General features: G+C 53.8%; 4 protein-coding genes, 4 long non-coding RNA genes, 2 other non-coding genes and 1 pseudogene across 13 annotated transcripts; 4 read left to right on the top strand and 7 right to left on the bottom strand.

The window, feature by feature from the left end:
• Positions 1 to 6,091: 6,091 nt before the first annotated feature.
• LOC139828872 (SUN domain-containing protein 3-like) lies at positions 6,092 to 21,727 on the top strand. The gene is made up of 11 exons (XM_071813644.1): positions 6,092 to 6,119; positions 12,808 to 12,926; positions 13,477 to 13,561; positions 13,942 to 14,057; positions 14,229 to 14,396; positions 14,905 to 14,997; positions 15,868 to 16,005; positions 17,701 to 17,845; positions 20,816 to 20,895; positions 21,421 to 21,500; positions 21,592 to 21,727. The coding sequence occupies exons 1-11, from the start codon at positions 6,092 to 6,094 to the stop codon at positions 21,725 to 21,727; spliced, it is 1,188 nt and encodes a 395-aa protein (XP_071669745.1).
• Positions 19,697 to 26,614, bottom strand: LOC139828822 (uncharacterized). The gene is made up of 3 exons (XM_071813355.1): positions 24,868 to 26,614; positions 23,412 to 24,226; positions 19,697 to 22,528 (listed from the first exon to the last, which is right to left on the bottom strand). The coding sequence occupies exons 1-3, from the start codon at positions 25,316 to 25,318 to the stop codon at positions 22,373 to 22,375; spliced, it is 1,422 nt and encodes a 473-aa protein (XP_071669456.1). The 5' UTR covers positions 25,319 to 26,614; the 3' UTR covers positions 19,697 to 22,372.
• An 8,354-nt stretch (positions 26,615 to 34,968) lies between these two features.
• Positions 34,969 to 35,053, bottom strand: LOC136106588 (small nucleolar RNA SNORD45). The gene has a single exon (XR_010652152.1). It is a non-coding gene; the product is annotated as a small nucleolar RNA SNORD45 (small nucleolar RNA).
• A 30,095-nt stretch (positions 35,054 to 65,148) lies between these two features.
• Positions 65,149 to 67,557, bottom strand: LOC139828882 (uncharacterized). The gene is made up of 2 exons (XR_011740942.1): positions 67,252 to 67,557; positions 65,149 to 65,579 (listed from the first exon to the last, which is right to left on the bottom strand). It is a non-coding gene; the product is annotated as an uncharacterized lncRNA (long non-coding RNA).
• A 75,223-nt stretch (positions 67,558 to 142,780) lies between these two features.
• On the top strand, positions 142,781 to 148,743 carry LOC139828821 (uncharacterized). Of its 3 annotated transcripts, XR_011740811.1 has the most exons (3): positions 142,789 to 142,892; positions 147,332 to 147,572; positions 148,314 to 148,743. It is a non-coding gene; the product is annotated as an uncharacterized lncRNA (long non-coding RNA). The 3 variants fall into 3 exon arrangements; XR_011740809.1 differs by having other exon boundaries at positions 142,781 to 142,892; positions 147,332 to 148,743; XR_011740810.1 differs by having other exon boundaries at positions 142,783 to 142,892; positions 147,113 to 148,743.
• A 12,484-nt stretch (positions 148,744 to 161,227) lies between these two features.
• LOC136115912 (procollagen galactosyltransferase 2-like) lies at positions 161,228 to 203,181 on the top strand (annotated as a pseudogene).
• A 5,153-nt stretch (positions 203,182 to 208,334) lies between these two features.
• On the bottom strand, positions 208,335 to 236,726 carry LOC136106166 (ral guanine nucleotide dissociation stimulator-like 1). Its single transcript, XM_071813642.1, has 9 exons — positions 236,714 to 236,726; positions 218,257 to 218,361; positions 217,827 to 217,948; positions 210,701 to 210,916; positions 210,366 to 210,469; positions 210,131 to 210,215; positions 209,663 to 209,749; positions 209,320 to 209,352; positions 208,335 to 208,675 (listed from the first exon to the last, which is right to left on the bottom strand). The coding sequence occupies exons 1-9, from the start codon at positions 236,724 to 236,726 to the stop codon at positions 208,568 to 208,570; spliced, it is 873 nt and encodes a 290-aa protein (XP_071669743.1). The 3' UTR covers positions 208,335 to 208,567.
• Positions 212,220 to 216,165, bottom strand: LOC139828820 (uncharacterized). The gene is made up of 3 exons (XR_011740807.1): positions 214,236 to 216,165; positions 212,817 to 213,529; positions 212,220 to 212,361 (listed from the first exon to the last, which is right to left on the bottom strand). It is a non-coding gene; the product is annotated as an uncharacterized lncRNA (long non-coding RNA).
• Positions 217,271 to 217,355, bottom strand: LOC139828901 (small nucleolar RNA SNORD45). The gene has a single exon (XR_011740964.1). It is a non-coding gene; the product is annotated as a small nucleolar RNA SNORD45 (small nucleolar RNA).
• Positions 236,727 to 237,790: 1,064 nt separating the features above from the next.
• LOC136106169 (coiled-coil domain-containing protein 81-like) lies at positions 237,791 to 241,614 on the top strand. Its single transcript, XM_065846316.2, has 4 exons — positions 237,791 to 237,923; positions 238,595 to 238,656; positions 239,156 to 239,312; positions 241,604 to 241,614. The coding sequence occupies exons 1-4, from the start codon at positions 237,860 to 237,862 to the stop codon at positions 241,612 to 241,614; spliced, it is 294 nt and encodes a 97-aa protein (XP_065702388.2). The 5' UTR covers positions 237,791 to 237,859.
• A 4,361-nt stretch (positions 241,615 to 245,975) lies between these two features.
• LOC136106172 (uncharacterized) lies at positions 245,976 to 251,920 on the bottom strand. 2 transcript variants are annotated; one of them, XR_010652105.2, is made up of 3 exons: positions 251,810 to 251,917; positions 247,130 to 247,370; positions 245,976 to 246,406 (listed from the first exon to the last, which is right to left on the bottom strand). It is a non-coding gene; the product is annotated as an uncharacterized lncRNA (long non-coding RNA). The 2 variants fall into 2 exon arrangements; XR_011740808.1 differs by having other exon boundaries at positions 245,976 to 247,370; positions 251,810 to 251,920.
• Between the last annotated feature and the right edge of the window lie 30,070 nt (positions 251,921 to 281,990).

Raw genomic sequence — 281,990 nt, 5'->3', positions numbered from 1 at the left:
AGGTTTGGTCTGGGAAGGAACAGACAGGTGCTGGTGGAACTGGCTGGTGTGACCGTGAGACCTCTCTCCAACACCTCAGAAAAGTCCTGGCTCTCAGGGAGGTTGCATGGTCCTCTGAGAAAGAAAATACCAAAAATGACTTATCATAGAATCAGAGAATAATTGTGGTTGGAAGGGGCCCTTAAGATCATTAAGTCCAACCATAACCTAAATCTGGCACTAAAACATATCCCTAAGTGCATCATCTATATGTCTTTTAAACATCTTCAGTGATGGTGACTCCACAACCTTGCTGGGCAGTCTGTTCTGTTGCTTCTAAACCCTTTCCCGAAAGAATTTTTTCCTAATATCCAATCTAAATCTCCCCATGTGCAACTTGAGGCCATTTCCTCTTGTCCTATCACTTGCTACTTGGGAGAAGAGACCAACACCCACCATGATCAAACCTCCTTTCAGGCAGTTGTGGACAGCGACAAGGTCTCCCCTCAGCCTCCTTTTGTCAAGGCTGAACAACCCCAGCTCCCTCAACCGCTCCTCATAAGTCTGGTGCTCCAGACCCTTCACCACCCTTGTCGCCCTCCTCTGAACTCTCTCCAGCACCTCAATGTCTTCCTTGCCATGAGGGGCCTAAAACTGACCCCAGGATTGAAGGTGCAGTCTCACCAGTGCCGAGTACAAAGGGATGATCACTCCTCTAGTCCTGCTAAAGCTCTAATTGGATCAAGGCTTGAACATCTTGGTGTGACCCAGTTGGTGACAGGTTGGACTGCAGACTCCTGAGGTCCCTTCAACCTCAGTTCTCCTATGATCCCATGGTGATGTTGGGCTCTGTTTCTAACTGGAGCAGAGCAGATGATGATGGGGCAGGATCCACCTGTGCTGTAGGTGACCATCAAACCAACATCTCAGCCAGTGAACCAGCCAACACCTCAGTGTGACTCGCTCTGGGGAAAGTGTGAGGAGTTCTGGGCAGGGAAGGTTTAGAGGGCATGGGGCGCTATGCAAGACACAAAATGATCTTGGCTTCATGCCTGCAGGCCCATCCGATGTCAGTTAATGTCAATGAAAATTAAAATAAGAAGAACTGAAGACAAAGATCCAAAACAAAGGAAGGTGTCAACACATTTTTCTTTATTTTTCTTTGTGGGGAGGTTCTGTTCTTTGAAAAGGAAAGAGTTTTGCAGAACTGGGCATGGATTTAGGACACAAATGTCTTCAGCTCCAGGGACACAAACACCTGGTGCCAGTGTAGATGCCCTGGGTACCCCTGCCAGGCTCCACCTGCATTGCAAGGTGCTCTGGTCTCCCCAGGCCCTGTGTGCTAGAGGCCAATCCCAGGCCAGCACCTCAGGTACAGTGGGGCCCTAAAATGGCACTGGCTGTTCATGGTGACACAACAGATGACTGATGTCTGCCTGGAAAGGTGCACTTCTTTGTTGTTGTTTTTTGGTTTTGTGGGTTTTTTGTGGGGCTTTGTTTGTTTGTTTTTCTGTGTGTGTTTTTTGTGTTTGCTGTGGTTTTTTGGTTTTTTTGGTGTGTGGTTTTTTGGTGTGATTTCTGGTCTTGTTTTATTTTGTTTGTTTTTGTTTTTTTTTTTACTTCTTAAAACAAACAAAGGAAAAAAGAAAAGCCACAAAAGTGAATTACCGGGAAGTGTACTAAGGATAGGAGAAGATATACTGGTCTTCCCCTGTACTTCTATTACCAGTACTCTATTATTTCATCTCCCTCATCATTCGGGAGTTTCCACCTCTCCTGATTAAATGTCCATGTCAAAGGACAACTTTCCAGCAGACTGTCTGGACATTTCCCTTCCCAGTGCTCTCAAGATTCTCCTCCACTTGCTCTTTGGTCATTCAGTTCCTCTCAACTGTCTGGTTTCTGCTTCGAGCTTCAGGGAGTTACAAACTTGCCCCATTCTTCAGAGCTCTAATTAACATGGCGATCAACACGTTCATTGTGTTTATTTCTATCCTTTCCTATCTCTCTGTCTAAACCAGTTCTTGTGTGGATGTCCCTTGTGGATGGTGGACCTCATCAGATCCAGCTTACACACACAGCTGAGGAAAGTGTTTTACTGTTTATTAAACTGTGCAGTGTTGACACAGCAGAGCAGGTGGAGCTGGTGCACAGGAGCTGCAGCATCTCCTGCAGAGCTCAGTGGAGAAGTCTGATGTGAGGAAAAGTGATGCAGTCTCTGGTGGCCAATGAGGGAACTGGCAGACTGGGGGTGGGGGTGAGGAGCGAGGTTGTCCATACAGTGTCCAGCCTCAAGGCACTGTTCTCCTGCCTGTCCAGATGTCTTCAGGAGACCCTCGGGATCAATGTCCAGTGTAGAATGCTGCTGTCATTTCTTCTATACACTGAAAAATGACAGAAAATACCCTGGAAAGAAAAAACCCTCCTTTATGAAATCTTCTTTGAAATCTTCATCACTAAGTGTCCCATTGAAACCTCTCCAGTTAGTTCTACAAGTCTTGAAGATTTGAATGAAATTACAGAAAGAAACATCACTCCTTAGGGCTTTATGTGTTTTAATGAGCCCCATGGCGTATTTGGTGCTGAGTCCATGAACCTCAGATACCAAGCACAGACTGAAGAATCTGCTCAAGAAGTCCAAGTCAGAAGCAAACTCCAAAGTACCTTGAAGCATTAATGGGCCCCACTGAGGGCTGTTACTGACAAAGCCTCCCCAGGGACTCGTTAGAGCAGATAATTGGAGGCTGTGATTGCATCAGGCAAAGGCAAAGTGCAGCAGCTCTGATGCTGAGAAAACCCTTGGTTTGTTTGATGAAGGACAATGGCCAAGCCTTGAGCCCCTGCCCCTAGGAAGGGAGATCCTGTCCCTCACGTGTGGCTCAGGGCTCTTGGTGGGGATGTGGGGAGTGCGATGCCCAGTGCAGGACAATGGTGTGGCACTCCCTGGGGGTGCAAGGAGGCAATGGGGTGCCATGGCCATGACAACCATGTGTCTCCTCTTAGGCCTCTCTGTCAGGGACATCAGTCACAGCCAAGGGGACAAAGACCTTGGCTCTTTCAGGGACATCCAGCCTTGTCAATGCCCTTGGCCATCTCCACCACAGTCCATCCTACACTGTCCCAGGCCTGTGGCTGTTTCCCCACAGGCTGCAGACACCCCATGTGCTTCCCCACCTTGTTCTCACCCCAGTGTGTCCCCACCTGTGCTGCTGTCTGTCCATCCTCACCAGCTGTTCCTGGAAACACAAAGTCATGGCTGATCCAGAGTTCTTCTGAATGACCACAGCACTGTGCTCAGAATGACATTTCTTTATCCTGAGCTCCACTCTGGACCTCCAGAGCTGCAGTTTCTGATGGTTTTCCTTTCTCATGCTGTTTTCCTCTACCGTCTTGTAAAGAGATTTTCAAGATTCCTGAAGCTACTACTACCCTTTCTTGTCATGGTTTTACCACAACCACCAAGCAAGACCATGAGAGCTGCTCACATCCTGCTCCCAGTCCCCAGGTGGGATAAGGGAGAGAACTGAAAGGGAAGGGAGAAACTTGTGGGTTTAGGAAAAAAAAAAAAAAAAAAAAAGAAAAAAAGAAAGAAAACAGTGAAAATTATACACTACAAATAATAATATACTAAAATATACATAAAGTAAAATATATGATTCTCAGTGCAATCCCCCACGTAACTCCAGTTGTGCTGAACAGACAACCCAAAAGAAGAGAGCACCCTGGTCCTGAACAGCTGATCCCAGCAAGAGAAAGTACAAGTGCAAAAGGCAGAGAGGCCCAAGGGCCAACTGAAAAGCAGAAAAACATCATAAAGCGGAACTAACACTGAACTCCCAATAGAATGGAACTTCCAAACAGAGCCAACCAAAGTAGCCGGCAAACCAAAACTAACTGGCTGGAAAAGGCATCTCCAGCTTTATAGTGAGCATGACACCAATGGTAAAGAATAGCTCGTTATTGACCTGGATGTCAGTCAAGGTGCTGTCCTGTCTGTGCCCCCTCCTGCCAATTTGCACCTGCAGCTGGACTCCAGAGAAGTCCTTGGTTTCACTGACAATAGTCCAGGTAAATTAAATAGAAATAGATAAATTAAATTAAGAAAATATACTCAGTGCTATCCCCCGTGTAACTTCAGTCACACAGAACAGCCAGTCCTGCAGAAGGGAGCGCCTTGGTCCTGAGCAGCCCATCCCAGCAAGAGAGAGCAAAAGGGCAACAGACAGAAAGGCCCAAAGGCCAACTGCAGAATGGTAGAACCGCAAAAGGCCGAACTGACATCGAACTCCTGACAGAATGAAACTTCTGAATGGAACAACCAAACCAGCTGGAAAACCCAGAGTAACGGATGTAACAAGCCCTAAAAGCCGGCTCCAGCTTTAGACTGAGCATGACGCTAATCATAGGTAATATTTAATCGTTAAGCCTGCATGTCAGTCCAGGTGCTGTCCTGTCTGTGTCCCCTCCTGCCAATCTGCATCTGCAGCTGGATGGCCAAAGAAGTCCTTGGTTTCCCTGACAACAGCCAAGATATCAGTGAGTTCTGACATTCCTTTCATAGCAAATGGCAAACACTGTGAAGCTGCTAAAATGAAAAATGAACTCTATCCCAGGGAAGAAACAGCATTATCTCACTATTCTCATAGTAAATCTAAACAAAAGACTGTACTGGATGTGAAGGAAAATGCATTAATAATATTAACTCAGTTTCAGTAAAAACAGCACATTTCCTCAGCCTCCTCTTCACCAGGCTGAAGAAGTTTGGGTCTCTCAACATCTCCACATGTGACCCAGACTTTCTCTGGCCACATGGCAGCTCCTCCCTGTTCCTCCAGAATGGGGAACCTCACACTGGGACACACCACTCCAGATGTGACCACACCAGTGCTGAGTCACGATGGGCAATAACTGCCCTTGTCTGGGTGGCCACGACCCTCCCAGTGCAGCCCAATGTGCTCATGGGCATATTCCTGTTTAGCACCACTGAGAACTGGCTGAACATCCAGGCTCAGAGGGTTGTGAGAAGTAGCACAAAGCGTAGCAGGAGGTACCATGAGGAGCACTAAAGGACACCATATCCCTACCCAACCTCTCCTCCAACAGGTGTCTCTTGGGTCCCTGGAACCACCTCAGTGACAAGGGGGACAGCACTGCCTGTATGGGGTGGAGGAAATGGGGTCTGGAATGAGGGTCCAGGGGCAGTTTCTCATGGTTGTTCACGCAGTGACAAGCTGGTCTGGATATTTAGAGAGAGGAACACTTCCTAGGGGCCTCCAAAAGGCATGGGGATGGTCTGCAGTTTCCTGCATGCTGCCTTTTCTGGTGGAGATCGCAGAGGCTGACAGCCCTTTAGAGGACCCAGGACAGGCCTTGTCCTTCCTCTGGTCACAGCTGGACCCCAGTTCTCCTGCTCAGCCCCAGCTCAGGATCCGTGTCTAGGGGTGACTTTTGGGGTAAGTTGGACGAGAGGGGTGCATAAGTTTGTCTTAAGGACATGTGATGAGCACCAGGACTGAAGTACCAGAGCAAAATGATGTGGCTTCTGGGTGAATACTTTCTTCAGTGCAAGTCCTGACACAGAGTCCCAGACTTGCTTTCCATGCCACCTTTCATGAGGGATGATGCACTAAGAGATGGCAAGTGGGGGACACCAATCCTTCTCCAACTACTTCCCAGGCCTGGTGAAGCACCAGGACAGCAAGGACTTCTGGCCCTGCACCCTGAACTCTGGGTATAATCTTGGGGCAGTTGAACACCAGCATTTTTCTCTCCAAGGCCATTTCCAGCCCAGGTCAGCTCCTGTCTGACCTCCCCCATCCCTCCTCTGATCTGCTCTGGTGCTCCTGGCCCCTTCCCTGTGCTCCCCACAGGGCCTCAAACTGGCAGTGATGCTCTGCAGAACAGGTTGGCTGCAGAACCATGGGGTGACTGCAGACTGGTTGTGCTGCTCAGTGAGGGACACAGATGCAACTGGATGTGCTGCACTGTCACTGAGCTCTTTCCTGGGGGTCTAAAGCTCTAGAATGGGTTCAGAGCATTTCTTGGGACTCATTGGGTTTTCTGCTAATTTCTGTTCAGCCATCCCTTCCTTGCCCTTCAGGTGCCTGGAGACATGGACTATCTCCTTCCCAGGGACGGAGGTAGGCTGACCAGCCCATAACTCTTCAAATTCTCCTTCCGGCCCTTCTTGAAGATGGGTTTGACATCTTCATTTCCAGCAGAACTCAGAACTTCTCTGATTCTGCTGTCACATTTGAGAGCACAATCCAGAATCACAGGTAACCACTTGCAATGAGCCTGTCCCAGCAGCTGAGATGAATCTCACAGGGCCACTGAGCTTTGTTCCTGAAGTCACACACAGAAATGTCATCATTCCATCAAGCATCCATGTCTGAACGGGACTTGTGAACTTCTTCTGCACCTGGGGATGTTAAGAGACAGAATCTTTCCAATTTGCACATAGAGGCCATGGTCTCAGTTTCTCTTTGGCTTCCTATTGCTACTCCAAAGTGAAAGGAGGCACTTCAGCCCTGTGGTGTGTCACCCTGCTCTGCGCTCATCTGAGATGTCCCACGTCATGAGGAATGGACATGGAGACATTGGTTAAAGGAAGCATTTAACAGTGGGCGGTTTCCCATGGGCTGTTACACCCAATGTGAAGTGACCTTGAGACACTGTCTGACCCAAAGGCCTTCATGGAACCCGCAGGAATAGTTGATGTTGTTTGTGCTCACTTGGGTTCATCTCACCTCACATACATGATGTGCGTACTCACATCTCACCTGTACAATGCAAACATGGATTGCTGACCAACTCATTCAGTGTCTCTCCATGGAGGGAAGAACAACCTCTGTGAGCTGGGGTGAGAGGTCAGGGCTGGGAATGGTGGTTGTGAGGGTCTACTCCATGACGATGCCCTTGGACAGTTTTTGAGGGGTGTCCAGTGCGCAGGGGCACAGCCCAGTCCCTGCATTGCTGGTCCTGCAGGTCTCTGGCAGGAGGCCTGGCTGTGAGAGGACACTGCTGTGTGCCAGCCCTGCACACACACACGGTTCAGCTGTACCCTGGGCTTTGCATCTGTGGCCACATTCATGGGCGTATTCTTTAGAGAATCTTTGGAAGAAGACCTAAAGCTTCACACCCTGCCCTGAGAAGATCACCCTTCTATCTGGAAAGGCTGTTTTGGGGCCAGTTCTGTCCCTGCCTGCGCTCACAGCACTGACACACAGCAGGACGGGGACCACGCTGCCAGAGCACTCAGGCCTTGCACCAACACAAGGGATGAGAAGGACAGTGTGGGAGTGGACTGAGAACAGCTCTGGAAGACCAAGCGCTGGTGCTCCCTGGCACGGCTGCCAGGCTGGACTCTTTTCCCCTCCACCCATGCACAGGAACTGTCCCTGCAGCACTAAAAAGGCCTTGCAGGAAGGATAAAGTGAAAAACAAGTCACTACAGGACCATTTATTTTGTTTAGAGACAAGGAGAACACGGCTTCTCACACAGCCAGCGGTTGTAAAACAAAAGCAGACAGTGAATTAAAAAGGGGCTGATGACATTAACGCAATAAAAAAACCAAAAAATAAGAACAGAAAATCCAGCTGACAGGCTGGACTTGTAATTAGCTACATTAAAGCTCCTATGTAGAAGCAAATGGGCAGTTTATTGCTTCAGGAAACTATGAGTTTCCACAGGGCATCCTTGAGCTCCTGGTTCCTCATGCTGTAGATGAGGGGGTTCAGTGCTGGAGGCACCACTGAGTACAGAACAGACACCACCAGGTCCAGGGATGGGGAGGAGATGGAGCGGGGCTTCAGGTAGGCAAACACGCCAGTGCTGACAAACAGGGAGACCACGGCCAGGTGAGGGAGGCAGGTGGAAAAGGCTTTGTGCCGCCCCTGCTCAGAGGGGATCCTCAGCACGGCCCTGAAGATCTGCACATAGGACACCACGATGAACACAAAACACCCAAATGCCAAACAGACACCAACCACAAGAAGCCAAACTTCTCTGAGGTAGGAGTGTGAGCAGGAGAGCTTGAGGATCTGGGGGATTTCACAGAAGAACTGGTCCACAACATTGCCCTTGCAGAGTGGCAGTGAAAATGTATTGGCCGTGTGCAGCAGAGAATAGAGAAACCCAGTGGCCCAGGCAGCTGCTGCCATGTGGACACAAGCTCTGCTGCCCAGGAGGATCCCGTAGTGCAGGGGTTTGCAGATGGCAACGTAGCGGTCGTAGGACATGATGGTGAGGAGAGAATACTCTGCTGAAATGAAAAAGACAAAGCAAAACATTTGGGCAGCACATCCCATATAAGAAATGGCCCTGGTGTCCCAAAGGGAATTGGCCATGGACTTGGGGACAGTGGTGGTGACGCAGTCCAGGTCCAGGAGGGCGAGGCTGAGCAGGAAGAAGTACATGGGGGTGTGGAGGTGCTGGTCCCAGGCTATGGTGGTGATGATGAGGCCGTTGCCCAGGAGGGCAGCCAGGTAGATGCCCAGGAAGAGCCAGAAGTGCAAGAGCTGCAGCTCCCGTGTATCTGTGAACGCCAGGAGGAGGAACTGGGTGATGGAGCTGTCGTTGGTCATTTGCTGCCTGTGGGCATGAGGACCTGTGCAAGGAAGAAAGGACAGTGACAAGTTAGGGGAGACTTCTCTGAAGAAAACAGGTTGTTTCTCATGGAAAACCCCCATCCACAATGGAGGGATGTTTCTGCTCATTCTCTCTTTCTACCAAGTGAGAAAAACTGTTCATTACAGTTTAAAATGCAGCTTGGGCATCTCTTTTCCATGAACACACCTTGGGGGCAAGACCCCTTGAGTTGGTGTCAGAACAAAAACTGACCCACACTCCCACCCCATCTCCAGAGAGCAAGAGCACCAGGGACAGGTGGAGAAACAGGGAAGAACACTGCAGTGCTGCCAGAAAATACAGCAGGGACGGAAAGGCAGACGGGCATGCTGTGGAACCTTCTCCTTACCCAGCTGTGCTGCTCCCACTCACTTAATGACACTGTAGAGCAAGTACTTTTAGCACCTTTTTTGTGTACCACGTTCCAGGAACCCTTCACCTGGAGGTCCAGCTGCTGAGGTGGAGACTCGTGACCTGGACCCCATGGCTTTGGGGCAGAGGCTCTGCTGGGGAGGAGAGGAGACCAGAGGGTTGCACTGGGAAATGTGTCTGCACTCAAGAGGATGTGAGAGAGGTTCCTAAATCCCATCTCCAGCATTTCTGGTAGCAGTTAACTCTTTCTGCCCATGGCTGTGCTGCCTGCAGCTGTGTCTCTGTCCCTGGGTCTGCTCCCTGTCAGTGTCACAGACCCCGTCCCACCCGCTGTGTGCTCAGCTCTGTCCTGCTCACACCTCCTGGCACTGCCCAGGGGCAGCTCTGCGTGTGCAGGGGCTCAGGAGCAGCTCAGACAAATCCTAACGAGAACTGGGGTCTCAGTGTCTTCTCCAAAGCAGAGAAATAAATCCCCATCTCCCACTGCACACCCAAACAACCAAGAGTGGAAAACTGAAAGCACAGACTCCTTCCCTTGCAGCTGTTCCTGTCTTGATGTTGTGGTTCAGAAGGACTCTCTGCCATGTCTGTGGGATGATCTGGAGCTCTGAGCAGCCCTGACCCACACAGCATCCTCTCCAGAGCAGAAGCACCTTTCCTGCCCTTATGGGCGAACGCTCATTTCCCCAGCAGTTTCTGCCATGGGATCTCCCCGGGCAGGCTGAGCGCTGACCCTGGCAGGCGGCAGAGTCCCTGTCCCGGCACAGCCCTGGGGTGCAGGGACCCTGCTCTGCAGGACAGCCCTGGGCACCCCTGGGTGCTCACCCGACTTCACAGCTGTTCAACATTGCCTGACAAGAGCCCCCTCCTTACAGATCCCAGCAGCTGTGCCTGTGCCAGTTTTAGGAGATGCCTCCAGGAGCTACAGCTGCATTGCCCTGCACCCAGACACTTACCATGGCAAGGGCTGCAAAGGTTTCTCCTCCAGTGAGCTCTCAGTCATCCTCCCAGTCCTGACCACCTTTAATCTCTCTCGGCCTTGCTCATCTCCCTGAGATCCGCAGGCAGAGCCCTCAGCCCTGCTGCGCTGTGCAGAGGAGCTGCTCCTGGGCAGAGCTGTCTCTCTGCAGCGCTGCCGCTTGCCAGGAGCTCCCTCTGTCCCAGGAGCCCAGCCCAGCTCAGCAGCACAGGAGCAGCCCAAGGCGCTTTAATGACCCCTCTGGTGGATTTGGTCCTGAGTCCATGGGCCTCAGGCCCTGGAGGAAGCTGATGAAACCTCTGAAGAAGTCAAAGTCAGATTCAAACTCCAAAGTTTCTTGTAATGTTAATGGGTCCCAATGAGTTATATACTGAGAAACCATCCCCAGGGTCAGTTGCAGAAGAAAACTGGAGGCAGTGATGACATGTCAGGAAAAGCAAAGTAAAGGTGGCTCTGATGCTGAGTAAACATGGATGTGTTTCATTAACCAAAGGGCCAAGCCCTGACCCCCAGCCCCTGGGAAGGCAGATCCTGTCCCTCCCACGTTGCCCAGGGCTCTTCCTGGGGCAGTGTGATGTGGGGCTGTGCAAGGCCAAGGGCAGGACTATAGACCCACACCTCCCAGGTTCCTGGCTGGGGACAAGGAGGCCATGGGGCCCCTGTGCTGGAAGGACAAGGTGTCTCCTCACAGGCATCAGAGGTGCAGACAACAGCCATAGCCAAGGGGAGAAGGAGCTCATGTCTGGTGGGGCTTTCAGCCTCTTTACATCCCTTGATCACCTCCACCACAGCCTGTCCTGTGCTGTGGCATCCCCTGCACCTCTTTCCCTGCAGGCTGCAGACATCCCCCCTGCTGCCCCACCTTGCTCTTGTCTGAGCATCTTCCTTCCTTTGCTGAGATCTCTGCATCCTCCCCAGCTGTCCCTTGGAGCACAAAGCCTTGGGCTGATGCAGACTCCCTCTGCTGACCTGCTCCACCACAGCACTGCCCTTCCAGTCACATTCCTTTCTGCTCATGTCCAGCCTGGACCTCCCCAGCTGCACTTTGGGCCATTATTTCTTTCTCGTGCTCTTTCCCACTATGAAGAAAACCCCCACCACCTCTGAAACCACCCTTCAAGCACTCTCAGGCTACTCCTGCACTGCTGCAGCCTCCCCAGTGCTGCTGGGCCAAAGCAGCAGAGTAATGTTACAGCGCTTGGCAGATGGAAAGGTAGGGCTGAAACTGGGCAGCACGAGAGTCAGTAAGCCCTGCTGTCCCCAAGGACAGAGAGAAACAGGCTGGGAATGACAGACCCGTAAGGAAATGTGTGTTTGGTCAGTGGTGTCTCTGCTGCCCCTGAGGTACTTGGGCAGACGTGTCACTGATCTGTGGGAATGACAAAGTGCTGCTGACAGGCCCAGTGGGACAATGGTTTGTCTGCGCCTTGATCGTGTTATCAAGACAGTGAGAACAGGGTTGTGAAAAGAATGAAAGGAAATTTGGAAATGTAGCTATACCCAAGGACAGCCCGGTGTGATGCGCTTCCTATTCATGGGCTGCCCTACATCTACTGGACAGAGAAGGGGCAGATCTTGTGATGCTTCAGAGGTGGGAACGAGTTTCTCGCATAAAGGCACTGAATCTGTCTGCAGTGCTGTCTGTGTGTCTGTCCCACACTCACTGTGAATGGGGATGGCTACCCTGGACAGGACCATCGCTGACCCTGCCTAATGCATGTAGGGGTGTGTGAGAGCCTTGGCAACTCATGTAACACTGCAGGCCTATAACTCACATTAAAGGGAATAACTGTCCTGAATTCCATTTGTCAATAGAATTATAGAATAATTTCAGCTATAAGAGACTTTCAGGATCACGGAGTCCAACAATAACCCAACTCTAGCACTAACCCATGTCCCTAAGAAATCCATCTAAACATCCTTTAAACCCCTCCAGGGATGGTGACTCCACCACTTCCCTGGGCAGCCTGTTCCACTGCTTCACAACCTTTTCCATGAACAAATGTCTCCTAATATCCAATCTGAACCTTCCCTGGCACAACTTGAGGCCCTTTCCTCTTGTCCTATCACTTGCTACTTGGGAGAAGAGACCAACTCCCATCATGCTGCCACCTCCTTTCATGTAGTTGTACAGACCAATATGGTCTCCCCTCAGTCACCTGGGCACACGTTGCCTCATGTTCAGTTGCTGTCAACCAACATCCCCAGATCGCACTCTGCCAGGCAGCTTTCCAGCCACTCTTCTTGAGCCTGTAGCAGTTGTTGTGACGCAAGTGAAGGACCTGGCACTTTTCCTTGTTAAACCTCAGACAACTGGCCTCAGCCCAACAATCCAGCTCATCCGGATCCCTCTGCATGGCCTTCCCCCCCTCCAGTGGATCAACACTCACACCCAACTCGGTGTCATCTGCAAACAGTAAGTGCACTCAATCACCTCATCCAGATCATTGATAAAGAGATTAAACAAAATTGACCCCAATACTGAGCCCTGGGGACACCACTGATGACCGGTCACCAACTGGATTTGGCTCCGTTCACCGCAACTCCTTCGACCCGGCCCTCCAGCCAGTTCTTTATCCATCGCAGATGCAGCATCCAGGCCATGAGTTGCAACTTCTCCAGGAGATGCTGTGGGATATGGTGTCAAAGGTTTTACTGAAGTCTAAGGACACAACATTCTCGTCCTTTCCCTCATCTGCCAGGGGGTCACCTTGTCATAGAAGGAGATCAGGTTGGTCAATCAGGACCTGCCTTTCATAAATCCATGATGACTTGGCCTGATGTCTTGGTTGTCTTGTATGCGCTGCCTGAGAGTTAGAAGTGCTGAGAGAAACCCTGCCCCTGCCAGACCAGCTCCGTAAGCTCCAGGAACAGCTTTATCATCTGCGCTGGAGCACAAAGGATGTGGCTGAGCAGGCTCTGCAGGAAGGCGTGAAGCAGGCAAAGGTCCCAGGCTTTACCGGATGGGTAAGGGCACAAGGCAGAAGGATCTGCTCAAGGGTTTTATCCTCCCTCCGGCACGTATCCTGCTCCATTCCCTGTCACAGCCAGCAGGCTGGTGCTGCTGGAACAAATGCTGTCATGGCCACACTTCCTTTTGGGGAAGAGAGAGCGTGACGGGAATGACAGCTGTCTGAGTCGAACCTTCCTCTGCGCCCAGATCTCAGGTCCTCTTTAAGGGAGGGTTGGAAAGAAGGAATGGTCTCAGAGGTCTAGAGTTAAGCCAGGCCTATCTCATGTCCAGGAGGCTTGTCTGTCCGTGCTGCCTGGCCTGGGGCCTCTCCACAGGAAAAGCCCCTTCCCACAGCTCCAGCACTCAGAGCAGTGGAGTGAGCAGCCCCCCCTTTCTGATCCCATCAATCACAGCAGAGCAAACCTGGGAGGCTTCCAGGCAATGTGGGCGTTCCTTCCATCTGAGCTGGGCCTTGTCCCCTTCACCTTGGCTGGCCTTGCAGGGGAGCTGCTTGCCCCGTTCCTTTCCCTTCTAACAGGTGCTCTCCTTTGTGTTCCTTCCCAGGCTGTTCAGGAGATCATCAATCAAGCCCTGGAGAAGCTGGAGGAAATCCAGGTCCCAATGCCGGATTACGCCCTGAAATCAGCAGGTGCAGTGGCACTGTACAAACAAACCAGTTCCAAAGCGCTTCCTCTCCAGATTGACAAGATGGGCATTGGAATGTGCCCAGGGGTAGGAGAGAAGGGGCGAGAAGTCAAGGGTCACCTCATGCCCTAAAAGTGTCCCCACTGACAGAGCCTGTAACGGGCCAGACCCCATGGGAAGAACAGAAAGGCTGGTTCATAGTCTTGCCTATTTCCACGGCCAGATATGACAGCTTGATGACTCACTACTGTGTGTTCCAGAGGGGTCGTGCAAAGGGGAACCCACTGTAGGACATGGATGACAACTGAGAAACCTTTTCCAAGTCAACAGTGCAATATTCCTCCTGACACTGCCTGGTGATCATGCTCATGTTTGAATTTCCAGGGGCAGCCATCATTCGGTCCAAGACTTCTCCATCCCTCCGGGATGCTAAAGCAAAGGTGTTCTTGTACTCCCTGCCGGTGATGGATTACATGAGGTACCCTGAGCTGATTCTGGAGGTAGGAGCACCAAGAAGCAGTAAAACAAAGGTCAGGAGAATGAACCACACACGCTGCTCAGAGTTGCCTTTCTCCCTGTCTTTGCTCCTGGAAGCTTCTTCTCCTGTCCCCTTCTCACATGGACCTGCTCTCCTGCTGTGTCTCCCTGCTGAGTATTTCTTGTCCTTTCAGGCAGAAAATCATCCTGGCAACTGCTGGCCCTTCCCAGGGAGTCAGGGACACGTGTTCATCAAGCTGTCCGTGCCAGTCGTTCCCAGAGCCATCACCATGGACCATGTCTCAGGGACAGCGTTCCATGGAGAAAGTCTCTCCGGAGCTCCCAAGGACTTCGCTGTCTATGTAAGTGATTTCTCTAGAGTCGGGGGCAGGGGGTTGCACAGCATTTCTAAGCAGAGGATGAAGATGGGTCAAAGATTCTGGTGGCCCGAAGCTTCCTCCTGGCTCTCAGAACAAACAGGCTCCTTGGTGTTGCTTCCTTCCCATTGTATTCCTCTTTTATTCAACGTACCACTCGAAGTTTCTGGGGCAAGATGCTACTCCAGGAGCCACAGGGAAAAGGAGCTGGACAGTGCATGGTCCTAAACCTTCTTGGCTTCCAATCCCAGTGGCATTTGTGATCCTCAGGTCACCTCCCTCTCACTGGGAGCATCTGCTCCTTTTCTGACTGCCAGCTTGGACTCGTCGAGTGGGCAAGTGTGACGTGCTGCCCACCTGCAGCTTCTCATCTTGTCCTTGCCCTCATCATCCTTGGACTACGTAGCTGAAATAACCCTGTACTTCACCGGCTGAAGTTCAGTATTCCATGGTGCACCAGACGCTCTTGTTTTCTCCACCCATCTTTCTGTAGGGCTTCAAGGAAGAACACGAGGAGCAGGGAACGTTCCTGGGACAGTTCACTTTCCTGGCGTCGCTGAATCCCAGTCAGACCTTCCAGCTGAAGGTATGGGGACACAGAGGGAGGGGAACTGTAGGAGAGGAGGAGAAATGCAGCTGGATGGGGAGAGGCTTCCCTGCCAAAGGGGACAGGCAGCCCTGTCCTTGAGCATGTGCCACACTGGCCTTTCTTCTGCTTTAACTTCCTGGTGGCGGATGCCTGCGCTGCCGCTCTTCTCTTTCATTTTGGGTTTAAACTTCAGTACTTAGGAGCATTACAGTTGAAGCTGGAATCAGAAGGCAACAAGACATGTTGGGGCTGCCCATTGGGATAAAAGCAATTTTTGGAGCTCCGCATTGGGATTAAAAGGCATTTTGGGGCTCCCCATTGGGATTAAAGGCAGTTTTAAGGTTCTCCATTGATCCCCATTGAACCCCATTGATTCCAATTGACTCTCATTGACTCCCATTGATTCCCATTGACTCCCATTGTCTCCCATTGACTCCCATTGACTATCACAGAACCCCATTGACCCCCATTGAGAAATTTGTTGGTTTCAAGTCTCCCCAGAGCAAAATTTGTCAAATACGAGGTGAAATTTGTCAGTTTTGAGTCTCCCCAGAGAAAAAAAAAATTGTCAGTTTTGAGGTGAAATTGTACACCAGCACTGGGTCTTCTGACTGTGGAAGCCTGTGCCCCAAAGCAGGCGAGAACTTTCCAGTGTATTTGCTGAGGCATCTGGTCGCTGCTTCTTCCTGTGCTGTTCTCATGGCCCGATGGGGTTGAGCAGGATAAGAATGTCTGCACCAGGACAGGTCAAAAGCCCCCGCGGGGCAGCAGGAAGGAAACTGTTGATGGAGCCCATCGCCGCAGTGCTTCTGTCAGTGCTCACGGGCCAGAGAGGAAAAGGTGACTCATTTCTTCTTGTCATTGCAGAACGAGCTCCCTGGGGTCGTGAATTACATCAGGCTGGAAGTGCTGAGCAACTGGGGCCACCCGGACTACACCTGCCTGTATCGGTTCAGGGTGCACGGTGATCCGCACAAAGATGGGGGAGACAGAGCAGTTTCATCTGTCAATAAATTCCATTAATGTTCACCCAGTCGAGTTCACGTCTGCTTTGCCTGTGATGCTGCCTGGTCCTCCCTGAGCTCACTGGAGCTCCCCATCCTTCTCTAAATCCACCAGTTTATGGGAGACTTCAGGAGTCCACAGCAAGATTGTCCTTGTTAGGGAAAACAGGAAAACTCAGTCACAAATCTGCAGAAAGCCTGACATCCACACACTTGCTGCGACACAGGAACATCAGCAAGGCCCTGCCTGTACACCAAAGATTAAATTAATGGGCAGGTTTCCTGTGCAGGAAGCAACTAAGGATGAGCTGAGTGTCACCATCTTTTGTTACCTGTTTTCACAAGAGGCAGATGCTGCTTCAGCTGCCATCTTCCAGTCTGTTGCCGATAAGAAAATGGAAGTGTGGGTTTTTGTAAGAAGGAATCCTTAATTGGAAAGTCGGTTCATGGACTTATTTGCCTCTCTGGGCACATATCGAGTTAAAAGCCAGGAACTGTTACAGAGTGATTAGCAAAGCAATCCCAGGACACTTAAGAGATCCCATACCCACACCAGTCTGTCTTTCCTTTTCACCCGAGTTCCCCAAGCCCCAAGGCCATAGAGACTCATAGGGACCCATAGAGACCCATGGAGACCATAGAGACCCCTAGAGACCCACAGAGACCATAGATGAATGAGACAGGTAAACTGAGGCAGTCTGTAAACCTTCCAGTATCCAACCACACGATCCAACACGTCCTCACCAACCACCGCTCCCCTTCCCGCCCGTTGATGTCACACACAGACAGTTCCCCTCAGTCCATGCGCAGCCCCTGTGAAACGTCCATGAAATGTCACAACAGCCCGCTGAGCTCCCGGTGTCCGTGGCTTTGGGCTCCGTCTGTTCCGTGGCCGCTCTGGACAGCACAGGTGTCGTTCTGTGGGGTCACAGGCACCAAACCCAGCTCGGGTGGGAGCCAAGAGGGTCCCCTCATGTGCAGGGCCCAAAGCGCCATCTGTAGCATCTGCCCGTCCTTTGAGTGCCCAGAGCCTCCTCCTTGGGGCCAAATCCTCATGTTTAGGGTCCCAACGTGTCTTTCATCACCCACGGCCTCTGTTCAGAGCCCACAGATTCATTTTTAGGTGGAGCTCGTTGCCTGGCAACAACCACCCAGAAGTCTATGGGGAGTCAGTGGACCCAGGACAGCCAATCACATTTGAGGAGGCGGGGCAAGTCAAGTGATTGATATGTAACCAGCCAATCAAGCTTTGAGGTCTGCAGGAAAGGTAGGAAGAGGTGAATGAACTGGGCAGCGTTTAGGGGCGGGTTGTGCTAGCTGCGCCAATCACGCGTGGCGGGAGTGAAGCACACGGATGATTGACAAGTGGCCTGACCAATCACTGGATGGGAGGAGCTGGGGGAAATCCTGGACAGCCAATCAGAGGAAACATCACCTCAGGGCAGCGTGGGCCCCAAACCAGGGCAGAGTGACAGCCCAGGCAGCCAATCCCAGGCAGTATCACCTCAGGGCAGGAGACTGACAGCCCTCCCAACCAATGGTGGTGAGGAGTGATGAGAGCAGAAGGTGGCTCCGCGGGCGCCCAGGCCGAGCTCTGACATGGCGCACGTCAGGCTGCCCCGAGCTCCAGCAGCCCCGGCCCAGCCCCGGGGCCCCTTCCTCTCTGCCACCCTCCCCGTCCCTCCCGTCCCCCCAGCCGCCCCCATGTTCCAGACCCCACGTCTCCGTGGCACCACCCGCTCACACAGTCAGGATCCCGGGCCGTGCCGCTGGAACGCAGCCAGGGGCCATCCGGCTAATCGCCACCGCCGCCAACCGCGTCCAACCATCCTGGCCCTGCTGTACCGTGGGCCACAGCCCCCGCCGTGGGGCAGAGGCCCCGCCAGACCCAGCACCTGCCATCCTGACAGGGCCTGAAGAGGGCCCAGCATCTAAGACGCTCCATCTCTGCTCTCTCACGGATGGTGGGAAATGCCCCGTGGCGCTGGTTCCAGCAGTGGAAGCGGAGCCGCTGGCAGCGCAGAGCCCAACCCATCTGGGCTGCTGAATCATGGAGATATTGCTGCCCGCTGGAGAACCTGCCTGTGAGAGTTTGCCACGGAGAACCCACGTGCCCGAGAGTCCGTCCAGTGAAGAACCCGATCGAACAACCAGCAGGGGGATCGAGCTGCCCAGGTTAAAGTGGCTGAGATAGATTTGCATGGGCAAGATGAAGGTGAATTATTGGTGGCCCATTGGGCCCACGATGCCCCATGTCATCGAGGAAGGGATGCAACATATACATGGGCTCATGGTTGAGGGGTGGACTCGACCACAGATGCTGCTGTTCATGTTATTCACCACTGTGAAACATGCGCTACGATCAAGCAAGACAAGCGGTCAAAGCCTGTGTGGTATGGGGGCGACGACTGGAGTGTCTGTATCACAGCGCCACAAACCTGCCACGGCAAGCGCTCTGTGCTTACAATGGTGGAAGCCACCACTTGATGGTTGGAAACATGCACTGTGCCCCACGGCACCGCCCGCAGCACTGTCCTGGGCCTTGAACAGCAAGTTCTGTGGCGATGCGGTGTCGCTGGGGAGTAATTTAGGGTTCTGCTCAGTGCAGAACAACACTTGGATTTCTTAAAGACAAGTGAAACTTCAAGAATTCAGTGGCAGGTTCACTCTATTATTTACTCCATGGGGGAAATACGCCAAGCCAAATGCTGCTGGCCTTCTCTGCAGGTGCCTGTACCCGGTCACGGAGCAAACTGCCAGGATTCTTGCCTCCCTGAAAACCGTTCGCACTGGGGTCCATGCTTAAAGCTCCAGTGGCAAACTTCTCTGATTCCACGTGGGCTTTGTTGTGTTGAGCTGTAGACATCGTTTATTGTCCATAACCTTGCAGGTGCTGTTTTGCCTGGACGCAAATTCCTTTCTTCTCAGCAAAGTGCAATATAGGCCTTATCTTGAAAGTGTTCAGTGTAGTTTGTAGTTGCTTTTGGTAGATATGAGCAGAAGTTTACAGCTTAAAATTTTAGCAAATCCAGCCTACCAAGTAACATGAAGCAAAGAGTATATTAAAAATCATACAACCTTATGTCCCTAAATAATTGATTATATTTAGTGTGCATCTACTTAAGGTAAATGATTACTATTAAACTTAAATTGGGCTCATCCATTGACCTCTGAGTAGTAAAACCCTTGCCACACAGCTCACTTATTTAGCTGGGAGAGCTCAAAGCGGGCTCCTCCAGGCTGTCGCATTTATGGAGTGAAGTGGTTGATTCGTAGTCAAATTGCACACAGCAGGAAAAGTCTGCATGAGACTCCCTGTGCTCACAAGTTCCTGGCGTTCAGTTGCCGTTCTGCTTCCTTGTGGGTCTCCTGGCAGGAGTTCTTGGCCTGGTTACAGCTCAGGCCCTTCCCTCCTCTGCATTCTGGACCAAACTGCTGCGGGTTTGGCTGGGGGTGATTGGGGGGTCGAGTGCATCTGCCACACATGGCAACCCAGAGAGAACTGAGCCAGCCAACGGGATCCTTTCCGCAACATCCTCATAGACACCTGGAGCAAGGAGCGTGGCATTGAGTGTGTCTGTGACACCCCCATCGTGCACCAGCCGCTGGGAACATGGAGCGGTGCAGCAGACTGTTCAAGACTCTGCTCAGAGTGGGATGGGTGGTGAACTTTTAGAAACTGGGGTGGAAATTTAGCAGCCAGGTGCCCAGGGCTGAGCTGGCCTGTGCCTCCCAAGGGACATCCTGACCCTCCCCACCCAGGCACAGGGTCACAGTGGGGCCCTTTGTGACCTCACTTGGTGACACCCACTGCCCCGCATGTGATCAGTGCAGCTGTGTCCCCAGCCCACACTGTCCGACAGGACGGTGACGGGACAGGGTGCGAGCACGGAGCTGGCGAGAGCCCCGAGCGTAGCCCACGTCTGTCAGAGAATCAGAGAATTTTTTGGGTTGGAAGAGACACTTAAGATCATCGAGTCCAACCACAACCCAGCTCTAGCTGCCCCGGCAGACTCTGCTGCCCCTGGCAGACTCGGAGCAAGGAGCTCCTGAGCTCAGCTCACGTCTTTCCCCAACGAGGAGCACACGAGCGCAGCCCACACCTTTCACCGCTGCCTCTGGCAGAGCTGCAGCACCGAGGAGTTTTGAGGAAGCGTCCGCCTTCCCCATCCTTAGTCCTTCCGTTTGTCTGCAAAATGGCAGAGAGGCCCCCCATCCAACCTAGGCTGGCCTGGCAGGAGGAGGTTGGGGCTCCCCAGGAGGTCAGATCTCCACCAGAGCCCAACCAGGTGGATGTGGTCCAGCCACTGCAGATCGGTGAGTGAGGGGCCCTGATTGTCTGGGCGGGGTGGGGCCCAGCGATCGCTCTCTGCTCCACACCAGGATCACGCTTCCCCTCACGCTGGCAGGGGGTTCCATGGCTGGTGGGCATGATGCTGCCTGAAATCCAGGGCTGCTCCGAGCTGGGAGCCGGCCCCAGCAAAGCTTCTGCGGGCAGAGGGGACCCAGCTCCTGCTGCAGGGCACGGGCAGCGAGAGGCAGCTGGGCGGGCAGGAGGCACCGTGCTGCGGGACGGGGACCTTTCCTGCCCGTCTGAAGCGAGTTCCTCACCCACTGCACTGGGGGCTTTCCCCGTCCTGCCTGGCTCCAGCATCTCAGCCCGTCTGCCGGGCACCCTCCAGCCCCACAAACACGGGGAGACTGTGCCGGGGCAGCGGGCACCGGGATGGACGTGGGGCAGAGCTCCTTCCTCTGCTCTCTCCTGCCTGCAAACCCTCTCTGCAGCCCTCCCTGCTCTCCTCCTTTATTAGATGCTGGCTGGTTACCTGTCTACCAATTCGAAAGGAGACACGTGGACTCCATCGTGTCCTTCGTCAGCAGCCCAGAAAAGGTAACCGTGGCCGTTTGGAGGGCGGCTGAGCCGGTGTCTGCTGACAGGGGCTCTGCTGCGGGGCTGCTGGAGGGAGCTGGCTGGGCAGAGCTGCTGCTCCCAGGTCTCCAGTTGTCACTGGATCCCCATGCTGTGGTGCCACTGGCTCTGTGTCCCCATCTCACACTCCCTGTTTGTCTCTCTGTCCCCTGGCTGCCAGGAGGAGAGTCAGAAGATTCCATTTCTTCAGAACATTCGTGACCTGTGCTACAAAAGCAAGCGCCACGGCCTCCCACAGGGCCTAGATCTCTTCTGCCAGAGATACGAGCTGGCAGAGAATATCAAGGTGAGGGGACACCTGGCGTCTCTGGGGAAGGGGGCGATGCCCCCGGCACCCTGTGAGGACAGCGTTGGGCAGGGCCGGGGGCTGGTGGCACTGGGTGCTGGTGGCGCTGGGTGCTGGTGGCACTGGGTGCTGGTGGCGCTGGGTGCTGGTGGCGCTGGGTGCTGGCAGCTGCCAGGTCCCATCCCAGCTGTGTTCTGCAGGTGCTGCTGGAAGAGGAGCCCAGAAACAAAGTGCGCACGGCGGTGCGGTGGAACGCCATGCTTGCCATTGCCGAATTGAGGTACCTGCCCATCCCTCCCGCGGACCCCTGCACAAGATCTCAAGGCACTGCTCCAAATACCAAAGTGTGACTGGCTCCCCTCTCTCTGCAGCGCGGTGGAGAGGGCGCTGGAGGGCAAGGAGGCAAGCCTCCTCCAAGCCTGCTTCTCTAGTGTCTTCTTGCTTCCTCCAGAAGAGAAAATGCAGGATATGGGCCGTTATCTCTTCTTAAAAGTAAGTGCTTGGTGAACTACGGGAGCCCACAGTCCCTCTGGCTGCTCCCTGTTCACCCCGTGCTGATATATAACCAGAGATACAAGGCAGGGTTGGTCTCAGCTCTGCTTTCACACCCTCGTGCCTTCGTCCGCTGCCAGTTGTCCTGGCCACATCCAGTGCCAATTGCTGCTCTGCCTGTAGCAGATTATTTGCCCCTGAGTCTCTCCCAGGCACAGCAAATCAGCACAGGAATTGCCTCTTGGCACTGGGAGTTCAGATCAGTCCGCCGTGTGTGAAACAGATGGCAGGAAACACGGCCAAAACTCGTTGTCTTCTTGCAGGCCATGGAAGCCATGGACAACATGCTGCAGGCATTGGTGCTCAGCTCTTCAGCCTCCAGAGTCAGCGAGCTGCTCCAGAATATCTTCCAGGTCTGGCGTGTGCAAAGAGTGGGCTTCACAAGGGCTGTTCCTCACTCTGGAGGTGACAGTGCCACCCGTGCCGTGCAGAGAGCGCTGCCGGGAGGGTGCCCACCTCCCCGGGGAGCCAGGGGCTGCCCGCCAGGCTCTTCCGCAGCGCAGTGGCCACAGAGGGTGGCATCTGCCTTCCTGCCTGGCCACGGGGCTGGCCCGGGGCGTTTGTCCCAAGCCTGCGAGGGGTCCGAGGGCAGGAACCCCACTACAGGCTTTGCTCGAGAACAGAGTCCAGCCCAGGAGTTGGGCGGTGCTGCTTCTGCTGGAGTGCTGGCTGCTCCCAGGGCTCACCAGCAGCTTCTCTCTTCCCAGATGCTCTTGACATACACCAGCTCTGAGAGAGAATGTGTGCAGGAGAGGGCTGTGGGGAGGATAGAGAAGATGAGCTCTGCGCTATTCAGACATCCCATGCTGGCGGTAAGGAGCCAGGCACCCTCCAGCCGGGCCGTCTCCCCATCCCTGCACCCCAGAGCGGCCTGCAGCTCTCCCCACGCGGGGCTGCTGCCCAGGCAGCTGCTTTGGGAGCTGTGGCCGGCACGGGCCTGCAGAGCCCTGACGGCCCACAGAGCCAGCCCTGGACACGCGCTTGGGTTCAGGGCTTTGGCACCAGTATCCCAGCAGCAGCCCCAGTCCCGCTGGCCGCCAGCAAGCCCTGGTTCACGGCAGGGCCAGCACCCTGTGCCCATGAGTCCAACCCTCCTCCCTCACCCCGGGCCTCTCTTCTCATCCTCCCCGTGCAGCCACTGCCGCCCCTGCTGCCAGTTTTGCTGCGGGCTCTGCCACCAGCACCGTCGGGCATCTCTGCAGGGCTGCTGGCACTGCCTGGCTAAGCAGCAGCATCAGGGCACTTGGTGTGACTTGGCTTCACTTCCTTCCTTTCTTTCCTTTCTCCCATAGTCCTGCGCGAGACACCTCAGAACTTCTGAGAGGACAGACATCGTCCTTGTGTTCATCGAGGCGATGAGAGATGCCAGCATCTTTGACAAGAAGCGGGCAACAGACTTGCTGGACATGGTCATGGAATTCCCTGACTTCTGGCTGGTGGATGTAAGTGGCCTGTGGCTGGATTGCCCTGCCAGGCTGGATTGCCCTGCCCTTCAGCCCTGTCAGGCCTTGTTCCTTCCTCCATCCCTCCCCCCCAAGCCCTGGTGTCTCAGGAATCTGAAGCCACACGAAGGTGGCAGAGAGGGATGGAAGGGGCAGCTGAGGAAGTGGCTGCACTCCAGTGGCAGTGCCATCCTCACCTGTGTCTCCTCCAGCTGCCAAAGATCATGAGATGCATCCACAAAAACCTGGACAGCATCAACACAGCACCAGCCCGGCAGAGCGTGGCGTCCCTGCTTCTCCTCATGGCTGACAGGAGACCCGGGGAGGTGCTCACAACGCTGCTGAGGATCGCTCCACCAGGAGACAGGTACTGGCCCCAGAAGCCATGAGGGCTTGTTCCCTGTGGGGAGAGGGGCACAGAGCCAAGGAATCCTGCAGGACACCCCCGAGGAGCAGGACCCTCCATCCCACCACGCTTTCCAGCGCTGGGGGTCAGCCAGGCCCGCAGCAGCCACAGCTGAGCGAGCCAGCCCAGAGCCCCCCACGCTCTGCCAGCCCCACAGGAGCACCAGCTCAGCCTCTGCTGCTGCCCAGGGCATCCAACCATCCTGCAGCGCTGAGCCCGGACACGCTGCTGTGGCCCAGGCTGCCCTGCTGACAGCGCTCTCCTGCAGGACTGCCCTGGACATGTGGGACATGATGATCTCCACACCCCAGCCTCTGAAGAAGATCTTAAAGAACTTGCGTGAAAGACTCCTGGCCATAGACTCCACGTTTCCCGGAGGCGACATCAGTGGGTCAGAAAGAGCTGACATGGTGAGCAGGGCAGCATCAAGAGGAGCAATGTTGGCAGCTGGGGCTGGGGCATTGGGGGAGGTGGTGGCTTGGCCTTGGCTGGGGGTCAGGCAGTGGCTGACAGCTCCAAATGCCCTCCCTGCCGTGCTGGGGCCTGATGGCTGCCTGGGGAGCTTTCCAGGCACGGAGTCTCTCCAAGACATCTGCCCACGGGGGCCTGTGGGAAAAGGGGCGGCTGAGCAGGGCACAGGGAGTCACTGCTTTTCTTCCCTCCCTGCCCTGGCCCTGCTCTCCTGTATCTCCGTGGCTGTGCCCATGGCCACCACCTGCCAGGAGGCTGCCACAGAGATTCCTGTGCCACCACTTGCCACGGAGCTGGACAGGAGGCTGGTGCTCAGTGACCGGCTTTTTTTGCCAGGGTGGTCTTTGACCCTTTCACAAAAACGAAACTGTTTTTCATACAGGCAAGAAAAATACAATCCCTCTTGCCACAAGTTGTGGGGTTGCTCGACTACGGCAACACAGAAATGAAAAGGAAAGTCCTGGCGTTCTTCCGCAGCGTGATGGGACATCTGAAGAGGGAAGAGGCCAGACCCGCTGTCGAGCAGCTGGAGGAAAAGCTCCTGCCCCTCTTTGACGATGTAAGGCTGATGACGGAGCCTGAGCCCTGCGGGTGGGCAGCCTGCAGTGCCAGCTGCCCTTCAGCCCAGCCCCGTGGGCAGCACTGGGAGCAGGCTCTGCTCCCCTGGGCTCTCGTGGGATGGCTTCTGGGCTTTGCAGCCCAGCACAGCTCCCTGCTGCACAACCTGACCATGGAGCATCTCCCCTCATGTCAGCCCCGATACTGCCCCTGCTCACCATGGGCAGAGAGCTGCTGGGATTGAAGTCCGCCTTTCTTCCTTCCTCCCAGGAGTCCAGCCAGCTGCGAGAGCTCTCCATCCGCCTCTTCCGAGAGCGGGTGCAGTCCGTGATGGCGCACGACAAGAAGAGGATGAAGAGCTACGTGCACCGTGCGCTGCTCCCCCTCTTCTTTCGTTTGAGCGACCAGAGCAACAACGTGGCCAAGGTACAGATCTGCACGCTGAGCACTGAGGCACAGAAGGGTGTGCTGGCAGCACACGGGTGGCCTGGGCACCAGGGGACAGGGCTGCTGGCAACTGGCAGCTTCCTCCAGCCCATAGGAAGGGTCCCTACAGACCCAGCACGAGTAGCAGTAGAGAAGCTGCCATGGCCATTTCCACCACCTGCCATACCTGGTCCCACAGGGCTCAGCAGCAGCCCGTGGCCACCGAGGCCTAAACAGGCGCATCCCTACGGGCTCCTCAGCTGTCCCTGCAGGTGCTGGGTCTCGAGCTTTGAGCCTCAGTCCCTGTCCCCCAGGGCTGTGCACAAGAGAGCCCCAGATGTTTGGGCCAGGGCAAGTCGCTGGCCCCAAAGGGCAGGTGTTCCAGGAACAAAGCCAAGAATAGGGGGACACCAGGTCTCCTTACGCAGATGGTGGGTGCCATGTCCCATCTTCTGCTGTCCCGCAGGCCGCCAGGGAAGCCCTCCTTGGCGCAGCAGAGCTCCTGGAATGGAAACAGCTCCAACACCTGGTGCGGACTCGGCAGACATGGAGGACTGGAGAGAGCTTGGTGAGAACAGCTAAGGCCCAGGCTGGCTGAGGGCTGCCCCACATGTCTGGGCTGTGTGCTCTGCAGATGTGCGTCGCCCGCCCTGCTGCAGCCCCGAGCTGCACCCTTGTTCCCTGTCCTCAAGAACAGAGCCCCCAAGGGCTCTCCCCTCTGCCCCATGTCCGGCGGGAAGGAGGGCGCTCAGCACCCCTGGGACCACTCTGCCTGTGTCTGTCTCTCAGCCTCAGCCCCACAGGGCTCCTGGCTGGGGGGCAGGAGAGGCCTGCGGGGAAATGGGAACCTGGGTTACTGGGAGGAGGGACTGGTCCAGCCAGCTCGGGGTGGGGTGCAGACGGTGACATGCTCACACCTTTGTGCCCTCTCCAGGTGGAGCAGGACAGGAGCAGGGCTCAAGAATTCTTGAGTCAGAGCCTGCCATACTTGAGGGATGCTCAGGCCAGCTTGCGAGAGGCGGCCGTGAGGTTCATCGGTGAGTCACAGCCCCCGGGTCCCTCTTTCAGCAGCCTGACCCCAGTCCCCGCCACTGCCCAGGCGCAAGGAGCAGCCCTGTGGCTGCCAGAGCCCCGGCCGCCCCGTGCAGGGCCTTGGCCTCCCCTCCCAGCCCTGCCCACGTGGGTGGCCTTGGTGGCCGCCTTGCTCGGTCCCGCTATGTCAGCTCTGGGCTATCCCCTGGGGCCAGCTCTGGTGAGGGGGAGGCAACAGGGGTCTGACGGAACTCTGTGCCCAGGGCTGGCTGCGCGGCCCCTGAGGGACCGAAGGGAGGAGGAGAAGCTGGCTGAGATCTGCAGTGGTGAGTAGGGAGCTTGCTCAGGAGGGGATGCCTGGGGGTCTCTGCAGATGTGGGAGATCATCTGGGCTCTGCTCCTTTCTGTTGCAGCCCTTCAGCCCTTGGAGAAGGACAGTAAACCCTCCACCCGCTCCCTCGCTACTCAGACCATCCTCATCCTGAGCAGCCCAAGGGAGCAGCCACGATCACGATGGTCCCTGCAGGCCCTGTGCTGCTGGCGTCGCTGACCCAGGTGGAGGAGCAGCTCTCCTTGTGGAAAAACGGCTGGATTTTAATAAAGAGCCCTTCTTGAAGCTGGGTTGGATGTCTGCCTATCCCAAGGACCCCAGAACCTCTCTGATTGCTGTGGCACTTTTGAGAGCACAGCCCGGCATCATGGGCAAGGGTGACAGAGCAGACAGGAGCACTTGCAATGAGGGCAGCTGAGACGAATCTCACTGGGCCAGTGGGGTTTGTTCCTGGAGTAACACACAGAAATGTCAGGGTCTGCCAGGCACCCTCATCTGAGCTGGCATCCTGGACTCCTTCTGCACCCAGAGATGAGCAGAGACAGAGTCTGTCCCTTTTACACATGGAGGCACGAGCCGCAGTGTCCGTCTGGCCTCCTGTTGCCACTCCCAAGGGACGGGCGGCACCTCAGCCCTGTGGTGCGTCACCCTGCTCTGCACCCATCTGACATGTCCCACATCATGAGGAGTGGACACGCGGACACTGCTTAAAGGAACCACAACCCAGCGCTGATTTTAGGCAGTTTGCATGGGCTGTTACTCCCAGCGCCAAGCGACAGTCACCTTCCTTGTCTGGCTGGCAATGCTGTGCTGGATGCACCCAGGATACGGGTCCCTCTCTGCTGCCAGGACACACTGTTGGTTCATTGTCAAGGTTTAAGGCAAGGTGACAATAAACCATGGCAGACGCTCCCTGTTATCCCCTCGTTTCCCGCGACCCCTTCCTTTAGATCAGAAAGATGATTGGGAAGAGGAAAGGAAGAGAGACTTAGACTTCAAGTTGGAGAGTTTTAAAGGGTTAATACATACAAAATATACAAACCCAATGTCAAGTGCTGGATGTGGAGCTGGCGTCACTCAGCAGAGCTGGGTGTGCGGGGCTGGCGGCTCCAGCAGCTGCAGGCCAGGCGCCCGGAAGTCATGGGTGGGACTGCACAGTAACCAGAACCTGGGTGCAGGGTGCCTGTAGATCTCAGGCAGACAGACAGGGTCCTCTCCAGATGCCGGCCATGGCCGAAGAGAGCGTGACCCTCGTGATCACCCTCTGATATAGGGGGTATGACGATTACGGGATGGAATACTTCCATTGGTCAGTTCTAGTAAGCTGTTCATCCACCCCTCCTCAAACACGCCCCTCTCACAACAGAACGTGGGAAAACTTATCAGTCTTTTCTAGCTACCACAGTAATAAATCTAAACACGAGCTTCTTCAGCATTCTGTTGCTCTCTTATCAGCACTGAGTGCAGCATCCTAGGAAAAATACGCAGGCTAAAACTCATAAAAGTGCAGCCACCTAGAAGAAGTGAGCTGAAAGAAAAAATCACTGAGAGAGAACCGGTCTGGTTTTTAATGAAACGAGGACACCTCCCTATCTGGTTATAGTCATCAATGTCCCATTGTCATAGCAACCAAAACCCTTAGGACGCCACCAGCCACAAAGCGTGGAGTTTATGTGCATTATACATCTATTTCACAGAATCCCAGAATGTCAGGGGTTGAAGGGACCTGGAAAGCTCATCCAGTGCAATCCCCCCATGGAGCAGGAACACCCAGCTGAGGTTCCACAGGAAGGTGTCCAAGCGGGTTTGAATGGCTGCAGAGAAGGAGACTCCACAACCTCCCTGGGCAGCCTGGGCCAGGCTCTGACACCCTCACCATGAAGAAGTTTCTTCTCAAATTTAAGTGGAACCTCCTGTGTTCCAGTTTGCACCCACTGCCCCTTGTCCTGTCACTGGTTGTCACCCAGAAGAGCCTGGCTCCATCCTCCTGACACTGCCCCTTTCCATATTGATCACCATGAATGAGTCCCCCCTCAGTCTCCTCTTCTCCAGCTCCAGAGCCCCAGCTCCCTCAGCCTTTCCTCACACGGGAGATGCTCCACTCCCTCCAGCATCTTGGTGGCTGCGCTGGACTCTCTCCAGCAGTTCCCTGTCCTTCTGGAACTGAGGGGCCACAACTGCACACAATATTCCAGATGTGGTCTCCCCAGGGCAGAGCAGAGGGGCAGGAGAACCTCTCTAACCTACTGACCACCCCCTTCTAACCCACCCCAGGTACCATTGGCCTTCCTGGCCACAAGGGCCCAGTGCTGGCTCATGGTCACCCTGCTGTCCCCAGGACCCCCAGCTCCCTTTCCCCTACACTGCTCTCTAATAGCTCATTCCCCAACTTACACTGGAACCTGGGGTTGTTCCTACCCAGATTCAAGACTCCACACTTGCCCTTGTTATATTTCAGTAAATATTTCCCGCCCAACTCTCCAGCCTGTCCAGGTCTCTGATGGCAGCACAGCTTCCAGTGTCACCACTGCTCTCAGCTTGGTGTCACCAACAAACTCGCTGACAGTCACTCTGTTCCCTCATCCAAGTCATTGATGAATACATTGAACAATACAGGCCCCAGCACTGACCCCTGGGGCACTGCACTGGATCCAGGTCTCAACTGGACTCTGTCCATTGCCCACGACTCTCTGGCTTCTTCCCTTCAGCCAGTTCCCAGTCCACCTCACTGCCCGCTCATCCAGACCGCACTCCTCAGTTCAGCTGTGAGGATGCTGTGCAGACTGTGTCCAGTGCCTCACTCAAGTCAAGGGAGATCACGTCCACCGCTCTGCCATCATCCATCCACCTCGTTACGTCTTCATAAAAGTCAGTGAGGTTGGTCAAGCACGATTTCCCCTTGGTGAAGCCATGTTGACTGCCCCTAATGACCCTCTTATCCCTTGTATGACTTGAGATGGCACCAAGGAGAAGTTGTTCCATCGTCTTCCCAGGGGTGGAGGTGAGGCTGGCCGGTCTATAGATACCTGGATCCTCCTTCTTGCCCTTTTTGCAGACTGCAGTGACATTTGCTTTCCTCCAGGCCTCAGGCACCTCTCCTGTTTCCCACGACTTAGCAAAGATCATGGACAGTGGCCTAAAGTGACCTCAGCCAGCTCCCTCAGCACCTGCAGGTGGATCCTATCTGGACCCATGGATTTATGGATGTCCAGATTGTTTAACTGGTCCATAACCCAGTCCTCATGAACCAGCCTCCTCCAGCCTCATGGGGGAACACTCCACTTTCCCCTAATCTGCCCGAATCTGGGGGCACATGGCAGGTGGGAAGGAGGTGTCGTTTACAGTGACACCCCAGGTGTCTGGGCTCCCTCAGTCACTCTGCTCATGGCCATGGTGTGGCCAGAGAGGACCCAGGTGTCCGAGTGCTGGCACAGCAGTGGAAGCATGGACACGGACACACACATCCACACGCAGGCGTAGCTTTGCTGAAGGGATTTACTGATTAGGAGAGGGAAATGGCCCAGGGCTCCCAGGGGATCAGATGGGGTCATCCAGGGATGATCATCTCCTCATGCCGCTGGAGGGGGACAGGACACGGCTGTCGCCATCAGTTTCAGTTCTGAAATCAGAGCCCAAAATGAGACCTCCAGTGTCAGCTGGGACATGAGGGGAGGCTTCTCCCCACTGTCTCTCTCTGCAGAGACCCAGGGAAGGAGAGAAGAGTTGGAGCCCTCAATCAGCCCAGGACAAGACTTGGTTCTCCTGAGATCCACGTGGCACCCAGAGCTCCGTGGCCAGTGTGTCATTAGCCCCGGATGCCCCTACATCTCCCAGAACCCTGCCCAGCCCTCAGGGTGATCCTTGGGGTCTGTAAGGCCCCAGAGCCCCAGCCTGGCCTGCACGGTGACCCTCTGGGTCCGTAGAGCCCCGCTGGGTGCAACAAAAGTCATGGGGGCAGCTCTGTCCAGCGTGGCCTGGGACACAGGGCATGGACAGTCTCCTCTGTTTGCTTCTAGATCCACGTTCTGCCCACCCAGGACCCTTTATGGGGCTGGAGATGCCCTGATGCTGCTCACCAGCAATGGAGGAGATGGGTGCACTAGCACTTCAGCATCTGGAAGATCTGGAACCTGGTGTTTCTGCTGCAAAACATCATCCACCCTGAGAGACAGAGGGAGCTGGGGAGAAAGGTTGGGTGAGGGGCACACTTGGGTGCACTGGGAGGCAGGGGAAAGCGATGGGGTCCTTGGGAAGGTGACTCCAGGGAAAATGGGGTGCGTGAGCTTGTGTGGTGGGGCACAGAAAGCAGTGGAGGTCCTGGAGAAGGGGCTGTGTCCTGGGGTATCGTGGGGTGCACTGGGCTGTAGTGGGTTGTGATGGGATGGAAGGGAATGCAATGGGAGCCCTGGGCAATGGGGCATCCCTGGGAAAACACTGGGGAGCAGGGATGTTCTGTGGGGCTGCAGGGGGTGCATGGGAGTGTACTGGGGCACACTGGCATGTTCTGGGGCACACTGGGATGCCCTGGAGCTTCGTGGCCGTGGGAGGGAGGGTGTGGGGCAGCAGAACTTGTGACACCTACCGCAGCCCTCTTCACTCGCCCCAGTTTGAGTCCCCCCTGTAGAGAGACCATGAGACCTCACTGGTCACTGGGATGTCCCAGCCCCAGCAAGGGAGGGGAGGACCAAGGTGCCCTCCAGTTCCCAGACTGGATGTCCTCCAAGTCCGCCCCACTACTCACATGCAGGAGAGACCCTCCACTTGCTTCCAGCAATGTTCCTGGAAATGCCTATGAAAGAAGAGAAAGGGGTTGGAGACAAATGGGGCTGTGGGTGGGGCACAGGTGTCCCCAGCCCCACCCAGGCCCATGGATTCTCCCTCATCTGAGCGTGAAAATCCCTTCTGCTCCCCCCAACCTCATTCCTCCAAGTTTCACCTGGGATACCTGTTCATGGCAGACCAGGGCTTGGGTTGGAGAAAAGGATAACATGGGAATTTGGGGCCTCCAAGGAGGACGGTGGCTGGGGGGGACCCAGAGGCAGGGCACTGTTGTGAACTCGCAGAACCCAAGGGACCGGGCTGGGGGTGCTGGAGGGACAGGACTGCATGGGATGCAAGTGAGGGGTAAAGAATTCAAGGGGAGGGGACACGGGGAATTCAAGTGAGGTTGTTGGTGGGGGCAGGAGGAAGAGGACAGCAGAGGAACAAAACGCGGGGATCGGGAAAGTGTTTGGGAGGGGGTGTTCAAGGAGGGGGATCTGGGGGCACTACCGCAGGGGACAGGGTGAAAGGCAAAGGACGGAGTGGAAAGATGGAAAGAAAGGCATTGGCATCCATCAAAGGGAGGGCATTTGGGGACCCTCTATAGGACACAGAGGAGATCCTGAGGAGGAGATACCTGAGGGGTCTTAAAGGATGGAATGGGGAGGCCCAAAGAAGAGGGGTGTGGGGGCACCAAGACAAGAAACCGGTGGGGGCCCTCACTGGAGCCTCACCTGCGCATCCTCTGGGGTGCACAGCAGGATGGTGAAGAGCAGGGCCACACTGAGCACTGCGACCTTCATCTTCCTCTGCGGTGCAGGGAGTCCTGGGTGATGCCGGAGTAGGTGAGGGCACCTTTATCCCTCCCAGGAGGACTCCCTGCCCCTCCCCACACCTCCAGCCCCCAGGGCAAACCTTGGCAGAGACACCCGCCCTGGCAACCCAGCCTTGGCACAGAGTCACTCCCGCCTTGAGCACTGATCCAGCTGCCTTCCCTGGCATCAGTGCCGCTTCCTGCATGGGGCAGCTGCACGGGGAAGGGCCCAGGCATCCACAGTGGTGAGGGGGGACAGCAGTGTGTCCCTGACAGCCAGACACCCTATGGTGATGACCCACTGCTCCAACTCGAAACCATCCTGCAACAACCCCAAAAGCCTGATCCCCCCACCTGCCAGTGCCCCTCACCTCCCAGCACCACCATCTCCCAGTGCCCCTCAACTCCCAGGCCAGTCTTTCCCTATGGAACCCCCCCTAGAGATGACACCAGCCTCAAATCTGGGGTCTCTAAGCACAATTATCTCTGAGCCCTTTCCAGCCCCTTAAATAAATGAGGGGCTGGGAGTCACTCCTCTTCTTGGGGCACCAGGGACCCCAGGATTAGGGAGCTCTGGGAGGTGGGAGGACAGCTGGGGCAATGTGGACAGCTGGTGACTGGGATCCTCAGTCACTGGTGGCACTGCCAATGGGGAGCACTGGTGAATCCTGGGCTCTGGGAGAGGAGGGCTGGGCTTGGGGGAAGTGCTGGGGTGGTGTCAGTGCCCAGCTCCAGCCCACCCCATTTCCCTTGCACCGCCAGCCCCCAACTGGTCCAGTCTGCAGCCACAGCTGAGAACAGAGCAGAGGGAACATCCCCTGCCCTGGCTCTCACCTGTCCCTGCCTGGGGTCACTGTGCCCTCCCAGACAACCTGGGTCCCGCCCTGTAGAGCTGATCCCACATGGTGGGTCCCAGTGTCCCTGTCCCCAACAAGGCTCTGGCTCCAGCCCTGTCCCTTCCTGGGACTTGGCCACAGCTCACCAAAGGCCCTTGTCCCCACCGAGTGTCCCTTCAATGCCCCCATCCTCGGCCCAGGCCAGCGCTGTCCCTGAGCAGGACGTGGCCATCCAGAGGGACGTGATGAAGCGGGCGCTTGTTCCCAGGCAGCCGCTCGGAGCTCACTGCAGGACGGAGCTCCCCTGGCACGAGGAGGGATGTTTGCTCCCACAGCGGCTCTGATAAGCTCTGTTTGCCCGGGGCCCATGGCACAAGAAGCCCGTTCACCAAGATCGGTGCCTCACAGAGTGACCGATCAGGGGATCCAGGGCAGTTAAAGCAGCCTGGAAGCCTGGGCTCCCCCAGCCCTGGCAGCGGGCAGAGCCCACAGAGAAGGGCAGTGCTGGGGCAGCGGGGAGGAGCAGGTCCTGGGGCACCCGCACGCCTGGGGCTCCCTGGCTGCCCTGGGCACAGGCTGGAGCCCAGAGGCCGGGGGGTCCCAGGGGAGCAGCTGGACAGCCGGGGTGCCGCTCTGCTTCGGGACAGCCTGGGGAGTCCTGCCGGAGTGGGGCTCAGAGCAGCTGGGGGATGGAGCTGTGTCCCCAGGGGCACGGCCTCCCCTGCCCTCTCCCCCGCCCGCCTTGCAGCTCTCCCTGGCTTTTTGCGGGGCGCGGGGTTCCCTTCACTGCACCCCCGGCCCAAACATCCCCATCCTGGGGGCCCTGGTCAGCATCCTCTGGGCACTGTGGGGCAGTGTGACAGTGGGGGAATCAATGGGTTTATAACTCCAGTCTCAGTGGCTGCTGCCCGGGCAACCTGGATGTTGAGCGGCTTCCAGCACCAGTCTGTGCTCACTGACTGGAGCACAAGAGGGATCTCAGATTCCCAAGACCCGATTTCTGTCCCTGCAGAGCTGGCAGCCCTTCAGGGACATACCTGTGTTTGCTTTGATATTCTTCAGTGGCTGACTCTGGGGTGTGTGAGCATCTCCGTGATGTACTTTTACAACCATGTTCTCCGTACAGACAGCAACATCTTGCCACAGTTCAGCAGCCTCTTGGAAAGTAAATGTGGAAAAGCAAGATGTGTGGTTCCAGTCACCTGGATGATAAAGGAAGATCAATACTAACATGACCATCTGGACAGTCAAAGACATAATACTAACATAATAACATAGAAAGGGCCTTGGACAGATTACTTTGAAGTACGTTTCTCATAACTGTAAAAAGTTATAGCCCAGACTCGTGAGAATGGGATCTCGAGCCGGATAACCGCCCCCAAGTGCATGGGATGTGTGAATGTCCTTGGGCCTGGTCTGTGAACGAGTGGGAATGTAACTGAAATAAACATCACATGAGTTTAGTGTGTTTTTAATAACAATTACTGGAAAAACATCTTATGTACCATCTTAGTCCAGGCCCATATCTGTCCCCAAGGAACGTATTTTGGTGTTGGGGCAGGGGAGGAGCACAGACAGGCAGCCCGGACCCCTGGGTCCTCTGCCCTGCTCGGGGAGGGGAGGTCGTTCCCTGTATGATGGGCTCAGCACTCTGGGGCTCATAGGAGATGTCACCACCTCCAGAAGCCGTCTGCTGTTCACAAGGCCACCAGTGCAGCAAGTCAACATTTATTTGATGCAATGGGTCTGTTACAGCCAGTAATCCTGTGTAAAATCGATGCAAAATTACCACTGTGCTTAACTACAATGTGCCATGGAACAACCAGGCACTGACAAATCTCTCTGTTTTCCCTGGGAAATCACATTTGTGGCACTTTCACCCCCAAATCTCAGCAGCAGCGTTTGTTAACACCGGTTAACAGCTTTGGGTACCCAGAGCTGCCTTCAGCTCACGTGAAAACGTCTCCTCACGCCCAGCGTGAGCCCAAGAACGACGCCTCCCCAATGCCCAAACTGAGGAACCTCAAGCAGTGCCCCCTTCTCCAAGGGCTGCGTTACAATCTGTGACAGAAAGGGGCTTCCACAGCCTGGAAAAGCTCCACAAGGAACTGGAGATTCCTGGGTCTCAGAGTAATTCTAGAGCTCAAGTGGTGACAGCCATCAGCTCCAGCTCAGACAATACACGCCAATGCCCATCACTGACCCAGGAAGGCAGCTCTTCCTGTCCTGCCCAACGCCTTCAAATCCAGCACACTTTGTCCCTCCAACAGGAGGCAGCTGATTGATTTCTAACACCACTCTTCTCTGTCTACTTCGAGATGAACCAGACATACGTTATACAAGCAACCAAGTCCCCGCCTGGAAGCAGCGGAGCCTTTTGCCTTCTCCTTCCCACCCCACTTTGCAGGAGAAGGAAAACAAACGGCAGAAGAGACGCTGAGAAATTCAACCACCAAATGGAGAGGGAACCTTTGAGAGCGGGAAAACTTATCCGTACAATGGAGAGAGCTACGCTGAATGAATAACACTGAAAACGAACCCTTCTTGCAGGGTAAAGTGCACAGCAATTCAAGACCTGCTGAACAGACCCCTGCCATTCTCAGCAATAAACAACCCCCAAGGCTCAACAAGCCAGCCAGGGTCACTGCTCTAAATCCAAGCGCAACTGCACCGACCTGAGCCAACACGGACACAGTCACCTCCCTTGGCCCACACGAAGCTGCACAGGCCGCGCGCTGCTCCAACAGGAACGTGCTGGGGACACCCGGGTTTCTCATGGCGGCCTCTGCGCTGTCACCTGCACAAAGCACCAAGAGACCGGCAGCTGTGGGCTCAGTTCCGGGGGTTCCCGGGACCGGGGTCTCCAAGGGCCCGTTCGCACACGGATCTTTGTGCGCGCGCCCCGACCGCGGGCGCCTCTCCCGCCCCCATCCCGACCCGCCGCTCGCTCCCCCGGACCCGCCGCTCGCCCCCCCGGACCCGCCGCTCTCTCCCCCGGACCCGCCGCTCGCCCCCCCGGACCCGCCGCTCGCCCCCCCGGACCCGCCGCTCGCTCTCCCTGACCCGCCGCTCGCTCTCCCTGACCCGCCGCTCGCTCTCCCTGACCCGCCGCTCGCCCCCCCGGACCCGCCGCTCTCTCCCGCGGACCCGCCGCTCTCTCCCCCGGACCCGCCGCTCGCCCCCCCGGACCCGCCGCTCGCCCCCCCGGACCCGCCGCTCGCCCCCCCGGACCCGCCGCTCTCTCCCCCGGACCCGCCGCTCGCCCCCCCGGACCCGCCGCTCGCCCCCCCGGACTTGCTCAGCAGCCTCCGCTCGCCCCAGCCCTGTAGCCGGAAATTGCGTCACCGGGAGGGGCGAGCCGAGCGGCGCTGCCGGCAGGACCCCGCCAGAGCTGGCCGATTATTCGCCTGACCCGCCAAATTTTTATACGAAATGTGAATGAGTTGAGCAGTTATTAAAATAACAAAGTCTCTGGCAGCCGTGCCGTCATGGTGGCTCAGTGCAGTGGAAAACCCCCTGAACTGCAGGTCAGCCTCAGCTCTCAGATGAGCTCCTCCCCGCCCTCCGCACCGCTGACCCCGCAGCACAAAGCGCGACCGGCGCGTCCCGCGGGCGGACTCGGTGTCCGCGCTCGTTCGTCGCCTCCTCGCTGGCTGCAGCGGGACTGAGGGGCTGTGGGTTCCAAACCTGCGGTTTGCTGCCCTTGCACAGAGGAGAAGGCTCGGCTGCTGAGAACAGGTTCCGTGTTAAACTCGGCTGAAGAGAAGTTTCTCCTCCTGGGATCTCAGAACAGCAGCAGCTCCAAGGAACTGACAGAGCATGGGCCGCGGGCATTTCTCAGTGTCTGTGCTGAGAGGTTTGATCTGGGCGTTGTTAATGCCAGAAAGAGGTGGAAAGATAAAGAGATAAAGATGACGGGTCGTGCTGCACAGAGTTACAGCATTTTTGCAAATGAGGAACTGAAATACGTAGCTTACGCTTTTTCTATGGATAAACAACATTTAATCCAATTCCTTAACTGTATTCCTTGAACACGTGTTCGTTAGAGCACAAGCCAAACAGCGCTGGGTGCACGGGCGATTCACTCTTTGTACTGGACATTCACATTAACAGTGCTGATAGTGGTTACATCACCAATCCCGTGTCCATTTCAATTTCAATTCCCCTGGTCCTTGGGTTACTCCCCAGGTTCTTTCTCCCGTCCGTGGTCCTTTAACTCAAGAGCCGTGTGTCCACCCTTTCTCTGCAGTCTGAACGGCTGGTTCTGTAGTTAATAAGGCAAGAAAAGGTCCTTCCCATCGTGGGGTCAGAGTTTCCTCTTTCCAGGTTTTAATTAGTACTTTATCCCCAGGTTGTATTTTATGAATCGGAAACCCTAAAGGCAGAGTCTGATTTAAAATCTCTTTCTCCCTTCATTTAGTTCCTGCGACTATAAACTTTATATGCAATTTCAATTAGCTGAGCAATAGTTACATCCCTCAGCTCCTCCCTTTTGTAATTTCTTACACTAATTTCAGACCCAGATCAGTCTGTGCGCAGAACAACACTGACTGCAACACAGCTAACCCAGAATTTCACATTCACATCACTTCCCCCTCTCATTTACTCTCATGTGTACAGATGCATCTGAACGGGGAGCGCGGTGGCACTTTAATAATGGAACCGGTTCTCATTTTGTAATTATCTCCCCGAACAAAATTCTTTTGGTACCAAATATAAACGTGCGAAGTAAAAGGCTGAGCTCAGACACGCAAACCGCACGCCAAGCTCAAATATACAAACAGATCACAATTACATTCATTTAAGACAATATCTCGATTTTAGCCTTGCGCCTTTGGGCCGCTCGCTGCTCAGCCGGGTGGAGGCACCGCTGGGGCTCCTGACAAACAGGGCAGTGCGGCTGGAGCCCCATCGGCACCCGCCCCGCTGCTCCAGCGAGCTGGGCTGGGCAAGGCTTTGATTGGTGTCCATCTGGGTGGTACAACTGTTATCCCAAAACCAGGGGTCTGTACTCGGTGTGCACACGGAAGAAAAGCCACATTTAGTACACCGAGATGAGACACAGCCTGTCAAAAGCAGCACGAAAAACACACGTTCTCACTGTTTTCCCTACACACTACACTGAATTCTAAACAATGTAGCCTTGTATTAACTTTCCAAACATTAACATAATGTGTTTTCCAGTAAAACATAGGCTGTGTTGTAAATCCAAAGCGAGTAATGCCATGGTTTGCACAGTTCTGATGTGAATATTGGTGTTTGTGCCCAGCAACACATTGTATTTCATTGTGAATGCGCCAGAATATTTCCGGTCTGACTTTGTGTTGTACAGATAATGTCAGATTGGTTTTAGATCGTGTGGGTTCAAGTTTTGCACAGCTGAACGTGCTGCCGTGGTCTGCATCTGTCTGTCCAGAGCCGGTAACGTGTATGTTTGTACAGCTTGTGTGTGATTTCTGTTTCTTGCAATAACAATTGTTTGGAGTGTGGTTTTTGCCATTTTCACATTGTATCACTCAGCTCTTGTTTTTCAATGCTTTTTTTTTTGCCTAATGGTTTTTGGAAAAGTTCTCAAAAACCACTGAGAAACCGTTATTGTTAAACTTGGTGCTGTTTCTTACTTGTGACCTGGGGCTTCAAAGAAATACCCAAACCAATACATTCCATATGTTTGGAAGACAGTTCTGTGCAGCTAAATGATTCCTTTTCTTGTCCTTAAATACTTGGGCATTTGTACTAAAACTGTGTAACAGGAGTGATATTGTTGGGGCACCTCTGAGTATAAGTTTGTCTTGAATAGATTGCCATGAATTCAGACGCTGCTGCTCCACAAAGTGATGTTCTGAAGTTCTGCATTTGATCTTTTCACTTCATCTGATGAAGCAGTGGAGTTTAATCGTTTGTCTGCAAATGAAACTCCCTAAAAGGCAGTGTACGGGGAACCTGCGGCAGGGAGCTCCTGATTCCCACCTGACTCCTCCAAAGGCCTCTCTTAAAAGTGAACAAAAGCCAACAAAAGCTGCGGCCCCTCCCTCCTGGGCCACTGCGGTGGGCGCCTCCCCTGAGACCGCAGGAAGGTCCAGGCTCCTTGTCCTGAGTGGTCAGGGCATCGCTGGCAGGTGGCACCTGCTCGCCTGCTCAGGGCCACTCTTGGGTGCCTTCATGGCCCAAAATCCCTGGGGATGCCACAGGGCCACCCACTTTTTCCTCGCAGAGGGCACCAGTGCCCAGGAGGCCTGGACATAGAGGTGGGCAGGGAAATGGAGATAGGCTGGTGTCGAGGGTTAAGATTGCGGGGTGACAATCAAACCCTGGCAGATGTGTTGTCAACCTCCTCTCCCCCCCACTTCCCCCTTTTGCCCCTCCCTCTCCCCCCTTCCCACTCAGGGCAGGCGATCGGGAGGGGAAGAAGCACAGAGGGGAGAGAGTTGGAAAAGTTAAAGATGTTTTACTGATGCTACTGATAAGAATAGAGAAAATAACACAAATATACAAAACCAATCTTGAAACTCTCAGCAACTGCAGAGCAGGCACCCAAAGTCCTGGATTGGACTCTGCAGCCAACCGGAGCTGGATTCAGTCTGTCACTGGCCTCAGTTCGCAGGGACGACCAGCAAGGTCCTCTCCTAATGTCAGCCATGAGCAGAAGGGAAGGAAAAAGGGAAAAGGGAAGGAAAAGGAACGAGATCCTCGTGATCTCCCGCTTTTATATGAAGTATTCACGTGAATGGAATGTTATTCACCGTTGGTCAGTCTCTCGGTCACCAGTTTCTCGTTGCCCCTCTCGCGAGATGTCCATCCGTGCTTATCAATAAGTTTCCATTACATTGCTGGGTTTGCCAAAACATGTGTTGGGTTCTCCAGGAAAATGCAGCTGATATGAAGCTTGAGCTGACAGGCAAATTCACTACAAGAGAAACTTGTTTTTAACAAAACCAGGACCCCAGGGCCCAAGTGACAAGGTGGGTCCCCACGGTGCCACGATGAGCCCTGGGGACAAGGGGGTACCCCGGATGTCACAATGGGCCATGGGGACTACGGGGGGTACCCAGGATGCCACAATGAGCCCTGGGGACAAAGTGGGGTCCTGGGAAGTCACAATGGGTCCCAGTGACAAAGGGGGTGTCCATGGTGCCACAATGGGCTCTGGGGACAAAGCGGGGTCGCCAGGATGTCACAATGGGCTCTGGGGACAATGAGGGGTCCAGGGACACCACAATGGGCCCTGGGGACAAAGGGGTTCCCCAGGATGTCACAATGGGCCCTGGGGACAGAGGGGTCCCCTGAATGTCACAATGGGCCCTAGGGACAAGGAGGGTCCTGGGATGTCACAATGGGCCCAAGTGACAAAGGGGGGTCCCCAGGATGTCACAATGGGCCCTGGGGACAAGGAGGGTCCTGGGATGTCACAATGGGCTCTTGGGACAAAGGGGGTCTACACCGTGTAACAATGGGCCCTGGGGACAAAGCGGGGTCCCCAGGATGTCATAATGAGCCCTGGGGACAAAGGGGGTTCCCACGGTGTCACAATGGGCCCTGGGCACAAAGGGGGTCCCCAGCATGTCACAGTGGGCCCTGGGGACAACGGGGTGTCCTGGGACGTCACAATGGGCCCTGAGGGCAAAGCGGGTCCCCAGGATGTCACAATGGGCTCTGGGGACAAAGGGGGCTCCCAAGGATGTCACAATGGGCCCTGGGGACAAGGGTTGTCCCACCCTGTCACAATGGGCCCTGGGGACAAAGGGGGTTCCCATGGTGCCACGATGGGCCCTGGGGAAAAGGGGGTCTCCAGGATGTCACAATGGGCCCTGGAGACATAGAGGGGTCCTGGGATGTCACAATAGGCCCTGGGGACAAAGGGGGTCCCCAGCATGTCACAAAGGACCCTGGGGACAACGGGGTGTCCTGAAACGTCAAAATGGACCCTGGGGACAAAGTGGGGTCCTGGGATGTCACAATGGGCCCTGCGGACAAGGGAGGTGCCCAGGGTGTCACAATGGGCCCTGCGGACAAAGTGGAATCCTGGAATGTCACAATGGGCCCTGGGGACAAAGGGGGTCCACATGATGTCACAATGGGCCCTGGGGACAATGGGAGGTGCCTAGGGTGTCACAATGGGCCCTGAGGACAAGGGGGGGGCCCATGGTGTCACAGTCGGTCCCCAGTGACAAGCGAGTTCCCCATGTTGTCCCAACAGGCCCTGGAGACAAAGGCGGGTCCTCTGAATGTCAGAATGGGCCCTGGTGACAAAGGGGGATCCCATCCTGTCACAATGGCCACTGGGGACAATGGGGGGTCCTGGGATGTTACAATGGGTCCTGAGGACAAAGCGGGGTCCCCATGGTGTCACAATGGGCACTGGGGACGAGGGGGTCCCCAGGATGTAACAATGCGCCCTGGGGACAATGGGGGTCCTTGGATGTCACAATGGGCCCTGGGGACAAAGGCTGCTCCTTAGGATGTCACAATGGGCTCTGGGGACAAAGTGGGGTCCTTGGATGTCACAATGGGCCCCAGTGACAAAGGGGGTCCCCATGGTGTCACAATGGCCTCTGGGGACAAAGGGGGTGCCCTGGATGTCACAATGGGCCCTGGGGACAAGAGGGGTCCCGACGGTGTCACAATGGGCCCTGGGGACAAAGGAGGTCACCCAGAATGTCACAATGGGCCCCACTGACAAGGGGGGTCCCCACGGTGTCACAATGGGCCCTGGGGAAACAGGGAGTGCTGGGACGTCACAATGGGTCCTGGGGACAAAGGGGGTCCCCAGGATGTCACAATGGGACCTGGGGACCAGAAGGAATCCCCACGGTGTCACAATGGGCCCTGGGGACAATGGGGGTCCCCACGGTGTCAGAAGGGGCCCTGGGGACAAAGGGGAATCCTGGAATGCCACAATGGGCGCCAGTGACAAAGGCGGTCCCCATGGTGCCACAATGGGCCCTGGGGACAAAGGGGGGAGCCCATGGTGTCATAAGGGGTGCCCAGTGACAAGGGGGGTCCCCATTGTATCATGATGGGCCCTGGGGACAAAGGGTGTCCCCAGGATGTTACAATGGGCCCTCGGGACAAGGGGTGTTCCCAGGATGTCACAATGAGCCCTGGGACAATGGCGGTTCCTAGGATGTCACAATGGGCCCTGGAGACAAAGAGGGGTCCCCAGGATGTCACAATGGGCCCTGGGGACAATGGGGGGTCCTGGGATGTCACGATGGGCCCCAGGGACAAATGGGGTCCCCATGATGTCACAATGGGCCATGGGGACAAAGGGCGTAGCTTGAATGTCACAATGGGCCCTGGGGACAAATGGGGTCCCCATGGTGTCACAATGAGCCCTGGGGACAAAGTGGGGTCCTGGGATGTCACAATGCGCCCTGGGGACAAAGGGGGGCCCATGGTGCCACAATGGGCCCTGGGGACAAATGGGGTCCCCAGGATGTCACAATGAGCCCTGGGAACAAGGGGGGTCCCCACGGTGTCACAATGGGCCCTGGGGACAATGTTGGGTCCCCAGGATGTCACAATGGGGTCTTGGGACAAAGGGGGTCCCCAGGATGCCGCAATGGGCCCTGGGGACAAAGTGGGGTCCTGGGATGTCACAATGGGCCTCAGTGACAAATGGGGTCCCCATGGTGCCACAATGGGCCCTGGGGACAATGGGGGGTCCTGGGATGTCACGATGGGCCCCAGGGACAAATGGGGTCCCCATGGTATCACAATGGGCCATAGAGACAAAGGGGGTCCCTTGAATGTCACAATGGGCCCTGCGGACAAGGGGGGTCCCCACGGTGTCACAATGGGCCCCGGGGACAAGAGGTCCCCTGAATGTCACAATGGGCCCTGTGGACAAAGTGGGGTCCCCAGGATTTCACAATGGGCCCTGGGGACAATTTGGGGTCCTGGGACATCACAATGGGGCCTAGGGACAAAGGGGGTGCCCAGGATGTCACAAAGGGCCCTGAAGACAAGGGAGGGTCCTCATGGTGTTACAATGGGACCTGGGGACAAAGTGGGGTCCTCACAGTGTCACAATGGGCCCTGCAGACAACGGGGGCTCCTGGGACATCACAATGGGCCCTGGGGACAAGGGGGGGTCCCCATGGTGTCACAATAAGCCCTGGGGACAAAGGGGGGTCCCCACGGTGTCACAATGGGCCCTGGGGACAAAGTGGAATCCTGGAATGTCACAATGGGCCCCAGTGACAAATGGGGTCCCCATGGTGCCACAATGGACTCTGGGGACAAAGGGGAGGTCCCCATCGTGTCACAATGGATCCCCAGTGACTTGGGGTGTCCACATGGTGTCACGATGGGCCCTGGGGACAAAGGTGGGTCCCCTGCATGTCACAATGGGACCTAGGGACAAAGTGGTTCCCTAGGATGTTACAATGGGCCCTGGGGACAAAGGGGGGTGCCCTGAATGTCACAATGGGCCCTGGGGACAATGGGAGGTCCTGGGATGTCACAATACGCACTGGGGACAAAGGGGGGGTCCCCATGGTGTCACAATGTTTCCCCAGTGACAAGTGGGGTACCCATGGTGCCACTATGGGCCATAGAGGACAAGGGGGGGTCCCCACGGTGGCACAATGGGCCCCAGTGACAAAGGGGGTTCCCATGGTGTCACAATGAGCCCTGGGGACAAAGGGGGTCCTGGGACAACACAATATGCCCTGGCGATAAGGGGGGGTCCCCAGGATGTCACAGTGGGCTCTGGGGACAAAGGGGTTCCCCACAGTGTCACAATGGGTCCCAGTGACAAAGGGGGGTCCCCTGGATGTCACAATGGGCCCTGGGGACAAAGGGGGTCCCCACGGTGTCACAATAAGCCCTGGGGACAAGGGGGGGTCCCCAGGATGTCACAATGGGCCCTGGGGACAATGGGGGTCTCCATGGTGCCACAATGGGCCCTGGGGACAAAGGGGGTCCCCAGAATGTCACAATGGGGCCTGGGGACAAAGGGGTTTCCCCATGGTGTCAAAATGGGTCCACAGTGACATGGGGGGTCCCCATGGTGTCAGAATGGGCCCTGGGGACAAGAGGGTCCCCAGGATGTCACAATGGGCCTCAGGGACAATGGGGGGTCCCCAGGATGTCACAATGGGCCCTGAGGACAAGGGGGGGTCCCCATGGTGTCACAATGGGTCCCCAGTGACAAGAGGGGTCCCCATGGTGTCACAATGATCCCTGGGGAGAATGGGGGGTCCTGGGATGTCACAATGGGTCCCCAGTGACAAAGGGGGTCCCCACCCTGTCACAATGGGCCCTGGGGACAAATGGGGTCCCCAGGATGTCACAATGGGCTCTGGGGACAATGGGTGGTCCTGGGATGTCACAATGGGCCCTGGGGGCAAAGGGGGTCCCCACAGTGTCACAATGGGCCTTGGGGACAAGGGGGGTCCCCAGCCTGTCACAATGGGCCCTGGGGACAAAGGAGGTCACCCAGGATGTCACAATGGGCCCCAGTGACAAGGGGGGTCCCCACGGTGTCACAATTGCCCTGGGGACAACGGGCAGTCCTGGGATGTCACAATGGGCCCTGGGGACAAAGGGGTTCCTAGAATGTCACAATGGGCCCTGGGGACAAGACGGGGTCTCCACGGTGTCACAATGGGCCCTGGGGACAAAGCGGGGTCTCCAGGATGTCAGAATGAGCCCTGGTGACAAGGGGGGTCCCCACCCTGTCACAATGGGTCCTGAGGAGAAGAAGGGGTCCCCATGGTGTCACAATAGGCCCTGGGGACAAAGATGGGTTCCCTGAATGTCACAATGGACCCTGGGGACAGAGGAGGTCCCCAGGATGTCACAATGGTTCCCCAGTGACAAGGGGGGTCCCCATGGTGCCAGTATGGGCCCTGGGGACAAGGGGGGCTTGGTAGGGCAGGATTTGGGGGTGGAAAGTTTAGGGGGTAGGGCTGGGGGTGCAGGATTTGGGGGTGAAGGGGTTGTGGGGTGCAGGGTTCTGGGGTGCAGGGTTTGGGAGATCGGGACGTGGGGCTGGAGGATTTGGGGGTGCAGGGTTTGGAGCAGCAGGATCTGGGGGTGCAGAGTTGGGGGTAGCAGGGTTTTGGGGAGCAGGGTTTCGGGGTCAGGATTTAGGGGGACAGGGTTTGGGGGGCAGGGCTGGGAGGGATGATTTTGGGGTGCAGGGTTTAGGGCAGCAGGATCTTGGGGTGAAGGGGTTTGGGGTGAAGGGTTGGGTAGGACAGGATTTGGGGTGCAGGATTTTAGGGTGCAACTTGTGGGGAGCAGGATTTGGGGTACAGGGTTTGGGGGTGCAGGGTTTAGTGGTGCAGGGTTTGGGTGCAGGTCTTGGGGAGGCAGAATTGGGGGTGCAGGTTTTTGGAGTTAAGGGATTTGGGGGTGCAGATTTTGGGTGTTCAGGCCCTGGGGGTGCAGGATTTGGGGATGTAGGTTTTGGGGGGCAGGGCTTAGGGTTTCAGTATCTTGGGTTGAAGAGGTTTGGGGTGAAGGGTTGTGTACGGCAGGATTTGGGGGTGCAGGGCTTTGGGCTGCAGGTTTGGGGGTGCAGGGTTCGCATGTTCAGGACCCGGGGGTGCAGGATTTGGGTTTGCAGGTTTGGGGAATTTTGGGGTAAAGGATTTGGGGTGCAGGGTTGGGGGACGCAGGATCTGAGGGTGCAGTGTTTGGGGTGCAGAGTTAGGGGCTGCAGGATCTGGGGTGCAGGGTTTGGGGGGCACTGTTTTGGGGGGAAGGATTTGCGAGATGCAGGGTTTAAGGGTTTAGGATTTGGAGGTGTCGAATTTTGGGGTGCAGGAGGTGTGGGGTTTGGGGTTGCAGGATTTGGGGGAGAATGGTTTGGGGGTGCAAGACTTGAGGGTGCAGGGTTTGGGGGTTTGGGACATGGGGCTGGAGGATTTGGGGGTGCAGGATTTGGGGTGCAGTGTGTGGGGGTGCAAGATCTTGGGGTGTACGAGCTTTGGGTGTGGGATTTGAAAGACAATGATTTGGGGGTGCAGGGATTGGGGGTGTAGGGTTTTGGGGTTGCTGCGTTTGGAGATTCGGGATGTGGAGGTCAAGGATTTAGGGGTACAAGGGCTGGTTGCAGGATGTGGGGTACAGGGTTTGGGTGCAGGATTTGGGGTGCAGGGTTTGAAGTGCAGGGCTAAAGGGGGCAGGATATGGAGGTGCAAGATTTGGTGGTCTGGGGTACTGGGGTGCAGGGTTTTGGGGTGCGGGATTTGGGGGTGCAGGTTCCATGTCTTTAGGAACTGGGGGGGAGGGTTTTTTGGTGCGGACTTTTGAGTGCAAGTTTGAGGGGCCTTGATTTTGGGGTGCATGGTTTGGGGGGCAGGATTCCGGGTGTAAGGTTTTGAGGTGCAGGACTTGGGGGCGCAGGTTTCACACGTTAAGGAACTGGGGCTGCAGAGGTTGGGGGTGCAGCGTTGTGGGCTGCAGGGTTGAAGGGTGCAGGATTTAGGGGTACAGGTTTTGGGGGTGCAGGAGCTGGGGGTGCAGGCTGTAGGGATCAGAATATGGGGGTGCAGGATCTGGGGTGCAGGATCTGGGTGAGCAGGCTGTTGGGGCACAGAACCTTGTAGTTCAGCGTTTAGAGGCAGGATTTGGGGTGCAGGGCTTTGGGGTGAGGGGTCAGGGGTGAGGGGTCAGGTGTTCAGCACCTGGGGGTGCAGGACTTGGGGGTTGGAGGATTTGGGGGTGCAGGGATATGGGGTGCAACCTGTGGGGTGCAGGGTTTTGGGCATAGGGTTTTGGGGTGCAGAGTTTTGGGGGGGAGGATTGGGGGAGCAGGGTTTTGGGGTGCAAGGTTCAGTGGTGCAGGGTTCTGGGGGTGCAGGGTTTAGCGCCAGAATTGGGGGTGCAGGGTTTGGGATTGCAGGGTGTTGGGGGAAGGATCTGGGGGTACAAGATTTGGGGTAGCAGGGTTTTGGGGAGCAGGGTTTCGGGGTCAAGCTTTAGGGGGACAGGGTTTGGGGGGCAGGGCTGGGAGGGATGATTTGGGGGTGCAGGGTTTACGGCAGCAGGATCTTGGGGTGAAGGGGTTTGGGGTGAAGGGTTGGGTAGGACAGGATTTGGGGTGCAGGATTTTAGGGTGCAACTTGTGGGGGCAGGATTTGGGGTACAGGAGGTTGGGGGTGCAGGGTTTGGGGGTGTAGGATTTAGTGGAGCAGGGACTGGGGGTGAAGGTCTTGTGGAGGCAGAATTGGGGGTGCAGATTTTGGGTGTTCAGGACCTGGGGGTGTAGGATTTGGGGATGTAGGTTTTGGGGGGTAGATTTTGGGGTGCTGGGTTCGGGACATGGGTCTGGAGGATTTGGGGGCGCAGGGTTAAGGGGTTTAGGATTTTGGGGTGCACAGTTTAGGGTGCACGTTCTGGGCATGTATGATTTGAGAGTGCAGGGCTTTGGGGTACAGGATTTGGGGTGCAGGGTTTTGGGGTCAGGATCGGGGGGTGCAGGGTGTTGGGGAGAAGGATTTGGGGGTGCAGCATTTTGAAGGGCAGGGTTTGGAGGAGGGAGGGTTTGGGGGTGAAGGATTTGGTGGTTCAGGTTTTGGGGGTGCAGTGTTAAGGGGGTGGAGGATTAGGGGTGCAGGATTTGGGGGTTCAGGATTTGGGGGTGCAGGGTATGGGAGGGAAGGATCTGGGGCTTCAGGATTTGGGGGTGCACCGTTTGGGGGTGCAGGGTTTAGAAGTCAGGTCTCAGAGTGCAGAGTTTGGGGTGCAGGGGCTTGGGGGGAAATTGAACGTTGCAGAGTGTGGGGTGCACAGGACTGGGGCACAGGATTTGGGGGTGCGGGGTTTCAGGATTCAAGATTTGGAGGTGTGGAGTTTTGGGGTGTAGGGGTTGGGAATGCAGGGTGGTGGGGGTGAGAGATTTGGGTGCAGGATTTGGGGGTGCAGAGTCTTGGGAGTCAAGGATCTAGGGCTGCAGGATTTGGGGGTTCAGTGTTTAGGGCAGCACAATCTTGGGGTGCAGGGGTTTGCAGTGAAAGGTTTGGTAGGGCAGGATTTGGGGTGCAGGATTCTGGGGTACTGGGTTTGGGGCACAGGATTTGGTGTTGCAGGGATGGGGTTGAAGGGCTTGGGTTTCCAGGCCTTTGAGGTGCAGGATTTGGAGGTGCAAGGTTTGGGAGGGAATTCTTTGGGGTGCAGGGTTTGGGGTTCCAGGAGGTGGGGGAAGGACCTTGGGGTGTAGGGTTTGGGGGGGCAGGGTTTTGGGGGAAGGATTTGGGGGTGCAGGGTTTTGAAGTGCAGCGTTTCAGGGGGGCATGATTTTGGGGGTGCACATGTGGGGGTCCAGGTTTGGGGGGTGCAGAGTTTGTGAATGGAGGATTTTGGGGTGCTGGGTTTGGGGATGCCTAATTTGGGGGTGCAGTGTTTGGGTGTTCAGGACCTGGGGGTGCTGCGTTTGGGAATGCAGGCTTTGGGGGTGCAGGGCTCAGGATTTGGGAGGGCAGGATTAGGGGGTGTAAGATTTCAGGGTTTAGGGGTGCAAAGTCTGGTAGGGCTGAATTATAGGGGTGCAGGATTTGAGGGGCAGGGTTTGGGGGTGCAGGTTTTGAGGGTGCAAGGTTTGGGTGTTTAAGATTTAGGGGAGCAGGATCTTGGGGTGCAGGGCTTTTGGGTGAGGGATTTAGGGTTCAGGCTTAGGGGTGCAGGGTTTGGGGGTGCAGGGTGTTGGGGAAGGATTTGGGGGTGCAGGGTTTGGAGGTGCAGTGTTTCAGGGATCACGGTTTGGGGGGCAGAATTTGGGGTGCAGGGTTTGGGATGGCAGGATTAGGGGGAGCAAGACTGTGGGGTGCAGGGGTTTGGGGTGAAGGGTTTGGTAGGGCACGATTTGGGGTGCAGGCTTTAGGAAGGAAGGAAGGAAAGAAGGATCTGGAGGTGCAGGATTTGGGGGTGCAGGGTTTAGGGGTGCAGGATTTAAGGGTGCAGGGGTTTGGGTGAAGGGTTTGGTAGGGCAGGAATTTGGGGTGCAGGGTTTGGGGGTGCAGGGTGTTTGGGGAACGATCTGGGGGTACAGGGTTTGGGGGTTAAAGGATTTGTGGGGGCAGGGTTCAGGTGTTCAGGACCTGGGCGTGCAGGGTTTGCGGGTTCAAGGTTCCAGGTGCATTGTTTGGGGGGAGAGGACTTGGGGGTGCAGAGTTTTGGGGTGCAGGGCTTGTGAGAGAGGAATCGGGGGTGCAGGATTTGGGGGTTCAGGGTTTAGGGTAGCAGGATCTTGGGGTGCAGGATATGGGGGTGCAGTGTTTGTGGGTGCAGGGTTCTGGGGGTCAGGATCTGGGGGTGCATGATTTGGGGGCTCAGGGTTTGGGGATGAAGGGTCTTGGGGTGCTGGGCTTTGGGGTGCAGTGTTGGGGTGCAGGGTTTAGGGGGGCAGGTTTTGCGTGTTCAGGAACTGGGGGTGCAGGATTTTGTGTTGAAGGGCTCTGGGGTGCCAGGGTTGGCCTGCAGGGGTTGGGGTGCAGTATTTTGGGGCGCAGGGGTTTGGGGTTCAGGACCTGTGGCTGCAGGGTCTTAGGGAACTGGATTTCAGGGGTGCAGGATTTAAGGGGTGCAGGGGCTTTGGGAGAGGGATTTGGGCTTCAGGGTCTGAGGGGTGCAGGGTTTGGTGGGGAAGGGTTTGGGGGTGCCTGGTTTAGGGTTGCAGGATTTGGGGGTCAAGGGTCTGGAGGTGCCAGGGTTTTGGGGGGCAGGATATAGGGGTGCAGGATTTGAGGGTGCAGGGTTGTGGAGTGCAGAGATTTGCAGGTGCAAGATCTGGGATTGTAGGGTTTTGGGGTGCAGGTTTTGGGGAGGAAGGATTTGGGGTGCAGGGTTTAAAGGTTCACGATCTGGAGGTGCAGCGTTTTGGGGTGCAGGGTTATGGGGCTATGGGTTTTGGGAGGGAAGGATCTGGGGGTGCAGGGTGTAGGGATCACAGTATGGGGGTGCAGGATTCTGGGGTGCAGGATCTGGGGAGCAGGATCTGGGGGAGCAGGGTTTGGGGTGCAGAACCTTGTTGTTCAGGGTTTAGAGGCAGGATTTGGGGGTGCAGGGCTTTGGGGTGAGGAGTTGGGAGTGCAGGGTTCAGGACTTGGGGGCTGGAAGATTTGGGGGTTGGAGGATTTGGGGGTGCAGGGTTGGGTAAGGAAGGATCTGAGGGCACAGGGTTTGAAGTTTCAGGACTTGGGGTGCAGGATTTGGGGGTACAGGATTAATGGGTGCAGGGTGTTTGGGGAAAGGATTTGGGGGTGCAGGGTTTTGAAGTGCAGGGTTTAAAGGGGCAGGATATGGGGTGAACGATTTGGGGGTGCACATTTTTGGGGTGTGTAACATTTGAGAGTGCAGGGATTTGGGGTGAGCGATTTCAGGGTGCCGGGTTTGGGGGGGAAGGATCTGCGGGTGCAGGGTTTGTCAGTGCATTGATTGGGGGTCAGAATTTGAGGGCGCAGGGTTTGTGGGGCAGGATTTTGGGTGCAGGGTTTGGGGAGCAGGATCTGGGGGTGATGGATTTGGGTGACAAGGTTTCACAGGCGGGCTTTGGGGGAGCAGAGTTCAGGGGTGCAAGGTTTTGGGGGACAGGTTTGGACATAAAAGATTCGGGGGCGAATGGTTTGGGGGAACGATTTGGGGGTGCAGGATTTCGGGGTGCAGTATTTGGGGTTGCAGGTTTGGGGGGTGCAAGTTGTGGGGCGGCAGGATATCGGGTATAGGGTTCTGGGCTGCAGAGTTTGGGGGTGCAGGATTTCAACGTGCAGGGTTCTGGGGTGCAGTATCTGGGGGTCCAGGGTTTGGCAGTGCATTGGCTTTGGGGGTTGAAGGATTTGGGGGTGCAGGGTTTGGGGATGCAGGATTTGGGGGTGCAGGATTTGGGGGTGCAGAGTTAGGGGGCAGGATTTTCAGTGCAGGGCTTCAGGGCACAGAACTTGGTGGTGCAGGATCTGGGGGCGCAGGTTTTCGGTGGGGAATTTGGGGGTGCAGGGTGTTGAGGAAGGATCTGGGGGTGCAATATTTGGGCTTTAAGGGTTTAGGGGGGCAGGATCTGGCAGTGCAGAGTTTGGGGACAGGACCTGGGGGTGCAGCGATTGGGGTTACAGGTTTTGGGGGTGCAGGGTGGAGGGAATCGTTTGAGGTGCAGGGTTAGGAGAGTGCAGGATTTCTGGGTGCAGAGTTTGGGGTGCCGGGTATGGGGCAGCAGGATCTGGGGGTGCAGGTTTTGGGGGTTCATTCGTTTGGGGGGAGGATCTGGGGGTGCAGGGTTTAAGGGTTCAGGATTTGGAGGTGTAGGGTTTTGGGGTACAGGGTTCTGGGTTGAGGTTTTGGGGTGAAAGATTTGGGGGTGCAGTGTTAAGGGGTGGAGGCTTAGAGGTGCAAGATTTGGGGGTGCAGGGTGTTCGTGTGTCTGATTTGGGAGTGCAGGGTCTGGGGGTGCAAGATCCTGGAATTCAGGATCTGGGGGTTCAGGATTTGGGGCTGCAGGGTATGGGAGGGAAGGATCTGGGGCTTCAGGATTTGGGGGTGCACTGTTTGGGGTGCAGGGTTTAGAAGTCAGGTCTAAGAGTGCAGAGTTTGGGGTGCAGAGTGTGGGGTGCACAGGACTGGGGCACAGGATTTGGGGGTGCGGGGTTTCAGGGTTCAGGATTTGGAGGTGTGGAGTTTTGGGGTGCAGGGGATAGGGGTGCAGGGTGGTGGGGGTGAGAGATTTGGGTGCAGGATTTGGGTGCAGGATTTGGGGGTGCAGAGTCTTGGGAGGCAAGGACCTGGGGCTGCAGGATTTGGGGGTTCAGTGTATAGAGCAGCACAATCTTGGGGTGCAGGGGTTTGCAGTGAAAGGTTTGGTAGGGCAGGATTTGGGGTGCAGGATTCTGGGGTGCTGGGTTTGGGGTACAGGATTTGGTGTTGCAGGGATGGGGTTGAAGGGCTTGGGTTTCCAGGCCTTTGAGGTGCAGGATTTGGAGGTGCAAGGTTTGGGAGGGAATTCTTTGGGGTGCAGGGTTTGAGGGCAGGGTTTAGGGGTGTAGGGTATAGGACGGAAGGATTTGGGAATGCAGGGTTTGGGGTGCAGGTTTCGGGGTTCAGGAAGGTAGGGAGGGCAGGATTAGGGGGTGCAAGGTTTCAGTTGTAGGGTTTAGGGGTGCAGAGTTTTGTAGGGCCGAATTTGGGGGTGCAGGATTTGGGGTGCAGGGTTTGGGAAGACAGGATCGGGGTGGAGGATTTGGGAGTGCAGGATTGAGGGGCAGGGTTTTGGTGCAGGGCTTGGGGTCAGGATCTGGGGTGCAGGGTTTGGGAAGAGTATTTTGGGGTGCAGGATTTTGGGTGCCGTGTCTGCCGGGCAGGTTTGGGGTGATCACTGCTGATCCGCACACACTCGCTCTCTCTGGTATTCACCTCCACTCCTGCTCCTCCACCTCCCCACTGTTCTCTCCATCTCCTCTCTTCTCGTTCCCACCACACTCTGCACACAGACCCGACCACTGAGAATGTTCCAGAACACGCTGATCCAAACCCCGCTGGGACCTCCGGGCTCCATGGCAATGTGAAAATTGAGTGTGCCACAGAATCCCTTTGGGTGTCAAACACCTTGAAGGTGCTGGAGTCCAAGCACAACCCCCCGGCACTGCCCACGGCCCTCAGGAGCTCCTGTGGAAACCCCTCCAGGGATGGCGGCTCCAGCCCTGCCCTGGGCAGCCCGTTCAGTGCCCGACAGCCCTCGCTGGGAGGAACAGCTCCCAGGCTCCAGCCAGAAGCTCACCCGGTACCGCTGGGGCCGTCTCCTCTCCTCCTGCCGCTCGTTCCCGGGCAGAGTCCCCGAAGCCCGCTCTCCGGGCGCTCTGCGGGCGGCTCCTGGCCCGGCCGCCCCCCGCACTCCCGCTCTGGCTCCGCCCCAAGGCTCAGGCGGGAACGGCCGCTGCGTCCCGCCCGGCCAATCGCAGCTCGCCGCCTCAGCCCCGCGCGCCGCCGGCCGGTGGCCCCGCCCCCTCATCCCCCATCCCCTCAGGACCCGCTGGTGCTGAGCGCGGAGCTGCTGGCGCCACTCGGAGAGGCTCCAGGGGGCACCCCCAAAGGCGATGGAGCCCTGCCCTGTTGGGCAGAGGGGGAGGACCTGAGACAGCCCCTGCCCTGTCGCTGTCGGGCACCACTAGGGGACCGAAAAGATGACGAGGGTTGGAGGCGAGTTCCAGTTCGGCGCCACGGGCATCCTGGGAAAAATAGGCAGGCTGACCCAGAAAGGTACAGCGACCGAGAAGAGCTTAGCTGAGAGAAAATCACTGAAAGAGACCCGGTCTGGTTTGTGACATAACCAGGACACCCCCAAATTGTGTACTTTGCCCAAAAAATGGGCCCCAAAAATGCTTTTTCCCCATAAAAATGGGTTCCCCGCAAAACTGAGTGTTTTCCCCCAAAAATGGACCTCAAGTATTGGAAGTATTGGTTTTTTTCCCAAAACAATGGGTCTTGTTCCCTCCAGAATGGGTACTACCCCACGAAAAATGGGACTGAAAATGGGTGTTTCATTCCAAAAATGTGTCCAAAAAATGGTGTTTGCCCACAAAATGTGGGCCCAAAAGTTGTTTTTCCCCCCCCAAAAAAATGAGTGCACCCAAAACTGTGTGCACCCTCCAAAAATGGGTCCAAAGATGGGTGTTTCTCCCCAAATATGGCCCTAAAATTGGGGTTTTCTCCAAAATATGCACTTGTTTCTAATAAAAAAATGTGTTTCCTCTGAAAAAATGGATCAAAAAATGAGTGTTTCCCCCAAAAAGGTTATAAATTTTTTTGCAAATTTGCCAAGTTTGGGCAAAATTACGGATTTTCTTGTCAAGATTTGTAGATTTTGGCTCAAAATTGCAAGGTTTTGGGGCAAGATTTGCAATTGGGGGGGAAATTAGTATTTTGAGGCAAGATTTGCGCATTTTTTGGTTAAATTACAAATTTATTTGCGAGAGTTTGGAAGATTTGCAATTTCTTTTTGGCAAAACTACTCAGTTTGGGGGCGTTATTGTGCAAGATGATGAGAGAGGTTCTCCTGCCCCCCTGCTCTGCCCTGGGGAGACCACCCCTGGAATGTTGTGTCCAGTTCTCCCTCAGCTCCAGAAGGACAGGGAACTGCTGCAGAGAGCCCAGCGCAGCCACCAAGATGCTGAAGGGAGTGGAGCATCTGCCGTGTGAGGAAAGGCTGAGGGAGCTGGGGCTCTGGAGCTGGAGAAGAGGAGACTGAGGGGGGACTCATTCCTGGGGATCAATATGGAAAGGGGGGTGTCCCGGAGGCACCCCAGGTTCGTTTAAGGGACAACAGGGTCCAAAACAACTTCTGTTAAACCAGTGAGAAACAGGGTTTTAGCATCCAAAAGTGACTCGAATACAGGTTCGGATACCAGTTGAGGAAAATGATGAAGGGGCAGCAACCAATACGACAGGCGGTGCACAGAGTGCATGCACGTGGCTTCACCAAAACAGTGCCGGAGCCGTCCCTGAGTCCGGGAGGAGTCCGCACTTGCCTGAACACGGTGTGGGGTTATTTTGAAGAGATACACGTGCTGTAGTGAGTACGGAAAGTGCACACTCGCGATTCTGCGAGGGTAAATTTACAATACACTCGCAATCCTGCGAGGGTTAATACACGTGCAGATGTGCACGGAAAGTTACACGTGCTTGTGCGGAAGGAGGGGAGGAAAATACACCCGCGATTGTGCGGGGAAATAATTGATACACGTGCTTGTATTAAGCACGGAAAGTACGCGTGCAAACGTGCACGGTGTTACAGACGATCACGATAAACAGCACGCACTCGTCGGAATAAATTGCTTAGAATTTATTGCAGCAAGCGGGCAAAAGAGCGCTGGGCGGCCGGGGAGCCTGCGCTGCACCACGGCGCCTTTCCAGGAGCGGCCAGCTTGGTTACATGTGGCAAAGGATTACGTATTCATGGTTATTCCAGGAACGCCTATACACATTCATAACTTTTCCTCAACAAGGCCGTTCTTATTAAAATGAGTTCCAAGGAATTATATCTATAGTCTTCAGCTCTGGCTCTTTCCTGTTGCGCCTGTGCAGTGTCTGCGGGTGGTCACGGGCGGGGGTCTTTTGGATGAAGGCTGCGGTCCGTTCTTTTGTGCATTTCTTATCTTTGGCCTAGCACGCTGTGTTTGGCCAGGGCTCCAAGGCCTTGAGCTGGTTTTCCTCCCGCTTTGTGCTGAAGACCCCGTTATCCCATTCACACAAGGATGCAACTGGGCCCTTCTCTCTGTCAGTCTCTTCCTGAATGTTCTGCAGGGTACGCTAAATTAGGTTTTTACACGTATCTGTGGAACAAGTTTTTTACAAAGACTACGTACAGGTTGCATTGTTTAATGGCAGCATATACTAATATTATATGCTCAGGTTTCACAGCCACTGATAACATATCCATTTAGACCGGTTTGATTAACAAATATATCGTTAAGTCTATTACAGTCCCTAACCCCAGGAAAAATACACCCACGTGTTTAGAGAGAAATTATCTTACGGATATACGCTTGCCTGAATCTGGCAAGGAATTCTTCAAGAAAATCCACAGGTCCACAAGGCAGAAAGGCCGAGGCACTGCCTGTGCGGCCCCAGGGATGGGTCCCCAGCTTGGTGACCTGCAAACCACGTTTTTGTGCAGACGGGGAGGAATGGGGACTGAATCATTGTTAGGGAGGACGAGACAGGAGGGTGCTGGGACCCGGAGGGTTCTGAGGAAAGGATTGTCAGCGTTGTGCGATGAGGAACGATTCACACAGACGCAGACGGGGCGCACAGGCACAGGGTTCTTGTTGGCAGCAAGAGCAGAGCCGGGCAGAGCTGAGCTCTCTTTTATTAACGGTTCTCCATTTATAGATTTACAGGGATGAGCTTGGGCTAAGAGGTTAGACAAATGACTTTGTTCAATAATTGTTATTCTAAACACACCACACTCCTATTGTGACTGGTTTCAGTCACGTTCCCATGCGTATCTTGTGGGCGGCGTTCCGACCCACTCGTTCACACGCCCAGGCCCAACATTCACACATCGCACACACGGGGGTGGTTTTCTGACCCGAGATATCGTTCTCACCGGTCTGGGCCATCACGTCTTACACCCATAGAAAACACTTCCGTGTAATCTGTCCAAGGCCCTTTAGCTGGAACCGCACACCCTGCCATTCCCGCAAGAGTTATCGACCCGGAGCCCTTCGACGGCCCGTGGGACCAGGCGGGCGGCCTGGAGCCGGGCGACCTGTGGCACGGAGCGTTAATGAGCCCTAGGGCACCGCGAGTGCTGCTGCATGGACCAGGCCTCTCTCCTGGGAACACCAAGGGAGCAGCGGCCATCCATCACCACCCTGTTTGGTTCGGCAGCCTGAACCCCCTCCCCGAGTTTGGCAACGGCACCCCCCTCAGCACCTTCAGCAAATCAGAGCAGTCCTCTCCATGGCACTGGGAACCGTGAGCAGCGGGAGCTGCAGCGGGACCCGTGTGGGAGCAGGTCCGGTGCTGCCGGGGCCGGTGGGAGAGGGGTGCAGCCGGCTCCAAAGCCGGTGTGAGCAGCCATCGCCTGCCCAAGCTGCGCCAGGCAGGGCAGCCGCGCTCCCCGCTGCAGACACGTTGGGTGAGAGGGGCAGGAAGAAGCGGGGAAGGGTGGAAGGAAGCCCATCGGCCCTTGCAGCCCGGTGTCCCCATGTGGGGACATGGCAGGGGTGGCCTGGGGAAACCCCTCCCGCTCAGGAGACAGTGGGGTGGGGGCAGCTCCCGGAAGCCCCTGCCCACTGCAGAGCCCCTGGCAGGGCCTGGGGGGAGGGTGTGTGCAGCCCCTCTGTGACACGGTCCGGGGTCACAGTGGGACAGCCACACGTCACAGTGGTGACAGCCCCCCTGTCCCTGTCGTGACCAGCGTCTGCCCCACTCACCCGGTGAGGCCGAGTGGACTCCAAGTGCTGAGAGCTGCTCTCGCACCGCTCTGCTCTGGAGTAGCTGCTCTGCAGTGAGGAGGAGAAGGCGGAGAGAGGGAGCAGGACAGCACCAAGGAGGTGAAGGGTGGAGAAGGAGAAGGAGGAGGAGGAGAGAGAAAAAGAAGGAGGAGGAGGAGGAGAAGGAGAAGAAGGATCAGGAGAAGAAGGAGGAGGAGAAGGACGAGGACAAGGAGAAGCAGTAAAGCCATTGTCCAGCCACTCTCTGCAGTTGTTGACTTGAAGCAGGAGTGGAACGAAGATGGCAAGACAGCTCTTCTTGCAGCCTCACCTGAGCCCAACTATTGAGAAGCTGGAGCGTTATGGTAAGGCCTTCAGGCCCAATTTCACATGTGTGTCTGGGTCAAGGACATCTCTGAAATCAGGCATGGAAACCCGAGGACTGTGGGGGGTGGTTGCTCAGGAGTGGTGAGTGCAAGGAGGGACCTGCTTGACCATCCCAAAGGGCTGAGGGGCTGATGTGGCAGCCAGGGCTCCTGGTTCCCTCCCTGACGTGGCCCCTGCCTTCCTGGGGCAGCCCAGGCAGAAGCCCCTGACCCCAAGGGGCTGCCCTTGCCTGGCGCTGGGCATTGCCCACGCTGAGCTCACGTCTGAATGGAAGAGCTGAAGGTGCTCGTGGGCCATGTGGGCTCTGTGTGTTCAGAGATGTGACCCGGCAAAACCGGCCCCTGCTGGGGAGACACCAGGGCCTGCCCTGAGCCTCCGAGAGCCGCGTGGAGCGCAGCCCCGTGCCCCCGCGGGCAGGGCAGAGCACTGCCGGCTTCCCGTGGGAGTGGGTCACACCCTGGAGAGCTGCACCCGCAAGGAAAGGAGCCCCTTGGAGGCAGCATGAGGTGTCCCTTGGTTCTTGCCGGGCTGGAGAGAGACCACCTGAAATGCCTGAGTGGAAGATGCATCGCTCCTTGGACAGGAGTGGGCCGAACGGTCTTGAGCTTGCTGCCTCAGAGCATGACGGGTCTTTCCCTTGTTCTTCCAGAGTTCGCTAAGATTTGGGCCAGCACATCGTATCACCTCAGCCTGCAGCTGGCTCTCCACCAGGTGGGCCTCACCTCCTTCTCCCCTCACACCCTGATGAACGCTGATCAAGTCCTGACAGCCCTTTGCCATCGGGTGCAGCTGTTCTTCCCCTGCGTTGAAAGCAGGAGCAACGCCCCAGCACAACACTGCAATGCACACCGTGACATGGACACCTTCTCTGTCCATTCAGATGTACAAGAAGGTCCCCCCGTCAGAGTTGCATGTGAAAACCTGGAAGCCTGGGACACATCTGGATTTATTCCAAGCGTGGGAACCCCCTGCCTTCTATCTGATTGAGCCAGAGGGTGTTTGTCAGCTTTCCCTCACCTATTTGGTTCTTCGTAGCTGAAGGGGGGTGCGAGGGAAAAGCGCAGCCCCTGTTTGTGTTCTCCCAAGGAGCCCATCTTGCTCCTTTGTACCTCAGGCCAGGGCAGGGCACTAAGCACCATCAGCCTCCTCTGACAAGTCACCCGTCTGCCCCTCCAAGGCTTCTTCCCATCCGCCATCTCCTCTGTTCCAGGCTGTCCGCATTCCCGGAATCGGGACTTTTGCGGTTGTCACGAAGCGAGTAGCGCTCAGCGAGCAGGATCTGGTGATCGTGGAGAGACCCGTGTTTCAACCTGAAAAGGCTGTTGCGCAGGACCGTGAGCTCCGCTGTGCTTGCACAGACTTTCCTGGTGAGCAGCGTGAAAGCGGCGCTGGCCTTGAGCAGGGTGGGAGGGGTGCTGTGCTCTCCAGAGGTGACTGAGGGGAGCACCAACCACCCACCGCGGCCCTGCCAAGAGCTCCACTCGACAAAGCCAGCCGGCTGTGGAAGGACCCTGCCCAGCTGTTTGTTTTAAAGAATCACCAGAGGACAATGCAGCTAAGAGCGCACTCTCTTTGTCCTGCTTCAACAACAGGGTCCCTCACAGCTTCCTTGGTGTGGTGTCTTCTGGTTCCATGATGCTTCAACTCTTGCTCCCCCTTTCCGCTGCTCTAGACCTCGTCCAGGCAAATGCCGGGGCTCTTCCAGCTCCCTCAGCCTCCTTGCACGGGGGAAAAGCAGGGGAAACCCAGGGGGGAAAGACGGTTCCTTCCAAAAGCCACTGGCGGGACACCTGCGCCTTCTGGTCACTGCTGCCTTTGGGGCAGCTGTTGTGGGACCCCGGGGAGCACCCAGAGCTTGGGGCTGTGTTTGGGGTGCGTTTCTCTCTAAAGACAAAGACAGCACCGAGTGTGGGCTGGCACCCTCCAGCTGCCCTGGGACCTGGCGCCTATCTCCCCACTTTGTCCCGCAGTCACTCTTCTTCCCACCAAGTGCCTAAGACTCTTTGTTTCCCTTTCTGTATCAGAGAAGCCACCGCTGTCTGCTCCGCACCTCACTGTCCACTTTAAGAGGAAGGGACAAGCCGAGCGTCTCCTCAGAGGCGCTGGCCCAGCCAGACAGCCCAGCACCAAAGTGTTGCCCGAGGGCCTGGAGGCTGCAGACCTTTGATTGTAGCCTGCCCAGCAGGTCTGCAAGCTCATGTGTTCCTCTTCTCTCGTCTTTCAGGCCACCAAGATTTCGAGCAACTGCCGTATGCTCAGATAGCCTCAGAGAACGCTGTCTCTGAGGGCACCGTGCAGCTCTACATGGAAAGGACCACGCACCTTTTCCATGCCTGCGTAGAGAACGGGCAGAACGTTGCCATCATCTGGAGGGACGTGGGCATGCTGATTGTCCAGGGAAAAGACGTGAAAATGAGATTTTACTTAGACTTTCTGGAAAGGCTGAATGGCGCTGGCAAGATGCTGCAAGCTCTTCTCGAGGTAGGATTTTCACTTTCCCAGCGCCACTCCTGCTGCTTCTGAAATGCTTTCTGGGGGCTGCTTTCCCCTGGCCGGCCATGCCTCGTTCAGCCCCTGGGCTCCTGGAGCTCTAGAGCACAGCAGGCTCTCTGCAGAGCACCTCCCTGGCGTGCAATGGCCCGGCTTTGCAAGAGCCGCCCCCAGAGGAGCTGCCCTTTGCGAGAAAAGGCCGGCGTTGATGGCGGGGAGCGCTGCGTGCCCCACTCTGGGGGCCGGGAGCAGAGGCACAGGCAGGGCAAGGCTTGCTGAGCCCAGAGCCCTTGGGCGGCTCTGGCTCTTTGCTGGCGCTGGGCTGAGGCGGAGCGAGCAGCCGGCCCTTCCCAGCGTCCGCTCCTTCCGTCATCCGCCTCTGTCCTCGTTGCAGATGCCGGAGATGAGGGACTCGGTCATCTCACGCCATGACACCGCTGCTTCCCAGACCTCTTCTGGACGTGTTGTCGTCCTGCCATGGTACGTTTGACTTCACTTGGAGGAACGGGGGACAGTGGCACAGCTTCTGCATCTGTCCTGCTGTGGACCTAGAGACGCATTTAGGCAACATTTCCCGCTACGTTTCTCCTGCTCCTTTTCTTTCCTCTCTGGGAGAGACTGCTCTTAGGTCCGGAAACGTTAATCTGCAAGGCTCTACAAGGAACTCGGAGGGCAAGATCAGAATTCAAAGGCGTCTTAGAAAACCAGAGCACTAGATAATACTCTGCTCTCCATGTGCACGATGAGCAGAGTCATTTCCCCAGCAGCAGCAAGGGGGTTTTGTGGGAGGACGGCCATTCTCAGGGAAGGATGGAGAAACGCGGGCACAGGCTGACGGGGCCTCTCCCGGCACTGGAGCTTCTGCTGCGTCCCTCCGGGTTGGGCTGCGGTGGGAAACAACGTGGTGTCCTTTCTTCAGCCTGCTGCCTTCTTCCTCTGCCAGGTACCAACTTGAGACCGTGCCCAAAGTGCCAGCGCTGATAGACCTGAACGGATGTGTGAAGGGAAAAGGTGACGGCCTGTGGTGTGAACCTGCCCCAGCAGCAAATCTGTGTGCGCGGGACCAAGGCAGAAACCCCAGAGCCGGGTTCCCTTGAGATAAATGATTCCCCTCCCCAGAATGACTCCTGGACAGCACCAGTATCTCCCATGGAAGCCCCCGTTTCAGCACACGGATGAGAGAAAGCCATGCAAACAGTCTTCCCCAGGGAATAACGGTGCACTGTGGGCATGGGGCGTTGGATGAAAAACCAGTGTCAGAAAAGGCCTAAGACCTCCCAGGAAACATGGCTTTCCCCCAAAGGGATGAAAAGGACCACCTTCCCCAGTGTTACCACAGCCCCGAGCAGACCCGCACGTCACTCTCCTTGGAACTGGCACACGAGTGGCACCCGGTTCCCAGAACAACACCGAGATGCTGTTCTGAAGAACCGTCTCCTTTCCCGTTTCTAGAGGATGCTGCTGGGAAGCGCCTCCTCCGTCGAGCCAGGCTTCCTCCACATCGGTTACCTGCCCTGACTGTGACGCCGGAGCAGGGTCAGAAAGCCGAGGGGAGTGAGCCTCGCGCCAGGTGAGACACTCGCATAAACGGGTGAGCGTGGCCCCCTGCTCCGGTCTCTGTGGGAGCGAGACGTTCCTCCCGGAAACACCCCACGTGCGCTTTGCCCACGTCCCACTGACTCACGGTTTCTTGCTCATGGCAGTGTCTGCAGCTTCTTGGCAGACTCTGCTGGCACCACCATTTCTTTCTTCCCTTCCGATGTGCAGATCTCTTGAGTAGCCAAGTGCAAAGGCTCGTTCCAGGAGCAGAAGGTCATTTTGGCTTTCCCTTCAGGTTGAAATGAGCCTGGCCTTTCTGTTTGCTGAGAACAGAGTTCTGCAGTTAGTTACTGCAGAGGATTGCCCTGAGCAACCAGGAGCCTCTTCTGCGCTGACGCCTGTCTTACGGAGAGCTCAGTGGCAGGATGGCTTTTCTGTGGGGTCGCGTCCTCCTCCCTTTGACACTGTGTCCCCAGCGCCCAACCTGCCCGTACAGGGCGTAGCGCTATCTCCGGGCACAGGACCCTGTTCCTCTGGGTGCTCCAGCAAGAGAGGGCCGAGACCTGGGCATCCTGGGTTGCAGGGGGGCTGTTGGGCACATCCGAGGCTGACAGCTTGGGGTCTTCTCTGTGCCTGGGGACTTGATCACAAGGATGTGAGCAGAGCCCGTTCTGCTGCAGAAGCAGGTGCGCCACCTGGAAGCACAGGATGCAGAACCAGCTCCTCCTGCGCTCCTGCCAACACGCCCTGTTGTGTCTTTGCAGGCAGCTACCGGTCATCCAGAGGAGCTGCTTGAAGGAAAAGGAGGAGAAAGGAAAGCTACCGCCTCTGGTTGCACCCAGAGAAGTGGACTTCATAGCCAGAGCCATTGAGAGGAGAGAAAAGGTACCCGACACCGGATGCTGCAGGAGCACATCCTACTGGACTGTAGAGCAGCGTTGCTCCACACATGCCGGTGCTCACAAGATTCTTCACTGGGTGTTCACGGGACCACTGACCGGTTGCTTTGGTGTTTGCTTGGAGAGAGGCGGGTCACTGTCAGTTGAGAATATACTTGTCACTTCCAGTAGCCTGGAAACACCCCCAGAGCCCTCACGTGGGGCTGTTTCTGTCGGCCCGGTGGCTGCAGGGCTGGTCTGGGCTCGCCAGCTGCCGGCTGGTTTGTAGCCCGGTGGTGGCTGATCTCCCTGGTCATCCCAGACGGGCTCCTCGGTGGAGCCTGCGGGAACCTCGGAGCAAACCAGCGTGGACAGCGAGGCAGAAGAGAAGGGAGGGAAGGGAGGAAAACAGCTCAGCCGTGGCAGGACAGACTAATGCTGCCTGCTATTGCATTTCATTCGGCCTCCAGAATAAACGGCAGAAGAAGAAAGAGGAGAAGCTTCCACAGTATATCCAGAAATTCCTGGAAGGAGAGGAAAAGGAGAAAAAGGAGGCGGCGGTAGGGGAAAAAAGTAAACGGCCGTCAGCCGGAGCAATGAAAGCAAAGGCCGAGGCAGAAAAGGAGACACCCGGTGTGGAAGGAGAGGCAGAAAACCCAGAGGAGATGCAGAGGAGCCAGGTACTTGGGATTCCTGCAGAAGAAGAGCACTTTCTCCCGCGGGGCGGCTGAGACCGCAAAGCACCTCTGGCACCCAAGCCGTCACAGCAGCGTTGCTGCAGCAGAGCCGGGCGGGTGATGCTGCCCTTCCTGAGCAAGAAGGGGGACACAGAGTTGCAGTGAAACCCTGGTGACACTCAGAGGTCACCCCAGGGCCTGCTGAGCTCCTTCTCCCGGTTCTCCCTGTCCCCTGTGGTCCATTCAGAAGTGTTCTGGGGTCTGCGTGCTGGGAAGCAGCACCCTCCGGGTGCGGGGCTGTTGTGTGAGAGTCTCCTCCTGTGCAGGAATCCAGCTCCCCCGAGTGCTCCTCAGACAGCTCCCCGAGCAGCGTGGAGTCAGACGAGTCCAGCTGTGACCTGCTGGAGATCAGGACCATTATGGAGGACTGGGAAGAGGCCGGAGAAGAGCCCCCCACAGTCCCTGAGGACAACAGCGTCCCCCCGAAGCGGTACGAGTGTGCCCGCTCCAGCCGAGCCCTGGAGCGGTGGGGGGTGAGCCAGAGGTGGTGGGTACAGGGAGCCAACCCCCGAGCCACGGGGCTGCACAGGGCGCCCGGGGATTTCTGCAGCCACGGGAACGGGCTGGGTTAGACCCCACGGCAGGGGCCAGAGCAGGGGCTTGAAACCCCTCCTGCCTCCAGGGGGCTGTGGGGCAGAACGGGGCCGCATAGCTGTGGGGCTGAGTGTGGGAAGAGGCAGGACGGTCCCAGCTGCAGAGTCAGGGAGACTTTGTCCTTGCTGTTGCAGGAGCCTTTCCCCACGGACAGACCGGGCCCTGCGGGAGGTGGTGACCTGCATCCTGGGGCAGGTGGCCCGCAAGAGGAGAGGGGAGAGGGATGAGCAGCTGGATCTGCAGGACAAGCTCCAGTGGTAAATCTCTCCGGACACGGGCAGTGCTTCCTCTCCCGCAGTCCCTTCCTCCTGCTCCCCGCAGCCCCGCGGGAGAGAGCCGCTTCTCCTGGCACCGGCCTCTCGGCAGAGCCGCTCCTGCGGCCGCGGCTGGCGCCCAGCTGGGAGCCCAGCTGGAGCGCGCTCCTGTGCTCACACCACCTCCTCCTGCTGTGTGTCTGCAGCGAGCTGGCCGTGCTGCGCTGGGAACGGTCGGGGAAAGAGGCAGGCAGCAGCCAACACCTGCGGGAAGCTGCACCCCAGGCTGCACCCCCTGCCAAGGCGAGGGAGAGGAGGGCAGGACTGGTACGTCCCCAAGGCTTGATGTGGTGGCGTTTGTAACGGCGACGGCGCAACGGTGCGGCCAGGCTGGTCTGGGATAGCAAGCAGCCGGGTTGCTTTCAGCCCCGCGCTCCCTTGGCTCAGGGGTCGTTGCAGAAAGGCTCTGCAGTCGGGACCGTGAGCAAAGCAGGGCTGATGGAGAGGCTGAAAAGAAGGGGCAGGAGGGAGGGGGGCGCTGAAATCCCCCCAGCCCCTGCCAGGGACACCAACACTGCCTGCTGCTGCATTGCCGTGGTCCTGCAGGCGCAGCCCCGCGCGTGCACGGAGGAGGAAACACGCAAGCTCTGGGAGTCCTTGTGCAGCAAGATAGAGCAGAAGCGCAGCAGTGGCACCGCCAAAGGCCTGGAAAAAAGAGCCAGAGCAATGGGAGGCCCAGGTACCGCAGGCCGTGAAAAACAACTGGGGAAAGAGCATTCCCAGTTGAGTGTTTGCCTTTTGGAGTGCTCGCCTCTGCAAAAGGGGCTGTGGGCCAGCTTCAGGCCAGAGCTGGGCAAAGAGGGTGTTTTCCTGACAGCCCTGGGGGCACGGAGAGCAGCAGGGTGGGACTGCATCCCAGGGACCTGGACCTGCTCTCTCCAGACAGCAGCAGATCCCACCACAGGTGTCCTGACCAGACTTGTTGCTCTGCACCTCTGTGCATACAAGACTGCAGAGCTTTGTACTCAACTCCGCAGCTCTGGAGAGCGGATCTGCTCCACGTCGGCCAGTGCCAGGAGACCGTCTCAGGCGCTGAGGCTCGCGAGAGAGACGTCCAGCAAGAGCCTTCTCTGGCGTGACGAGCGCCAGTGCCGGCCAGGCTGCTGGCACCAGCTCTTGCCCCCATCAGTAAAGCCCCCCCTGCAAACCGCTGGGTCTCACGCTGTGGGTGTTTCCTTGGTGGCTGTGAGGCTGCGCTGGGCAGTGGGTGAGCGCTGGGGGGGCAGGGAAAGGCCTGCAGGGAGAGGGCTGGAGCTCCGGCCCTGCTCCAAGGGCAGCCCTCCCCAAGGCTCTGCTGGACCCGCTCGGCTGCGGCCCCGCTCTTGGTGCCCCTGCACCTTGTGGCCCTGGCACTGAGCCTGCTGCAGCTGCACATCCCGGACAGGAGCGGGAGGAGGAGGAGGAGGAGGAGGAGGAGGAGGAGAAGGATGTGAAAAATGCAGTTGTGATTTGTGCTAATGTCAGCAATCAGGACACAGAACCACGGGCACAGTTCCATGCGGTGCTTTATTCCAGCGCTGGGAAACCAGGGGTTCGCACCCAAAGCTTCCAACAGCTGATTCAGACCATACCTTATTATACAAGTCGGTCACATACATATTCATTACACCCCTGACAACCATTAGAATATTCCACACCTATAATAACACAAACTTCCTATCTAAAAGATGCTACAATTATCAGTTATTTTCTACGGTACCAACTTTAAAAGAATATATCGTAAATCTATGTCCACCTTAAGAATAAGGCTCAGTTACAGTTACCTGCCTTGTAAGAATATACCATAAATCTATGTCAGCTTTAAGAACAGAGTTTGGTTACTGATTACAAGAGTTCTATGGCTACAGGGCTGGTTGCCATCCTAATATTAATCCAACTATAACAGATCCAGCGATATTCAGGGAAGACCCATCCTGTCCTGTTCCATGGAACAAAACCTCTTGTCAGGTTGATTCCTCTCAGCCGCAGGCCCTGCCGGCCGCCCTCACGCATCCCGGGGGCGCCGGGGGCTCCCGCCCCGCGTTGCTCCGCACGCAGCGCTCCCGCAAGGCCCCGCACACCGAGGGAGCGGGGGGAGGAGGCGGCTGCGGGGGGATTCGAACTCGGCACCCGGGGCACAGGGGGGGCGGGGGGGGAGGAGAGGGACGGAGCCCGCTCGGCTCCGGGGAGGCCGCGCGGTGCAGGGGCGGAGGGGGCGTGGCCAAGGAGAGGGGGGCGGGGTGATGGGGAGGGGGCGTGGCCACGCAGCGGGATCGCCCGGACGCCTGGGTCCTCTCTCCCGAACTCCTGGGTCCCTTGGGGCACTCCTGGGTCCCCCCCCAACTACTGGGTCCTTAGGGGTACCACTGGGACCCCTTTCCCGAACTCCTGGGTCCCCTCTCCAGGACTCCTGGGTCCCTTTCCCGAATTCCTGGGTCCCTCCCCAACTACTGGGTCCTTAGGGGTACTCCTGTGTCCCTCCTGAACTAAATCCCCACCGGAACTCCTGGGTCCTCTCTCCCGAACTCCTGGGTCCCTTTCCCGAACTCCTGGGTCCCCTTTCCTGAACGCCTGGGTCCCCTTTCCTGAACGCCTGGGTCCCTCCTGACCTGAATCCCCGCCTGAACTCCCAGGTCCCTTTCCCGGACGCCTGGGTCCTCTCTCCAGGACTCCTGGGTCCCCATTCCTGAAAATCTGGGTCCCTCCTGAACTGAATCCCCGCCCAAACTCCTGGGTCCGCACTCCCGAACTCCTGGGTCCCCTCTCCAGGACTCCTGGTCTCTTGGGGCACTCCTGGGTCCCTCCCCAGCTACTGGGTCCTTAGGGGTACTCCTGGGTCCCTCCCGAACTGAATCCCCACCCGAACGCCTGGGTCCCCTTTCCCAGACGCCTGGGTCCCCTTTCCCAGATGCCTGGGTACCTTGGGGCACTCCTGGGTCCCTCCCCAGCTACTGGGTCCTTAGGGGTACTCCTGGGTCCCTCCTGAACTGAATCCCCACCCGAACGCCTGGGTCCCCTTTCCCAGACGCCTGGGTCCCTTGGGGCACTCCTGGGTCCCCCCCAAACTACTGGGTCCTTAGGGGTACTCCTGGGTCCGTCCTGAACTGAATCCCCATCCGAACTCCTGGGTCCTCTCTCCCGAACTCCTGGGTCCCTTTCCCAAACGCCTGGGTCCCTTTCCCAACTATTGGGTCCTTAGGGGCACTCCTGGGTCCCTTCTGAACTGAATCCCCACCCGAACTCCTGGGTCCACACTCCCGAACTCCTGGGTCCTCTCTCCCGAACTCCTGGGTCCCCCCACAACTCCTGGGTCCTTAGGGGTGCTCCTGGGTCCCTCCTGAACTGAATCCCCGCCCGAACTCCTGGGTCTGATAGAGGGCACGAACATTTTAAGGGTTAACAAAACATAATTGGGTGCCCACTAACGAGCCAACACTTTCAGGCTGAGCCACACGAGTGCTCAGTTCAGAGCTTTAGGTGAACTCATGGTACGGAAACCAGAACCCACCAGTGCCAGGATCAGGAGTTTTACGGCACCAGCTGTGAACTTGAGGGGCCGAGAGAACCGAGATTTACAGCAAAAAGGGGGCGCCAGGCTGGGTTCAACCGACCTGGAGCTTGGGTCCCAGTCCATTCAACACAAGGAGCCAAACGTGAGGAAGCTGAAGGAGCCTTCATCCAAAGAGCCCTCCTCCAGAGCACCAGGTGGCGCCGCGCAGGCGAACGGGGGGGTCCAGGCGGAGACCACGGCAGTGATGAGCGGGAAAGGTTATGGATGTGCGCGGGCGCTCCGGGGTCGTTGGGACACGAGCACCTCGCTGTATTTAAACGCAGCTCCTGCCGCTCGGAGCGGCGCACGAGGGGTGGAACCATCGCTCCCCTTGCGCCCGACGGCGAAACGAACGCAGCTGCTCTGGAGCCCTGCGGGGTGTGAAGGTTCATGGCTCCGGAGGCTGTAAAGTTGTTTCTGCGCCTCCGTTCCCCTCATGCCCCCCCCATTCCCTTCACCCCGACCCCCAATCCACCCCCCACTCCGACCCCCAGCTCCCCCCCCACACCGACCCCCCAATGCCCCCCCCGACCCCCAAATTCCTCCCCACACTCGCCCCCAATGCCCCCTCACACCGACCCCCAAGGCCGCCCCCGCACACCAACCCCCCAATTCCGCCCTCAAACACCGACCCTCAATCCCCCCCCGGGACCCTAATTCCCCCTCGCACCGACCCCCAACGCCCCCCACACCAACCCCTAATGCCCCTCACATTGACCCCCAAATCCTCCCCACACTGACCCCTCAAATCCTCCCCAGACTGACCCCCAACTTCCCCCCCACACCGAGCCCCAATTCCCCCCACACCGAGCCCCAATGCCCCCCCTCACACCGAACCCCAATTCCTCCCCACACTGACCCCCAATGCCCCCTCACTCCGACCCCCAAGGCCCCCCCTGAACTGACCCCCCCACACCGACCCCCCAATTCCCCCCTCAAACACCGATCCCCAATCCCCCCCACTGGACCCTAATTCCCCCTTGCACCGACCCCCAACGCCCCCCACACACCGACCCCCAGTTCCTGCCCCCCACACCAACCCCTAATGCCCCTCACATCGACCCCCAAATCCTCCCCACACTGACCCCTCAAATCCTCCCCAGACCGAGCCCCAACTTCCCCCCCACACCGAGCCCCAATTCCCCCCACACCGACCCCCAATGTCCCCCCCCACGCCAGACCCCAATTCCCCCCCCCACCGACCCCCAACTCCCCCCACACTGATCCCCAATGCTCCCCCACAACACCGACCCCCAATTCCTCCCCAGACTGACCCCCAATGCCCCCTCACACCGACCCCCAAGGCCCCCCCGTACTGACCTCCCCCACACCGACCCCCCAATTCCCCCCTCAAACACCGACCCTCAATCCCCCCCCGGACCCTAATTCCCCCTCGCACCGACCCCCAACGCCCCCCACACACCGACCCCCAGTTCCTGCCCCCCACACCAACCCCTAATGCCCCTCACATCGACCCCCAAGGCCCCCCCTGCACTGATCCCCCCCCACCGACCCCCCAATTCCCCCCTCAATCATCGACCCCCAATCCCCCCCACTGGACCCTAATTCCCCCTCGCACCGACCCCCAACGCCCCCCACACACCGACCCCCAGTTCCTGCCCCCCACACCAACCCCTAATGCCCCTCACATCGACCCCCAAATTCTCCCCACACTGACCCCTCAAATCCTCCCCAGACCGAGCCCCAACTTTTCCCCCACACCGAGCCCCAATTCCCCCCACAATGACCCCCAATGCCCCCCCCACGCCAGACCCCAATTCCCCCCCACACCGACCCCCAATTCCCCCCACACCGACCCCCAATGCCCCCCCTCACACCGACCCTGATTCCTCCCCACACTGACCCCCAATGCCCCCTCACACCGACCCCCAAGGCCCCCCCTGCACTGACCCCTCCCCACCGACCCCCCAATTCCCCCCTCAATCATCGACCCCCAATCCCCCCCACTGGACCCTAATTCCCCCTCGCACCGACCCCCAACGCCCCCCACACACCGACCCCCAGTTCCTGCCCCCCACAACAACCCCTAATGCCCCTCACATCGACCCCCAATGCCCCTCACATCGACCCCCAAATCTTCCCCACACTGACCCCTCAAATCCTCCCCAGACCAACCCCCAACTTCCCCCCCCACCGACCCCCAATTCCCCCTCACACCGAGCCCCCAAGCCCCCCCCACCGACCCCCAATTCCCCCCACACTGACCCCCAATGTCCCGCTCACACCGACCCCCCGTTTCTCCCCCACAACAGACCCCAGTTCCTCCCCCACACCGCCCCCCAATTCCCCCTCACACACCGACCCCAAATCCCCACCCCCACACTGCCCCCCAAATCCCCCCCTCACACCAACACCCAATGCCCCCCCTCACACCGACCCCCAATGTCCCCCCTCGACCCCCCAATGCACCTCACACCGACCCCAATTCCTCGCCCCACACCGACCCCCAATGCCCCTCACGCCGACCCCCAGTTCCCCTCACAACCTCCACCAAAACGGCGGCGCCTCCCTCTCCTCCCTCCCGCCTTTTCCCGCCACACACCCCCGGCACGTGACGCCGGCGAGGGGGCGTGGCGGGCGGGGAGGGGGCGTGGCGGGCGGGGAGGGGGCGTGGCCGCGGCGCCGGCGGGCGGGAAGCGCCGTGGCGGGAAACGCCGGGTGAGGAGATCGCGTCCCCTCGGGTCCCTCGTGTCCCTTCATGTCCCCTCGTGTCCCATCGGGTCCCCTCGGGTCCCCTCATCGTCCCCTCGGGTCCCCTCATCTCCTCAGCACCCCCGCTGGAGCCCCCCCGTCCCTCCCCTCCAGGAGAGACCCCGGGGCTGGGGCGGATCCGCCATCAATCCCCCCACAGACTTTTTCCCTCTTTCCTCCCCCTTTTCCCTCTTTTCCCTCTTTCCCCCTTTATCCCTGTTTCCCCCCTTTTTCCCCCTTTTCCCCCTTTTTCCCTCTTCCCCCTCTTTTCCCCCTTTTTCTCCCTTTTTCCCTCTTTCCCCCCCTTTTCCCTCTTTCCCCCTTTATCCCTCTTTTCCCTCTTTCCGCCCTTTTTCCCTCTTTTCCCCTTTATCCCTTTTTTCCCTCTTTCCGCCCTTTTTGCTCTTTCCCCCTTTATCCCTCTTTTCCCTCTTTCCCCCCCTTTTCCCTCTTTCCCCTTTATCCCTCTTTGCCCCCTTTTTCCCCTTTTTTTCCTCTTTCCCCCTCTTTCCCTCTTTTCCCTCTTCCCCCTTTTTCCCTTTTCCCCCCTTTTTCCCTCTTTTTCCTCTTTCCCCCCTTTTCTCCCCTTTTCTCCCCTTTTCCCTCTTCCCTCTTTTCCCTTCTTTCCCCCCTTTCCCTCTTCCCCCCTTTATCCCTGTTTCTCCCCTTTTTCCCCCTTTTCCCTCTTTCCTCGCTTTTCCCCCTTTTCCCTCTTTCCACCCTTTTCCCCTCTTTCCCCCCTTTTCCCCTCTTTCCCCCGTTTTTCCCTCTTTTCCCTTTCCCCCCTTTTCCCTCTTTCCACCCTTTTCCCCTCTTTCCCCCCTTTTCCCCTCTTTCCCCCGTTTTTCCCTCTTTTCCCTTTCCCCCCTTTTCCCTCTTCCCCGTTTCCCTCTCCCGTTTTCCCGTCCCTCCTCCCATTCCCATGCAGCCCAACCCCTTCCCCCCTTTTCCCCAGAGCAGTTTTTATACAGATCCCCCCTTTCCCCCCAGCCCCGAACCCCCGGGGGTTTCTCAGCATCAGGAGCCACTTCACTCCCCCCCAATTTAACTCTTTGTGTCCCTTTTTCAGGCTCTTTGGGAGCCCGGGTGTCCTGGGGCCACTCTGGTTTTTGCTCCGGGGTGTTTGGAGCCCGGTGACCATGGACCTGTTTCCCTTGGGCGACGAGCTGCGTGGCTTTGCCCAGAGCCCCGGGCTGCTCTGCGGGGAAGCGCTGGACCTGAGCCTGGAGCCCAACCTGAGCCTGGAGCCCAGTCTGAGCCTGGAGCCCGACCTGAGCCTGCAGCCCAACCTGAGCCTGGAGCCCAGTCTGAGCCTGGAGCCCAACCTGAGCCTGGAGCCCAGTCTGAGCCTGGAGCCCAACCTGAGCCTGGAGCCCGACCTGGAGCCCAACCTGAGCCTGGAGCCCGACCTGGAGCCCAACCTGAGCCTGGAGCCCGACCTGGAGCCCAACCTGAGCCTTGAACCTGACCTGGAGCCCAACCTGAGCCTGGAGCCCAACCTGAGCCTGGAGCCCGACCTGAGCCTGGAGCCCGACCTGGAGCCCGACCTGGAGCCCAACGTGAGCCTGGAGCCTGACCTGGAGCCCAGCCTGAGCCTTGAACCTGACCTGGAGCCCAACCTGAGCCTGGAGCCCAACCTGAGCCTGGAGCCCGACCTGGAGCCCAACCTGAGCCTGGAACCTGACCTGGAGCCCAACCTGAGCCTGGAGCCTGACCTGGAGCCCAACCTGAGCCTTGAGCTCAGTATTTACTAATGATGGTCAGTATTTATTAATGATGATCAGTATTTATTAATGGTGATCAGTAATTATTAATAACGGCTAGTATTTATTAATGACGATCAGTATTTATTAATGATGGTCAGTATTTATTAATGATGATCAGTATTTATTAGTGGTGATCAGTAATTATTAATAACGGTCAGTATTTATTAATGACGATCACTATTTACTAATGATGGTCAGTATTTACTAATGATGATCAGTATTTATTAGTGGTGATCAGTAATTATTAATAACGGTCAGTATTTATTAATGACGATCAGTATTTATTAATGATGGTCAGTATTTATTAAGGACGATCAGTATTTATTAATGATGGTCAGTATTTATTAAGGACGATCAGTATTTATTAATTATGGTCAGTATTTATTAAGGACAATCAGCATTTATTAATGATGGTCAGTATTTATTAATGATGATCAGCATTATTAATAAGGATCAATATTTATTAATGGTGATCAGTATTTGTTAATAGCGATCAGTATTTATTAGTGATGGTCAGTATTTATTAATGGTGATCAGGATTTATTAATGATGGTCAGTATTTATTAAGGACGATCAGTATTTATTAATGGTGATCAGTAATTATTAATAACGGTCAGTATTTATTAATGACGATCAGTAGTTATTAATGATGGTCAGTATTTATTAAGGACAATCAGCATTTATTAATGATGGTCAGTATTTATTAATGACAATCAGCATTATTAATAAGGATTGATATTTATTAATGGTGATCAGCATTTATTAATAACGATCAGTATTTATTAGTGATGGTCAGTATTTATTAATGGCGATCAGTATGTATTAATGGTGGTCAGTATTTATTAGTAACGATCGGTATTTATTAATGACAATCAGTATTTATTAATGACGGTCAGTATTTATTAATAACGATTGGTATTTATTAATGATGATCAGTATTTATTAATGATGGCCAGTATTTATTAATGATGATCAGCATTATGAATAAGGATCAATATTTATTAATGGTGATCAGCATTTATTAATAACGATCAGTATTTATTAATGATGGTCAGTATTTATTAATGGCGATCAGTATTTATTAATGATGGCCAGTATTTATTAATGGCTGGAAGGACCATTCAGCCAGCCAGCCACAGTCCAGGAGGTTCCTCCAGTGCATTGATGATAACTTCCTCATGCAGATGGTGGAGGAGCCGACCAGGAGAGGTGCACTGCTGGATCTCATCCTCACTAACAAAGAGGGTCTGGTCGAAGCAGTAAAGGTTGAGGGCTGCCTGGGTTGCAGTGACCACGAGATGGTGGAGTTCAGCATCTCGTGTGGCAGGAACAGAATAGCAAGTAGAATTGCAACCCTGGACTTTGGCAGGGCTAATTTCGGCCTTTTCAAGCAATTGCTGGGGGCAATCCCATGGGCAAGACTGCTTGAAGGAAAAGGGGCCCAAGAGAGCTGGATTGCATTCAGAGATTGCTTCTTCCATGCTCAGGATCAGAGCATCCCCACACGTAGGAAGTCGAGGAAGGGAGCCAGAAGGCCTGCGTGGTTGAATAGGGATCTGTTGGGTATGCTCAAGCAGAAGAGGCGAGTTTACAGGTCATGGAAGCAGGGACTGGCCACTTGGGAGGAATATAAGGCTGCTGTTAGAGGATGCAGGAAGGCAGCTAGGATAGCCAAGGCCTCCTTAGAATTACAGCTGGCGAGAGGGGTCAAGGACAGCAAGAAGAACTTTTTCAAATACATAGCAGATAAAACTAATACCAGAGGCAATGTAGGCCAACTGATGAATGAGGTGGGTGCCCTGGTGGCAGAAGACACAGAGAAGGCAGAATTGCTGAATGCCTTCTTTGTCTCTGTCTACTCCGCTGGAGGCTGTCCTGGGGAACCCTGTACCCCTGAGACCCCGGATGAAGCCAGGTTAATGGAGGAGTTTGCTTTAGTCGATGAGGACTGGGTTAGGGAACAATTAAATAGTCTGGACGTCCATAAATCCATGGGCCCAGATGGGATGCATCCGCGGGTGCTGAGGGAGCTGGCTGAGGTCATTGCTGGACCGCTCTCCATCATTTTTGCCAAGTCTTGGGAAACGGGAGAGGTGCCCGAGGATTGGAGGAAAGCAAATGTCACTGCAGTCTGCAAAAAGGGCAAGAAGGAGGACCCGGGTAATTATAGACCGGTCAGCCTCACCTCTGTCCCTGGGAAAGTAATGGAACAGCTTATCCTTGGTGCCATCTCAAGGCACATCAGGGATAAGAGGGTCATTAGGGGCAGTCAGCATGGCTTTACCAAGGGTAAGTCATGCTTGACCAACCTCATAGCCTTTTATGAGAATGTACCAAGGTGGATGGATGATGGCAGAGTGGTGGATGTGGTCTACCTTGACTTCAGTAAAGCCTTTGACACAGTCTGCACAGCATCCTCACAGCTAAATTGAGGAGGTGTGGTCTGGACAATAGAGTAGTGAGGTGGGTTGCAAACTGGCTTAAGGAGAGAAGCCAGAGAGTGGTGGTCAATGGTGTGGAGTCCAGTTGGAGGCCAGTATCTAGTGGAGTGCCTCAGGGGTCAGTACTGGGGCCAATATTATTCAATATATTCATTAATGATTTAGACGAGGGAATTGAGTGTACCATCAGCAAGTTTGCTGATGACACCAAGCTGGGAGGAGTGGCTGACACGCCAGAAGGCTGTGCTGCCATCCAGCGGGACCTGGACAGGCTGGAGAGTTGGGCGGGGGATAACCTGATGAAATTTAACAAGGGAAAGTGTAGAGTCCTGCATCTGGGCAGGAACAACCCCAGGTTCCAGTATAGGTTGGGGAATGACCTATTAGAGAGCAGTGTAGGGGAAAGGGACCTGGGGGTCCTGGTGGACAACAGGATGACCATGAGCCAGCACTGTGCCCTTGTGGCCAGGAAGGCCAATGGTACCTGGGGTGTATTAGAAGAGGGGTGGTCAGTAGGTCAGAGAGGTCCTCCTTCCCCTCTACTCCACCCTGGTGAGACCACACCTGGAATATTGTGCCCAGTTGTGGTCCCTCAGTTCCAGAAGGACAGGGGACCGCTGGAGAGGGTCCAGCATAGGGCAACAAAGATGCTGAAGGGAGTGGAGCATCTCCCTTATGAAGAAAGGCTGAGAGAACTGGGGCTCTTTAGTCTGGAGAAGAGGAGACTGAGGGGTGACCTTATTAATGTTTATAAATATATAAAGGGTGAGTGCCACGAGGATGGAGCCAGGCTCTTCTCAGTGGCAAACAATGATAGGACAAGGGGCAATGGGATCAAGCTGGAATGCAAGAGGTTCCACTTAAATTTGAGAAAGAACTTCTTCTCAGTGAGGGTGACAGGGCACTGGAACAGGCTGCCCAGGGAGGTTGTGGAGCCTCCTTCCCTGGAGACATTCAAACCCACCTGGACACCTTCCTGTGCGACCTCTCCTAGGCGTTCCTGCTCCAGCAGGGGGATTGGACTGGATGAGCTTTTGAGGTCCCTTCCAATCCCAAACATACTGTGATACTGTGATACTGTGAAAATGAATTCTCATGATTAAACAAGTCACTGAGACTCCTGAACTGCAACTCTGAGTGATCAGTACATCTGCCAGAAGGCTCATAACATCCCTTCACCACCCCTCTGCCTGTGCACAGCACCTGCATCACCTTTGCTGGACCCCTCAGCCTAGTCTGACCTGTCCTGTTTTCCAACCTGCAAACAGGAAGATGCCCCCAGGCAGTGCCCTGTGAACAGGCAGGATCTGTAGGGCCAGGGGGAGGGCACAGAGGATGGGATGGGGTCTGTGAGCACTGACAGGAAAGAGACATGGACAGGGAAACACCTCCCAGGGGGAGAATCTCCAGGCAGCAGGGAAATGATCAGAAATGAGAGGAAACTAAACCCGGAATTGTTATGGGAGGAAGAACAGAGAAAAGTCCCTGTGATCCCCTGCAGTGCAGATCCCTCCTGTGAGCAGCCCCCTGGCCTCCTGTCCCACCCAGCAAAGCCTCTGCCCTCAGGGCCGGGGGCTCCAAGGCATGGAGCAGCTCCTGTGCAGCCAGAGCTCCAGTTCCTCTGCAGAGCACAGGGGCTGAGAGCAGCTGCCTGGCAATGTTGGTGTCTGGGAGGTGGCTGCACAGCTGGGGAAGGGTGACGCTGTCTGAGTGCCCGGCTGCCTCTGCCCTGGCCTCTCTCACACCCACCCTCACCGCATTGTCCTTCTTGCTCCCCTGCTCTGGGTCACTGCTCTTGTGATCTTGTTCTTGCTGTCAGGCCCTCTGGGGATGGCAGTTTCAGCTGCAGAGTCACAGCCTGATCTTGTGGGTCCTTTCCTGCAGGTGTGTCCATGGGAACACGTGTCCCAGCCTTGCTCTGACCTGTGGGGTGTGGGCAATGCAGTCTGTGGTGCTGTGGAATGAGCTGAGTCTCCCTGAATCAAGTGCCATCATTAGGACACTTGGCTATCTCATTGAGGTGTCCTTTGATGCTGAGTGAATCCCTCTAAGATGCAGACATGTTCTATAGCATCTTTGTGTTAGCAGTGGTTTGATATGACCAAACTGATCCCTAGAACTTGTCTCTACCCCCTACTGCCAAGTTGGGGTGACTTATCAAGACTGCATGTGTAGAGGCCCTGCTCTTCATTGTATCATAGAATTATAAAATCATTTCAGTTGTAAGATCATCGAGTCCAGCCATAAGCTTACCGAACACTAGCACTAAACCATGTCCCTAAGAACCTCATCTAAATGCCTTTTAAACCCTTCCAGGGATGGTGAATCCAACACTGCCGTGGGCAGCCTGTCCCAACACCTGACAATCCTCTCCAGGAAGAGTTTTTCCTAATATCCAATCTAAATCTCCTGTGGCACAACGTGAGGCCATTTCCTCTTGTCCTATCACTTGCTACTTGGCAGAAGAGACCAACACCCTCCGTGCTCCAGCCTCCTTTCAGGTAGTTGTAGACAGCAATAAGGTCTCCCCTCAACCTCCTGTTCTCCAGGCTAAACCGTACCGGTTCCCTCAACTGCTCCTCATAGAGAGCTCCAGCCATGGAGCTAAAGGAACGTCTCCTGGAAAATGAAAAGAGTGTATGTAGCTTGTGGAGGGTCTATGAAAAATGGATTTGATTTTGTTCAGAGATATCTCCACTAACTTGTTAGTATTTTTCCCTCCTGTGACAGGTCACATGCCCACAGGTAGCAAATGTCCAACAGCAGCTCCATCACCCAGTTCCTCCTCCTGGCGTTCGCAGACACACGGGAGCTGCAGCTCTTGCACTTCTGGCTCTTCCTGGGCATCTACCTGGCTGCCCTGCTGGGCAACGGCCTCATCATCACCACCATAGCCTGGGACCAGCACCTCCACACCCCCATGTACTTCTTCCTGCTCAACCTTGCCCTCCTCGACCTGAGCTGCATCACCACTACTGTCCCCAAGTCCATGACCAACTCTCTGTGGGATACCAGGGTCATTTCCTATGCAGGATGTTCTGCACAACTCTTCCTTTTTGTCTTTTTAGCTTCAGCAGAGCTTTATCTTCTCACCATCATGTCCTACGACCGCTACGTTGCCATCTGCAAACCCCTGCACTACGGGACCCTCCTGGGCAGCAGAGCTTGTGTCCACATGGCAGCAGCTGCCTGGGCCATTGGGTTTCTCCATGCTCTGTTGCACACGACCAATACATTTTCACTGCCACTGTGCAAGGGCAATGCCCTGGGCCAGTTCTTCTGTGAAATCCCCCAGATCCTCAAGCTCTCCTGCTCACACTCCTATCTCAGGGAACTTGGGCTTATGGTGGTCAGTGTCTGTTCAGCATTTGGGTGTTTTGTGTTCATCATGGTGTCCTATGTGCAGATCTTCAGGGCCGTGCTGAGGATCCCCTCTGAGCAGGGACGGCACAAAGCCTTTTCCACCTGCCTCCCTCACCTGGCTGTGGTCTCTCTGTTTGTCAGCACTGGCATATTTGCCCACCTGAAGACCCCCTCCATCTCCTCCCCATCCCTGGATCTGGTGGTTTCTGTTCTGTACTCGCTGATACCTCCAGCACTGAACCCCCTCATCTACAGCATGAGGAATCAGGAGCTCGAGGATGCCCTGTGGAAACTGATGGCGGGATGCATTTCAAAAATAATAAAGTGTTCAGCATCTTCTCTTTAATGGATAACAGTTTTAATGGAACTTATTAGAGGCCCAGACCTGTGTGTGTGTGTGGTGGTGGTGTTTATTTTTTAATAAATCATGATATTTTAGTCATCTCCTTTCTAACTCACTGTCTGCTTTTCCTTTTAAACCCACTGGCTGTATAAATATGGAGCCATGCTCTCTGTGTATTTAAACAAAATAAAAGGCTCTGCAGTGATGTTTTTCACTGATATTCTTCCTCCAAGGCTTTTCTGGAGGTTCAGGGAGAGTTATTGTGTGTGGGAGAAGGGCGAAAAATGTCCAGCATGGCAGCCCTGCCAGGGAGCACCAGCGCTTGGTCTTCCAGAGCTGTTCTGGTTCCATTCCCACACTCTCCTTCTCATCCCTTGTGTTGGTGCAAGGCCTGAGTGCTCTGGCAGCTTGGTCCCCGTCCTGCTGTGTGTCAGTGCTGTGAGCGCAGGCAGGGACAGGCAATGGGCACTGCTGTGACAGAGCTGGCCTTTGTAAAAGTACTTCTATAAAGAACCGAAAATGCTCTTGCAAGCCAAGGCTCTGTGCATCATTTTCCTAAAGGCTTCAAGTCTGGTGTGGATGATCAGGGAGATTTCAGGAACAGCCAAACAGAGAACATTTCCACAGGAAATAGCGGTAAAGCCCCATTACTTCTATATCCTCCTCTGCTTGCCCTTCCCTCCCTTTCCAGAACAGGTGGTAGCAGCAGCCTCCAGTCCATATTGATGTGTAGCATCTCCTGATAAAGACTGAAAATGTCACAAAAGAAGGTGCCTAAATCACTTTATGAGGGAGGGGATAGGCCAGGACACCTCTGGAGGAATCACACTCCTCTGCACCAACAAGGTGGGTGTTCCTGGGAATCTCAGGTGCCACAGCACAGTGATACTTGTGTTCAGGGAGCTGGTCAAGTGACCCATCTCCTGTTCTGTAATGGTGTCTGAGTTTGCTCAGGTCACCCCTGACTTGAGCCCCATCCACTGCTGGGTGTTCTCCAGAATCCTGCTATCAGGAACAAAGTCCCAGGAGACCTTGGTGGTGAAGATGGAGGCAAAGAAGCCATGAAGAACCTCAGTCCTGTCTGATTCTGCCCCTATAAAGTTCAGCAGCAAGCCCATGTTCTCCCTGTCTATTCCTTTTTTTTTTGTAAGGAAGCTGTATCAGCTCATCTTGCTGCCCTCAGCCTCCCCTTTAGGTACCAAGTCCAGGGCAACTTTGGAATCATCTCTGAATCCGTGCCCAAGGTTTCTAAATTCCTCCTTTGTAGCTTCCCCTGCTTCCACCTCCTGTGTGCTGCCTTTGTGCCCTGGAGCTCCATCAGTTCAGATGAGCAGCCTCATAGGAATAATGCTTCTTTTCATGGGGACTCAGAGAGATCATTCTTGTGCTTGGAGCATGCTGTCCTGTAACGCTGATCAGATTTCCTAGCTCCTTCACACTTCAGACCTACTTCCATGTCACCACCTCTATTGGTCGCTGTCCCCCAGTATGTGAAAGTTTGGAGCCCACCAGCCTGTGCTCTGCTGCTGGCCTTCCTCCCTCCCCTCTGATGCCTGGGACTCCACTGTTTCCTGGTCACAACAGCCAAGGTGGACACTGATGTTCACATCCCGCACCAGCTCTTCCTTGTTTCCCAGTTCCAGATCCAGGTGAAGATCACCCTCGCTGGCCCACAAGGCAGCTCTGTCGATCAGTTGGCCCAAGATCCTTTGGACTGTTGGCACCTGCCACTTTGCCAGGCCAGTGAATGTCAGGGCAATTACAAGAGTTTGACCAATGTCACAGAGAGAGGATTTCAGCTGGCTCCAAGATGGATCCACTCCTTGCCACATCTCAGCCACTCAGTGATGCTGGCAGCACCTCTGGGATATTCTATTTGAGACAGGATAAAAAAAGCTGCACAACAGCAGGTGGGAGAGAGGAGGGAGGAAATGTGAGAGAAAAGCACTGCAGACACCAAGGTCATATCCCATAGGACCCAAGCAGGTCCCTCAGCAGGCCAAAGCTTGCTCTCCTGAAATCCTGCTCTTGGCCTTGTGATCACCTCCCAGGAGCCTCAGGTCCACTTTCCCACCCCTGACTGTTCCATCCTGACCAACTCTTTGTGGTTTGTAAGTGTGAAGTCCCACAGGGCACCTCATCCCACTGACTCCTCAGTCACCCGTGTCAGGAAGATGTTGTCAATGAGCTCCAATCCCTCCTGGATGGCTGGTACCTTGCAGATATTGGGATATCTCAGGTCTGCCACGAGGACACCGCCCTGACAACATGAGGCTTCTTTGATTTGTCTTGAAGGAGGCCCCATATAATTTATCTTCCTCATCAGTGAGTCTGTAGCTGATGTCCAGTCACCACAACACTGCCCATGTTGTTCTGCCTTTTCCTGATGACTCCTCAACCTTCAGCTGACATTTTCTGTCCCCAGGCTGAATTTCATGCATTCCTGCTGTTCTCTCACAAGAGGGGAATCTACCCCTGTGAGTCCAGACCTCTGACATTGTGAGTAACAGACTCCCAAGACCCCACGGTTTCTCCAGGAGATGGTATTTGTAGTGTCCTGTAACCCCTTATCCTGTTATCTTAGGAGAGAAACCCTTATCAGGATAAACCATCTGCATGAAAACATTAACAGCTGAGCAAATGGAGCTTCAGTCCAGGGAGAGTCCAGACCTTGTGAATATCTGGTATTCAACCAGCAGAAAGCTCTGAAGTTGTACAAAGAGACGTGACCAGTGCTGTATCAGGGTGGGACAATAACCCCATCCATCAGGACAGAGCAGGACCTGACACGCTGAGCAGTGACCCTGAGGAGAAGGGCCTGGGCACTCCAAGGTCCCCACACAAGCCCGTGGTGCACGCTCACCATGAACAAGGCAGCTGCACACGGGGCTGCATGAGGAGGAGCGTGGGGACCCAGACACCTGGAGTTCTCATCCCATTCGGTTCAGCGCTGGTGTGACCCCACACACACGGGGGTGTGCCAGTGTGTGGCTTCCCAGTTTGGAGAAGCAGGGAGGAACTGGAGAGTGCAGGGCTCTGCCAGGGCAGGTCAACACCTTGTGCACGTGGTGTGGGATGCTGAGGGACCTGGGCGGCTTTGGCCCAGCAGCGCTGGGGAGGCTGCAGCAGTGCATGAGTAGCCTGAGAGTGCTCGAAGGGTGGTTTCAGAGCTGGTGGAGGTTTTCTAAATAGTGAGAAATGGTATGAGAAAGAAATAATGGCCCAAAGTGCAGCTGGGGAGGTCCAGGCTGGACATGAGCAGGAAGGAATGTGACTGGAAGGGCAGTGCTGTGGTGGAGCAGGTCAGCAGAGGGAGTCTGCATCAGCCCAAGGCTTTGTGCTTCAAGGAACAGCTGGGGAGGATGCAGAGATCTCAGCAAAGGAAGGAAGATGCTCAGACAAGAGCAAGGTGGGGCAGCAGGGGGGATGTCTGCAGCCTGCAGGGAAACAGGTGCAGGGGATGCCACAGCACAGGACAGGCTGTGGTGGAGATGATCAAGGGATGTAAAGAGGCTGAAAGCCCCCAACAGACATGAACTCCTTCTCCCCTTGACTATGGCTGTTGTCTGCACCTCTGATGCCTGTGAGGAGACACCTTGTCCTTCCAGCACAGGGGCCTCATGGCCTCCTTGTCCCCAGCCAGGAACCTGGGAGCTGTGGGACCATAGTCCTGCCCTTGGCCTTGCACAGCCCCACATCACACTGTCCAGGAAGCGTCATGGGCAATGTGGGAGGGACAGGATCTGCCTTCCCAGGGCTGGGGGTCAGGGCTTGGCCCTTTGATTAATGAAACACAACCAGGTTTACTCAGCATCTAAGAGAACTTCCCCTTGCTTTTCCTGACCTGTTGTCACTGCATCCAGTTTTCTTCTCCAATCAGACCCTGGGGTCAGTTCCTCAGTAGTGTCCCTCAGTGGGACTCATTAACATTGCAAGAATCTTTGAAGTTTGCATCTGACTTACTGAGAGGTTTCATAAGCTTCCTCCAGGGCCTGAGGTTCATGGACTCAGCACCAAACCCGCCAGAGGGGTCATTAAAGCACCTTGGGCTGCTCCTGTGCTGCTGGGCTGGGCTGGGCTCCTGGGACAGAGGGAGCTCCTGGCAAGCGGCAGCGCTGCAGAGAGACAGCTCTGCCCAGGAGCAGCTCCTCTGCACAGCGCAGCAGGGCTGAGGGCTCTGCCTGGGGATCTCAGGGAGACGAGCAAGGCAGAGAGAGATTAAAGGTGGTCAGGATTGGGAGGATGACTGAGAGCTCACTGGAGGAGAAACCTTTGCAGCCCTTGCCATGGTAAGTCTCTGGGTGCAGGGCAATGCAGCTGTAGCTCCTGGAGGCATCTCCTAAAACTGGCACAGGCACAGCTGGTGGGATCTGTAAGGAGGGGGCTCTTGTCAGGCAGTGTTGAACAGCTGTGAAGCTGGGTGAGCACCCAGGGGTGCCCAGGGCTGTCCTGCAGAGCAGGGTCCCTGCACCCCAGGGCTGTGCCAGGGCAGGGACTCTGCCGCCTGCCAGGGTCAGCGCTCAGCCTGCCCAGGGAGATCCCATGGCAGCAGCTGTGGGTGAAGGAGCGACCCCCGGCAGGGCAGGCAGGGAGCTTGTGGGGTTGGAGGGTGCTGTGTGGGTCAAGGCTGCTCAGAGCTCCAGATCAACCCCACGGACATGGCAGAGGGTCCTTCTGAACAACGACATCAAGACAGCAACAGCTGCAAGGGAAGAAGTCTGTGCTTTCAGTTTTCCACTCTTGGTTGTCTGGGTGTGCAGTGGGAGATGGGGATATATTTCTCTCTTTGGAGAAGACACTGAGACCCCAGTTCTCGTTAGGACTTGTCTGAGCTTCTCCTGAGCCCCTGCACACACAGAGCTGCCCCTGGGCAGTGCCAGGAGGTGTGAGCAGGACAGCGCTGAGCACACAGCACGTGGGACGGGGTCTGTGACACTGACAGGGAGCAGACCCAGGGACAGAGACACAGCTGCAGGCAGCACAGACACGGGCAGGGAGAGGGAGATGGACCAGAAATGCTGGGGAAGGGATTCAGGACCCTCCGTGCCATCTCATGCAGTGCAAATGATTCCCAGTTCAACCCCCTGGTCTCCTCTCCTCCCCAGCAGACCCTCTGCCCCAAAGCCATGGGGTCCAGGTCACGAGTCTCCACCTCAGCAGCTGGACCTCCAGGTGAAGGGTTCCTGGAACGTGGTACACAAAAAAGGTGCTAAAACTACTTGCTCTACAGTGTCATTAAGTGAGTGGCAGCAGCACAGCCGGGTAAGGAGAAGGTTCCACAGCCTGCTCGTCTGCCTTTCTGTCCTTGCTCTATTTTCTGGTAGCACTGCAGTGTCCTTCCCTGTTTCTCCACGTGTCCCTGGTGCTCTTGCTCTGTGGGGTTGGGGTGGGAGTGTGGGTCAGTTTTTGTTCTGACACCAACTCAGGCGGTTTTGTCCCAGAGCTGTGTTCATGGAAACTGCATGCCCAACTGCATTTTAAACTGTGATGAACTGTTTTTCTCACTTGGTAGAAAGGAATGAGCAGAAACATCCCTGCATTGTGGAGGGGGTTTTCGATGAGAAACAGCCCATTTATTTTCTTCAGAGAAGTCTCCCCTAACTTGTCACAGTCTTTTGCTCCTTGCACAGGTCCTCATGGCCACAGGCAGCAAATGTCCAACAGCAGCTCCATCACCCAGTTCCTCCTCCTGCCGTTCGCAGACACACGGGAGCTGCAGCTCTTGCACTTCTGGCTCTTCCTGGGCATCTACCTGGCTGCCCTCCTGGGCAATGGCCTCATCATCACCACCATAGCCTGGGACCAGCACCTCCACACCCCTATGTACTTCTTCCTGCTCAACCTCGCCTTCCTTGACCGGGGCTGCATCTCCATCACTGTCCCCAAATCCATGAACAACTCTCTGTGGGATACCAAGGTCATTTCCTATGCAGGATGTGCTGCACAGGTCTTCTTTTTTTGTTTCTTATTTGCTGCAGAATATTCTCTTCTCACCATCATGTCCTACGACCGCTACGTTGCCATCTGCAAACCCCTGCACTACGGGACCCTCCTGGGCAGCAGAGCTTGTGTCCACATGGCAGCAGCTGCCTGGGCCACTGGGTTTCTCTATTCTCTGCTGCACACGGCCAATACATTTTCACTGCCACTGTGCAAGGGCAATGCCCTGGACCAGTTCTTCTGTGAAATCCCCCAGATCCTCAAGCTCTCCTGCTCGGGCATCTACCTCAGGGAACTTGGGCTTCTTGTGGTCAGTGCCTGCTTAGTTTTTATGTGTTTTGTGTTCATCGTGTTGTCCTATGTGCAGATCTTCAGGGCCGTGCTGAGGATCCCCTCTGAGCAGGGACGGCACAAAGCCTTTTCCACCTGCCTCCCTCACCTGGCCGTGGTCTCCCTGTTTGGCAGCACTGCCATGTTTACCTACCTGAAGCCCCTGTCGATCTCCTCCCCATCCCTGGATCTGGTGGTGTCTGTTCTGTACTCGGTGGTACCTCCAGCAGTGAACCCCCTCATCTACAGCATGAGGAACCAGGAGCTCAAGGATGCCCTGTGGAAACTGATGACTGGATTTCTTCTGAACCTATAAACTGTCTCTGTGTTCTTCTGCATAAGAAGACATTCTCATTGCAGGTTTATCCTGTGTGCAGTATTTTTTGTCTCTAGTTGTGTTTTATTTTTTTTTTATGATAATATTTTTATTCCATTTATAATTCACTGCCTGCTTTTCTTTTCTCAGTGAGTGGCTGTGTCAATGTGAAATTATGTTCTCTCTGTTTAAGCAAAATAAAGGGTCCTTCACCAATATTTTTACTGACATTCTTTCTCCAAGTCCTCTCTGGAGCTGCAGTGATAGTTCCCATGTGCATGGGTGGAAGGGAAAAGAGTCCAGCATGGCAGCCCTGTCAGGGAGCACCAGAGCTGTTCTGGTTCCAGTCCCACACTCTCCTTCTCATCCCTTGTGTTGGTGCAAGGCCTGAGTGCTCTGGCAGCTTGGTCCCCGTCCTGCTGTGTGTCAGTGCTGTGAGCACAGGCAGGGACAGGCAATGGGCACTGCTGTGACAGAGCTGACCTCTGGAACAGTTCTTCTATAAAGAAAAGTGATCTCCTATGGGTAGGACCTGAGGGTTTAGGTCTTCTTGCAAAGCTTCTCCCAAGAACATGCCCAAGAAAGTGGATCACAGATGAAACACAAGTGTACGGCTGATCAGTGTGTGTGTGCAGGGCTGGCACACAGCAGTGTCCTCTCACAGCCAGGCCTCCTGCCAGAGACCTGCAGGACCAGCAGAGCAGGGGCTGGGCTGTGTCCCTGTGCCCTGGACACCCCATGGAAGGAGCTTCAAGTCAATCATCATGGACTGGCCCCCTTACAACCTCCATTTCCAGCACTGAGGACTCACCCACATAGGCTGTTCTTCCCTCCATGGAGGGACACTGAATGAGTAGGTCAGCAGTCCAAGATTGTATTGTACAGCTGAGATGAGAGCACGCACACCATGTACGTGAGGTGACATGAACCCGAGTGAACACAAACACCATCAACTATTCTTTGGGGTTCCATGAAGGCCTGTGGTTCAGACAAGATCTTGAGGTTACATCATGATCGAAGTAACATCCCATTGTTAACTGCCTGAATGCAGCACTGAGATGTGCTTCCTTCAAATGAAGCCCTTGTGTCCATTCTTCCTGTCAGGGGATATCTCAGATGGGTGCAGAGCAGGGTGACACACCAAAGGGATGAGGTGCTTCCTGTCCTTTGTGAGTGGCAGCAGGAGGCCACAGGGACACTGTGACTCCTGCCTCTGTGTGTGTAAAAGGGACAGACTCTATCTCTGAGCATCCCTGGGTGCAGAAGGGGTCCATGAGGCCAGCTTAGACATGGATGCCTGTCAGACCCTGACATTCGTGTTTGTGACTCCAGGAACAAACCTCACTGCCCCAGTGAGACTGATCTCAGCTGCCTTGGACAGGATCATTGCAAGTGCTCCTGTCTGCTCTGTCACCCTTGCTTGTGATTCCAGATTGTGCTCTCAAAAGTGCCATAGGAACTGGAATGGTTCTGGAGTCCTTAAAAAATGCAGACCTCAAACCCATCTTCAAGAAGAGCAGGAATAGGAACTGGGAGAATATCAGGCTGGCCACATTACCTCCCTCCTTGGGAAGGGGATGGGACACGTCCTCCTGCAGCCATTGCCAGGAATGTGAAGGACAAGGAAGGGATTGCTGAATCCAAATGGACAGAGGAAAGAAAGGCATGTTGTGTTCAGGGTGTTTGCAAGGCTCAGCCATGGTCTCCTTCTGGTCAGAGTGGTGCTGATGGGGCTCAAGAAGTGGATGCTGGGTGGGACGTTGGCTGAACCATCAAGCCCAAATATCATCAGTGGTCCAAAGTCCTCCGTGCAGCCAGTTACTGGTGTCATCTCTCAGTGACCAACACTTGGGCAACACTGTTGAACATCTTTATTCTCCCTTTCTATGATGTAACAGAGTGAACTTTCAGTGCCTTTGAGGATGATGCAAACCTGGGTGGAGGCCTTGAGCAACCTGACGTGGTTCACCTGCCGTGAGCAGGAGAGTGAGACAAGATGAGTGAGACAAGGGCTCTCTGCAAACCTGAGTTATTCTGTGATTTGTCAGAATTTTTGCCTTGGAGAGGTTTCTGGAAAGAGAATAGGTAGAAAATAAAAAATAAAAAAAAATAAAAGGAAGGGCAGAAGAGGAGATACAGAAACACAGGAGTTCCAGTGAGGAGTGCTTCTCTCTCACAGTGTTAGTAGGAAATATATTTGACAAATTTGAACAAGGTGAGGAAGCGAGATGGGTGTCTACAGCCTGTGGGAAAGAGGGGCAGGTGTAGGACTGTGTAGAACACGCTTCAGTCTTGGTCAGGTCCTGGGTGCTAAGCAGGGGGATGGATGGGTGTGGTATTATGAGGTCAGTTGAGTCTCAGAAACTCATAAACCAGTAAGCATCATGGGACTGTAAATGGGACAGTGAGGTCAGTTCTGTCTCTGGAGGTGACAGCCCAGCAGCAGGGACATGGCTGGGAAAGAACCTCTGCCTAGGTGCTCACAGACCCTACCCAGGAAGAGGCCTTGGGGATGGGTTGTCATGTCCATCCCACCTGAGAACATGACGGGACAGCAGCAGGAACATGGTCATCACAGTATCACTGTATCACAGTATGTTTGGGATTGGAAGGGACCTCAAAAGATCATCCAGTCCAATCCCCCTGCTGGAGCAGGAACGCCTAGGAGAGGTCGCACAGGAAGGTGTCCAGGCGGGCTTTGAATGTCTCCAGAGTAGGAGACTCCACAACCCCCCTGGGCAGCCTGGTCCAGTGCTCTGCCACCCTCACCGAGAAGAAGTTTTTTCTCAAATTTAAGTGGAACCTCTTGTGTTCCAGCTTGATCCCATTACCCCTGGTCCTATCATTGTTTGTCACCGAGAAGAGCCTGGTTCCATCCTTGTGGCACTCACCCTTTATATATTTATAAGCATTAATAAGGTCACCCCTCAGTCTCCTCTTCTCCAAACTAAAGAGACGCAGCTCCCTCAGCCTTTCTTCATAAGGGAGATGTTCCACTCCCTTAATCATCTTTGTTGCCCTACGCTGGACCCTCTCCAGCAGTTCCCTATCCTTCTGGAACTAAGGGGCCCAGAACTGGACACAATATTCTAGATGGCGTCTCACCAGGATGGAGTAGAGGGGAAGGAGGACCTCTCTCGATCTACTGACCACCCCCCTTGTAATACACCTGAGGATGCCATTGGCCTTCCTGGCCACAAGGGCACAGTGCTGGCTCATGGTCATCCTGTTGTCCACCAGGACCCCCAGGACCCTTTCCCCTACACACTGCTCTCTAATATGTAATTTTCCAACCTATACTGGAACCTGGGGTTGTTCCTGCCCAGATGCAGGACTCTACACTTTCCCTTGTTAAATTTCATCAGGTTATTCCCCGCCCAACTCTCCAGTCTGTCCAGGTCTCTGGATGGCAGCACAGCTTCCAGTGTCAGCCACTCCTCCCAGCTTGGTGTCATCAGCAAACTTGCTCACAGTACACTCAATTCCCTCGTCCAAATCGTTAATGAATATATTGAATAATATCGGCCCAAGTACTGACCCCTGAGGCACAGCACTAGATACTGGCCTCCAGTTGGACGCCGCACCATTGACCACCACTCTCTGGCTTCTCTCCTTAAGCCAGTTTGCCACCCACCTCAGTACTCCATTGTCCAGACCACACCTCCTCAACTTAGCTGTGAGGATGCTGTGGGAGACTGTGTCAAAGGCTTTGCTGAAGTCAAGGTAGACCACATCCACCGCTCTGCCATCATCCATCCACCTTGTTACATTCTCATAAAAGGCTATGAGGTTGGTCAAGCATGACTTACCCTTGGTGAAGCCATGCTGACTGCCCCTAATAACCCTCTTATCCTTGATATGCCTTGAGATGGCAACAAGGATAAGCTGTTCCATTACTTTCCCAGGGATGGAGGTGAGGCTGACCAGTCTAGAGTTACTCAGGTCCTCCTTCTTGCCCTTTTTGAAGACTACAGTGACATTTGCTTTCCTCCAATCCTCGGGCACCTCTCCCGTTTCCCAAGACTTGGCAAAGATGATGGAGAGTGGTCCAGCAGTGACTTGAGCCAGCTCTCTCAGCACCCGCAGATGCATCCCATCTGGGCCCATGGATTTATGGATGTCCAGACTATTTAATTGTTCCGTGTGACTGGAGTTACATGAGGGATTGCACTGAGTAGATTTTCTTATTTTAATTTATATATTTCTATTTAATTTACGTGGACTATTTTCAGTGAAACCAAGGACTTCTCTGGAATCCAGATGCAGGTGCAAATTGGCAGGAGGGGACACAGACAAGACAGAACCTTGATTGACATCAAGGACAATCAACGAGCTATTTTCTACCATTAGTGTCATGCTCGGTATAAAGCTGCAAATGCCTTTTCCAACCAGTTAATTTCAATTTTCCAGCTCCTTTGCTTAGCTCTGTTCAGAAGTTCCATTCTATTGGGAGTTCAGTGTTAGTTCAGTTTTATGATGTTTCGTTGTTTTTCAATTGGCCCTTGGGCCTCTCTGCCTTTTGCACTTTTACTTTCTCTTGCTGGGATCAGCTGTTCAGGACCAGGGTGCTCTCTTCTTTTGGGCTGCCTTTTCAGCACAACTGGAGTTATGTGAGAGATTGCACTGAGTGTCATATATTTTACTTTATGTGTATTTTAGTATAAGCATATTAGTAGCAGCAATGTATTATTTTCATTGTCTTATTATATTTTTTCTAAACCCACAAGTTTCCCCTTCCCTTTCAGTTCTCTCCCTTATCCCACTTGGGGACTGGGAGCATGATATGAGCAGCTCTCATGGTCTTGGTTGGTGGCTGTGGTAAAACCATGACAAGAAAGGGCAGTAGTAGCTTCAGAAATCTTGAAAATCTCTTTACAAGATGGTAGAGGAAAACAGCATGAGAAAGGAAAACCATCAGAAAATGCAGCTCTGGAAGCCCAGAGTGGAGCTCAGGATAAAGAAATGTCATTCTGAGCACAGTGCTGTGGTCATTCAGAAGGACTCTGGATCAGTCATGGCTTTGTGTTTCCAGGAACAGCTGGTGAGGACGGAGAGACAGCAGCACAGGTGGGGACACACTGGGGTGAGAACAAGGTTGGGAAGCGCCTGGGATGTCTGCAGCCTGTGGGGAAACAGCCACAGGCCTGAGACAGTGTAGGATGGACTGTGGTGGACATGGCCAAGGGCATTGGCAAGGCTGGATGTCCCTGCAAGAGCCAAGGTCTTTGTTCCCTTGGCTATGGCTGATGTCCCTGAAAGAGCCAAGGTCTCTGTCCCCTTGGCTGTGACTGATGTCCCTGACAGCGAGGCCTAAGAGGAGACACATGGTTGTCACGGCCATGGCACCCATTGCCTCCTTGCACTCCCCATGGAGGCCAGAAGGTGTCACACCATTGTCCTGCACTGGGCATTGCACTCCCCACATCCCCACCAAGAGCCCTGAGCCACACGTGAGGGACAGGATCTCCCTTCCTAGGGGCAGGGGCTCAAGGCTTGGCCATTGTCCTTCATCAAACAAACCAAGGGTTTTCTCAGCATCAGAGCTGCTGCACTTTGCCTTTGCCTGATGCAATCACAGCCTCCAATTCTCTGCTCTAACGAGTCCCCGGGGAGGCTTTGCCAGTAACAGCCCTCAGTGGGGCCCATTAACGCTTCAATGTGGAGTTTTCTCTGACTTGGACTTCTTGAGCAGATTCTTCAGTCTGTGCTTGGTATCTGAGGTTCATGGACTCACCACCAAATACACCATGGGGCTCATTAAAAGACAGAAAGCCCTAACGAGCTGTGTTTCTTTCTGTAATTTCATTCAAATCTTCTAGACTTGTAGAACTAACTGGAGAGGTTTCAATGGGACACTTGCTGATGAAGATTTCAAAGATTTCATAAAGGAGGGTATTTTCTTTCCAGGGTATTTTCTGTCATTTTTCAGTTTACAGAGAAAGTGACAGCAACATTCTACACTGGACATTGATCCAGAGGGTCTCCTGAAGACATCTGGACAGGCAGGAGAACAGTGCCTTGAGGCTGGACACTGTATGGACAACCTTGCTCCTCACCCCCTGCCCCCAGTCTGCCGGTTCCCTCATTGGCCACCAGAGACTGCATCACTTTTCCTCACATCAGACTTCTCCACTGAGCTCTGCAGGAGATGCTGCAGCTCCTGTGCACCAGCTCCACCTGCTCTCCTGTGCAAACACTGCACAGTTTAATAAACAGTAAAACACTTTCCTCAGCTGTGTGTGTAAGCTGGATCTGGTGAGGTCCACCATCCACTAGGGACATCCACACAAGAACTGGTTTAGACAGAGAGACAGGAGAGGATAGAAATAAACACAATGAACATGTTGATTGCCATGTTAATTAGAGCTCTGAAGAATGGGGCAAGTTTGTAACTCCCTGAAGCTCGAAGCAGAAACCAGACAGTTGAGAGGCCACTGAAGGACCAAAGAGCAAGTGGAGGAGAAACCTGAGAGCACTGGGAAGGGCAAATGCCCAGACAGTGCTGGAAAGTTGTGCTTTGACAGGGACATTGAATCAGGAGAGGGGGGAACTGAATGACAAGGGAGGTGAAATAATAGAGTGTTGGTAATAGAAGTACAGGGGAAGGCCAATATCTCTTCTCCTGCTCTTAGTACACTTCCCATTAATTCACTTTTTGTTTTTTTTTTTCTTTGTTTGTTTTAATATGTAAAAAAATCCAAAACAAAAACCAAAAATCACACCAAAAAAATCACACACAAAAAAACTCACAAAAAACATAAAAAACCACCACCAAACAGAAACAAAACCAAAACGCACACAAACAAACAAACCCCCCAAAAACCCACCGAAAACCAAAAAAGAACAACAAAGAAGTGCACCTTTCAAGGCAGACATCAGTCATCTGTTGTCCCACCATAAACAGACAGTGCTATTTTAGGGGCCCCAATGTACCTGAGGTGCCTGCCTGGGATTGGCATCTATCACACAGGACCTGGGGAGACCAGAGCACCTTGCAATGCAGGTGGAGCCTGGGCAGAGGTTCCTGGGGCACCTACACTGGCACCAGGTGATTGTGTCCCTGGAGCTGAAGACATTTGTGTCCTAAATCCATGCCCAGTTCTGGAAAACTCTTTCCTTTTCAGACAAAAGAAGCCCTCTCAAAGAAAAATAAAGTATGTTGACACCTTCCTTTGCTTTGTATCTTTGTCTTCAGTTCTTCTTATTTTGATTTTCCTTGACACAAACTGACATCTGATGGGCCTACAAGAATTAAGCCAAGACCGTTTTGTGTCTTGCATAGCACCCAATGCCCTCTAAACCTTCCCTGCCCAGGACTCCTCACACTTTGCCCAGAGCGAGTCACACTGAGGTGTTGGCTGGTTCACTGGCTGAGATGTTGGTTTGATGGTCACCTACAGCACAGGTGGATCCTGCCCCATCATCATCTGCTCTGCCCCAGTTAGAAACAGAGCCCAACATCACCATGGGATCATAGGAGAACTGAGGTTGAAGGGACCTCAGGAGTCTGCAGTCCAACCTCTCAGTAACTGGGTCACACCAAGGTGTTCAAGCCTTAATCCAATCAAGCTTCAGCAGGACTGAAGAAGTGATCATCCCTTTGTACTGGGCACTGGTGAGGCTGCACATTCAATCCTGGGGTCAGTTTTAGGCCCCTCATGGCAAGGAAGACATTGAGGTGCTGGAGAGAGTTCAGAGGAGGGTGACAAGGCTGGTGAAGGGTCTGGAGCACCAGACTTATGAGGAGAGGTTGAGGGAGCTGGGGCTGTTCAGCCTTGAGAACAGGAGGCTGAGGGGAGACCTTGTCGCTGTCCACAACTGCCTGAAAGGAGGTTCTGTCATGGTGAGTGTTGGTCTCTTCTCCCAAGTAGCAAGTGATAGGACAAGAGGAAATGGCCTCAAGTTGTACACGGGGAGGTTTAGATTGGATATTAGGAAAAAATTCTTCAGGGAAAGGGTTTAGAAGCAACAGAACAGACTGCCCAGCAAGGTTGTGGAGTCACCATCACTGAAGGTGTTTAAAAGACAGATAGATGAGGCTCTTAGGGACATGGTTTAGTGCCAGATTTAGATTATGGTTGGACTCGATGATCTTAAGGGTCTCTTCCAACCACAATTATTCTATGATTCTATGATAAGTCATTTTTGATATTTTCTTTCTCTCTGACCGTGCAACCTCCCTGAGAGCCAGGACTTTTCTGAGGTGTTGGAGAGATGTCTCACGGTCACACCAGCCAGTTCCACCAGCACCTGTCTGTCCCTTCACAGACCAAACCTTTTCTCCATATCCCAACCTTCCAGGTGAGTTTCTGGGACACAGCAAATCCTGTCCAGGTCCTCTGGGCTTGTTCAGAAGAGAACAGCTTGCCAACATGTTGATGGGCTCTCTGTGCACCTCAAAGCTTTCCTGACCATTTTTCTCACTGCCCCGCTTGTATCCAACCTTTCTGGTCCTTAAGCTGTGGATGAGGGGATTGAGCAGGGATGTGGGGATGGTGTAGAAAAAAGGCTTTGTCAAACTGTCTTGGGAGGGCTGTTCTGGCCATTCCACAGTCCAGGATGAGGATGCTGGAGAAAACAGTGGTGTTGGTGGGAAATCCAGGAGAAGGCCTTGTGCCTGTCTACATTGGGGTAGAGAGCAGTGATGCATTCATCTGCCTGCCTATGTGAACAGGAAGCGGACCAGTGCCTCTTAATGCCTTCCAGCCGGTTCTTTATCCATCACAGATACACCATCCAGGCCATGAGCTGCAGCTTCTCCAGGAGATGCTGTGGGATACGGTGTCAAAGGATTTACTGCAATCTAAGGACACAACACCCACAGCCTGTGTGGCGGATTCACTCCCCACCACAGACTTTCCCTCATCTGCTCAGCCGGTCACCTTGTCATAGAAGGAGATCAGGGTGGTCAAGCAGGACCTGCCGTTCACAAAGCCAAGCTGATTGGGCCCGATTGCTCGTCTCGTATGTGTGACCTCACAGTTCTTTCCCAGCCATGTTCCTGCTGTTGGCCTATCCCCTGCAGAGGCAGAAGTGACCTCACCATCCCCTCCACAGCCATTGGCTTCTACTGGACTATGAGTTCCCGAGACACGAGTGACCACATGGCATTGTACCCAGCCATCACCCTCCTTGTGGTCCAGTGTGTGAGCAGATCAAACTGAGCTGCTTTCATCAAATTTATCCAACAGATTTCCTATCAAGGGTTTGAGTGGAGAAACGTTCCTCAGAGGAGCTGCTGTATTTACTCTGGTGCATTTTATATCTCTGCTTCTGACTCTGATTTTTTTTATTTCTTCTTCCTCTCTCTATTCTGACATGAAAGAGCTCTCCAAGGAAAAGATTCATGGAATCCTACAGTAGCGCAGGTTGGAAGAGACCCCTGAACACCATCTCTGTCCCACTGATATTTATGGCACCCCAAGGAATAGCTGATAGCATCTGTGCTCCCTTGGGTTCTTCTCACCATGTGCACACAGTGGACATGCACATGATGTGTATGGTTAAAACTCATCTCAACAATGAAAAACTTTTGACCTCGTATTTCATAGAATTGTAGAATGTCCACAGCTGGAAGGACCCACGAGGATTATCGAATCCAACTCCTGTCCCTGCACAGGACACCCCACAGTTTACACCGTGTGTCTGAGGACGTTGTCCAGTCTCTTCTTGAACACTGTCAGGTTGGGGCCATGACACCTCTCTGGGAGCCTGTTCAGTGTCCAGCACCTCTGGGTGAAGAACCTTTTCCTCATGTCCAACCTGACCCTCCCCTGGCATATCTTCCTGCCATTCCCTTGTGTTCTGTCATTGGTCACCGGAGAGAAGAGATCAGTACCTTCCCTCTCTTCTCCCCTTGTGAGGAAGCTGTAGCCACCATGAGGTCTCCTTTGAGTCTTTTCTTCAGCTCTGATGCTGAGAAACCCCTTGGTTTTCTTTCTCAAGCAGAAAGGAGAAGCCATGACCTGCAGGCAATGGGAAGGGGGATCCTGTCCCTCACACACGGCTCAGGGTTCTTCCTGGGACTGTGGGATGTGGGTGTGCAAGGCCGAGGGAAGGACAACACTGGGACAACAACTTCCAGCTTCCCCATGGGGCTGCAAGGAGGCACCGAGGCCCCAGTGCCATGAGGACAACATGGCTTCTCCTGGGCCTCAGTGGCAGAGACAACTGCCATGGTCAAGGGGACAGAGACCTGGGTTCTGTGGGTCCCTTCCAGCCTTGCCAGCGCCCTTTTCCATCTCCACCACAGGCTGTTCTACACGGTCCTACCCCTGCCCCTCTTTCCCTGCAGGCTGCAGACACCCATCTCGCTTCCCCACCTGCTCTCACCCCAGCATTTCTGCACCTTCACTGCTGTGTCTGCACCCTCACTGGCTGCTCTTTGGAACACAAACCATGGGCTGATCCAGCTCCCTCTGGGTGACCTCTTGCATCACAGCACTGCCTTTACCGTGAATTTTCAACCTCCTGATATCCAGTCCTCACCTTCCAAGTTGCACTTTGTGATGTTTTTTTCTCTCCTCTGCTTTTTCCCTCTACAAAGGAATACTCAGCCACCTCAGAATCTGCCCTTCATGCAGGGAACCCAACCCGTTAGGCTTCTGGTGGTCTTTTACCTGACTTCACAATGATCTTCTAAATAAATGACTGCTACTGGCCTTTCAGCTTCTCTGACAGACACGACCATGTTCCTGCTGCTGTCCCGTCATGTTCTCAGGCGGGATGGACATGACAACCCATCTCCAAGGCCTCTTCCTGGTTAGGGCCTGTGGGTACCTCGGGAGAGGCTCTTTCCCAGCCATGTCCCTGCTGCTGGGCTGTCACCTCCAGAGACAGAACTGACCTCACTGCCCCTTCACAGCCACACGCTTCTGACTGGATTATGACCAAGATTGAAGCATGCCCTACACAGTCCTGCACCTCCCCTCTTTCCTCGCAGGCTGTAGACACACATCCCGCCTCTTTGCCTTGCTTGCAGAGACCCCTTGTCTCACTGATGTTGTCTCACTCTCTTGCTCAAGGCCGGGTGAACCAGGACAGGTTTTTCAAGGCCTCAACCCACCTTTTCCTCACCTTAAAAAGAGCTGAAATCCCACTTTACGGTAGGATGTGTCCAACCCCCTTCCCAGGGACAGAGGCAGGCTGACCAATGTGCAATTCTCCCAATACTTGCCTTCTTATGCACCCAGGGGTGTTCAGAGACAGAGTCAGTCCCTTTTACACACAGGGGCACTGGCCTCCTGTTGCCACTCCCAAAGGACAGGAGACACCTCAGGCCTCTGGTGTGTCACCCATGTCCCATGTCATGAGGAATGGACACAGGGACCTCAGTTCAAGGAAGTATAACTGTTGCATTCAGGTGATTTCCTATGGGATGTTCCTCCCAACAAGAAGTGAGCTCAAGACCTTGTCTGTGCCACAGGCAAGGAATAGCTGGTGATGTTTGTGCTCACTTGTGTTCATGTCACCTCATGTACATGCTCACTTCTCATCTGTTGTCCTGGTTTTGTTTAAAACAAGTTTCTCTTTTAGTGAATTTGCCTGTCAGCTAAAGCTTCATATTAGCTGCATTTTCCTGGAAAATCAGTTACATGTTCTGGTTAACATAGCAATGGAATGTGAGGTCACTGATAAGGACGGATGTACATCTTGGGAGAGGAGCAACGAGAAACTGAGGGAATAGAGTGCACTATCAGCAAGTTTGCTGGTGACACCAAGCTGGGAGGAGTGGTGACACTGGAAGCTGTGCTGCCATCAGAGACCTGGACAGGATGGAGAGTTGGGCAGGGAAAAATCTAATGGAATATAACAAGGGCAAGTGTAGAGTCTTGAATCTGGGCAGGAACAACCCCAGGTTCCAGTGTAAGTTGGGGAATGACCTATTAGAGAACAGTGTAGGGGAAAGGGACCAGGAGGTCCTGGTGGACAGCAGGGTGACCATGAGCCAGCACTGGGCCCTTGTGACTAGGAAGGCCAATGGTACCTATGGTGGGTTAGAAGGGGGGGGGGTCAGTGGGTCAGAGAGGTTCTCCTGCCCCTCTGCTCTGCCCTGGGGAGACCACACCTGGAATGTTGTGTCCAGTTCTGGGCCCCTCAGCTCCAGAAGGACAGGGAACTGCTGGAGAGAGTCCAGCGCAGCCACCAAGATGCTGGAGGGAGTGGAGCATCTCCCGTGTGAGGAAAGGCTGAGGGAGCTGGGGCTCTGGAGCTGGAGAAGAGGAGACTGAGGGGTGATCTCATTAATGTTTACAAATATATAAAGGGTGAGTGTCAGGAGGATGGAGCCAGGCTCTCCTTGGTGACAACCAATGACAGGACAAGTGGTAATGGTTACAAACTGGAACACAAGAGGTTCCACTTAAATTTGAGAAGAAACTTCTTCATGGTGAGGGTGTCAGAGCCTGGCCCAGGCTGCCCAGGGAGGTTGTGGAGTCTCCTTCTCTGCAGACATTCAAACCCGCCTGGACCCCTTCCTGTGGAACCTCAGCTGGGTGTTCCTGCTCCATGGGGGGATTGCACTGGATGAGCTTTCCAGGTCCCTTCAACCCCTGACATTCTGTGATTCTGTGAAACAAGTGACCAGAAACTGACCAACGGAGTATAACATCCCAGTCACGTGAATACTTCATATAAAAGTGGGAAATCACGAGGATCTCATCCCTTTTGCTTATGGTCGACATTAGGAGAGGACCTTGCTAGTAATCCTTGCGAACTGAGGCCTAGTGACAGACTGAATCCAGCTGCGGTCAGCTGCGGAGTCCAGTCCAGGACGTCGGCTGCCAGCCCTTCATCTGCCTGAGCAGTTGCTGAGACTTTAAAGATTGGTTTTGTATATTTTGTATTGTTTTCTCTATTTTTATTAGTAGCATTAGTAACACATTTTTATTTTTTTCCAACTGTCTTCTCTCTGTCCTCATTTCTCTCCTAATCACCTGTCCTTAGTGGGAAGTGGGGAGAGGAGGGGGCTGAAGAAGGAAGGAAGAGGAGAGGGGGCTAACGCTACATCTGCCACGGTTGTCACCCCACAATCAAAACCTCGACATCTGTACAAAGCAAACACGGACTGCTGAACTACTCATTCAGTGTCCCTCTGTGGAGGGAAGAACAACCTCTGTGGGTGAGAGGCCAGTGCTGGAAACGGTGGTTGTGGGGGCCCAGTCCATGATGATTGTCCTGAGGCTCCTTCCGTGGGGTGTCCAGGGCACAGGGGCACAGCCCAGCCCCTGCTCTGCTGGTCCTGCAGGTCTCTGGCAGGAGGCCTGGCTGTGAGAGGACACTGCTGTACCAGCCCTGCACACACACACTGTTCAGCTGTACACTTGTGTTTCATCTGTGAGCCGCTTTCTTGGGCATGTTCTTGACAGAAATTTCAGGAAGATCTAAGTCTTCTGACATTGCCCTAGGAAGATAATTGTTCTTTATAGAAGTACTGTTACAGAGGCCAGCTCTGTCACAGCAGTGCCCATTGCCTGTCCCTGCCTGCGCTCACAGCACTGACACACAGCAGGACGGGGACCAAGCTGCCAGAGCACTCAGGCCTTGCACCAACACAAGGGATGAGAAGGAGAGTGTGGGACTGGAACCAGAACAGCTCTGGAAGAACAAGCACTGGTGCTCCCTGGTGTGGCTGCCGTGCTGGGCTCTTTTCCCTTCCACCCATGCACAAGGGAACTATCACTGCAGCTCCAGAAAGGTCTTGGAGAAAGAATGTCAGTGAAAATCATTGCTGAAGGATCCTTTATTTTGCTTAAACACAGAGAACACGATTCCACATTGACACAGCCACTCACTGAGAAAAGAAAAGCTGTCGGTGAATTACAAAGGGAATAAAAATATTATCATTAAAAAAAAAAATCACAAGTAGAGACAAAAAAATACTGCACACAGGATGAACCTGCAATGAGAATGTCTTCTTATGTAGAAGAAGACAGAGACAGTTTATAGGTTCAGAAGAAATCCAGTCATCAGTTTCCACAGGGCATCCTTGAGCTCCTGGTTCCTCATGCTGTAGATGAGGGGGTTCACTGCTGGAGGCACAACCGAGTACAGAACAGACACCACCAGGTCCAGGGATGGGGAGGAGATCGACGGGGGCTTCAGGTAGGTAAACATGCCAGTGCTGACAAACAGGGAGACCACGGCCAGGTGAGGGAGGCAGGTGGAAAAGGCTTTGTGCCGACCCTGCTCAGAGGGGATCCTCAGCACGGCCCTGAAGATCTGCACATAGGACACCACAATGAACACAAAACACCCAAATCCTAACCAGACATTGACCACCAGAAGCCCAAGTTCCCTGAGGTAGGTGCCCGAGCAGGAGAGCTTGAGGATCTGAGGGATTTCACAGAAGAACTGGTCCAGGGCATTGCCCTTGCACAGTGGCAGTGAAAATGTATTGGCCGTGTGCAGCAGAGCATAGAGAAACCCAGTGGCCCAGGCAGCTGCTGCCATGTGGACACAAGCTCTGCTGCCCAGGAGGGTCCCGTAGTGCAGGGGTTTGCAGATGGCAACGTAGCGGTCGTAGGACATGATGGTGAGAAGAGAATATTCTGCAGCAAATAAGAAACAAAAAAAGAAGACCTGTGCAGCACATCCTGCATAGGAAATGACCTTGGTATCCCACAGAGAGTTGTTCATTGATTTGGGGACAGTGATGGAGATGCAGCCCAGGTCAAGGAGGGCGAGGTTGAGCAGGAAGAAGTACATAGGGGTGTGGAGGTGCTGGTCCCAGGCTATGGTGGTGATGATGAGGCCGTTGCCCAGCAGGGCAGCCAGGTAGACGCCCAGGAAGAGCCAGAAGTGCAAGAGCTGCAGCTCCCGTGTGTATGTGAACGGCAGGAGGAGGAACTGGGTGGTGGAGCTGCTGTTGGACATTTGCAGCCTCTGGGCATGAGGACCTGTGCAAGGAGCAAAAGACTGTGACAAGTTAGGGGAGACTTCTCAGAAGAAAATAAATGTGCTGTTTCTCATTGAAAACCCCCTCCACAATGGAGGGATGTTTCTGCTCATTCCTTTCTACCAAGTGAGAAAAACAGTTCATCACAGTTTAAAATGCAGTTGGGCATGCAGTTTCCATGAACACAGCTCTGGGACAAAACCGCCTGAGTTGGTGTCAGAACAAAAACTGACCCACACTCCCACCCCAACCCCACAGAGCAAGAGCACCAGGGACAGGTGGAGAAACAGGGAAGGACACTGCAGTGCTACCAGAAAACAGAGCAAGGACAGAAAGGCAGACGAGCAGGCTGTGGAACCTTCTCCTTACCCGGCTGTGCTGCTGCCACTCAATGACACTGTAGAGCAAGTACTTTTAGAACCTTTTTTGTGTACCACATTCCAGGAACCCTTCACCTGGAGGTCCAGCTGCTGAGGTGGAGACTCGTGACCTGGACCCCATGGCTTTGGGGCAGAGGCTCTGCTGGGGAGGAGAGGAGACCAGGGGGTTGAACTGGGAATCATTTGCACTGCACGAGATGGCACAGAGGGTCCTGAATCCCTTCCCCAGCATTTCTGGTCCATCTCCCTCTCCCTGCCCATGTCTGTGCTGCCTGCAGCTGTGTCTCTGTCCCTGGGTCTGCTCCCTGTCAGTGTCACAGACCCCGTCCCACCCGCTGTGTGCTCAGCTCTGTCCTGCTCACACCTCCTGGCACTGCCCAGGGGCAGCTCTGTGTGTGCAGGGGCTCAGGAGAAGCTCAGACAAGTCCTAACGAGAACTGGGGTCTCAGTGTCTTCTCCAAAGAGAGAAATAAATCCTCATCTCCCACTGCACACCCAGACAACCAAGAGTGGAAAACTGAAAGCACAGACTCCTTCCCTTGCAGCTGTTGCTGTCTTGATGTCGTTGTTCAGAAGGACCCTCTGCCATGTCTGTGGGGTTGATCTGGAGCCCTGAGCAGCCTTGACCCACACAGCACCCTTCAACCCCACAAGCTCCCTGCCTGCCCTGCCAGGGGTCGCTCCTTCCACCCACAGCTGCTGCCATGGGATCTCCCTGGGCAGGCTGAGCGCTGACCCTGGCAGGCGGCAGAGTCCCTGCCCTGGCACAGCCCTGGGGTGCAGGGACCCTGCTCTTCAGGACAGCCCTGGGCACCCCTGGGTGCTCACCCGGCTTCACAGCTGTTCAACATTGCCTGACAAGAGTTCCTTCCTTACAGATCCCACCAGCTGTGCCTGTGCCAGTTTTAGGAGATGCCTCCAGGAGCTACAGCTGCATTGCCCTGCACCCAGAGACTTACCAAGGCAAGGGCTCCAAAGATTTCTCCTCCAGTGAGCTCTCAGTCATCCTCCCAATCCTGACCACCTTTAATCTCTCTCTGCCTTGCTCGTCTCCCTGAGATCCCCAGGCAGAGCCCTCAGCCCTGCTGCGCTGTGCAGAGGAGCTGCTCCTGGGCAGAGCTGTCTCTCTGCAGCGCTGCCGCTTGCCAGGAGCTCCCTCTGTCCCAGGAGCCCAGCCCAGCTCAGCAGCACAGGAGCAGCCCAGGGCGCTTTAACGACCCCTCTGCTGGCTTTGGTGCTGAGTCCATGAACCTCAGGCCCTGGAGGAAGCTGATGAAACCTCTCAAGAAGTCAGATGCAAACTTCAAAGGTTCTTGCAAAGTTAATGAGTCCCATTGAGGGACACTACTGAGGAACAGACCCCAGGGTCTGATTGGAGAAGAAAATGGGATGCAGTGACAACAGGTCAGGAAAAGCAAGGTGAAGTTCTCTTAGATGCTGAGTAATCCTGTATGTGTTTCATTAATCAAAGGGCCATTATTTCTTTCTCATGCTGTTTCCCACTATGAAGAAAACCTCCACCACCTCTGAAACCACCCTTCAAGCACTCTCAGGCTACTCCTGCACTGCTGCAGCCTCCCCAGTGCTGTTGGGCCAAAGCAGACCAGGTCCCTCAGCATCCCACACCATGTGCACAAGGTGCTGAACCTGCCTTGGCACAGCCCTGCACTCTCCAGTGCCTCCCTGCTTCTCCAGACTGGGAAGCCGCACACTGGCACACCCCCGTGTGTGTGGGGTCACACCAGTGCTGAACCGAATGGGATGAGAACTCCAGGTGTCTGGGTCCCCACGCTCCTCCTCATGCAGCCCCGTGTGCAGCTGCCTTGTTCATGGTGAGCGTGCACCACGGGCTGGTGTGGGGACCTTGGAGTGCCCAGGCCCTTCTCCTCAGGGTCACTGAGAACTCATCATTTCATCTCATCAAAAATCAGAGATTTCTGATGGGTGAATACCAGGTATTCACAAGGTCTGGACTCTCCCTGGACTGTAGCTCAATTTGCTCAACTACTAAAGTTTGCATGCAGTTGGCTTATCCTGATGAAGGTGTCTCTCCCAACATGAGGCATTACAGGACACTACAAATATTGTCTCCTGGGGAAATAGTGGGGTCTTGTGGGTCTGATACTCATAATGCCAGAGGTCTGGAGTCAAAGGGATAGTTTCCCTTCATGTGGGAGAGCAGCAGGAATGTGTGGAGCTCTGTCTGGGGAGAAACAATGTCAGCTGAACACTGAGGAGTCAGCATGAGAGGGCAGAACAACGTGGGCAATGTTGTGGTCACTGAACATCAGCTACTGACTCAATGATCAGGAAGAGGAATTAGAGGAGGCCTCTTTCAGACAAGTGAAAGAAGCCTCATGTTGTCAGGGCGGTGTCCTCGTGACAGACCTGAGATATCCCAATATCTGCACGGTACCAGCCATCCAGGAGGGGCTGGAGCTCATTGACAACATCTTCCTGACATGGGTGACTGAGGAGTCAGTGGGCACTCGTCCCTCAGTGGAACTCGTTAATACTTCAAGGTACTTAGTACTTTTTCTTCTGGCTTTGAGTTCTGGAAAGGTTTGTGCAATCTCCTCTCAGCACCTGAGTAATGTTCAAGGACTCAGCACCAAATGCACCATGGGGCTCATTACACTGAAGAAAGCTCTAACAAGCCATGTCTCTTCTTGTAATTGTCTTCCAGTCTTGTCTAGTTCATTAGAGAGTTTTCTTGGTGTACTTACGGAGAAAGATTTCAAAAGCTTCTGACAAAAATGTCTTTCTATTGTAACGGGTGTATTTCATTACTGTTCAGTTTGGAGAAGAGCTGATTGCAGCATTATCTGATGTGGATCCAGGGTCTCTCCTAAGGAGGTCTGGACTGGCTGGAGAAGCTGTCCCTTGAGGTCTCACACCGTGTGCACAACCTTGCTCCTCACCTCCCCAGCCCCATCGTTTCTCTCATGGCCCCCTGGGCCTTGGATCCCTTTTCCTTACACCAGACTTCTCCACTGCAGTCTGCAGCTGGATGTGCCGGCTCCTTTGCACCAGCTCCCACCTGCTCTCCTTGGAGACCTGGCTGCACACAGCAAACAGGGACTTTGCTTTACCTTTGAACAAACAAAATACAACTGATGAGAGTCATGATTAAAAGAAAACACACTCCTCAACTGTACAACAAGGACAAACTGCCACCACTGAGGTTCACCTTCTCCAAGGCAGAACCATGCAAGAAATGTTGTAGACAGAAAGGAAACTCTATGATAAACGCAATAAAAGAGTTGGCTAAAGGCAGAATTAGACAGACTACTGAAAGACAAGGAAGCTTTTAAGTCCTTAAAGCTGAAAGCAGCAACTGGGTTGTTGACAAGTGTCTGAGTGATCAAACAGTAAGAGGAAGGGAAGTCCAGAGAGCAATCACAAGTGCTTGTGTGCAGATAACAGAGAGAGTACAGAGAAGGGAAATGTTGTCGAAGATCAGAACCTCTCCTCTTGTTCTTAATGCACATCCTGAAAAGTCTGTTTTCTCTCTTTTGAAGACACTCGTATTTAAAGTATTCAAAACAAAGAAAGGAGAATTAAAACACCAACAACGTTTGATACTTCATGTTGGAAGAAGACATTCCCTTCACTCTACATCTTTCATTTGGTCTGTTTTTCTCTCAATTTTTTTTTTTAATGTTCTCTAGATTTCTCTCCTACCAAAGCCTCCAGCATTAAGAAAGATAATCCTTGTGTCTTGCACAGAGTCGAAGGCACCAAACAATCCACTGCCATGGCCTGTCAGTGCCACTTTTTACCCTTGGCACACAGTGAGTCCTGCTGGAAGCTGTTGGCCACTCTTGTCTGATGGAGGAAAGAAGGAGAAAAAGGTTAATTGAACTGTTCTCTGTTTAGAAGACCATGTTGACAGTGATCTCAACAGATCTCTGTATTCTGTCTTACTATGTGATCAAAAGGAAAAAAATATACTTATGTGTTGGTAGGTCTATAGTAAAATATATAATTGTGTCCAGTTACTCAGCAAAATACATTTCCTACCAGCACTCTCGAAGGAAGGATCTTTATTCTGAGAAATTGCTGTCCCCCAAGCCTCTGTGACTTGAGACTTGAATTTGGAGAACAATCAGCAGTGGATGGGGATCAAGTCAGGGGTCACTGGAACTACCACAATCCTTTCCAGTCTGTGGGACAGCAGGGGCAGCATCCCAGGAGCTGAGACAGCAGGACGATGTCACAGGGAGGCCACTCTACACCAGGAAAGGACAGTGTTGTGGACATGGGCAGAGCAGTGGTGGTCTGTTACCTGGAAGCCAGCAAGGCATTCAGTGTCATCCCCTGTAGTTTTCTTGTGTCCAAGGTAGGATATTATGGTCTGTGTCATGTGTAAGTAGATGAGTAAAACGCAATCTGGATGGCTGGGCTTGGAAAGGAGCTGTAGAATGGGAGAAACTTTCCAGTCATGAGGACAGTCAAGCACTGGAAGCTGTTTCCCAGGAGTGCGCACTCACTCTGTCCCAGAAAGTGACCAAGATGTATTTGGAAAATGCCCCGAGTAATCTGGTCTGACCCTGATTTGAGCAGGAGGTTGGTCAAGAAACCTGCTGAGATCCCTTCCAGCCTGAATGACTCTGTCCTTTCATCCCCTTCATGTTTTCCATTTAGACAAAGCTCTCAGGTTCTCGCAGACCACAGAAGTAACTCACATGAGGTGCAGGGCTGCTTTACAAGTAACAGTAAACAGGCCTGACCACAACTTTTGCATCCTTTTTCATTTGCCCTAATCCAGGGTCTTTTTTGCTGTCCTAATACCCTTACAGAAAGAACTGCCCATTTTGTTAACCCTTTCAGAGCAGGTTGTTCAAGAGGTGTCAGCATCCATGTACAGAGTCTGCACATCAGCCAGGCAGCAAAGCCACCATTACAGAGATGGAGATGAGGCTCTTTACCAGCTCCTTGAACCCAGATATTAGTGTGACAGGTCTGCTGAGATTCATGGGAAAACCTGAACTGTAAGAACTGAGAAGTGTTAGTTCTTGTTGAGAATCCTGGTTCATCTCCTGACCTCTGTGGTACTTCAGGTTGTGAAAACAATCCAAACCAACTCCTTGACTGGGGTAGTTCCATTTTACACGTGTCACACAGGGCAGATGAAGGGAGCTCAGAACTCCAGACTCTGCTGCACAGCTGAGACTACAGAGACTGGAAATGCAGGTGACAGTGTGTGTCAGTGCACACCACATAAAGATTCTGGCTTCCTTTGTGCCTCTGCACTGATCTGGGATCTGTTCCTTGGCCTTCTTTGCCACCTCCAGCTCACACCATGAAAAAAAAGGAGAAAAGTTATGAAAAAAGGACGATTTTAGGGTAATTCTGTCCAAGAGTTGTAGGTTTAAAATGATTACAAAAAAAAAAAAAAGAAAAAAAGCCAGGACAGTTGTGCCACACAACAGCAGCCTCTGAGGGAACCTGGAGGTGATGGAATTGAAATGGTTCCAACCCAAATCATAGAATCATAGCATCATAGAATCATTTATTTTGGAAAAGACCCTTAACAACATAGAGTACAAATGTAAATCAAATCCCTAATCGCCACATCTCCACATCTTCTAAATACCTCCAGCAATGGAAGCTCCAGCCCTGAGCTGGCAGGACACCATTGGCTGCAGTTGGCCATAAGATACTGGTCATGACTGTGAGTTCAGCCCTCGCTCGCAGAATGTCTCACACCCTCACTGAGGAGGGCAGGGGGTTGGGAGATGGGAGCACGTTTCAGTTTCCAGATCCCAGGACAGAGCCCAAACCATCCTGCCCTTGAAATCTGGCGTCCCATTTCCTGAGATGCAAAGCTGGTGGCCTTCTGTGGATAATCATGTTAAAAGGCATGAATAATCCTTCAAGTGTTTGTGTAATTTCTCTAGGAATGTCAGTTTTTAAAGAAAAATAAAAGTTTAATATGCTTATATTTAAATATCTGTGAAATAGTAACCTGCATCTGTGGAAGCCCCTCTGGCAATAACAATTAAATAGGTATTGGCACTATAAGGCTTCAAATCTCATCCACAAGCACACATCTAAGGGGTTCAGATGAAGGGTGGTCTGGCAAACGTCACCCTTTGTGTCCCCAGGTGCAGGGACACTGCTCATGTGCCTCTGCAGAGAGTGGCAGGAGCTGGATCCCCTTCTCGGGACAGACTCCTTCCAGGAGAGACACAGACACAGGGATAACTCATCAGGGCTTTACGGCATTTCACTCGGCATCAGTTTTGACACATTGGGTGCTGTCCTGTGACTGCCCTTTCTGCACAAATGATCATAAAGAGACAACCATTTAGTAAGACATGGTCATAAAGGGGCTGTTATGGACAAGAAAGCTCACCATGAACTCTGGAGAGAGCGAGGAAGTTTATAACAAGCACCAGGAAGAACCAAGAAGCTCAAGGCCTCTTCTGAAGAGTGGGAGGCCCTGAGCAGCCGTGATTGGCCATGTGTAGGTGTGGGAGAGGGTCAGGGCATGTCAGGGAGAAGCAATGAGATGGCTGATGGCTTTAGTGAACCCTTCCAGCCATGTCTGAGCCCAGAAATGGAAAGCAGTTGATGTCTACAGGTGGAGGAGGAACAGGAGGAAGATTTTCCTGGGAATATGGAAGGAAGAAAGGCCTCTCTTGGGCTAATCATGTATGGCAGTGACATTTCCATCCTGTGGGCTTGGCTGTGCCTGGGAGATGGGGAATGGCTGCTGCTGGGGTGGCTGTGCTCAGTCATGGCCCATGAGCTGACCCTGCTCTGCTCCTCTCTTACACTGCCCACACTTGGATGGTCCTCAGGAATAATTCATGAACCTGGTGGATTCAAGAACCTTCTGGAGTGATGGGTATGGATCCAAACAGAGGATTCAAGCAAGTTTGGGACTGGGACATTGAGGTGATTGGTGACCATTGCCAGGCATACGAAAGAAGCTGGATGAGTTGTGAGGAACTCACAGGCACTTACAACTTCACAGAAAACCAGAGCCTTGCAGTTAAAGCAACAGCACTTGACATAAAACCCACCCACAAAATACAAAACACACTGACCACAGGAAAAGCCTTGAAAAACATTGGAGAAAAGTCTACCAGGTCCCAGGGATCAGGGCTCAACCATTCTGGTGATGAACAAGCATCAAGGGCTGACATGGCATCAGAGCCACCTCCACATGGCCCTCACCACCTGTAACCAGTGTGTCCAAGTCTTTCCTTCACCAGCCTCCAGGGACAGGGACCTGCACTGGTTGTTTCCTTCACAGCTGTGTCAGTGATGGCCCTTCATGGGGTCCCAAACACCCTCAGAAACTTGGGGTTTGTTTCTGCCTTTCAGTTCATGAGAGGTTTGTTCATTGTTTCAGTAGCTGCAGTTCAGGATCATGGCAGCAGAGGGCTCATGAACATCGAAAATGCTCTTACAAGGCAAGGTTCTGTGCAGCATTTTCCTAAAGGTTTCAAGTCTGATGTGGATAATTAGAGAGATTTCAGGAATAGCCATACAGAGAGCATTAAAATAAAATAAAGCCACATTTCTCCTGTTTCCTTCCCTGCTCACCCTTCCCTCCCTTTCCAGAGCAGGTGGTCTCAGCAGTTTCATTTTCATATTGTTCTGGAGCGTCTCCTGATAAAGACTGAATATAATCAAAAAGTGGGTGCCTAAATCACCATGTGAGTGAGGAGACAGGCCAGGACACCTCAAGAGGAGTCACACTCCTCTGGGCCAGAAGGTGTTCCTGGGAATCTCAGGTGACACAGCACAGTGATACTTGTGTTCAAGGACCTGGTCAAATGACCCATCTCCTGTTCTGTAATGGTGTCTGAGTTTGTTCAGGTCACCCCTGACTTGAGCCCAATCCACTCCTGGGTGTTCTCCTTCAGGAATAAAGTCCCAGGAAACCTTGCTGAAAAAGATGGAGGCAAAGAAGCCATGAAGAACCTCAGTCCTGTCTGATTCTACTCTTACGAAGTTCAGTAGCAGACCCATGATCTAGACAGGGTGTCTGTTCTTTTACTGCAAATGAAGCAATGTCAGCTCGTCTTGCTGCCCTCAGACTCCCATTCAAGAATCAAGCCCAGGGAATCTTTGCCATTATTCCTACATCCATGATATAAATTTCTTCTTTTGCAGCTTCCCCTGTTCCCACCTCCTGTGTGCTGCCTTTTTGCCCTGGAGCTCCATCAATTCAGACAAGCACCCTCAATGACATAAATACTTCTTTTCATGAGCACTTGGAGAGAAAATTGTTTGCTTGGAGCAGGCTGCCCTGTAAGTCTGATAAGATTTCCTGAGCTCCTTCACCCTTCAGACCTACTTCCTACTTCCAGACCTACTTCCTACTTTGCCCACCATTCCCCAGTATGTCAAAGTCTTCTCCTCTAGAGCCCACCAGCCTGTGCTCTGCTGCTGGCCTTCCTCCCTCCTCTCTGGTGTCTGGGACCCCCTGTGTCCTGGTCACAACAGCCAAGGTGGACACTGATGTTGACATCCCTCACCAGCTCTTCCTTCTTCGTTCCATACCAGATCTAGGCGAGCACCTCTCTTCTTGGCCCACCAGGCAGACATCTTCATATGTTGGCCCAAGATCGTTTGAACTGTTGGCACCTGCAGCTTTGCCTGGCCAGGTAATGTCAGGGAAACTAAAGTTCCCCATAGGAACCTGCTAATTGACTGGAGACATCCTAAGGCTGCTGACAGAAGATGTTTTCCATTTCTTCTCTATGATCAAGTAGTTTGTAACATCTAACAGGATTTACATGGCGAAGTCTTAGAACTGGGGTGGGTGTGGATGTGCTACAGTTCCACCTCTCTGAGAAGACAACAAGAGTTTGACCAACGTCAGACAGAGCCGATTTCAGCTGCTCCAAGGTGGACCCACTCCTTGCCAAATCTGAGCCACTCAGTGATGCTGGCAGCACCTCTGGGATATTGTATTTGAGAAAGGGTAAAAAACACTGCACAACAGCAGGTGGGAGAGAGGAGGGAGGAAATGTGAGAGAAAAGCACTGCAGACACCAAGGTCATATCCCATAGGACCCAAGCAGGTCCCTCAGCAGGCCAGAGCTTGCTCTCCTGAAATCCTGCTCTTGGCCTTGTGATCATCTCCCAAGAGCCTCAGCTCCACTTTCCCATCCCTGACTGTTCCATCCTGACCAACTCTTTGTGGTTTGTAAGTGTGAAGTCCCACAGGGCACCTCACCTCACTGACTCCTCAGTCACCTGTGTCAGGAAGATGCTGTCAATGAGCTCCAGCCCTTCCTGGATGGCTGGTACCGTGCAGATATTGGGATATCTCAGGTCTGACACGAGGGCACCGCCCTGGAAACATGAAGCTTCTTTCATTTGTCTGAAGGAGGCCTCATCTAATTCCCCTTCCTCATCAGTGAGTCTGTAGCTGATGTCCAGTCACCCCAACATTGCCCATGTTGTTCTGCCCTCTCATGCTGACTCTTCAAACTTCAGCTGACATTGTCTGTCCCCAGGCTGAACTTCATGCATTCCTGCTGTTCTATCACAAGAAGGGAATCTAACCCTGTGAGTCCAAAACTATGACATTATGAGTAGCAGATCCCCAAGACCCCACGGTTTCTCCAGGAGATGGTATTTGTAGTGTCCTGTAACTCCTTATCCTGTTACCTTGGGAGAGAAACCCTTATCAGGATAAACCATCTGCATGAAAACATTAACAGCTGAGCAAATGGAGCTTCAGTCCAGGGAGAGTCCAGACCTTGTGAATATCTGGTATTCAACCAGCAGAAAGCTCTGAAGTTGTACAAAGAGACGTGACCAGTGCTGTATCAGGGTGGGACAATAACCCCATCCATCAGGACAGAGCAGGACCTGACACGCTGAGCAGTGACCCTGAGGAGAAGGGCCTGGGCACTCCAAGGTCCCCACACCAGCCCGTGGTGCACGCTCACCATGAACAAGGCAGCTGCACACGGGGCTGCATGAGGAGGAGCGTGGGGACCCAGACACCTGGAGTTCTCATCCCATTCGGTTCAGCGCTGGTGTGACCCCACACACACGGGGGTGTGCCAGTGTGCGGCTTCCCAGTCTGGAGAAGCAGGGAGGAACTGGAGAGTGCAGGGCTGTGCCAAGGCAGGTTCAGCACCTTGTGCACATGGTGTGGGATGCTGAGGGACCTGGGCTGCTTTGGCCCAGCAGCGCTGGGGAGGCTGCAGCAGTGCAGGAGTAGCCTGAGAGTGCTTGAAGGGTGGTTTCAGAGGCGGTGGAGGTTTTCTGCATAGTGGGAAAGAGCATGAGAAAGAAATAATGGCACAAAGGGCAGCTGGGGAGGTCCACGCTGGACATGAGCAGGAAGGAATGTGACTGGAAGGGCAGTGCTGTGGTGGAGCAGGTCAGCAGAGGGAGTCTGCATCAGCCCAAGGCTTTGTGCTTCAAGGAACAGCTGGGGAGGATGGAGAGATCTCAGCAAAGGAAGGAAGATGCTCAGACAAGAGCAAGGTGGGGCAGCAGGGGGGATGTCTGCAGCCTGCAGGGAAAGAGGTGCAGGGGATGCCACAGCACAGGACAGGCTGTGGTGGAGATGATCAAGGGATGTAAAGAGGCTGAAAGCCCCAACAGACATGAGCTCCTTCTCCCCTTGGCTATGGCTGTTGTCTGCACCTCTGATGCCTGTGAGGAGACACCTTGTCCTTCCAGCACAGGGGCCTCATGGCCTCCTTGTCCCCAGCCAGGAACCTGGGAGCTGTGGGACCGTAGTCCTGCCCTTGGCCTTGCACAGCCCCACATCACACTGTCCCAGAAGGGCCCTGGACAACGTGGGAAGGACAGGATCTGCCTTCCCAGGTTGGGGGTCAGGGCTTGGCCCTTTGGTTAATGAAGCACATCCAGGTTTAGTGATCATCAGAGCTACTTTCCGCTTCCTTACCCTTTGTTTTGCTTCAATTTTTCTGACTCTGGGGATGGTTTCTCAGTTGTGTCCCTCAGTAGGATTCATTAACATTACAAGAAACTTTGAAGTTTAGATCTGAGTTTGACTTCTTCAACTTGCCCTCAGTAGGATTCATTAACATTACAAGAAACTTTGAAGTTTAGATCTGAGTTTGACTTCTTCAACTTGCCCTCAGTGTTTGAGGTCCATGGACACATCATCAAAGCCACCAGAGGGGTTGTTAAAGCACCTTGGGCTTCTCCTGTGCTACTGAGCTGGGCTGGGCTCCTGCGACAGAGGGAGCTCCTGGCAAGCGGCAGCGCTGCAGAGAGACAGCTCTGCCCAGGAGCAGCTCCTCTGCACAGCGCAGCAGGGCTGAGGGCTCTGCCTGCAACGGGAGACGAGCCAGAAAGAGAGGGGAAATGCAGCCTGGGGTGGGAGGTTTGCTGTGAGTTCACAAGGAGAAAAATCTTCACACAGAGTAGGTCTGTGGCTGCACGTCATTGCCTCTGCAAATCATGGTGGGATTTCCTGACACTGGTACAGCAAACGAGACAGGTAAGTAAAACTATCAGAAACTTTCTTGCATAGCTAAGGAGGACATGCAGCAGAGCAGGAAATTCCTTCATAAACCATCAGAGGCAGCTGCCGCCTGCTGAGGGGGACTCCAGGTGTGTGAAGCTGTTTCTGCACCCAGGGTTGCCCAGGGCTGACCTGCAGAGCAGGGTCCCTGCCGAGCAGATCCCCACAGGTCTGTGTAGAGAAGCTGTGGGTGGAAGGAGTGACCCCTATCAGGGCAGGAAAGCTGCTTCTGCTGTGGAGAGGGTGCTGTGTGGGTCAGCACTGCTCACAGCTCCAGATCACCCCCAGCATTTTTCCAAGGGGATGCCTCAAGAAGATCAATGCAAGGATTACCAGACAGATAAGGAGCTTTCCTGAGCCTGTCTTTTCAGTTTCCTATCCCAAGGGGTGGGAGGTACAGGAAAGGATAAAATGAAAACGAGTTCTCATGATTAAACAAGTCACTGAGACTCCTGAACTGCAACTCTGAGTGATCAGTACATCTGCCAGAAGGCTCCTAACATCCCTTCACCACCCCTCTGCCTGTGCACAGCACCTGCATCGCCTTTGCTGGACTTGTCAGCCTAGTCTGACCTGTCCTGTTTTCCAACCTGCAAACAGGAAGATGCCCCCAGGCAGCGCCCTGTGAACAGGCAGGATCTGTAGGGCCAGGGGGAGGGCACAGAGGGTAGGATGGGGTCTGTGAGCACTGACAGGGAAGAGACATGGACAGGGAAACACCTCCCAGGGGGAAAATCTCCAGGCAGCAGCGAAATGATCAGAAATGAGAGGAAACTAAACCCGGAATTGTTATGAGAGGGAGAACAGAGAAAAGTCCCTGTGATCCCCTGCAGTGCAGATCCCTCCTGTGAGCAGCCCCCTGGCCTCCTCTCCCACCCAGCAAAGCCTCTGCCCTCAGGGCCGGGGGCTCCAAGGCATGGAGCAGCTCCTGTGCAGCCAGAGCTCCAGTTCCTCTGCAGAGCACAGGGGCTGAGAGCAGCTGCCCGGCAATGTTGGTGTCTGGGAGGTGGCTGCACAGCTGGGGAAGGGTGACGCTGTCTGCGTGCCCGGCTGCCTCTGCCCTGGCCTCTCTCACACCCACCCTCACCGCATTGTCCTTCTTGCTCCCCTGCTCTGGGTCACTGCTGTTGGGATCTTGTTCTTGCTGTCAGGCTCTCTGGGGATGGCAGTTTCAGCTGCAGAGTCACAGCCTGATCTTGTGGGTCCTTTCCTGCAGGTGTGTCCATGGGAACACGTGTCCCAGCCTTGCTCTGACCTGTGGGGTGTGGGAAATGCAGTCTGTGGGGCTGGGGAATGAGCTGAGTCTCCCTGAATCAAGTGCCATCATTAGGACACTTGGCTGTCTCATTGAGGTGTCCTTCGATGCTGAGTGATTCCCTCTAAGATGCAGACATCTTCTATAGCATCTTTGTGTTAGCAGTGGTTTGATATGACCAAACTGATCCCTAGAACTTGTCTCTACCCCCAACTGCCAAGTTGGGGTGACTTATCAAGACCCCATTGTGTAGAGGCCCTGCTCTTCATTGTATCATAGAATCATAAAATCACTTCAGTTGTAAAATCGAGTCCAGCCATAAGCTTACCGAACACTAGCATTAAACCATGTCCCTAAGAACCTCATCTAAATGCCTTTTAAACCCTTCCAGGGATGGTGACTTCAACACTGCCGTGGGCAGCCTGTCCCAACACCTAACAATCTTTTCCAGGAAGAATTTTTCCTAATATCCAATCTAAATCTCCTGTGGCACAACTTGAGGCCATTTCCTCTTCTCCTATCACTTGCTACGTGGCAGAAGAGACCAACACCCTCCGTGCTCCAGCCTCCTTTCAGGTAGCTGTAGACAGCAATAAGGTCTCCTCTCAGCCTCCTCTTCTCCACGCTAAACCGTACCGGTTCCCTCAAATGCTCCTCATAGAGAGCTCCAGCCACGGAGCTGAAAGAACGTCTCCTGGAAAATGAAAGAATGCATGTAGCTTGTGGAGGGTCTATGAAAAATGGATTTGATTTTGTTCAGAGATATCTCCGCTAACTTGTTAGTGTTTTTCCCTCCTGTGACAGGTCACATGCCCACAGGCAACAAATGTCCAACAGCAGCTCCATCACCCAGTTCCTCCTCCTGCTGTTCGCAGACACACGGGAGCTGCAGCTCTTGCACTTCTGGCTCTTCCTGGGCATCTACCTGGCTGCCCTCCTGGGCAACGGCCTCATCATCACCACCATAGCCTGGGACCAGCACCTCCACACCCCCATGTACTTCTTCCTGCTCAACCTTGCCCTCCTCGACCTGAGCTGCATCACCACCACTGTCCCCAAGTCCATGGCCAACTCTTTGTGGGATACCAGGGTCATTTCCTATGCAGGATGTGCTGCACAACTCTTCCTGTTTGTCTTTTTAGCTTCAGCAGAGCTTTATCTTCTCACCATCATGTCCTACGACCGCTACGTTGCCATCTGCAAACCCCTGCACTATGGGACCCTCCTGGGCAGCAGAGCTTGTGTCCACATGGCAGCAGCTGCCTGGGCCACTGGGTTTCTCACTGCTCTGCTGCACACGGCCAATACATTTTCACTGCCCCTGTGCAAGGGCAATGCCCTGGACCAGTTCTTCTGTGAAATCCCCCAGATCCTCAAGCTCTCCTGCTCACACTCCTTCCTCAGGGAACTTGGGCTTATGGTGGCCAGTGTCTGTTCAGCATTTGGGTGTTTTGTGTTCATTGTGGTGTCCTATGTGCAGATCTTCAGAGCCGTGTTGAGGATCCCCTCTGAGCAGGGACGGCACAAAGCCTTTTCCACCTGCCTCCCTCACCTGGCCGTGGTCTCCCTGTTTGTCAGCACTGGCATATTTGCCCACCTGAAGCCCCCATCCATCTCCTCCCCATCCCTGGATCTGGTGGTTTCTGTTCTGTACTCGCTGATACCTCCAGCAGTGAACCCCCTCATCTACAGCATGAGGAACCAGGAGCTCAAGGATGCCCTGTGGAAACTGATGGAGGGATGCATTTCAAAAATAATAAAGTGTTCAGCATCTTCTCTTTAATGGATAACAGTTTTAATGGAACTTATTAGAGGCCCAGATCTCTGTGTGTGTGTGTGGTGGTGGTGTTTATTTTTTAATAAATCATGATATTTTAGTCATCTCCTTTCTAACTCACTGTCTGCTTTTCCTTTTAAACCCACTGGCTGTATAAATATGGAGCCATGCTCTATTTGTATTTAAACAAAATAAAGGGCTCCACAGTGATGTTTTTCACTGATATTCTTCCTCCAAGGCTTTTCTGGAGCTGCAGGGAGAGTTATTGTGTGTAGGAGAAGGGCGAAAAATGTCCAGCATGGCAGCCCTGCCAGGGAGCACCAGAGCTTGTTCTTCCAGAGCTGTTCTGGTTCCACTCCCCCACTCTCCTTCTCATCCCTTGTGTTGGTGCAAGGCCTGAGTGCTCTGGCAGCTTGGTCCCCGTCCTGCTGTGTGTCAGTGCTGTGAGCGCAGGCAGGGACCGGCAATGGGCACTGCTGCGACAGAGCTGGCCTTTGTAAAAGTACTTCTATAAAGAACCGAAAATGCTCTTGCAAGCCAAGGCTCTGTGCATCATTTTCCTAAAGGCTTCAAGTCTGGTGTGGATGATCAGGGAGATTTCAGGAACAGCCAAACAGAGAACATTTCCACAGGAAATAGCGGTAAAGCCCCATTTCTTCTATATCCTCCTCTGCTTGCCCGTCCCTCCCTTTCCAGAACAGGTGGTAGCAGCAGCCTCCAGTTCATATTGATGTGTAGCATCTCCTGATAAAGACTGAAAAATGTCACAAAAGAAAGTGCCTAAATCACTTTATGAGGGAGGGGATAGGCCAGGACACCTCTGGAGGAATCACACTCCTCTGCACCAACAAGGTGGGTGTTCCTGGGAATCTCAGGTGCCACAGCACAGTGATACTTGTGTTCAGGGAGCTGGTCAAGTGACCCATCTCCTGTTCTGTAATGGTGTCTGAGTTTGCTCAGGTCACCCCTGACTTGAGCCCCATCCACTGCTGGGTGTTCTCCAGACTCCTGCTATCAGGAACAAAGTCCCAGGAGACCTTGGTGGTGAAGATGGAGGCAAAGAAGCCATGAAGTACCCCAGTCCTGTCTGATTCTACTCTTAGGAAGTTCAGCGGCAGTCCCACGATCACCCTGTCTATTCTTTTACTGTAAGTAAGCTGTATCAGCTCATCTTACTGTGCTTCCCCTTCGGGTATCAAGTCCAGGGCAGCTTTGGCATCATCCCCACATCCATGGATAAGGTTTCTAAATTCCTCCTTTGCAGCTTCCCCTGCTCCCACCTCCTGTGTGCTGCCTTTTTGCCCTGGAGCTCCATCAGTGCAGACAAGCAGCCTCATGACATAAATGCTTCTTTTCATGGGTACTTGGAGAGATCATTCTTGAGCTTGGAGCAGGCTGTCCTGTAAGGCTTTTCATGTCTCCTGAGCTCCTTCACCCTTCAGACCGACTTCCATGTCACCACGTCGCCCACCATCCCCAGTACGTCAAAGTCTTCTCCTCTGGAGCCCACCAGGCTGTGCTCTGCTGCTGGCCTTCCTCCCTCCCCTCTGGTGCCTGGGACCCCACTGTGTCCTGGTCACAACAGCCAAGGTGGACACTGATGTTCACATCCCTCACCAGGGTTTCCTTGTTTCCCAGTTCCAGATCCAGGTGAAGATCACCCTCACTGGCCCCCAAGGCAGCTCTGTCGATCAGTTGGCCCAAGATCCTTTGGACTGTTGGCACCTGCCACTTCGCCAGGCCAGTGAATGTCAGGGCAAGTACAGGAGTTTGACAGATGTGAGACAGAGCCGATTTCAGCTGGCTCCAAGATGGATCCACTCCTTCCCAAATCTGAGCCACTCAGTGATGCTGGCAGCACCTCTGGGATATTGTATTTGAGAAAGGGTAAAAAACGCTGCACAACAGCAGGTGGGAGAGAGGAGGGAGGAAATGTGAGAGAAAAGCACTGCAGACACCAAGGTCATATCCCATAGGACCCAAGCAGGTCCCTCAGCAGGCCAAAGCTTTCTCCCGTAATCCTGCTCTTGGCCTTGTGATCATCTCCCAGGAGCCTCAGCTCCACTTTCCCATCCCTGACTGTTCCATCCTGACCAACTCTTTGTGGTTTGTAAGTGTGAAGTCCCACAGGGCACCTCACCTCACTGACTCCTCAGTCACCCGTGTCAGGAAGATGTTGTCAATGAGCTCCAAACCCACCTGGATGGCTGGTACCTTGCAGATATTGGGATATCTTAGGTCTGCCACGAGGACACTGCCCTGATAACATGTTCTGGTTTTGTTAAAGAACAAATTTCTCTTTTAGTGAATTTTTGCCTGTCAGCTAAAGCCTTCTTATTAGCTGCATTTTCCTGGAGAACCCAACACATGTTTTGGTTAAACCCAGCAATGGAATGCTAACTTATTGATAAGCATGGATGGACATCTCGCGAGAGGGACAACGAGAAACCGGTGACCGAGAGGCTGACCAACTGTGTATAACATTCCATTCACGTGAATACTTCATATAAAAGTGGGAGATCACGAGGACCTCGTCCCTTTTTTCCTTCCCTTCTGCTTATGGTCGACATTAGGAGAGGACCTGGTGAGTCGTCCCTGCGAACTGAGGCCCAGTGAGAGACTGAATCCAGCTCCGGTTGGCTACAGAGTCTAATCCAGGACTTTGGGTGCTGGCTCTGCAGTTGCTGAGACTTACAAGACTGGTTTTGTATATTTTCTATTATTTTCTCTATTCTTATTAGTAGCATTAGTAAAACATCTTTAACTTTTCCAACTCTCTTCTCTCTGTCCTTCTTCCCCTCCCGATCACCTGTCCTGAGTGGGAAGGAAGGAGAGGGAGGGGCAAAAAGGGGGAGGTGACGGGGAGAGGAGGTTAACAATACATCTGCCAGGGTTTGATTGTCACCCCGCAATCTTAACCCTCGACCATGGGTCATTTGCCCCACTCCCTGAACACAAGTATTGCTGTGCTGTGGCACCTGAGATTCCCAGGTACAACCACCTCTTGGTCCAGAGCAGTGTGACTCCTCTTAAGGTGCCCTGGCCTGTCTCCTGTCTCAAGTGGTGCATCAGGTACCCACTTTACAGACATATTGTTTTGCCTTCATCAGTAAATACTCCAGATCAATCAAAATTGGAGATTGCTGATACCAGCTTTTCTGGAAATGTGGCAGAGCGAGAGAGGTGAAGGAGATAGAAGAAATACTGTTTTATTGCTCTTTATTGCTGAAATGGTCTCTGTTTGGCTATTCCTGAAATCTCCCCAATCATTCACACCAGACTCGAAGCCTTTGGGAAAATGATGCACACAGCGTTGGCTTGTAAAGAGCATGTAAGCTGTTAGTGAGCATTCTGCTGCCATGGTCCTGAATTGCAGGTACTGGAAGAATGAACAAACCTCTCATGAAGTGAAAGGCAGAAACAAACCCCAAGTTTCTCAGGATGTTTGGGACCCCATGAAGGGCCATCACTGACACAGCTGTGAAGGAAACAACCAGTGCAGGTCCCTGTCACTGGAGGCTGGTCAAGGAAAGACTTGGAGACACTGGTTACAGGTGGTGAGGACCATGTGGAGGTGGCTCTGATGCCATGTCAGCCCTTGATGCTTGTTCATTTCCAGAATGGCTGAGCCCTGACCCCTGGAACCTGGTAGATCTTTCTCAAATGTTTTCCAAGGCTTTTCCTGTGGTCAGTGTGAGTGTTTCGTGTTTTGGGGTGGGTTTTATGTCAAGTGCTGTTGCTTTAACTGCAAGGCTCTGGTTTTCTGTGGAGCTGGAAATGCCCGTGAGCTCCTCACAACTCATCCAGCTTCTTTCATACACCTGGTAATGGTCACCAATCACCTCAGTGTCCCAGTCGCACACTTGCTTGAATCCTCTATTCGGATCCACACCCCATCACTCCAGGAGGTTCATTCATCCACCAGGCTCATGGATGATTCCTGAGGACCATCCAAGTGTGGGCAGTGTAAGAGAGGAGCAGAGCAGGGTCAGCTCATGGGCCATGACTGAGCACAAACACCCCAGCAGCAGCCATTCCCCATCTCCCAGGCACAGCCATGCCCACAGGATGGAAATGTCACTGCCATACATGAGTAGCCCAAGAGAGGCCTTTCTTCCTTCCATATTCCCAGGAAAATCTTCCTCCTGTTCCTCCTCCACCTGCAGACATCAAATACTTTCCCTTTCTGGGGTCAGACATGGCTGGAAGGGTTCACTGAAGCCATCAGCCATCTCATTGCTTCTCCCTGACATGCCCTGACCCTCTCCCACACCTACACATGGCCAATCACAGCTGTTCAGGGCCTCCCGCTCTTCAGAAGAGGTCTCGAGCTTCTTGGTTCTTCCTGGTGCTTGTTATAAACTTCCTCGCTCTCTCCAGAGTTCATGGTGAACTTTCTTGTCCATAACAGCCCCTTTATGACCGTGTCTTACTAAATGGCTGTCTTTTTATGATCATTTGTGCAGAAAGAGCAGTCACAGGACAGCACCCAATGTGTCAAAACTGATGCCGAGTGAAATGCCGTAAAGCCCTGATGAGTTATCCCTGTGTCTGTGTCTCTCCTGGAAGGAGTCTGTCCCGAGAAGGGGATCCAGCTCCTGCCACTCTCTGCAGAGGCACATGAGCAGTGTCCATGCACCTGGGGACACAAATGGTGACGTTTGCCAGACCACCCTTCATCTGAACCCCTTAGATGTGTGCTTGTGGATGAGGTTTGAAGCCTTATAGTGCCAGTACCTATCTAATTGTCATTGTCAGAGGGGCTGCCAGAGACGCGGGGTACTATTTTACAGATATTTAAATATAACTACACATTCCGAGACAAATTCCACAAACACTTGAAGGATTATTCATGCTTTTTAACATGATTATCCACACAAGGCCCACCAGCTTTGCATCTCAGGAAATGGGACGCCAGAGTTCAAGGGCAGGATGGTTTGGGCTCTGTCCTGGCATCTGGAAACTGAAATGTGCTCCCATCTCCCAGCCCCCTGCCCTCCTCAGTGAGGGTGTGAGACATTCTGCCAGCGAGGGCTGAACTCACAGTCATGACCAGTATCTTATGGCCAACTGCAGCCAATGGTGTCCTGCCAGCTCAGGACTGGAGCATCCATTGCTGGAAGTGTTTAAAACACATGGAGATGTGGCGCTTACAGATATAGTTTAGTGGTGGAGTTTCCAGTGTTTGATTTACAGTTGGACTCCATGTTCTTAAGGGTCTTTTCCAGCCTACATGAATCTATGATTCTATGATTTGGGTTGAAACCATTTCAGTTCCATCACCTTCAGCTTCCCTCAGAGGCTGCTGTTGTGTGGTACAACTGTCCTGGCTCTCCAGGCAGGTTGGGCACTGGTTTAGTGTCTGCATTGGCAGTTTTCCCCTTCCTGGGGTAAAAGGCTGTTGAGGAGAGACAGTTGTAGAGATTTGGGTCACAGGGGTTTGAAGCAATCCTTTCAAAGTCTGAGCAGGCTGAGCTTTGGTACAAAAGTACAAAGGAAGCCAGAATCTTTATGTGGTGTGCACTGACACACACTGTCACCTGCATTTCCTGTCTCTGCAGTCCCAGCTGTGCAGCAGAGTCTGGAGTTCTGAGTTCCCTTCATCTGCCCTGTGTGACACATGTAAAATGGAACTACCCCAGTCAAATGGCTGGTTTTGATTCTCTTCACAGCCTGAAGCACCACACGGGTCAGCAGACAAGCCAGGATACCCAAAAAATCGTCACATATCCTTCACTTACAGTTTGGGTGTTTGCTGGCATCTCAGCAGACATGGCATTCGTATTCCTGGGTTCAAGGAGCTGGTTAAGTGCCTTTTCAACATTTCTGTAATGGTGGCTTTGATGCCTGGCTGATGTGCAGACTCTGTACGTGGATGCTGACACCTCTTAAACAACCTGCTCTGAAAGGATGAACAAGGTGGGCATGAGGACAGCAAAAAAGAAGAACCTGGGTGTGGGTAAATGAAAGGGGATGAACAAGTTTTGGTCAGGGATGTTTGGGGGCACCTGTAAAGCAGCCCTGGACCTTCTCTGAATTATTCCTGTGGTCAGAGAGAACCTGAAAGCTGTCTCTAAATCGAAAACATGAAGAGAATGAAAGGACATTGACATTCAGGCTGGAAGGGACCTCAGCAGGTTTCTTGACCAACCTCCTGCTCAAAGCAGGGTCAGACCAGATTACTCAGGGCTTGATCCAGACACATCTTGGTCACTTTCTGGGGTAGAGTGGATGCACACACCTGGGACACAGCTTCCAGTGCTTGACTGCCCTCAGGAATGGAAAGTTTCTCACTGTCTATAGCAACTTTTCAAGCCCAAACATCCAGATTGCTTTTTCCTGTCTTGTTACACACACAGACCATAATATACTGCCTTGGGCACAAGAATATTGTGGGGGATTATGCTGAATGCCTTGCTGATTTCCAGGTAACAGACCATCAATGTTCTCTCTACGTCCACAACCCTGTCCTTTCCTACAGGAAGCAAAGAGAATGGACAGGCACAACCTACACTGGGTAAACCCCGCCACCTTCTCTTCCAGACACCCAGAAATGGGGTCCCAGCGGACATGTTCTGGGGCACAGCCCTTAGTTCCCCTGCTCACCCATTGGCCATTTTGAAAAGTGCACACACTGTGTGAGAGCTGCCAGTGGTCAGGGAGTCCCCCCAGTCTCCATGAGCTTTCCAAGATGGTGGAGAGTGGCCTCACTGTGACATCGTCCTGCTGTCTCAGCTCCTGGGATGCTGCCCCTGCTGTCCCATAGACTGGAAAGGATTGTGTTAGTTACAGTGACCCTGACTTGATCCACATCTTCTGCTGGTTGTTCTGCCTCCAGTCACAGAGGCCTGGTAGACCTTGCTGGTGAAGCGGAAGAACAAGAGGACACAGGGATTCTTCCCTCTTACTCTTCTTATATTCATCAGTCGCCACACAGTGTCTTTGTTTCTCCTTTAACTGTTCCTGCAGTAGTAACAGCTCATTATGGGCCCTTGAATTGCCTTAGAGGTCCAGACTGAGTTCTGATCTGGGCTGTCCTGTGCTTGGAGGCTGCTGTCCTTGCAGACCAGATGAACTCACTTCTGCCACCCTGCCTGGCAGTTCATTCCACCCGTGTCACAGCTCTGTCTGCAGCACTGACAGCTCCAGCTCCCCAGTCAGGTCCCTGGCTGAGGCCATTGCCTCACATCTGGGCTGGACCACCCCAGCTGTGGCACCAGCCCAGCCCTGACCTGCCACAGGAAACCTGGTACCAAGTGTCCAAGAGCCCATGTGTGCAAAGGCTTTGCCTCAGAGAACAGACATGAGATGGACAAAGATTGATGAATGTCTCTCTAGACCTAGGATATAAAACCAGAATACAATGCCTTAACTCATTCAACTGAAGATATTCCTACTCTAGCTTTGAGGAATTAGATACTTTGCTGTAAGATTCCTGGTGTCCTGCCTAATGATGGGACAAGAAAATATGATTCTCATAGTGCTTTATTTTTTTAAACTAAATATACAGTGCTGGAAAGAAGTGTCTGTTGAGAGAGAATCAACATCACTGATTACTTCAACTTTGAAGTTGTGCCCCTGGAGCCCCAGAGGCATGTGGAGGGAGCCCAGAGGGGACAGAGAAAGGGACATCATGGGCTGCTCCTGTGCTGCTGAGCTGGGCTGGGCTCCTGGGACAGAGGGAGCTCCTGGCAAGCGGCAGCGCTGCAGAGAGACAGCTCTGCCCAGGAGCAGCTCCTCTGCACACGCAGCAGGGCTGAGGGCTCTGCCTGCAGCACCGAGGGCACAGGAGCCAGGCAGAGAGAGGGAAACACAGGCTGGGGTGGGAGGATGCTGAGAGATCACTGGAAATGAAATGTTCACAGATATGAAGCCTGTGGCTGCAGGGCATTGCATCTGCAAATCTTGGTAGGATCTCAGAAAGCTGTGACATTGCAGAGCCTGCGAGAGATGTAAGTACAACTCTCAGAGATTCTCTGATGCAGAGGAGAGGATGTGCTGCAGAGCAGGGGTTGCCTTCTGCACTGTCAGAGTGACAAGACGTGAAAGCTGCGTTCTCCCAAGGATGGTTGTGGGGTGTAATTCTAAATGTGCAGGCAGGGGTGCCCAGGGCTGTCCTGCAGAGCAGGGTCCCTGCACCCCAGGGCTGTGCCGGGGCAGGGACTCTGCCGCCTGCCAGGGTCAGCGCTCAGCCTGCCTGGGGAGAGCCCAACAACAAGCTGGGAATACGTGTCGCATTAAGGAGCAAACACTATTGGGCAGGAAAGCTGCTTCTGCTGTGGAGAGGGTGCTGTGTGGGTCAGCACTGCTCACAGCTCCAGATCACCCCCAGGATGCTTGCAAGTGGATGCCTCAAGGAGAAGATCAATGCAAGGATTAGCAGACAGACAAGGAGCTTTCCTGAGCCTGTCTTTTCAGTTTCCTCTCCCAAGGGGTGGGAGGTACAGGAAAGGATAAAATGAAAATGAGTTCTCATGATTAAACAAGTCACTGAGACTCCTGAACTGCAGCTCTGAGTGATCAGTACATCTGCCAGAAGGCTCATAACATCCCTTCACCACCCCTCTGCCTGTGCACAGCACCTGCATCACCTTTGCTGGACCCCTCAGCCTAGTCTGACCTGTCCTGTTTTCCAGCCTGCAAACAGGAAGATGCCCCCAGGCAGTGCCCTGTGAACAGGCAGGATCTGTAGGGCCAGGGGGAGGGCACAGAGGGTCGGATGGGGTCTGTGAGCACTGGCAGGGAAGAGACATGGACAGGGAAACACCTCCCAGGGGGGGTCTTCCAGGCAGCAGGGAAATGATCAGAAATGAGAGGAAACTAAACCCGGAATTGTTATGGGAGGGAGAACAGAGAAAAGTCCCTGTGATCCCCTGCAGTGCAGATCCCTCCTGTGAGCAGCCCCCTGGCCTCCTCTCCCACCCAGCAAAGCCTCTGCCCTCAGGGCCGGGGGCTCCAAGGCATGAAGCAGCTCCTGTGCAGCCAGAGCTCCAGTTCCTCTGCAGAGCACAGGGGCTGAGAGCAGCTGCCCGGCAATGTTGGTGTCTGGGAGGTGGCTGCACAGCTGGGGAAGGGTGACGCTGTCTGAGTGCCCGGCTGCCTCTGCCCTGGCCTCTCTCACACCCACCCTCACCGCATTGTCCTTCTTGCTCCCCTGCTCTGGGTCACTGCTGTTGGGATCTTGTTCTTGCTCTCAGGCTCTCTGGGGATGGCAGTTTCAGCTGCAGAGTCACAGCCTGATCTTGTGGGTCCTTTCCTGCAGGTGTGTCCATGGGAACACGTGTCCCAGCTTTGCTCTGACCTGTGGGGTGTGGGCAATGCAGTCTGTGGGTCTGGGGACTGATCCATGTGTGTCTTGGGCTAAACGTGGGGTGCTGAGACCTTGGGAAAGGTTGGACATGTTGTTCTCTGTGGTGGATGCCCCTGCTCTCAGCAGTGCCTGGTGGCTTTTCAGGGTAACATGGGAGTGTGATCAGCCTCTGTCTCAGAAAAGTGCCAGCCCAGGGCAGCTGGAGCAGGACAGAGGGACAGAGCAGCTGCCCTCACTCTGCACTGACCCACAGGCATCCTCTGGTCTCACAGGACTCACTCTGTTCTCCCTGAGTGCAGGAGAAATGCTGAGGGCTTCTGACACCCAACAACACTCCCCAGGGTGGGAGGGCAGAAGCAGATGTAGAAACACCAGACCTCTCCAACTCAGTTTCTCAGGCCTGGGGGTACAGATGCTGACAGTCCCTTCTGCACCAGGAGCGGTTCCAGCTGACAAAGCCGAACCCCAGGACTGGCCCCTGCCCCACCCAATCACACAGGATCAGGCTGACTGCTCAAGAGCCCCTGGGCAGAGACCCTGCTCTTCATTGCACACTCACCAAGCACACACGAGGCCTCCAGCCAGGACGTTCTCCTGGAAAAAGAAAAAAATGGGTCTCTTTGTGGGAGGGTCTGTGAGAAATGGCTTTGGCTTTTTCCCAGAGAAGTCTCATCAAAACCGTCACTGTCTTTTCCTCCTTGCACAGGTCCTCATGCCTACAGGCAGCAAATGTCCAACAGCAGCTCTGTCACCCAGTTCCTCCTCCTGGCGTTCACAGACACACGGGACCTGCAGCTCTTGCACTTCTGGCTCTTCCTGGGCATCTACCTGGCTGCCCTCCTGGGCAACGGCCTCATCATCACCACCATAGCCTGGGACCAGCACCTCCACACCCCCATGTACTTTTTCCTGCTCAACCTCGCCCTGCTCGACCTGGGCTCCCTCTCCATCACTGTCCCCAAGTCCATGGCCAACTCTCTGTGGGATACCAGGGTCATTTCCTATGCAGGGTGTGCTGCACAACTCTTTCTGTTTGTCTTTTTAGCTTCAGCAGAGTTTTATCTTCTCACCATCATGTCCTACGACCGCTACGTTGCCATCTGCAAACCCCTGCACTACGGGACCCTCCTGGGCAGCAGAGCTTGTGTCCACATGGCAGCAGCTGCCTGGGCCACTGGGTTTCTCTATGCTCTGCTGCACACGGCCAATACATTTTCACTGCCACTGTGCAAGGGCAATGCCCTGGACCAGTTCTTCTGTGAAATCCCCCACATCCTCAAGCTCTCCTGCTCACACACCTACCTCAGAGAACTTGGGCTTCTAGTGGTCAGTGTCTTTTTGGACCTATGGTGTTTTGTGTTCATCGTGGTGTCCTATGCGCAGATCTTCAGGGCCGTGCTGAGGATCCCCTCTGAGCAGGGACGGCACAAAGCCTTTTCCACCTGCCTCCCTCACCTGGCTGTGGTCTCTCTGTTTGTCAGCACTGCCATGTTTGCCTACCTGAAGCCCCCCTCCATCTCCTCCCCATCCCTGGATCTGGTGGTGTCTGTTCTGTACTCGGTGGTGCCTCCAGCATTGAACCCCCTCATCTACAGCATGAGGAACCGGGAGCTCAAGGATGCCCTGAAGAAACTGATCACTGGATTCTATTCAAAGGCATTAAACATTCCATCTTCTGCATATCACTTATGACAAAACCATGACAGATCCAACCTGTCTTTTTTATAGTTTGTAGTTGTAGATGATTGTTTGGAGTTTGAACAAGGATAGATTGGTTTGCTTTTTAAACTGTGATAATATTGCCCACAAAGAGATGTCCTTAATCATCCCACTTCTAATTCTCTGTCCACAGTTATAGTTCAAGTCATAGACCTTGTAAATGAGAAGTCTTGCTCTCTGTGTATTTAATCAAAATAAATGTCCCTGCGTTGAAATGTTTGTCTGAGGTCTTTCCTCTGTGTGGAAAGATGGAGCAAACAGTCCCAGCAGAGCAGCTCTGCCAGGAAGCACCAGCCTTGTTCTTTCCAGAATCCTTCTCTTTCCACTCCCACACTCTCCTTCTCAGCCCTTGTGTTGGTGCAAGGCCTGAGCGCTCCCAAGGCTTGGTCACCGTCCTGCTGTGTGTCAGTGCTGTGACCAGGACAGGCAATGGGCACTGCTGTGACAGAGCTGGCCTCAGAACAGCATGTCCATCAGCAAGGGCATCTCCTTAGTACAGTGCCTGAAGGTTTAGATCTTCTTCCAGAGCTGTTTCAAAGAACATGCCTAACGAATAGACTCTGAAGATGCTCGTTGCTTTGCTTGTTTCTCTGTGGACTCAGTGTGTTGGGATCAGGGTCCCAGTGTGGCTTTTGAGGGACTTCAGGCTGGTTGTTCAGGTGTTGCTTGTTGGTGGCCAGCACCCACACAGATGGTGAATAAGGCAGGGTCCCTCTGAGCACCCTCCATGGCCACCCAAGAGTTTGTGTGGGAGGTTGTTAGTGGCAGTGACCACCATCAGCGGGGGCTGCCTCCCCGCCTGACCAGTATGGCCCCGCAGACTCACCACAGCCTGGGCACCACCGCCCACTTGATCTACAGAGCAAAACCCCAACTCGGAGCTGTGGGGAGCGTGGGGACAGGGGGCAGGAATGGCAGCCAGGCCAGTGCAGGTGTGCTCTCCTTGGGCAAAGGCTCTGTGGGAGATGGGATGTCCCAGGAGAAGAGCAGGACACAGTGTGTGTGCAAGAGAGACCTGGAAACAGTCTGTCATGCTGCCAGGTGCCAGCCTGGGGCTGTTGCCTCTTGCAGCCACCATTTTGATCACTGTCCTCTCACCACAGCTCAGAGAACTTGTTCTTCCCTCCATGGAAGGACACCAGATATCTAGGTCAGAAGTCCAGGTGTGCACTGAGGGGACATGTGAGCATCCACATCCTGTGTGGGGAGAAATGAACCCAAATGAGCACAAATGCCATCAGCTATTCGTGTGGGGGCCATGGAGGCCTGTGGGGTGGTGTATCAAGGTCACTTCATGTTGAAAGTGACTTCCCCAAGAAACCACCTGAATGGAGCACTGGGATGTGCTTCCTTAACCGAGGTCAGTGTGACCTCCCTGGAGACGCGATACAGCTCCACCACCCGGACCCAGCTACTGCCCAGTTTTGTGACTGACAGCGGCACCATCTCTGCTCACAGACGTGATAGGATTATTTCCTGCAACTCTCGCGTGTACCGTTTGTATTTTAGAGCCATTTGTCCCCTCCCTGTTCACATGGGCATCGCATGAATGCATCACTGCTCTCTATCCCAGTGTAGACAGACAGAAGGCCTTCTCCACCAGTTCCTCTCACCTCACTAGTGCCACTGTTTTCTACAGCACCCTCATCCTTGACTGCGGGATGCCCAGAACAGCCCTCTTGAGACAGTTTGACACAGGTTTTTTTCTACACCATCCCCACATCCCTGCTCAATCCCCTCATACACAGCTTAAGGACCAGAAAGGTTGGGTACAAGTGAGGCATTGAGAAAAATGGTCAGGAAAGCTTTGAGGTGCACAGAGAGCCCATCAACATGTTGGCCTCCTGCTCTATTCTGAACAGGCCCAGAGGACCTGGACAGCATTTGCTGTGTCCCAGAAACTCGCCTGGAAGGTTGAAATATAGAGAAAACTTTTGGTGCGTGAAAGGGACAGAGAGGTGCTGGTGGAACTGGCTGGTGTGACCGTGAGACATCTCTCCAACACCTCAGAAAAGTCCTGGCTCTCAGGGAGGTTGCATGGTCCTCTGAGAAAGAAAATATCAAAAATTACTTATCATAGAATCATAGAATAATTGTGGTTGGAAGAGATCCTCAAGATCATTGAGTCCAACCATAACCTAAATCTGGCATTAAACCATGTCCCTAAGAACCTTATCTAGGTAGATGTCTTTTAGACACGTTCAGTGATGGTGACTCCACCACCTCACTGAGCAGTCTGTTCCATTGCTTCAAAACCTCTGGGTGAAGAAATGTTTCCCACTATCCAATCTGAACCTCCCCTGGCACAACCTGAGGCCATTTCCTCTTGTCCTGTCACTTGGTACTTGGCAGAAGAGACCAACACCCTCCATGCTCCAACCTCCTTTCAGATAGCTGTAGAGAGTGATAAGGTCTCTCCTCAGCCTTCTTTTCTCCAGACTCAATCCGCCAAGGTCTCTCAACTGCTCCCCATCACACTTGTGCTCCAGCCCCTTCACCAGCTTTGTCATCCTTCTCTGATCTCTCTCCTGCACGTCGATGTCTTCCTTGTCATTTAAGGTGCGACCTCACCAGTGCCAAGTGCAAGGGAATGATCACTTCTCCAGTCCTGCTGGCAACACTATTCCTGAAAGAAGCCAGGAGGCTGGTGGCCACCTGAGCACACACTGGCTAATGTTCAGCTGCTGTCAATCAACACCCAAGGTCCCTCACTTCCAGGCAGCTTTCCAACCACTCTCCCTGAGACTGTAGCGTTGCCTTGTTCTGACGCAGGTGCAGGATGCGGCACTTGGCCTTGTTGAACCTCATACAAGTGACCTCAGCCCAACCCTCCAGCCAGTCGGATCCCTCTGCAGAGCCTTCCTACCGTCCAGCAGATCAACACTCCCACCCAATTTTGTGTCATTTGCAAACTTACTGAGAGTGCACTCGATCCTGTCATCCAGACCATTGATAAAGAGATTAAACGCAACTGACCCCAATACTGAGCCCTGAGGACACCACTCATAATCGGTCACCAACTGGATTTAACTTCATTCAACACAACTCTTTGGGCCCAGCTAAAGCATCCCTGTAGTCCCCTTGAGTCTCCTGCCACTTATTCCAAAGGTTATACATTCTCCTTTTATTCCCAAGTTCCAACCACAGCTTTGTTCAGCCAGACCGGAACTTCATCCCTGAGAGCTCGCCTTCTGGCACAAGGGCACAGTTGCTCCTGCACCTCTGAGATCACCTTCCTGAAGAGAGAACAGCCTTCCTGGACTGCGTTGTCTTTCTGGACTGCCTCCCAAGGGACTCTGCCAACCAGCCTTCTGAACAGATCAAAGTCTGCCTTTCAGAAGGCCAAAGTAGCAACTCTGCTGACCATCCTCATCGAGTCCAACTCCTGTCACTGCACAGGACATCCCACAGGTCACACTGTGTGTCTGAGGACGTTGTCCAGTATCTTCTTGAACACTGTCAGGTTGGGGCCGTCACACCTCCCTCGGGAGCCTGTTCAGTGTCCAGCACCTCTGGGTGGAGAACCTTTTCCTCATGTCCAACCTGACCCTCCCCTGGCACACCTTCTGCCATTCCCTTGGGTTCTCTCATTGGTCACTAAAGACAAGAGTTCAATGTCTGCCCTTCTTCCTCCCCTTGTGATGAAGCTGTAGAGCGTGATGCGGTCTCCTCTCAGTCTCCTCCAAGCTGAACAAAAAAAGTGACTTCAGCTGCTCCTCATACAACTTCTCCTCCAAACCCTTCATTAACTTCATAGCCCCTTCTGAACACTCTCTAGCAGCTTAGTATCTTTTTAATACTGTGACACCCAGCCCTGCAAACAGTGCTCCAGGTAAGGCTGCAGGAGAAGACTCTAGAACATAGGAGAGATGCTACATCAGCATCAATGAGATGATGCTGCAATCACCTCTTCTCCACACTAAAAAATAATAATAAACTATATCCTTTAATCAAAAAAAGGCATTTTATTACAAGATTTTTGAAATCTTTCTCCAGAACTACACTAGGACACTTCCCTAATTGGCAGTACAAGACTAGAAGTAAATTACAAGAAGAGACATGGCTTGTTAGAGCTTTCTTCAGTGTAATGAGGCCCATGGTGCATTTGGTGCTGAGTCCTTGAACATTACTCAGGTGCTGAGAGGAGATTGCACAAACCTTTCCAGAACTCAAAGCCAGAAGAAAAAGTACTAAGTACCTTGAAGTATTAATGAGTTCCACTGAGGGCAAGTACCAGCAGAGCCTCCCCAGGGACTCGTTAGAGCAGAGAATTGGAGGCCATGGTGGCAGATAAACAAAGGGAAATGTGCAGGCAGCTGAGGTGCTGAGAAAAGCCTGGTTTTGTTGGGTGAAGCAGAGAGGCCAAGGCCTGACCCCCAGCCCCTGGGAAGGCAGATCCTGTCCCTCACACATTGCTCAGGGCTCTTCCTGGGCCAGGGGGATGTGGGCTGTGTGATGCTGAGTGAAGGACAATGGTGTGACAGTTCCCAGCCTTCCTGGGGGTGTGCAAGGAGGCCATGAGGTGCCCCAGTGCCTCAGGACAACATGTCTCCTCACAGGCCTTGGTGGCAGAGGCAATGGCCATAGCCAAGGGGACAAAGACTTGGGTTCTCTTGGTGACATCCAGCCTTGCCAGTGCCCTTTTCCATCTCCACCACAGGTTGTCCTACACTGTCCCACAGCTGTTTCTGTTTCCCTGCAGGCTGTAGACACCCATCTCGCTTCCTCCCCTTGCTTTCACCCTGGTATTTCCATACATTGACTGGTGTGTCTCCACTCTCATGCTCTGTTCCTGGAAACACAAGAACATGGACTGAACTCATACTCCTTCTGGATGATTTCTTGTGCCACAGCACTGCCCTTTGGGGGACATTTCTCCCTCCTCATGTCCAGCCTCCATGTTCCAAGCTGTGCTGTGTGGCAGTGTTTCTCTGCTGTAGAAATTAGGACCATGAAAGCTACTGACCTGTCAGCCTCTTACCTGTACCTGGGAAGATCATGGCACAGATTCTCCTAGAAGCTGTGTTAAGGCACAGGGAGGACAGGGAGGTGATTTGAGATAGCCAGCTTGGCTTCACCAAGGACAAGTCCTGCCTGACTAACCTAGTGGTCTTCTACAATGGAGCAACTACATCAGTGGACAAAGGGCGGGCTATGGATGTCATCTATCTGGACTTCTGTAAAGCCTTTGAAATAGTCCCTCACAACATCCTTCTCTCTACATTGGAGAGATATGGATTTGATGACTGGACTGTTTTGTGGATGAGGAACTGTCTCAGTGGTCACACCCAGAAAGTGGTGGTCAATGGCACAATGTCTGGATGGACACTGGTGACAAGTGGTGTCCTTCAGGGGTCCATACTGGGATCAGTACCATTTATTATCTTCATCAGTGGCATAGTGGGATCAAGTGCATCCTGAGCAAGTTTGCAGATGACACCAAACAGAGTGGCGTTGCTGATACACCTGAGGGACAGTAGGGCATTCAGAGGGACCTGCATAAGCTGGAGAAGTGGGTTCATGTGAGTCTCCTGAGCTTCAGCAAGACCAAACGCAAGGTCCTGCATCTCCTGGGGCAGCCCTGGGTATCAGCACAGGCTGGGGATGAAGGGATGGAGAGCAGCCTTGACAAGAAAGATTTGGGGAAATTGGTGGGTGAAAGACTGGACTGGAGCCGTCAATGTGTGCTTGCAGCCCAGAAGGTCAAACGTATCTTGGGCAGCATCCAAAGGAGCATGACCAGCAGGTCAAGGGAGGGGATTCTGCTCCACTCTGGTGAAACCCCACCTGGAGTCCTGCATCCAGCTCTGGAGCCCTCAGTACAGGAAAGATGTGGACCTGTTGGAGAGGGTCCAGAGCAGGGTCACCAAGATGATCAGAGGGATGGAACAGCTCTGCTGGCAGGACAGGCTGGGAGAGTTGGGGTTGTTAAGCCTGGAAAAGAGAAGGCTCCTGGGAGACCTTATTGCCATGTTTCTGTACTTAAAACATGTCGATAAGAATGATGGGGACAGACTTTTTAGCAGGGCTTGTTGTGATAGGACAAGGGGTGATGGTTTTGAACTAGAAGAGGGGAGACTGAGGCCAGACATGTGGAAGACATTTTTCACAATGCGGGTGATGAAACACAACCACTGGTTGCCCAGAGAGGTGGTGGATGCCCCATCCCTGAAGAATTCCCAGGCCAGGCTGGATGGGACTCTGAGCAGCCTGATCTGCTTGAAGATGTCCCTGCCCATGGCAGGGGAGTCGGACTAGATGACCTTTGAAGCTCCCTTCCAACACTCTCTATGCTTGTATGATTCCTATCTCCAAGGAAAGCTCCACCATCTGGGAAACAACCCTTCAAGCATAGAATCACAGGATCCTAGAACCAGAAAATCATTTGATTTGAGGAGACTATGGAGTCCAACCATAACCTAACTCTAGCACTAAACCATTTCCCAGAGAACCTTCTCTATACATCTTTTAGACACCCCCAGGAATGATGACTCAACCACTTCCCTGGGAACCCTGGTCACTGCTTCACAACCTTTTCCATGAAGAAGCATTTCCTTATGTCCAATCTAAACCTCCCCTGGCACAACTTAAGGCCATTCCGTCTTGTCCTATCCCTTGGTACTTGGGAGAAGAGATCAACATCCTCCATGTTCCAACCTCTTTTCAGGTAGTTGTGGACACTCATAAGGTCTCCCCTCAGCCTCCAGTTCTCCAGGTTGAACATCTCCTGTTCCCTCAACTGCTCCTCATCACACTTGCTCTTCAGCCCCTCACCAACTCCGTTCCCTTCTCTGAACTTGCTCCAGAACCTCAAGGTCTTTTTTGTCATAAGGGGCTCAAAGCTGACCCCAGGACTCGAGGTGCAGACTCAGCAGTCCTCAGTACATGAGAACAATCACTGCCCTAGTCCTGCTGGCCACACTGCTGCTGATCAAACCAGGACACTGCTGGCCCTATTTGGCCACCTGGGCACATGCTGGCTTAGGTTCAGCCACTGTCAACAACAACCCCAGGTCCTTTCCGTCCTGGCAAATTTCTAGCCGTTCTTCCCTCAGCCTGTAGCGCTGCCTGGGGTTGTTGTGACCCAAGTGCAGGACCCAGCATTTGGCCGTGTTGTACCTCATACAATTGGCCTCAGCCCATCGATCCACCTGATCCAGATCTCTCTGTAGAGACTTCCTACCCTCTAGCAGGTCAACACTCCCAACAGACTTGGTGTCATCTGCAAACTTATTGAGGGTGCACGTGATCCCCTTGTCTAAATCCTTGATAAAGAAATTAAACAGAACTGGCACCAATACTGAGCCCTGGGGACACCACTCATGACTGGCCACCAACTGGATTTGGCTCCGTTCACCACAACTCCTTGGGCCCGACCCTCCAGCCAGTTCTTTATCCATCGCAGATACACCATCCAGGCCATGAGCTGCAGCTTCTCCAGGAGATGCTGCGGGAAACAGTGTCAAAGTCTTACTAAAGCTTCCCTCATCCCCTATACAGGGTGCCTTGTCATGGAGGAGATCAGGTTTGTCAAGCAGGACCTGCCTTTCTTAAACCCATGCTGCCTAGGACTGATCACCTGGTTGTCCTGTGTCTGCCACATAATGGCACTCAGGATGATATGATCCATACTATTCCCTGGGACTGAGGTCAGGTTGACAGGACTGTAGTTCCCTAGATCATTCTTATATCCCGTCTTGTAGATGGGTGTCACATTCACCAACTTTCAGTCAACTGGGACCACCCCACTTAGCCATGATTGCTGGGAGATAATGGAAAGAGGCTCAGGGATCACCTCTGCCTGCTCCCTCAGCACCCGTGGGTGTATCTGGCCACATAGACCTGTGGGTGTCCAAGTGGTGTAGCAGGTCACCAACCGTTTCCACTTGGATTGTTTGGACTTCATTCTGCTCCTCATCCCTGTCTTCTGTCTCAGGGGGCTGGATACCTGGAGCACAACTGTTCTGACTATTAAAGACTGAGTCAAAGGAGGCTTCTAGTACCTCAACCTTTCCCTGTTCTTTTGTCAATATATTTCCTTGTGCATCCTTTTTTTTTTTTTTTTGCTGAAGTATTTATAGTTTGTTTATTTCCTTTTGATGGCACTGCTCAGATTCAGCTCCAGTTGGGCTTTAGCCTTCCTGATTTCTTCATGAACAGCTTCATGACGTCCTTGTAGTGATGCAGGGAATTGACAATTAACTAATTAACACTTAAAAACTAACACTTGACACTTAAGGAACTAACCCTACCCCACATCACTAAAGACACTTAGAGAGCTGACACTTTAACCCACATCACTCTTGCCCTGCCTTGCTTAACTCTGTGTAACTTATTGTATGAAAAACAGGATTTCACTGACACCTTGCAAAAATAATAATCCTTCATGCATCCTTGGGTGAACCAGATTACAGAGTTTTGGGCACAGGACAGGAGATACGCCAGTTTTAACCGACTCAGCAGTCTGAGACCCAACCAACTCATCACACTGGACCAAAGGTGACCGTGTACAGAGAAAGAGGACCCGGGTTCACGATCACTGCGCAGTTGCAACCAGGAGGAGTCGGAGGTGGAGACTCTGGAAATGGTCTCCTGAACTCATTGTAATAAGAACCGCCCTCTTGGGGACAGGTTATGAATATGTATAGGTGTTCCATTTAACCAAGTTCACAGCTACTGTAATTTTACTCACGCATTAGGTGAAATGATTCCCCGTGAGTCCAGCGTCGTAAATAAATGCATACCCTCTTTATAACCTCAAGGGTTGTAAGGTCATTCTGCGCCTCACAAGCAAATTTGGGACTGGGACACTGAGGTGATTGGTGACCATTGCCAGGTGAATGAAAGAAGCTGGATGAGCTGTGAGGAACTCACAGACATTTCCAACTCCACAGAAAACCAGACCCTTGCAGTTAAAGCAACAGAACTTGACATAAAACCCACCCCCGAAAAACAAAATACTCACACTGACCACAGGAAAAGCCTTGAAAACATTGGAGAAAAGTCTACCAGGTCCCAGGGATCAGGGCTCAACCATTCTGGTGATGAACAAGCATCAAGGGCTGACATGGCATCAGAGCCACCTCCACATGGCCCTCACCACCTGTAACCAGTGTCTCCAAGTCTTTCCTTCACCAGCCTCCAGGGACAGGGACCTGCACTGGTTGTTTCCTTCACAGCTGTGTCAGTGATGGCCCTTGATGGTGTCCCACACACCCTCAGAAACTTGGGGTTTGCTTTTGCCTTTCACTTCATCAGAGGTTTGTTCATTGTTTCAGTAGCTGCAGTTCAGGATCATGGCAGCAGAGGGCTCATTAACATCGAAAATGCTCTTACAAGCCAAGGCTCTGTGCATCATTTTCCTAAAGGCTTCAAGTCTGGTGTAGATGATTAGGGAGGTTTCAGGAATACTCAAACAAAAAGCATTTCCATAATAAAGAGCAACGAAGCCAAATTTCTTCTATTTCCTTCCCTGCTCGCCCTTCCCTCCCTTTCCAGAACAGGTGGTATCAGCAGCCTCCAGTTCATATTGATGTGGTGCATCTCCTGAAAAAGAGAGAATATGTCAGAAAAGTGGGTGCCTAAATCACCATGTGAGTGAGGAGACAGGCCAGGACACCTCAAGAGGAATCACACTCCTCTGGGCCAAGAGGTGGGTGTTCCTGGGAATCTCAGGTGTTGTGCACAGTGACACTTGTGTTCAGGGAGCTGGTCAAATGACCCATCTCCTGTTCTGTAATGGTGTCTGAGTTTGCTCAGGTCACCCCTGACTTGAGCCCCATCCACCGCTGGGTGTTCTCCAGACTCCTGCCTTCAGGAACAAAGTCCCAGGAGACCTTGCTGGTGAAGATGGAGGCAAAGAAGCCATGAAGAACCTCAGTCCTGTCTGATTCTACTCTTATGAATTCAGCAGCAGGCCCATGTTACCCTTGTCTATTCTTCTGCTGTAAGGAAGATGAATCAGTTCATCTTGCTGCCCTTACACTCCCCTGCAGGTATCAAGGTCAGGGCAGCTTTGGCATCATCCCCACATCCGTGGACAAGATTTCTAAATTCCTCCTTTGCAGCTTCCCCTGCTTCCAACTCCTGTGTGCTGCCTTTTTCCCCTGGAGCTATGTCAGTTCAGACGAGCAGCCTCATAAGACAAATACTTCTTTACATGGTACTTGGAGAAAACATTTTGTGCTTGGAGCAGGCTGTCCTGTAAGGCTGATCAGATTTCCTGAGCTCCTTCATCCTACCCAGACCTACTTCCATGTCACCACGTTGCCCGCCATCCCCCAGTATGTCAAAGTCTTCTCCGCTGGAGCCCACCAGCCTGTGCTGTGCTGCTGGCCTTCCTCCCTCCCCTCTGGTGCCTGCGAACCCACTGCTTCCAGGTCACAACAGCCAAGGTGGACACTGATGTTCACATCCCTCACCAGCTCTTTTTGTTTTCCAGTTCCAGATCCAGGTGAGAATCACCCTTGTTGCCCACCAAGCGGACATGTTAAGCAGTTGGCCCAAGATCCTCTGGACTGTTGGCACCTGCAACTTTGCCAGGCCACTGAATGTCAGTCAATTACAGTTCCCGATAGGAAACTGCTCATCAACTGGTGACTTCTTCAGGTTGCTGACAGAAGATATTTTCCACTACTTCTCCATAATCCAGCATTTTATAACACCCAAAGCACTGTCACCCTGTGCTGGTTTATATGACAAGTCTTGGAACTGGAGGTGAGTGTGGCTGTGCTACAGTTGTCACCTCTCTGAGAAAACAACAGGAGTTTGATCAACATCAGACAGTGTCCATTTCAGCTGGCTCCAAGATGGACCCAAACATGGCCAAATCTGAGCCACTCAGTGATGCTGGCAGCACCTCTGGGATATTGTATTTGAGAAAGGGTAAAAAACGCTGCACAACAGCAGGTGGGAGAGAGGAGGGAGGAAATGTGAGAGAAAAGCACTGCAGACACCAAGGTCATATCCCATAGGACCCAAGCAGGTCCCTCAGCAGGCCAAAGCTTGCTCTCCTGAAATCCTGCTCTTGGCCTTGTGATCATCTCCCAGGAGCCTCAGCTCCACTTTCCCATCCCTGACTGTTCCATCCTGACCAACTCTTTGTGGTTTGTAAGTGTGAAGTCCCACAGGGCACCTCACCTCACTGACTCCTCAGTCACCCGTGTCAGGAAGATGTTGTCAATGAGCTCCAACCCCTCCTGGATGGCTGGTTCCTTGCAGATATTGGGATATCTCAGGTCTGTCACGAGGACACTGGCTGGAAACATGAGGCTTCTTTAATTTGTCTGAAAGAGGCCTCATCTAGTTCCTCTTCCTGATCAGTGTCTCAGTAGCTGATGTCCAGTGACCACAACATTGCCCACGTTGTTCTGCCCTCTCATGCTGACTCCTCAGTGTTCAGCTGACATTGTTTCTCCCCAGGCAGAGCTCCACACATTGCTGCTGCTCTCCCCCATGAAGGGAAACTATTCCTTTGACTCCAAACCTCTGGCATTATTAGTATCAGACACACAAGACCCCACTATTTCCCCAGGAGACAATATTTGTAGTGTCCTGTAATGCCTCATGTTGGCAGAGACACCTTCATCAGGATAAGCCAACTGTATGCAAACTTCAGTAGTTGAGCAAATGGAGCTACAGTCCAGGGAGAGTTCAGACCTTATGAATACCTGGTATTCACCCATCAGAAATCTCTGATTTTTGACGAGATGAAACGACGAGTTCTCAGTGACCCTGAGGAGAAGGGCCTGGGCACTCCAAGGTCCCCACACCAGCCCGTGGTGCACGCTCTCCATGAACAAGGCAGCTGCACACGGGGCTGCATGAGGAGGAGCGTGGGGACCCAGACACCTGGAGTTCTCATCCCATTCGGTTCAGCACTGGTGTGGGGATGGGGTTGTAGTTGGGCTTGCCCCAGAGGGGCAGCATTCTAAAACAGATGAGGACCGGGTGGCCTCCTGTGCCCCTAGGGAGAAATTGGTGTGCTCTGCTCGCTCCCTGAAATGCCTGTACACCAATGCGCGCAGCATGGGGAATAAGCAGGAGGAGTTAGAATCCTATGTTCGGTCGGGAGATTATGATCTGGTGGCAATTACAGAAACGTGGTGGGACAGTTCACATGACTGGAATGTGGTCATGGATGGCTATGCCCTTTTCAGGAAAGACAGGCCAGCCAGGCGTGGTGGTGGAGTTGCTCTCTATGTGAGAGAGCAACTGCAATGTACTAAATTCTGCCCAGGAGCAGATGAGGAACGAGTTGAGAGTGTATGGGTCAGGATCAAGGGACAGGCTGGTAGGGGTGATACTGTTGTAGGTGTCTATTACAGGCCACCAGATCAGACTGAGGAAGTTGATGAGGCCTTCTATGCGCAGCTGAGAGTGGCCTCACAGTCACAGGCCCTGGTTGTTGTGGGTGATTTTAACTTCCCTGATGTTTGCTGGAAGGACCATTCAGCCAGCCAGCCACAGTCCAGGAGGTTCCTCCAGTGCATTGATGATAACTTCCTCATGCAGATGGTGGAGGAGCCGACCAGGAGAGGTGCACTGCTGGATCTCATCCTCACTAACAAAGAGGGTCTGGTTGAAGCAGTAAAGGTTGAGGGCTGCCTGGGTTGCAGTGACCACGAGATGGTGGAGTTCAGCATCTCGTGTGGCAGGAACAGAATAGCAAGTAGAATTGCAACCCTGGACTTTGGCAGGGCTAATTTCGGCCTTTTCAAGCAACTGCTGAGGGAAACCCCATGGGCAAGACTGCTTGAAGGAAAAGGGGCCCAAGAGAGCTGGATTGCATTCAGAGATTGCTTCTTCCATGCTCAGGATCAGAGCATCCCTACACGTAGGAAGTCGAGGAAGGGAGCCAGAAGGCCTGCGTGGTTGAATAGGGATCTGTTGGGTATGCTCAAGCAGAAGAGGCGAGTTTACAGGTCATGGAAGCAGGGACTGGCCACTTGGGAGGAATATAAGGCTGCTGTTAGAGGATGCAGGAAGGCAGCTAGGGTAGCCAAGGCCTCCTTAGAATTACAGCTGGCGAGAGGGGTCAAGGACAGCAAGAAGAACTTTTTCAAATACATAGCAGATAAAACTAATACCAGAGGCAATGTAGGCCCACTGATGAATGAGGTGGGTGCCCTGGTGGCAGAAGACACAGAGAAGGCAGAATTGCTGAATGCCGCCTTTGTCTCTGTCTACTCCGCTGGAGGATGTCCTGGGGAACCCTGTACCCCTGAGACCCCGGATGAAGCCAGGTTAATGGAGGAGTTTGCTTTAGTCGATGAGGACTGGGTTAGGGAACAATTAAGTAGTCTGGACGTCCATAAATCCATGGGTCCAGATGGGATGCATCCGCGGGTGCTGAGGGAGCTGGCTGAAGTCATTGCTGGACCGCTCTCCATCATTTTTGCCAAGTCTTGGGAAACGGGAGAGGTGCCCGAGGATTGGAGGAAAGCAAATGTCACTCCAGTCTTTAAAAAGGGCAAGAAGGAGGACCCGGGTAATTATAGACCGGTCAGCCTCACCTCTGTCCCTGGGAAAGTAATGGAACAGCTTATCCTTGGTGCCATCTCAAGGCACATCAGGGATAAGAGGGTCATTAGGGGCAGTCAGCATGGCTTTACCAAGGGTAAGTCATGCTTGACCAACCTCATAGCCTTTTATGAGAATGTAACAAGGTGGATGGATGATGGCAGAGCGGTGGATGTGGTCTACCTTGACTTCAGTAAAGCCTTTGACACAGTCCCTCACAGCATCCTCACAGCTAAATTGAGGAGGTGTGGTCTCGACAATAGAGTAGTGAGGTGGGTTGCAAACTGGCTTAAAGAGATAAGCCAGAGAGTGGTGGTCAATGGTGCGGAGTCCAGTTGGAGGCCAGTATCTAGTGGAGTGCCTCAGGGGTCAGTACTGGGGCCAATATTATTCAATATATTCATTAATGATTTAGACGAGGGAATTGAGTGTACTATCAGCAAGTTTGCTGATGACACTAAGCTGGGAGGAGTGGCTGACACGCCAGAAGGCTGTGCCGCCATCCAGCGGGACCTGGACAGGCTGGAGAGTTGGGCGGGGGATAATCTGATGGAATTTAACAAGGGAAAGTGTAGAGTCCTGCATCTGGGCAGGAACAATCCCAAGTTCCAGTATAGGTTGGGGCATGACCTATTAGAGAGCAGTGTAGGGGAAAGGGACCTGGGGGTCCTGGTGGACAACAGGATGACCATGAGCCAGCACTGTGCCCTTGTGGCCAGGAAGGCTAATGGCATCCTTGGGTGTATTAGAAGGGGGGTGGTCAGTAGATCGAGAGAGGTCCTCCTTCCCCTCTACTCCGCCCTGGTGAGACCCCATCTGGAATATTGTGTTCAGTTCTGGGCCCCTCAGTTCAAGAAGGACAGGGAACTGCTGGAGAGGGTCCAGCGTAGGGCAACAAAGATGATTAAGGGAGTGGAGCATCTCCCTTATGAAGAAAGGCTGAGGGAGCTGGGGCTCTTTAGTTTGGAGAAGAGGAGACTGAGGGGTGACCTTATTAATGTTTATAAATATATAAAGGGTGAGTGCCATGAGGATGGAGTCAGGCTCTTCTCAGTGGCAAACAATGATAGGACAAGGGGCAATGGGATCAAGCTGGAACACAAGAGGTTCCACTTAAATTTGAGAAAGAACTTCTTCTCAGTGAGGGTAACAGAGCACTGGAACAGGCTACCCAGGGAGGTTGTGGAGTCTCCTTCCCTGGAGACATTCAAAGCCCGCCTGGACACATTCCTGTGCGACCTCACCTAGGCGTTCCTGCTCCAGCAGGGGGATTGGACTAGATGATCTTTTGAGGTCCCTTCCAATCCCAAACATACTGTGATACTGTGATACTGTGACCCCACACACACGGGGGTGTGCCAGTGTGCGGCTTCCCAGTTTGGAGAAGCAAGGAGGAACTGGAGAGTGCAGGGCTGTGCCAAGGGAGGTTCAGCACCTTGTGCACATGGTGTGGGATGCTGAGGGACCTGGGCTGCTTTGGCCCAGCAGTGCTGGGGAGGCTGCAGCAGTGCAGGAGTAGCCTGAGAGTGCTTGAAGGGTGGTTTCAGAGGCAGTGGAGGTTTTCTGCAGAGTGGGAAAGAGCATGAGAAAGAAATAATGGCACAAAGTGCAGCTGGGGAGGTCCAGGGTGGAGATGAGCAGGAAGGAATGTGACTGGAAGGGCAGTGCTGTGGTGGAGCAGGTCAGCAGAGGGAGTCTGCATCAGCCCAAGGCTTTGTGCTTCAAGGAACAGCTGGGGAGGATGCAGAGATCTCAGCAAAGGGAGGAAGATGCTCAGACAAGAGCAAGGTGGGGCAGCAGGGGGGATGTCTGCAGCCTGCAGGGAGAGAGGTGCAGGGGATGCCACAGCACAGGACAGGCTGTGGTGGAGATGATCAAGGGATGTAAAGAGGCTGAAAGCCCCACCAGACATGAGCTCCTTCTCCCCTTGGCTATGGCTGTTGTCTGCACCTCTGATGCCTGTGAGGAGACACCTTGTCCTTCCAGCACAGGGGCCTCATGGCCTCCTTGTCCCCAGCCAGGAACCTGGGAGGTGTGGGACCATAGTCCTGCCCTTGGCCTTGCACAGCCCCACATCACACTGTCCAGGAAGGGCCCTGAACAATGTGGGAGGAACAGGGTCTGCCTTCCCAGGGCTGGGGGTCAGGGCTTGTCCCTTTGGTTAATGAAACACATTCAGGTTTACTCAGCATCTAAGAGAACTTCACCTTGCTTTTCCTGACCTGTTGTCACTGCATCCCGTTTTCTTCTGTAACCGGACCATGGGGTCAGTTCCTCAGTAGTGTCCCTCAGTGGGACTCATTAACATTGCAAGAAACTTTGGAGTTTGAATCTGACTTCTTGAGAGGTTTCATCAGGTTCCCCTGAGGGTTTGAGGTTCATGGACTCAGCACCAAACCCACCAGAGGGGTCATTAATGCGCCTTGGGCTGCTCCTGTGCTGCTGAGCTGGGCTGGGCTCCTGGGACAGAGGGAGCTCCTGGCAAGCGGCAGCGCTGCAGAGAGACAGCTCTGCCCAGGAGCAGCTCCTCTGCACAGCGCAGCAGGGCTGAGGGCTCTGCCTGGGGATCTCAGGGAGACGAGCAAGGCACTGCCCTGGCTCAGAGAGCTCCGCTGAGCCCCTGCAGAGGACGCGGAGGCCAATTCACACCTGAGTTTTACATACAGGAACACTAAACCAGCCTCCAGGAGCATCCCAAGCCTCTGGAGACACTGGTACAAGCGCAGTTACCCCTGGCGAGTCCCTTCCCACCCGCAGCTCGTGGAAGCCTCACCCAGGGTGCTGGAGAGACCCTCGGTCGGGGCACCGAGGTCCTGGGCTGCGGTCAGCGGTGTCACAGGGTGGTTGGGCAGCTCCTGGCGGGGCTGTTCACGCCGTCTCCTCTGGTGAGCCGTGCTCAGCCGCTGCTGCGCGGTCTCTGGGACAAAGGCAGAGAGAGAAGCTGTCAGAAAAGCTTCAGGGCTTGGGCACTGTGGCCCCAGGCCCAGTGGGGAGGGTGAGGAGACACCTCCCTGATGCAGACGCTGCTGCTGCTGCTCCAGCTGCTCCTGCTGCTGCTGCGGGACCTGCTCCTCCTCTGGCTGCTTTGGGTTTAAAAGCCCAAGTCTCTTTCGCCTTGTGTTCCCTCCCCCTGAGAGGCCCCCAGTCTGGACTTTTCTTTGCTGTACCTTTTAAGTTGTATTTTGTCTTATACTTCAAGTATCTTTTTAAAATGCAAACGCCTGAGACTCTGATACAGGGAACCTGGGGACAAGAACGTTCCTGTGGCAGTTTGTGCACACGAATCCGCGTGTGGCACTGCTTTGCTGATGGAGCTGGGAAGGAAATCCTCGTCCTTCTCTGGAGCCGAAAAACCACATGCGGTGGTTGGAGAAACTGCCAGTTTGACCTGGAAGGACGAAGCCAGAATTTGAGGGCAGAAATCAGTTGCCCCAGGTCCTTAGGTCTGGAGGTTGCTCTGGGATGTTCTTCTGGTTTTTAAAGGCCATGTTCCAGAACACAACGATGCCAAGTGAAGGGTCCAGGCTGTGTTTTCCTCCCCGCGCATTTCCCTGTGTGATCTGCTCTGTGACCCCCCCGTGAGCAGGGGTTGGACTGGGGGTCTGCAGAGGCCCCTTCAGCCCCACCAGGCTGGGATTCTGTGGCTCTTTGACTCTGCACTGCGGTTCCCCAGCACCCCCAGGATGTTCCACAGCCCACAGGCAACTGCAGCTTTTCCTTTTCGGGCCGATTTCTGAAAAACCCCTGGTTCTTGTGCTGGGCTTCACCTCCCGCCCGGGTACCCCGGGATGACAGCGGGGCCTCTCCGGTGCCTTCCGCGGGCTCTGCCCGGTCGGAGCAGCAAGGCCGGCGATGGGGAGGGGTTCCCGGGGAGGGCAGAGCCCGTCCCGCGGGGCTGCGGGGACGTTTCTAGGCAGGCTCCGCGCTAAACAGCCCCGTTGCTAGGGCAGGGGGGCATTCCCAGCCCGGCGCTGCGGTAGACAGACCCGTTGCTACGGCTGCGGGGCCTTCCAGGCCGGACTCCGCGCGGCGCGGCCCCCGTCGCTATGGGAACGGGGCCCTTCCAGTGCGGGCGGCGCGCAGCATGGCGGTGCCCCTGCCGAGCGCGGCGCTGAGCGGCGTCCGGAGCGGGCGGGCGTTCGGCACGGCCGGTGAGTCCCGGGCCGAGGAGCCCCGGTTCCCCTGCGCGGGCAGCGGGAGCCGCTTGGGGCGTGGCGGGGAGAGCGCTCGGGCGGCTGAATTGCTGGCGTGGCCGGCTCGGGGAGGCGGGGGTGGCTCCGGCTCTTCCCGGGCTCTCTCGGCCTCGTCTCTTGGGCTCTGGAGAAAGCGGGAACTCTCTGGCAGCGAAGAGGTGGAGTGAACAACAGAGGCAATGCCGCTGTTCGGCGGCATTTTTTATTTCATCAGCGCTGGGCAGCACTGGTAGACGCTTGCACCTGGGCAGGAACAAGCCCAGGTTCCAGTCTAAGCTGGGGAAGGACCTGTTGGAGAGCAGCGAAGGGGAAAGGGACCTGGGGGTCCTGGGGACAGCAGGGTGACCATGAGCCAGCACTGGGCCCTTGTGGCCAGGAAGGCCAATGGTACCTGGGGTGGGTTAGAAGGGGGTGGTCAGTAGGTCAGAGAGGTTCTCCTGCCCCTCTGCTCTGCCCTGGGGAGACCACCCCTGGAATGTTGTGTCCAGTTGTGGCCCCTCAGTTCCAGAAGGACAGGGAACTGCTGGAGAGAGTCCAGCGCAGCCACCAAGATGCTGGAGGGAGTGGAGCATCTCCTGTGTGAGGAAAGGCTGAGGGAGCTGGGGCTCTGGAGCTGGAGAAGAGGAGACTGAGGGGGACTCATTCCTGGGGATCAATATGGAAAGGGGGGTGTCCTGGAGGCACCCCAGGTTCGTTTAAGGGACAACAGGGTCCAAAACAACTTCTGTTAAACCGGTGAGAAACAGGGTTTTAGCATCCAAAAGTGACTCGAATACAGGTTCGGATACCAGTTGAGGAAAATGATGAAGGGGCAGCAACCAATACGACAGGCGGTGCACAGAGTGCATGCACGTGGCTTCACCAAAACAATGCCGGAGCCGTCCCTGAGTCCGGGAGGAGTCCGCACTTGCCTGAACACGGTGTGGGGTTATTTTGAAGAGATACACGTGCTGTAGTGAGTACGGAAAGTGCACACTCGCGATTCTGCGAGGGTAAATTTATAATACACTCGCAATCCTGCGATGGGCAGTTTCACTCACACCCGTAGCGGCAAGGCAGCGGAGTCTCCATCCCGGGGGGGCTCTCGGCGGCAGCATCTTGCTCGTGCTGCGAGAGACCCGCGACAAATGGGCGGAGTCTTGACGAGAGTCCCGTTTTTTATTGGCTGATCACATCTGACTGTGGGCATTCCAGAAGCTTCTCTGCACCCCCACTCTGGCTGTGGGTGCCCCTGAAGCCTCCAAACATCCCCCACACTGGCTGCGGGCGCCCAGCGGCTCCCTGGCACCTCAGTGCTCCCTTCTCCTAACGGCCCTGGCCAGGGGCTCTGGGGCCAAACAAAAGAAGCTGTAGCAGAGAGAGAGGGAGATGTGTCTACTCCTTCCATGATGAAGGAGGGAGGGGGAGAGAGGGGGGTTTGCACCCTGCCACACCCACTGTCCTGTCCTGTACCCCACTATACTGCCCCTTCACCCTGCATACCCCCTCCCTACCCCCCTGCACCCCAATGTCCTCCACGTGGTGCTGGTGGATGGATCCAGCTCAGCACAGGGTGAGGTGCCCGACTACTCTTCCTGGGCCCCCCCCAAATCCTGCTGTGAACCAGCAGGTCCCAGTACAGCCCAGCACCGCTGTGCCTGCCCAGGGGGTTGCAGCCAGTGGGGGGTACCCAGGAGTGGGTGCTGACAGTTTGGGGGAGCACCCACCTGGCCCCAGCCCAGGGCAGCGTGTTGGGGTGATCCTGGGTCCCCACACCATGACACCCAGCAGCAGCCACTACGTGTGTGTCACAGGGCTGTGCTTGTCCCCCTGTCCCCTGCAGGGCTGGGGACACACACACATACCCAAGCACCTCAGAGCCCCCACCACCCCCTCCCACAGGCATCCCCACTCTGATGCCTTTATCACCCTGAGCATCCTCACCTGCACCCCCATGCTCCTGGACACCAATTTAAGCCCAGCAGCCCCAGTGCTGGGATGTGTTGTGCTCAGCTCTGTTCCCTGTGCCCACTTTGGGGGTTTCCTGCTTTATCTGCCCCCACTTAGGTGTTTTATTTCCCCCTGATGGATGCTGGATGTGCAGTGGGACCTGCTGCTGTTGCCATGGTCCCCCTTTGCTGCCCAGGGTGGGGGTGCTGGGACCACCTGCAGCCCCAGCTCATTTGGGGGGTGATGACTGGCAAACCAGCCTTCCCCCCACCCCGGGGGCACCCATTCTGCCCCCCTCTCTGTGCACTCTAGGTTCTCCCCATCCCTCTTCCCCTCTGCATCCTCTCTCCAGTTCCTCTGATCCCAAATATCACAGCTCCTGTGCTTCCCCCTCACACCCCCCATGCCCCAGATTCTTTCCTGGGTCTCCCCCATTCCTCTTTACCCCTCCAAATCCCCTCCAGCTCCGTTGCCCTCCGCAGGACTTTGCTCCTGTCCCCTGCTCAATCACCTCTATCCCCACCGAGCACCTTCAGCTTGGCTCTGGTCCCTGCATGCTCACTCCCACCCTGTGTGACACCCCCTGCACCGTCCCATCCCTTTCCCCCTCCCCATATACACTTGGATCCTCTCTGAACCCGTCTCCAAGACCCTCCCTGGGTTTCTGTGCCCCCTGCTCTGCTCCAAGCTCCTCTGGGGCCACCCAGACCCCTCTGTCCCTTCCTCTGCTCCCCGTGCAGCAGAGCGGCCTGTGAGAGCTCGGGCAGGATGTGCTCCCCGTGTTCCCCCTGGATGGGACCCTGCCCCACGGTCTCACAGCGAATAGAGCCTGGAAAGAGGCTTTGCTGTCATCCGCTCTGGGTCGCCCATGGCATGGCTGGGCTGGGACAAGCACCAGCCGCCTCCTTCCCCAGGGGAGCTGGAGCTGGTCACATCGTTGTGCAGGTTTTGGCAGTCGTTCTCCTTGCTGGTGTTCTTCAGATGACCTGAATCCCAGAGCACAAAATCTTTCCCATTGAGATTTCTCCCAAACAGGCACGGGTGTCAGAGCCGGCAAGCTCCAGAGTGAGCGCTGTGCTGTCCCCGCGCTGTCCTTTGTCCCTGCGTGAGCAGTGAAAGCCTGGCAGCTGTGTGGGGGTGTTATTTTTCTCTGCTAAAGTGGCTGAAGCATTTCAAAGGGTTTCCCCAGGTGTTCTTGGCAGAGAGCTAAAGCCAGGCACATTTCCCTGGCCTCTGCATCACCCAAGACACTTCAGTTCTGCTTTTCCACCAAGCTGAGTGGTGTCGTCGATGCGCTGGAGGGAAGGGGTGGCATCCAGAGGGACCTGGACAGGCTGGGGGGTCCATGTGAACCTCATGAAATTCAACCAGGCCAAGTGCAAGGTCCTGCACCTGGGTCAGGGCAATACCCAGTACCAGCACAGACTGGGGGAGGATGGATGGATGGATGGATGGATGGATGGATGGATGGATGGATGGATGGATGGATAGCAACCCTGTGGAGAAGGGCTGGTGGGTGACAAAAGGGGCATAAGTCCGCAATGTGCATTTGCAGCCCAGAGAGCCAAGTGTCTCCTGGGCCACATCACCAGCAGGTGGAGGGAGGGGATGCTCCCCCTCTGCTCTGCTCTCCTGGGGCCCCCCAGAGAACCGAGTCCAACTCTGGGTTGTCCGGCACAAGACAGACATGGACCCCAGGGGCTCTGTCCCTCTGTCACCAGTGCTGCCTCAGTCCCACCCTGCTCCCTCCAGCATTTTAGAACGATGCTAAAACCCAACCTGTGGCTGGTGATGCCAACCCAGGCGATGTGTGGGTCAAAAATCACCATCACATATATTAACCCTCCTAAAACCAACATGGAAATGGCAGATGTTTGTGCCTCCTTGTGTGGATGCAGCTCTGGCTGCCTCGTCCCGCATCCCACCCTTTCAGCTCCAGGACAGACCCCACACTGGTGGCCCTGCCTGCATCTCCCGTCCCAGAACAGCCAAAGGAGCCGCTTGTTTTGGCCTCCAACTGGCTGATTTAGCCTGGTTCCCTTTCTCCATGAAGGATAAAACGCGGTGCTGAGGCTCCGGTGTCAGTCCCAGCCTGTGCCTACCCTTCGTTGTGTGTCATTTCATGTGATTTTGATCACATCCTTGAAAACAAAAAGAACCTCCAACCCACTCAGTCTCAGCCCTCCCAAGGCAGAGATATTTCCGCGTGGTGAACGCTCCCATGCAAATTCTCCCATGTCCTATTTTAGGTTTCTCGCCGGCACTGGCTGCAGACAACTGCGCTGGAGCTCCTGTCAAGCCTTAGACAAGGGTCTCAGGGATATGGGTCAGTGCCAGGGGTGGGTTATGGTTGGGTTCCATGATCTTGAGGGTCTTTTCCAACCAAAATGATTAATGAGTTTTTAGGGTTTATCCCAAATGATGGGAACCCCCGGTTCCAGCTCTGCTCTTTACCAAATACCTTTTAGAGGCTGAAGAGGAAGGAGACGCAACACCTCAGCATACGGAGGGTCTTCCCCAAAGCTTCCCAGTGTCCCTTCTGTCTCCTCTGCACATCAGGGCAGGGCACAAGGGACAAAGTACCACCAGCACGCTCTGAAAGGTCATCATTTCTACCAACTGCAACCTGATCTGGGTGAAGATGTCCCTGCTCATGGCAGAGGTTGGACTGCATGAACTGTGAAGGTCCCTTCCAACCCAAACTGTTCTGTGAGTCTGATGGCTGCACTCCAGTGGCGGGGATTCAGTTCAGGAGGGACCCAGGTTTTCAGGAATGCGGACCCAGGAGTTTGGGAGAGAGGACCCAGGAGTCCGGGAAAGGGACCCAGGAGTTCAGGCGGGGATTCAGGTCAGGAGGGACCCAGGAGTTCGGGAAAGGGACCCAGGAGTTCGGGAGAGAGGACCCAGGAGTTCAGGTGGGGATTTAGTTCAGGAGGGACCCAGGAGTTGGGGAGGGACCCAGGAATTTGGGAAAGGGACCCAGGAGTCCTGGAGAGGGGACCCAGGAGTTCGGGAAAGGGGACGCAGGGGTACCCCTAAGGACCCAGTAGTTGGGGGGGGACCCAGGAGTGCCCCAAGGGACCCAGGAGTTCGGGAGAGAGGACCCAGGCGTCCGGGCGATCCCGCTGCGTGGCCACGCCCCCCATCACCCCGCCCCCCTCTCCTTGGCCACGCCCCCTCCGCCCCTGCACCGCGCGGCCTCCCCGGAGCCGAGCGGGCTCCGTCCCTCTCCTCCCCCCCCGCCCCCCCTGTGCCCCGGGTGCCGAGTTCGAATCCCCCCGCAGCCGCCTCCTCCCCCCGCTCCCTCGGTGTGCGGGGCCTTGCGGGAGCGCTGCGTGCGGGGCAACGCGGGGCGGGAGCCCCCGGCGCCCCCGGGATGCGTGAGGGCGGCCGGCAGGGCCTGCGGCTGAGAGGAATCAACCTGACAAGAGGTTTTGTTCCATGGAACAGGACAGGATGGGTCTTCCCTGAATATCGCTGGATCTCTTACAGTTGGATTAATATTAGGATGGCAACCAGCCCTGTAGCCATAGAACTCTTGTAATCAGTAACCAAACTCTTTTCTTAAAGCTGACATAGATTTATGGTATATTCTTACAAGGCAGGTAACTGTAACCGAGCCTTATTCTTAAGGTGGACATAGATTTACGATATATTCTTTTAAAGTTGGTACCGTAGAAAATAACTGATAATTGTAGCATCTTTTAGATAGAAAGTTTGTGTTATTATAGGTGTGGAATATTCTAATGGTTGTCAGGGGTGTAATGAATGTGTATGTGACTGACTTGTATAATAAGGTATGGTCTGAATCAGCTGTTGGAAGCTTTGGGTGCGAACCCCTGGTTTCCCAGCGCTGGAATAAAGCACCGCATGGAACTGTGCCCGTGGTTCTGTGTCCTGATTGCTGACATTAGCACAAATCACAACTGCATTTTTCACATCCTCCTCCTCCTCCTCCTCCTCCTCCTCCTCCTCCTCCCGCTCCTGTCCGGGATGTGCAGCTGCAGCAGGCTCAGTGCCAGGGCCACGGGCTGCAGGGGCACCAAGAGCGGGGCCGCAACCGAGCGGGTCCAGCAGAGCCTTGGGGAGGGCTGCCCTTGGAGCAGGGCCGGAGCTCCAGCCCTCTCCCTGCAGGCCTTTCCCTGCCCCCCCAGCGCTCACCCACTGCCCAGCGCAGCCTCCACAGCCACCAAGGAAACACCCACAGCGTGAGACCCAGCGGTTTGCAGGGGGGGCTTTACTGATGGGGGCAAGAGCTGGTGCCAGCAGCCTGGCCGGCACTGGCGCTCGTCACGCCGGAGAAGGCTCTTGCTGGACGTCTCTCTCGCGAGCCTCAGCGCCTGAGACGGTCTCCTGGCACTGGCTGACGTGGAGCAGATCCGCTCTCCAGAGCTGCGGAGTTGAGTACAAAGCTCCGCAGTCTTGTATGCACAGAGGTGCAGAGCAACAAGTCTGGTCAGGACACCTGTGGTGGGATCTGCTGCTGTCTGGAGAGAGCAGGTCCAGGTCCCTGGGGTGCAGTCCCACCCTGCTGCTCTCCGTGCCCCAAGGGCTGTCAGGAAAACACCCTCTTTGCCCAGCTCTGGCCTGAAGCTGGCCCACAGCCCCTTTTGCAGAGGCGAGCACTCCAAAAGGCAAACACTCAACTGGGAATGCTCTTTCCCCAGTTGTTTTTCACGGCCTGCGGTACCTGGGCCTCCCATTGCTCTGGCTCTTTTCTCCAGGCCTTTGGCGGTGCCACTGCTGCGCTTCTGCTCTATCTTGCTGCACAAGGACTCCCAGAGCTTGCGTGTTTCCTCCTCCGTGCACGCGCGGGGCTGCGCCTGCAGGACCACGGCAATGCAGCAGCAGGCAGTGTTGGTGTCCCTGGCAGGGGCTGGGGGGATTTCAGCGCCCCCCTCCCTCCTGCCCCTTCTTTTCAGCCTCTCCATCAGCCCTGCTTTGCTCACGGTCCCGACTGCAGAGCCTTTTTGCACTGACCCCGAGCCAAGGGAGCGCGGGGCTGAAAGCAACCCGGCTGCTTGCTGTCCCAGACCAGCCTGGCCGCACCGTTGCGCCGTCGCCATTACAAACGCCACCACATCGAGCCTTGGGGACGTACCGGTCCTGCCCTCCTCTCCCCCGCCTTGGCAGGGGGTGCAGCCTGGGGTGCAGCTTCCCGCAGGTGTTGGCTGCTGCCTGCCTCTTTCCCCGACCGTTCCCAGCGCAGCACGGCCAGCTCGCTGCAGACACACAGCGGGAGGAGGTGGTGTGAGCACAGGAGCGCGCTCCAGCCGGGCTCCCAGCTGGGCGCCAGCCGCGGCCGCAGGAGCGGCTCTGCCGAGAGGCCGGTGCCAGGAGAAGCGGCTCTCTCCCGCGGGGCTGCGGGGAGCAGGAGGAAGGGACTGCGGGAGAGGAAGCGCTGCCCGTGTCCGGAGAGATTTACCACTGGAGCTTGTCCTGCAGATCCAGCTGCTCATCCCTCTCCCCTCTCCTCTTGCGGGCCACCTGCCCCAGGATGCAGGTCACCACCTCCCGCAGGGCCCGGTCTGTCCGTGGGGAAAGGCTCCTGCAACAGCAAGGACAAAGTCTCCCTGACTCTGCAGCTGGGACCGTCCTGCCTCTTCCCACACTCAGCCCCACAGCTATGCGGCCCCGTTCTGCCCCACAGCCCCCTGGAGGCAGGAGGGGTTTCAAGCCCCTGCTCTGGCCCCTGCCGTGGGGTCTAACCCAGCCCGTTCCCGTGGCTGCAGAAATCCCCGGGCGCCCTGTGCAGCCCCGTGGCTCGGGGGTTGGCTCCCTGTACCCACCACCTCTGGCTCACCCCCCACCGCTCCAGGGCTCGGCTGGAGCGGGCACACTCGTACCGCTTCGGGGGGACGCTGTTGTCCTCAGGGACTGTGGGGGGCTCTTCTCCGGCCTCTTCCCAGTCCTCCATAATGGTCCTGATCTCCAGCAGGTCACAGCTGGACTCGTCTGACTCCACGCTGCTCGGGGAGCTGTCTGAGGAGCACTCGGGGGAGCTGGATTCCTGCACAGGAGGAGACTCTCACACAACAGCCCCGCACCCGGAGGGTGCTGCTTCCCAGCACGCAGACCCCAGAACACTTCTGGATGGACCACAGGGGACAGGGAGAACCGGGAGAAGGAGCTTAGGAGGCCCTGGGGTGACCTCTGAGTGTCACCAGGGTTTCACTGCAACTCTGTGTCCCCCTTCTTGCTCAGGAAGGGCAGCATCACCCGCCCGGCTCTGCTGCAGCAACGCTGCTGTGACGGCTTGGGTGCCAGAGGTGCTTTGCGGTCTCAGCCGCCCCGCGGGAGAAAGTGCTCTTCTTCTGCAGGAATCCCAAGTACCTGGCTCCTCTGCATCTCTTCTGGGTTTTCTGCCTCTCCTTCCACACCGGGTGTCTCCTTTTCTGCCTCGGCCTTTGCTTTCATTGCTCCGGCTGACGGCCGTTTACTTTTTTCCCCTACCGCCGCCTCTTTTTTCTTCTTTTCCTCTCCTTCCAGGAATTTCTGGATATACTGTGGAAGCTTCTCCTCTTTCTTCTTCTGCCGTTTATTCTGGAGGCCGAATGAAATGCAATAGCAGGCAGCATTAGTCTGTCCTGCCACGGCTGAGCTGTTTTCCTCCCTTCCCTCCCTTCTCTTCTGCCTCGCTGTCCACGCTGGTTTGCTCCCAGGTTCCCGCAGGCTCCACCGAGGAGCCCGTCTGGAATGACCAGGGAGATCAGCCACCACCGGGCTACAAACCAGCCGGCAGCTGGCGAGCCCAGACAAGCCCTGCAGCCACCGGGCCGACAGAAACAGCCCCATGTGAGGGCTCTGGGGGTGTTTCCAGGCTGCTGGAAGTGACAAGTATATTCTCAACTGACAGTGACCCGCCTCTCTCCAAGCAAACACCAAAGCAACCGGTCAGTGGTCCCGTGAACACCCAGTGAAGAATCTTGTGAGCACCGGCATGTGTGGAGCAACGCTGCTCTACAGTCCAGTAGGATGTGCTCCTGCAGCATCCGGTGTCGGGTACCTTTTCTCTCCTCTCAATGGCTCTGGCTATGAAGTCCACTTCTCTGGGTGCAACCAGAGGCGGTAGCTTTCCTTTCTCCTCCTTTTCCTTCAAGCAGCTCCTCTGGATGACCGGTAGCTGCCTGCAAAGACACAACAGGGCGTGTTGGCAGGAGCGCAGGAGGAGCTGGTTCTGCATCCTGTGCTTCCAGGTGGCGCCCCTGCTTCTGCAGCAGAACGGGCTCTGCTCACAGCCTTGTGATCAAGTCCCCAGGCACAGAGAAGATCCCAAGCTGTCAGCCTCGGATGTGCCCAACAGCCCCCCTGCAACCCAGGATGCCCAGGTCTTGGCCCTCTCTTGCTGGAGCACCCAGAGGAACAGGGTCCTGTGCCCGGAGATAGCGCTACGCCCTGTACGGGCAGGTTGGGCGCTGGGGACACAGTGTCAAAGGGAGGAGGACGCGACCCCACAGAAAAGCCATCCTGCCACTGAGCTCTCCGTAAGACAGGCGTCAGCGCAGAAGAGGCTCCTGGTTGCTCAGGGCAATCCTCTGCAGTAACTAACTGCAGAACTCTGTTCTCAGCAAACAGAAAGGCCAGGCTCATTTCAACCTGAAGGGAAAGCCAAAATGACCTTCTGCTCCTGGAACGAGCCTTTGCACTTGGCTACTCAAGACATCTGCACATCGGAAGGGAAGAAAGAAATGGTGGTGCCAGCAGAGTCTGCCAAGAAGCTGCAGACACTGCCATGAGCAAGAAACCGTGAGTCAGTGGGACGTGGGCAAAGCGCACGTGGGGTGTTTCCGGGAGGAACGTCTCGCTCCCACAGAGACCGGAGCAGGGGGCCACGCTCACCCGTTTATGCGAGTGTCTCACCTGGCGCGAGGCTCACTCCCCTCGGCTTTCTGACCCTGCTCCGGCTTCACAGTCAGGGCAGGTAACCGATGTGGAGGAAGCCTGGCTCGACGGAGGAGGCGCTTCCCGGCAGCATCCTCTAGAAACGGGAAAGGAGACGGTTCTTCAGAACAGCATCTCGGTGTTGTTCTGGGAACCGGGTGCCACTCGTGTGCCAGTTCCAAGGAGAGTGACGTGCGGGTCTGCTCAGGGCTGTGGTAACACTGGGGAAGGTGGTCCTTTTCATCCCTTTGGGGGAAAGCCATGTTTCCTGGGAGGTCTTAGGCCTTTTCTGACACTGGTTTTTCATCCAACGCCCCATGCCCACAGTGCACCGTTATTCCCTGGGGAAGACTGTTTGCATGGCTTTCTCTCATCCGTGCGCTGAAACGGGGGCTTCCATGGCAGATACTGGTGCTGTCCAGGAGTCATTCTGGGGAGGGGAATCATTTATCTCACGGGAACCCGGCTCTGGGGTTTCTGCCTTGGTCCCGTGCACACAGATTTGCTGCTGGGGCAGGTTCACACCACAGGCCGTCACCTTTTCCCTTCACACGTCCGTTCAGGTCTATCAGCGCTGGCACTTTGGGCACGGTCTCAAGTTGGTACCTGGCAGAGGAAGAAGGCAGCAGGCTGAAGAAAGGACACCACGTTGTTTCCCACCGCAGCCCAACCCGGAGGGACGCAGCAGAAGCTCCAGTGCCGGGAGAGGCCCCGTCAGCCTGTGCCCGCGTTTCTCCATCCTTCCCTGAGAATGGCCGTCCTCCCACAAAACCCCCTTGCTGCTGCTGGGGAAATGACTCTGCTCATCGCGCACATGGAGAGCATAGTATTATCTAGTGCTCTGGTTTTCTAAGACGCCTTTGAATTCTGATCTTGCCCTCCGAGTTCCTTGTAGAGCCTTGCAGATTAACGTTTCCGGACCTAAGAGCAGTCTCTCCCAGAGAGGAAAGAAAAGGAGCAGGAGAAACGTAGCGGGAAATGTTGCCTAAATGCGTCTCTAGGTCCACAGCAGGACAGATGCAGAAGCCGTGCCACTGTCCCCCGTTCCTCCAAGTGAAGTCAAACGTACCATGGCAGGATGACAACACGTCCAGAAGAGGTCTGGGAAGCAGCGGTGTCATGGCGTGAGATGACCGAGTCCCTCATCTCCGGCATCTGCAACAAGGACAGAGGCGGATGACGGGAGGAGCGGACGCTGGGAAGGGCCGGCTGCTCGCTCCGCCTCAGCCCAGCGCCAGCAAAGAGCCAGGGCCGCCCAAGGGCTCTGGGCTCAGCAAGCCTTGCCCTGCCTGTGCCTCTGCTCCCGGCCCCCAGAGTGGGGCACGCAGCGCTCCCCGCCATCAACGCCGGCCTTTTCTCTCAAAGGGCAGCTCCTCTGGGGGCGGCTCTTGCAAAGCCGGGCCATTGCACGCCAGGGAGGTGCTCTGCAGAGAGCCTGCTGTGCTCTAGAGCTCCAGGAGCCCAGGGGCTGAACGAGGCATGGCCGGCCAGGGGAAAGCAGCCCCCAGAAAGCATTTCAGAAGCAGCAGGAGTGGCGCTGGGAAAGTGAAAATCCTACCTCGAGAAGAGCTTGCAGCATCTTGCCAGCACCATTCAGCCTTTCCAGAAAGTCTAAGTAAAATCTCATTTTCACGTCTTTTCCCTGGACAATCAGCATGCCCACGTCCCTCCAGATGATGGCAACGTTCTGCCCGTTCTCTACGCAGGCATGGAAAAGGTGCGTGGTCCTTTCCATGTAGAGCTGCACGGTGCCCTCAGAGACAGCGTTCTCTGAGGCTATCTGAGCATACGGCAGTTGCTCGAAATCTTGGTGGCCTGAAAGACGAGAGAAGAGGAACACATGAGCTTGCAGACCTGCTGGGCAGGCTACAATCAAAGGTCTGCAGCCTCCAGGCCCTCGGGCAACACTTTGGTACTGGGCTGTCTGGCTGGGCCAGCGCCTCTGAGGAGACGCTCGGCTTGTCCCTTCCTCTTAAAGCGGACAGTGAGGTGCGGAGCAGACAGCGGTGGCTTCTCTGATAAAGAAAGGGAAACACAGAGTCTTAGGCACTTGGTGGGAAGAAGAGTGACTGCGGGACAAAGTGGGGAGATAGGCGCCAGGTCCCAGGGCAGCTGGAGGGTGCCAGCCCACACTCGGTGCTGTCTTTGTCTTTAGAGAGAAACGCACCCCAAACACAGCCCCAAGCTCTTGGTGCTCCCCGGGGTCCCACAACAGCTGCCCCAAAGGCAGCAGTGACCAGAAGGCGCAGGTGTCCCGCCAGTGGCTTTTGGAAGGAACCGTCTTTCCCCCCTGGGTTTCCCCTGCTTTTCCCCCGTGCAAGGAGGCTGAGGGAGCTGGAAGAGCCCCGGCATTTGCCTGGACGAGGTCTAGAGCAGCGGAAAGGGGGAGCAAGAGTTGAAGCATCATGGAACCAGAAGACACCACCCCAAGGAAGCTGTGAGGGACCCTGTTGTTGAAGCAGGACAAAGAGAGTGCGCTCTTAGCTGCATTGTCCTCTGGTGATTCTTTAAAACAAACAGCTGGGCAGGGTCCTTCCACAGCCGGCTGGTTTTGTCGAGTGGAGCTCTTGGCAGGGCCGCGGTGGGTGGTTGGTGCTCCCCTCAGTCACCTCTGGAGAGCACAGCACCCCTCCCACCCTGCTCAAGGCCAGCGCCGCTTTCACGCTGCTCACCAGGAAAGTCTGTGCAAGCACAGCGGAGCTCACGGTCCTGCGCAACAGCCTTTTCAGGTTGAAACACGGGTCTCTCCACGATCACCAGATCCTGCTCGCTGAGGGCTACTCGCTTCGTGACAACCGCAAAAGTCCCGATTCCGTGAATGCGGACAGCCTGGAACAGAGGAGATGGCGGATGGGAAGAAGCCTTGGAGGGGCAGACGGGTGACTTGTCAGAGGAGGCTGATGGTGCTTAGTGCCCTGCCCTGGCCTGAGGTACAAAGGAGCAAGATGGGCTCCTTGGGAGAACACAAACAGGGGCTGCGCTTTTCCCTCGCACCCCCCTTCAGCTACGAAGAACCAAATAGGTGAGGGAAAGCTGACAAACACCCTCTGGCTCAATCAGATAGAAGGCAGGGGGTTCCCACGCTTGGAATAAATCCAGATGTGTCCCAGGCTTCCAGGTTTTCACATGCAACTCTGACGGGGGGACCTTCTTGTACATCTGAATGGACAGAGAAGGTGTCCATGTCACGGTGTGCATTGCAGTGTTGTGCTGGGGCGTTGCTCCTGCTTTCAACGCAGGGGAAGAACAGCTGCACCCCATGGCAAAGGGCTGTCAGGACTTGATCAGCGTTCATCAGGGTGTGAGGGGAGAAGGAGGTGAGGCCCACCTGGTGGAGAGCCAGCTGCAGGCTGAGGTGATACGATGTGCTGGCCCAAATCTTAGCGAACTCTGGAAGAACAAGGGAAAGACCCGTCATGCTCTGAGGCAGCAAGCTCAAGACCATTCGGCCCACTCCTGTCCAAGGAGCGATGCATCTTTCACTCAGGCATTTCAGGTGGTCTCTCTCCAGCCCGGCAAGAACCAAGGGACACCTCATGCTGCCTCCAAGGGGCTCCTTTCCTTGCGGGTGCAGCTCTCCAGGGTGTGACCCACTCCCACGGGAAGCCGGCAGTGCTCTGCCCTGCCCGCGGGGGCACGGGGCTGCGCTCCACGCGGCTCTCGGAGGCTCAGGGCAGGCCCTGGTGTCTCCCCAGCAGGGGCCGGTTTTGCCGGGTCACATCTCTGAACACACAGAGCCCACGTGGCCCACGAGCACCTTCAGCTCTTCCATTCAGATGTGAGCTCAGCGTGGGCAATGCCCAGCGCCAGGCAAGGGCAGCCCCTTGGGGTCAGGGGCTTCTGCCTGGGCTGCCCCAGGAAGGCAGGGGCCACGTCAGCGAGGGAACCAGGAGCCCTGGCTGCCACATCAGCCCCTCAGCCCTTTGGGATGGTCAAGCAGGTCCCTCCTTGCACTCACCACTCCTGAGCAACCACCCCCCACAGTCCTCGGGTTTCCATGCCTGATTTCAGAGATGTCCTTGACCCAGACACACATGTGAAATTGGGCCTGAAGGCCTTACCATAACGCTCCAGCTTCTCAATAGTTGGGCTCAGGTGAGGCTGCAAGAAGAGCTGTCTTGCCATCTTCGTTCCACTCCTGCTTCAAGTCAACAACTGCAGAGAGTGGCTGGACAATGGCTTTACTGCTTCTCCTTGTCCTCGTCCTTCTCCTCCTCCTTCTTCTCCTGATCCTTCTTCTCCTTCTCCTCCTCCTCCTCCTTCTTTTTCTCTCTCCTCCTCCTCCTTCTCCTTCTCCACCCTTCACCCTCCTTGGTGCTGTCCTGCTCCCTCTCTCCGCCTTCTCCTCCTCACTGCAGAGCAGCTACTCCAGAGCAGAGCGGTGCGAGAGCAGCTCTCAGCACTTGGAGTCCACTCGGCCTCACCGGGTGAGTGGGGCAGACGCTGGTCACGACAGGGACAGGGGGGCTGTCACCACTGTGACGTGTGGCTGTCCCACTGTGACCCCGGACCGTGTCACAGAGGGGCTGCACACACCCTCCCCCCAGGCCCTGCCAGGGGCTCTGCAGTGGGCAGGGGCTTCCGGGAGCTGCCCCCACCCCACTGTCTCCTGAGCGGGAGGGGTTTCCCCAGGCCACCCCTGCCATGTCCCCACATGGGGACACCGGGCTGCAAGGGCCGATGGGCTTCCTTCCACCCTTCCCCGCTTCTTCCTGCCCCTCTCACCCAACGTGTCTGCAGCGGGGAGCGCAGCTGCCCTGCCTGGCGCAGCTTGGGCAGGCGATGGCTGCTCACACCGGCTTTGGAGCCGGCTGCACCCCTCTCCCACCGGCCCCGGCAGCACCGGACCTGCTCCCACACGGGTCCCGCTGCAGCTCCCGCTGCTCACGGTTCCCAGTGCCATGGAGAGGACTGCTCTGATTTGCTGAAGGTGCTGAGGGGGGTGCCGTTGCCAAACTCGGGGAGGGGGTTCGGGCTGCCGAACCAAACAGGGTGGTGATGGATGGCCGCTGCTCCCTTGGTGTTCCCAGGAGAGAGGCCTGTCCATGCAGCAGCACTCGCGGTGCCCTAGGGCTCATTAACGCTCCGTGCCACAGGTCGCCCGGCTCCAGGCCGCCCGCCTGGTCCCACGGGCCGTCGAAGGGCTCAGGGTCGATAACTCTTGCGGGAATGGCAGGGTGTGCGGTTCCAGCTAAAGGGCCTTGGACAGATTACACGGAAGTGTTTTCTATGGGTGTAAGACGTGATGGCCCAGACCGGTGAGAACGATATCTCGGGTCAGAAAACCACCCCCGTGTGTGCGATGTGTGAATGTTGGGCCTGGGCGTGTGAACGAGTGGGTCGGAACGCCGCCCACAAGATACGCATGGGAACGTGACTGAAACCAGTCACAATAGGAGTGTGGTGTGTTTAGAATAACAATTATTGAACAAAGTCATTTGTCTAACCTCTTAGCCCAAGCTCATCCCTGTAAATCTATAAATGGAGAACCGTTAATAAAAGAGAGCTCAGCTCTGCCCGGCTCTGCTCTTGCTGCCAACAAGAACCCTGTGCCTGTGCGCCCCGTCTGCGTCTGTGTGAATCGTTCCTCATCGCCACAACGCTGACAATCCTTTTCTCAGAACCCTCCGGGTCCCCAGCACCCTCCTGTCTCGTCCTCCCTAACAATGATTCAGTCCCCATTCCTCCCCGTCTGCACAAAAACGTGGTTTGCAGGTCACCAAGCTGGGGACCCATCCCTGGGGCCGCACAGGCAGTGCCTCGGCCTTTCTGCCTTGTGGAGCTGTGGATTTTCTTGAAGAATTCCTTGCCAGATTCAGGCAAGCGTATATCTGTAAGATAATTTCTCTCTAAACACGTGGGTGTATTTTTCCTGGGGTTAGGGACTGTAATAGACTTAACGATATATTTGTTAATCAAACCGGTCTAAATGGATATGTTATCAGTGGCTGTGAAACCTGAGCGTGTGATATTAGTATATGCTGCCATTAAACAATGCAGCCTGTATGTAGTCTTTGTAAAAAACTTGTTCCACAGATACGTGTAAAAGCCTAATTTAGCGTACCCTGCAGAACATTCAGGAAGAGACTGACAGAGAGAAGGGCCCAGTTGCATCCTTGTGTGAACGGGATAACGGGGTCTTCAGCACAAAGCGGGAGGAAAACCAGCTCAAGGCCTTGGAGCCCTGGCCAAACCCAGCGTGCTAGGCCAAAGATAAGAAATGCACAAAAGAACGGACCGCAGCCTTCATCCAAAAGACCCCCGCCCGTGACCACCCGCAGACACTGCGCAGGCGCAACAGGAAGGAGCCAGAGCTGAAGACTATAGATATAATTCCTTGGAACTCATTTTAATAAGAACGGCCTTTTCGAGGAAAAGTTATGAATGTGTGTAGGCGTTCCCGGAATAACCATGAATACGTAATCCTTTGCCACATGTAACCAAGCTGGCCGCTCCTGGAAAGGCGCCGTGGTGCAGCGCAGGCTCCCCGGCCGCCCAGCGCTCTTTTGCCCGCTTGCTGCAATAAATTCTAAGCAATTTATTCCGACGAGTGCGTGCTGTTTATCGTGATCGTCTGTAACACCGTGCACGTTTGCACGCGCACTTTCCGTGCTTAACACAAGCACGTGTATCAATTATTTCCTCGCACAATCGCGGGTGTGTTTTCCTCACCTGCTTCCGCACAAGCACGTGTAACTTTCCGTGCACATCTGCACGTGTATTAACCCTCACAGGATTGCGAGTGTATTGTAAATTTACCCTCGCAGAATCGCGAGTGTGCACTTTCCGTACTCACTACAGCACGTGTATCTCTTCAAAATAACCCCACACCGTGTTCAGGCAAGTGCGGACTCCTCCCGGACTCAGGGACGGCTCCGGCACTGTTTTGGTGAAGCCACGTGCACGCACTCTGTGCACCGCCTGTCGTATTGGTTGCTGCCCCTTCATCATTTTCCTCAACTGGTATCCGAACCTGTATTCGAGTCACTTTTGGATGCTAAAACCCTGTTTCTCACCGGTTTAACAGAAGTTGTTTTGGACCCTGTTGTCCCTTAAACGAACCTGGGGTGCCTCCGGGACACCCCCCTTTCCATATTGATCCCCAGGAATGTGTCCCCCCTCAGTCTCCTCTTCTCCAGCTCCAGAGCCCCAGCTCCCTCAGCCTTTCCTCACACGGCAGATGCTCCACTCCCTCCAGCATCTTGGTGGCTGCGCTGGGCTCCCTGCAGCAGTTCCCTGTCCTTCTGGAGCTGAGGGAGAACTGGACACAACATTCCAGGGGTGGTCTCCCCAGGGCAGAGCAGAGGGGCAGGAGAACCTCTCTCATCATCTTGCACAATAACGCCCCCAAACTGAGCAGTTTTGCCAAAAAGAAATTGCAAATCTTCCAAACTCTCGCAAATAAATTTGTAATTTAACCAAAAAATGCGCAAATCTTGCCTCAAAATACTAATTTCCCCCCCAATTGCAAATCTTGCCCCAAAACCTTGCAATTTTGCGCCAAAATCTACAAATCTTGACAAGAAAATCCGTAATTTTGCCCAAACTTGGCAAATTTGCAAAAAAATTTATAACCTTTTTGGGGGAAACACTCATTTTTTGATCCATTTTTTTGGGGGAAACACATTTTTTTATTAGAAACAAGTGCATATTTTGGGGAAAACCCCAATTTTAGGGCCATATTTGGGGAGAAACACCCATCTTTGGACCCATTTTTGGAGGGTGCACACAGTTTTGGGTGCACTCATTTTTTTGGGGGGGGAAAAACAACTTTTGGGCCCACATTTTGTGGGCAAACACCATTTTTTGGACACATTTTTGGAATGAAACACCCATTTTCAGTCCCATTTTTCGTGGGGTAGTACCCATTCTGGAGGGAACAAGACCCATTGTTTTGGGAAAAAACCAATACTTCCAATACTTGAGGTCCATTTTTGGGGGAAAACACTCAGTTTTGCGGGGAACCCATTTTTATGGGGAAAAAGCATTTTTGGGGCCCATTTTTTGGGCAAAGTACACAATTTGGGGGTGTCCTGGTTTTGTCACAAACCAGACCGGGTCTCTTTCAGTGATTTTCTCTCAGCTAAGCTCTTCTCGGTCGCTGTACCTTTCTGGGTCAGCCTGCCTATTTTTCCCAGGATGCCCGTGGCGCCGAACTGGAACTCGCCTCCAACCCTCGTCATCTTTTCGGTCCCCTAGCGGTGCCCGACAGCGACAGGGCAGGGGCTGTCTCAGGTCCTCCCCCTCTGCCCAACAGGGCAGGACTCCATCGCCTTTGGGGGTGTCCCCTGGAGCCTCTCCGAGTGGCGCCAGCAGCTCCGCGCTCAGCACCAGCGGGTGCGGCCCCTCCTGAGGGGATGGGGGATGAGGGGGCGGGGCCACCGGCCGGCGGCGCGCGGGGCTGAGGCGGCGAGCTGCGATTGGCCGGGCGGGACGCAGCGGCCGTTCCCGCCTGAGCCTTGGGGCGGAGCCAGAGCGGGAGTGCGGGGGGCGGCCGGGCCAGGAGCCGCCCGCAGAGCGCCCGGAGAGCGGGCTTCGGGGACTCTGCCCGGGAACGAGCGGCAGGAGGAGAGGAGACGGCCCCAGCGGTACCGGGTGAGCTTCTGGCTGGAGCCTGGGAGCTGTTCCTCCCAGCGAGGGCTGTCGGGCACTGAACGGGCTGCCCAGGGCAGGGCTGGAGCCGCCATCCCTGGAGGGGTTTCCACAGGAGCTCCTGAGGGCCGTGGGCAGTGCCGGGGGGTTGTGCTTGGACTCCAGCACCTTCAAGGTGTTTGACACCCAAAGGGATTCTGTGGCACACTCAATTTTCACATTGCCATGGAGCCCGGAGGTCCCAGCGGGGTTTGGATCAGCGTGTTCTGGAACATTCTCAGTGGTCGGGTCTGTGTGCAGAGTGTGGTGGGAACGAGAAGAGAGGAGATGGAGAGAACAGTGGGGAGGTGGAGGAGCAGGAGTGGAGGTGAATACCAGAGAGAGCGAGTGTGTGCGGATCAGCAGTGATCACCCCAAACCTGCCCCGCAAACACGGCACCCAAAATCCTGCACCCCAAAATACTCTTCCCAAACCTGCACCCCAGATCCTGACCCCAAGCCCTGCACCAAAACCCTGCCCCTCAATCCTGCACCCCCAAATCCCCCACCCTGATCCTGTCTTCCCAAACCCTGCACCCCAAATCCTGCACCCCCAAATTCGGCCCCACCAAACTCTGCACCCCTAAACCCTACAACTGAAACCTTGCACCCCCTAATCCTGCCCTCCCTACCTTCCTGAACCCCGAAACCTGCACCCCAAACCCTGCATTCCCAAATCCTTCCGTCCTATACCCTACACCCCTAAACCTGCCCCCAAACCCTGCACCCCAAAGAATTCCCTCCCAAACCTTGCACCTCCAAACCTTGCACCTCAAAGGCCTGGAAACCCAAGCCCTTCAACCCCATCCCTGCAACACCAAATCCTGTACCCCAAAACCCAGCACCCCAGAATCCGGCACCCCAAATCCTGCCTACGAAACCTTTCACTGCAAACCCCTGCACCCCAAGATTGTGCTGCCCTAAACACTGAACCCCCAAATCCTGCAGCCCCAGGTCCTTGCCTCCCAAAACTCTGCACCCCCAAATCCTGCACCCAAATCTCTCACCCCCACCACCCTGCACTCCCAACCCCTGCACCCCAAAACTCCACACCTCCAAATCCTGAACCCTGAAACCCCGCACCCCCAAATCCTGTGTCCCAGTCCTGTGCACCCCACACTCTGCAACATTAAATTTCCCCCCAAGCCCCTGCACCCCAAACCCTGCACTCTTAGACCTGACTTCTAAACCCTGCACCCCAAACAGTGCACCCCCAAATCCTGAAGCCCCAGATCCTTCCCTCCCATACCCTGCAGCCCCAAATCCTGAACCCCCAGATCCTGAATTCCAGGATCTTGCACCCCCAGACCCTGCACTCCCAAATCAGACACACGAACACCCTGCACCCCCAAATCTTGCACCTCTAATCCTCCACCCCTTAACACTGCACCCCCAAATCTTTCACCCCAAAACCTCAACCCAGAACCCTGTACCCCAAAACCCTACACCTCCAGATCCTGAACCCTTAAACCCTGCACCCCCAGATCCTCCCCCCAAATGAATGCACCCCCAAAACCTGCACCCCAGATCCTGCTGCCCCATACCCAGCACCCCTAACTCTGCACCCAGAAATCCTGCACTCTCATAACCCTGCACCTCAAACAATTCCCTTAACCCTGCACCCCCAAAACCTGTAACCCCAAACGCTGCACCCCCAGGTCCTGTCCCCAAACTCTGCACTTCCAGATCCTGCCCCCCGTAACCCTTAAAACCCAAATATTGCACCCCCAGATCCTTCCTCAACACCCTGCACCCCCAAATTCCCCACCGAAAACCTGCACCCCCAGATCCTGCACCACCAAGTTCTGTGCCCTGAAGCCCTGCACTGAAAATCCTGCCCCCTAACTCTGCACCCCCAAATCCTGCACCCCCAAATCCTGCATCCCTAAACCCTGCAGCCCCAAATCCTTCAACCCCCAAAGCCAATGCACTGCCAAACCCTGGACCCCCAGATACTGCACCCCAGAACCCTGCACGTTGAAATCCTGCACCCCCAAACCCTGCAGCCCAGAACCCTATACCCGATATCCTGCCACCCCACAACTTGCACCCCCAAACCTGCAACCCCAAATACTGCACCCCAAATCCTGCATCTTGAAACCCTGCACCCCTAAATCCTTCCTCCCAAGCCATGAATCCCCAAAACCTGTAATACCAAATCCTGCACCCCAAAATCCTGCACCCCCAAATCGTTCCCCCAAACCATTCGCCCCCGAATCTTTTATGTCCAAACCTGTCCCCCAAAACCTTGCACCCCTGAACTCTGCTCCCCCAAAGCCGGCCTGCGAAACCTTCTCAACCAATTCCATCACCCCCAGATCCTGCTCCCCAAACCCTGCACCCCAAATCCTGCCCCACAAACCCTGCACCCTCAAATTCTGACCCCCAATCAATGCACTGACAAACCCTGCACCCGCAGATCCTTCCCCCCCAAACCTGGCACCCTGAAATCGCTCACCCCAAATCCCTGCACTCTCAAATCTTGCACCCCCACAAAATGTGCACCCCCAAATCGTTCACCCCATATCCTGCCCCTTTAAACCTTGCACCCCCAAACCCTGCACCCCTAAGCCTGAACCCTAAATCCCTCACCCAAAAGCCCTGCACCCCCAAACCCTGCACCCCAAGATCCTGCTCCCCCAAACCCTGCACCCCAAACCCTGCACCCCCAAACCCTGCACCCCCAAATCCTGCAGCACCAAACCCTGCCCCCCAAATCCTGCACCCCTAAATTCATCCCTACCAAACTTTGCACCCCTAAACCCTGAAATCTTACACCCCTAATCCTGCCCTCCCAAATCCTGAGCCCTGCACCCCCAAAGCCTGCATTCCCAAACGCAGCACCCCCAGGTCCTGAACACCCAAACACTGCACCCCCAAATTAGGCAGTCCCAAAACCAGCACCCCAAAATCCTCCATTCACAAACTCTGCACCCCCCCAAACCTGGACCCCCACATGTGCACCCCCAAAATCATGCCCCCCTGAAACGCTGCACTTCAAAACCCTGCACCCCCAAATCCTTCCCCCAAAACCCTGCCCCCCAAACCCTACACCCCAAGGTCCTTCCCCCACCTCCTGGAACCCCAAACCCTGCACCCCAAAGAATTCCCTCCCAAACCTTGCACCTCCAAATCCTGCACCTCAAAGGCCTGGAAACCCAAGCCCTTCAACCCCATCCCTGCAACACCAAATCCTGTGCCCCAAAACCCAGCACCCCAGAATCCTGCACCCCAAATCCTGCCTACCAAACCTTTCACTGCAAACCCCTGCACCCCAAGATTGTGCTGCCCTAAACACTGAACCCCCAAATCCTGCAGCCCCAGATCCTTCCCCCAACACCCTGCAATCCCAAACCCTGCACCCCCAATTCTGGCGCTAAACCCTGCACCCCCAGAACCCTGCACCACTGAACCTTGCACCCCAAAACCCTGCTCCCCCAATCCTCCCCCCCAAAACTCTGCACCCCAAAACCCTATACCCAAAACCCTGCACCCCACAAGTTGCACCCCATATCCCTGCACCCCCAAATCCCTGCACCCCCAAATCCTCCAACCCCCAAGTCCTGCACCCCCAGGTGCTGAACACCTGAACCCCTCACCCCAGACCCCTCACCCCAAAGCCCTGCACCCCCAAATCCTGCCTCTAAACGCTGAACTGCAAGGTTCTGTACCCCAACAGCCTGCTCACCCAGATCCTGCACCCCAGAACCCTGCACCCCCATATTCTGATCCCTACAGCCTGCACCCCCAGCTCCTGCACCCCCAAAACCTGTACCCCTAAATCCTGCACCCTTCAACCCTGCACCCCACAGCGCTGCACCCCCAACCTCTGCAGCCCCAGTTCCTTGACGCGTGAAACCTGCGCCCCCAAGTCCTGCACCCCAAAACCTCACACCCCGAATCCTGCCCCCCCCCAAACCATGCACCCCAAAATCAAGGCCCCTCAAACTTGCACTCAAAAGTCCGCACCACAAAATCCTGCAACCCCAGTTCCTAAAAACATGGAACCTGCACCCCCAAAGCCTCACCCTAAAGCCCTGCAGCCCCAAATCCGGCCCTACCAAACCCTTCAGCCCTGCACCCCAAGATCCTCCTACCCTAAACCACAAGAGCCTGCACCCATAAATCCTGGAGCCCCAGATCCTGCACCCAACACCCTGCACCCCAGAACTCTGCACCTCCAGATCTAAACCCTTCAACCCTGCACCCCAAATCCTCCCCAAAACCTACACCCCCAAAGCCTACAGCCCTGAATCCTGCCCCACAAACTCTGCACCCCCAGATCTGTCCCCCGAAACTCTGTGCCCCAACAGCACGCACGCTCAAATCCTCCCCCCCGCATCCTGACCCCAAATCCCTCACCCCAAAACCCTGCACCCCAGTACCCCAGACCACCAAATATTGCACCTCCAAATCCTGCCCCCTTTAGCCCTGCACCCCAAATCCTGCACCCCAAATCCTGCAACCAAACATTGTACCCCCAAATCCTTGACCTCCACATCCCAAATCTCCAAAAGCAGCAACCCCAAACCCTGCACCCCCAATCCCTGCACCTCCAAATAATTTTCTTTCAAATCCCACACCCAAAGGTCATACACCCCAAGATTTTGCACCCCCACACACTGCACCCCAGATCCTGCACCCCCGAATCCTCCAGCCCCATGTCCCAAACCCCGAAACCCTGCAACCTCAAATCTTGCATCCCCAAAACCCCAGCACCCCAAACTGTTCTCCCCCAAATCCTGCAAACCGCAAATCCTGCACCTCCTGCACCCCAAAATTTGACACCTCCAAATCTTAAACCCTTAAACCCTGCATCCCCCAAATCCTTCCCCCCAACACAGTGCCCCCCAAACCCTGCACCCCCAGTTCCTGCAGCCGCTAACTCTGCACCCCAAACGCTGCACCCTCAAATCCTGTGTCCCCCTAAATCTTCCACCTCCAAACCCTGCACCCCAACATCCGGCTGCCTTAAACCCTGAACCCCCGTGTCCTGCACACCCAAGCCCTACACCCCTACACCCCAAGATCCTTTCCTCCCGAACTCTGTACCCCTAGGTCTTGAACCCCAAAATCCTTCCCCCCCCACCCCGCGCCCTCAAACCCTGCACCAACATCCCTGCACCTGCAAATCCTTCCCCCCAACACCCTGCACCCCAAAATTCTACACTTCCAAATCCTAAACCCTTAAACCTGACCCTCCAAATCCTTCCCCACGAAAACAATGCACCCCAAACCCTGCACCCCAGATCCTGCAGCCCCTAACTCTGCACCCCAAACGCTGCACCCTCAGATCCTGCGTCCCCCAACCCTGCACCCCAAGTCCTTTACCCCAAAATTCCCAAACCTGCAAACCCAAATCATGCACCCCCGGGTCCTGAACATGCGAACCCTGCACCCCCAAAGCCTCAGCCTGTAGCCCTGCGCCCCCAAATCCTGCAGTACACAACCCTTCACCCCAAAACTCTTCAACACAAGATACTGAAACCCTAAGCCCTGCACCCCCAAACCTACATCCCCAAATCCTGCACCCCCAGGGCCTGAACACCCAAAATCTGCACCCCCAAATCCCTGAACTCCAAAAACCTGAACCCCCAATTCTGCCTCCACAAGACCTGCACCCCCAAACCCTGCACCACTAAATCCTGCACCCCCAAACCCTGTACCCCAAATCCTGAGCCCCACAAGTTGCACCCTAAAAACCTGCACCCCAAATCCTGTCCTACCCAACCCTTCACCCCAAACCCCTTCACCCCAAGATCCTGCTGCCCTAAACCCTGCACCCCAAAATCATCCCTCCCAACCCTGCCCCCCAAACCCTGTCCCCGTAAAGCCTGACCCCTAAACCCTGCTCCCCAAAACCCTGCTACCCCCAACTCTGCACCCCCAGATCCTGCTGCCCCAAACCCTGCACCCCCAAATCCTCCAGCCCCACGTCCCGATCTCCCATACCCTGCACCCCAGAACCCTGCACCCCACAACCCCTTCACCCCCAAATCCTGCACCCCCAGCCCTACCCCCTAAACTTTCCACCCCCAAATCCTGCCCTACCAAGCCCTCCACCCCAAACCCCTGCACCCCAAGATCCTGCACCCTAAACCCTGCACCCCCATATCCTCCTTCCCCAAACCCTGCACCCAAAACACTGCACTCCAAACCACTGCACCCCTAAACCCTGAACCCCCAAATCCTGCACCCCTGGAACCTGCAACCCCAGACCCTGTAGCCCCAAATCAGGCCCCCCAAAATCCTGCTCCCCCGGCCTTGCACCCCCAAATCCTGCACCACCTAATCCTCCAACCCCCTAACACAACCCCCTAACCCCTTGTCCCCAGGGCCCATTGTGACATCCCAGGACCCCCCATTGCCCCAGGGCTCATTGTGACACCATGGGGCCCCCCCTTGTCACTCGGGACCCATTTTAACACCATGGGGACCCCCCCTTTTCCTCAAGGCCCATTGTGACATCCTGGGCACCCCCCATTGTCCTGAGGGCCCATTGTGATATCCTGGGGACCCCCTTGTCCCCATGACCCATCATGGCACCGTGGGGACCCCACCCTGTCCCCAGGGCCCATTGTGACACCGTGGTGACCCCCCTTGTCCCCAGGGCCCATTGGACGTCTAAGGACTCCCCGTTGTCCCCAGGGCCCATTGTGACACTGTGGGGACCCCCCTTGTCCCCAGGGCCCATTGTGACATCTTGGGACCCCCCTTTGTCACTGGGGCCCATTGTGACACTGTGGTGACCCCCTTTGTACCCATGGCCCATTGTGACATCCTGGGGACCCCCCCTTGTCCCCAGCATCCACTGTGACGTTCCAGGACCCCTCTTGTCCCCAGTGCCCATTATGATATCCCAGGACCCCACTTTGTCCCCAGAGCCCATTGTGACACCATGGGGACCCTGCCTTGTCCTCAGGGCCCATTGTGACATCCTGGGAACCCCCTTTTTTCCCAGGGCCCATTGTGACAGGGTTGGGACCCCCCTTGTCCTCAGGGCCCATTGTGACATCCCAGGACCCCCCATTGTCCCCAGGTCCTATTGTGACAGGATGGGGCCCCCCTTGTCACTGGAGACCCATTGTGAAACCATGGGGACCCCCCATTGTCCCCAGGGCCCATTGTGACATCCTGGGGAACCCCTTGTCCCCAGGGCCCATACTGACACCATGGGGACCCCCCTTGTTACTGAGGACCCATTGTGATACCATGGGGCCCCCACTTTTTCCCCAGGGCCCATTGTGACATCCTGGGACCCCCTTTGTCCCCAGGGCCCATTGTGACATCCTGGGACCCCCTTTGTCCCCAGGGCCCATTGTGACATCCCAGGACCTCCCATTGTCCCCAGGACCAATTGTGACATCCTGGGGACCCCCCTTTGTCCCCAGGGCCCATTGTGACACCGTCGGGACCCCCCTTGTCCCCAGTGCCTATTGTGACACTGTGGGGACCCCTCTTGTCCCCAGGGGCCATTATGACATCCTGGGGACCGCCTTTGTCCCCAGAACACATTGTGACATCCCAGGACCCCATTTGTCCCCAGGGCCCATTGTGACATCCTGGGGACCCCCTTGTCCCAGGGCCCATCGTGGCACCGAGGGGACCCCCCCTTTGTCCCCAGGGACCACTGTGACACTGTGGGGACCCCGTCTGTCCCCAGGGCCAATTGTGACATCCTGGGGACCCTATTCTCCCCACGGCCCGTCATGGCACGATTGGGACCCCCTTTGTCCCTAGAGCCCATTGTGGCACAATGGGGACCCCCTTTGTCACTGGGGCCCATTGTGACATCCTGGGGATGCCCTTTATCCCCAGTGCCTATTGTGACACCGTGGGGACCCCTCTTGTCCCCAGGACCCATTGTGACATCCTGGGGACCCCCTTTGTCCCCAGGACCCATTGTGACATCCTGGGGACCCCCTTGTCCCCAGGGCCCATCGTGGCACCGAGGGGACCCCCGCTTTGTCCCCAGGGACCTTTGTGACACCGTGGGGACCCCGTCTGTCCCCAGGGTCCATTGTGGCATCCTGGGCACCCTATTCTCCCCACGGCCCATCGTGGCACGATTGGGACCCCCTTTGTCCCCAGGGCCCATTGTGATGCCATGGGGACTCCATTTGTCCCTGTGGCCCATTGTGACATCTCAGGACTCCCCTTTGTCCCCAGGGTCCATTGTGACATCATGGGGACCACCCTTTGTCCCCAGGGCTCATTGTGACGTCCCAGGACCCCTCGTTGTCCCCAGGGCCCATCGTGACATCTTGGGGACCCCCCTTGTCCCCAGGGCCCATTGTGACATCCTGGGGAACCCCTTTGTCCCCAGGGCCCATTGTGACATCCGGGGGACCCCCTTGTCTCCAGGGCCCATAGTGGCACTGTGGGGACGCGTACTGGCACTTGGGTCCATTGTGACACCATGGGGAACCCCCCTTTGTCCCCAGTGCCCATTGTGACATCCTGGGGATCCCTCTTGTCCCCAGGACCCATTGTGGCGTTCTGGGGACTCCCTTTGTCCCCAAGGCCCATTGTGGCACCATGGGGACCCCCTTTGTCACTGGGGCCCATTGTGACATTCCAGGACCCCAATTTGTCCCCAGGACCCATTATGACATCCTGGGGACCCCCTTGTCCCCAGGCCCCATCATGGCACCGAGAGGACCCCCCATTTGTCCCTAGGGACCGTTGTGACACCGTGAGAACCCCCTCTGTCCCCAGGGCCCATTGTGACATCCTGGGGAACCCCTTTGTCCCCAGGACCCGTCGTGGCACCATTAGGACCCCCTTTGTCCCCAGGACCCATTGTGACATCCCAGGACCCCACTTTGTGCCCAGGGGCCATTGTGACATCCCTGGGACCCCATTTGTCCCCAGGGACCATTGCGGCACCATGGGGACCCTCTTTGTCCCCAGGGCCCAGGGCCCATTGTGACATCCTGGGGACCCCCCCTTGTCCCCAGGGCCCATTGTGACACCATGGGGATCCCCCATTTGTCCCCAGAGCACCTTGTGACATCCCAGGACCCCCCATTGTCTCCAGAGCCCATTGTTAACATCCTGGGTACCCCTCTTTGTCCCCAGGGCCCATTGTTATGTCCTAGGACCCCCCTTTGTCCCCAGGGCCCATTGTGACCCCATGGGGACCCAATTTGTCACTGGGGCCCATTTTGACATCCCAGGACCCCTCTTTGTCCCCAAGGCCCATTGTGACATCCTGGGCATGCCCTTTATCCCCAGGGCCCATTGTGACACCGTCGGGACCCCCTTTGTCCCCAGGGCCCATTGTGACATCCTGGGGACCCCTATTGGCCGAAGGACCCATTGTGGCACCATGGGGACCCCCTTTGTCACTGGGGCCCATTGTGACATACCAGGACCCCGCTTTGTCCCCAGGGCCCATTATGACATCCTAGGGACCATTCTTTTTCCTCAGGGCCCATTGTGACATCCCAGGACCCCCCATTGTCCCCAGTGCCCGTTGTGACACCGCGGGGACCCCTCTTGTCCCCAGGGGCCATTGTGACATCCTGGGGACCCCCCATTGTCCCCAGTGTGTTGTGACACCATGGGGACCCCCTTTATCCCCAGGGCCCATTGTGACATCCCAGGATCCCCCGTTGTCCCCAGGGCCCATTGTGACATCCCAGGAGCCCCCGTTGTCCCCAGGGCCCATTGTGACATTCTGGGGACCCCTCTTTTTCCCCAGGGCCCATTGTGATATCCTGGGGAGCTCTCTTTGTCCCCAGGGCCTATTGTGACATCCTGGGGACCCCCCTTGTCTCCAGGGCCCATTGTGATGTCCCAGGACTCCCTATTGTTACCAGGGCCCATTGCGAAATCCTGGGGACCCCCTCTTTGTCCCCAGGGCCCATTGTGACGTCCCAGGACTCCCCCTTGTCCCCAGGACTCATTTTGATGTCCCAGGATCCCCATTGTCCCCAGAGCCCATTGTGATGTCCTGGGAATCCCCTTTGACCCCAGGGCCCTTTGTGACACCATGGGGACCCCCCCTTGTCCCCAGGGCCCATCGTGGCACCGTGGGGACCCCACCTGTCACTGGGGACCCATTGTGACACTATGGGGACCCCCCCTTGTGCCCAGGGCCCATTGTAACATCCTGGGGACCCCCTTTTCCCCAGGTCCCATTGTGACACCGTGGGTACCTCCCTTGTCCGCAGGGCTCATTGTGACATCCCAGGACCCCCCTTTTCTCCCAAGGCCCATTGTGACATCCTGGGGACCCCCCCTTGTCTCCAGGGCCCCTTGTGACATCAAAGGATCCCCCATTGTCTCCAGGGCCCATTGTGACACCGTGGGGACCCCCTTTGTCCCCAGGTCCCATTGTGACATCCCAGGACCCCACTTAGTCCCCAGGGCCAATTGTGACACCATGGGGACCCCCCTTCTCACTGGGGACCCATTGTGACACCATGGGGACGTCCCCTTGTCCTCAGAGCCCATCCTGACATCCCAAAACCCCCCATTGTCTCCAGGGCCCATTGTGACATCCTGGGGACCTCCCTTTCTCCCCAGGGCCCATTGTGACATTCCAGGAATGCCCATTCTCCCCAGAGCCCATTGTGAGGTCCTGGGAATCCCCTTTGTCCCCAGGCCCCATTGTGACATCGTGGGGACCCCCTTTGTCCACAGGGTCCATTGTGACAGGGTGGGACACCCCTTGTCCCCAGGGCCAATTGTGACATCCTGGGGACCCCTTTGTCCCCAGGGCCCATTGTGACATCCCAGTACCCCCGATTGTCCCCAGGGCCCATTGTGACATCCTGGGGACCCCCTTTGTCCCCAGGGCCCATATTGACACCATGGGGACCCCCTTTGTTCCCAGGGGCCATTGTGACATCCTTGGGACCCCGTTTGTCCCCATGGCCCATTGTGACGTCCCAGGACGCCCCGTTGTCCCCAGGGCCCATTGTGACCTCCTGGGGACCCCCCTTTGTCCCCAGGGGCCATTGTGACATCCCAGGACCCCCCATTGTCCCCAACGCCCATTGCGACAGGGTGGGACACCCCTTGTCCCCAAGTCCTGTTGTGACATCCTGGGGACCCCTTTGTCACCAGAGTCCATTGTGATATCCTGGGGAGCCCCCTTTGTTCCCAGGGCCCATTGTGACAACCCAGGACCCCCCATTGTCCCCAGGGCCCATTGTGAACATCCTGGGGACCCCTCTTTTTATCCCCAGCGCCCATTGTGATTTCCTGGGGAGCTCTCTTTGTCCCCAGGGCCCATTGTGACACCGTGGAGACCCTGCTTGTCCTCAGGGCCCATTGTGACATTCAGGGGACCCCTTTTTGTCTCCAGGGCCTATTGTGACATCCAGGGGACCCCCCCTTGTCTCCAGGGCCCATTGTGACGTCCCAGGACTCCCTATTGTTCCCAGGGCCCATTGTGAAATTTTGGGGACCCCCTCTTTGTCTCCAGGGCCCATTGTGACATCCCAGGACCCCCCTTTGTCCCCATGGTCCATTGCAACATCCCAGGACCCCCCCTTGTCCCCAGGGCTCATTGTGGTGTCCCAGGATCCCCATTGTCCCCAGAGCCCATTGTAATGTCCTGGGAACCCCCTTTGACCCCAGGGCCCTTTGTGACACCATGGGGACCCCCCCTTGTCCCCAGGGCCCATTGTGGCACCGTGGGGACCCCACTTGTCACTGGGGACCCATTGTGACACTATGGGGACCCCCCGTTGTGCCCAGGGCCCATTGTAACATCCTGAGGACCCCCTTTTCCCCAGGTCCCATTGTGACACCGTGGGTACCACCCTTGTCTGCAGGGCTCATTGTGAACATCCCAGGACCCCCCATTGTCCTAAGGGCCCATTGTGACATTCAGGGGACCCCTCTTTGTCCCCAGTGCCCATTGTGACATCCCAGGACCCCACATTGTCCCAAGGGTCCATTTTGACATCATGAGGACGCCCTTTGTCCCCAGGGCCCATTGTGACATCTTGGGGACCTCCTTTGTCCCCAGGACCCATTGTGACATCCTGGGGACCCGCTTTGTCATTGGGGACCATTGTGACATCCCAGGACCCCACTTTGTCCCCAAGACCCATTGGGACATTGAGGGGACCCCTCTTTGTCCCCAGGGCCGATTGCGACATCCCAGGATCCCCTCTTGTCCCCAGGGCCCATTGTGACATCCTGGGGACCCCCTTTGTCCGCAGAGCCCATTGTGAAATTCTGGGGAGCCCCCTTGGTCCCCAGGGCCCATTGTGACATCCTGAGGACGCCCTTTGTCCCCAGGGTCCATTGTGATGTCCAAGGACTCCCCGTTGTCCCCAGGGCCCATTGTGACATCTTGGGGATCCCCCTTGTCCCCAGAGCCAATTGTGACATTCAGGAGACCCCCCTTTGTCCCCAGGGCCCCTTGTGACATCCTGGGGACCCCGTTTGTCCCCAGGGCCCATTGTGGCACTATGTGGATCCCCGTTGTCTCCAAGGCCCATTGTGACATCCCAGGACCCCCCATTGTCCCCAGGGTCCATTGTGAACATCCTGGGGACCCCCCTTGTCCACAGAGCCCATTGTGACACCATGGGGACCCCCTTTGTCCCCAGGGTCCATTGTGATATCCTGGGGACCCCGTTTGTCCCCAGAGCCCATTGTGGCACTATGGGGACCCCCTTTGTCCCCAGGGTCCATTGTGACACCGTGGGGACCCCGCTTGTCCCCAGGGCCCGTTGTGAATTTCAGGGGACCTCTCTTTGTCTCCAGGGCCTATTGTGACATCTTGGGGACCCCCCCTTGTCTCCAGGGCCCAGTGTGACATCCCAGGACCCCCCTTTGTCCCCAGGGGCCATTGTGACATCCTTGGGACCCCGTTTGTCCCCATGGCCCACTGTGATGTCCCAGGACCCCCCGTTGTCCCCAGGGCCTATTTTGACATCCTGGGGACTCCCTTTGTCACTGGGGCCCTTTGTGACAACCCAGGACCCCACTTTGTCCCCAGAGCCCATTGTGGCATTCAGGGGACCCCCCTTTGTCCCCAGGGCCCATTGTGACATCCTGGGGACCCCTTTGTCACCGGAGCCCATTGTGATATCCTGGAGAGCCCCCTTTGTCCCCAGGGTCCCTTGTGACATCCCAGGACCCCCCATTGTCCCCAGGGCCACTATTGACACCGTGTGTACCCCCTTTGTCCCCAGGGTCTGTTGTGACGTCCGAGGACCCCCCCTTGTCCCCAGGGCCCATTGTGACATCCTGGGGACCCCTTTTGTCCCTGTCGAGGGTTAAGATTGCGGGGTGACAAACCCTGGCAGATGTGTTGTCAACCTCCTCTCCCCCCCACTTCCCCCTTTTGCCCCTCCCTCTCCCCCCTTCCCACTCCGGGCAGGCGATCGGGAGGGAAAGAAGGACAGAGAGAAGAGAGTTGGAAAAGTTAAAGATGTTTTACTGATGCTACTGATAAAATAGAGAAAATAATACAAAATATACAAAACCAATCTTGTAAGTCTCAGCAACTGCAGAGCCAGCACCCAAAGTCCTGGATTAGGCTCTGTAGCCAACCGGAGCTGGATTCAGTCTGTCACTGGCCTCAGTTCGCAGGGACGACCAGCAAGGTCCTCTCCTAATGTCGGCCATGAGGGAAAAAAGGGAAAAGGGGCGAGATCCTCGTGATCTCCCACTTTTATATGAAGTATTCACGTGAACGGAATGTTATTCACCGTTGGTCAGTCTCTCGGTCATCAGTTTTCTCATTGCCCCCCTCGCGAGATGTCCATCCGTGCTTATCAATAAGTTTGCATTCCCTTGCTGGGTTTAACCAAAACATGTGTTGGGTTCTCCAGGAAAATGCAGCTGACATGAAGGCTTTAGCTGACAGGCAAATTCACTAAAAGAGAAACTTGTTTTTAACAAAACCAGGACACTGTCTCAACCCCATAACCTGGCTGTGTTCAGCTAAGCCTGTTCTCTGCAGGGTGGGGTAATGCTGAGATAAATAATAGTGAAATAAATATGCCACTATTTGTTGCCTACTTTGAAGGAAAATAAGTCTGTCCATCCATACCAGAACTGTCGCAAAACAGATGTTGGTCTGCAGTAATACTGACAAGCTTTGGACCTTTAATCTTGGAAAGGAGGTGAGGGTCAAGGGAAGGTAAAGGAAGATGTAGAGAGGTATTAGGTTTTCTTTCCTGATCGCAAAACCTACTTTTTCCATTCTGAAAATCTCAGTATTGTGTATTTAGAACTGTAAGATCTACCTGAGGATGAAATCTCGGGCTGGGAGGTAAGCGCTGTGTGCTTACCAGTACTTACAGGGCATGGTTCTCACTTTTTTGGGGAGAAAAAACATTAAAAAACAGAACAAAACACACCACTAAATTAAAAAAGTAAGCCACTGGGTGCAATAAACTGGGTCTGCCTTTCACTCCAATACCGGGTGTCTGGTGGGAGCCTTGTGCTCGTTCTTCTGCCAGCTTGGTACGGAGATGGAGAGCTTTGCAGATGTTCCTATTTTGGGGGACCCTTGGTAACGTGGTATGGGTCCATCTTCAATGTGCCCATTGAAAAATCAGTGGTGCTGGGCACCTAAATTTGAGCTGATTCTGCTCTTTGAAGAACCTGTCCATTTTGCATGAGCAGAGCCAAGAATATTTCTAAACACCAGTGTTCCTTCCCAGTGGCTTACTCACTTGAACAGCTGCATTAGCTGGTGTCTCAATTAGCATTGGTGGGAACAAACTATCCCCTCAGAAATTACAGCGCTGATGTAGTTAATTCTTTGTTTGAGCAAATTGATTTCAGAGGCTCCTCACAGCCCTGATCCCGTGCGTATGAGATTTCCTGGGCTTTCCTTATGGGAATTGTTTCCTGGAAGCCAAGTCTGCTTGGAAATATTGACAAGGCCAGATGCAGATGTTTTTTTGTTGTTTTGGGGTTTTTTTTATTGCTTCTAAAGCTTTGTCTGCAACAGGGTGACCGTGGGGAGAACTAAAGTAAGATTAAGAGAGAACTTGGGGTTGGAGCAGTCAGAACCTCTGCTGCACTGTAAGACAATTCCCCTCACACAGATGCCAAAGAAGCTGTTACATGGGGATTTTTAACTATGGGCATGAGAGAACCATAAGCAGCCTCAGCCTGATTGATTTTCTGGGGAGATGTTGTTTCCCTTGTTGTGTCATAAAATCACAGAACAGTTTGGGTTGAAGGGACCTCCCCAGCTCCCCCAGTGCCACCCCTGCCATGACAGGGACATCTTCAGCAGCTCAGGTTGCTCAGAGCCCCGTCCAGCCTGGCCTGGGATGTCTCCAGGGATGGTTCAGCCACCACCTCTCTGGCCAGGCTCTCACTACCCTTGATGTAAAAAAAAATTTCTTCCCCATGTCTGGTTTGAGGTTGTGTGGAAAGAGCCAAGATCCTGGTGTGTTTCAACGTATGTATGCAATAATGTACATCTGTGAATCATTCCCTTGGCCTTGGAAGATCATTGAAGGCTTTAAAATCGCTGCTGCTGCCAGCAAAATGCATTATCCACAAGCTGCTGAAGGGCATAGGGAAAAAGTCAGAGAAGAGACCTATTTGTTGCATTCCTGGGCTGTGAAGTCCTGTTTTTGTCCAGCTGCCCAGCCGGGAGTGTTGCTGCTCTTGTTACTGGTTCCACACTCCCACACAACTCCTGCCACTGCTCGGGGCTCAGACCATCTCTGCACAGGAGCTGACATCTGGGGGACCAAGGTAAAGTGGTTAAAAAATAAGGTACTTCCAAAAGTCTGTCCTTAATTATGGAAACCCTAGAACAAATGCCAAGTCCCCATGAAGCCAAAAAGTCTTACGCGTACATTCAGATTTTTAGCAAGTTGATTAAATGCTTAAACAATATTTGAACTCGGGCCTGAAGGATCAGGCTTTATTAATTGTGTGAGTATAATTGTGGTAAAATAAGTGGTGGCAAGGAAGGTTTAAATCTGCTCACAGGCGCTGAACTGCGTTGTTGTGAGATAGCTCGGTGACATCTCGTGATGCGTTATAGAATCATATAGGTTGGAAACGAGCTTTAATATAATTGAATCCAACTGTTAACCCAACACTGCTGAGTCCACCACTGAACCACGTCCCTAAGCACCACATCTACGTGTGTTCTAAACCCCTCCAGGGATGATGACTCCACCACTGCCCTGGGCAGCCGTTCCAATGCTCAACAGCCCTTTTAGTGAAGAAACTTTTCCTTTCAGGCAGTTCAGAGATCAGAAGGTCTCCCCTCAGCTCCTGTTCTCCAGCTGAACCCCCAGGTCCTCAGCTGCTCCCATCACACTTGTGCTCCAGCCCCTCACCAGCTTTGCTATCCCCTGATCTGTTGGTATCTGCAGGATTTGAGGTGTCAAGTCCCAGATTAATGCATGCAAGGTAGGACAGGCACACACAAAAATATCTACAAAGCAACAGAGTGTTTCTAATTAAAAGAAAATTGTTAATTAGTTGAGCCTCCTCGGTCAGTGCTGGGTGAACAAGAGCCTCATACCTGCCTGTTGCTGCAGGAGTGCTTGAAAAAATATAATGAACCCTGCTTGGTTTGCAGAATTTTGGGAAAGGTGCTGAGCTGGAGAACATAAGTCATGAATAGTAGCAATGCCACTTGTTATTGTGTGGTAAAGAAGGACGTTTTCACAGCTGGAATAAAACACCAGAATTTGGGAAATCTGGGTATACTGCCCAGCTGGGTGCTGAACAGCTCTTCACTTGTGCATCAAGCCACGGGGTGAGTAGTGTGTTCTGTTTCTTGGCAGGAAGGTGATGGAGCCAGACCTACAAAAGCTTTGTCTTAAGCCATTGTGATAGTACAGCTGCTTTTTTGGTCGCTCTCCGCTGCCTTGGCAGACTCCCTCTCGCTGGATTTTAAAAGTGTTTTGCCTCTGTCGTGTTTTGAATGTTTTTTTCCCTTTAGGATCCATACCTTCTCTTCTAGGCTCTCCCAGCCGCAGTGTTTCCTAGTCAAGCTAATTCGTCACTGATTCACAGTGGAAACTGCCAGTTTGGTGGGTTTTATGTTTTGAGTTAGTTTTCTAAGTCTGGCAGCATCCAAACACAAAGACAGGGAGAAATGACTCGTCTGTTACTTAATTTAATGCTTGTTTTGGGAAATCTAAATCCAAATGTGTATGGGACTCATATTAGGACTCCAGTGCTGGATTTTATTTTTCTTTTTGTCATTGTTGGCAGGGCCGAATTCACCTCCAGAATAAGCGCAGTCGCCGGTCTGTGTGACACTAAGCTCGGTTCTCTGCTTGGACCAGACGGCTTTTGGAGCTGCCCAAAGTGACTGAAAGCTGAAGTGGGCTTTTGCTGCAGCATCTAAATGATTCTGAGGGCTCTAGCGACCCTTACAAAGCCAAAAGTACCTTGCTATCTTCTTTAGTCTCTCACAAACATGCTGAGTCCTGCTTTAGAGGGCTGAGCTCTCTGGAAACATCGGGTGGGACCAGCTTTGGCTGTAGCCCTCATAGCAAGAGTGGGGGACACAGCTCTGACTCAAAGACCAAGCCATTTGGTGACAGTGACAGAACCTTTTTGTCTCCTAGACTTCTCTGGAGATCCCAGACTAGCCAGATTCCCCATGAGGGTTTATGCTTGTGTGAGGAAACTTCTTAGAAATAACTGTAGAATTCAGCCTTTTTTAGTAGGCTGGAAGGTGGCAGGTCAATTGACCTTGCCAAACTTTAACCAACAGTAAGAGAGCAGGGCCCGAGCTGCCATAGCCTGTGAGTCTGTATTATTTCTAATAAAAGAGGAAAGATGGGGCTCTGCAGGTGATCTCCTTCCTATTCTGTCTTGCTACTTCAAACATGTGAGGGCACGGAGGGGTTCAAGGTCCAACCTGAGTATTTGGGTATCTCTGGCATGCAGAGATATGCTTCCTCCATCGCTGTTTCTTTTGAGACATAGAGTCTCTCTGAATGCTTTATTGCTGCTCTGCTTTGTGGAGGATGGCCAAGGGGAGCTACTGGTGCTTTTGTCACCAGTTTCTGTGCTATGGTTGTTAGGAGTGATCTGCTAACAGGCTTTCCATTGACTTTGGGCTTCGCTTTGGACGAGGCTCCGCAGATTTAGGGCACGTGGCCAACTTATGGCTCTTGTTTCAGTGGAACTCAATCTTGGACTACATCCCATAGCAAGCCTGGTGGGTAAACTGGATCTCTGGCTGCAAGCGGAGAAAAAGCGAGAGGGATGGCTAAACTGGATATCTGTGGCTTTTCCTGGGACTTGGTTACGTGCCCAGCTCAGTCCTGCAGCAACCCTGGAAAGCCAAGGGTGTCCTCCTCCTGGGAGCCATTCTCAATGCAGCCCCAGCCATCAGCAGCACGCTGACCATCGTCATCCATGGTACGTGCTTGGCAGGGCGATGGGAAGGGGCCGCTTGGACCGGAGGGGCTGAATTTGGCTCTCGTAGCAATCAAGGATTTGGGAGCAGATGACTCAGACAGTGCTGATCCATTCTCTGTGTACATTTTTTTGCTGTGTTATGTTACACTGGGATGGGGGCAGAACCCATTGCCCTCCTCAAGCCTTTACAGTCTTTGAAGCATCATCAGGATGGGAAAGGAACCTCTAAGGAACTTTAATTTTCCATAGAATCATAGAGACTGCCTCCAGTTCTGGCTCTGCTTTGCAGGATGCACTTCTTGAATGTGAAGTACTTACATCTCTTCAAAGCCATTTCTCCCTGCCTGTTTGCCAAAGGGAAGAATTGATAAATGTTAAATTCAGTAGCAAAATCACTGCAGGCCCCTGGCCATAGAGTTTCCCACAATTTGTGTTACGAGGTGACCCAGATTCTGACGAACCAGAGGCAGACAGGGCTGGTTTTGTCCTGTAGTGCTTTTCCTATACAGATGGTGAAGGTGATTTTTTTCCCTCTGACCTAGTGCCTGAGGTAAATAAACTGTAAATAGCTTGGGAGAGCAGGCTGGGATGTGGAGGAGTAAAAAAGGGTGATTTTTATTCTCAAGGGTGTGGAGGAAAACAGGAGGAGAACCATCGAAGCCTAAATTAACTCCCTCTTGCAAACACAGTTTGATCAGGCATTATCAGGCTAAATATATGAGCAGTCTGTAAAAGGAGCAGTTTTCCTCCTGTGCTACTGCTCACATGTTACTTAATTAAAACAGCAGGAGCTTAATGTTGCGCTTACTTTTCCGCTATTAGCGGTACTTGTGTTTTTTGGGAGGGGGCTGCTTTACTGAACATGGACAATGAGGGTTTGTGTCCATGGTAAGACTTCTGCTTAAAGCCAAAGTAAATATTGAGGTGGTTATAGTTATACCGACATAAGCCCCTATATGAACATTCTTGCTCAAGCTTTTCTAAAATTTAACTTCTATTTATTGGAAATAGGTTTAAATCTGAATGGAAAAAGTTGCTGTGTTACTGGAATTGGTGTGTCCATCTGTAGAGCTGTTCCAGTTTAATTTATTAAGCTTTATCTTCAGAAAAGAGTGGCAGGAATTTAATATATATTTCGTTGTTGTTTCTTCCTTGTCACTCCACCAACCTTAACTGGTTGTGTCGCACAGGCTGTAGGTTGTAAATCTTGCAGGAGACCTTTTTTCTTTAAATTTTAGCCTTTGTTAATCAGCTCTTGAACATGAAGTTGCCTCCCTTATAGTGCAAAGGTTGTGGGTCTAACTGGTCTCTTTTGAGGGAATCCTGCTGTTGAAGTTGTCTCCCCCAATAACTGGTTGCAGGCGGAGTGTGTTGGCTTTGGCTTGAGAGGTGCCTGCAGGGCATCTCCTGAACTTCATCAGGTCCTGCACCTGGGGTGGAAGAACCCTTCACAGGGTGTAGTCTGGGGACTAACTAATCCACTCCAAAAATGTGATTTACCTCACCTATCAGGAGCATTTCCCAAGGGGAGTCAGCACGGGATGCTGCCAACAGTGTCCTCCATGTGGTGCTTTCTTACCCTTGGTTTATCACACCTACGGTCTCATCCCATGGCCTCGTCTCACTGTACCAGCCCTGTCACAAGCGTTGACTGCTCCATCCCTGCATCTCAACCCTTCCTGACTGTCCTCACCCAGGGAAAGGACGCTCAGTTTGCCAGAAACAAGGAGATGTGCACCGTGGACAACAGACCACCAGTGACGGTGGTGACATCTGCAGCAGAAATGCCCTTATGAGTCTCCAAAATGGATTTAGAATCCAAGTGGTCCATCTGAGTTAGAACAATGAAGTTTTAACTGTCTACTCAGCTTCTTGACATCCTACAAACTATTACAGAATGTGTACGATGGGGCCTGTCCTGATGTTCCTCTTATGGCTTGAGGAGCTCTCACTGCCAGTGGGAAGTCCTGCTCATATTTTTATTTGCCTGTTTTTTCTTGTGCGGGGGTTGTTATTTCAAAAAAGGGAGGAAAAAAAGAAGTGTCTGTTTTTCCATACAGTGGTAACGCAAATACCATAGCTGCTATTTTTTTTCCGGGGGGATAGGTGGACTGGTTCAGATATTAAAATAGGAGTAAGCGCAAATTTTGTTTGATCTTAAATGTTAATTGTTCAGAGACTAATAGTGATAATTACTTTTCAGAATAGCTTGAGTCATTTGTTGGGTTTTTTTTAAAATTGTGTTGTTTTTGAGGCTCCAAGCTGGAAAAACAAAGGTTTGCCAATTTGCTGGTCGTAGGGCATGTTTCGTCCAGGGTGTGACAAATTTTACTGCCTTTGAGAACTCTTGGGCTTAGAAATGCTGCTGGGTGGGTGGTCCCGGAGACTTGAGTTAGGTATTTGCGCCAGTTTTGTCTCATCAATGTCCTTGTTAAAGGTCTACTGGGCTGTGAATTTACCTTTTAAATAACACCACCGTTACAGCTTGGGCAGTAAAATGCCATTTTTCTTCTGGCAGTTTCCTTGTGGGTAGATGTAGAGATTCCTGTGTCTCACGTCTGTCTGGGGGTTGTCAGGTGTTGGGGTCTTCTGGGGTGGATTGTGTGAAGAGCATGCTGCCCTACCAGGAGCAGGATGGAGAACCCCAGGTGTATGGGATCTGGTTGTCCCCACTGATCTTACACAAGGATAGAAGGTCTGGGATGGGGCCTGATGAGAGAAACGGGCATGTACACCAGACTCTAGGATTTGTAGGCTTACTTTAAGGGTTTGCAAGATCTTTAAGACTGGCCTGGGCCTGGCAAAGAGGTGGTAAAACACCAGCCAGAGAGGTGGTGGATGAACCATCCCTGGAGACATCCCAGGCCAGGCTGGACGGGGCTCTGAGCAACCTGAGCTGGTGAAGATGTCCCTGTCATGGCAGGGGTGGCACTGGGGGAGCTTTGAAGGTCCCTTCCAACCCAAACTGTGATTCTGTGGTGTAGGATGGACTCCGATGTTCTTCAGGAAGGCCACCATCATCTTTGCTTGGTTTGCATGACACGCACTTGCAGTGTGGTCCTGCTGTGTGGCAGGAGCTTCCTGGTGCCACTGCAGCTCCAGCAATGACGATGAACAACAAAACCGTTTTCACGGTTCTTTGGTATTTTAGGAATTTTGGAGCTGTTGACTGTGCAGCTGGCGTGTGGGAGGAAAGCTGAACGAGAGCAGTGAAATGCGCAAGGGCAGCAGGAAGCCCAAGCAAGTGTATTAGAACAGGGACTGGGGTGGAATCTGCGATCTGTGAAATACATGGAGCAAGTTAGACACCAGTCTGTTCTACCAAGTCAACACTGACTGGTTTAGTTCAGTTAAACATCCTCGCGAAGCTGGATTTGCAGTGCAGTCCAACCCAGGGTCTTGGTCAAAAGCAAACCCCGAAGTTATGACGAAACCCAGCCTTGCTCTGGCATAGGAGAGCAGCTAATAGCAAAGAAACCAACCCTCATTCACTTGCTGAACTTTCCTTATTTATTGCTTTGCTAGACAGGAATAAATACTCAACAAATAAGCTTCCTGTCCTTAAATTATTGCATTCTTCTGCGTTCTTGATTCCTTTTATTTTTAAATTAAACCAGGCTAAACCCCACGGGATTGATGTCCTCTCATTGCATGAGCTAGAAAGGGTTCATGGTCTGATTCTCGTCTGGAGGATCACACGATGACTTGGGGTGGAGGTATTTTCCTGAAATAGTTTGGAGTAGCTCTAGGGTTTGGGATGTGCTCCCTTTCTCCCTTCAGTGTCTCCCCTCCCTCCTTTCTTCCCTCCCAGCTACAGGGATCTCTGACTTCAAGTAGGATGGAGGATGCTGTGGGAGATGCCTTTGGGTCTCTGGAGCTGGAGGACAAGAGAGGCGATTAAGAGCAGCTGACAGGGGCTTAGCACAGCCTTCCAGCCCCCTCCCCTTGGGGATGTGTTCCATACCCTCTTTGCTGTCTCTCCACGAGACCTTTTGGGAGTATTTCTACTCCCAGAGGAATTTAAAGGGATTGTAAATTCTCAGTGGAGCTGTGGCTGCGCAGGTTGTGTCCTGCCATGGGGCTGTGCTGCCGTTTGCCTAGGGAAAAATGAGCAGCCCTTTGGCTGGAGGGAATTTTCGGTGGGATCCACCATGGCCAGGTGTCGGATCCGCAAAGTCGTGGTCCCGGGGAAGCGCAGGCTGGGAATGAGGAGCCGGGCTGTGCCGATGAGCTCCTGGCTTCTTTGGGAGCGTTTCCATGTGATTCCCATCAGGAACATGGATCTGTGCATCCTGTTCCAGTTTGTGCAGCTGCACAGCTCAACCCCAAGGAGGAAAAAAAACCAACATTCTTCAGATGCTGCTTTTGGGGAGGGTGGGGGAAGGAGCAGGCGGGTTCCTTCCACCCCGTTGTTTGAGACTGAGCGCTGTTGCAGCGTTTTAAGAGAGCACAGCATCTGCACAAAGCTCCTCTGTGGGTTTTTACAAACTTAGAACCTCCATGTGAGGAAACAGCAGCCGCCTCTGAGCCCCAGCCTTTTCAGCTTAAACACAGAGTATGGGGACAATACAGCAAGCAGAACAAAATTCCCGTGCCTCTAGAGGTAGGATCTTCACAGCTATAATAACTTACCTGCGGCCATTCATGTTGTGGTGGCCTGTCGTGTCTTTCCCAGTGGGTGAACTGGACATTTAAACGGACGTGGCTGGAATCATAGAACCGTTTTGGTTGGAGAAGATGTTTAAGATCATCAAGTCCAACCGCTGACCTCACACTGCCAAGTCCACCTCTAATCCACGTCCCTGAGAGCCTCATCTATGCGTCTTTTAAACCTTCCCAGGGATGGTGACAGTTGGCAAGGAGAATTCACCGTGTGGTCATTAAGAACAGAATTCAGTCCTGTACCTGCTTGATGCTAAAGCTGCTGTGGTCTCGATGAGGCAGGAGGAGATGAGCAGAGGGGAGAGATGTGCAAGGATGCCCGCGTTCTGGCTTTGTGGGGAATCTGGGCTTTGCTCTGTGCTTAAACAAGGACTTGCACCTCTGTGGAGCTGCCCCGAGTTCTTCCAGGAACCGGATGTGCCTGTAATAAATAGCTCGTGCCTCTGTTTGACTCAATTGCTGGCTGGGAAAAAGCGAAGGACCTAAACCGTGTGTTAATGGGGCTCTTTGTGCTCTCGTTTTTCCAGGGTGGCCACTGACCGCAATGTTGACACCACCACAGCAATGCTTAGAGAGTGGCTGAAGAACGTGCAGAACCTCTACCACGGTGTGGAGTGGAGGCCGATGGAAGTGCCCCAGTGAGCACTGCAGTGAGGGGCTGACTGGTTGGTCTGTATCTCCGGTTTTCTAGATTTTCTGTTCTCAAATAAGGAGGTGTACTTCAAATGTAGATTTTGCGGGGGGAGGCGGGTCTGTCCCATTTAAACTGTGTCCTTATGGAGCCCATAAAAAGGTCTCTGACTTCGGTGAAGCAACTCATGCAGAACTTTAGCAAATATTTTCCGTTCAGTTATTTAACGTCTGCAGCTGCTCTCTGTGCCTGGAAAACAAATCACATCAAAAACTACAGGGAATAAAAACTGTCATTCTTTATTTTCAAGGAAGCAGAGAAATCATAGCCCATTCCCATAGTGTCTATGAAAGTTCTGTTCGAGACTTCGAATTCTCAGTAAGTTCTGAGCCAGAGAACTAGATTTAATTCAGCATATTATGCCTTTGCATGACTTGCAGGATCATTGCTTTGAAATACGATAGTAGGTTTAAAGAGCATCCTCCTATAAGGAATGAAAAGCAACACCTATTTGTATGCAGAATTTCAAAGAGGAAGAACTGTGTGTGTTTGGTTTGTATTGCTCTTTTTGTTTTTTAAGATAAGCTGTTCCTTTTTTTGTTCTGTTTTCTAGTTCTTCCATCAGGGAAAAGTACATTGTTTTCCCTTTTCTTTAGGCTTGTTTTTACTTTCGCGGTCCTCAGTGCAGTGGTGAGGCTCTTGTACAAACCCACAGGGAATGCTGGTAATATTGACTTTTAAAATCCTTTCGTTGATATTGAGTTTTCTTAATCCTATCAAGCTTGACTTTTTAAAGTTCTGTCAGAAGTGTTTTAAATTCTTAGCTCCTTCACTGGCTTACGCTGGCACTGTTCCAACATCCTGACTTGTTATTCCACATAGGGCTCTGTCCCGGTGTTTCCTTCCATCTTTGTAACAAAGCGTTTGCTTTTGGACCTGATCCTGAGAACAGAGACACGTGGGTAACTTCACTCACGTGCTTGGGCCCCTGGGGCTGGGCGTTGGGTGTCTGTAGATTTCAGAGCTGTTAGCAGGATGTGTTAACAGTTGCTAGTGATGCCCAGACCCCAAGGGAATCCAGATTGCCTTCATCTTCTCCTCCTCCGTTCTGTTGATTCTACTGGGCTCAAGGAAGCTGTGTTTATAGTTTAAACTTGACTTGTAGCAGAGGAGAGATGACTTTCTACCAGAGGGTCAGGTGAGGTAAATCAGCTTCAGCCCATTTTGGTGGTGTAACCTCTGCTTCCATCAGGGCCTGTTGCTGCTGAAGAAACTCCTGGGTGTGTTGGATGGTGCTGTTTTGCTTTCAGTCGCTTGGTCAGCCCAAAATGCTGCAGCGCTGCTTGTTTTCCAGTGCCCTGTGTACACATGCCAGCACGAAACTTGGAATCTTTCTCTCTCAAAACCGCTCCTGGGTTGCCTGAGGTGACTCTAACACTGTTTTTATTTTGGAAAGAAGATAGTAAGGGAACTTTTTATTTTTCTAACCAGCGCAATAGGTTTCTAGACATGGGTTGCAGTCACTTTCTTTTGGTTTTTTTTGCTGCGTCTTACCCAGAAGAATTTGGGCCAAAACATTGGCCAAGCTCCCGATTCACTCACGTGACGAAACTCCGGCAGGCAGCCCTGCGTGCTGCACGAGAGAAGGGGTCAGACCACATCCTGGTAAGTACAAGGTTTGATTTATTAACTGTCCTCAGGCAAAAGCTTTTCAGATAGTCATTCTGATCACTCCGGGGCTGCCAAAAAGTTTCCTGTCCATCTAAAGACAAAGCTCTCTGCAGTGAGATGCCGTGTATCGTTTCTTGGTCTGATGAGCAAGAGAGTTTGCAGCTGGAGAGAGAAGTCCATGGGTAAACCCAAGGTTTGTTGCCCAGCGGTCAGGACTGAACGTAGTCCTGGTGGTGGGTAGGTACCTGCAAGGGGCCCTCAGATGGAAACCCCACCTGTTAGTGATGAAATGTAAGGGAAATAGTTCTACGGAACAGTTGTGAACAGATGTGTGGCTTTGGTGACTGCAGCAGCCACTTTTTAAGAGTGATCCTCTTTGCAGAATAAATGCACCCTGAATTTTCAGCAGTGATGTTTTCCCCCGCAGCTCCGTTGCCCCAGTGTTGGAGGAACATTCCATGGAGTGCGAGGGAAACTCCGCATCTCTTCCCATCTCATAATGTACCTTTAACAGAGATGTGTCCTACGGTATCAAAACCAGCAGCTTAGTGCTTTTTGGGTTTTTTTTGACAACCTCGTGCCTCTGGCTGCCTTGTTCCCAAGAAAGCATCAGGGCAAGCATATCATTTAATCTAATAACAAATTTATTTTTCTCTTCCCCTCTTCTCTAATTTATTGATACAGATAACTCACTGACCAACCCAGAAACCATGAACCTGTTGATAGCAGAAAACAAGACCTTGGTGGCACCAATGCTCAAGTCTCGCTCTCTCTACTCAAATTTCTGGTGTGGCATCACCCCCCAGGCAAGTGACCTCCTGAACGCTACTGGGCGACTGTGCAAGCTGTGTTTGCAAAGGCCTCTTGTGTCTGTGAAGTGGTGGGTTATGGTTTCTGTCCTGTGGGCTTTCCTGGCTGTTTTTGGAGCGTCCTTTTCTGAAAAGAAGCTGCTGTAGCTCGGTGCCGTGCACTCAGCTCAGCTTGCGCCTCTCTGAGTGGCAGCATCCCAAATCTTGGTGGGTACCTTTGGGAAAGGTCCATAAGTTTATAGGAAATCTGGGAATGAGGGCAGAGAGGACACTGCGGTCTATCAATGTTTTTCAGGCATTGTTTTCTAACCGAGCTGTAGGTACGAGCAGAGCAATGCGTGTTCTGCATTGGGTGTGCAGGCACGTAGCTGGAACTTGCTGCCTGGTCTGAGATTTCTCGCTTGAAAAAGCTGAATCTGGAGGAAGCTGAGCTTGTTTAGCCAAAAGTCCTGGGAAATGATACAATCCCACTAACTACATCAAAAATACTGATATACACACCAGAATTTATTTGAGGTCACTCCATATGTTTGTTTAATGGCCTTAAATCTCTTGGTACATAATTTTAGACAAGCTTTCCTGTATAGTGATGCTAATCAGAGAGGAATTTGCTTTTCTTTCTACAGCTTTCTGTTGTATATAGGTTGTTTTTCTCACACATGAACAAGATTTATGTGTTGGGGCAACATTGTTTGCCTTGTAGAAATTAGTTTAGTGCTTCTTTCTCAAATCATATATGCTGCAGTAAATATTGGTACAAAGATGCTGCCTAGTAGGAGTAACATCATTTTTAGAGCCAGAATGAGATTGAGCTATCACTTGACAAGCAGATCCACATCGCTGTGGTCAGTGTGGGTCAGCGGTGATTTTTTGCCTTTTTTCACTCTTTTTCTTTGGAATGTTCTTGACTAAGCTCTAGATGGGCTTCCTCAGACATTCAGCCTTGTGGGATCGTTTCTGGAAACAAATGGACATCGGTGCAGTGAGCAAGACTGCATCGAGCTGATCTAGGCCACAAGTGAAGGGTCATTGAAAGGTCCTTGACCACACAGAATGGGGTAGAAAGTTGATGAGGCAAGAGGAGAATGAGGAGTTAAAGTAGTTTGTGGTGAGACATGAGAGGTGATGATTGTCTAAGGTAGCAATCAATCATGTATTAGCTAGAGAAATGTAAGCAGCGCGTAATCTAACTATAATTATCCAAGTATAAATAATGTAACTACAAAATCAGCAGTTTAAGACTATATAACCTGATCAAACTTTACATTAAACAGCTTCAGTTTATAACTCTCATAGAGTTGTCGGAGTCCATTCTTCTCCCGCACAGTCTGAGGTGAGGACTATAATTAATACTCGTTTCTCCAAGCCCACAGGTAAATCTCCATAATGAGATCGGGTTTTTGACCTGTTTGCTACTCTGCTGCTGGCAGGTGTTCCGTCATCCCTTGGGGATGTTGGAGAGGCTCCATGCTCCAGCCATTTCCTGCCCTCTTGCTTTGCTCCAGAGAGCTACCCGGTTACTAATTATTGTCATTATTGCTGCAGTGAAATGAAGAACAAACTCCATTTCCCACTTCTGGTGTAAAACATCCTCTGGCAGTCTCCTTCTGCAGGATTCCTTGAGGAAGGTCCGTGTTTTTAAAGCTCTCGGTGATTATATTTTTTCTTTTACAGAAATCACGGACTCTTTTCTCTTTTGGCCCCCACACCATCTTATGACAAGGAGTTCCACAAGTCAGACCAACTAATTGAGTAAAAATAGCAGGAAAAGGTCCTGAACTCGCCAAATTCTTGGGAAGTAAATACACAGATAAGAAAAGGGGTGTGTGTGGGGGGGTGTTTACTTGTTTCAGTTTTTGTTTTAAAATGGAGAAATAAACTTTATAGGAAAGGCATTGTCCTTTAAGTGTTTAAGGTTAAGTCCTGATGTAAATCAGCAGTTCTCCACAGCCTGGCATGGGGCTCTGCCAGTGTGCACCAACCGCAGCCCTGGCCCCTGCTGTTACCTCTCCAGCAGAAAATCTCCATCATCACCAGGATTACTGAGAAAAGGAGGGGAAAAAAAACCTCGCAGCAAATGCATCTGGCAGGATTTGCTGAAAAAAGCTGCTCAGATGAAGAGGAAAGTTCCCACTTTCTTTCCTTCTCTCTTAGTTACTGCTGCTTGTTTCTGTGCTCGCAGTCCTGCAGCTTCGTGCTCTCAGCCCTGCTCTCCCTGGAGACTTGGGGAGGGAGCAGGAACTGGAGAACGCTCTAAAACACAAAGCCAAACCCAGCTGCAGACAGCCTGACATTCAGCTGTCGTGAAGCTGTCCTTAGGAGAGCACAGCAGTGCTGACAAGTTGGAGTCTTTCTTGGCTACAGGTGATTTATGAGCCATGAAAAGCCCCACAAGCCCGTAGTGAGCAAGTGGAGGAGGACAAAAATTAAGTTTCCAGCATCTTTCACCTGTGGGCATTCTCGGCTGTCTGTTAACGGTTGGATGTTTTAACCCTTCCCGCAGCGGGAATGCCGGTGAGGGCTCTGCCCGCTCTCTGCTCTTCGTGGACATCTGAGACATCCAGGCCTCACAGCGTGGTCAGAAGGTTTCCGAAGGGCCAACCAACAGATGCACAAACAGACAAACGCACCACACGGTGCTTCTGCGCAAAGGCAGGGTAAAGTGGTTCTGCAGTGATTTGCTCGGCTGTTGCTAGGATGCTCTTGGAAAATATAAATCAAAAGTAACTTCAACTGATTTTAGTGACTCATCGTTTCTGTAAAGACCAGAATCCACTACGGACCCAACCGTCAGCCATGTTCAGATGTCTAATTGGTGCATTAGACCTTTCTTTCAGGGGGAATTCAGTGTATTGATTTCCAAATCTGATAGCTTTAGACATATGGCACCTGCAGATCCAGCTGTGAGCTGCACAAGGCGGGTGTCGCACCCTCAGCGCCGAAAGGTTGGCAAAGCTCTTTAGGTCATGGCCAGAAATAATTTGCAGGTCCTATTCGGTGAGACACTGAATGTCCTTTGTGCTTGTTGAACACAGAGGATGCCACAGATGCTCAGCAGCTTCCAGGGTCAGAGCTGAGAGTCTATGTGCAAAAAAAAGGTTTCCAGAGAGCCAGGGGAAAAAAATCCGAGATTTGAAGCTCTGTTGCAAGGGAATTTTGTAGCAGAAAGGCTTGAATTTCCATTAGCTGCTGAAAAGCAGAGAGAAGGTCATATTTTAACCTTTTTGGTTGAAGATTGTTTCTGAATACTTGACTGAGCCCTTTTCAAAATGGGGACACTTCAAAATCTGAGAACTGAGCACTGATCCGTCTCTGCTGAGCAGGACTAAGGGTAGGAGCTTTTGCTGGGGAGCAGCTGTGAAACTGAAGTCTTCTGTCACATCCAGCCCTCTGCTTCTGTTTGCAGGGCTATTACAAAAGGACCCTGGTCTACCCCCTGATCCGGGAATGGAGGAGGACAGGCTGGTTTGCTGTCCCCATGATTCATTCCGCCTTCCTCATCGACTTGAGGAAAGAAGCCTCCACCAAGCTGATGTTCTACCCCCCGCATCAGGACTACACCTGGAGCTTTGACGATATCATGGTCTTTGCCTTCTCCAGTCGCCAGGCAGGTATGTCTGGAGACTTTGCTGGGCAGGATTCACTCGTAGACATGCAGATCTTTACTTTGGAGTTCACAGACCAAAAGCCAATTTTTTGGCTTCAGTGGTGAGTTAAGACCCTGTTCCCTTTTCTCTTTTGGATCTGGTCAGGGACAACCAGCAGCAAGTGAGTGGCAGTGCAGTTTTGAATCACAGATAGCTTCAAAAGACATGGGAACTATTCTAGGGACGAAGGCAATGTTTCAGAGACAAAATTAGTGGCATCTACCTTTGTTTTTTGTCACAGTGAGATGATAGCGAGCACAAGTGAATGCTGTGAGAGTGGAAGGCACTCTGTAGTTGTCTAAATTCACCACTTCCAGGAGACTCCATGAGGAAGGGGTGAGGACAAGAGACACTTTTTAGACGTTGCAGTGTTTGTGCAAAATAAAACCCAAGTTGCTTGCCTGCAGTGCTTGATGAAGCTTTGCTTTGTGGCAGCTCAGCAGGAATTGTCTGAGAGTTAAGAGGTTTTTCTTTTGTTGGTTCTGTTTGCTTTAAGCAAAATCAGTGCAACTTTCAGGGAGTGATGTGGGGGCTGTGGGCTGTGCTCAGAGGAAATTTCTTGCTGGCGTGAGAGCGGTAAAATCTCCACAGAACTGACGCCTCACTGGGACTTTGGGAGAATGAGTCAAGAACCAGTCCTTGAGATGTTTGGGGCTCCAGCTGGTACTGGGACCAGTTTCTACCAGACATTGGGAGGATTTCAGTTAGATCTGAAACTCAGGAGTCCTTTCGGGCCAAGGCACTGCCTCAGTGTCTTCTTCTACCTGGAACGGCTGTTGGTGTGTGCAGAGCTCCGTGTGTCTTGGGGGATTCGCTGTCTCTTAGTGCACGATACCACTGCTACAGCTGCTTGTTCTTCTGCTGAGGATGGTCAGTCCTGTTCATTTTTGGATCTGGTGGGTATTCTGTCTCTAGCGAAGTCCTGGCTGGCAGAACTGTGTCCCATCTATGAAAGGAGCTCCTGGGAAGGGTATGTTTTTAATGACCATCTGTATTGTTCTTTGCCCTCCTGTGTTGAAAAGGGCAAAGTTTGGGGCCTTATAAAGGAAAAAATGACTGATGAAACCTCAGCGGCACTGATGAAACGCGCTTCTGTTCAGAGCTTCACAACTGGTTTGCTGGCTTACTGGGGTGAATTACTTGGGGAAAGTCGGGTTTTGGGTCTGCTGAGTGATGTGCAGCTGGTGTTATCTGTCCTCTCCTTGTAAAAAGTTAAGGTGAGAAGGAGGGGCTGTTCTTGGGGTGCAGACAAGTAGAGGGAAAGTGAGGAAGTGTGGCTTGTCAACAGTGGCTTCTAGAGAAGAGCCAGGCTGAGCAATCTGCCTTTCCCACCACTTACAGAGCAGTGCAGCGACTGTTCGCAGCTTTCTTTTGAGTGATCCTTCTTGTTGCAAACAGCACTGCAAAAGACAGTGTTCTTGGCATGATAAGCAGGGCTTTTTAAAACTCAGCTTCCAGGGGATGTGGAGCATGGATGAGTGGGAGAGGAGACGCAACAAGAGCTGAAATTGAGCCCTTGGGAGGCAGAGGAAGATGGGAGTTTGCAGGGCACTTTTGGGGCCCTGATCTTTTGAGTCAGGACGTGGGTTTGTTGGCTCCAAAAGAGAACAGAGGTTTAGGTCCAGTGAGCAAAGCAGGTTCCCTCAAATCTGCCTGCCCCTTGTTCCCTCTGACAGCATCCAATTAGTCTGGGAACTGCATTGCATCAGCTCCAGCTGCTTCAGAAATATTTCAGGGATTCAAACCCATCATTTTTTCCTTCCATCCTAGAACACTTCAGCTTTTTCCAGAGCTGACCTCGGCAGTCTGGCCCGCTGATCTTCTCAGATTGTTGGCTTGTGTCCTGGGCTGAGCCCTTTGCACTGGCAAGATGATGTTGAGCTGGCCAGACCTTCTGAGCTTCCTTCAGCCTGAGGCTCTGAGGCCTCAGGCCAACCAGGAATGTCCAGTCGCAGGGGTGTGGGGGAAATTTAGGTTGCCTAAATATGACCGTGGATTTATTTAAGGCCTATGAACCCTGCTTACTGCCTTACAAAGGCTGATAGTAACACCAGTATCTCTAGCCTTCTGTCCTTTGTAGCAAACTTTTATTTTATTATAAAAACAGAGCCGGAGAGTGAGTCCCCCTCCCCGTTTTAAGGCAGATTTACCAGTTTGAAGTAACTTTTATCCCAGAAGAAACAGAAATACTGCTGTGAATCTATGCAGATGAACTGTGTTTAAGCCAGCGGAAGATAAAAACGGAGATCAGATAAGATTAGTTGATTAGATCAGTGCCAAATCCATTAATATCAACAGGTAGTATTTTTTATTTTGCCATTTACCTAAATTGCAGCTGACAGCTGAATGTGTTTTGGCAGTAGTGTAGCCAGCAGCTTCCTCGCAGAACTTCAAACAGTAGAAACACCGGGGTCATTAGTGCAGATAATTCTGCCTTGCTAAAAATACCAGGGATTTAGGAGGATTAATACATGAAAGCACCAACTCTCACCAGGTGGTGTCTGCTTTTCATTTATTTCCTAGAGGGACAAGGGTGATTCTGCTTGTTTAATTAAAAAACAAAAGAAAAGTTATAGCCGATAATGAGCAAACTCTTGGTGAGTCTGGGGGGAACAGCATCTTACTGATCACACGTTGCGACATTCCCAGCAGCGTGTGGGTCTCTCCCTTGCAAATGGATCTGCTCAGAAGGGAAGCTTTGCATCTTCTTCTTGTTCCATGCCTTCAGATTCAGCTCCTTGAACAAGCAGTTACAAAAGCTTTTGAGCAGAAGGAAGTTATGGTATCACCTATTTTCGGAAGCATCTCTTTCTCCCTGCTGCTCTCTCTCTCTAGGATTTGGTTGATTTGGATGGTGCAGACCTGCTCCTGCTTTTGGCTCTGTGAAGGGATTGCACCAGGTCTGAGCGGTGCAGGTGGGGTTTGGGGAATACAGGGGTTTCTGGGATGCTCCCCAGTTCTCCCAGCAGATCCGCTGTGTGCATCAAACATCGCTTTGCCAAAGGCCGGTTCTGCCCTCTGCTGAGAGATTGTTTTCATAGCATGAAGGCAAAGGCCAAAAGAGACCCTTTCTCTGGGCTAAGAGGGAGTTTCCGGTCTCTCCTAAGAGAAAACTGATGGCAATTAAAAATACCTTCGGTTATGGAGCAACCAGAAATTGTTTTCAGAGGAGAGACCACGTGCTGCCAGCCAAATGATACAGAAAATGTCACTATGAATTTCGTAGACTCATTTTGCTTGGAAAAGACCAAGATCATCAAGTCCAACCGTTAACCCACCCCTGGCACTAACTCATGTCCCTGAGAACCTCATCTCCACATTTGTTCAAGCCTTCCAGGGATTTAAGTTAAACCCCTTCATTTGCTTTTGAAGCAGAACTTTTTGGGACTGGGCTCCTGGCAACGAATTTGATTGTGGGTACATAGCAACAGAGCAGCGAACTCCTCTTTTAAGAGACCTGACTCTATTTTCTGGTTTTTTCTGTGATCCCCAGGTATACAGATGTTCATCTGCAACCATGAACACTATGGTTTCCTTCCCATGCCCCTGAAATCGCACCAGGCGCTGCAAGAAGAAACCGAGAACTTTGTGCACACCCTCATTGAGGCAATGAGTAAGTTACTGTGCCTTGCTGTGATGGACACCCCCAAGTTAAGGTTTGGAGAGCTCTCTTACCCCTGGGAATCTGCCTCCTGATCTGACTGTTCTCATCCTGGTTTGACATGCAGTTTCCCATTTTTCCACTGTTTTTCTACCTAGAGATGCAATCGCTTCATGGTCAGGTCAGCTCCGTTGATAAAACTCCTTAACTTCCCCATATCGAATGCAAAAATGCATCTTTAACGTGGCAAGGATGCTGCAGAACCTCGTGTCTCTCCTGAGCTATGTCTGGCAGATGGCTGCTGGCTTCTGTTCTGTGACATGGACGCTCTGTGCTACACCCACTCCTGTCTGACTTCATCAGCCAGGTCCCTGGGGCTTTAGGTCCAGAGACGCAAACACACACACACACACGTTATTGTTAGTGCATGAAGGTGATGCTTGGCATCTCTCCTCTCTTCCAGTTGATCGTCCTCCCGTTGAACCCTCACAGTTTGTCTCTGTTCCGCCGAAGAACCCTGACAAGATGGGATTTGATGAAGTAAGGAACTTATTTTGCTGCCATTGTCTTGTCTTCCTGTTTCTCACCTAATGGAGCTGGGATCTCCCTGTAACTGACCTTCCAGCCGTTTCCCATTCCCATCTCTTCATACATTTGAGCTCTTTCCCAGTCACTCGTCTGTTGGATTTCAGCTTTTTGCCAGGAGCAAACAGCCATCCTTACGTGGGGAGAACTTCTGAGGTCAGGGAAGCAGAAGGGAAAGGGCTCAGGGAGCATTCTTGCCCTCTGGCATTTGCTGGGGAGAGATGAGGCCACTCAGGTCTGTGGGCATTTCATACCTGCTACAAAACCCCCGATCAAGGTTGGTGTGCCAGGGCAGTGCTCAGCAAATCTGTGGGCTTCCTGCATTGATGGTACGGATGTTTTAATCCAGCCAGGAAGAGATGGCAGAAGTGAGAGTGAAAAACACATCATTAAACTCCCCCGATTCTTGTGCCATTTCCTCTACATCTGACTCTGTGGGGCAGCTTAGCCATCCTTCCATTCTGCAGCAAGAACTGGTCGTTCGGGAAACCTCTCCTGTGTTCCAGTGAGAGACAGGAATGATTTTCTCCCCTGAGAGAGGCACTGGGGAGCCTGGAGAAGATGGGGGAGGCTCTCAGCTGAGTTCTGTCCAAGATGGGGACGTCTAGGAGGGCTGGAAACCATGTGTGCTCCCCCCTTACTGGGGCAGCTCTCCTCCTGCCCTGCTCGGTCACCACATTTTTCTGCTATGGCCTTTAAAAGCGCATTAGAAAGGTGGTTCCTGACAGCGGTCCTGCCCCAAAACCCCGCAGAAATCCCTCTCCTCCCTGTTCTCCATGTTATGGAGGGTGCAGGCATGGAGGGGAAAGGCTGGAGAGGGATCTGCTGTGCTTTAATTAACCAGGAGTTGTGTTTTTATGCAGCTGCCAGGGTGGCAGTTGTGGAGACCAGAGAAGCCTTTGTTTTCTTGGCTTATCCTGTTACATCTGTTTATACGACACGTGAATTCCAAACACGATTTGTTGGAGCGTCTGTGTTAGGGCGCAGCTGTTGTGGGTTTTTTGCCGTGTTGCCCTTTGTGGCTGCGCTCTATTTATCCAATTTATTATTTTTGCATTTGTGCTGACCTAGAACTGGATCCGCTTCTTACTGGCTCGAGGTTTTTGCTCCACAGGCTACAAAGCTGCACTTGTCTACCTGGGACTGAAAAACATCCCAGCCCCTCTGCAGTTTACCTGCAAATGAGGGTTTTGGTCCTCTGCCCCCCACCAAAAAGTCTGTCTGCTTAGGCTTGGGCAGAGCCTGGCGCAGACATCTCTGGGTGTGATCTGGGCTCTGTGCTGGGCTTTCTGCTCTGGCAGGGGAAGCAGCAGATTTTTTTTTGGTGAAAATTCTGTGATTTTTTTGTGAAAATTCTGTGGATTTTTTTGGTGAAAATTCTGTGAATTTTCAGTGCCTGAAGTAATTTACAAAACTTCTCTTTGCTGTGTTCTTGTGCTTGGGTGGTGACCCCGCAGATAATCCTAAATACAGGTAGTGGTGGCATTGTGGAGAAACATGTGGGCCGATGTTCCTCTGGGACTGGAGCTGGACATTTGACTCTGTGTTTAATATAAATCAAAACATCTTATATCTTTGGAAATTATAGACTTGGCTGTAACTGGTCTGCTCTCACCTTTATTCATCCTTGATGAGCAGCTTTTCCTTGTGACATAAAACGTCCTTAAAAAGTAGTTGTTAGACAAAGAATGAACCTCTAACCTTCCAACTCAAAACCAACCCCAACTTTCTGACAAATTCTACGCAACCTGGGATAAAATCACAGCTGGTATTTTAAGATCTGCTGCTAAAGAAGGGTAGGCGAGAAGTCACTTCTCCTCCTCGCTCCCAGGCTGTGAGCTTGATGTCTCTCTCTTCAACCCAGATTTTCATGACCAACCTGAAGCGCCGGAAGGACAGGCGGGATCGGGTGCTGCGGACTCTCTACGAGCAGGAGATTGCAGTCAAGATAGCAGAGGCCGTGGATGGGAAGTGAGTTTCGGCTGGGGTTGCTGATGTTTGCAAAGAGGGGGTTGTGCTGGACACCATCTCCTTGGGTGCCCTGACCTCCCTCCTGCTGGGGATGGATGGGCTGAGGGAGAGGTGGACATTTTATTAACCTAACTGCCCCTGCTTTGGGGCAGTTTTACTCTGTTTGTGTCTTCTTTTGTAATTGGTCTTCATGAGAGAACCAGGGCGGTGTGGGTCAGGCTGATAGAATCACAGAATCATTTGGGTTGGAAAAGCCCCTCAAGATCATCGAGTCCAACTGTTCCCCCACCCCTGGCACTGCCCCATGTCCCTGAGAACCGCATGTCCGTCTGTCCAGCCCTCCAGGGATGGTGACTCCAGCATTGCCCTGGGCAGCCTGTTCAATGCCCCACAGCCCTTTGGGGAAGAAATTGTTCCCCAGATCCAACCTAAGATGAAAATCAGGTTAAAATCATACTCCTTTCTGTGAACTATAACACTTGCACACAATTAGAAAGCAGCGAAAGTGTGTGAGAGCAATCATCTCCTGACAGATTTGTCTGTCCTCGTGCTACAAAGCTGTTGGGCTACAGTATTAACCCTGACACAGCCCTTACTTTAAGGCATGTTAAGATGTTTTTATCTTGAGAAATCAAGGCAGAAATTTTTGGTCTGGGACTCGCAAAAAGGGAAGTGGGAACCCCCATGCCATCTGGTGGTCTCGGAGACTTGCGCACCCATCAGGACCTCTTAGGAAAATATTTGAAGCCAAGCTCCTGCCATATTGATGGTCCCACAAGAAGTCGTTGGCAGAGTTAAGGATATCATTTCTAAGCTTGATTTAGAATGTAAATCAGTTAGTTAATTTTTCTCCCGGTTTTTGAGCAAAACAAGTGCAGGAATTTCGTGAGTTACAGCTTATCTCTGAACATCAGTAGCACTTCCCCCGTTGCGTCTGTGTCCGACTTGAATTTACTTTCTATTTAAATGCTGATAGGTGTTCTCTCTTTCTCAGAGCGCTGAACACGAGTCAGCTCAAAGCTCTCAGCATCGACACCGGGACCCGTGCTCCTCGCGGCCCCTCGCCCGGGGAGAGATCGGCTGCTTCCTCAGCCACTGCTGCATCTGGGAGGAGGTGAGGGGGGTGCGGGTGCCCTGGGGAGGGTGCTGAGGGCAGGAGCAGTGGGAAGGCACACGGACGGTCCCAGGACAAATCTAATACCGGTTTCTGGAAGTGTAGGATGGTTTTACTTGGTTTGTAGGGGATCGCGTACAGGGGTTCTCTTGAACACATTGCTCAGCTTTCTCAGCTCTACTCTCCGTTTGCCAAGTGATTTTTATCAGAGTGTTTTCACGGTTGGTTTTGCAGACCATCTGATAGCCTGTTTGGAGTGAGTTTGTTTAGGAGAAAGGCAGGAAGGTTTTGAAGAACAAATGGTATTAAAGAAACTCCTGTTTTATTTCCCTGGTTCTTCATGTGTGCTGAAGCAAGTTCCAGTGGCTCTGCTAACTGCTTTTTTTTGAGCTGGTATATCATAAATAAATTTAGCAGCAGGGATCTCTGTTACTTGAGCTAACAGGTATTGTTTGGGTTGTAGTAGCTGTAGCTTCCATCTGTCCTGGTCACCTGGGGAGTCACACTTGAGAGGATCTGGGCTGTGCTGGTTGGAGGTGCTGGAGTTACACAGCCTGACATCAACGGGAGGGATCATTTCGAGCGAGGTGGGATGTGGAGGCAGGGAGAACAACTTGGTGCTTAGAGAAGACTGGTCTAAGGCAGCAGCTGCCCAAATGTGACTGATGGTTGGATGATCCAAATACCTTTCAGCCAGCAGCAGGGACTTCAGCACTGAGAAATCAGGCAATGATTTGGGGCTTGAGACTTCTGCATCACCAATGGTCAGATGGTAAGATGGGAACCCACTTGCAGGATGCCTTTGCATGTGTGTTCTTGAAGTTGGCAGGGCCAGACTTTGGATGTGCTGGATCATTCTCCAGATTCCAGAAACACTTTTTTTCCCAACAGAAACAGGTTTTTCTGAACAGTGGTTTTGTTGTCAAAGGAGGAGGTGGTCGTGCAAGATGGTAGCTCACGGGGTTGAGGTGCTGCAGCATCACATGGAGGGTTTTTCTAGGTTGCAGATGCTCAGCCACAGGATATTTTTGGACAGCTCGTCCCAGCTGAGCTGTGAATCTGGGGCTGGTTCTCCAGCCTCCCTACCTGTATGGTCCAGAGGGCCAGGACCAGGTCAGGATGACCCCCAGAGATTTCGGGGCCACTGTGATCACTTCTGAACCATCTTGTTTCAGGTGGTGAACAGAGAACTGGAGAAGACGCTTGTTATTGAGGACGAGTTCAAGAGGAAGCTCATGAAGCTGATGGATGACATTGAACAAGCCCAGCTAGACTGGGAGCTGATGTAAGTCACTGGCCCTCGTGAAGCTCTGGGCACACAGGGGACATGAGCAGCAGAGATGGAGGGTGATGCTGGAGTGCAGGGAAAGGTGGCAGAGGCTTCTTGATGGCTCTTCCCATCAGGATAACTCTGCTTCTGGGCCAGGCTGGTGCTGGGGTGCCCCAGCTGTGTTGGGTACCACTGGTGCGCTTTGTGGGCAGTGTTGGTCGTCTGGAGACACCGCTGTGACAGAGGAACTGCCGCAGCTCAGCGCTGAGGCTTGGACCGTGTCATCTCAGCTGCCTTATCAAGTCTTTCACATCTGTACCACCCGCTGGGGTAAGATTTGAATGTCTGAGAGTGGTACAGGATAGAAATGTGTCAGGGATTGCTTCTTAGATCCACCCTTTGTCCTTCCCCGCTTGACATGGACAGTTGTGTGGTCCTAACTGCTGCAGATTCACATTTAGGTTCCGATTTCTGTGGTCTTTTCCCCCTTTAAGCTACATTGGCCGGAAAAGGGTGCAGGAGCCTGAGAAAGCAGTTCCCAACGTCATGAACCTGGTGGAAGCCGATTACTCGTACTGGACCCTGGGCTACGCGATCTCCTTCCAGGGGGCTCAGAAGCTCATCGGAGCGGAGCCTTTCGGCAAGATGTTGCCGGTGGATGAACTTCTGCCAGTCATGTACAACAAGCACCCGGTGTAAGTAGGTCGGATGTCTTCGTTACTTGGGTTCACGTGAGCTTGGTCTTGCTGAATGATTAAGATCTGGTTCGTAGATTTGTGTAGTGTATATCATATGTGTTAATATCTATATATGCTTATGTATACCCTTGTTTATGTGTGCACACTTAGTGTGGTACATATAAATGATTAATTTTGGAGCTTGGAGTCCAAATTATTCACGTTACAGTTTTCAGCAGGTTGATGACTTGAGTGCTCTGTGGGGCACGTCAGAAAATGGAGCTCACTTCGTGCTCTTCAGCTTCATCTGCAAAAATGTTGATTTATCAATCAGTACTGAGACCTAAACCAACAAAAGATCAGGTTAATAATCACTCGGTTCTTTAGTGTTTTAATGCTGTTTGACTCAAGCTACGCAAAACCTCACGGCGCTTAGTATGCAGCGTGTGATGTTGTGATGCCCACGTTTTATTTTTCTAAAGCTGAATGCAGTGGGTAGAAGGTCAGACTGCACCACAGCAACGACCTGTGCTGCTTGGGACACATTCACTCAGTGGATGGGCTTGTATCTCGCAGTTATAAGCATTTCACTCTGTCCCTGATGATTTTTCTCTCCTCTTTAGAGCAAAATACATGGAGTACTACAAGTCCAGAGACTTGGAAGCCTTTTCAGCAGAACCCCTGCTCGTCTACCCCACGCACTACACAGGGTAGCCCGGCTACCTTAGCGACACAGAGACCTCCACCATCTGGGACAACGAGACCATGTCGACGGACTGGGGCAGAACGCACTCCTGGAAATCCTGGCCGCAGGGCACGATCCGCAGCGACGCCCAGAACAAGGACGCTCTGCCCTCGCAGTCGTCTCCGGACGCGCTGTCCTCCAGGGACGAGCTATGACCGCCCGCGGCCCCGCGGCTCTGTCGGGGCTGAACCTGCCTCGCGCTCCGGCTTTTCACCCTTGGCAGTGGCAGAGCAGCTCTTCGTGTGGTCTCCATCCCGCTGCTTCGAGTGGCAGAGCACAGAGCTTGGAGCTGATGTGACAACTGACCGAGACGCGCAGGGCGAGGCGGGAGATGAAGGAGGAAAAAGAACGAGTGATGCAGACTGGCAGGAAAAAAAGCAGAGATCTGAACAAAAGCCCTCGCAAGCTTTTGTAAAAGAAAAACCAAACCTTGAATGACGTCTTTCTACAGTTCCTTGTGTAGAATACTGTATTTATAAAGATTAATATATAGAGGTGTACAAGTGTTCATACCTTTCTGGATCGCTGTCACTAGGCTACTGTGTAACTGTTAGTCCTCGTAGGTTCACAGGCTTTTTATAACCCTGTTCGCTGAGAGAAACTGCGGGCGAGTGTTTGGGTATTTGGGTTTGTTTTTTCAAAGGGAATCAAAATGGTTTCCAAAACCATCCAGCTCCCTGGAGCAGCGCTCCATGTAGGGTCATCTCCTTCATCGCACGCTGATAGAAAAGGATCGCTGGCTTCCCCTCTGCAAATCACAAAACTTGCCGGATCTGAACGGGCCTCCCAGTGCGGAGCTGCCATCTTGGCGTGCCTAAAATCCTGGGAGCTGGCAGCAGGAGTGGAGGTTGCAAAAGGGAAGAGTTGGTCCACGTCATGTCCTGCTTCACCCCCTGTGCCTCCACTTATTCCTTCAGGAAAACAAAGCTCCACAGCCTGTTTGCAGGCCTGTTTAATTAGGCCGTAAAACCAAGTGTTAGGACTTGCAGGAACTTTAAAATGTTTGGTTACGAACTGCTTGACATTATCCTTATCAAACCAAAGCAACTTACCAAGATGTTGGTGGTGTCATCCGTACTGTTCTCGACAGCCCCGACAGAATTATTGTGCGTTACAGGACGGAAAGGCAGCTTGTCTGGATATTTTTTCACGTGAGGAGCAAACTGGTCTCTTTTTTTGGATGGCTTCTGATGTACTTGCTGCAGAGTATGGTGATTATTTTTAAAAACAAACGATTCTCAGAGGGCAGGTGATACCGGCCTGCACTGCTTGGGTTGGCTGGGATGTTCTCTGCGCTTCCCACCGAGAAACTCACCCGCTGGAGATCTGTACGGTTGGGTATGTGTGCCTGGGCTTTCATTTGTGTTTGTTTTTTAATAACTCCTGGCGGATGTTGTGCTTTCTGCTCAAGAAGATGTGTTCTTACCTGTCAGCCGGTTTGATAATACATAAAACCTGGTGCAAAATGGCAGCTGTGTGTGCTGTTTCATGGGGTGGGAGCAGGCCTGGCAGGGAAGGCCAGCGCAGGCCGTTCAGCTCTGTCGCTCCACCACGGAGTCCCTGCCCGTGGAAATGCGCCTGTTGTGCCGGGAAGCCGAGTTCCTTCTGCTCCGCGGGCTGGAGCAGCGTCCATGTTGCGTGGTGAGCGTGCGGAGCGGCTGCGCCGCGGGGGCGTCGCTCTCTGACAGCTCCTCTCCTTTCCTCCTCAGCTCTGGCTTCACGAGCGGCAGCCCGGCTCTGTGTGAAGCGCGGTGCAGCACGGCGATGCTCCAGACGGCGGCAGACACTTGGCGTGGCCCTCAGCAGCAGGACGTCTGCGAAGCGGAGCATCCAGCGCGGTGCCGCTGTCGGTGCGGGTAGGAGCAGCACGTGTGTCAGCACAGCTCTGGGTTCCCAGCCGTTCCTCTCCTGACCCGTTGTGATCCCACGGGAGCAGTTTCTCCATGAAACGGCCCTGGTGTTCCTCACAGTTCTCCCCGCTGGGGGCTGGAGACGGAAGGGACAGACACACTGCAGAGTTCTGTTTAACTTTGATTTCCCTAAGCAGAGCAGTAGCAATTTATTAAAAACTACTTGACACTGCAGCTGGGGTTTTTGCTTTTTTTATTTGTTTGTTTGTTTTGAGGTGCGTGGTTTTTTTTTTTTTAGTTGATTTAGGAAGCGAGTTATTAATAGTACAAGAGGTTTGAAGGTTTCACGGACGGGAGAGAAATAATTAAGGATCTAAATGTAATGAATTAGATGAATGTGTCCGTTTCATGGCCTCAGTGGAGCCGACTGTTCTTTCACCCGTACGTGTGCGTGTAGGTGCACTTTTCTATTTATTTCCATCTGCAAGACCCGGTGGCTGCCCAGCGGTTCCACAGCTCCGACAGGCGCTGGTTCTCTGTCTGTGCTTTCAGCTCCTGGGCTGGTGCTGTCCGGGCTTTCCCTGCTCAGCACTGACTGTGTTTTGGGAAGGCAGGAGCCAGTGCAAACCCTTCTCCGCTGTTCTGCTCTTTTTCTGCTATTTTTCCCCTTTGCTGTGAAGCTCAGCTGCTCCATGAGTTATTGTGTTCTCCTGTGAGCGTGGGGTTTGTCCTCTGCTGTGGAGCACGAGAGCGAAGCCCCCGGAGCCCCGGCTGGTGCAGACCCCGCAGCGAGGGTGACAGACCCGGAGCCAGGAGCAGTTTCCCCAGGGTGAGGAGCAAGTGGAGCTGCTCACACCAAGGTCACAGGCAGGGTTGGTGCACGTCACCGGTTCTAAGGCTGTCACCAGAACCTGACAACCTGACAACAGTGTGCTGGCTCCCCGGGCAGTTGAAGTACAACCAGAACGCAAGAGGCAGCTTAAATTCGGGGTCGTCTTTTTGCCAGGAGCAACAAATGCCGTGATGGAGACAATGGGGAAAAGGTGGAAACTCTCAGACCGCGGTGCAGTCTCAGAGAGGAAAAGAGATGAACGAGACACTGATGAGCGGGAAGAGTTGACGTATTTATCATAGAAACATTAAAGGTTATAGAGAGATGGAACGTTACACGAAGATCAAATATTTAAATACATTCGCTCCAGACACAAAATAGTGTTAAAAAGTTCATCTATTTATTATAGATACATTAAATATTATACAAAGCTCAAACATGATCTAAAGATCAAACATTAAAATCTACTAACTCCAGACAAGAATTGGTGGGAAAACGTTTGCATATTTATTATATAAGTATTAAATATTAAATAAAGATTAAATAGAATACAAAATCAAACATTAAAATATATTAACTCCAGACACAAATTAGTGGTCAAAAGTTAATCTATTTATTATAGAAACATTCAATATTATATGAAGATTAAATATCATATAAAGATCAAATATTATCTAGAGATCAAACACTAAAATCTACTAACTCCAGACGAGAATTGGTGGAATAAAGTTCAAGTATTTATTATATAAATATTAAATAAAGATTATGTATTATATAAAGCTTAAATAGTAATCCTAGTAACTCCAGATCAAAAAATACTGGAAAAATGTTTACGTATTTTTATAGAAACATTAAATAATATATAGAGATTAAATATGATATAAGGATCAAATATTAAACTATATTAACTCCAGACAAAAATTAGTTGAAAAAAGTTACGTATTTATGATAGAAATGTTACATATCTATAAAAACTAAATACTACATAAGGATCAAATATTAAAATATTTTAACGCCAGACAAGAATTGGTGGGGGAAAAAAGTTCACAGATTTCTTATGTAAATAAAGATTATGTATTAAATAAAGATTATGTATGATATAAAAGCTCAAATCTTAATATATATTAACTCAAGAGAAGAATTAGTGGAAAAAAGTGACGTATTTATTATAGAGATGTTACATCCATGTAAAGATTGAATATGACATAGGGATCAAATATTAGAATATTTTAATGCCAGACAAGAATTGGTGGAAAAAAGTTCAAGTATTTATTCTATAAATATTAAATAAAGATGATGTGTTCTATAAAGCTCAGTTATTAGTATCTATTAACTCCAGAAAAAAAGGGTGGAAAAAAGTTTCTCTATTTATTTTATATGCATCTCTAGATATGTGATATAAAGCTCAAACACTATCTACAGAAGAAACATTAAAATACATTAACTCCAGACAAAAATGGGTTGAAAAACGTTGATATACTTATCATATCAATATTAAATATTATACAAGGATCAAATATTATATAAAGATTTAATAATAAAATATATCAACTCCAGAAAGTAATTATTGGGGAAGGTCTATGTACATAGTAAATAAATATTAAATATTAGCACATTAAATAAACATATTAAATAAATATTAAACATTAGTACATTAAATAAACATATCACATAAATATTAAATATCAGTATGTTAAATAAAAAATATTAAATAAAGCTCAAATATGAGATACAGCTAAACCATTTCAATATATTAACTCCAAGGAGAAATTAGTGGAAAAAAGTTTACGTACTTATTCTGTGAATACTGAATATTATACAAAGCTAAAATATTCTATAAAGCTAAGCTATTTAAATATAGTAACTCCAAGCAGACATCAGTAGAAAAAAGATTCTATAATATTGAAGGTTTCTGTAGAAGTATGGAAAGATTAAATACGATAAACACATCAAGTATTAAAATACATTAACTGCAGACAAAAACTGGAAAAAAGTTAATATACTCGTTATAGAAATATTAAATATTATACAAAGCTCAAACATTATATACGGGTCACATATTAAAATATATGAACTCCAGACTGAAACTGGGGGGAAAAAAGTTTACATACTTATAATATAAACAGTAAATCCTATCCAGAGCTCAGCCATTACAACCCATGAAGTGCGGGCTCCTCCTGTGCTGCAGCTTTTCTTCTCAGGATGCAGTCGAAGTTGCCCTGGGTGCTCACGGCGTAGAACACGTTCGCCTTGGGTGGGATCGCCAGCTCCGCAAGAGAGGGAGCAGAGCGAGCGTTCATGGGCGCCCCACTCAGCGTTGGGGGTTTATTCTCACCGGCAGCTGGGACAACGTGGCGATGGCGTTTCTGACGTCGCTTCGCGTGTTACTCTTGCCGGCAAAATGCAGCAGAGCTCTTCAAGCAGCAGCAGCAGCAGCAGAGTTCTGCTTCCCCACCTTTGTCCTCGGAGATGATCTGGACCAGCTCGTAATCCTCAGCCGAGCCAGACTGCAGGTTGTGCTTCTCCACGGCTCGCTGGGTGACAGCAGGAGCCTTCTCTTGGTTACTCAGCTGCAAAGAGGGAGTTGCAAGGAGTCGCTTGGTAACCAAGTCGCAGATTCTGCCAGACGCTAAAACACGCTCTTTGCGACACCTGGGGGTGGAGTTAGTTCAAGACAACAGACACTGCTCTAGAAATGCAGCAGGAAATCACAGCCTCTGCTCTCCTGAGCAACCGCTCGGAGAGGTGAGACCTTGTTCTCAGCAGCCATCGAATCCGCAGCAAGAGCTGCCCCAGCTGCTGTTTGCAGACATCCATTAATCCACAGTCTCCCCTGCTAAACACTTTCTGCGATGTCCTGCAAAGATTCTGGGCCTTGGAGCTGGGTTTGCTGGGGAAGGGGCACCTTGTGTCACAGCTCACACAGCCCAGTGCTGAGCTGGACACACAACAGCCGGCGCTGGCAGAAGAGCAGGGGCAGCAAAGCCGGCACTTGCTCAGAGTGCTTCCCTTGGCATTGTTGATCAAATACAAGCTTCAATTTCAAGGCCAGAAACCCTGAGAGATGCTCTTTGCAAACCTCTCATTCATCCCCTGCTCCACATGTTTTGATTTGTAACATCGGTCACGTTCCCTGTCAAGGAGGTCTGATCGGGGAATAGGTGTTTCCGAAACTAAAAGCACCATTCAAGTCACCTGGGGTGAAAACACCACCCACAGTAACAGCGCTTTGCTGTTCCCACCACTCACCAGGATGCTCCTGTAGATGTTGCCGCTTCTGTCCTCTTCTACGCTGGTGCGGATGACGCAGCTCTCTCCGCTCTGCTGGTTGTAGACTGGCAGGACTGGCGGCACTTCTTTTGATGGAACGGGAGTCACGGGGCCGGGGCACTTCTTGGAGCACTTGTCATCAGATGGCAGCAAGGGGGGAGACGAGATCAAACACATTCATTACCATTTAATTTCAAAGATCCAAAAGCTAAAGATGACACTCTTCAGCACAACAGCCTTAACAAGGGCTTCGGCAACCCAGTTAAGGCAGCTTAGGTCAAGAGAGCAGAGTCTGCAGGACAAAGCTCCCTGGGAACGGAACCCAGCCCAGCCCAGGCTTGGTCTGGGCAGTTCCTGGCAGGTCAAACCACAGGGCTGGTGAGCTCTGACCTCACCTGCTTCTCACTTGCTCAGCTGCTCTGCCTGCCCCAGAATTAGGCTGGGCTGATGTACATGAGCCCTCCCCCCAAAATCGCCTTTCCCAGAGCTCAGGTCCCTCCATTCCACTGCCAGCAACGCTCCAGTCAAGATCCACAGGCTTGGGCAAGCGCCTGGGGCCGCCGGCAGCGTCAGCAGCCTCGCACAGGCTGTTTGTGCTGAACACAGGGCCCGGGCCCTACCTTGTGCTGAGGCTCCTCAGCAGTGTCGGTGGGAGGGACGATGGTGACGGTGCTGTCCCCAGAGCTCCCACCTGGAGCAGGTTTGGGCTGCGCGTTGACGGGGGTGCTGTGGGCGCTCACCCCCAAGCCCAGGAACGGCCTAGGGGAGAAAAGAAAGCACAACAGAGCTGGGCTGAGCACAGCTGTCACTTGCTTCAACAATCTGACCTGCTGTTGTGTTTTCCTATCTCGAGTGGCCTATTGTTTGTGTGTGTATAGCAAATTAGACTCTATCCTTATTTGCTCTGTTTTGCTGCTGCAAATTTGAATTGAATTTATAATCCAGCACTAAAATTGTTCCTTTGTTTGACACCTTAGAGTTATTTCTGAAGTCTTTAGTCGATAACCCTCCTGGCTACTTACACCAATAGAAAGAGACAACAGCAATACGTATTTCTAGCTGGCGGTGTCTCCTCGCAGCACTGCAGTGCTCTGGATCCCCAGCCAGGTTTGTCAGCTGGTGTTTGATTTATTCCAGTTCATATTCACACACCAAACCCCCTCCCCGTTGTACTCACAGGCTGAATCTCTTCACCACGCTCTTCTGAGCTCTGCCCGCTGCGGTGCTCTGGTCAGGAGCTGCTCCTTCGATTTCACGTGACAGACAGAAACTGCAGAACAGGCAATACCGTTAGTTAAATATCTCAAAGTGGCCATATTTGAGAAGCCCTGGGTCACTCCCACGTCCCAGAGGGTTCATCCCCACGAGGAGGAGCGCAGCTCTGTGCGTGTGTATTTCCACTCTCCGGGAGCAGCTCCTGGCAGCGCAGAGCTCAAGGCTGAGAGAACCTGAACCTGCCTGCGGGGGAAGAAAAGCTGCTTCGCCAGCTGGGCTGAGACCCTACCTCTCCTCATCACTTCAATGCCGCTGCCTCCTAAACCACTGCACGAATTTCTCATCTCCTCTCATGCAATAGCTGTTACATGAGGACTGCAACAGCTTAATTTGTGCGATTACTTCAAACTCCTAAGAAAACAAATAATAAAATAGGAATTCTAATTAGAAAAATCAAGCCAGTCTCGTTAATACACTAAACACACGCAGCAACAGATCCAGGACAAACTGCCCTCGGACAGAGGAAACCCCGGCACCTTCGCTCCTACTGATCTCTGACCAACAAGGCTCAGGCTGGAAGGCAACGCTCAGCCTTGATTTCTCGGTCCCAGGTACCCGCTTCGCTCGCTGCACCTTTGACCCACAACTATTTACTGCAGCACAAGGAAGATGGTCACAGACTGCATCTTGTGGCCAGCAAAGGTCTCACGCCAGCAGGTCTGATGCGCTCCCAGCACACAGAACACGCTCGTGTAACGTGTTCCCGTGAACACCAAACGGGGGGAACGTGCCCCACACGTAACTCCCGCGGCAGCGAGTGCCCTGCGGCTCCTCTTCCCCTGCTGCCCGCATCTAAAAGGAATTTCTCTTCCCGCGCCGCCCCTCACAGCCCGGCAGAGGTTCACAGCGTGCCGGGGACTGTTCCTTCCTCACCCTCTGAGTAACGTGAGCGGCTGTTGGATACGCCCAGCAAAGACAACAGGCCTCGCCAAGAGAACGCTCTAGCAGAGAGCGTCAGGCACTAACGATCACAGAACAGTCACCGTTCCACTTACCCTTCGCCGCTTCTCAAAATTGATCAGGCCGCCCTGTTGGAAGGACAGAGAAGGGATCAGAGGAGAAGAGCACAGGCTCGGCTGGAGTTAATCACAAACAGGATGAACAGGATGAAGTAGCGACACCAAGGGACAGGCCAGAGCTGCCCTGACCAAAGGCCTCTACAAAGACCCGTTTCCAGCTCTAGGATAAGCCACAGCACTCGTGTACCTGAGTCTATTTGTTAAATACATTCCTCTCTTTTTAAGAACTGCACTAGCACCCAGTGGAAGATGCAGGAGCAGACACAGTGTCTGCAAGGGAGGGAGGAGATTTAGGATTCCAAAAATTGCCCCAAATTACCTCGAGATAGTCCTGAAGGGCTGTGTCCAGCATGACGAGGTCAGTGAGGAAGGTACCCAGGTAAGGTACCGTGCCTTGTGTGACTCCCTGCAAACGGTCAGAGCAATGGTGGATTAATTGACTGAGATGTCATAATTATACTAATTAGAATACTCCTGTGGAAGCAAACAAAACACAACTAGTCTGCTTCACCAAACAGCGCTCTTGTAAATGATGCTTTCACGACATCATCCTTGGTATCTCAGCCAGCGGTTCATGTCTGCGCAGAGCGGTATATAAGCCAAAGTGCTCATTCGTAACTCCTCTGCGTCAAATCTCGCTGTGCGGCACCTCTCGCCCCAGCAGAAAAGCCGGGATTTACAGACCCGTCTTCCCCAAAGCACCGCATACGGGAGCTCATTGGTCAGGAACAGGGCTGAGCTCGGCTTTGGGTGAGATCACAACCTGGCAACTCAAGCTCATTCCCACCTTCAGCAGCAGCTCCCTGCTCGTCGCAAAGTTGTCACAGTCGGAGAAGATTTCGCAAAGCTCTTCGAACATCAGCATTGTGTCCCTGTACAGGAAAAGATTCAATGATTTAAGTTGTTTGTAAGCACTCTGAATCAGACCAGGGTACAATTTTTTTCTCAAGAATCGTTAACAGTTGGGCACAGAAAAGATAAAAGCACCAAAACACATCCAGTGACACACTGCACAGCCTTACTTTGGAACGCAGGCCCAGGTCTTCTTCAGGCGATAAACCGAGGTGGACTGCAAGGCGGAAACGATGGCCTTCAGAGACGAAAAGTTGTTCAGGATCCTACATTGCTGTGAAAGGAGCGGTTAGAAACACAGGAGCGTTAAACGTCAGCATCACCAATAGTCAGTGCTCTTCTGTCTGCCCCGTGTCCTGCTTGCTGCACATTCTCCCTGCTAAGCGGGCAGCTCTACAAATACTGAGCATCAAAAATATCACTCCCCCCTACAACCCCCCTGTCCCCTCCCAGCTCCACGGCACCCGCACAAGGAACGTTAAACAGTCGTGAATAAACGCTTTACACGTCCGATACGGATCCACTTCTCCAAGATCTTCGCTCTTGGCTGTGTCTTTAATTCTTTGCTCTCCAGGATGGTGCTGAGCACGCAGTTGGTGACGGCGTTGAACTGCGAGATGGTGGCTCTGATGCTCTGTGCCAGCTGTTTGTTCTCTTTCTTGTCCCTTCGGGACCAGATGCAGCCCAGGCAGTGGTGGGGCACAACGTTCTGGAAGAGTGTCTAGAGGGAAACAGAGGTGTCCAACTCAGCCTGGAGCGCTACTGCCCACAGCAAGAAATGCACGGTTACAGTACAAACTGCAGCTGAATCAGAGGCCTCGCTGCTCACAGGGGGGACAGCAGGCAGTGACAGGCCCGGGGATGACAGGCCCCCCCTCCCCTAGGGGGCGCTCGGCTGAGCCAAAGGACGTTTCCTTGCTTTATATTTTCTACCACATTCATCTGGAGACGAGGAGGAAAGCCATCAGACAGTACCACTGTTCAAAAACAGGTACAGGCCTGGACTAAGATGTTTACAAAAGGTGTTTTTCCACTAATTGTTGTTAAAAACACACTAAACTCATGTGATGTTTGTCTCCCTTGTTTTTCCACTCGTTCACAGACCAGGCCCAAGGACATTCACACATCCCATGCACTTGGGGGCGGTTATCCGGCCCGAGATACCATTCTCACGAGTCTGGGCTATAACTTTTTACAATTACGAGAAATGTACTTCAAAGTAATCTGTCCAAGGCCCTTTATATATTATTATGTTAGTATTATGTCTTTGACCGTCCAGATGGTCACGTTAGTATTGATCTTCCTTTATCATCCAGGTGGCTGGAACCGCACATCTTGCTTTTCCACATTTACTTTCCAACATGAGTCCTCAAGACATTACCTTAGAATCTCTCCCATATGGCCAGTTGAACAGCTTGTCAGAGGAAACAAGGTGAAGTGGGTGCACTCTGATGAAAACAAGGTTTCATACAAGTTAATCATTGTTTTACTTATCTAGTAATACTATATAACAGATTTAAAGCAGTGCAGAGAATGCCACGTTGTACACCTCGTGTTGCAAACATCGGCACTGAGCGTATTTCTGATATGAAATACAGGTGGATGCCTCTTGCAAAATTTTTGTTTCCTTATAGAATGTTTTTCCATTTTGTTTTCCATTGTCTGGACTGCTTTTCCTATTTCTCTTTTTTTTTTTTTCCATCCTAGGATGTGAATGTAACTTCCTACGATCGGCTCTTTGGGAAAGAGAGTGAAATGCAGGTGTTCACTTTGCTCTAGTTGGGAGGGGAGCAAACACAGCAGTTTTGACTATTGATGTGATTCAGAGCAGCACATCAGGCACATGCGCTGGGTGCAGCTTTTTAGTGCAATACTTGCAGAATCATGAGGGTAAAAACCTCCTCTGCTGAGGCCACGACATGAGGGGCAACGTGTCGGGCAGAGTGACAGAGAGGACCCAGGTGTCCGGGCACCGGCACAGCAGTGGGAGCATGGACACGGACACACACATCCACACGCAGGCGTAGCTTTGCTGAAGGGATTTACTGATCATGAGAGGGAAATGGCCCAGGGCTCCCAGGGGATCAGACGGGGTCATCCAGGGATGATCATCTCCTCATGTCACTGGAGGGGGACAGGACACGGCTGTCACCATCAGTTTCAGTTCTGAAATCAGAGCCCAAAATGAGATCTCCAGTGTCAGCTGGGACATGAGGGGAGGCTTCTCCCCACCGTCTCTCTGCAGAGACCCAGGGAAGGAGAGAAGAGTTGGAGCCCTCAATCAACCCAGGACAAGACTCGGTTCTCCTGAGATCCATGTGGCACCCAGAGCTCCTTGGCCAGTGTGTCATTAGCCCCGGATGCCCCTACATCTCCCAGAACCCTGCCCAGCCCTCAGGGTGATCCTTGGGGTCTGTAAGGCCCCAGAGCCCCAGCCTGGCCTGCACGGTGACCCTCTGCGTCCGTAGAGCCCCGCTGGGTGCAACAAAAGTCATGGGGGCAGCTCTGTCCAGCGTGGCCTGGGACACAGGGCATGGACAGTCTCCTCTGTTTGCTTCTAGATCCACGTTCTGCCCACCCAGGACCCTTTGTGGGGCTGGAGATGCCCTGATGCTGCTCACCAGCAATGGAGGAGATGGGTGCACTAGCACTTCAGCATCTGGAAGATCTGGAACCTGGTGTTTCTGCTGCAAAACATCATCCACCCTGACAGACAGAGGGAGCTGGGGAGAAAGGTTGGGTGAGGGACACACTTGGGTGCACTGGGAGGCAGGGGAAAGCGATGGGGTCCTTGGGAAGGTGACTCCAGGGAAAATGGGGTGCGTGAGTTTGTGTGGTGGGGCACAGAAAGCAGTGGAGGTCCTGGGGAAGGGGCTGTGTCCTGGGGTATCGTGGGGTGCACTGGGCTGTAGTGGGTTGTGATGGGATGGAAGGGAATGCAATGGGAGCCCTGGGCAATGGGGCATCCCTGGGAAAACACTGGGGAGCAGGGATGTTCTGTGGGGCTGCAGGGGGTGCATGGGAGTGTACTGGGGCACACTGGCATGTTCTGGGGCACACCGGGATGCCCTGGAGTTTCGTGGCCGTGGGAGGGAGAGTGTGGGGCAGCAGAACTTGTGACACCTACCGCAGCCCTCTTCACTCGCCCCAGTTTGAGTCCCTCCTGTAGAGAGACCATGAGACCTCACTGGTCACTGGGATGTCCCAGCCCCAGCAAGGGAGGGGAGGACCAAGGTGCCCTCCAGTTCCCAGACTGGATGTCCTCCAAGTCCGCCCCACTACTCACATGCAGGAGAGACCCTCCACTTGCTTCCAGCAATGTTCCTGGAAATGCCTATGAAAGAAGAGAAAGGGGTTGGAGACAAATGGGGCTGTGGGTGGGGCACAGGTGTCCCCAGCCCCACCCAGGCCCCTGGATTCTCCCTCATCTGAGTGTGAAAATCCCTTCTGCTCCCCCCAACCTCATTCCTCCAAGTTTCACCTGGGATACCTGTTCATGGCGGACCAGGGCTTGGGTTGGAGAAAAGGATAACATGGGAATTTGGGGCCTCCAAGGAGGACGGTGGCTGGGGGGGACCCAGAGGCAGGGCACTGTTGTGAACTCGCAGAACCCAAGGGACCGGGCTGGGGGTGCTGGAGGGACAGGACTGCATGGGATGCAAGTGAGGGGTAAAGAATTCAAGGGGAGGGGACACGGGGAATTTAGGTGAGGTTGTTGGTGGGGGCAGGAGGAAGAGGACAGCAGAGGAACAAAACGCGGGGATCGGGAAAGTGTTTGGGAGGGGGTGTTCAAGGAGGGGGATCTGGGGGCACTACCGCAGGGGACAGGGTGAAAGGCAAAGGGCGGAGTGGAAAGATGGAAAGAAAGGCATTGGCATCCATCAAAGGGAGAGCATTTGGGGACCCTCTATAGGACACAGAGGAGATCCTGAGGAGGAGATACCTGAGGGGTCTTAAAGGATGGAATGGGGAGGCCCAAAGAAGAGGGGTGTGGGGGCACCAAGACAAGACACCGGTGGGGGCCCTCACTGGAGCCTCACCTGCGCATCCTCTGGGGTGCACAGCAGGATGGTGAAGAGCAGGGCCACGCTGAGCACTGCGACCTTCATCTTCCTCTGCGGTGCAGCGAGTCCTGGGTGATGCCAGAAAAGGTGAGGGCACCTTTATCCCTCCCAGGAGGACTCCCTGCCCCTCCCCACACCTCCAGCCCCCAGGGCAAAGCTTGGCAGAGACACCCGCCCTGGCAACCCAGCCTTGGCACAGAGTCACTCCCGCCTTGAGCACTGATCCAGCTGCCTTCCCTGGCATCAGTGCCGCTTCCTGCATGGGGCAGCTGCACGGGGAAGGGCCCAGGCATCCACAGTGGTGAGGGGGGACAGCAGTGTGTCCCTGACAGCCAGACACCCTATGGTGATGACCCACTGCTCCAACTCGAAACCATCCTGCAACAACCCCAAAAGCCTGATCCCCCCACCTGCCAGTGCCCCTCACCTCCCAGCACCACCATCTCCCAGTGCCCCTCAACTCCCAGGCCAGTCTTTCCCTATGGAACCCCCCCTAGAGATGACACCAGCCTCAAATCTGGGGTCTCTAAGCACAATTATCTCTGAGCCCTTTCCAGCCCCTTAAATAAATGAGGGGCTGGGAGTCACTCCTCTTCTTGGGGCACCAGGGACCCCAGGATTAGGGAACTCTGGGAGGTGGGAGGACAGCTGGGGCAATGTGGACAGCTGGTGACTGGGATCCTCAGTCACTGGTGGCGCTGCCAATGGGGAGCACTGGTGAATCCTGGGCTCTGGGAGAGGAGGGCTGGGCTTGGGGGAAGTGCTGGGGTGGTGTCAGTGCCCAGCTCCAGCCCACCCCGTTTCCCTTGCACCGCCAGCCCCCAACTGGTCCAGTCTGCAGCCACAGCTGAGAACAGAGCAGAGGGAGCATCCCCTGCCCTGGCTCTCACCTGTCCCTGTCCGGGGTCACTGTGCCCTCCCAGACAACCCGGGTCCTGCCCTGTAGAGCTGATCCCACATGGTGGGTCCCAGTGTCCCTGTCCCCAACAAGGCTCTGGCTCCAGCCCTGTCCCTTCCTGGGACTTGGCCACAGCTCACCAAAGGCCCTTGTCCCCACCGAGTGTCCCTTCAATGCCCCCATCCTCGGCCCAGGCCAGCGCTGTCCCTGAGCAGGACGTGGCCATCCAGAGGGACGTGATGAAGCGGGCTCTTGTTCCCAGGCAGCCGCTCGGAGCTCATTGCAGGACGGAGCTCCCCTGGCACAAGGAGGGATGTTTGCTCCCACAGCGGCTCTGATAAGCTCTGTTTGCCCAGGGCCCATGGCACAAGAAGCCCGTTCACCAAGATCGGTGCCTCACAGAGTGACCGATCAGGGGATCCAGGGCAGTTAAAGCAGCCTGGAAGCCTGGGCTCCCCCAGCCCTGGCAGCGGGCAGAGCCCACAGAGAAGGGCAGTGCTGGGGCAGCGGGGAGGAGCAGGTCCTGGGGCACCCGCACGCCTGGGGCTCCCTGGCTGCCCTGGGCACAGGCTGGAGCCCAGAGGCCGGGGGGTCCCAGGGGAGCAGCTGGACAGCCGGGGTGCCGCTCTGCTTCGGGACAGCCTGGGGAGTCCTGCCGGAGTGGGGCTCAGAGCAGCTGGGGGATGGAGCTGTGTCCCCAGGGGCACGGCCTCCCCTGCCCTCTCCCCCGCCCGCCTTGCAGCTCTCCCTGGCTTTTTGCGGGGCGCGGGGTTCCCTTCACTGCACCCCCGGCCCAAACATCCCCATCCTGGGGGCCCTGGTCAGCATCCTCTGGGCACTGTGGGGCAGTGTGACAGTGGGGGAATCAATGGGTTTATAACTCCAGTCTCAGTGGCTGCTGCCCGGGCAACCTGGATGTTGAGCGGTTTCCAGCACCAGTCTGTGCTCACTGACTGGAGCACAAGAGGGATCTCAGATTCCCAAGACCCGATTTCTGTCCCTGCAGAGCTGGCAGCCCTTCAGGGACATACCTGTGTTTGCTTTGATATTCTTCAGTGGCTGACTCTGGGGTGTGTGAGCATCTCCGTGATGTACTTTTACAACCATGTTCTCCGTACAGACAGCAACATCTTGCCACAGTTCAGCAGCCTCTTGGAAAGTAAATGTGGAAAAGCAAGATGTGCGGTTCCAGCCATCTGGATGATAAAGGAAGATCAATACTAACATGACCATCTGGACAGTCAAAGACATAATACTAACATAATAACATAGAAAGGGCCTTGGACAGAGTACTCTGAAGTACATTTCTCATAACTGTAAAAAGTTATAGCCCAGACTCGTGAGAATGGTATCTCAGGCCGGATAACCGCCCCCAAGTGCATGGGATGTGTGAATGTCCTTGGGCCTGGTCTGTGAACGAGTGGGAACGTAACTGAAATAAACATCACATGAGTTTAGTGTGTTTTTAATAACAATTACTGGAAAAACATCTTATGTACCATCTTAGTCCAGGCCCACATCTGTCCCCAAGGAACGTATTTTGGTGTTGGGGCAGGGGAGGAGCACAGACAGGCAGCCCGGACCCCTGGGTCCTCTGCCCTGCTCGGGGAGGGGAGGTCGCTCCCTGTATGATGGGCTCAGCACTCCTGGGCTCACAGGAGATGTCACCCCCTCCAGAAGCCATCTGCTGTTCACAAGGCCACCAGCGCAGCAAGTCAACATTTATTTGATGCAACCAGTCTGTTAGAGCCAGTAATCCTGTGTAAAATCGATGCAAAATTACCACTGTGCTTAACTACAATGTGCCATGGAACAACCAGGCACTGACAAATCTCTCTGTTTTCCCTGGGAAATCACATTTGTGGCACTTTCACCCCCAAATCTCAGCAGCAGCGTCTGTTAACACCGGTTAACAGCTTTGGGTACCCAGAGCTGCCTTCAGCTCACGTGAAAACGTCTCCTCACGCTCAGTGTGAGCCCAAGAACGACGCCTCCCCAACGCCCAAACTGAGGAACCTCAAGCAGTGCCCCCTTCTCCAAGGGCTGCGTTACAATCTGTGACAGAAAGGGGCTTCCACAGCCTGGAAAAGCTCCACAAGGAACTGGAGATTCCTGGGTCTCAGAGTAATTCTAGAGCTCAAGTGGTGACAGCCATCAGCTCCAGCTCAGACAATACATGCCAACACCCATCACTGACCCAGGAAGGCAGCTCTTCCTGTCCTGCCCAACGCCTTCAAATCCAGCACACTTTGTCCCTCCAACAGGAGGCAGCTGATTGATTTCTAACACCACTCTTCTCTGTCTACTTCGAGATGAACCAGACATACGTTATACAAGCAACCAAGTCCCCACCTGGAAGCAGCGGAGCCTTTTGCCTTCTCCTTCCCACCCCACTTTGCAGGAGAAGGAAAACAAACGGCAGAAGAGACGCTGAGAAATTCAACCACCAAATGGAGAGGGAACCTTTGAGAGCGGGAAAACTTATCCGTACAATGGAGAGAGCTACGCTGAATGAATAACACTGAAAATGAACCCTTCTTGCAGGGTAAAGTGCACAGCAATTCAAGACCTGCTGAACAGATCCCTGCCATTCTCAGCAACAAACAACCCCCAAGGCTCAACCAGCCAGCCAGGGTCACTGCTCTAAATCCAAGCGCAGCTGCACCGACCTGAGCCAACACGGACACAGTCACCTCCCTTGGCCCACACGAAGCTGCACAGGCCACGCGCTGCTCCAACAGGAACGTGCTGGGGACACCCGGGTTTCTCATGGCGGCCTCTGCGCTGTCACCTGCACAAAGCACCAAGAGACCGGCAGCTGTGGGCTCAGCTCCGGGGGTTCCCGGGACCGGGGTCTCCAAGGGCCCGTTCGCACACGGATCCTTGTGCGCGCGCCCCGACCGCGGGCGCCTCTCCCGCCCCCATCCCGACCCGCCGCTCGCCCCCCCGGACCCGCCGCTCGCCCCCCCGGACCCGCCGCTCCCCGCCCCGGACCCGCCGCTCCCCGCCCCGGACCCGCCGCTCGCCCCCCCGGACCCGCCGCTCCCCGCCCCGGACCCGCCGCTCCCCGCCCCGGACCCACCGCTCCCCGCCCCGGACCCGCCGCTCGCTCCCCGGACCCGCCGCTCGCCCCCCCGGACCCGCCGCTCCCCGCCCCGGACCCGCTCAGCAGCCTCCGCTCAGCAGCCTCCGCTCGCCCCAGCCCTGTAGCCGGAAATTGCGTCACCGGGAGGGGCGAGCCGAGCGGCGCTGCCGGCAGGACCCCGCCAGAGCTGGCCGATTATTCGCCTGACCCGCCAAATTTTTATACGAAATGTGAATGAGTTGAGCAGTTATTAAAATAACAAAGTCTCTGGCAGCCGTGCCGTCATGGTGGCTCAGTGCAGTGGAAAACCCCCTGAACTGCAGGTCAGCCTCAGCTCTCAGATGAGCTCCTCCCCGCCCTCCGCACCGCTGACCCCGCAGCACAAAGCGCGACCGGCGCGTCCCGCGGGCGGACTCGGTGTCCGCGCTCGTTCGTCGCCTCCTCGCTGGCTGCAGCGGGACTGAGGGGCTGTGGGTTCCAAACCTGCGGTTTGCTGCCCTTGCACAGAGGAGAAGGCTCGGCTGCTGAGAACAGGTTCCGTGTTAAACTCGGCTGAAGAGAAGTTTCTCCTCCTGGGATCTCAGAACAGCAGCAGCTCCAAGGAACTGACAGAGCATGGGCCGCGGGCATTTCTCAGTGTCTGTGCTGAGAGGTTTGATCTGGGCGTTGTTAATGCCAGAAAGAGGTGGAAAGATAAAGAGATAAAGATGACGGGTCGTGCTGCACAGAGTTACAGCATTTTTGCAAATGAGGAACTGAAATACGTAGCTTACGCTTTTTCTATGGATAAACAACATTTAATCCAATTCCTTAACTGTATTCCTTGAACACGTGTTCGTTAGAGCACAAGCCAAACAGCGCTGGGTGCACGGGCGATTCACTCTTTGTACTGGACATTCACATTAACAGTGCTGATAGTGGTTACATCACCAATCCCGTGTCCATTTCAATTTCAATTCCCCTGGTCCTTGGGTTACTCCCCAGGTTCTTTCTCCCGTCCGTGGTCCTTTAACTCAAGAGCCGTGTGTCCACCCTTTCTCTGCAGTCTGAACGGCTGGTTCTGTAGTTAATAAGGCAAGAAAAGGTCCTTCCCATCGTGGGGTCAGAGTTTCCTCTTTCCAGGTTTTAATTAGTACTTTATCCCCAGGTTGTATTTTATGAATCGGAAACCCTAAAGGCAGAGTCTGATTTAAAATCTCTTTCTCCCTTCATTTAGTTCCTGCGACTATAAACTTTATATGCAATTTCAATTAGCTGAGCAATAGTTACATCCCTCAGCTCCTCCCTTTTGTAATTTCTTACACTAATTTCAGATCCAGATCAGTCTGTGCGCAGAACAACACTGACTGCAACACAGCTAACCCAGAATTTCACATTCACATCACTTCCCCCTCTCATTTACTCTCATGTGTACAGATGCATCTGAACGGGGAGCGCGGTGGCACTTTAATAATGGAACCGGTTCTCATTTTGTAATTATCTCCCCGAACAAAATTCTTTTGGTACCAAATATAAACGTGCGAAGTAAAAGGCTGAGCTCAGACACGCAAACCGCACGCCAAGCTCAAATATACAAACAGATCACAATTACATTCATTTAAGACAATATCTCGATTTTAGCCTTGCGCCTTTGGGCCGCTCGCTGCTCAGCCGGGTGGAGGCACCGCTGGGGCTCCTGACAAACAGGGCAGTGCGGCTGGAGCCCCATCGGCACCCGCCCCGCTGCTCCAGCGAGCTGGGCTGGGCAAGGCTTTGATTGGTGTCCATCTGGGTGGTACAACTGTTATCCCAAAACCAGGGGTCTGTACTCGGTGTGCACACGGAAGAAAAGCCACATTTAGTACACCGAGATGAGACACAGTCTGTCAAAAGCAGCACGAAAAACACACGTTCTCACTGTTTTCCCTACACACTACACTGAATTCTAAACAATGTAGCCTTGTATTAACTTTCCAAACATTAACATAATGTGTTTTCCAGTAAAACATAGGCTGTGTTGTAAATCCAAAGCGAGTAATGCCATGGTTTGCACAGTTCTGATGTGAATATTGGTGTTTGTGCCCAGCAACACATTGTATTTCATTGTGAATGCGCCAGAATATTTCCGGTCTGACTTTGTGTTGTACAGATAATGTCAGATTGGTTTTAGATCGTGTGGGTTCAAGGTTTGCACAGCTGAACGTGCTGCCGTGGTCTGCATCTGTCTGTCCAGAGCCGGTAACGTGTATGTTTGTACAGCTTGTGTGTGATTTCTGTTTCTTGCAATAACAATTGTTTGGAGTGTGGTTTTTGCCATTTTCACATTGTATCACTCAGCTCTTGTTTTTCAATGCTTTTTTTTTTGCCTAATGGTTTTTGGAAAAGTTCTCAAAAACCACTGAGAAACCGTTATTGTTAAACTTGGTGCTGTTTCTTACTTGTGACCTGGGGCTTCAAAGAAATACCCAAACCAATACATTCCATATGTTTGGAAGACAGTTCTGTGCAGCTAAATGATTCCTTTTCTTGTCCTTAAATACTTGGGCATTTGTACTAAAACTGTGTAACAGGAGTGATATTGTTGGGGCACCTCTGAGTGTAAGTTTGTCTTGAATAGATTGCCATGAATTCAGACGCTGCTGCTCCACAAAGTGATGTTCTGAAGTTCTGCATTTGATCTTTTCACTTCATCTGATGAAGCAGTGGAGTTTAATCGTTTGTCTGCAAATGAAACTCCCTAAAAGGCAGTGTACGGGGAACCTGCGGCAGGGAGCTCCTGATTCCCACCTGACTCCTCCAAAGGCCTCTCTTAAAAGTGAACAAAAGCCAACAAAAGCTGCGGCCCCTCCCTCCTGGGCCACTGCGGTGGGCGCCTCCCCTGAGACCGCAGGAAGGTCCAGGCTCCTTGTCCTGAGTGGTCAGGGCATCGCTGGCAGGTGGCACCTGCTCGCCTGCTCAGGGCCACTCTTGGGTGCCTTCATGGCCCAAAATTCCTGGGGATGCCACAGGGCCACCCACTTTTTCCTCGCAGAGGGCACCAGTGCCCAGGAGGCCTGGACATAGAGGTGGGCAGGGAAATGGAGATAGGCTGGTGTCGAGGGTTAAGATTGCGGGGTGACAATCAAACCCTGGCAGATGTGTTGTCAACCTCCTCTCCCCCCCACTTCCCCCTTTTGCCCCTCCCTCTCCCCCCTTCCCACTCAGGGCAGGCGATCGGGAGGGGAAGAAGCACAGAGGGGAGAGAGTTGGAAAAGTTAAAGATGTTTTACTGATGCTACTGATAAGAATAGAGAAAATAATACAAATATACAAAACCAATCTTGAAACTCTCAGCAACTGCAGAGCAGGCACCCAAAGTCCTGGATTGGACTCTGCAGCCAACCGGAGCTGGATTCAGTCTGTCACTGGCCTCAGTTCGCAGGGACGACCAGCAAGGTCCTCTCCTAATGTCAGCCATGAGCAGAAGGGAAGGAAAAAGGGAAAAGGGAAGGAAAAGGAACGAGATCCTCGTGATCTCCCGCTTTTATATGAAGTATTCACGTGAATGGAATGTTATTCACAGTTGGTCAGTCTCTCGGTCACCAGTTTCTCGTTGCCCCTCTCGCGAGATGTCCATCCGTGCTTATCAATAAGTTTCCATTACATTGCTGGGTTTGCCAAAACATGTGTTGGGTTCTCCAGGAAAATGCAGCTGATATGAAGCTTGAGCTGACAGGCAAATTCACTACAAGAGAAACTTGTTTTTAACAAAACCAGGACCCCAGGGCCCAAGTGACAAGGGGGGTCCCCACGGTGCCACGATGAGCCCTGGGGACAAGGGGGTACCCCGGATGTCACAATGGGCCATGGGGACTACGGGGGGTACCCAGGATGCCACAATGAGCCCTGGGGACAAAGTGGGGTCCTGGGAAGTCACAATGGGTCCCAGTGACAAAGGGGGTGTCCATGGTGCCACAATGGGCTCTGGGGACAAAGCGGGGTCGCCAGGATGTCACAATGGGCTCTGGGGACAATGAGGGGTCCAGGGACACCACAATGGGCCCTGGGGACAAAGGGGTTCCCCAGGATGTCACAATGGGCCCTGGGGACAGAGGGGTCCCCTGAATGTCACAATGGGCCCTAGGGACAAGGAGGGTCCTGGGATGTCACAATGGGCCCAAGTGACAAAGGGGGGTCCCCAGGATGTCACAATGGGCCCTGGGGACAAGGAGGGTCCTGGGATGTCACAATGGGCTCTTGGGACAAAGGGGGTCTACACCGTGTAACAATGGGCCCTGGGGACAAAGCGGGGTCCCCAGGATGTCATAATGAGCCCTGGGGACAAAGGGGGTTCCCACGGTGTCACAATGGGCCCTGGGCACAAAGGGGGTCCCCAGCATGTCACAGTGGGCCCTGGGGACAACGGGGTGTCCTGGGACGTCACAATGGGCCCTGAGGGCAAAGCGGGTCCCCAGGATGTCACAATGGGCTCTGGGGACAAAGGGGGCTCCCAAGGATGTCACAATGGGCCCTGGGGACAAGGGTTGTCCCACCCTGTCACAATGGGCCCTGGGGACAAAGGGGGTTCCCATGGTGCCACGATGGGCCCTGGGGAAAAGGGGGTCTCCAGGATGTCACAATGGGCCCTGGAGACATAGAGGGGTCCTGGGATGTCACAATAGGCCCTGGGGACAAAGGGGGTCCCCAGCATGTCACAAAGGACCCTGGGGACAACGGGGTGTCCTGAAACGTCAAAATGGACCCTGGGGACAAAGTGGGGTCCTGGGATGTCACAATGGGCCCTGCGGACAAGGGGGGGTGCCCAGGGTGTCACAATGGGCCCTGCGGACAAAGTGGAATCCTGGAATGTCACAATGGGCCCTGGGGACAAAGGGGGTCCACATGATGTCACAATGGGCCCTGGGGACAATGGGAGGTGCCTAGGGTGTCACAATGGGCCCTGAGGACAAGGGGGGGGCCCATGGTGTCACAGTCGGTCCCCAGTGACAAGCGAGTTCCCCATGTTGTCCCAACAGGCCCTGGAGACAAAGGCGGGTCCTCTGAATGTCAGAATGGGCCCTGGTGACAAAGGGGGATCCCATCCTGTCACAATGGCCACTGGGGACAATGGGGGGTCCTGGGATGTTACAATGGGTCCTGAGGACAAAGCGGGGTCCCCATGGTGTCACAATGGGCACTGGGGACGAGGGGGTCCCCAGGATGTCACAATGCGCCCTGGGGACAATGGGGGTCCTTGGATGTCACAATGGGCCCTGGGGACAAAGGCTGCTCCTTAGGATGTCACAATGGGCTCTGGGGACAAAGTGGGGTCCTTGGATGTCACAATGGGCCCCAGTGACAAAGGGGGTCCCCATGGTGTCACAATGGCCTCTGGGGACAAAGGGGGTGCCCTGGATGTCACAATGGGCCCTGGGGACAAGAGGGGTCCCGACGGTGTCACAATGGGCCCTGGGGACAAAGGAGGTCACCCAGAATGTCACAATGGGCCCCACTGACAAGGGGGGTCCCCACGGTGTCACAATGGGCCCTGGGGAAACAGGGAGTGCTGGGACGTCACAATGGGTCCTGGGGACAAAGGGGGTCCCCAGGATGTCACAATGGGACCGGGGGACCAGAAGGAATCCCCACGGTGTCACAATGGGCCCTGGGGACAATGGGGGTCCCCACGGTGTCAGAACGGGCCCTGGGGACAAAGGGGAATCCTGGAATGCCACAATGGGCGCCAGTGACAAAGGCGGTCCCCATGGTGCCACAATGGGCCCTGGGGACAAAGGGGGGAGCCCATGGTGTCATAAGGGGTGCCCAGTGACAAGGGGGGTCCCCATTGTATCATGATGGGCCCTGGGGACAAAGGGTGTCCCCAGGATGTTACAATGGGCCCTCGGGACAAGGGGTGTTCCCAGGATGTCACAATGAGCCCTGGGACAATGGCGGTTCCTAGGATGTCACAATGGGCCCTGGAGACAAAGGGGGGTCCCCAGGATGTCACAATGGGCCCTGGGGACAATGGGGGGTCCTGGGATGTTACAATGGGTCCTGAGGACAAAGCGGGGTCCCCATGGTGTCACAATGGGCACTGGGGACGAGGGGGTCCCCAGGATGTCACAATGCGCCCTGGGGACAATGGGGGTCCTTGGATGTCACAATGGGCCCTGGGGACAAAGGCTGCTCCTTAGGATGTCACAATGGGCTCTGGGGACAAAGTGGGGTCCTTGGATGTCACAATGGGCCCCAGTGACAAAGGGGGTCCCCATGGTGTCACAATGGCCTCTGGGGACAAAGGGGGTGCCCTGGATGTCACAATGGGCCCTGGGGACAAGAGGGGTCCCGACGGTGTCACAATGGGCCCTGGGGACAAAGGAGGTCACCCAGAATGTCACAATGGGCCCCACTGACAAGGGGGGTCCCCACGGTGTCACAATGGGCCCTGGGGAAACAGGGAGTGCTGGGACGTCACAATGGGTCCTGGGGACAAAGGGGGTCCCCAGGATGTCACAATGGGACCGGGGGACCAGAAGGAATCCCCACGGTGTCACAATGGGCCCTGGGGACAATGGGGGTCCCCACGGTGTCAGAACGGGCCCTGGGGACAAAGGGGAATCCTGGAATGCCACAATGGGCGCCAGTGACAAAGGCGGTCCCCATGGTGCCACAATGGGCCCTGGGGACAAAGGGGGGAGCCCATGGTGTCATAAGGGGTGCCCAGTGACAAGGGGGGTCCCCATTGTATCATGATGGGCCCTGGGGACAAAGGGTGTCCCCAGGATGTTACAATGGGCCCTCGGGACAAGGGGTGTTCCCAGGATGTCACAATGAGCCCTGGGACAATGGCGGTTCCTAGGATGTCACAATGGGCCCTGGAGACAAAGGGGGGTCCCCAGGATGTCACAATGGGCCCTGGGGACAATGGGGGGTCCTGGGATGTCACGATGGGCCCCAGGGACAAATGGGGTCCCCATGATGTCACAATGGGCCATGGGGACAAAGGGCGTAGCTTGAATGTTACAATGGGCCCTGGGGACAAATGGGGTCCCCATGGTGTCACAATGAGCCCTGGGGACAAAGTGGGGTCCTGGGATGTCACAATGCGCCCTGGGGACAAAGGGGGGCCCATGGTGCCACAATGGGCCCTGGGGACAAATGGGGTCCCCAGGATGTCACAATGAGCCCTGGGAACAAGGGGGGTCCCCACGGTGTCACAATGGGCCCTGGGGACAATGTTGGGTCCCCAGGATGTCACAATGGGGTCTTGGGACAAAGGGGGTCCCCAGGATGCCGCAATGGGCCCTGGGGACAAAGTGGGGTCCTGGGATGTCACAATGGGCCTCAGTGACAAATGGGGTCCCCATGGTGCCACAATGGGCCCTGGGGACAATGGGGGGTCCTGGGATGTCACGATGGGCCCCAGGGACAAATGGGGTCCCCATGGTATCACAATGGGCCATAGAGACAAAGGGGGTCCCTTGAATGTCACAATGGGCCCTGCGGACAAGGGGGGTCGCCACGGTGTCACAATGGGCCCCGGGGACAAGAGGTCCCCTGAATGTCACAATGGGCCCTGTGGACAAAGTGGGGTCCCCAGGATTTCACAATGGGCCCTGGGGACAATTTGGGGTCCTGGGACATCACAATGGGGCCTAGGGACAAAGGGGGTGCCCAGGATGTCACAAAGGGCCCTGAAGACAAGGGAGGGTCCTCATGGTGTTACAATGGGACCTGGGGACAATGGGGAGTCCTGGAACGTCACAATGGGGCCTAGGGACAAAGGGGGTGCCCAGGATGTCACAAAGGGCCCTGAAGACAAGGGGGGGTCCTCATGGTGTTACAATGGGACCTGGGGACAAAGTGGGGTCCTCACAGTGTCACAATGGGCCCTGCAGACAACGGGGGGGTCCTGGGACATCACAATGGGCCCTGGGGACAAGGGGGGGTCCCCATGGTGTCACAATAAGCCCTGGGGACAAAGGGGGGTCCCCACGGTGTCACAATGGGCCCTGGGGACAAAGTGGAATCCTGGAATGTCACAATGGGCCCCAGTGACAAATGGGGTCCCCATGGTGCCACAATGGACTCTGGGGACAAAGGGGAGGTCCCCATCGTTTCACAATGGATCCCCAGTGACTTGGGGTGTCCACATGGTGTCACGATGGGCCCTGGGGACAAAGGTGGGTCCCCTGCATGTCACAATGGGACCTAGGGACAAAGTGGTTCCCTAGGATGTTACAATGGGCCCTGGAGACAAAGGGGGGTGCCCTGAATGTCACAATGGGCCCTGGGGACAATGGGAGGTCCTGGGATGTCACAATACGCACTGGGGACAAAGGGGGGGTCCCCATGGTGTCACAATGTTTCCCCAGTGACAAGTGGGGTACCCATGGTGCCACTATGGGCCATAGAGGACAAGGGGGGGTCCCCACGGTGGCACAATGGGCCCCAGTGACAAAGGGGGTTCCCATGGTGTCACAATGAGCCCTGGGGACAAAGGGGGTCCTGGGACAACACAATATGCCCTGGCGATAAGGGGGGGTCCCCAGGATGTCACAGTGGGCTCTGGGGACAAAGGGGTTCCCCACAGTGTCACAATGGGTCCTAGTGACAAAGGGGGGTCCCCTGGATGTCACAATGGGCCCTGGGGACAAAGGGGGTCCCCACGGTGTCACAATAAGCCCTGGGGACAAGGGGGGGTCCCCAGGATGTCACAATGGGCCCTGGGGACAATGGGGGTCTCCATGGTGCCACAATGGGCCCTGGGGACAAAGGGGGTCCCCAGAATGTCACAATGGGGCCTGGGGACAAAGGGGTTTCCCCATGGTGTCAAAATGGGTCCACAGTGACATGGGGGGTCCCCATGGTGTCAGAATGGGCCCTGGGGACAAGAGGGTCCCCAGGATGTCACAATGGGCCTCAGGGACAATGGGGGGTCCCCAGGATGTCACAATGGGCCCTGAGGACAAGGGGGGGTCCCCATGGTGTCACAATGGGTCCCCAGTGACAAGAGGGGTCCCCATGGTGTCACAATGATCCCTGGGGAGAATGGGGGGTCCTGGGATGTCACAATGGGTCCCCAGTGACAAAGGGGTCCCCACCCTGTCACAATGGGCCCTGGGGACAAATGGGGTCCCCAGGATGTCACAATGGGCTCTGGGGACAATGGGTGGTCCTGGGATGTCACAATGGGCCCTGGGGGCAAAGGGGGTCCCCACAGTGTCACAATGGGCCTTGGGGACAAGGGGGGTCCCCAGCCTGTCACAATGGGCCCTGGGGACAAAGGAGGTCACCCAGGATGTCACAATGGGCCCCAGTGACAAGGGGGGTCCCCACGGTGTCACAATTGCCCTGGGGACAACGGGCAGTCCTGGGATGTCACAATGGGCCCTGGGGACAAAGGGGTTCCTAGAATGTCACAATGGGCCCTGGGGAGAAGACGGGGTCTCCACGGTGTCACAATGGGCCCTGGGGACAAAGCGGGGTCTCCAGGATGTCAGAATGAGCCCTGGTGACAAGGGGGGTCCCCACCCTGTCACAATGGGTCCTGAGGAGAAGAAGGGGTCCCCATGGTGTCACAATAGGCCCTGGGGACAAAGATGGGTTCCCTGAATGTCACAATGGACCCTGGGGACAGAGGAGGTCCCCAGGATGTCACAATGGTTCCCCAGTGACAAGGGGGGTCCCCATGGTGCCAGTATGGGCCCTGGGGACAAGGGGGGCTTGGTAGGGCAGGATTTGGGGGTGGAAAGTTTAGGGGGTAGGGCTGGGGGTGCAGGATTTGGGGGTGAAGGGGTTGTGGGGTGCAGGGTTCTGGGGTGCAGGGTTTGGGAGATCGGGACGTGGGGCTGGAGGATTTGGGGGTGCAGGGTTTGGAGCAGCAGGATCTGGGGGTGCAGAGTTGGGGGTAGCAGGGTTTTGGGGAGCAGGGTTTCGGGGTCAGGATTTAGGGGGACAGGGTTTGGGGGGCAGGGCTGGGAGGGATGATTTTGGGGTGCAGGGTTTAGGGCAGCAGGATCTTGGGGTGAAGGGGTTTGGGGTGAAGGGTTGGGTAGGACAGGATTTGGGGTGCAGGATTTTAGGGTGCAACTTGTGGGGAGCAGGATTTGGGGTACAGGGTTTGGGGGTGCAGGGTTTAGTGGTGCAGGGTTTGGGTGCAGGTCTTGGGGAGGCAGACTTGGGGGTGCAGGTTTTTGGAGTTAAGGGATTTGGGGGTGCAGATTTTGGGTGTTCAGGCCCTGGGGGTGCAGGATTTGGGGATGTAGGTTTTGGGGGGCAGGGCTTAGGGTTTCAGTATCTTGGGTTGAAGAGGTTTGGGGTGAAGGGTTGTGTACGGCAGGATTTGGGGGTGCAGGGCTTTGGGCTGCAGGTTTGGGGGTGCAGGGTTCGCATGTTCAGGACCCGGGGGTGCAGGATTTGGGTTTGCAGGTTTGGGGAATTTTGGGGTAAAGGATTTGGGGTGCAGGGTTGGGGGACGCAGGATCTGAGGGTGCAGTGTTTGGGGTGCAGAGTTAGGGGCTGCAGGATCTGGGGTGCAGGGTTTGGGGGGCACTGTTTTGGGGGGAAGGATTTGCGAGATGCAGGGTTTAAGGGTTTAGGATTTGGAGGTGTCGAATTTTGGGGTGCAGGAGGTGTGGGGTTTGGGGTTGCAGGATTTGGGGGAGAATGGTTTGGGGGTGCAAGACTTGAGGGTGCAGGGTTTGGGGGTTTGGGACATGGGGCTGGAGGATTTGGGGGTGCAGGATTTGGGGTGCAGTGTGTGGGGGTGCAAGATCTTGGGGTGTACGAGCTTTGGGTGTGGGATTTGAAGGACAATGATTTGGGGGTGCAGGGATTGGGGGTGTAGGGTTTTGGGGTTGCTGCGTTTGGAGATTCGGGATGTGGAGGTCAAGGATTTAGGGGTACAAGGGCTGGTTGCAGGATGTGGGGTACAGGGTTTGGGTGCAGGATTTGGGGTGCAGGGTTTGAAGTGCAGGGCTAAAGGGGGCAGGATATGGAGGTGCAAGATTTGGTGGTCTGGGGTACTGGGGTGCAGGGTTTTGGGGTGCGGGATTTGGGGGTGCAGGTTCCATGTCTTTAGGAACTGGGGGGGAGGGTTTTTTGGTGCGGACTTTTGAGTGCAAGTTTGAGGGGCCTTGATTTTGGGGTGCATGGTTTGGGGGGCAGGATTCCGGGTGTAAGGTTTTGAGGTGCAGGACTTGGGGGCGCAGGTTTCACACGTTAAGGAACTGGGGCTGCAGAGGTTGGGGGTGCAGCGTTGTGGGCTGCAGGGTTGAAGGGTGCAGGATTTAGGGGTACAGGTTTTGGGGGTGCAGGAGCTGGGGGTGCAGGCTGTAGGGATCAGAATATGGGGGTGCAGGATCTGGGGTGCAGGATCTGGGTGAGCAGGCTGTTGGGGCACAGAACCTTGTAGTTCAGCGTTTAGAGGCAGGATTTGGGGTGCAGGGCTTTGGGGTGAGGGGTCAGGGGTGAGGGGTCAGGTGTTCAGCACCTGGGGGTGCAGGACTTGGGAGTTGGAGGATTTGGGGGTGCAGGGATATGGGGTGCAACCTGTGGGGTGCAGGGTTTTGGGCATAGGGTTTTGGGGTGCAGAGTTTTGGGGGGGAGGATTGGGGGAGCAGGGTTTTGGGGTGCAAGGTTCAGTGGTGCAGGGTTCTGGGGGTGCAGGGTTTAGCGCCAGAATTGGGGGTGCAGGGTTTGGGATTGCAGGGTGTTGGGGGAAGGATCTGGGGGTACAAGATTTGGGGTAGCAGGGTTTTGGGGAGCAGGGTTTCGGGGTCAGGCTTTAGGGGGACAGGGTTTGGGGGGCAGGGCTGGGAGGGATGATTTGGGGGTGCAGGGTTTACGGCAGCAGGATCTTGGGGTGAAGGGGTTTGGGGTGAAGGGTTGGGTAGGACAGGATTTGGGGTGCAGGATTTTAGGGTGCAACTTGTGGGGGCAGGATTTGGGGTACAGGAGGTTGGGGGTGCAGGGTTTGGGGGTGTAGGATTTAGTGGAGCAGGGACTGGGGGTGAAGGTCTTGTGGAGGCAGAATTGGGGGTGCAGATTTTGGGTGTTCAGGACCTGGGGGTGTAGGATTTGGGGATGTAGGTTTTGGGGGGTAGATTTTGGGGTGCTGGGTTCGGGACATGGGTCTGGAGGATTTGGGGGCGCAGGGTTAAGGGGTTTAGGATTTTGGGGTGCACAGTTTAGGGTGCACGTTCTGGGCATGTATGATTTGAGAGTGCAGGGCTTTGGGGTACAGGATTTGGGGTGCAGGGTTTTGGGGTCAGGATCGGGGGGTGCAGGGTGTTGGGGAGAAGGATTTGGGGGTGCAGCATTTTGAAGGGCAGGGTTTGGAGGAGGGAGGGTTTGGGGGTGAAGGATTTGGTGGTTCAGGTTTTGGGGGTGCAGTGTTAAGGGGGTGGAGGATTAGGGGTGCAGGATTTGGGGGTTCAGGATTTGGGGGTGCAGGGTATGGGAGGGAAGGATCTGGGGCTTCAGGATTTGGGGGTGCAGGGCTTTGGGGTGAGGAGTTGGGAGTGCAGGGTTCAGGACTTGGGGGCTGGAAGATTTGGGGGTTGGAGGATTTGGGGGTGCAGGGTTGGGTAAGGAAGGATCTGAGGGCACAGGGTTTGAAGTTTCAGGACTTGGGGTGCAGGATTTGGGGGTACAGGATTAATGGGTGCAGGGTGTTTGGGGAAAGGATTTGGGGGTGCAGGGTTTTGAAGTGCAGGGTTTAAAGGGGCAGGATATGGGGTGAACGATTTGGGGGTGCACATTTTTGGGGTGTGTAACATTTGAGAGTGCAGGGATTTGGGGTGAGCGATTTCAGGGTGCCGGGTTTGGGGGGGAAGGATCTGCGGGTGCAGGGTTTGTCAGTGCATTGATTGGGGGTCAGAATTTGAGGGCGCAGGGTTTGTGGGGCAGGATTTTGGGTGCAGGGTTTGGGGAGCAGGATCTGGGGGTGATGGATTTGGGTGACAAGGTTTCACAGGCGGGCTTTGGGGGAGCAGAGTTCAGGGGTGCAAGGTTTTGGGGGACAGGTTTGGACATAAAAGATTCGGGGGCGAATGGTTTGGGGGAACGATTTGGGGGTGCAGGATTTCGGGGTGCAGTATTTGGGGTTGCAGGTTTGGGGGGTGCAAGTTGTGGGGCGGCAGGATATCGGGTATAGGGTTCTGGGCTGCAGAGTTTGGGGGTGCAGGATTTCAACGTGCAGGGTTCTGGGGTGCAGTATCTGGGGGTCCAGGGTTTGGCAGTGCATTGGCTTTGGGGGTTGAAGGATTTGGGGGTGCAGGGTTTGGGGATGCAGGATTTGGGGGTGCAGAGTTAGGGGGCAGGATCTTCAGTGCAGGGCTTCAGGGCACAGAACTTGGTGGTGCAGGATCTGGGGGCGCAGGTTTTCGGTGGGGAATTTGGGGGTGCAGGGTGTTGAGGAAGGATCTGGGGGTGCAATATTTGGGCTTTAAGGGTTTAGGGGGGCAGGATCTGGCAGTGCAGAGTTTGGGGACAGGACCTGGGGGTGCAGCGATTGGGGTTACAGGTTTTGGGGGTGCAGGGTGGAGGGAATCGTTTGAGGTGCAGGGTTAGGAGAGTGCAGGATTTCTGGGTGCAGAGTTTGGGGTGCCGGGTATGGGGCAGCAGGATCTGGGGGTGCAGGTTTTGGGGGTTCATTCGTTTGGGGGGAGGATCTGGGGGTGCAGGGTTTAAGGGTTCAGGATTTGGAGGTGTAGGGTTTTGGGGTACAGGGTTCTGGGTTGAGGTTTTGGGGTGAAAGATTTGGGGGTGCAGTGTTAAGGGGTGGAGGCTTAGAGGTGCAAGATTTGGGGGTGCAGGGTGTTCGTGTGTCTGATTTGGGAGTGCAGGGTCTGGGGGTGCAAGATCCTGGAATTCAGGATCTGGGGGTTCAGGATTTGGGGCTGCAGGGTATGGGAGGGAAGGATCTGGGGCTTCAGGATTTGGGGGTGCACTGTTTGGGGTGCAGGGTTTAGAAGTCAGGTCTAAGAGTGCAGAGTTTGGGGTGCAGAGTGTGGGGTGCACAGGACTGGGGCACAGGATTTGGGGGTGCGGGGTTTCAGGGTTCAGGATTTGGAGGTGTGGAGTTTTGGGGTGCAGGGGATAGGGGTGCAGGGTGGTGGGGGTGAGAGATTTGGGTGCAGGATTTGGGTGCAGGATTTGGGGGTGCAGAGTCTTGGGAGGCAAGGACCTGGGGCTGCAGGATTTGGGGGTTCAGTGTATAGAGCAGCACAATCTTGGGGTGCAGGGGTTTGCAGTGAAAGGTTTGGTAGGGCAGGATTTGGGGTGCAGGATTCTGGGGTGCTGGGTTTGGGGTACAGGATTTGGTGTTGCAGGGATGGGGTTGAAGGGCTTGGGTTTCCAGGCCTTTGAGGTGCAGGATTTGGAGGTGCAAGGTTTGGGAGGGAATTCTTTGGGGTGCAGGGTTTGAGGGCAGGGTTTAGGGGTGTAGGGTATAGGACGGAAGGATTTGGGAATGCAGGGTTTGGGGTGCAGGTTTCGGGGTTCAGGAAGGTAGGGAGGGCAGGATTAGGGGGTGCAAGGTTTCAGTTGTAGGGTTTAGGGGTGCAGAGTTTTGTAGGGCCGAATTTGGGGGTGCAGGATTTGGGGTGCAGGGTTTGGGAAGACAGGATCGGGGTGGAGGATTTGGGAGTGCAGGATTGAGGGGCAGGGTTTTGGTGCAGGGCTTGGGGTCAGGATCTGGGGTGCAGGGTTTGGGAAGAGTATTTTGGGGTGCAGGATTTTGGGTGCCGTGTCTGCCGGGCAGGTTTGGGGTGATCACTGCTGATCCGCACACACTCGCTCTCTCTGGTATTCACCTCCACTCCTGCTCCTCCACCTCCCCACTGTTCTCTCCATCTCCTCTCTTCTCGTTCCCACCACACTCTGCACACAGACCCGACCACTGAGAATGTTCCAGAACACGCTGATCCAAACCCCGCTGGGACCTCCGGGCTCCATGGCAATGTGAAAATTGAGTGTGCCACAGAATCCCTTTGGGTGTCAAACACCTTGAAGGTGCTGGAGTCCAAGCACAACCCCCCGGCACTGCCCACGGCCCTCAGGAGCTCCTGTGGAAACCCCTCCAGGGATGGCGGCTCCAGCCCTGCCCTGGGCAGCCCGTTCAGTGCCCGACAGCCCTCGCTGGGAGGAACAGCTCCCAGGCTCCAGCCAGAAGCTCACCCGGTACCGCTGGGGCCGTCTCCTCTCCTCCTGCCGCTCGTTCCCGGGCAGAGTCCCCGAAGCCCGCTCTCCGGGCGCTCTGCGGGCGGCTCCTGGCCCGGCCGCCCCCCGCACTCCCGCTCTGGCTCCGCCCCAAGGCTCAGGCGGGAACGGCCGCTGCGTCCCGCCCGGCCAATCGCAGCTCGCCGCCTCAGCCCCGCGCGCCGCCGGCCGGTGGCCCCGCCCCCTCATCCCCCATCCCCTCAGGACCCGCTGGTGCTGAGCGCGGAGCTGCTGGCGCCACTCGGAGAGGCTCCAGGGGGCACCCCCAAAGGCGATGGAGCCCTGCCCTGTTGGGCAGAGGGGGAGGACCTGAGACAGCCCCTGCCCTGTCGCTGTCGGGCACCGCTAGGGGACCGAAAAGATGACGAGGGTTGGAGGCGAGTTCCAGTTCGGCGCCACGGGCATCCTGGGAAAAATAGGCAGGCTGACCCAGAAAGGTACAGTGACCGAGAAGAGCTTAGCTGAGAGAAAATCACTGAAAGAGACCCGGTCTGGTTTGTGACATAACCAGGACACCCCCAAATTGTGTACTTTGCCCAAAAAATGGGCCCCAAAAATGCTTTTTCCCCATAAAAATGGGTTCCCCGCAAAACTGAGTGTTTTCCCCCAAAAATGGACCTCAAGTATTGGAAGTATTGGTTTTTTTCCCAAAACAATGGGTCTTGTTCCCTCCAGAATGGGTACTACCCCACGAAAAATGGGACTGAAAATGGGTGTTTCATTCCAAAAATGTGTCCAAAAAATGGTGTTTGCCCACAAAATGTGGGCCCAAAAGTTGTTTTTCCCCCCCCAAAAAAATGAGTGCACCCAAAACTGTGTGCACCCTCCAAAAATGGGTCCAAAGATGGGTGTTTCTCCCCAAATATGGCCCTAAAATTGGGGTTTTCTCCAAAATATGCACTTGTTTCTAATAAAAAAATGTGTTTCCTCTGAAAAAATGGATCAAAAAATGAGTGTTTCCCCCAAAAAGGTTATAAATTTTTTTGCAAATTTGCCAAGTTTGGGCAAAATTACGGATTTTCTTGTCAAGATTTGTAGATTTTGGCTCAAAATTGCAAGGTTTTGGGGCAAGATTTGCAATTGGGGGGGAAATTAGTATTTTGAGGCAAGATTTGCGCATTTTTTGGTTAAATTACAAATTTATTTGCGAGAGTTTGGAAGATTTGCAATTTCTTTTTGGCAAAACTACTCAGTTTGGGGGCGTTATTGTGCAAGATGATGAGAGAGGTTCTCCTGCCCCCCTGCTCTGCCCTGGGGAGACCACCCCTGGAATGTTGTGTCCAGTTCTCCCTCAGCTCCAGAAGGACAGGGAACTGCTGCAGAGAGCCCAGCGCAGCCACCAAGATGCTGGAGGGAGTGGAGCATCTGCCGTGTGAGGAAAGGCTGAGGGAGCTGGGGCTCTGGAGCTGGAGAAGAGGAGACTGAGGGGGGACTCATTCCTGGGGATCAATATGGAAAGGGGGGTGTCCCGGAGGCACCCCAGGTTCGTTTAAGGGACAACAGGGTCCAAAACAACTTCTGTTAAACCAGTGAGAAACAGGGTTTTAGCATCCAAAAGTGACTCGAATACAGGTTCGGATACCAGTTGAGGAAAATGATGAAGGGGCAGCAACCAATACGACAGGCGGTGCACAGAGTGCATGCACGTGGCTTCACCAAAACAGTGCCGGAGCCGTCCCTGAGTCCGGGAGGAGTCCGCACTTGCCTGAACACGGTGTGGGGTTATTTTGAAGAGATACACGTGCTGTAGTGAGTACGGAAAGTGCACACTCGCGATTCTGCGAGGGTAAATTTACAATACACTCGCAATCCTGCGAGGGTTAATACACGTGCAGATGTGCACGGAAAGTTACACGTGCTTGTGCGGAAGCAGGGGAGGAAAATACACCCGCGATTGTGCGGGGAAATAATTGATACACGTGCTTGTATTAAGCACGGAAAGTACGCGTGCAAACGTGCACGGTGTTACAGACGATCACGATAAACAGCACGCACCCGTCGGAATAAATTGCTTAGAATTTATTGCTGCAAGCGGGCAAAAGAGCGCTGGGCGGCCGGGGAGCCTGCGCTGCACCACGGCGCCTTTCCAGGAGCGGCCAGCTTGGTTACATGTGGTAAAGGATTACATAGTCATGGTTATTCCAGGAACGCCTATACACATTCATAACTTTTCCTCGAAAAGGCCGTTCTTATTAAAATGAGTTCCAAGGAATTATATCTATAGTCTTCAGCTCTGGCTCCTTCCTGTTGCGCCTGCGCAGTGTCTGCGGGTGGTCACGGGCGGGGGTCTTTTGGATGAAGGCTGCGGTCCGTTCTTTTGTGCATTTCTTATCCTTGGCCTAGCACGCTGGGTTTGGCCAGGGCTCCAAGGCCTTGAGCTGGTTTTCCTCCCGCTTTGTGCTGAAGACCCCGTTATCCTGTTCACAGAAGGATGCAACTGGGCCCTTCTCTCTGTCAGTCTCTTCCTGAATGTTCTGCAGGGTACGCTAAATTAGGCTTTTACACATATCTGTGGAACAAGTTTTTTACAAAGACTACGTACAGGTTGCATTGTTTAATGGCAGCATATACTAATATCACACGCTCAGGTTTCACAGCCACTGATAACATATCCATTTAGACCGGTTTGATTAACAAATATATCGTTAAGTCTATTACAGTCCCTAACCCCAGGAAAAATACACCCACGTGTTTAGAGAGAAATTATCTTACGGATATACGCTTGCCTGAATCTGGCAAGGAATTCTTCAAGAAAATCCACAGGTCCACAAGGCAGAAAGGCCGGGGCACTGCCTGTGCGGCCCCAGGGATGGGTCCCCAGCTTGGTGACCTGCAAACCACGTTTTTGTGCAGACGGGGAGGAATGGGGACTGAATCATTGTTAGGGAGGACGAGACAGGAGGGTGCTGGGGACCCGAAGGGTTCTGAGAAAAGGATTGTCAGCGTTGTGGCGATGAGGAACGATTCACACAGACGCAGACGGGGCGCACAGGCACAGAGTTCTTGTTGGCAGCAAGAGCAGAGCCGGGCAGAGCTGAGCTCTCTTTTATTAACGGTTCTCCATTTATAGATTTACAGGGATGAGCTTGGGCTAAGAGGTTAGACAAATGACTTTGTTCAATAATTGTTATTCTAAACACACCACACTCCTATTGTGACTGGTTTCAGTCACGTTCCCATGCGTATCTTGTGGGCGGCGTTCCGACCCACTCGTTCACACGCCCAGGCCCAACATTCACACATCGCACACACGGGGGTGGTTTTCTGACCCGATATTGTTCTCACCGGTCTGGGCCATCACGTCTTACACCCATAGAAAACATACTTCTGTGTAATCTGTCCAAGGCCCTTTAGCTGGAACCGCACACCCTGCCATTCCCGCAAGAGTTATCGACCCTGAGCCCTTCGACGGCCCGTGGGACCAGGCGGGCGGCCTGGAGCCAGGCGACCTGTGGCACGGAGCGTTAATGAGCCCTAGGGCACCGCGAGTGCTGCTGCATGGACCAGGCCTCTCTCCTGGGAACACCAAGGGAGCAGCGGCCATCCATCACCACCCTGTTTGGTTCGGCAGCCTGAACCCCCTCCCCGAGTTTGGCAACGGCACCCCCCTCAGCACCTTCAGCAAATCAGAGCAGTCCTCTCCATGGCACTGGGAACCGTGAGCAGCGGGAGCTGCAGCGGGACCCGTGTGGGAGCAGGTCCGGTGCTGCCGGGGCCGGTGGGAGAGGGGTGCAGCCGGCTCCAAAGCCGGTGTGAGCAGCCATCGCCTGCCCAAGCTGCGCCAGGCAGGGCAGCCGCGCTCCCCGCTGCAGACACGTTGGGTGAGAGGGGCAGGAAGAAGCGGGAAAGGGTGGAAGGAAGCCCATCGGCGCTTGCAGCCCGGTGTCCCCATGTGGGGACATGGCAGGGGTGGCCTGGGGAAACCCCTCCCGCTCAGGACACAGTGGGGTGGGGGCAGCTCCCGGAAGCCCCTGCCCACTGCAGAGCCCCTGGCAGGGCCTGGGGGGAGGGTGTGTGCAGCCCCTCTGTGACACGGTCCGGGGTCACAGTGGGACAGCCACACGTCACAGTGGTGACAGCCCCCCTGTCCCTGTCGTGACCAGCGTCTGCCCCACTCACCCGGTGAGGCCGAGTGGACTCCAAGTGCTGAGAGCTGCTCTCGCACCGCTCTGCTCTGGAGTAGCTGCTCTGCAGTGAGGAGGAGAAGGCGGAGAGAGGGAGCACGACAGCACCAAGGAGGGTGAAGGGTGGAGAAGGAGAAGGAGGAGGAGGAGGAGAGAAAAAGAAGGAGGAGGAGGAGAAGGAGAAGGAGAAGGAGAAGAAGGATCAGGAGAAGAAGGAGGAGGAGAAGGACGAGGACAAGGAGAAGCAGTAAAGCCATTGTCCAGCCACTCTCTGCAGTTGTTGACTTGAAGCAGGAGTGGAACTAAGATGGCAAGACAGCTCTTCTTGCAGCCTCACCTGAGCCCAACTATTGAGAAGCTGGAGCGTTATGGTAAGGCCTTCAGGCCCAATTTCACATGTGTGTCTGGGTCAAGGACATCTCTGAAATCAGGCATGGAAATCCGAGGGCTGTGGGGGGTGGTTGCTCAGGAGTGGCGAGTGCAAGGAGGGACCTGCTTGACCATCCCAAAGGGCTGAGGGGCTGATGTGGCAGCCAGGGCTCCTGGTTCCCTCCCTGACGTGGCCCCTGCCTTCCTGGGGCAGCCCAGGCAGAAGCCCCTGACCCCAAGGGGCTGCCCTTGCCTGGCGCTGGGCATTGCCCACGCTGAGCTCACGTCTGAATGGAAGAGCTGAAGGTGCTCGTGGGCCACGTGGGCTCTGTGTGTTCAGAGATGTGACCCGGCAAAACTGGCCCCTGCTGGGGAGACACCAGGGCCTGCCCTGAGCCTCCGAGAGCCGTGTGGAGCGCAGCCCCGTGCCCCCGCGGGCAGGGCAGAGCACTGCCGGCTTCCCGTGGGAGTGGGTCACACCCTGGAGAGCTGCACCCGCAAGGAAAGGAGCCCCTTGGAGGCAGCATGAGGTGTCCCTTGGTTCTTGCCGGGCTGGAGAGAGACCACCTGAAATGCCTGAGTGAAAGATGCATCGCTCCTTGGACAGGAGTGGGCCGAATGGTCTTGAGCTTGCTGCCTCAGAGCATGACGGGTCTTTCCCTTGTTCTTCCAGAGTTCGCTAAGATTTGGGCCAGCACATCGTATCACCTCAGCCTGCAGCTGGCTCTCCACCAGGTGGGCCTCACCTCCTTCTCCCCTCACACCCTGATGAACGCTGATCAAGTCCTGACAGCCCTTTGCCATCGGGTGCAGCTGTTCTTCCCCTCCGTTGAAAGCAGGAGCAACGCCCCAGCACAACACTGCAATGCACACCGTGACATGGACACCTTCTCTGTCCATTCAGATGTACAAGAAGGTCCCCCCGTCAGAGTTGCATGTGAAAACCTGGAAGCCTGGGACACATCTGGATTTATTCCAAGCGTGGGAACCCCCTGCCTTCTATCTGATTGAGCCAGAGGGTGTTTGTCAGCTTTCCCTCACCTATTTGGTTCTTCGTAGCTGAAGCGGGGTGCGAGGGAAAAGCGCAGCCCCTGTTTGTGTTCTCCCAAGGAGCCCATCTTGCTCCTTTGTACCTCAGGCCAGGGCAGGGCACTAAGCACCATCAGCCTCCTCTGACAAGTCACCCGTCTGCCCCTCCAAGGCTTCTTCCCATCCGCCATCTCCTCTGTTCCAGGCTGTCCGCATTCCCGGAATCGGGACTTTTGCGGTTGTCACGAAGCGAGTAGCCCTCAGCGAGCAGGATCTGGTGATCGTGGAGAGACCCGTGTTTCAACCTGAAAAGGCTGTTGCGCAGGACCGTGAGCTCCGCTGTGCTTGCACAGACTTTCCTGGTGAGCAGCGTGAAAGCGGCGCTGGCCTTGAGCAGGGTGGGAGGGGTGCTGTGCTCTCCAGAGGTGACTGAGGGGAGCACCAACCACCCACCGCGGCCCTGCCAAGAGCTCCACTCGACAAAGCCGGCCGGCTGTGGAAGGACCCTGCCCAGCTGTTTGTTTTAAAGAATCACCAGAGGACAATGCAGCTAAGAGCGCACTCTCTTTGTCCTGCTTCAACAACAGGGTCCCTCACAGCTTCCTTGGTGTGGTGTCTTCTGGTTCCATGATGCTTCAACTCTTGCTCCCCCTTTCCGCTGCTCTAGACCTCGTCCAGGCAAATGCCGGGGCTCTTCCAGCTCCCTCAGCCTCCTTGCACGGGGGAAAAGCAGGGGAAACCCAGGGGGGAAAGACGGTTCCTTCCAAAAGCCACTGGCGGGACACCTGCGCCTTCTGGTCACTGCTGCCTTTGGGGCAGCTGTTGTGGGACCCCGGGGAGCACCAGGAGCTTGGGGCTGTGTTTGGGGTGCGTTTCTCTCTAAAGACAACGACAGCACCGAGTGTGGGCTGGCACCCTCCAGCTGCCCTGGGACCTGGCGCCTATCTCCCCACTTTGTCCCGCAGTCACTCTTCTTCCCACCAAGTGCCTAAGACTCTTTGTTTCCCTTTCTGTATCAGAGAAGCCACCGCTGTCTGCTCTGCACCTCACTGTCCGCTTTAAGAGGAAGGGACAAGCCGAGCGTCTCCTCAGAGGCGCTGGCCCAGCCAGACAGCCCAGCACCAAAGTGTTGCCCGAGGGCCCGGAGGCTGCAGACCTTTGATTGTAGCCTGCCCAGCAGGTCTGCAAGCTCATGTGTTCCTCTTCTCTCGTCTTTCAGGCCACCAAGATTTCGAGCAACTGCCGTATGCTCAGATAGCCTCAGAGAACGCTGTCTCTGAGGGCACCGTGCAGCTCTACATGGAAAGGACCACGCACCTTTTCCATGCCTGCGTAGAGAACGGGCAGAACGTTGCCATCATCTGGAGGGACGTGGGCATGCTGATTGTCCAGGGAAAAGACGTGAAAATGAGATTTTACTTAGACTTTCTGGAAAGGCTGAATGGCGCTGGCAAGATGCTGCAAGCTCTTCTCGAGGTAGGATTTTCACTTTCTCAGCGCCACTCCTGCTGCTTCTGAAATGCTTTCTGGGGGCTGCTTTCCCCTGGCCGGCCATGCCTCGTTCAGCCCCTGGGCTCCTGGAGCTCTAGAGCACAGCAGGCTCTCTGCAGAGCACCTCCCTGGCGTGCAATGGCCTGGCTTTGCAAGAGCCGCCCCCAGAGGAGCTGCCCTTTGCGAGAAAAGGCCGGCGTTGATGGCGGGGAGCGCTGCGTGCCCCACTCTGGGGGCCGGGAGCAGAGGCACAGGCAGAGCAAGGCTTGCTGAGCCCAGAGCCCTTGGGCGGCTCTGGCTCTTTGCTGGCGCTGGGCTGAGGCGGAGCGAGCAGCCGGCCCTTCCCAGCGTCCGCTCCTCCCGTCATCCGCCTCTGTCCTCGTTGCAGATGCCGGAGATGAGGGACTCGGTCATCTCACGCCATGACACCGCTGCTTCCCAGACCTCTTCTGGACGTGTTGTCGTCCTGCCATGGTACGTTTGACTTCACTTGGAGGAACGGGGGACAGTGGCACGGCTTCTGCATCTGTCCTGCTGTGGGCCTAGAGACGCATTTAGGCAACATTTCCCGCTACGTTTCTCCTGCTCCTTTTCTTTCCTCTCTGGGAGAGACTGCTCTTAGGTCTGGAAACGTTAATCTGCAAGGCTCTACAAGGAACTCGGAGGGCAAGATCAGAATTCAAAGGCGTCTTAGAAAACCAGAGCACTAGATAATACTCTGCTCTCCATGTGCGCGATGAGCAGAGTCATTTCCCCAGCAGCAGCAAGGGGGTTTTGTGGGAGGACGGCCATTCTCAGGGAAGGATGGAGAAACGCGGGCACAGGCTGACGGGGCCTCTCCCGGCACTGGAGCTTCTGCTGCGTCCTTCCGGGTTGGGCTGCGGTGGGAAACAACGTGGTGTCCTTTCTTCAGCCTGCTGCCTTCTTCCTCTGCCAGGTACCAACTTGAGACCGTGCCCAAAGTGCCAGCGCTGATAGACCTGAACGGATGTGTGAAGGGAAAAGGTGATGGCCTGTGGTGTGAACCTGCCCCAGCAGCAAATCTGTGTGCACGGGACCAAGGCAGAAACCCCAGAGCCGGGTTCCCTTGAGATAAATGATTCCCCTCCCCAGAATGACTCCTGGACAGCACCAGTATCTCCCATGGAACCCCCCATTTCAGCACACAGATGAGAGAAAGCCATGCAAACAGTCTTCCCCAGGGAATAATGGTGCACTGTAGGCATGGGGCGTTGGATGAAAAAACAGTGTCAGAAAAGGCCTAAGACCTCCCAGGAAACATGGCTTTCCCCCAAAGGGATGAAAAGGACCACCTTCCCCAGTGTTACCACAGCCCTGAGCAGACCCGCACGTCACTCTCCTTGGAACTGGCACACGAGTGGCACCCGGTTCCCAGAACAACACCGAGATGCTGTTCTGAAGAACCGTCTCCTTTCCCGTTTCTAGAGGATGCTGCCGGGAAGCGCCTCCTCCGTCGAGCCAGGCTTCCTCCACATCGGTTACCTGCCCTGACTGTGACGCTGGAGCAGGGTCAGAAAGCCGAGGGGAGTGAGCCTCGCGCCAGGTGAGACACTCGCATAAACGGGTGAGCGTGGCCCCCTGCTCCGGTCTCTGTGGGAGCGAGACGTTTCTCCCGGAAACACCCCACGTGCGCTTTGCCCACGTCCCACTGACTCATGGTTTCTTGCTCATGGCAGTGTCTGCAGCTTCTTGGCAGACTCTGCTGGCACCACCATTTCTTTCTTCCCTTCCGATGTGCAGATGTCTTGAGTAGCCAAGTGCAAAGGCTCGTTCCAGGAGCAGAAGGTCATTTTGGCTTTCCCTTCAGGTTGAAATGAGCCTGGCCTTCCTGTTTGCTGAGAACAGAGTTCTGCAGTTAGTTACTGCAGAGGATTGCCCTGAGCAACCAGGAGCCTCTTCTGCGCTGACGCCTGTCTTACGGAGAGCTCAGTGGCAGGATGGCTTTTCCGTGGGGTCGCGTCCTCCTCCCTTTGACACTGTGTCCCCAGCGCCCAACCTGCCCGTACAGGGCGTAGCGCTATCTCCGGGCACAGGACCCTGTTCCTCTGGGTGCTCCAGCAAGAGAGGGCCGAGACCTGGGCATCCTGGGTTGCAGGGGGGCTGTTGGGCACATCCGAGGCTGAGAGCTTGGGGTCTTCTCTGTGCCTGGGGACTTGATCACAAGGATGTGAGCAGAGCCCGTTCTGCTGCAGAAGCAGGTGCGCCACCTGGAAGCACAGGATGCAGAACCAGCTCCTCCTGCGCTCCTGCCAACACGCCCTGTTGTGTCTTTGCAGGCAGCTACCGGTCATCCAGAGGAGCTGCTTGAAGGAAAAGGAGGAGAAAGGAAAGCTACCGCCTCTGGTTGCCCCCAGAGAAGTGGACTTCATAGCCAGAGCCATTGAGAGGAGAGAAAAGGTACCCGACACCGGATGCTGCAGGAGCACATCCTACTGGACTGTAGAGTAGCGTTGCTCCACACACGCCAGCGCTCACAAGATTCTTCACTGGGTGTTCACGGGACCACTGACCGGTTGCTTTGGTGTTTGCTTGGAGAGAGGCGGGTCACTGTCAGTTGAGAATATACTTGTCACTTCCAGTAGCCTGGAAACACCCCCAGAGCCCTCACGTGGGGCTGTTTCTGTCGGCCCGGTGGCTGCAGGGCTTGTCTGGGCTCGCCAGCTGCCGGCTGGTTTGTAGCCCGGTGGTGGCTGATCTCCCTGGTCATCCCAGACGGGCTCCTCGGTGGAGCCTGCGGGAACCTGGGAGCAAACCAGCGTGGACAGCGAGGCAGAAGAGAAGGGAGGGAAGGGAGGGAAACAGCTCAGCCGTGGCAGGACAGACTAATGCTGCCTGCTATTGCATTTCATTCGGCCTCCAGAATAAACGGCAGAAGAAGAAAGAGGAGAAGCTTCCACAGTATATCCAGAAATTCCTGGAAGGAGAGGAAAAGAAGAAAAAAGAGGCGGCGGTAGGGGAAAAAAGTAAACGGCCGTCAGCCGGAGCAATGACGGCAAAGGCCGAGGCAGAAAAGGAGACACCCGGTGTGGAAGGAGAGGCAGAAAACCCAGAGGAGATGCAGAGGAGCCAGGTACTTGGGATTCCTGCAGAAGAAGAGCACTTTCTCCCGCGGGGCGGCTGAGACCGCAAAGCACCTCTGGCACCCAAGCCGTCACAGCAGCGTTGCTGCAGCAGAGCCGGGCGGGTGATGCTGCCCTTCCTGAGCAAGAAGGGGGACACAGAGTTGCAGTGAAACCCTGGTGACACTCAGAGGTCACCCCAGGGCCTGCTGAGCTCCTTCTCCCGATTCTCCCTGTCCCCTGTGGTCCATCCAGAAGTGTTCTGGGGTCTGCGTGCTGGGAAGCAGCACCCTCCGGGTGCGGGGCTGTTGTGTGAGAGTCTCCTCCTGTGCAGGAATCCAGCTCCCCCGAGTGCTCCTCAGACAGCTCCCCGAGCAGCGTGGAGTCAGACGAGTCCAGCTGTGACCTGCTGGAGATCAGGACCATTATGGAGGACTGGGAAGAGGCCGGAGAAGAGCCCCCCACAGTCCCTGAGGACAACAGCGTCCCCCCGAAGCGGTACGAGTGTGCCCGCTCCAGCCGAGCCCTGGGGCCGTGGGGGGTGAGCCAGAGGTGGTGGGTACAGGGAGCCAACCCCCGAGCCACGGGGCTGCACAGGGCGCCCGGGGATTTCTGCAGCCACGGGAACGGGCTGGGTTAGACCCCACGGCAGGGGCCAGAGCAGGGGCTTGAAACCCCTCCTGCCTCCAGGGGGCTGTGGGGCAGAACGTGGCCGCATGGCTGTGGGGCTGAGTGTGGGAAGAGGCAGGACGGTCCCAGCTGCAGGGTCAGGGAGACTTTGTCCTTGCTGTTGCAGGAGCCTTTCCCCACGGACAGACCGGGCCCTGCGGGAGGTGGTGACCTGCATCCTGGGGCAGGTGGCCCGCAAGAGGAGAGGGGAGAGGGATGAGCAGCTGGATCTGCAGGACAAGCTCCAGTGGTAAATCTCTCCGGACACGGGCAGCGCTTCCTCTCCCGCAGTCCCTTCCTCCTGCTCCCCGCAGCCCCGCGGGAGAGAGCCGCTTCTCCTGGCACCGGCCTCTCGGCAGAGCCGCTCCTGCGGCCGCGGCTGGCGCCCAGCTGGGAGCCCGGCTGGAGCGCGCTCCTGTGCTCACACCACCTCCTCCCGCTGTGTGTCTGCAGCGAGCTGGCCGTGCTGCGCTGGGAACGGTCGGGGAAAGAGGCAGGCAGCAGCCAACACCTGCGGGAAGCTGCACCCCAGGCTGCACCCCCTGCCAAGGCGGGGGAGAGGAGGGCAGGACCGGTACGTCCCCAAGGCTCGATGTGGTGGCGTTTGTAATGGCGACGGCGCAACGGTGCGGCCAGGCTGGTCTGGGACAGCAAGCAGCCGGGTTGCTTTCAGCCCCGCGCTCCCTTGGCTCAGGGGTCGTTGCAGAAAGGCTCTGCAGTCGGGACCGTGAGCAAAGCAGGGCTGATGGAGAGGCTGAAAAGAAGGGGCAGGAGGGAGGGGGGCGCTGAAATCCCCCCAGCCCCTGCCAGGGACACCAAAACTGCCTGCTGCTGCATTGCCGTGGTCCTGCAGGCGCAGCCCCGCGTGTGCACGGAGGAGGAAACACGCAAGCTCTGGGAGTCCTTGTGCAGCAAGATAGAGCAGAAGCGCAGCAGTGGCACCGCCAAAGGCCTGGAAAAAAGAGCCAGAGCAATGGGAGGCCCAGGTACCGCAGGCCGTGAAAAACAACTGGGGAAAGAGCATTCCCAGTTGAGTGTTTGCCTTTTGGAGTGCTCGCCTCTGCAAAAGGGGCTGTGGGCCAGCTTTAGGCCAGAGCTGGGCAAAGAGGGTGTTTTCCTGACAGCCCTGGGGGCACGGAGAGCAGCAGGGTGGGACTGCACCCCAGGGACCTGGACCTGCTCTCTCCAGACAGCAGCAGATCCCACCACAGGTGTCCTGACCAGACTTGTTGCTCTGCACCTCTGTGCATACAAGACTGCAGAGCTTTGTACTCAACTCCGCAGCTCTGGAGAGCGGATCTGCTCCACGTCGGCCAGTGCCAGGAGACCGTCTCAGGCGCTGAGGCTCGCGAGAGAGACGTCCAGCAAGAGCCTTCTCCGGCGTGACGAGCGCCAGTGCCGGCCAGGCTGCTGGCACCAGCTCTTGCCCCCATCAGTAAAGCCCCCCCTGCAAACCGCTGGGTCTCACGCTGTGGGTGTTTCCTTGGTGGCTGTGAGGCTGCGCTGGGCAGTGGGTGAGCGCTGGGGGGGCAGGGAAAGGCCTGCAGGGAGAGGGCTGGAGCTCCGGCCCTGCTCCAAGGGCAGCCCTCCCCAAGGCTCTGCTGGACCCGCTCGGCTGCGGCCCCGCTCTTGGTGCCCCTGCACCCCGTGGCCCTGGCACTGAGCCTGCTGCAGCTGCACATCCCGGACAGGAGCGGGAGGAGGAGGAGGAGGAGGAGGAGGAGGATGTGAAAAATGCAGTTGTGATTTGTGCTAATGTCAGCAATCAGGACACAGAACCACGGGCACAGCTCCATGCGGTGCTTTATTCCAGCGCTGGGAAACCAGGGGTTTGCACCCAAAGCTTCCAACAGCTGATTCAGACCATACCTTATTATACAAGTCAGTCACATACATATTCATTACACCCCTGACAACCATTAGAATATTCCACACCTATAATAACACAAACTTTCTATCTAAAAGATGCTACAATTATCAGTTATTTTCTACGGTACCAACTTTAAAAGAATATATCGTAAATCTATGTCCACCTTAAGAATAAGGCTCGGTTACAGTTACCTGCCTTGTAAGAATATACCATAAATCTATGTCAGCTTTAAGAACAGAGTTTGGTTACTGATTACAAGAGTTCTATGGCTACAGGGCTGGTTGCCATCCTAATATTAACCCAACTGTAACAGATCCAGCGATATTCAGGGAAGACCCATCCTGTCCTGTTCCATGGAACAAAACCTCTTGTCAGGTTGATTCCTCTCAGCCGCAGGCCCTGCCGGCCGCCCTCACGCATCCCGGGGGCGCCGGGGGCTCCCGCCCCGCGTTGCCCCGCACGCAGCGCTCCCGCAAGGCCCCGCACACCGAGGGAGCGGGGGGGGGAGGCGGCTGCGGGGGGATTCGAACTCGGCACCCGGGGCACAGGGGGGGCGGGGGGGGAGGAGAGGGACGGAGCCTGCGCGGTGCAGGGGCGGAGGGGGCGGGGCCAAGGAGAGGGGGGCGGGGTGATGGGGGGGCGTGGCCACGCAGCGGGATCGCCCGGACGCCTGGGTCCTCTCTCCCGAACTCCTGGGTCCCTTGGGGCACTCCTGGGTCCCCCCCCAACTACTGGGTCCTTAGGGGTACCCCTGGGTCCCCTTTCCCGAACTCCTGGGTCCCCTCTCCAGGACTCCTGGGTCCCTTTCCCAAATTCCTGGGTCCCTCCCCAACTCCTGGGTCCCTCCTGAACTAAATCCCCACCTGAACTCCTGGGTCCTCTCTCCCGAACTCCTGGGTCCCTTTCCCGAACTCCTGGGTCCCTCCTGACCTGAATCCCCACCTGAACTCCTGGGTCCCTTTCCCGGACTCCTGGGTCCTCTCTCCCAAACTCCTGGGTCCGCATTCCTGAAAACCTGGGTCCCTCCTGAACTGAATCCCCGCCACTGGAGTGCAGCCACCAGACTCACAGAACAGTTTGGGTTGGAAGGGACCTTCACAGTTCATGCAGTCCAACCTCTGCCATGAGCAGGGACATCTTCACCCAGATCAGGTTGCAGTTGGTAGAAATGATGACCTTTCAGAGCGTGCTGGTGGTACTTTGTCCCTTGTGCCCTGCCCTGATGTGCAGAGGAGACAGAAGGGACACTGGGAAGCTTTGGGGAAGACCCTCCGTATGCTGAGGTGTTGCGTCTCCTTCCTCTTCAGCCTCTAAAAGGTATGTGGTAAAGAGCAGAGCTGGAACCGGGGGTTCCCATCATTTGGGATAAACCCTAAAAACTCATTAATCATTTTGGTTGGAAAAGACCCTCAAGATCATGGAACCCAACCATAACCCACCCCTGGCACTGACCCATATCCCTGAGACCCTTGTCTAAGGCTTGACAGGAGCTCCAGCGCAGTTGTCTGCAGCCAGTGCCGGCGAGAAACCTAAAATAGGACATGGGAGAATTTGCATGGGAGCGTTCACCACGCGGAAATATCTCTGCCTTGGGAGGGCTGAGATTGAGTGGGTTGGAGGTTCTTTTTGTTTTCAAGGATGTGATCAAAATCACATGAAATGACACACAACGAAGGGTAGGCACAGGCTGGGACTGACACCGGAGCCTCAGCACCGCGTTTTATCCTTCATGGAGAAAGGGAACCAGGCTAAATCAGCCAGTTGGAGGCCAAAACAAGCGGCTCCTTTGGCTGTTCTGGGACGGGAGATGCAGGCAGGGCCACCAGTGTGGGGTCTGTCCTGGAGCTGCAAGGGTGGGATGCGGGACGAGGCAGCCAGAGCTGCATCCACACAAGGAGGCACAAACATCTGCCATTTCCATGTTGGTTTTAGGAGGGTTAATATATGTGATGGTGATTTTTGACCCACACATCGCCTGGGTTGGCATCACCAGCCACAGGTTGGGTTTTAGCATCGTTCTAAAATGCTGGAGGGAGCAGGGTGGGACTGAGGCAGCACTGGTGACAGAGGGACAGAGCCCCTGGGGTCCATGTCTGTCTTGTGCTGGACAACCCAGAGTTGGACTCGGTTCTCTGGGGAGCCCCAGGAGAGCAGAGCAGAGGGGGAGCATCCCCTCCCTCCACCTGCTGGTGATGTGGCCCAGGAGACACTTGGCTTTCTGGGTGCGAGTGCACATTGCCAGCTTATGTCCCTTTTGTCACCCACCAGCCCTTCTCCACAGGGTTGCTATCCATCCATCCATCCATCCATCCATCCATCCATCCATCCATCCATCCATCCATCCTCCCCCAGTCTGTGCTGGTACTGGGTATTGCCCTGACCCAGGTGCAGGACCTTGCACTTGGCCTGGTTGAATTTCATGAGGTTCACATGGACCCCCCAGCCTGTCCAGGTCCCTCTGGATGCCACCCCTTCCCTCCAGCGCATCGACAACACCACTCAGCTTGGTGGAAAAGCAGAACTGAAGTGTCTTGGGTGATGCAGAGGCCAGGGAAATGTGCCTGGCTTTAGCTCTCTGCCAAGAACACCTGGGGAAACCCTTTGAAATGCTTCAGCCACTTTAGCAGAGAAAAATAACACCCCCACACAGCTGCCAGGCTTTCACTGCTCACGCAGGGACAAAGGACAGCGCGGGGACAGCACAGCGCTCACTCTGGAGCTCGCCGGCTCTGACACCCATGCCTGTTTGGGAGAAATCTCAATGGGAAAGATTTTGTGCTCTGGGATTCAGGTCATCTGAAGAACACCAGCAAGGAGAACGACTGCCAAAACCTGCACAACAATGTGACCAGCTCCAGCTCCCCTGGGGAAGGAGGCGGCTGGTGCTTGTCCCAGCCCAGCCACGCCATGGGCGACCCAGAGCGGATGACAGCAAAGCCTCTTTCCAGGCTCTATTTGCTGTGAGACCGTGGGGCAGGGTCCCATCCAGGGGGAACACGGGGAGCACATCCTGCCCGAGCTCTCACAGGCCGCTCTGCTGCACGGGGAGCAGAGGAAGGGACAGAGGGGTCTGGGTGGCCCCAGAGGAGCTTGGAGCAGAGCAGGGGGCACAGAAACCCAGGGAGGGTCTTGGAGACGGGTCCAGAGAGGATCCAAGCGTATATGGGGAGGGGGAAAGGGATGGGACGGTGCAGGGGGTGTCACACAGGGTGGGAGTGAGCATGCAGGGACCAGAGCCAAGCTGAAGGTGCGCGGTGGGGATAGAGGTGATTGAGCAGGGGACAGGAGCAAAGTCCTGCGGAGGGCAACGGAGCTGGAGGGGACTTGGAGGGGTAAAGAGGAATGGGGGAGACCCAGGAAAGAATCTGGGGCATGGGGGGTGTGAGGGGGAAGCACAGGAGCTGTGATATTTGGGATCAGAGGAACTGGAGAGAGGATGCAGAGGGGAAGAGGGATGGGGAGAACCTAGAGTGCACAGAGAGGGGGGCAGAATGGGTGCCCCCGGGGTGGGGGGAAGGCTGGTTTGCCAGTCATTGCCCCCCAAATGAGCTAGGGCTGCAGGTGGTCCCAGCACCCCCACCCTGGGCAGCAAAGGGGGACCATGGCAGCAGCAGCAGGTCCCACTGCACATCCAGCATCCATCAGGGGGAAATAAAACACCTAAGTGGGGGCAGATAAAGCAGGAAACCCCCAAAGTGGGCACAGGGAACAGAGCTGAGCACAACACATCCCAGCACTGGGGCTGCTGGGCTTAAATTGGTGTCCAGGAGCATGGGGGTGCAGGTGAGGATGCTCAGGGTGATAAAGGCATCAGAGTGGGGATGCCTGTGGGAGGGGGTGGTGGGGGCTCTGAGGTGCTTGGGTATGTGTGTGTGTCCCCAGCCCTGCAGGGGACAGGGGGACAAGCACAGCCCTGTGACACACACGTAGTGGCTGCTGCTGGGTGTCACGGTGTGGGGACCCAGGATCACCCCAACATGCTGCCCTGGGCTGGGGCCAGGCGGGTGCTCCCCCAAACTGTCAGCACCCACTCCTGGGCACCCCCCACTGGCTGCAACCCCCTGGGCAGGCACAGCGGTGCTGGGCTGTACTGGGACCTGCTGGTTCACAGCAGGATTTGGGGGGGGCCCAGGAAGAGTAGTCGGGCACCTCACCCTGTGCTGAGCTGGATCCATCCACCAGCACCACGTGGAGGACATTGGGGTGCAGGGGGGTAGGGAGGGGGTATGCAGGGTGAAGGGGCAGTATAGTGGGGTACAGGACAGGACAGTGGGTGTGGCAGGGTGCAAACCCCCCTCTCTCCCCCTCCCTCCTTCATCATGGAAGGAGTAGACACATCTCCCTCTCTCTCTGCTACAGCTTCTTTTGTTTGGCCCCAGAGCCCCTGGCCAGGGCCGTTAGGAGAAGGGAGCGCCGAGGTGCCAGGGAGCCGCTGGGCGCCCGCAGCCAGTGTGGGGGATGTTTGGAGGCTTCAGGGGCACCCACAGCCAGAGTGGGGGTGCAGAGAAGCTTCTGGAATGCCCACAGTCAGATGTGATCAGCCAATAAAAAATGGGACTCTCGTCAAGACTCCGCCCATTTGTCGTGGGTCTCTCGCAGCACGAGCGAGATGCTGCCGCTGAGAGCCCCCCCGGGATGGAGACTCCGCTGCCTTGCCGCCGCGGGTGTGAGTGAAACTGCCCATCACAGGATTGCGAGTGTATTATAAATTTAGCCTCGCAGAATCGCGAGTGTGCACTTTCCGTACTCACTACAGCACGTGTATCTCTTCAAAATAACCCCACACCGTGTTCAGGCAAGTGCGGACTCCTCCCGGGCTCAGGGACGGCTCCGGCACTGTTTTGGTGAAGCCACGTGCATGCACTCTGTGCACCGCCTGTCGTATTGGTTGCTGCCCCTTCATCATTTTCCTCAACTGGTATCCGAACCTGTATTCGAGTCACTTTTGGATGCTAAAACCCTGTTTCTCACCGGTTTAACAGAAGTTGTTTTGGACCCTGTTGTCCCTTAAACGAACCTGGGGTGCCTCCGGGACACCCACCTTTCCATATTGATCCCCAGGAATGAGTCACCCCTCAGTCTCCTCTTCTCCAGCTCCAGAGCCCCAGCTCCCTCAGCCTTTCCTCACACGGGAGATGCTCCACTCCCTCCAGCATCTTGGTGCCTGTGCTGGACTCTCTCCAGCAGTTCCCTGTCCTTCTGGAACTGAGGGGGCACAACTGGACACAATATTCCAGGTGTGGTCTCCCCAGGGCAGAGCAGAGGGGCAGGAGAACCTCTCTGACCTACTGACCACCCCCTTCTAACCCACCCCAGGTACCATTGGCCTTCCTGGCCACAAGGGCCCAGTGCTGGCTCATGGTCACCCTGCTGTCCCCAGGACCCCCAGGTCCCTTTCCCCTTCGCTGCTCTCCAACAGGTCCTTCCCCAGCTTAGACTGGAACCTGGGCTTGTTCCTGCCCAGGTGCAAGCGTCTACCAGTGCTGCCCAGCGCTGATGAAATAAAGAATGCCGCCGAACAGCGGCATTGCCTCTGCTGTTCACTCCACCTCTTCGCTGCCAGAGAGTTCCCGCTTTCTCCAGAGCGCAAGAGACGAGGCCGAGAGAGCCCGGGAAGAGCCGGAGCCACCCCCGCCTCCCCGAGCCGGCCACGCCAGGAATTCAGCCGCCCGAGCGGTCTCCCCGCCACGCCCCAAGCGGCTCCCGCTGCCCGCGCAGGGGAACCGGGGCTCCTCGGCCCGGGACTCACCGGCCGTGCCGAACGCCCGCCCGCTCCGGACGCCGCTCAGCGCCGCGCTCGGCAGGGGCACCGCCATGCTGCGCGCCGCCCGCACTGGAAGGGCCCCGTTCCCATAGCGACGGGGGCCGCGCCGCGCGGAGTCCGGCCTGGAAGGCCCCGCAGCCGTAGCAACGGGTCTGTCTACCGCAGCGCCGGGCTGGGAATGCCCCCCTGCCCTAGCAACGGGGCTGTTTAGCGCGGAGCCTGCCTAGAAACGTCCCCGCAGCCCCGCGGGACGGGCTCTGCCCTCCCCGGGAACCCCTCCCCATCGCCGGCCTTGCTGCGCCGACCGGGCAGAGCCCGCGGAAGGCACCGGAGAGGCCCCGCTGTCACCCCGGGGTACCCGGACGGGAGGTGAAGCCCAGCACAAGAGCCAGGGGTTTTTCAGAAATCGGCCCGAAAAGGAAAAGCTGCAGTTGCCTGTGGGCTGTGGAACATCCTGGGGGTGCTGGGGAACCGCAGGGCAGAGTCACAGAGCCACAGAATCCCAGCCTGGTGGGGCTGAAGGGGCCTCTGCAGACCCCCAGTCCAACCCCTGCTCACGGGGGGGTCACAGAGCAGATCACACAGGGAAATGCGCGGGGAGGAAAACACAGCCTGGACCCTTCACTTGGCATCGTTGTGCTCTGGAACATGGCCTTTAAAAACCAGAAGAACATCCCAGAGCAACCTCCAGACCTAAGGACCTGGGGCAACTGATTTCTGCCCTCAAATTCTGGCTTCGTCCTTCCAGGTCAAACTGGCAGTTTCTCCAACCACCGCGTGTGGTTTTTCGGCTCCAGAGAAGGACGAGGATTTCCTTCCCAGCTCCATCAGCAAAGCAGTGCCACACGCGGATTCGTGTGCACAAACTGCCACAGGAACGTTCTTGTCCCCAGGTTCCCTGTATCAGAGTCTCAGGCGTTTGCATTTTAAAAAGATACTTGAATTATAAGACAAAATACAACTTAAAAGGTACAGCAAAGAAAAGTCCAGACTGGGGGCCTCTCAGGGGGAGGGAACACAAGGCGAAAGAGACTTGGGCTTTTAAACCCAAAGCGGCCAGAGGAGGAGCAGGTCCCGCAGCAGCAGCAGGAGCAGCTGGAGCAGCAGCAGCAGCGTCTGCATCAGGGAGGTGTCTCCTCACCCTCCCCACTGGGCCTGGGGCCACAGTGCCCAAGCCCTGAAGCTTTTCTGACAGCTTCTCTCTCTGCCTTTGTCCCAGAGACCGCGCAGCAGCGGCTGAGCACGGCTCACCAGAGGAGACGGCGTGAACAGCCCCGCCAGGAGCTGCCCAACCACCCTGTGACACCGCTGACCGCAGCCCAGGACCTCGGTGCCCCGACCGAGGGTCTCTCCAGCACCCTGGGTGAGGCTTCCACGAGCTGCGGGTGGGAAGGGACTCGCCAGGGGAAACTGCGCTTGTACCAGTGTCTCCAGAGGCTTGGGATGCTCCTGGGGGCTGGTTTAGTGTTCCTGTATGTAAAACTCAGGTGTGAATTGGCCTCCGCGTCCTCTGCAGGGGCTCAGCGGAGCTCTCTGAGCCAGGGCAGTGCCTTGCTCGTCTCCCTGAGATCCCCAGGCTGAGCCGTCAGCCCTGCTGCGTGTGCAGAGGAGCTGCTCCTGGGCAGAGCTGTCTCTCTGCAGCGCTGCCGCTTGCCAGGAGCTCCCTCTGTCCCAGGAGCCCAGCCCAGCTCAGCAGCACAGGAGCAGCCCAAGGCGCTTTAATGACCCCTCTGGTGGGTTTGGTGCTGAGTCCATGGACCTCAAACCCTCAGGGGAACCTGATGAAACCTCTCAAGAAGTCAGATTCAAACTCCAAAGTTTCTTGCAATGTTAATGAGTCCCACTGAGGGACACTACTGAGGAACTGACCCCATGGTCCGGTTACAGAAGAAAACGGGATGCAGTGACAACAGGTCAGGAAAAGCAAGGTGAAGTTCTCTTAGATGCTGAGTAAACCTGAATGTGTTTCATTAATCAAAGGGACAAGCCCTGACCCCCAGCCCTGGGAAGGCAGATCCTGTTCCTCCCACATTGCTCAGGGCCCTTCCTGGACAGTGTGATGTGGGGCTGTGCAAGGCCAAGGGCAGGACTATGGTCCCACACCTCCCAGGTTCCTGGCTGGGGACAAGGAGGCCATGAGGCCCCTGTGCTGGAAGGACAAGGTGTCTCCTCACAGGCATCAGAGGTGCAGACAACAGCCATAGCCAAGGGGAGAAGGAGCTCATGTCTGGTGGGGCTTTCAGCCTCTTCACATCTCTTGATCATCTCCACCACAGCCTGTCCTGTGCTGTGGCATCCCCTGCACCTCTTTCCCTGCAGGCTGCAGACATCCCCCCTGCTGCCCCACCTTGCTCTTGTCTGAGCATCTTCCTCCCTTTGCTGAGATCTCTGCATCCTCCCCAGCTGTTCCTTGAAGCACAAAGCCTTGGGCTGATGCAGACTCCCTCTGCTGACCTGCTCCACCACAGCACTGCCCTTCCAGTCACATTCCTTCCTGCTCATCTCCAGCCTGGACCTCCCCAGCTGCCCTTTGTGCCATTATTTTTTTTCCCATGCTCTTTCCCACTATGCAGAAAACCTCCACCACCTCTGAAACCACCCTTCAAGCACTCTCAGGCTACTCCTGCACTGCTGCAGCCTCCCCAGCGCTGCTGGGCCAAAGCAGACCAGGTCCCTCATCATCCCACACCATGTGCACAAGGTGCTGAACCTGCCTTGGCACAGCCCTGCACTCTCCAGTTCCTCCTTGCTTCTCCAAACTGGGAAGCCGCACACTGGCACACCCCCGTGTGTGTGGGGTCACACCAGTGCTGAACCGAATGGGATGAGAACTCCAGGTGTCTGGGTCCCCACGCTCCTCCTCATGCAGCCCCGTGTGCAGCTGCCTTGTTCATGGAGAGCGTGCACCACGGGCTTGTGTGGGGACCTTGGAGTGCCCAGGCCCTTCTCCTCAGGGTCACTGAGAACTCGTCGTTTCTTCTCGTCAAAAATCAGAGATTTCTGATGGGTGAATACCAGGTATTCACAAGGTCTGAACTCTCCCTGGACTGTAGCTCCATTTGCTCAACTACTAAAGTTTGCATACAGTTGGCTTATCCTGATGAAGGTGTCTCTCCCAACATGAGGCATTACAGGACACTATAAATATTGTCTCCTGGGGAAATAGTGGGGTCTTGTGTGTCTGATACTAATAATGCCAGAGGTTTGGAGTCAAAGGAATAGTTTCCCTTCATGTGGGAGAGCAGCAGGAATGTGTGGAGCTCTGCCTGGGGAGGAACAATGTCAGCTGAACACTGAGGAGTCAGCATGAGAGGGCAGAACAACGTGGGCAATGTTGTGGTCACTGGACATCAGCTGCTGAGACACTGATCAGGAAGAGGAACTAGATGAGGCCTCTTTCAGACAAATTAAAGAAGCCTCATGTTTCCAGCCAGTGTCCTCGTGACAGACCTGAGATATCCCAATATCTGCAAGGAACCAGCCATCCAGGAGGGGTTGGAGCTCATTGACAACATCTTCCTGACACGGGTGACTGAGGAGTCAGTGAGGTGAGGTGCCCTGTGGGACTTCACACTTAAAACCACAAAGAGTTGGTCAGTATGGAACAGTCAGGGATGGGAAATTGCAGCTGAGGCTCCTGGGAGATGATCACAAGGCCAAGAGCAGGATTTCAGGAGAGCAAGCTTTGGCCTGCTGAGGGACCTGCTTGGGTCCTATGGGATATGACCTTGGTGTCTGCAGTGCTTTTCTCTCACATCTCCTCCCTCCTCTCTCCCACCTGCTGTTGTGCAGCATTTTTTACCCTTTCTCAAATACAATATCCCAGAGGTGCTGCCAGCATCACTGAGTGGGTCAGATTTGGCCATGTTTGGGTCCATCTTGGAGCCAGCTGAAATGGACGCTGTCTGATGTTGATCAAACTCCTGTTGTCTTCTCAGAGAGGTGACAACTGTAGCACAGCCACACTCACCTCCAGTTCCAAGACTTGTCATATAAACCAGCACAGGGTGACAGTGCTTTGGGTGTTATAAAATGCTGGATTATGGAGAAGTAGTGGAAAATATCTTCTGTCAGCAACCTGAAGAAGTCACCAGTTGACGAGCAGTTTCCTATCGGGAACTGTAATTGACTGACATTCAGTGGCCTGGCAAAGTGGCAGGTGCCAGCAGTCCAGAGGATCTTGGGCGAACTGCTTAACATGTCCGCTTGGTGGGCAACAAGGGTGATTCTCACCTGGATCTGGAACTGGAAAACAAAAAGAGCTGGTGAGGGATGTGAACATCAGTGTCCACCTTGGCTGTTGTGACCTGGAAGCAGTGGGGTCCCAGGCAGCAGAGGGGAGAGAGGAAGGCCAGCAGCAGAGCACAGGCTGGTGGGCTCCAGAGGAGAAGACTTTGACATACTGGGGGCTGGTGGGCGACGTGGTGACATGGAAGTAGGTCTGGGTAGGATGAAGGAGCTCAGGAAATCTGATCAGTCTTACAAGACAGCCTGCTCCAAGCACAAAATGTTGTCTCTAAGTACCATGTAAAGAAGTGTTTGTCTTATGAGGCTGCTCGTCTGAACTGACATAGCTCCAGGGCACAAAGGCAGCACACAGGAGGTGGAAGCAGGGGAAGCTGCAAAGGAGGAATTTAGAAACCTTGTCCACGGATGTGGGGATGATGCCAAAGCTGCCCTGACCTTGATACCTGCAGGGGAGTGTAAGGGCAGCAAGATGAACTGATTCATCTTCCTTACAGCAGAAGAATAGACAAGGGTAACATGGGCCTGCTGCTGAATTCATAAGAGTAGAATCAGACAGGACTGAGGTTCTTCATGGCTTCTTTGCCTCCATCTTCACCAGCAAGGTCTCCCGGGACTTTGTTCCTGAAGGCAGGAGTCTGGAGAACACCCAGCAGTGGATGGGGCTCAAGTCGGGTGACCTGAGCAAACTCAGACACCATTACAGAACAGGAGATGGGTCACTTTAGCAGCTCCCTGAACACAAGTGTCACTGTGCACAACACCTGAGATTCCCAGGAACACCCACCTCTTGGCCCAGAGGAGTGTGATTCCTCTTAAGGTGTCCTGGTCTGTCTCCTCACTCACATGGTGATTTAGGCACCCACTTTTCTGATATATTCTCTCTTTTTCATGAGATGCACCACATCAATATGAACTGGAGGCTGCTGATACCACCTGTTCTGGAAAGGGAAGGAAGGGCGAGCAGGGAAGGAAATAGAAGAAATTTGGCTTCGTTGCTGTTTATTATGGAAATGCTTTTTGTTTGACTATTCCTGAAACCTCCCTAATCATCCACACCAGACTTGAAGCCTTTAGGAAAATGATGCACAGAGCCTTGGCTTGTAAGAGCATTTTCGATGTTCATGAGCCCTCTGCTGCCATGATCCTGAACTGCAGCTACTGAAACAACGAACAAACCTCTCATGAAGTGAAAGGCAAAAGCAAACCCCAAGTTTCTGAGGGTGTGTGGGACACCATCAAGGGCCATCACTGACACAGCTGTGAAGGAAACAACCAGTGCAGGTCCCTGTCCCTGGAGGCTGGTCAAGGAAAGACTTGGACACACTGGTTACAGGTGGTGAGGGCCATGTGGAGGTGGCTCTGATGCCATGTCAGCCCTTGATGCTTGTTCATCACCAGAATGGTTGAGCCCTGATCCCTGGGACCTGGTAGACTTTTCTCCAATGTTTTCAAGGCTTTTCCTGTGGTCAGTGTGAGTATTTTGTTTTTTGGGGGTGGGTTTTATGTCAAGTGCTGTTGCTTTAACTGCAAGGGTCTGTTTTCTGTGGAGTTGGAAATGTCTGTGAGTTCCTCACAGCTCATCCAGCTTCTTTCATTCACCTGGCAATGGTCACCAATCACCTCAATGTCCCAGTCCCAAATTTGCTTGTGAGGCGCAGAATGACCTTACAACCCTTGAGGTTATAAAGAGGGTATGCATTTATTTACGACGCTGGACTCACGGGGAATCATTTCACCTAATGCGTGTGTAAAATTACAGTAGCTGTGAACTTGGTTAAATGGAACACCTATACATATTCATAACCTGTCCCCAAGAGGGCGGTTCTTATTACAATGAGTTCAGGAGACCATTTCCAGAGTCTCCACCTCCGGCTCCTCCTGGTTGCAGCTGTGCAGTGATTGTGAACCCGGGTCCTCTTTCTCTGTACACGGTCAACTTTGTTCCAGTGTGATGAGTTGGTTGGGTCTCAGACTGCTGAGTCAGTTAAAACTGGCGTATCTCCTGTCCTGTGCCCAAAACTCTGTAATCTGGGTCACCCAAGGATGCATCAAGGACTATTATCTTTGTGAGGCGTCAGTGAACTCCTGTTTTTCGTACAATAAGTTACACAGAGTTAAGCAAGGCTGGGCAAGAGTGATGTGGGTTAAAGTGTCAGCTCTCTAAGTGTCTTTAGTGATGTGGGGTAGGGTTAGTTCCTTAAGTGTCAAGTGTTAGTTTTTAAGTGTTAATTAGTTAATTGTCAATTTCCTGCATCACTACAAGGACGTCATGAAGCTGTTCATGAAGAAATCAGAAAGGCTAAAGCCCAACTGGAGCTGAATCTGAGCAGTGCCATCAAAAGGAAAAAAAAACAAACTATAAATACTTCAGAAAAAAAAAAAAAAAGGATGCACAAGGAAATATATTGACAAAAGAACAGGGAAAGGTTGAGGTACTAGAAGCCTCCTTTGACTCAGTCTTTAATAGTCAGAACAGTTGTGCTCCAGGTATCCAGCCCCCTGAGACAGAAGACAGGGATGAGGAGCAGAATGAAGTCCAAACAATCCAAGGGGAAATGGTTGGTGACCTGCTACACCACTTGGACACCCACAGGTCTGTGTGGCCAGATACACCCACGGGTGCTGAGGGAGCAGGCAGAGGTGATCCCTGAGCCTCTTTCCATTATCTACCAGCAATCATGGCTGAGTGGGGTGGTCCCAGTTGGCTGAAAGTTGGTGAATGTGACAACCATCTACAAGACAGAACATAAGAATGATCTAGGGAACTACAGTCCTGTCAACCTGACCTCAGTCCCAGGGAATAGTATGGATCATATCATCCTGAGTGCCATCATGTGGCAGACACAGGACAACCAGGTGATCAGTCCTAGGCAGCACGGGTTTAAGAAAGGCAGGTCCTGCTTGACAAACCTGATCTCCTCCATGACAAGGCACCCTGTATAGGGGATGAGGGAAGCTTTAGTAAGCCTTTGACACTGTTTCCCACAGCATCTCCTGGAGAAGCTGCAGCTCATGGCCTGGATGGTGTATCTGCGATGGATAAAGAACTGGCTGGAGGGCCGGGCCCAAGGAGTTGTGGTGAACGGAGCCAAATCCAGTTGGTGGCCGGTCATGAGTGGTGTCCCCAGGGCTCAGTATTGGTGCCAGTTCTGTTTAATCTCTTTATCAAGGATTTAGACAAGGGGATCATGTGCACCCTCAATAAGTTTGCAGATGACACCAAGTCTGTTGGGAGTGTTGACCTGCTAGAGGGTAGGAAGTCTCTACAGAGAGATCTGGATCAGGTGGATCGATGGGCTGAGGCCAATTGTATGAGGTTCAACACGGCCAAATGCTGGGTCCTGCACTTGGGTCACAACAACCCCAGGCAGCGCTACAGGCTGAGGGAAGAATGGCTAGGAATTTGCCAGGACGGAAAGGACCTGGGGTTGTTGTTGACAGTGGCTGAACCTAAGCCAGCATGTGCCCAGGTGGCCAAATAGGGCCAGCGGTATCCTGGTTGGATCAGCAATAGTGTGGCCAGCAGGACTAGGGCAGTGATTGTTCTCATGTAGTGAGGACTGCTGAGTCTGCACCTCGAGTCCTGGGGTCAGCTTTGAGCCCCTTATGACAAAAAAGACCTTGAGGTTCTGGAGCAAGTTCAGAGAAGGGAATGGAGTTGGTAAGGAGCTGAAGAGCAAGTGTGATGAGCAGCAGTTGAGGGAACTGGAGATGTTTAACCTGGAGAACAGGAGGCTGAGGGGAGACCTTATCAGTGTCCACAACTACCTGAAAAGAGGTTGGAACATGGAGGGCGTTGATCTCTTCTCCCAAGCACCGAGGGAGAGGACAAGAGGAATGGCCTTAAGTTGTGCCTGGGGAGGCTTAGATTGGACATAAGGAAACGCTTCTTCATGGAAAAGGTTGTGAAGCAGTGACCAGGGTTCCCAGGGTAGTGGTTGAGTCATCATTCCTGGCGGTGTCTAAAAGATGTATAGAGAAGGTTCTCTGGGAAATGGTTTAGTGCTAGAGTTAGGTTATGGTTGGACTCCATGGTCTCCTCTAAATCAAATGATTTTCTGGTTCTAGGATCCTGTGATTCTATGCTTGAAGGGTTATTTCCCAGATGGTGGAGCTTTCCTTGGAGATAGGAATCATACAAGCATAGAGAGTGTTGGAAGGGAGCTTCAAAGGTCATCTAGTCCAACTCCCCTGCCATGGGCAGGGACATCTTCAGCAGATCAGGCTGCTCAGAGTCCCATCCAGCCTGGCCTGGGAATTCTTCAGGGATGGGGCATCCACCACCTCTCTGGGCAACCAGTGGTTGTGTTTCATCACCCGCATTTTGAAAAATGTCTTCCACATGTCTGGCCTCAAACTCCCCTCTTCTAGCTCAAAACCATCACCCCTTGTCCTATCACAACAAGCCCCGCTAAAAAGTCTGTCCCCATCATTCTTATCGACATGTTTTAAGTACAGAAACATGGGAATAAGGTCTCCCAGGAGCCTTCTCTTTTCCAGGCTAAACAACCGCAACTCTCCCAGCCTGTCCTGCCAGCAGAGCTGTTCCATCCCTCTGATCATCTTGGGGACCCTGCTCTGGACCCTCTCCAACAGTTCCATGTCTTTCCTGTACTGAGGGCTCCAGAGCTGGATGCAGGACTCCAGGTGGGGTCTCACCAGAGTGGAGCAGAATCCCCTCCCTTGACCTGCTGGTCATGCTCCTTTGGATGCCGCCCAAGATACATTTGACCTTCTGGGCTGCAAGCACACATTGATGGCTCCAGTCCAGTCTTTCACCCACCAATTTCCCCAAATCTTTCTTGTCAAGGCTGCTCTCCATCCCTTCATCCCCAGCCTGTACTGATACCCAGGGTTGCCCCAGGAGATGCAGGACCTTGCGTTTGGTCTTGCTGAAGCTCAGGAGACTCACATGAACCCACTTCTCCAGCTTATGCAGGTCGCTCTGAATGCCCTACTGTCCCTCAGGTGTATCAGCAATGCCACTCTGTTTGGTGTCATCTGCAAACTTGCTGAGGATGCACTTGATCCCACTATGCCACTGATGAAGATAATAAATGGTACTGATCCCAGTATGGACCCCTGAAGGACACCACTTGTCACCAGTGTCCATCCAGACATTGTGCCATTGACCACCACTTTCTGGGTGTGACCACTGAGACAGTTCCTCATCCACAGAACAGTCCAGTCATCAAATCCATATCTCTTCAATGTAGAGAGAAGGATGTTGTGAGGGACCATGTCAAAGGCTTTACAGAAGTCCAGATAGATGACATCCATAGCCCGCCCTTTGTCCACTGATGTAGTTACTCCATCGGAGAAGGCCACTGGGTTAGTCAGGCAGGACTTGCACTTGGTGGAGCCGTGCTGCCTGTCTCAAATCACCTCCCTGTCCTCCTTGTGCCTTAGCACAGCTTCTAGGCGGATCTGTGCCATGATCTTCCCAGGCACAGGTAAGAGGCTGACAGGTCAGTACTTTTCAGGGTCCTCCTTTCTACAGCAGAGAAACACTGCCACACAGCACAGCTTGGAACGTGGAGACTGGACATGAGGAGGGAGAAATGTGACTCAAAGGGTAGTACTGTGGCAGAAGAAATCAGCCAGAAGGAGCATGACATCAGTCCATGTCCTTGTGTTTCAAGGAACAGAGCATGAGAGTGCAGACACATCAGTCAACGTATGGAAATACCAGGGTGAGAGCAAGGGGAGGAAGCGAGATGGGTGTCTACAGCCTGCAGAGAAACAGAAGCAGCTGCGGGACAGTGTAGGACAACCTGTGGTGGAGATGGCAAAGGGCACTGGCAAGGCTGGATGTCACCAAGAGAACCCAAGCCTTTGTCCGCTTGGCTACGGCCATCGCCTCTGCCACCAATGCCCATGAGGAGACATGTTGTCCTGAGGCACTGGGGCACCTCATGGCCTCCTTGCACACCCCCAGTAGGGCTGGGAACTGTCACACCATTGTCCTTCACTCAGCATCACAAAGCCCACATCCCCCTGGCCCAGGAAGAGCCCTGAGCGATGTGTGAGGGACAGGATCTGCCTTCCCAGGGGCTGGGGGTCAGGCCTTGGCCTCTCTGCTTCACCCAACAAAACCAGGGTTTCTCAGCACCTCAGCTGCCTGCACATTTCCCTTTGTTTATCTGCCACCATGGCCTCCAATTCTCTGCTCTAACGAGTCTCTGGGGAGGCTCTGCTGGTACTTGCCCTCAGTGGAACTCATTGATACTTCAAGGTACTTAGTACTTTTTTCTTCTGGCTTTGACTTCTGGAAAGGTTTGTGCAATCTCCTCTCAGCACCTGAGTAATGTTCAAGGACTCAGCACCAAATGCACCATGGGGCTCATTACACTGAAGAAAGCTCTAACAAGCCATGTCTCTTCTTGTAATTGTCTTCCAGTCTTGTCTAGTTCATTAGAGAGTTTTCTTGGTGTAATTACGGAGAAAGATTTCAAAAGCTTCTGACAAAAATGTCTTTCTATTGTAACGGGTGTATTTCATTACTGTTCAGTTTGGAGAAGAGCTGATTGCAGCATTATCTGATGTGGATCCAGGGTCTCTCCTAAGCAGGTCTGGACTGGCTGGAGAAGCTGTCCCATGAGGTCTCACACCATGTGCACAACCTTGCTTCTCACCTCCCCAGCCCCATCGTTTCTCTCATTGCCCCCCTGGGCCTTGCATCCCTTTTCCTTACACCAGACTTCTCCACTGCAGTCTGCAGCTGGATGTGCCAGCTCCTTTGCACCAGCTCCCACCTGCTCTCCTTGGAGACCTGGCTGCACACAGCAAACAGGGGCTTTGCTTTACCTTTGAACAAACAAAATACAACTGATGAGAGTCATGATTAAAAGAAAACACACTCCTCAACTGTACAACAAGGACAAACTGCCACCACTGAGGTTCACCTTCTCCAAGGCAGAACCATGCAAGAAATGTTGTAGACAGAAAGGAAACTCTATGATAAACGCAATAAAAGAGTTGGCTAAAGGCAGAATTAGACAGACTACTGAAAGACAAGGAAGCTTTTAAGTCCTTAAAGCTGAAAGCAGCAACTGGGTTGTTGACAAGTGTCTGAGTGATCAAACAGTAAGAAGAAGGGAAGTCCAGAGAGCAATCACAAGTGCTTGTGTGCAGACAACAGAGAGAGTACAGAGAAGGGAAATGTTGTCGAAGATCAGAACCTCTCCTCTTGTTCTTAATGCACATCCTGAAAAGTCTGTTTTCTCTCTTTTGAAAACACTCGTATTTAAAGTATTCAAAACAAAGAAAGGAGAATTAAAACACCAACAACGTTTGATACTTCATGTTGGAAGAAGACATTCCCTTCACTCTACATCTTTCATTTGGTCTGTTTTTCTCTCAATTTTTTTTTTTTTTAATGTTCTCTAGATTTCTCTCCTACCAAAGCCTCCAGCATTAAGAAAGATAATCCTTGTGTCTTGCACAGAGTCGAAGGCACCAAACAATCCACTGCCATGGCCTGTCAGTGCCACTTTTTACTCTTGGCACAGAGTGAGTCCTGCTGGAAGCTGTTGGCCACTCTTGCCTGATGGAGGAAAGAAGGAGAAAAAGGTTAATTGAACTGTTCTCTGTTTAGAAGACCATGTTGACAGTGATCTCAACAGATCTCTGTATTCTGTCTTACTATGTGATCAAAAGGAAAAAAATATATTTATGTGTTGGTAGGTCTATAGTAAAATATATAATTGTGTCCAGTTACTCAGCAAAATACATTTCCTACCAGCACTCTCGAAGGAAGGATCTTTATTCTGAGAAATTGCTGTCCCCCAAGCCTCTGTGACTTGAGACTTGAATTTGGAGAACAATCAGCAGTGGATGGGGATCAAGTCAGGGGTCACCGGAACTACCACAATCCTTTCCAGCCTATGGGACAGCAGGGGCAGCATCCCAGGAGCTGAGACAGCAGGACGGTGTCACAGGGAGGCCACTCTACACCATCTTGGAAAGCTCATGGAGACTGGGGGGACTCCCTGACCACTGGCAGCTCTCACACAGTGTGTGCACTTTTCAAAATGGCCAATGGGTGAGCAGGGGAACTAAGGGCTGTGCCCCAGAACATGTCCACTGGGACCCCATTTCTGGGTGTCTGGAAGAGAAGGTGACGGGGTCTACCCAGAGCAGGTTGTGCCTGTCCATGCTCTTTGCTTTCTGTGAGGAAAGGACAGGGTTGTGGACATGGGCAGAGCAGTGGTGGTCTGTTACCTGGAAGCCAGCAAGGCATTCAGTGTCATCCCCTGTAGTTTTCTTGTGTCCAAGGTAGGATATTATGGTCTGTGTCATGTGTAAGTAGATGGGTAAAACGCAATCTGGATGGTTGGGCTTGGAAAGGAGCTGTAGAATGGGAGAAACTTTCCAGTCATGAGGACAGTCAAGCACTGGAAGCTGTTTCCCAGGAGTGCGCACTCACTCTGTCCCAGAAAGTGACCAAGATGTATTTGGAAAATGCCCCGAGTAATCTGGTCTGACCCTGATTTGAGCAGGAGGTTGGTCAAGAAACCTGCTGAGATCCCTTCCAGCCTGAATGACTCTGTCCTTTCATCCCCTTCATGTTTTCCATTTAGACAAAGCTCTCAGGTTCTCGCAGACCACAGAAGTAACTCACATGAGGTGCAGGGCTGCTTTACAAGTAACAGTAAACAGGCCTGACCACAACTTTTCCATCCTTTTTCATTTGCCCTAATCCAGGGTCTTTTTTGCTGTCCTAATACCCTTACAGAAGGAACTGCCCATTTTGTTAACCCTTTCAGAGCAGGTCGTTCAAGAGGTGTCAGCATCCGTGTACAGAGTCTGCACATCAGCCAGGCAGCAAAGCCACCATTACAGAGATGGAGATGAGGCTCTTTACCAGCTCCTTGAACCCAGATATCAGCGTGACAGGTCTGCTGAGATTCATGGGAAAACCTGAACTGTAAGAACTGAGAAGTTTTAGTTCTTGTTGAGAATCCTGGTTCATCTCCTGACCTCTGTGGTACTTCATGTTGTGAAAACAATCCAAACCAACTCCTTGACTGGGGTAGTTCCATTTCACACGTGTCACACAGGGCAGATGAAGGGGGCTCAGAACTCCAGACTCTGCTGCACAGCTGAGACTACAGAGACTGGAAATGCAGGTGACAGTGTGTGTCAGTGCACACCACATAAAGATTCTGGCTTCCTTTGTGCCTCTTCACTGACCTGGGATCTGTTCCTTGGCCTTCTTTGTCTCAAGAAGAAACTATTTTCCTATGCCACCTCCAGATCACACCATGAAAAAAAAGGAGAAAAGTTATGAAAAAAGGATGATTTTAGGGTAATTCTGTCCAAGAGTTGTAGGTTTAAAATGATTACAAAAGAAAAAAAAGAAAAGAAAAAAAGCCAGGACAGTTGTGCCACACAACAGCAGCCTCTGAGGGAAGCTGGAGGTGATGGAATTGAAATGGTTCCAACCCAAATCATAGAATCATAGCATCATAGAATCATTTATTTTGGAAAAGACCCTTAACAACATAGAGTACAAATGTAAATCAAATCCCTAATCGCCACATCTCCACATCTTCTAAATACCTCCAGCAATGGAAGCTCCAGCCCTGAGCTGGCAGGACACCACTGGCTGCAGTTGGACATAAGATACTGGTCATGACTGTGAGTTCAGCCCTCGCTGGCAGAATGTCTCACACCCTCACTGAGGAGGGCAGGGGGCTGGGAGATGGGAGCACGTTTCAGTTTCCAGATCCCAGGACAGAGCCCAAAGCATCCTGCCCTTGAACTCTGGCATCCCATTTCCTGAGATGCAAAGCTGGTGGCCTTCTGTGGATAATCATGTTAAAAGGCATGAATAATCCTTCAAGTGTTTGTGGAATTTCTCTAGGAATGTCAGTTTTTAAAGAAAAATAAAAGTTTAATATGCTTATATTTAAATATCTGTGAAATAGTAACCTGCAGCTGTGGAAGCCCCTCTGGCAATAACAATTAAATAGGTATTGGCACTATAAGGCTTCAAAGCTCATCCACAAGCACACATCTAAGGGGTTCAGATGAAGGGTGGTCTGGCAAACGTCACCCTTTGTGTCCCCAGGTGCACGGACACTGCTCATGTGCCTCTGCAGAGAGTGGCAGGAGCTGGATCCCCTTCTCGGGACAGACTCCTTACAGGAGAGACACAGACACAGGGGGAACTCATCAGGTCTTTACTGCATTTCACTCGGCATCAGTTTTGACACATTGGGTGCTGTCCTGTGACTGCCCTTTCTGCACAAATGATCATAAAAAGACAACCATTCAGTAAGACATGGTCATAAAGGGGCTGTTATGGACAAGAGAGCTCACCATGAACTCTGGAGAGAGTGAGGAAGTTTATAACAAGCACCAGGAAGAACCAAGAACCTCAAGGCCTCTTCTGAAGAGCGGAAGGCCCTGAGCAACCGTGATAGGCCAAGTGTAGGTGTGGGAGAGGGTCAGGGCATGTCAGGGAGAAGCAATGAGATGGCTGATGGCTTCAGTGAACCCTTCCAGCCATGTCTGAGCCCAGAAATGGAAAGCAGTTGATGTCTGCAGGTGGAGGAGGAACAGGAGGAAGATTTTCCTGGGAATATGGAAGGAAGAAAGGCCTCTCTTGGGTTAATCATGTATGGCAGTGACATTTCCGTCCTGTGGGCATGGCTGTGCCTGGGAGGTGGGGAATGGCTGCTGCTGGGGTGGCTGTGCTCAGTCATGGCCCATGAGCTGACCCTGCTCTGCTCCTCTCTTACACTGCCCACACTTGGATGGTCCTCAGGAATCATCCATGAGCCTGGTGGATGCATGAACCTCCTGGAGTGATGGGGTGTGGATCCAAAGAGAGGATTCAAGCAAGTGTGCGACTGGGACACTGAGGTGATTGGTGACCATTAGCAGGTGTATGAAAGAAGCTGGATGACTTGTGAGGAACTCACGGGCTCCACAGAAAACCAGAGCCTTGCAGTTAAAACAACATCACTTGACACAAAACCCACCCCAAAACACGAAACACTCACACTGACCAAAGGAAAAGCCTTGGAAAACATTTGAGAAAGATCTACCAGGTCCCAGGGGTCAGGTCTCAACCATTCTGGTGATGAACAAGCATCAAGGGCTGACATGGCATCAGAACCACCTCCACATGGTCCTCACCACCTGTAACCAGTGTCTCCAAGTCTTTCCTTCACCAGCCTCCAGTGACAGGGACCTGCACTGGTTGTTTCCTTCACAGCTGTGTCAGTGATGGCCCTTCATGGGGTCCCAAACACCCTCAGAAACTTGGGGTTTGCTTCTGCCTTTCACTTCATGAGAGGTTTGTTCATTCTTCCAGTACCTGCAATTCAGGACCATGGCAGCAGAATGCTCACTAACAGCTTAAATGCTCTTTACAAGCCAACGCTGTGTGCATCATTTTCCCAAAGGCTTCGAGTCTGGTGTGAATGATTGGGGAGATTTCAGGAATAGCCAAACAGAGACCATTTCAACAATAAAGAGCAATAAAACAGTATTTTTCTATCTCCTTCCCCTCTCTCTCTCTGCCACATTTCCAGAAGAGTTGGTATCAGCAATCTCCAATTTTGATTGATCTGGAGTATTTACTGATGAAGACAAAACAATATGTCTGTAAAGTGGGTACCTGATGCACCACTTGAGACAGGAGACAGGCCAGGACACCTTAAGAGGAGTCACACTCCTCTGGACCAAGAGGTGGTTGTACCTGGGAATCTCAGGTGCCACAGCACAGCAATACTTGTGTTCAGGGAGCGGGGCAAATGACCCATGGTCGAGGGTTAAGATTGCGGGGTGACAATCATACCCTGGCAGATGTGTTGTCAACCTCCTTTCCCCCTTGCTTCCCCCTTTTTGCTCCTCCCTCTCCCCCCTTCCCACTCAGGACAGGCGATCGGGAGGGAAAGAAGGACAGAGAGAAGAGAGTTGGAAAAATTAAAGATGTTTTACTAATGCTACTGATAAGAATAGAGAAAATAATACAAAATATACAAAACCAATCTTGTAAGTCTCAGCAACTGCAGAGCCAGCACCCAAAGTCCTGGATTAGGCTCTGTAGCCAACCGGAGCTGGATTCAGTCTCTCACTGGCCTCCGTTCGCAGAGATGATGCGTAAGGTCCTGTCCTAATGTCGGCCATAAGCAGAAGGGAAGGATAAAAGGGACAAGATCCTCGTGATCTCCCACTTTTATATGAAGTATTCACGTGAATGGAATGTTATTCACCGTTGGTCGGCCTCTCGGTCACCAGTTTCTCATTTCCCCTCTCGCGAGATGTCCATCCGTGCTTATCAATAAGTTAGCATTCCATTGCTAGGTTTAACCGAAACATGTGTCGGGTGGTCCAGGAAAATGCAGCTAATATGAAGGCTTTAGTTGACAGGCAAATTCACTAAAGGAGAAATTTGTTTTTTAAACAAAACCAGAACATGTTATCAGGGCAGTGTCCTCGTGGCATACCTAAGATATCCCAATATCTGCAAGGTACCAGCCATCCATGAGGGGTTGGAGCTCATTGACAACATCTTCCTGACACGGGTGACTGAGGAGTCAATGGGGTGAGGTGCCCTGTGGGACTTCACACTTACAAACCACAAAGAGTTGGTCAGGATGGAACAGTCAGGGATGGGAAAGTGGAGCTGAGGCTCCTGGGAGATGATCACAAGGCCAAGAGCAGGATTTCAGGAGAGCAAGCTCTGGCCTGCTGAGGGACCTGCTTGGTTCCTATGGGATATGACCTTGGTGTCTGCAGTGCTTTTCTCTCACATTTCCTCCCTCCTCTCTCCCACCTGCTGTTGTGCAGCGTTTTTTACCCTTTCTCAACTACAATATCCCAGAGGTGCTGCCAGCATCACTGAGTGGCTCAGATTTGGGAAGGAGTGGGTCCATCTTGGAGCCAGCTGAAATCGGCTCTGTCTCACATCGGTCAAACTCCTGTACTTGCCCTGACATTCACTGGCCTGGCGAAGTGGCAGGTGCCAACAGTCCAAAGGATCTTGGGCCAACTGCTCGACAGAGCTGCCTTGTGGGCCAGTGAGGGTGATCTTCACCTGGATCTGGAACTGGGAAACAAGGAAACCCTGGTGAGGGATGTGAACATCAGTGTCCACCTTGGTTGTTGTGACCATGACACAGTGGGGTCCCAGGCACCAGAGGGGAGGGAGGAAGGCCAGCAGCAGAGCACAGGCTGGTGGGCTCCAGAGGAGAAGACTTTGACGTACTGGGGGCTGGTGGGCGACGTGGTGACATGGAAGTCGGTCTGCAGGGTGAAGGAGCTCAGGAGACATGAGAAGCCTTACAGGACAGCCTGCTCCAAGCTCAAGAATGATCTCTCCAAGTACCCATGAAAAGAAGCATTTATGTCATGAGGCTGCTTGTCTGAACTGATGGAGCTCCAGGGCACAAAGGCAGCACACAGGAGGTGGGAGCAGGGGAAGCTGCAAAGGAGGAATTTAGAAACCTTGTCCATGGATGTGGGGATGATGCCAAAGCTGCCCTGGACTTGATACCCGAAGGGGAAGCACAGTAAGATGTGCTGATACAGCTTCCTTACAGTAAGAGAATAGACAGGGTGATCGTGGGACTGCCGCTGAACTTCCTAAGAGTAGAATCAGACAGGACTGGGGTACTTCATGGCTTCTTTGCCTCCATCTTCACCAGCAAGGTCTCCTGGGACTTTGTTCCTGAAGGCAGGAGTCTGGAGAACACCCAGCAGTGGATGGGGCTCAAGTCAGGGGTGACCTGAGCAAACTCAGACACAATACAGAACAGGAGATGGGTCACTTGACCAGCTCCCTGAACACAAGTATCACTGTGCACAGCACCTGAGATTCCCAGAAACACCCACCTTGTTGGTGCAGAGAAGTGTGATTCCTCCAGAGGTGTCCTGGCCTATCCCCTCACTCATAAAGTGATTTAGGCACCTTCTTTTGTGACATTTTCAGTCTTTATCAGGAGATGCTACACATCAATATGAACCGGAGGCTGCTGCTACCACCTGTTCTGGAAAGGGAGGGAAGGGCAAGCAGAGGAGGATATAGAAGAAGTGGGGCTTTACCGCTATTTCCTGTGGAAGTATTCTCTGTTTGGCTGTTCCTGAAATCTCCCTGATCATCCACACCAGACTTGAAGCCTTTAGGAAAATGATGCACAGAGCCTTGGCTTGTAAGAGCATTTTTGGTTCTTTATAGAAGTACATTTACAAAGGCCAGCTCTGTCACAGCAGTGCCCATTGCCTGTCCCTGCCTGCGCTCACAGCACTGACACACAGCAGGACGGGGACCAAGCTGCCAGAGCACTCAGGCCTTGCACCAACACAAGGGGTGAGAAGGAGAGTGTGGGAGTGGAACCAGAACAGCTCTGGAAGAACAAGCACTGGTGCTCCCTGGCAGGGCTGCCATGCTGGACATTTTTCGCCCTTCTCCCACACACAATAACTCTCCCTGAACCTCCAGAAAAGCCTTGGAGGAAGAATATCAGTGAAAAACATCACTGCAGAGCCTTTTATTTTGTTTATATACACAGAGAGCATGGCTCCATATTTATACAGCCAGTGGGTTTAAAAGGAAAAGAAGACAGTGAGTTAGAAAGGAGATGACTAAAATATCATGATTTATTAAAAAATAAACACCACCACCACACACACACACAGGTCTGGGCCTCTAATAAGTTCCATTAAAACTGTTATCCATTAAAGAGAAGATGCTGAACACTTTATTATTTTTGAAATGCATCCCTCCATCAGTTTCCACAGGGCATCCTTGAGCTCCTGATTCCTCATGCTGTAGATGAGGAGATTCAATGTTGGAGGTGCCACTGAGTACAGAACAGAGACCAACAGGTCCAGGATGGGGGAGGAGATGGAGGGGGGCTTCAGGTAGGCAAACATGGCAGTGCTGAGAAACAGGGAGACCACGGCCAGGTGAGGGAGGCAGGTGGAAAAGACTTTGTGCCGTCCCTGCTCAGAGGGGATCCTCAGCACGGCCCTGAAGATCTGCACATAGGACGCCACGATGAACACAAAACACACAAATCCTAACCAGACACTGACCACCATAAGCCCAAGTTCCCTGAGGTAGGTGCCCGAGCAGGAGAGCTTGAGGATCTGGGGGATTTCACAGAAGAACTGGCCCAGGGCATTGCCCTTGCACAGTGGCAGTGAAAATGTATTGGCCGTGTGCAGCAGAGAATAGAGAAACCCAGCGGCCCAGGCAGCTGCTGCCATGTGGACACAAGCTCTGCTGCCCAGGAGGGTCCCGTAGTGCAGGGGTTTGCAGATGGCAACGTAGCGGTCGTAGGACATGATGGTGAGAAGAAAAAATTCTGCTGAAATGAAAAAGAAACACAGAAAGAGCTGTGCAGCACATCCTGCATAGGAAATGACCCTGGTATCCCACAGAGAATTGGCCATGGACTTGGGGACGATGGTGGTGATGCAGCCCAGGTCGAGGAGGGCGAGGTTGAGGAGGAAGAAGTACATGGGGGTGTGGAGGTGCTGGTCCCAGGCTATGGTGGTGATGATGAGGCCGTTGCCCAGCAGGGCAGCCAGGTAGATGCCCAGGAAGAGCCAGAAGTGCAAGAGCTGCAGCTCCCGTGTGTCTGTGAACGCCAGGAGGAGGAACTGGGTGATAGAGCTGCTGTTGGACATTTGCTGCCTGTAGGCATGAGGACCTGTGCAAGGAGGAAAAGACAGTGACGGTTTTGATGAGACTTCTCTGGGAAAAAGCCAAAGCCATTTCTCACAGACCCTCCCACAAAGAGACCCATTTTTTTCTTTTTCCAGGAGAACGTCCTGGCTGGAGGCCTCGTGTGTGCTTGGTGAGTGTGCAATGAAGAGCAGGGTCTCTGCCCAGGGGCTCTTGAGCAGTCAGCCTGATCCTGTGTGATTGGGTGGGCAGGGGCCAGTCCTGGGGTTCGGCTTTGTCAGCTGGAACCGCTCCTGGTGCAGAAGGGACTGTCAGCATCTGTACCCCCAGGCCTGAGAAACTGAGTTGGAGAGGTCTGGTGTTTCTACATCTGCTTCTGCCCTCCCACCCTGGGGAGTGTTGTTGGGTGTCAGAAGCCCTCAGCATTTCTCCTGCACTCAGGAAGAACAGAGCAAGTCCTGTGAGACCAGAGGATGCCTGTGGGTCAGTGCAGAGTGAGGGCAGCTGCTCTGTCCCTCTGTCCTGCTCCAGCTGCCCTGGGCTGGCACTTTTCTGAGACAGAGGCTGATCACACTCCCATGTTACCCTGAAAAGCCACCAGGCACTGCTGAGAGCAGAGGCATCCACCACAGAGAACAACATGTCCAACCTTTCCCAAGGTCTCAGCACCCCACGTTTAGCCCAAGACACACATGGATCAGTCCCCAGACCCACAGACTGCATTGCCCACAACCCACAGGTCAGAGCAAAGCTGGGACACGTGTTCCCATGGACACACCTGCAGGAAAGGACCCACAAGATCAGGCTGTGACTCTGCAGCTGAAACTGCCATCCCCAGAGAGCCTGACAGCAAGAACAAGATCCCAACAGCAGTGACCCAGAGCAGGGGAGCAAGAAGGACAATGCGGTGAGGGTGGGTGTGAGAGAGGCCAGGGCAGAGGCAGCCGGGCACTCAGACAGCGTCACCCTTCCCCAGCTGTGCAGCCACCTCCCAGACACCAACATTGCCGGGCAGCTGCTCTCAGCCCCTGTGCTCTGCAGAGGAACTGGAGCTCTGGCTGCACAGGAGCTGCTTCATGCCTTGGAGCCCCCGGCCCTGAGGGCAGAGGCTTTGCTGGGTGGGAGAGGAGGCCAGGGGGCTGCTCACAGGAGGGATCTGCACTGCAGGGGATCACAGGGACTTTTCTCTGTTCTCCCTCCCATAACAATTCCGGGTTTAGTTTACTCTCATTTCTGATCATTTCCCTGCTGCCTGGAGATTCTCCCCCTGGGAGGTGTTTCCCTGTCCATGTCTCTTCCCTGTCAGTGCTCACAGACCCCATCCCACCCTCTGTGCCCTCCCACTGGCCCTACAGATCCTGCCTGTTCACAGGGCACTGCCTGGGGGCATCTTCCTGTTTGCAGGCTGGAAAACAGGACAGGTCAGACTAGGCTGACAAGTCCAGCAAAGGTGATGCAGGTGCTGTGCACAGGCAGAGGGGTGATGAAGGGATGTTATGAGCCTTCTGGCAGATGTGCTGATCACTCAGAGCTGCAGTTCAGGAGTCTCAGTGACTTGTTTAATCATGAGAACTCATTTTCATTTTATCCTTTCCTGTACGTCCCACCCCTTGGGAGAGGAAACTGAAAAGACAGGCTCAGGAAAGCTCCTTGTCTGTCTGCTAATCCTTGCATTGCTCTTCTCATTGAGGCATCCACTTGCAAACATCCTGGGGGTGATCTGGAGCTGTGAGCAGCCCTGACCCACACAGCACCCTCTCCACAGCAGAAGCAGCTTTCCTGCCCAATAGTGTTTGCTCCTTAATGCGACACGTATTCCCAGCTTGTTGTTGGGCTCTCCCCAGGCAGGCTGAGCGCTGACCCTGGCAGGCGGCAGAGTCCCTGCCCCGGCACAGCCCTGGGGTGCAGGGACCCTGCTCTGCAGGACAGCCCTGGGCACCCCTGCCTGCACATTTACATTTACACCCCACAGCCATCCTTGGGAGAACGCAGCTTTCACGTCTTGTCACTCTGACAGTGCAGAAGGCAATCCCTGCTCTGCAGCTCATCCTCTCCTCTGCATCAGAGAATCTCTGAGAGTTGTACTTACATCTCTCGCAGGCTCTGCAATGTGACAGCTTTCTGAGATCCTACCAAGATTTGCAGATGCAGTGCCCTGCAGCCACAGGCTTCATATCTGTGAACATTTCATTTCCAGTGATCTCTCAGCATCCTCCCACCCCAGCCTGTGTTTCCCTCTCTCTGCCTGGCTCCTGTGCCCTCGGTGCTGCAGGCAGAGCCCTCAGCCCTGCTGCGCTGTGCAGAGGAGCTGCTCCTGGGCAGAGCTGTCTCTCTGCAGCGCTGCCGCTGGCCATGAGCTCCCTCTGTCCCAGGAGCCCAGCCCAGCTCAGCAGCACAGGAGCAGCCCATGATGTCCCTTTCTCTGTCCCCTCTGGGCTCCCTCCACATGCCTCTGGGGCTCCAGGGGCACAACTTCAAAGTTGAAGTAATCAGTGATGTTGATTCTCTCTCCTCTGAACAGACACTTCTTTACAGCACTGTATATTTAGTTTTAAAAAATAAGTCAGTATGAGAATCATATTTTCTTGTCCCATCATTAGGCAGGACACCAGGAATGTTACTGCAAAGTATCTAATTCCTCAAAGCTAGAGGAGGAATATCTTCAGTTGAATGAGTTAAGGCATCGTATTCTGGTTTTATATCCTAGGTCTAGAGAGACATTCATCAATCTTTGGCCATGTCCTGTCTGTGCTCTGAGGCAAAGCCTTTGCACACATGGGCTCTTGGACACTTGGTACCAGGTTTCCTGTGGCAGGTCAGAGCTGGGCTCGTGCCTCAGCTGGGGTGGTTCAGCCCAGATGTGAGGCAATGGCCTCAGCCAGGGACCTGACTGGGGAGCTGGAGCTGTCAGTGCTGCAGACAGAGCTGTGACACGGATGGAATGAAGTGCCAGGCAGGGTGGCAGAAGTGAGTTCATCTGGTCTGCAAGGACAGCAGCCTCCAAGCACAGAACAGCCCAGATCAGAACTCAGTCCAGACCTGTAAGGCAATTCAAGGGCCCATAATGAGCTGCTACTACTGCAGGAACAGTTAAAGGAGAAGCAAAGACAGTGTGTGGCCATTGATGAATTTAATAAGGGAAAAAGGTGACAATCCCTGTGTCCTCTTGTCCTCCATCTTCACCAACAATGTGTCCCAGGACTCTGTGACTTGAGACAGGAATCTGTAGAACAAGAGCGGTGGATGGGGACCAAGTCAGGGTCACCGAAACTAACACAACCCTTTCCAGTCTATGGGACAGCAGGGGCAGCATCCCAGGAGCTGAGACAGCAGGACGATGTCACAGTGAGGCCACTCTGCACCATCTTGGAAAGCTCATGGAGACTGGGGGGACTCCCTGACCACTGGCAGCTCTCACACAGTGTGTGCACTTTTCAAAATGGCCAATGGGTGAGCAAGGGAACTAAGGGCTGTGCCCCAGAACATGTCCACTGGGACCCCATTTCTGGGTGTCTGGAAGAGAAGGTGATGGGGTTTACCCAGGGCAGGCTGTGCCTGTCCATGCGCTTTGCCTTCTGTGAGGAAAGGACAGGGTTGTGGACGTGGGGAGATAATTGATGGTCTGTTACCTGGAAGTCAGCAAGGAATTCAGCATCATCCCCCACAATATGCTTCTGTCCAAGTTAGGATATTATGGTCTGTGTCAGTGTGCAAGTAGACGGGTAAAAGGCAATCTGGATGGTTTGGCTTAGAAGGACAGTAGATAAAGGGAAAAACTTTCCAATCCTGAGGACAGTCATGCACTGGAAGCTGTTTCCCAGGAGTGCACATCCACTCTACATCAGAAAGTTACCACAATGTGTTTGTATAGACCCCTGACTAATCTGATCTGACCCTGCTTGGAGGAGGAGGTTGGTCAAGACACATCTTGAGGTGCCTTAGAGACTGAATGACGCTGTCCTTCCTTCCCCTTCATGTTTCTGATTTGGAGAAAGCCCTCAGGTTCCTTCTGATCACAGAAATAATTCGCATGAGGCACAAGGCTGCTTTACAAGTAACCGTAAACAGCCCTGATCACAACCGTTGTATCCTCTTACACTTCCTCCAACCCAGCTTCCTCTTGTTTGCTGTCCTAATAACCTTCCAGAAAGAAAACACCACCTTGTTCATCCTTTCAGAGCAGGTTTTTCAAGAGGTGTCAGCATCCATCTACAGAGTCTGCGCATCAGCCAGGCAGCAAAGCCATCGTTACAGAAATGCAGGCGAGGCTCTTGACCAGCTCCTTGAACCCAGTTATCAGTGTGACACGTCTGCTGAGATTCCCGGGAACACCTGAACTTTAAGTTCAGAGCATGTGAGTGCTGGCTGGGATCCTGGATTGTCTCCTGACCCATGTGGTGCTTCTGGCTGTGAAGAGAATCAAAACCAACTTTTTCACTGGGTTAATTAATTTTACAGACTGTCACACGGGGAGTTGAAGGGAACTCAGAACTCCAGTCTCTGCTGTACTATAAGGCTTGATACCCCATCCACAGGTACATATCTAAATGGTCCAGATAGAGGGTGATCTTGCAAAAGTCACTCTTTGTGTCCCCAGGTGCATGGACACTGCTCATGTGCCTCTGCAGAGAGTGGAAGAGGTTGGATCCCTTTCTCAGGAGAAACGCCTTGCTGCAAAGACACAGCTACGGGGCTGGCTCAACAAGGTTTTATTGCATTTCACCCGGCATCAGATTTGACATATTTGGTGCTTTTCTGTGATCACTTCTTCTGCACAGATGATCACAGAAGGACAACTATTTCATAAGAGTTGGTTACAAAGGCCCTGTCATGAACAAGAAATCTCACCGTGAGATCTGGAGGGAGTGAGGAAGATTATAACAAGCACCAGGAAGAGCCAAGAAGCTCAAGGCCTCTTCTGTAGAGTGCGAGGCCCTGAGCAGCAGTGACCGGCCATGTGTGGTGTGGGAGAGGGTCAGGGGATGTGGGGTAGAAAAGGGTGATGGCTGATAACTTCAGCAAATCCTTACAACCATATCTGAGCCACAAGTGGAATGCGGCTGATATCTGGGGGTTGAAGGGGAATGGTAGAAAGATTGTTGTTGATTTTGGAAAGAAGGCAGGCTTTTTTTGGACTAATGATATATGGCAGTGCCATTTGCATGCTGTGGGCTTGGCTGTGCCTGGGAGATGGGGAATGGCTGCTGCTGGGGTGGCTGTGCTCAGTCATGGCCCATGAGCTGGCCCTGCTCTGCTCCTCTCTTACACTGCCCACACTTGGATGGACCTCAGGAATCATCCATGATCCCGGAGGAAGCACCAACATCCTGGAATGTTGGCCCATGTCCTGGTTTTGTTAAAAACAAGTTCTCTTTTAGTGAATTTGCCTGTCAGCTAAAGCCTTCATGTTAGCTGCATTTTCCTGGAGAACCAGACACATGTTTTGGTTAAACCTAGCAATGGAATGCAAACTTATTGATAAGCACAGATGGACATCTCGCGAGAGGGGCAACGAGAAACTGGTGATCGAGAGACTGACCAACGGTGTATAACATTCCATTCACGTGAATGCTTCATATAAAAGTGGGAGATCACGAGGATCTCGGCCCTTTTGCCTTTTTCCCTTTTTTCCTCATGGCTGACATTAGGAGAGGACCTTGCTGGTCGTCCCTGCGAACTGAGGCCTAGTGAGAGACTGAATCCAGCTCCGGTTGGCTACAGAGTCTAATCCAGGACTTTGGGTGCTGGCTCTGCAGTTGCTGAGACTTACAAGATTGGTTTTGTATATTTTGTATTATTTTCTCTATTCTTATTAGTAGTATTAGTAAAACATCTTTAACTTTTCCAACTCTCTTCTCTCTGTCCTTCTTTCCCTCCCGATCGCCTGTCCTGAGTGGGAAGGGGGGAGAGGGAGGGGCGAAAGGGGGAAGTGGGGGGGAGAGGAGGTTGACAACACATCTGCCAGGGTTTGATTGTCACCCCGCAATCCTAACCCTCGACAGATAATTGGCGCCCAACGTGGGGCGAGAGAAAGGGGTAAATTTGGAGATTTTTGTCTTTTCTACTGCTCTGACGTACCTTTCAATTTTCTTGGCACGGTACCAACTCAGAGTTGTGATACTCGCGCGTCTGTTTGCTTCGGATATTTTTTAGTGGTATTAAGGTAAAGTGAATTACATTGATTTAAAGATGTTATGGCAAAAGTTGTATCAGTTATTTTCTACATTGTGCTCGCTGATCCCATATCTGTGTTGGTGTTTCTTTCTGAATCGAAGTATTCATTATATAACAACAAGAAACTGGACAGCGGTCATGATGATTCTGTGTGGTATGGCACTGGTTTATTTCATTACACTGCAGCCGCTAATGAATTTCTACTCGCTTCTGCTTTACCTTGAAAAACCTCCAGGAGAGATTAAAGAGCAGAATGGCTCTATATTTGCTAATTGGTCAAGCGAATCTTTAGAAAGGCTGACTAACAATACTTTTGTGATTTCGCTGGGACAGTTTGCAAATGTGTTAGAGAACTTTGAATATCCTTGGAGCTTTGATAGAACTGTGATGGTGTTATCTGGTTTGCTGAATGTGTGTCAGTTTGTGTTACTGTTAAGAGAAATGAGGTTCAATAGGAGGTTTGCGTCTCTTCTTAGTCCTGAGATTTGCGGTGCGTCTTCGGAAGCTTTAGCAAAAAGCACTCCTAGCCGCTCAAGAAAAGGCAAAACAGCCAAAGCTGCTGCTGCAGCCACTGCCCCCCCAACTGCGGCTTCACAGGCTGAAGCTACAGCTCCTCCGCATTGCTCCTCTGCCAAGGGCGCTGCAGATAACGTTACTTCTCCAGCCTCAAAGGCTGACAAGGCAGCCCCCCCGTCTTCACACACTGGGCACTATTGCTGCTGTAACCACAGCAATCACTGTGACAGTCATTCAGACTCTGAAAATGAATCAAATGATGGCGAACCCATATCAGCATCTGTTGCTGGTTGTAAGAAAGTCACTAGAAAGACTACCCGTGCAGCAGGTGATGGCACAGGGCCAACATCAACCCAAGAGGCATCATCAGGACAGGGTGGAGATGAAGTGACCACCACTCGGTCCTTTTCTCCAGGTGAGCTGAGAGATCTGCGAAAAGACTTCAGTCGTCGTGAAGGCGAGAATATTTTAACCTGGCTGCTGCGATGCTGGGACAATGGGGCAGAAACAATTGAATTAGAAGGTGGTGAAGCCAGGCAGCTGGGATCTCTGTCAAAAGATTCCACCATTGATAGGGCAATTTCAAGAGAGTCTAATGCCGCTACTCTCTGGACCCGACTCCTGGCAGCTATGAAAGTCAGATTTCCCTACAAGGAAGATTGTATATCCAAGTTAGGGAAATGGAATACTATGGAGAGAGGTATCCAGTTCCTGAGAGAATTAGCTGTGCGAGAGATCATCTATCTAGGACCAAACAGCCAAGAGGGGACAGACCCAGATAGAATCAATTGTACAAAATCTATGTGGCGCAGATTTGTACAAAGTGCACCACCTGCATATGCTAAGTCATTGGCAGGAATGGTCTGGTCAGCTAGAGGTATACAAGAAATTAATGAAGTGATTGAGCAGCTCCGGTACTTTGAGGACAGCCTTGCTGGTTCTCTACGGGCTTGTGTCTCCGCTGTGGAGAAACTGTGTGAAAAATCTGATGACCGGTTTGAAAAGCTGTTGCAAGAAATCAAAGAGCTCAGAGAAGACTCGTACCGTTCACGACCTGCACAAACCTATGTTTCAGCTGTTAGGAGAAGGCGTTTCCAATCTCGAGAGAGAGGGCAGAGACAGCCCACAAAAAGAGGTTCACTGTGGTTCTTCCTACATGAGCAGGGAGAAAACATGAATAAGTGGCATGGAAGGCCGACCTCAGAACTTCAGGAACGAGTACGTGAGATAAAAGGAAAAACTCCTAGGAAGGTGGCTGCTCCAGTTTACAAAAGGAGCAGAAGAGATTCTGATGCTCTTGAAGGAACCTCTAACTCACACCCAGAGACTGTGCAAAACAGGAATTAGAGGTGCCCTGCCTCCAACCAGGTGGAGGAAAGGGATAACAGAGTTTATTGGACTGTACAAATATTATGGCCTGGTACAACACAACCCCAGGAGTACAAAGCTTTAGTGGACACTGGTGCTCAATGCACAATAATTCCTTCTAATTATAAAGGAACACAATCCATCAATATTGTTGGAGTGACTGGGGGATCCCAGGAACTGACTGTTGTAGAGGCTGAAATGAGCCTAACTGGAAAAAACTGGCAAAAGCATCCCATTGTGACTGGTCCAGATGCTCCGTGCATCCTTGGCATAGACTACCTCAGGAGAGGGTATTTTAAGGACCCAAAAGGGTATAGGTGGGCATTTGGTATAGCAGCTGTGGACACTGAGAAAATTGAACAGCTGTCTGATTTGCCTGGTCTTTCAGATGACCCTTCTGTTGTAGGACTGCTGAGGGTTGACGATCAGCAGGTGCCAATTGCTACCACGACGGTGCATCGCCGGCAATATCGCACCAATCGAGACTCTTTGATTCCTATCCAGAAGCTGATCCGTCAATTGGAAAGCCAGGGTGTGATCAGTAAGACTCGCTCACCTTTTAACAGCCCAGTCTGGCCAGTGCGAAAGTCTAGTGACGAGTGGAGACTAACTGTAGATTATCGTGGCCTGAATGAAGTTACACCACCACTGAGTGCTGCTGTGCCTGACATGCTAGAACTGCAATTTGAACTGGAGTCAAAGGCAGCCAAGTGGTATGCTACAATTGACATTCCTAATGCATTTTTCTCTATTCCTGTAGCAGCAGAGTGCAGGCCGCAGTTTGCTTTCACCTGGAGGGGCATCCAGTACACATGGAATCGCTTGCCCCAGGGGTGGAAACACAGTCCTACCATCTGCCATGGACTGATCCAGACCACTCTGGAGCAAGGTGAAGCTCCAGAACACTTGCAATATATTGATGACATCATCGTATGGGGCGACACAGCGAAAGAAGTCTTCGAGAAAGGTGAGAGAATAATTCATATTCTTTTGGATGCTGGTTTTGCCATAAAACGAAGTAAGGTCAAGGGACCTGCACGAGAGATCCAGTTTTTAGGAATAAAATGGCAAGATGGCCGTCGTCAGATCCCAATGGATGTGATCAACAAAATTGCAGCAATGTCTCCACCTACTAATAAGAAGGAGACACAGACTTTCTTGGGCGTTGTAGGTTTTTGGAGAATGCATATTCCTGACTACAGCCACATTGTGAGCCCTCTCTATCGAGTGGCTCGTAAAAAGAACCAATTTGAGTGGGGCCCTGAACAACGACAAGCCTTTGAACAAATTAAGCGTGAGATAACTCATGCGGTGGCCCTTGGACCAGTCCGAACTGGACTAGATGTTAAAAATGTGCTCTACACCGCAGCCGGAGATAATGGACTTACCTGGAGCCTCTGGCAGAAAGCACCAGGAGAAACCCGAGGTCGACCCTTAGGTTTTTGGAGTCGAGGATACAAAGGATCTGAGGCCAACTATACTCCAACTGAAAAGGAGATACTAGCAGCATATGAAGGAGTTCGAGCTGCTTCAGAAGTGATCGGCACTGAAGCACAGCTCCTCCTGGCACCTCGACTGCCGGTGCTGAACTGGATGTTCAAAGGGACGGTTCCCTCTCCACATCATGCAACCGAAGTTACATGGAGTAAATGGATTGCACTGATCACGCAACGAGCTCGAATTGGAAGTCCCAACCGCCCAGGGATATTAGAAGTTATTACAGACTGGCCAGAAAGCAAAGACTTTGGGATGTCTCCAGATGAGGAGGAAGTAAAACGTGCTGAAGAAGCACCACCATATAATACGCTTTCAGAGACTGATAAGCAGTATGCACTGTTCACAGATGGATCCTGTCGTCTTGTAGGAAAACATCGAAGGTGGAAAGCTGCTGTGTGGAGTCCCACACGACAAGTTACAGAAGCCACTGAAGGACAAGGTGAATCCAGTCAGTTTGCAGAAGTGAAAGCCATCCAGCTGGCTTTGGACATTGCTGAACGAGAGAAGTGGCCAATACTTTATCTCTATACTGACTCATGGATGGGAGCAAATGCCTTGTGGGGGTGGCTACGGCAATGGAAGAAAAGCAACTGGCAACGCAGAGGTAAACCCATTTGGGCTGCCACACTGTGGCAAGACATTGCTGCTCGGCTAGAGAGCCTGCCTGTGAAAGTTCGTCATGTAGATGCTCATGTGCCTAAAAGTCGAGCCACC

This window comes from Patagioenas fasciata, chromosome 11, assembly GCF_037038585.1.
Source record: "Patagioenas fasciata isolate bPatFas1 chromosome 11, bPatFas1.hap1, whole genome shotgun sequence".
In the NCBI taxonomy this organism is placed as follows: domain Eukaryota; kingdom Metazoa; phylum Chordata; class Aves; order Columbiformes; family Columbidae; genus Patagioenas; species Patagioenas fasciata.
The sequence above is the reverse complement of the archived record's forward strand: the minus strand, read 5'-3'. Positions and strand labels throughout refer to the sequence as shown.

Excerpts from the sequence above, each read along its gene's own strand:
- LOC139828822 (XM_071813355.1), bottom strand. The coding sequence starts at position 25,318 with ATGCGCCTGTTTAGGCCTCGGTGGCCACGGGCTGCTGCTGAGCCCTGT. Across the intron at positions 24,227-24,867 it reads CCAGCAGCTCTCTGCCCATG|GCCCCCGTGGGCAGATGTCT; the intron begins GTGAGCAGGGGC and ends CTTTTCCCACAG. Across the intron at positions 22,529-23,411 it reads GGCAGCTGGAGGAGACACAG|CCCTCTCCTGCACACATTCT; the intron begins GTGAGGATGGCA and ends TCCTCCCCACAG.
- LOC139828872 (XM_071813644.1), top strand. The coding sequence starts at position 6,092 with ATGGACTATCTCCTTCCCAGGGACGGAG. Across the intron at positions 12,927-13,476 it reads TCCCAGGCTTTACCGGATGG|GCTGTTCAGGAGATCATCAA; the intron begins GTAAGGGCACAA and ends GTTCCTTCCCAG. Across the intron at positions 16,006-17,700 it reads GAGACAGAGCAGTTTCATCT|CCGCCCCCATGTTCCAGACC; the intron begins GTCAATAAATTC and ends CCGTCCCCCCAG.
- LOC136106166 (XM_071813642.1), bottom strand. Across the intron at positions 210,917-217,826 it reads CTGTGTCCGTGTTGGCTCAG|ACACTCTTCCAGAACGTTGT; the intron begins GTCGGTGCAGCT and ends GTTTCCCTCTAG. Across the intron at positions 210,470-210,700 it reads AGTGGATCCGTATCGGACGT|CAATGTAGGATCCTGAACAA; the intron begins GTAAAGCGTTTA and ends CTCCTTTCACAG.
- LOC136106169 (XM_065846316.2), top strand. The coding sequence starts at position 237,860 with ATGGCAAGACAGCTCTTCTTGCAGCCTCACCTGAGCCCAACTATTGAG. Across the intron at positions 237,924-238,594 it reads TGAGAAGCTGGAGCGTTATG|AGTTCGCTAAGATTTGGGCC; the intron begins GTAAGGCCTTCA and ends TTGTTCTTCCAG. Across the intron at positions 238,657-239,155 it reads TGCAGCTGGCTCTCCACCAG|GCTGTCCGCATTCCCGGAAT; the intron begins GTGGGCCTCACC and ends CCTCTGTTCCAG.